Source organism: Perissodus microlepis, chromosome 9 (assembly GCF_051167445.1).
Source record: "Perissodus microlepis isolate ML-2025 ecotype Zambia chromosome 9, ASM5116744v1, whole genome shotgun sequence".
NCBI lineage: Eukaryota > Metazoa > Chordata > Actinopteri > Cichliformes > Cichlidae > Perissodus > Perissodus microlepis.
In genome coordinates, this window is record NC_140469.1 from 19081482 (window position 1) to 19338210 (window position 256729).

Below are 256729 nucleotides of genomic sequence, written 5' to 3' on the forward strand. Positions count from 1 at the left end.
CAGAGACCACTATCAAGATAACCACAACAGTAACCATGGCAGTTCTTTTTCTGACTGGAGTCTTGCATCCTTTGTTTATCAAATTCTGCAATTGGCATAATTTTTTGTTTTAAAGCTTTCATTGAGCTTTTGGTCTTGCTGATATTACTTTACTTACTTTACTTACTCTCTTAATATCTGTTAGTCTGACAATATCTGACATATAATGATAGGTAATAATCAAGTTTCTTCTGTAAAATAGGGGGAAGTCATACTTATAACAAGCAAATAATGGCTACTTAAACAAGTCTTTGATGAGCAGATCGAATCAACCCAAGTGTCATCTAAATGCTTCAATAGAAGGGAAACAGTTCGAGGAACTCTGAGCTTTTGTTCTCATTCTTTGTTTGATCATTGGCATAGATACTGTGCAGAATCTTAAATATCCGCTGCCATAAGTTGTTGAGTTTTTTATGTTTTTCAAATAGAATATGACAAATATGAATTCTATTGGCTGAACCATGAAACAATGTAAAGCTGCTTGCCTTTAAGTTTTCCTACATATAGACATAGTTAATTTGATGAAGGTACTTTTGCTACTGACTGTAAAAGGATTTGTTTTAACTCATAAGTAAGTAAAAGTAAGTAAAATGTATATAAATAGCACTTTTCACAGATAGAAATCACAAAGTGTTTTACAATAAAACCAGAAATAAATATAAGACAATAAAATTAAAAATAAAACAACAAATGAATTAAAAGCTTGTCTGTATAGAAATGTCTTCAGCTGCTTTTTAAAAGAATCACTGGAGCCTGTACAGCGTAAAGACCGTGGAAGAGAACCCCACAAACTTCCACAGCTCATATCATGATCTTTTGCTTTGTTCTATTATAAATGTTTCACCAGTATGTTTAAGCCATGGTTCTATCTTGTGAACAGAAGCCTAACTTGATTTATGTAATATACATTTTCCTTATGAATTGAATTTCTGAAAAGTCTTGGTGACAAATATGCTGGGAAATACTTTACTTGTCTTCTTGACCTTGGTGCCCGTGGATGATGTGCACGAACTTGTTGACATCAAGTTTTCTGTAGGCTGTACTATAGAGGACTTTGTCAGCATAGCAGCATTATAAATTATATTTAGCAAGCCAAAGTAAAAATGTGGTGCTCAGAAGAGGAAGGAGAGAAGAGAGCAGGATGATAGACTTTGTATTTGAGCAGTGTTATCAATGTGTTGCTAAGATAAAGTTCTTTTTCTAAATGACTGAAACATTATTACCACCTACATGTGAAAATACATCTAGAAGCTGGTCGACTGGAAATGATTGTTGAATGTGGTTAATGGGCTTCTCTCCTTTGTTCCATGTTTATAGTAATACAGTTGTCTTCATGTCACTTTAACTAGTCAAGTTTATAGCACTAAACGAGCACTAAATGTGTCCATTCTCCGACTTCTGAGTGCAACTTCTGTCCACAGTGCTGTTCAAAAGCTAGAATGATGTTGTTGATAGTATTGATTATTGAGAAATATAGAGAGAATGTGAGATGGTGTTTTTGCTCTGGTGGCAGTAAGGGCCCAAAAAATATCTGCCCCAGGCCCATTACAGAGTTGTTACGCCTGTGTTTAAACTAAAATACAACTGAAAACAAAGCCTAACAAAGGCCAAAGTTGACTCTTGGTTTCACATGGGACACAAACTCCAGGTGTCTCCTAGGAGAAAGTCTTGTGCTCTGCCCATTCATCCACCCTTACCTCCTCCCTATTCCAACACGTTTCACTTTTTATACTAGCTTACCATAGACTTCATAAAGTCTTCTGCCTTGAGGCTTTCTAGCAGACACCCTAAGGGCAAACTTCACCCACTAGCATGAAGCTGACCAATGGAAAGAAGTTTCTCTTTGTTCTCTGTTCTAGTGTTAATGTATTTATGTGGCGCTGAAACATATGGAATCCAATTAACAACCAGAATATTTTGTATTATTCATGAGTTTCAAGTGTTCTAAACCAGTTTGTAATCTCTTCTCTGTATTGAAAAAAAATCTCATGTCAAGACAATAAATACAACCTTTTGAATGCCTGAGGTTGTTTCCTTTCTAAAGATAGCACGTATTTCTTCTGTTCTTCATGATTTTATGTGTGCAAAATAGCATATTCAGCTGAGCAGGGGACTGAATTGGTTTCCTTTTCCAAGTTTCAGACTCCTGGTTTTTGTTGTTACTCATTGTTTTTTCTTAGTGCAGAACCTGTCTACTCTTCCTTTAGGGAGCAAAGTTATCAGAGAGTTGATTGAGACTTGGCAAAAGGAAAAGGAAGTACCTAGCACCATTGTCCCTTTTAGGGAACTGTCTCCACTAAAGCTTTGATATTGTGCAAGAGTACAGGTGTGCTTTTATAGCAAAAAGGACGATAAAAGTTTTGGTTTTAAAATGTATTTTTTGGAATTACAAAAATAAAACTGCAAAACTAGAATTTAAAAAAAGGCTTTATTTATAACAAGATTACCACTGGTGTAAGTGTTATAAAAACCTCATCAGCCTTGCCGAAATAATGCATGACAAAAACCATTATGTTTCTATAACATTATCCTTCCATTAGTGCAAGTAGTTCCCCAACACAGGTGGAAATCCTAATTTTTCATACCTTGGAAAAACATTACAAGGAGAGGTTTGAGGGCAGGATTAATCCAGCTAAAGCATGTTCATTCTTAAATGATTATTAAAAATTGAGTACCATGAATGTTTAAAGCTGTGGGAGAAAGAAGCAGAAAACATTTAAAGAACAGAAAGCGCATAGGAACTTAAAATGTGCATCTCTTTTTCCTCTGTGGATGATGCTTAACTACAAAAAAGAGGATAGATTAAAGGTATTGCAGTGCAATGTACCCTTCATTTTATACTTTTCAGTAAAGTTTTGTATAGTACTGAATGTTGTAAATGAGCTGGTACTTATGTAGTGCAGAACTCTATTTGAGCATTTAAAGTGCTTTCTTACTGCAGTCCTTATTCATCCATTCAAACACACACACACACATACACGTTTTTTTCTATGCCTAATGACTTTTAAGAATTCACACGCTCACACTGCGGGAAACTGCGGGTTCAGTATCCCCAGTAAATCATGCATACTAAAAGTGCTGGGAATCAAACCACCAGCCTGATGGTAGACCCGCTCTACCTCCAGAGCCACAGCTGCCCTAACCTGAAAAAAAGGCTGAAAAGGTCACTTTGAATTTATAGGTAATACACTTACTCACCAATATGCCACATAATATTCAGATTTATTATTGTGTTAATGATGTATGCTTTTTGTAGAACTAATACGAAGTCAACTTCATACCTTATCCAGATGTAAAGTAAATATCCCTCCCTCATCTTGCATGTAGCTTAGTAGTAGAGGGCGAACATATGTCTACTGAGAGAGCTCGATTTCCTGCAGCAAACCGATCCAGGGAGCTGGACTTTCCCCACCCACAATGCATCATCGCTGCAAACCCATCTCTAGCATGCTTGTATCCTGGTCGTGATCTGAAGTCATTCCCGCATAGAAGCTCTTGCCAGTCTCATATTTTAAACCATGAAAATGGTGAAGTACTGAAGATTAAATGCACTCTGCAGTACAGTAATCACACTTTAAGCGGGACGGGCCTTGCATCATGTCATCCAACGACCAGGGTGAGTAATATCAGTTGATTTTGTCGATAGTGCTAAGTTAGCCTCAGAGCTAAGTCAAGCTAACTTAGCTCGTTCGTACTGTCAACAGACGGCTTCAATGAGAGAAGGCCGCACGCTAGCCATTAGCTAAACCAGCTTTGTAAAACGAAAACGAATATAAGCAGACGAAAATACCGGACACAACGTTAACTCAACAAGTTTAAATTTGTAAGACGCTCCAGCTGTGCATAATTCCTAAAGCTACTGTTAATACATTGAGGACAAAGTTAAGCGCCGATTAGCGTTGAATTTCTTTTTTGGCCTGTTTGCTAACATTATTAGCAAATACGCTCGCTGCTAGTCTGGTATCTGGTGGGATTGAAAAAACCACTTGCTTCCTGAATAGCTAAGCATAATATAAAATAAGCCATGGGTCCTATTTGCTTTCTCTTGAATTTTAAAGCAGATATAATAGTTCTCTAATCAGGTATTTTCCCCTTTTTGATCGCAGTAGCGCTTTTATCGATAGCTAATTTTGATAGCTCAAGGTAGTCGCCACATCCCCCCACAACAAACTCTTTTATGGATGATTAACACTGATTATGCACCTAACTACCTGCAGTGCAGGCTGTTATTCTATGGCTTTTTCGCCAGTATCGTAGCTATACTCACAACCACATATGTCTATAAGGGCACTATGACGCAGTTAACGCGGTCCGTATATCCCCACAGTGATTCCTACATTGTGTTTGGATAGCATTGCTTTGTAGAGGCCATCTTACGATCACAATTACAGTAAGAGTTAATACATTTGATTACAAGCGGTAAAATACAGGCACCAGACTCTAAACACTTGAACAAAATTGAAATCATTTGGATGTTGGAATTGGTTGGGACCCCAAGGCCGGACTGACCAATGGCTTTTACCTCAAATAAAACCTATACAGAGATTGCATCTCTAAGAGATTGCTGGAGGTGGCAGTTAAAAATGTCACTTTATTCAGTATAAATAAGAGGACGATAATGCATCAAACAGCTGCAATCCTATTTTCTACACACCAGTTCTGTTACTACATTGGCAGACTACATTTAGGAGGCCATACTGACTTGGATGAAGGACCAAACACTGGATGACTGAATTGCGACTTGGTGGCAGCCTAAAATAAAAAAATATTGCAACCAGTTGCAACAGATGGCTTCCCCTTCCTGAGCCTACTTGTGCAGAGGTTTCTTCCTGCTTTCTTTTTCCCCACTGTTGCCAAGTGCTTGCTTAAAGGGTGGTTGTTTGTTTGTTGGGGTTTCTCTCTGTTATTGTAGGGCCTTTACCATACAATATAACTTGCTTTGATTTGACTGTTGTTGTCACTTGGCCCTGTATAAATACAATTTAAATGAAATATTATAGCGTTTAAATAAGACCACATCTTGCCAGCTGTCTGATATGCACCACTGAACAAGTCATGATGAAATACACTGTATTGGGACTTTGTTAAACAGCAGTAAAGAGCCACTACAGGCATTAGACATGAGATTTCTTACCAAAAACAGATTTTATGTTTTGTTTTGTTTTTTACTTGTTTGTTTGTTTTTTTCCATCTACTTCTTCTTATGGGTTATTTTATTTGTCTTTATGGGCCAGCTCTGGCTGTATTTTTGCCTGTACGTAATTTAGCAAGTAATCACACTTAGATATTTTATTTTGATTACCGTTTCTGACAGCATGAGCATACTGGAATGCTATGGCCTTTCTTTTTGTCAAGTTCATATGATAAATTAACCAGTTATTCTCCTGCACTGCATGAATGCAGAAACTTTTTTAGCCTAACTTCAATGCCAAATGTAAGAGTTTGTGATTCGTGCCTTTAGCAGTCCATTAAACAACTGACTCATACATAATTATTGTTGACACTGATGGCGGTCAACTGTACAACAGTTTTTCTGTTGAAATCCCATGCTCAGTGCATGGCTGCTTTTCTAGGATATTATTTAAAAATGGCAGCTTTATCAGGCTCTACTGTCAGAGTAGATTTTCGAGCTGAAAGCACAGATACAGAATAATTAGATGAGCAGAGACTGAATTATTAGGCAAACCAGATTCAAGAGCCCACTTTAAAGCTGCTAATTTGCCCTTTGAGTAGAATAACTTTTGCCAGAACAGAAAATGTGCAAATGTAAAAATTAAAATTGATAATAGGTTAATTAAATTTTGCTACATTATTTTCAGGGTCTTGAATATAGTTCATGTTGCATCACTGACACACAGTTATTAACCTCTGAGCACAGTGCCGGTGGAAACCTGCATGTCATGCCTTGTGTGTGTTTATGTGTGACACATGCTTCCTGCAACAGTTGTTAGGTACTTAATAGCACAAGTGGCTCTCTCGTTGACGTTGCCATAGACTGTAGACAAGGTAGTAGGCTCTGTGAATGATGAAAATGTCTACCAGTGGGAGTTCATTGTTAAACTTGTTTTTAATGGTTGGCTGTGCTGCTGTTGGCCAACATGCTTCCATTCACTTTATCTTTATTAATTATTGGAATTATTTTTGGAGGGAAAGACGTGATGTGTTGCTTCATTCTGTTTGAATACTCTGAAGGTGCAAAGCGTTCTCACTACAGATACACCCGACTTCCCGCCGTCAGCAGTGACTCCCGCCATGCTGTGTAGCTTTTAACACTTTACTGATAAAACAGAAAATTATTCTGAATTACATCGTGTAATTTACCAGATAAAAGTTTCATGCTCGACTGTCTGTCAGGGAGCACCAGCCTTAGTTTTGGGGAGGGTCATGAAGGATGGTCTGCTCGAGATGGGTAGAGGCGAGAAAGGTTCGTGGATGTAGAAGGACGCCCATGAGCTAAACTTGATATTTAAATCACAATTAAATTACCTGAGCCTCTTCCAGTTTTGTCGAAGTCAGCAGAGCAGAGCACATTGTTATATCCACCCGTCTTAGAATCAAAGTAGAGATCCCAATTTTCTTGGTTGAGTCTGATTTTTATTTATTTATTTTGTGTGACCTTTCATTATCAGCTTTTGCCAATCCTGATTTTCTTTCTAAGGGGTATAATTGATAGCGTGCACAAAGAAAAATCAACTTTTGCTAACAGGACACTGAGATTTTTCTCTTTTTAAACCTTCATTTTTCTTTGTTCATACCAAGGCTTCTGCTTTGTGACTGGCTCTGATGTCTTTAGATTGATGGATAGCCGGTTGGATTTGGATAGCTTTAGCTTTAGTTGCCTTTTGTAGCTTCTTTAAAATGTTTATGTGAGGGTGTTTTAAGTGTCTTATTAAGATTGTTGTTACAAATGTTTTCATGCTAGATTTGTGCCTTACTTTGAACTTTTTGTTTTCACTCACACTGAAGCACTTGCATGTTCATAGGAATTTTAGTATGTGGCCTGTATGAAACACACTGGCTGGTAATTGGACATAGAGGGCTTACAATGCTGAAAATGCACTGATTCCAATCCCTGGCTGATCAGTCAGTGCATCCCTAATTTAAACAATTTCAATTTGTCAGTATTTTGAGCATCCGTCCCTTTTTTGCTCATATGATGTCTGGCTTTCAGAGAATCAGAGGTTGCATTTTGCCTCATTTGCTGTGTTCTAAGTGTAGGGATGCTATCTTGAATAGAATGAGCCTGACAGATTCTATTCAAGGCTGTTTGGAAAACCTGCTAAAATTGAGTTCTTCAGATTTAGGTGAGCCCACATAATTTAATCTGTGTTCTTTTATCTCTCTGATTTAATTCTGAAAGTTCTGATCAGAGTGGTTAATATCTCAGCTGCTTTGACATTCATTGCTCATGTTGCTGCAGTGAGTTTTACCCCAGTTGCATCAAGGTCTATAACGTTTGAACGGAACTTTTATTGATTTAATGGAGGCCAAATCTGCTTCAGTGCTAGCCATTTTCAAACAAAACCTAAAATGGGGTTATTGATCACTGCCTTTAAACTTATCAGATAACTGTGCCTTTTTATCGACACATGAGGCCCATCGCTTATTGAGTACACATCATTGTACACTGCACTCCTTTGTATTATGTGTATTTTTTAACCTATTCCTATATAAATAAAGTTGGTTTGCCTGAATTGGCTACTGTGACAAATTAAGATCGCCCATGATAGACGATCTGTGTTCTTTCTCTGAAAGGTTTCAAAGAGTTTGATCAGTTTGCGTAATAGGCTCTTGATACACATGTCATTGCAACAATGACGGCAGTTTGTTGGGGTAAGGAGCATGTGCAGCAGGGTGTTTGCAGTTTAGGGGCATTTCAGATTGTGAAAAGCAGATGGTCTGTTGCAGGGCTGCACAATTATGGCCAAAATAATAAAAAATAAAAATAATAAAAATATGGACAATCATTTGATTATTGATTGCTTTTATTGAGGAAAAATACACTGTGCTACATTTCAGGTAACTAAAGAAGCTTTTCAGACAAGGTGTTTATTCACTTGACTCAAGTGCATCTCCTAGAAGGAAAATATAAAGTCTTTCATTCCATTAATCAAACCTGGGCGATGGATATGACTAAAACTTGTAGCAAAGTACTTGAAAAGAGATTCCTCTTTATTTACCCTTTGATTGTTTGCATATAGCGCAGGTTTTGCTACTTTGGAAAAATGATTGCGCTGAGGGGTAGCCCATCTTTAGTCCAGTAAATGTATCATTTTTCTGAAGCTTTCATTATGCAAAGTGTTTATTGGGTGCTTATTTTGGCTAAATGTGATTGCATTGGTTTTTCAGTGTATTTTTGTGAGCTGGATGGAAACTGATGCCCTGCACAGGCTCACTTTCATGGATGTCTGAGTTAACGTTGAACGAGTCACGGTAGCACCCATTGCTTTTTCCCTCAGCCTTTATTGCAGAGCAGTTTGTGGTGTGTTTTCAGGGAGTTGAATAAGTTCATTGTGTTGCTGGTTGGTTGACAAAATTTGCCTTAAATACAAAGTATTTCCAAAGAACAAATGATGTTCTCTTCACCACCTGCTGTATTAGACATTTGAAGTTTGTTGTATTTCTGTCTTTTAACATTATGTTACTTGTCCAGACTAGTCCAGGAAAATTGAAGCTTTGTTGCACAGGGAACAGCTGTGATTGGCACATGCAGGCACGTGGTCAGGTGCTGATTTAGGAAGCACTTGATTTGCCTCTGCTTTGTGTTCCATTGGGGAAGCACGCGTTTTCAGTGTCGCTTGATCAATTTCAATTAATTGTGGGAAGCCAAAATGGTGATTGAGATTAAAATTCAATTAATTGTGCAGCCCGATTCCATAATGTTAGTCTAATGCTTTACATATTAAAGGAATTTCTTAGCTTTAAGATACATAAAATATATATTCGTAAAAGTGCTAGTTTCCAACCCAAAATTTAAATATTTTAATATATTTTGATTTACTACAACTCAGCTTTAACATGATGGTGGAGAAACATGCCCATCTGCGTTAGTCCTGCCAAGACATAAATTCATGTGTGGCTTGACATTCAGCTCAAGTGTTGCATCATGGCCGGTAGAAAAGAGACACTAGTCTTCAGTGTTTTTGACCAACATTTGCAAAGTAAACGTAAAAGTTTAATTGTACAGGCAAGGAGCCTCCTCCATTTTTAATGGATACACGGTCCCACTAAAACAAGCATCATAGTGAGAATAATAGGCCTATGGCATATGAAGAAATTGTGGGCTATGTCTCACCTTAAAACTAATTTTTATATATTTTGTAGTTATTTTAAGCCGTTGCCAGATTTCCCAAATCATGTTGAAAATGCAGACATATTTATTTTTGGGGTTATCTTTTCATGGAGTGATTTTTATCCTGCTTTATGTGTAACGAAGTGATTGTTCATTGTTAAATCTTACTGACGCCGCATGTGATTTGGTCTTAACAGATCTGCACAAATGATAGAAAAGTGGCTCGAGCCACTATTCTGCTTGCCGCCTACCACCCACCTCTAAATCCATGTGGGAGCCTTCTGTTAGTATTTTACATTGCTCTTGTTAGAGCTAATTTTTAAGCACAACTGTCCTTTTTGCAGATTTTGACTTTGATGAATATGACAAACCCGGTGCTGAGCGGTCACGCAGAAGGAGAGGTGAAGATCATGATCTTGAGAGGTAAACTATTGCATCCATCTCTTTATTATATTAAATGGCACAACCTGCTGTTATCATTGAAATGTGTGTAATGGATTTTGGCCTGTGTTTTAGAACTTTTACATCCCTTGTATTGGTCAAGATGCTACTGAAATTACTTATCTTTTATTGCAATAATATTGTTATTGTTAAAAGTTGAGAATTCTATATATATATATATCTTTTAAGAAGAGTTTACCTAAACAGGTTTAACTTGCTAGTTGAATAGAGAGTTGACAGTATTATATAAGGCAGTATTAAGTAGAGATGGACCGATCCGATATTATGTATCGGTATCGGTCCGATACTGACGTAAATTACTGGATCGGATATCGGAGAAAAATAAAAAAAAAATGTAATCCGATCCATTAAATATCAAAAAAGCACCTCACAAAACTTGCGACATGGCGTAACTCGGCTCATAACCGTAGCACATCGCAGGAGTACGGGTCACGTGATAGAGTGGCTGTGTGTATTTGTAGCCTCGCTAGCAATCCGGCATTTCATCTTCGAGGAAGTTTTTTCCCAGAGAGAAGTAAAGCAAGTGTGTAAGTTCATCTCTGAATGTTTGTAAAGCATTCCTGCGTTAAGCTTAACAACCGATATATGGAGTGACTGCCTCTCTCTCTCTCTCTCTCTCTCCTGCTGCTACTTCAATGTGAAACTGATCAATGATCAGCTGATCGGCTTTTCTGTCGCAAGTCCGTCTCTCTTCTTTGTTTTTGGCCCACTTCGTGCCAGAAAGAGGAAACCAGCGGCTGAATAACAGCAGCACGTTTAAGCTTGATAAGCTGTTGTTAGAATTTATTTAATATTACTTTCTACACCAGGATCCTTTTCTACCAGCTGACGGCTGGTAACCGTGCAGGGGCGGATCTAGCAAAGTTTAGCCAGGGGGGCCGATAGGGCATGAACAGGGAAAAGGGGGCACAAAGACATACTTTTCTTTCTTATTCTCAATTAAAATGTCGAGCTTTTCATAAATAATTATCTGAATCTTACACCCAAAGTTTTAATCTGATGTAAAATGTATAGAAGTCCATTACTGTATATAGTAACTGTTAAGTCTAATATACCCTAGTAAGCTATAGTACTTTTTCCTTTGGGAAGGTACCATCTGTGCAGTCTGCAATTTTGTTGAAGAAAGATGTTGAATCTATTTAATTATTCTTGAAAAATAACTGATTTCTGTGTATTTTTTTTCACACTGCATCAAATTATAGTTGATTACGTCGATTAAGCATCATGAGGTGGAGGGTGGTTCCCTATTTTTATTTATTTATTTATTTTTTTGCTGGGAGTTTTAGAACCCTATTAGTTAGGTTGCTTAATATTTCTGCTAAGTACTCTTTAAAATACCAGAATAGGGAGGATGGAGCAGGTTTAAGTTTATTAGATTGATCAGTTTTGCTGAACTATGAAATATTTTGGGTGTATTTTTTGCATACAGGTATAACAGAATAGCTTTAGTGTTTTTTTTTTTTTTTTAAACTTGAGTATGAACTTATACAAAAAGCAGCAAGATATTAAAAAAACAGTTTTATTGATTAAAAAACACTATATCGGATTCATATCGGTATCGGCAGATATCCAAATTTATGATATCGGTATCGGACATAAAAAAGTGGTATCGTGCCATCTCTAGTATTAAGTAACATGCTGATGTCTAACTCTACTCACCTGTCATTGTTTGTCTTTTTGCTACAAAAGTGATTTGGAAGAGGATTTGTTGGAAGAGGACTGGCTGTCAGGTAAAAAGGTAAGAATAAGCTAAAAGCTTTTAAAAGTCACATTTTTTTGCTGTGTGTGCTTTGTGCCAAGCTGTTGGTATGGTTTCTCTGCTTAAAAACCGGAAAATAACATCCTAAACATTAGTTGATGGTGTTTGTGGAACATTTAGAAAGTGATGCGATCAGTGGATTTGTAGCAGGTGGCTCCTCCACAGGGGGAATTGTTGATGTGAACCAGGAGGAAGTACAGTGGACAAAAAAGCACTCTGTTGACCTGTCCAGATTGCCTTCACCACATGGGAATAGAGCATCCTTTGGGGTTGGAGGTGGTCCCCTGCCCCCACACCTTAAACAGACACACCAACACACGCACACATCTAAAGAACAGTATGTTTAACACCATAATGGCCCTGTTTGTTTGTTTGTTTGTTTGTTTCAGAATCCATCAGAAATGTCAGATGAAGAGCTGAATGATGATCTTCTCAGAAGTGATGATGAAGACGTAGATCAAAGGTAATCCACTTATATCTGTGTCCTCATCTTTGCTTAGACTTCCATCATCCCTCATTTCTGTTTTATGGGATGTTAAAAATGTTTTCACTTCCTCTCAGTGGTCAGGATATCAGCCTCAATGCCACATATACCCTGGGCACATCCTATGACCAGCAGGACAACTCACAGGAAGCAGACTATACCGATGACGTTGTGAACCTCGGTGCAGAGGGCTGCGAAGAAGGGGATGTGGAGGAGGCGGAAGAGTACCAGCAAGAGGATGAGGCATATACAGAGGAATATGGCCAAGAAGATGGCGCAGAGATTTCCGAAGACCAAATGGGTTACGCCGGAGAGCCAGCAGAGGCTGACGACGACTATCAGGATGGTGTGCTAAACATCCAAATCAATGAGCCTATTGATGGTGAATTTCAAGTGAGTTCTCACATTTCCTCAGTTGTTCAAATCTATGCCTAAAAACACACACACACACACACACACACACACACACACACACACACACACACACACACACACACACACACACACACATTTCTCTCCCCCTTTTCTGCCCAGCTCTATTGTGTCCAAGAGATAATGTCAATTTTCTTGTCTCAGTACAGGGTCAGTCAGGATTGAAAATCTATTCAGGAGAAGGAGATGTTGGTCGGTGTTTTTTGGCAGGGGAGGATTAGATTCATTATCACTTCCTGCCAGTTAATTTCTCCATCTTGCTGACAAAGTTTTGTTGACAGCTTGTTTGGCGTGAGGTAATGCTCTGCTGTCGCCTCCAAATCCCTGTGCCATTGTGACCTTGGGCCTTGTATCTTTGGGGGAGTAAGAAGCTGCTTTGTGTCAGGGAGATGTGCTGCCAATCGGCAGAGGTTAATGTGGGGGGCTTTTATCTCTGCCTTTAGACTGGATCTGATAAAGTCTCATGCAGGTGAAAAGATTATTGACCTTCCCGAGGACACTCCATACAGTTTTCTAATGATTGATGTGAGTTTCCCTTTTATTCGTTTTCCTTTCCTCTTAGCCTGGGCTAAGAGGATCAAAGATAAGACCAGATCCATGTGCAAATGTCTGTTATGCTCCATTTACCATGGTGTGATTGTGTTTGTCACCTGACAGAGATATATTAGCCTACCGTCTTTCTCCAAACAACGATAAGATGTTGACCTTCTTAGCACAAGTGGCTGCCTATTTTGGATTGGATATTTTGGAGATGTCTGCAGGTGTGGAGGTGTATTTCAGCTATCTGCAATGCCTGTTTACAAGGTCACTAGACTGCATGGCCTTGACATTTTGCTCACTGTGGTATTCATTGAGCATTTTGTGGAACAGTTTAAAGGATTAAGCTGTTCTAGTGCCTCCCTTGGGGCTTACTGTCCATCCGCCTGGTTTGGTTGGAATATCCCCCCCCCTTTTTCTGCCTTTTTACGTGGCACTGCTGCTGGCAGGTTAATGGAGCACAACACCTAACATCACCTAACATCACTGCAAGACATACAATCTGACCTTATTCAGCAATTGGTATTTGTTAGAGGGTATTGTGCAGTTCGGATGCTGGAATCGCTGGCAGCTCATATTCTAGCTATATGGCACCTTTTGTGTGTTGATTTTTTTTTTGACTGAGTTGTGTATTTGGATCACAGCTCAGTGTTTGCATCATGGGTTGAAGTGAAATCAGCGTGGACAGTAACGGAGTGATTTGTGAGGAGTCAGTCAATGATATTTTCACCATCATTGAAGCGGGGAGGAGTGTTTTTATCTGCGCCTGCATTTCTGTATATCATGTCAAACATTTACATCTCATTGAATTTCAAATGCTGTCAGGAATAGTAATGAAGCCTTGCTCCTACTGTTATGATAATTTGGGTTTGGAAGGGGTGGGGTTGTCTGGTGCCTCCCCAAAAACCTCACCATAGCATTTTATTGTGCTTGCTCTGTATGATTTTTATTTTATTTATTTTTTTGTCCTTTTTTAATGAGAAAAGTTGAAATTTTATCAATCTGCACTGCAAAGTATGTCATCATGTCACCTCTTGCGTTCATTTCAGCTCTTAGTGATGGGAAAAAAGATAATCTATAACAGCATTTTTATTAAACAGAATGTTTTTTATTTTCAACAGAAACAGGAAAAATAAAAAATTATTTGCTCATTGCCTAATCAGAAATCTGTTGTCAATTTATTGATGCATATTAACCGTTTCATCTTTAAAGGATGAAGAATACGAAACCCCCTATGGTGATGAGCCTCTTGATGAAGATGGAGCCCAGCAGGAGGAGGGTGCAGGGGAGGACACAGAGGTGGTGGAGGGAAATCAGCAGAATGAAGACACTGCTGAAGGGACTCGAGTCTATGACATGGAGGAGGTATTCTGAAGCCAGCTTCTTTAGATTCATTGTTTTTATTTCAGTGTTGAAACAGGATGAAAAAGTGGTGCAACAACTTCACATGGTACAATCAAGCTCGAGGGCTGGCTTTGTTAGCTAGGAATGCATAGAGCTTGATTGGTAGCAATGGGAGTATATGCTTTAACCTTCTGGCTACTGGCCCCCAACTGTTGGTGTATATTCAATAAACACCAGCATGAATTTTAGGATGTCCTTTCATGCAATAAAGCCAATGATGAAATTAAACACAGCAAGCCACAGAGTAAAAATGGTGAAGCAAATGTTAGGATAGGAGACGTCTTCTGCTTCTAACATCGGAGCATGTCCTTCAGGGTGAAAATGAGGCTGTGCGAGAAGAAGAAGAAGAAACAAAGGAGGAATCGGATGAAGAAGACGAGGAAGATGAAGAGTCTGGCCGCATAAGGTTCAAATCTGAAAGAAAGGAGGGCGTTGTTGTGCGCCTGGCAGATGCAGGCTCCAAAAGGCGGAACATCCCTGAAACACTAGGTACAAATTATTCCTACTGGGAATAATTTATTCTGTATCCACTGACAGCCTGAATGCTTAAAGATGCTGAAACATTGAATCTCTCTAAACTCTTATAGGCTTCATTTACATTACTTAAACGTCCACTGATTTAAGTTTAATGTGTGAGTGCCTCCTTTTCCTGTTCCACGTATAAACAGAACTGTCAGAGAAGGCCAAGCGAGATTTGATGGAATTCGAGGAGCAAGAACGGCAGAAGAAACAAAATCGTCACGGAGGCAGAGGCCGAGGTGGGGGACGAGGAGGCAGAGGAAGAGGAGGCTTCCCAGGGTTTGAAATGGGAGACTATAGAGGAGGAAACCGAGGAAGAATGAACGACCAGAGATTCCCCCCGATGGGAAACATGGGCATGCAGGTAAAGCACTGTCAAGTCATCCACCTGAATGTTTTTAAAGCGTTCTCCTATTTGGCTGCACAGAGTATTGCATCACTCAGTACTGTGTCACTTCACTGTAAGGGAGCATGAGGGCTTCACTGAATAAGATGATTTGAAATGGCTCAACTTTTTACCTCCTTGTATTCGTCACAGTTACAAGGCAGCGTGTCTAAGTACTTGACATGTATTTATTTTGCTGCTGCTCTCCTTCCTATCTAAAAGCACCACAGCAATGGTTGATTACACATGGAAAGAAAGTCAAAGCACTCTCTGCTCTCCTGTAGTCAGTGATATATGGATTATAGAAAATGATTTAGCAGTTGTTCATTTAGACAGCATTATAAAAAATTGTTTGCTCTTTACACAGGACTGAGCTCCAACCATTTAATCTTTTGATATACATTTATTATTGGTGAAAAAGTCACATTGAGCATGTACCATAATGTGCATGTGTATGTGCAAGTAACTAATACTTTTCACATCCTGGGCCTTTTTATACACTGGTATATGATATAAATAGTTACAATGTAAATTAATTTTATCAAATAAAAATGTTATTCTTTTTTTTTTTTAAAAATAAAACAAACTGTGTAGGTGTGTTGGGTTTCTTTACGTTTTTAGATCAAGGCTTCAGGTAACAAATAAAAGTATGAGTTTGGTGTTTCCCCCGTTGTTCACAGCTTGAGACTGTGATTAAAGTGATTCTTTTTCAAGGCTAGATGAAATACAACTCCAGCACTGCATTATTTTAGGTTGTATTAATTAGTGTTAATAGGCTTTAAAATTCAAAACCAAACGTAAACACTGGAAAGGAAAATTTAATGGCACAGGGATGACATGCCAACACCACAAACATCCTGCTGGCTGTCGTTAACGAGTGTGCGCTTTTTACAAGGCACTCTAGTTGTCAGGCTTAACTATTTGACTAATTTGGTCACTGGCATGTTTGTTTGTTTGCTCGGTAAACATATTGACCAATTATCAAGGACCCATTTGAAACGTCACATAACTATATAATTATTTTTTTGATGCATCGATGGCAGGGATATTCCAGTGGTAGCAGGTGGCATGACTTTTAAATGTTGGCTTTGTTTGTTTTTCTTAATTTTTGTAGCATATTTCAAAGATTTTATATTTTTATTGAATGAAGGTTGATGAAATCTAACGCTGGGTTCACAGTGCAAAAATTGTCCACCTGTAATGATGGTCACTGTGGCAGAGTTAGCGATCATAGTCATTAAAAACCTGCCTTTTTGTAACTGAGAGACATGACGGAGTACTTGCTGTTTCTCCTTTATTAATCATGATTGCACATGATATCTATTGAGCTACACTGGCAGCATCATTCCTGTTTTACTTTGCTCATAATGGTCAACCTCACAAAATATTCTGACATAGCAGATTGTCAGGACAGTTGCTCCAGTTTCCATCCATTGTTATCGTTTTCGATTAACAGTGAAGCCTACATCATCTGTATGAGGCCACAATCAGGCTCTTATCACAGAGTCTGGACCCAGCATAAAGAAAACAGACGTACATCGTATTTCTACCATACCGTCTTTGTTCTTGCTGTTGAATTGACTTGTTGGTGTGTCCTCGCATCATAACAGAATCCAAAAGAACGGAAGGTGTTTTGACAGGTTGTTTTGGTTTTCCCTCCTCTCTGCTTTCCTTTCTCTTTCCAATTAACAGCAGTCCTCGCGAATGCTTCCTCCTCATCAGTCTCATCAGCAGCAGCTGCATTCCCCGCAGCACCACCCCTCACGTCCAAGCGGACCGCCTCACTTCCAAGATCACGGGCGTCCGCTTCCTCAGCAGCCCCTTCAGCCCCTCATCCCTCCGCACATGTCTCATCGCTCCCCGCCGCTGCGACCTCAGATGGAGCCGCCACCACGACTGATGAATTCCCCGCCACCCAACTTCCCTCCACATCACCAGCAACAGGCTCCACAACCTAAGAACATCCACATTAACCCCCACTTCAGAGGGCCTGCAACGTCACCCGTTCAAGGTACCTTTCTCCAGCGTCAACCCAGTGCTTTCTGGGTGACTTTTGTTATTTAACCTAATATATCCCTCTTATTCAGTTTTTCTTTGGATAAGTGTTAAAACTAAAATTGCTGGAGAACTTATATATTCAACAGTTCTGTCCATTAACAAGGGGATCAAGCCAATCTCTCATAATTATATACACATTTACAAGTTTTAATGCATAAGAAACCACATTGCTTTAGAGAGTCTTATTTGTTGTGTGGAACTTTTTGGAGTCAAAGACATAACACACAAAAAATCGAGAAATTGACAGGAAACTGAGAATCCCACCTGCGTACAAAGTCAGTCAAACGGTGACTTCATTAGCATTTCCAGTGTTTGTTATTGTAGCTTCAGTGTCTGCAAATAATCTGTAAGTGGAAAAAATTAGTTTATTGAACAGTTTTCGATGCATAAACTTCAAGTAAGCAACACAGTGTTTTGCCCCGGGTCCTTGTCCGGCAAACCTCTCGGCTGTGAGGTGGGGAGGGAACCCCCACTCACTGTAGCCACACACACCTGAGGCTGCGACCTAGCCAGTCTGCCATCCCATTAGTGATGATGGTCAGTTCTTCATCTTTGGGCCGTGGTAGTAATTGTAACTGATGGTTTCTTATAAACTCAGTGAAGTTACAAGAGGCTGTTTATCTATTTGCCTGTTTATTAAACCACAGTAACTGGCAATGGATACTGTTAGACATCTTTAATTTAAAAACAAAACAAAAAACAGGAAATGAACACAGATTAAGGACAAAGATAAAAGTTAATCTAGAAGTTGAAAATCTGGGCTTTGGCCTGGCTTTCATATGCTGCGAAAACCAAGCTAAAACCCAAATTAAGCCATGTTTCTTTATGGTGGCTGGAAATGTATTTAAACACTTTTTAGAGTAGATTCACAAAATTATGCCATATATGACCCGATGAGATGTCTTGTCAGATTTTCTGACTTAAATTTGTTAGTATGGGCAGTGAAGATGAACAGTGTTACAATAACTCAAGTATGCATTCATTCACTGAGATGGGTTATCTGGCCTGTCTGTCCAGGCCGAGATTGAAATTGTGTTAGGAAAGCGTGTGCAGTGTGGGCTGTGCTCCCAAGAGAAAGGCATTTGCTGGAAGATCTGGGGGTGCCTGAGGTTAGGATTGTGTGTGCTTATGTGTGCAAGTGCATTTTATTTATTTATTTTTGTACATCTGTGTTGTGTAGTTTATATGTTCCACTTTAATTTTCTTTACCAGTGCTGGATGTTGGCATATGGTTTCACCAATGCTTATTAAGAAAATCCCATTAAAAAAAAACCATTTCAAACAATAAGAAATTTCTTCTTTTATATTTGTTGATTCAAGCAAGTATTTACTATTTCCTTGAGCTCCCTGGTCTGTACCTAACTGTGGAGGGGGCAGATTTGTGCAGCAACACTGAGCTAAAATTTAACATGTACCCCTGACTAAGAGCCTTTAGCATGGATATTTCTAATGGTCTCCTTCCTTTCTACAATCACCACCCTCTCTCTCTCTGCCTACTGCCTCTCATTTTCATTTTCTCCCCCTCCCCCTCCTGCTCTCTTTCTACCTCTCATTGCAGTGCCCTTGATGCCTCCTGCTCAGAGCCAGCCCAGACCTGCTGTGGGTCCTCAGAGGTTCCCTGTGAGTAGCAGCTGCTCCTCTACCTCTCTTTCGCCTCACTTTCTCTCCTCCTTCACACGGTTAGCGTCCCTTTTAGTGAGGGCAATATCATTACTTCAATTAGACTGTCTGCCCAGGCCAAATACTGTTAAAGCAAATCTGTAAACACTGATAGGAGCCTGGCTGCACAACTGGAAATGCGTGATAGGGGCTTTAGGCGGTCGACTTTTAGAGGTTGGGGCTGCAGTGGCGGGACTTACTTAGTAGCTCTTTATGGATGGGCTGGGGCTCAGACTAGCCAGCTTGGCATATAATGGAATTGTGAAACCAGGATATACTGCCAGTTAAAATTCACTTTCCACAAGTTTATATCCCAAAGGCACAGAGACCTTTTTCGAACAGTATCTAAATTAGTGAAACGGGGTGGTGGTTTGATGGGGCTCGGGTGTACCACATATTGCAAAGGCAGAATTTCACGTCAGACGGGCTGATCTTAAGTCAGTGATTTCCTGAAAGAAAAGGTCCTTTATTTCACTCACAAAGAGCCCATCCAAGACATGACAGAAATGCCTTTAAAGTAATTACTGTATTGAAGGAAATGACTCGCTAGAAAGTCACCCAGGGTGCCTTAAGTTACTCCATCCTTCTACTTAATGATGCTCAGGCATCAGGTGGTGCTAGTACTGACTGACATCTTTCTGGAGAGCGCCTTTTATATGGATTTATGCAAATGAGTCATTGGAAATGGCTGCATCCAATTGCGCTCATGTGAATTTACAACCCTGCTGCCAGATGCCAGACCTCTGCACAGTAGTCGGTCTTTGTCAAAAATGTATTTTTATTTACACACATTTCTGGCCTTTAGTGTCAGTATCACAGCATTCCTGTTTCTTGAGGTCTGTGATTGTGCTGGTTATTGATGGCACCGTAGCAAAGAGCTATTTTGGCAGTACAAGGGTGGGTTGGAAAGGTATCCAGACAACTGGACTGATGAACAGCATAGTGTTGGATTCCCCAGCTGTCAATTGCATTTAGGCTGGTGTTGCCAAGGACACAATTTGAAATGCAGGTGACATACCAGCCGGCAACATCCCATTTATCGGCGGGCACCTGATTACTCATGATTATCATACATTATCATCCCATCAAATTTAATTGTTAATAGGCCAGGCGAATTGGGGGTCATAGCCTCTAGTATTACTGCATTAAATTTTTGCTGGTGGAGACAGGTTTTGAAATATTAATCTCAACACCAATTAAAGTCATTATTATGAATATTTTTACTCTTCACACATTTAGTTTCACCACAAAAGAGCTGCAACTAAGGATTATTTTGACAATTATTTTGATTTGGTGCCCGTTCTCAGTCAAATATTGATTAATGTTAATGGAAAAACCAGGAAATAGCCAAGCATGCGCTTTCTATCTGCTCAAAGCTAACTGTTAAAGTCAGAAAGCTTGTGTTGTCTTAAACCTAAACAACAAATGCGTTTTAAAAAATTATCCGATGATGAGTCGTGTCTGAGAAAGAGACGCCTGCTCTGCAGACACTTTGTAGGAATCTTTTCTCCTTAGCTATTATTAATTTACAGCAGTGTTCACTACTTTGAAAATAGCACAAGTAGTAAATGATATCAGTCTTATGTTAAACCCAGAAACAAAAACTCAAGTTTCCATTCTTTGTTATATAGTTTGACATTTGGCCCATCTCTGTTATATTTGTCACGGTTATCCCATCACAACTAAGCACTGTCCTTGCATCAGTTACATACCGAGTCGACTGTTTATCAAGGATTAGACGTGAGAGGATGAGCCGTGTTATTCGAGAGGTATTATATGGACACTGGAGTCCTCATTGTGCAAACCTGCCTGCCTGACCTTTCAGAATGGCATGATTGTGCCCCCATTGTGATCCTCAGTCTTTGTAAGCCTCTTTGATTAACTTTATGTTAAGCAAGTTTTTGGGACTCTGGCCTTCTAGCTTTCTAGCACCTCTTCTCTCTAAATACCTCCACACAGCAGTGGAATAAAGATGGATTAAGCCTTGATAGCATCTTAAGTAATTTACAATAGGCTTGGAGGAGGCAAGCAGCCCATTTGTGGAAGTGGCACGTGTTGAATAGCAGGTTAATTTTTCAACAGAGATGGATGTTTAAAAGAATAAAGGAGACAGTTATGAGGGGGATTCGAATTCCAAGGAGGGATTAAATGGTTATCTAGTTTTCCTTGGAAGATAGATTGGGAGTGGTGTGCATGCGATGAGTGGAAAGCTGTCTAACATACAAAGTGGTTGAAACAAAGATGAGGGCACTTATCCCCTCCTGAAATACCCTTTCCTTGTTAGAAAAAAAGCCTTTTAGAAGCCCCGAGTAGCATTAATGCAGGTTTGCTCACAAATTCATGCTGAAGGGTTTCTTTAATATTGGCATGCATATTGATGTTTACAACTCAAGATTCTGCATCTTTTTAATGACCCTAGCACCTCAATTACAAGCGCTTTCTGCCCAATGCAATACCTCACAAATTCCCATTTTTCATTAGTTTAATTTGTTTGTGATTATTGAGTTCCCAGAATGGCCTATAATTCATGAGTTTTGTGTTTTCCCAGGGACCGGGAGACTTTCAGCAGCACATGGCTGGTAATTTCGGTCAGCCCCAGCGGCCCCCTCATCACATGGAGCCTTTTAGGAACCAGCCACCTCAAGGCCCCCAGGACAGAGAACCCCTCTTTATGGGAGGTGAGTCTCACATCCAGCCTTGATGAGGATAACAAAGCTCTCTTAGCATATTTAACCCTGTTCATCATCACCTCTGGCGCTATACCTACAGGGTATGCTGCTAGCTTTCTGGTTAGCAGAACTCATGTAGAATTCATGTGTGTATATATTTATATACGTCAGAATGAAACCTGGAAATGGCATTATACATGTTTCATTTGCAGAGTTAATAACCAACATGTTTGTTTTTCCGTTCACCTTGAGAGAGCTGGCTGTATCCGTTTTTCATGCTATAACAGTATACATCCGGAGTCTTAGTTACCGGTGTAGTCTCAAGGAAAGAAAGCTGACATCTCCCTTATGTTGTTGTTATTCCTCATGTGGAAACAGAGCGCACAGATTCAACACGGTTTCCAGGGCAGCACATGTTTGATCACCAGGGCCCCGGCCCTCTGATGAACAGCAGCAACAACCTCCACCAGCAGCAGCTGCCCAGCCAGGGCCACATGGGCTTCGGCCCACCAGGACCAGCCTTCAACCACCCGGGCCAGGGCCCGCTTGGACTGTTTGGGAGAGAACCCCCAAGACACAACATCCCTCCCCACCAAAATCACCCGGGAATGGTGAACTTAAATCAACAAGGTGGACCCCCCAACCAGCCCAGGCCTTTCATGGGCCCTCGTCAAGCTTTTGGCCAACAGGGGAACCTTTTCCCTCCTACACAAGTTCCGTTTGGGATGCAGGTACGACTAAGAGTAAGTGATTTCTATAACCACTAGATGTCTGTGTGTATTTGTGTCTGTTTGTTTAGTGAATGTTTGTTTATTTAACCCTTTTTCTCCTCTTCTACCACAGTTAGACGTGCTTTCTAAATTCAATAATTTGGTATTAATCATATTCATTGCTGCTAAAGTGTTGAGGCTCTTGTGTTTGGCACTGCTGCATTTTGACTGGAGACATAGACAAGAGCGCCCTCTAGTGATTAAAGCATTATTTTAGTACTATTTAGTTGGATGCATGAGGACACAAGTTAGAGCTCAATTATGTAGAAATTGCTCGTTCCAATGTTGAGAACAACTTTCAGAAAAACTAGTGCTGTTTCTGTTGTTTCAGAAAAAGATGTGTTCATTGAGCTTTTCTTCCTTTCCTCCTGATTTTTCAGGGCTTAATGCACGGCCCTCCTGTTTCCCAGCTTCCACATCATGATCCGCTGTCACCCCATCAGCCCATGCACCAGCAGCAGCAACACCATAGGCAGGACTTACCCCACCATCAGCAGCCGCAGCTAAATCTCGGTGAGCCTCGCCCTATGATGCACCATGGCCAGAATCCTTTCCATCAACAGCAGGGGCATGGCAGCCCAAGGCAGATGAATCCCCGCCCTCTGAACCCCCAACAGCGCCACATGTCTAACAGGCAGAGAATGGTGAGTGATTAACATATTATCTCATTTATTTTATTCTTAAACTGGTCTTAAAATGCTGCCATCGTTGTTATATGTATCGCATCTATTTTTAATCAGTAAATAAAAACTGAGCTAAATGGTTTGAAAACACAAAATTTGGCCTTTTCTTCAGAACACACCTGTCTCCAAGCAAATGCAGCAGCGCAACAGCAACCTACGTGAGCTCCCTGTAGCACCTGGCAACACAAACACGAACAGCGCCCGCCCTGCCACCACCCCCACCTCCCCCGCTGCCAACATCAAGCCTGTTGCCAGGACAACACAGGGGATGCGTCCTGGGCAGAACACTCAGCCGATGCCTGACGGTGGCAAAGGAAGAGGCCAAGCTGTTGCGAAGACTGAATCACAGCCTGAGGGAGCAGGCAGGACAGTTGTTCGCAAGGAAATTCCACGCATGCCGTCCGGCGTGACACCACAGGTCAGGACTAAGATCACATTTTTGTTGTTTTTTTGTCAGAGACAAGGACAAAAAAAAGTAAATTTTAAAAAAACGAGCATGTTTGGATAATACATAATGTGTTTATAGTAATGTGATGATTTTTTTTTCCAAATACACTTTTTTATAAAACCTCTGGTGTACAACACAGTGTCAAAAATGTTATTTACAGCATTGTTTTTCCTGCATCATGAAATTCAAACCATCTTAAGCTCCTGTCCCAAAAGTAAAAGAAGGAAATCAGTGTTAGAGATGAACATTTCAAGCTAAAATACTCTAAAGTAGTCATAGGAAGCTATTTGACTATTCAAAGATTACCCCTCGGCACCCACTCTCATATGACTGTGGATATATATGCTCTATATACCTGGAAAACTATGGAGTGGGTGTTGTTGTCATTCCTTCTTTAGAACTTTTTAATGGCCATAGATGTTTTTTTTTCTTTTTTTGTTTGTATCAGAGCATCTAATGTGTGTCTAGTAATTGTTAGTGAAGGCAGAATTCTTCTGTTTTAGTTAGAATTTATAATAGGCTTGGAGGAGACTGGCAGACAACTTATAATTTCATTGCTGCCACCTTCTGGTAGTACTATTGCATTACACGCTACTAGATGCCAGTAAAAACAGGGGAATATTAATATATAATAATAATACTATACATTATTTTTTAAAGTAATGTAATCTAAAAACATCAATGTGTGTAATAATTACTTGCCGTATACTAAAGTCTTTGGATTTTTACTTGCTAAAAATTCACCAAAAACCAAATCATATATTTGCTGATGACATTTTCACATGCTTTAGACTAAATGCCCAACCCAAGCACTAATGATTAAAATAAGACACAGTGCTACATCCAGGAAGTGAAGTGTGGCAGGCGTATTTCCAGCTTGTGTTTTGTGCTACAGGATCCTGATGAGGATGAGGAGACACGGCAGTATCGTCTGAAGATTGAGGAGCAGAAGCGTCTGAGAGAGGAGATTCTAAAGAGGAAGGAGATGCGACGGCAGATGCAGGCTGGTGTCAGGAAGAAGGAGCTGCTTGAAAGACTTAATGCCCAGGCACCAAGCCAAGGCACCACTACTACACAAGCTCAGCCCGAGCAACCAAATAAGCAAATACCACACCCTGTACCTCCAGCACAACAACAGCAGCAGCAGCAGCAGCAACAGCCGCAGCAGCAACCACCACCAGAACACAAACCACAACAGCAACTGCAACCACAACCACAACAGCAAAGACAGTTTCCTCAGAGAACACAACAATCAGTAAATCCCACATTAAAGACTGGCAATATAGGTAACACCATCCCTCCCAGCAGTGCTGCTCAAACCCCCGGGCCCCGTCCCAATGTCAAGACACGGCTGCAGATGGTAAAAGGCAGCATTGAGCAGCAACAGCCTGCCCGGCCTGTTAAGCAACCCCAACAAAATCAGCTGCAGCCAGTGCAGCAGCGAAGGAACAGCGCTTTGCAGAACGTAAACCGATCTGGTGCTCCGATCCAAACCGTTCAAGTTCCTCAAAGGAACGTACCTGATACTCCTTCAGCGAGTCCAGCCCTGGCTCAGGCTCAAGGACCTAAACTTGGCGCTAAAAGAACTGTGATGCAGCGGGCAAGGAGTACTAGCTTCGAGCGCCAGCAGGTGCCGCAAAAAGTCAGAGTCGTCAAACTTTCAGGAGCGGTGAGCATATGATTTCATTTTTATCCTACACCTCTTTGCCTGTTTTGGTTTGACATTTATTTGATCCTCTTCAGCAGATTTTACCCACATGGGAAACTACACAGTTTTGAAAGGAAATGCCACTGATTGCCCTCACTGTCTGTGTTGCAGTCCAGATGATATCTAACCTATGGGAATGACATAGTGATGTCTGTGTCATTTTGGAAAAATTGATCTGTTAAGAGTTTCCTCTCTTAAGCTTTGGGATCTGGTATTTAAGCCACAGTGCCTTTACATACATTTTACCTAGAGAACACAGAAAGGCTGGAGGCATTAAAAGAGAGCAATATGACATTTATCTGTAGAGTTGGGGACACCTCATCACTGCTCCTAAAGGTTGATATCCTCTTTTCAGGACAGAAGAGTATTCTTTTAATGATAAAGGCCTCGGAGGGGGTAAAATAAGAATGACGGTAAAGGCGGTAAAGTCCAGAATTACCACTGCTGTCTGTTTTTGTACTTGCTTGATAAGTTACTGCTGTGGCCTTAATTGCACATTAATCTTTATTGAAAAACCACAAAAGCGTGCATGTTAAACATTCATACTTGTCACTGATGAGATGTGTTGGTGGGATATGATAGTATTTGAAATAAGCTGCTTTTCGACTTCATCCCAGAGGATCAAGCCGCCGAGCCAAAATCGCAGGCTGGCTGCAGATGAAGATAACTGGGTGTCAGCGCGTTAATGGAAACCTGCGCAGAGCTATCTGATGTAGCGCATCTTGGAGAAAAAAAGAGGAGTGGGATGTGAAGTGGGGAGAGAGAGAGATGGAAAGGGAAAGAAACGGCTAGGGCCCTATAGCAGCAGTGAAAAGAACATTCTCCAGGTGCTCTCTCTTCCACATTGTTCCGCTGTCATCAACGGGAGCTTGACAATGTTATCTCCTTTCCTTATTTTTCCTCACACTCTCTCTCTCCCTTTCTTGTCATCCCTCAGTTGCTTTTTTCCCTCAGCCCATCTCTCAGGTGCGAAGCAACAAAAGATGCCAATCCAAGACTCTTGTAATTAATCTTTTTTGGTTGAAGGTGGTGGCGGTGGGGGGAGAAACATAATACCTGTGTAAGAAAGTTGCCACTTTTGAGGATTTGGATTTGTATGGCTTAGGCACACAGATAAGAGGCAAATTATATTTTCATCAGGGATAATACAAAGCAGTGCAAAACACAAAAGCTGGGGAGGAGGGGAGCGCGCAAGGGAGATGGGGTACACATCGAGCTGCTGTCGTTTCAGTGTAATGCAGCTTAGCATTTGATGGGCGCAATCAGGAGCTGTGATTTCTATAGGAGGATTAATCCATTTATTCTCAGCTGGGGACAGGTCAGAGATATCGCCTCTTTTCTTCCCTCGTATTGATCTGTCACATCTTTCTGCAGACTCGGGGAGGAGACGACCTTCAATTCCTCCCTGCATGTCAACACAGTTGAGCTGTGACTTTATTTGATAATGAGACCATCACCTTGTTGAGCTGATCTTTATTCTCCACAGCCTGGCGGATACGAATCCAGCGTCCAGTCCTGACAGATTTTAACGTTGTAGATATGTCCTTGCATTTCTCCCAGTTGCCCATAAACCACTTTCCCTAAATGCTTAATGTGCATAAGGTGATTTTAAAAAGTGGGAAGTTTATAATTGATTCTTTTTTTTTGAGATGCTAAATTAGTTTTGCCCTCCATCATTCCCATCCAGAGTGGAAAGGGGCCTGAGGCCACAAGCAGCCCAGTACAGGAACAAGGCGCCTGGCCAGCAGCTACGCTCAACCAGGGCATCCAAAGGAAAGTTACCATGACAGGACAACAGCAACAGGGACCAGGTGGACCGTCACAGGCTAGCCGCGGGGGCATGGGCAACCCACAACAAAACAGGGTATGCTCAAAATGAGCTCTGTTTCTTTTGTGGTGTAGACACTAGAGAGAATTTCGCCTGAAATGTGATTATTAATGGAGGTCACTACACATGCGATGGCAGTTCTGCTATAAAAGAAGCTGAAATGACTCCTGTAAAGTTGTCCTGTGCCAGTGGCACTCCTGTGGCATTCAGTAGACGTACCAATCGAGGAGTTGTAATAAGACAGGACAGTATGCCAGGTGCGGGAGTATTGACAGGCTGAAAATGGTGTAACACAGGGGGACTACACAAGGTCCCCTGGCCTCTCTGCACGCCTGTCACCGCCAGGCTCCTGTCACTGTTACCGTACTCACTGGCGCTGACAGGGTAAGGCAGCCACCATAACGCTTGCATGGCTCCTCTCCCTTTATGCTCCCCCGCCCCCCAACACATACAGACATATTCCCACTAGCTCCTCTCCTCTCTTCCTCCTCCCCTCCTCCTCTTCTTCCTCCCCCTCTGCTGCTGAAGCAACATATCTCTCACTCACAAGCTCATATGAAGATATGCCACGCCGCTTGCATCGTGTTCTGATGTTGATGTTCAATGCAGAAATATGACGAGTCAATCATGTGAAAGCGTGACAAGGCTGAGAGGTGTGAGAGGGAAACGTGTAGAATTTTAAAAATTTGCCTTTGTGCTCAGAAAACTCTCCACACGGCTGAATGCACCTGCCTGCCCGTTTTTAGGAGGGGAAGGTTCACTCTGTACATCTGTGGTCTCTCTCCCTGTTTTTAAAATGACTCTTTCCATCGATTTTAGGTTGTTGTGTCAGGCCGGGGCCGAGGTAGAGGGGGTAGCCAGATGGGTCGAGGTCGTCCGATGCCCACCAGACAGAGCCAAAAGACTGCTGAGAGTGAGCGCTGCACTGTGTCCATTGAAGGCCTCTCCTCATCTACAACCGATTTGCAGCTTAAGAACCTTCTGAGGTCCATCGGCCCAATAAAGGTGGGTACCAAATACATCACCCTGGAGAATATGGTGTATTTATATTGTGTTTTCATACCTCGTTGACATGGCTTGGCTAAAGCTGAATTTATGCATTGTTTTTACATTAAAGCCTCATACCTCACACTATTAGGTGATCTGCTTTAATGGTCATTTTGTCCTGTTGTAACCCTTTAGGGATTGCCAGTCACTGATAGCATTGCTACTAGGGTAGGTTGGCAGAGAAGGTTAAAGTGGACCCTTTTAGAGTATACATGTGTATAGATAAACTAAGTTATTAATCTCGGGGGTCTTCACTTTTTTCCCCCAAGATTAATAAAAGAAATGAGCTCAATGAGTATCTCTGCACGTTTAGTCAGATTATTCTCCAAATTGAAAAATCCCCCCTCGTATGACGATGCTGCATACACACATTAATTTTAAAGTGTGCAGAAGTCTGAGCGTGTGTTTGCGTGCACATCTCCGTGCACACCCAGACACATCTGCGTTTGCAAGTGTTGCTTATATGTGATGTGACATGAAACTGTAGCGAGGTAGATTCAGTTTTGAATAATCTATGTTATGTTATTTATTTAAAAGATTAAATTAGGAAATTAGGTAAGAATTGGCGAGATATTGCCGATCACTTTGGTCATCTTGACGCCCTACTTCACACTGAAAACTTAGAAACCACATATTTAGTGGCACCCACCAGTGACAGCAATGGCGTTTTTTATCTGCAATCCCACAGCGCCCTCTGTTGTAGTGATTCAGTAGGTTAGCTTTGAAGATCCAATTGATTATTCTCTTTCTTGTTACCACCCCCGCTCCCCCTTGCGGAGGAAAGGAGTATGCACTTCTATTTAGTTGGGCCTTTTTCCCCCATTTTTATCCACTTGCAGACTTTCAAAATGATGCCCCAACAGAGGAAAGCATTTGCTACATTTTCCAGTCCCCAACATGCAGCAAGTTTCCAAATGAGCTTCCACAGGTACTGAACACACCTCCTTCCTTTTATCTTTGTAAACATGTCAGACATACTCCAGTAAACCTTTTATATTTTCCAGTTTAGCTGCTGTACAGTGTCATAGGTATCTCCATCCACAGTGGCTCAAACATTGTTATCACAATTACCACACAGGCACATGATTGATTTGTCCCACATTGATGTGTCGCTGATTGACGGATGAGGAGCGTTATAAAGCCAGCGGGTCCTTTTGCAAGAAGTCGCTCTCTCCCAACGCCGGAGGGTCTCCTGCACAGCTCCAACCTGGTCTACAGATACTTCTCCATTTCTTTTGGGGGTCACTAACATTCAACGCCTCTGCACATCATTCATCAAGTCGTCTCCCATTGAGCTGGGACAGTGAACACAAAGACATTTAGCTGAGAGCATGCCTGTGTTTGACTTTTTCTACCAAGTGTCTGCAGTTGTGAAAATGGCACTGGAGAGATACTGGATACCTTCTGCTATTTCAATGTAGTTTGTGATTAATGTTTATTTTGCATCTGACATGGACACTATAAGTAGAGCTCATCATGGGATAATGGTTGCTCCCCTCTTTAGTGAAATCCTTCGTGACAAATGACACTTGAACGCTGTGATTCTAACGTGACCACTTAATAGAATTTTTTATGTTATTATTGGTGTGGTGCTCATGCAGGGGGACTGGTTGTGGTGGGATGCGGTCAGCCTGTTCATGCAGTGGGTCTCCCCTGTCTGTAGATGGCAGTATTTTATCACTATTGGTGTTTCAGTCTTTCTCTCGTAGCCCTGCATTCGGGTAGCTGTGAAGTCTGTTTTTTGGTCTATGGCACTACCTAGTGGGGTTCCTGCATATAGGCAGAGAGGTGTCCTGGTTGTGATGATTCAAGATGTCATAGCAGTGACCAAAACCCAGCTGGAATAGGCTGTGATTAATTTTTTGCTAAATTCCCTGTGGTTTAAAGAATTGTAAATGTGGGCACGGTTGAGTTGATTTCTCCTGTTTTTCAGTTTTATTGTTGCTTACTAAGTCCTTTCTATATCTCTCTCTCCCACTGTCTCTCTCTCGTTTAAGTTAGTTGGTTATTACTCAGCTTTTAACTGTTAACTAGAAAACATTGTGGATGAACCTTTCATGCCTTGTTTGACCTGCATTTTAGTTGGATGTCTGATTATGAAGTAGTTAGATTTAGGTTGTGCCGAGTGTGCATTGTGGCCGTGAGTATGTAGACATGTTTTTTGAGTTTTCTTTCTTTCTTTTTAATGAGCTTGGCAGGGTATTTGACATTGTTGGTAGATGGAAAATAACTGTTTCCAGTTCTCTGCAGGATAAACAGACATTTCTGTGAAGTTCCTCGAGGATACATTCCTTACTCTCCTCTGGAATTGGAATAAGTTTGGAAATATTTACCCAAATTTGAGTGACTATCAGCTTGGTGCCTTATTGATCAGTAAGCTGCACAGCAGACTGTTTTTCCTTCACGCAGAGCGGTCAGATTGGATAAAAGAGGAGGAAATATAAACAAAATTCACCTTAATACTTTGCCCTGGAGACTGTAGAGAGATACATTTTCTAAATACACTAATTTCTCTTTTGTCAGTTTTACACATTTTTTCCAAGGCATCACTTACTAGCTCGTCACATTTTAAATTTTTTTGTTATTCAGATTTTTTTCTCCTCATCACAAAACTGTTTGTGTATTGTAGTTGTAAAAATGTGTTAAAAGTTTAAATGCAGACGTTTTTTCACATCGAAGACTGAAATTGTTTTATATACATTATTCAAAGGGACGAGACAGAACAACGAGAGGGGGCAACCATTACCCGCGTAGTGATCATGTGCATAAGTCAGGCTTTCACTCGATATTTAACTCGTTAAATTTTTTTGAGTTCACTCACGTTGTATCAGGAAAAACAACTTTTATATGTAAAGGATATGCTGAAGTGTCCAGATATAAGTCATTTTTACAAGTATTTTGTTTGTATTTTCAAACGAGGAATGACTGGACCACATTTGTGTTAAACAATACATTTGACAAAAAGTTTAAGGTAAAAAGAAAAAACGAACAAATAACCAAAAACAAAAGTGTAAATAAAAATATGGCCAATATACCGTGAACATGCAGGTATGTGAAGCCACTTGAACTTTAGCCCAAAGACGTGTGGTTGTGTGTGATGTCCATGTGTTATGTGCCTTTATGATAACGTAGTTTTCATCTTCTGTGCCACACTTTCTACTCTTTTGTACTTTTTAACGTATTCTGTAAGTTTGGGGGTTTTAACTATGCAACATATGACGTAAATGCGTTTGGAAACTTACGTATTTTCTTGGGATGAACCACTTTTTTAAAGTAATTTTTGATTTTGTAGGTTTATAGACGCAAAAAACAAAACAAAACAAAAAATGAGCAGTATTATGGCAAGAGATACTACCTCAAAGTTGAAGGGGAATATCACTGAATTTATTTCCTTAAATGAGAAATTTTGGCCTGAAAATTTAGCATTGATGTCATCTGAATGTGCAGCTCCATAAAATGAGAAGCATTGCTACTCGGCTGGTAGGGAAAAAGTACGAGTTTTATGCCAAAAAAAAGGTCACCACTTTTATTTTATTCTTTTAATCTGTCTGGAAGTCTGTTCCCAGCTGTGCCTCTAGGTGGCGCTACAGATTAACCTCCCTGATTTTGTGGTTTGAGAAATGTGTACTAATTGGCTTCTCTGTCCTGTCTGTATGTGTTGAATCACATCACAAATTTAGTGGTATTTCCCTTATGTTACTTGAAGTTACTAATAATCCATAAAGGTTTAAAATAAGCCACCAGTACATTCTCAGCAAGTACCCAAAGTATTCGATCCCCCAAATTTCCTCTTCTTCATATAAACAGTGAAGTTGTGCCGTTTTTTAAAATTATTTATTGTTTTATTTATTTTTTTGTATGTTGCAGAAATCTGGTTTATTTATGTTTTATTCTTTTTTTGTTTGACATTTTTGAGCTTTTTCTGTGTATTGACGGTTATGTATTTATTGTCTTTCATGTTGTGGGTTACTCGCTCGAGTTTTAGTGCTACGCTAAATCCTGTGGATTTGAAAGAGTAACGGCAATGCCAGGTCGTAGTGATATTGTTATAAGACGTCAGGTCTTTTAATGCCAGAACAGATTCATATTGAATCTTATCTGTACTTTAATGTGAAGAATTTCATACAGACGTGTACTGTGAATTTTTAAAAGTGATTAATTTTAATTGGGGGGAAAAAGGCTTATTTAAGTTACAGCATGTTTTTCCAAACATGCCACCTCATATGGTTGTAGTAGGTATTTAACATAGAAGGGCTTGCCTGTCAGATGTGAATGCAGCTTTCTTATGCTTGCATAAGAAACCTCCATAAAGGCTGCTGATGATTATAGTGAGAATATTTAGCATATTTGGGTCAAAGGTTGAGTTTTGCACAGCACTAACTTGTAACTTTTTTTAACAGGTACATTTAAGGTGCAGAGTCGCTGAATTAATCACTGAATTCTGTCTTTTTCTTCAGATCAAATCCTCTACCGTGGAGCAGAGTGACAAATGCATTTTTTAAAAGCAAATTTAAGAGGCCATACCAAAGGTTTAACATGTTTTACTCAATCAACAAAGTGCATTTGCGAGTGACCTGAAATTAAGCAGGCTGTTTATATTAATCTGCTAAAAGTATCCCCTGTTTATATTGCTAATGTAATCATCTGAGGCCTTTTCCCAGAAACCTATCAGGTCATTTAACATCATATAACCTCACCCAGTTTCTCAAAGCCTTTGTTGTTCTGCTAGAAAAATAATCAACCTGTTTTCTGAGCAGGGAATTCTTCAAGGATCTTTTTTATTTTTTACAGTTAATTTCAGTTCAGTTTTATTTGTAGACTTCCAATTCACAACAACAGTTTGCTTAAGGCGCTTTAGATTCTAAGGTAAAGACCCTACAGCGATGCAGAGAAAAGCCCAACAATCAGACGACCCCCTATGAGCGAGCACTTGGTGACAGTGGAGGGGAAAAACTGCCTTTTAACAGGAAAACTAAAAAAAAGTGTTAAATGACCTGTGACTGATTCAGTCATTAACTAAGAGGTTGAGTAAAAGCATGAAACACCTCTGGTGTGGTCCCACACTTGCTCTCGTGGTGCTCTTTGTTTGATCACACTTGGTGGCACGATGGTGCAGTTGAGATTTGATTCACCTGATGTGACCGCCAGCCATCTCAGGTGCGAGTACAACAGAGAAACATCTGTAACTAACGCATACTTTTACTTTATTTTAACAGCGTGCCAGTAAGAGGAGCCATTGACCAGCTTAAACCATGATACTGCCTTAACTCATTCGCTTAACACTTCACGTTCTTTCACAGCCTCGCCATCTCCGGCCCCGAGATGAAGATTTCATTTCCCTCACTCGACAGTTGTTGGTGCGTTCAGGTTATCGGGCCTGTCGCCTTTTTCCTAACCGCTTTTCCTGCTGTCACTGTTCTTTCAACTTGACCATATCTTGTCTTTTCCTTCCCGCTGCTGTTCTTCAATGAACTTAAAACTTCTGTATCAAGCAGGGTGGCCTGCCCGGATTACCATTGTTTGTTAGCCCAGTGGATGGAGGTTTCCATCTGTGTGACGACAGCCGGGTTCACTGAGCAGACACATAAACCTCTAAAGCAAGCTGCTTCATGGCTTTCACTGCACCAAAGGTCATTCCAGCTTCTTGACACTCACTGTTTGGTTGGAGTTTTAACACAAAGACACTGCACTGGTTTCGTCATCTCGAACTGTATGGTGCACCAAATGACTGTAAACCCAGCCCGTTGGGTTCTGACCAAAACAAAAAGCAAACTTTGAAGACATCTCTGTGTTTTTCACACTCGTGTCATAAGAAGGAATCATGTTGTGTTTGAATTATTCTGAAATGATTGTGCAATTTGTTCTGATGCTGTAAAAATGGGATTTTTCTACTATGACATGAAGACTTTTAAAGATACTTCATTTTTTAAGTACATTTAAGTTTTTATTCTTTATACCTCAAACTCATGAAAAATAAAAGTTTTTGATGCACTTTAATATTTCTGTGTTTTTATTGTTTTTGGCTTTTTTGCTCAAAACTTCAATCAAAATGAATAAAAGTTTCTGTAGCTAGAAGTGAATCGAAGCTAATCAAGACAAATAAATACTTAGACAAATAAATTTGAAGATTGGTGATCCATTCATCTTCATAATAAATGTTATTTATAGGCACCATTGTTTTTGTTTTTTTTAATTATTACATTATTTTTATTAATTTGACTCTCATTGTTCGTCATATGTCAAACAAATGCAAGTTGGGAAGTTTATGTTCTAAAAGTAGTTGATGTAATCATCTGAAGCTTTCCTCAACCTTACCTGGTGACGTAAAACATTGAAATGTTTGCTGCAAAAAGTTTCTATATAAGCAATTACATGTTTTATTTCCAGTTTAGCTTTTTTTGTAATTTTTACTTTAACAGAACAAATTTTCTTAATTAGAGCTAAAATACAAAGATACTTAAAAAGCTTTTTTCCTTAGTTCATTTGTGTTTCACAGCATAGAATTGCATCTTTGACCTTTCTGGACATCTTTTTTCTTGTCCAGTGCCTAACATTTCATCTTTGTTCCTAACCTCCACCCAGTTCAGTTCTGAGCTTTTTGCCACTGCAGGACTTCCCCTGGCCTAAGGTTGAAGTCCTGTATCTCAAATTTAGTAACCAGTGTCACGAGCTAGTGTAATCCTTGTCCTAGATAAATGGGACCGTTGAGTTAGGACGGGCATATTTTAGCCTTCAGGGAGAAAAAAATGAAGCAACAAAAATCACTGTAGTTATTTCTACAGACTTTTTCTCTCATGGGTTTATACTTTAATTGGGAATTCTCAACTGTACGCTGCCTTTTGCCTTACGACAGCTGACCGACCCCGAAGTGGAAAAGTGGATGAAGATGAATTTAACAAATTTGGAACAAATTGGAAATTTGTTGGCCTCAGATTTTTGCCTGGTTAAAAACAGGGCAACACTCGTGAAATATGGAAGGCTCTCATTTTAAAAAGCATTTAGAAACAATTTATTTCATTTGATAATTTAAATATCAAAGATGTTTTAATGCAGATCAACTGGAAAACCATCTGGTCCCGCCCTTTGACTCGAGATTTCCTCTTCCCTCGTCGGACATGCAGTTAACCTATCTAACAGTCCGTGCAGCATTTGTGAGTCTGCTTTGACCTCTGGATTGTTCCGGTTTGTTTCAAAGATTTCTAACCTCACTCTTGTCTGACAACTTGACTGATTTTCTTTTCAGTTATAGTCTTAAGACAGTTCCAGTCACTCTGAGAGCCACTAACTTGTAATACTTTGACTTTACAACCACAAGCTTAAACATGTAGAAATCAGGGGTGTCAAACATAAGGCCCAGTGTCCAAAATCAGCCAGGACGACCACTCCAATCCGGCCCACCGGATGGCTTTTAGAAAAGGTGAAGTAGGGAGTAGAGTTTGGACTTTTAACTTTATTTTAACTGAATTTTTTGATCATGTAGAAAAACTTGGACATACTACACTTCTTTAAAATATATATAAATAATATATATATTAAGCTATCTCTGCATTTTGAGATGTGTAGAAAAACTTTACACTGACAAAAAGGGGGTTTCACCTGTCCGGCCCACTTAAGATCAAAGTGGGTTTCACGTGGCCCACAACGTAAAATGAGGTTGATAATCTTGGTTTAAATGCTTCTCACGTCATGCATGTGATGTCTGTGTTTTATTACATTTGAAGAAGTCACAGAGCTATTTATGCTTTAAGAGCCATCAAGGGGACAGAGTGCAGACTGAAGTAGCAGAGGAATCTATTAGCCGACCTTTTGATTGGTGGACGACCTGCTCTACCTCCTGAGCCACAGCCTTCTCTTCCAGAGAATATTCTGCTTTTCCAGTCATTGCTGTTGTTCCAACTTGCTGTACGTGCATTCGAACATATCTCATCTGTTCTCTGAACTTAAGACTTCTGTACCAAGCAGGAGCAGGGGGGCCTGCCTGGATTACCACTGTTTGCTAGCCCAGTGGATGGAGGTTTCCATCTGACGACAGCCGGGTTCACTGAGGAGACACATAACTCTAAAGCAAGTTGCTTCACGGGTTTCACTTCACCAGAAGCTCCTTCCAGCTTCATCGTTGTTATATATTTTATTTATTTATTTATTTAACCTGGTGTCATCATCTCGGATGGTTTGACGCTACAAATAATGATTGAAATTCTGACCGAAACTTTTAACTTGTGGTGTGTTTTCATCCCGATCACACGAGTCAGAAGAAGGGATCGTGTTGTCTGCTGGATTATTAAAAAAAAACAAAAAAAAAACTACTGCATTTGGTCTGTTTTTTATGTCTTATATTTTGAAAATGATTCAAGATATTCAGTATTTTATGTAAATTGAAATTGTCACATTTGATACCAGAAACAGGTCTGAAATAAACTTCTTGGTGACCTTTCTGTCATTTAGCCTTGTGTAACTTTGAGTAGAAATAGATGAAGCAGAATGAGTCCCAGCTAAAGAACTATTTTGTACTCTTACTTGCCTTAAAGTTAAGTAGTGCTCATTTGTAAACCCTTGTTACTGGTAGGGTATGCTTTCTATAAGTCAGAAGTATGAGGGACGAATGCTTAGCACTGTTACCTTGCAGCAAAGTTCAGGGTTTTAATACAGGCAGCATCACTCTGGGTGGAATTTGTGTTCCTCGAACAATCAGAAACTTAATGCTGCTCAGCTCGGCCAAATATCAGAGTACAGAGTGTAGAAAAGGGGCCAAAAGGTGTAACTATGTAGCTGTGATTCTGAAGTGGAAAACTTGTTGCAGTGTGTTCACTTTAAACCATAAACCAGTATCAGTTTATTCAAATTAAATAGTTTAGTTGGAAAACCACAATTGCCATTTTTAACCAAAGTGATGGGTGCATACTCTCCCATCTCTGCAGGCCTGTATCCATCCATCTATCCATGCTGGCCTGTCACAAAAAGTTCTGCTTTCTTCTTTGCTCTATTAATACTACATTAGTAGGAATAAAGGGACATCTCTCAATTAAGGCCTTGTGGATTTCTGCTTCCCTCTAACTTGCCACTTCCACGTTGAGCACTCTGCTGGCTGCTGCCGCGAAGGAGCAAAAGCTGCCTGCAGAGAGGACAAGCTCTGCCGTTTGCAGAACTCTCTTAGAAACGGGGGAGTTTTGTTTTTGCAGAATGCCAGACTGTTCATGTTTGCAAATGTCAACATTTGTAAAAGCCGTCGTTGAGCTCCAGCAGACTGAGGGCCCCCAGAGGGATTAGAGGAGGCTCTGTTTACCTGCTCTGAGGAATGCTGCCCTGCACCAACGCTTTTGTATCTGACAGGCACCCAAGGTCACAGTGCCGGGAGAGATGGGCCGCTTTGTCCCTCCCTGAAGTTTCCACCTCACAATATCAACAGCACAACACAATGCGAGAGACGAAAATGGAATTCCTGCTCATGTTGCAACAGTGTTCAGAAACCCAGGTTCAGAGGCCCCTTTTACCTTTGATGGGTCTGAGTGATTCACCAGCATTTATCTTTTTTTATGTGCGTGGGCTTTTCTTTCTTTCTTTTTTTTAATTTGAATTTATAGTCTCACATTTTCAGAACTGCTTTTGTTCTTCTGCTTGACTGTATGATTTTGCTCCCAGCTTTACAAACACTTTGACTAGAGTTGGTTATATAAAAATCCTTTTTCCAGAACTTAATTCAGGTTTTACGTTAAGTATTTACACCCAGCTGCAGAATATCACTTCCAATTGTCTAATTTAACCACAAGGTGTCGCCCTATCACTGAAGATGATATCTCCAAAAAAGCTAATGCAGTAATCGATTTGAGAAGATGTGCAGCCCGATGCCAAAGCGCTCCACTAGAGGACAAAAACGCATCTCTGAGAGCTCACTATTAAGTGCTGCATGCGCACTATAAGTCTATGAAAATACTACAGGATTATAGTGATTTGTTAAGACTAACAAAGCTGTAATGTGGACTAGTGGGACTGCAGCGTTTCTTTATAATGAGCCCCGACTGTCAGTTACTGTCGGATGGAGCGATCTGACCTGAACCAGCAGACGCCGAGAGGCAGACCTGTGGCCAACAAAGACGCTTGTGTTTAATTTGTCTGCGCGTTGGAAGTTATTTGCGGAGGGCAGACCTCGTTAAATTTGACATAGGCTTTCAACATTTCGCAAGCATGCAAAAGGTAGATCAAAGCGCAATATTCTCCCAGTTTTTTGTGCGTAAGCCATCAAATAGGCTGTGGGGATTTTTTTTGGCGGGGGGCGGGCGTGAACCAAGCCAATTGATATATCTCTTGACGGAGTCCAGATTATAATTTGGTTGTAAATGTCCAAATAATATGGCCAAAAAGCCCCCGTTCTTCCCACTACTGTGTGGTTCCTCTGGCACTGTTTTTTGAAAAAGACATATAACAACTCCAAGTTTGAAAATGTTCTTTATCTCATTTTATAATAAACATATAAATAATAAATTCTAGACATTTTTTGACACATCGCCCTGTTATGAAAGTTAACTGGTAGGTCTGCCTATATATAGTCTATTCAAACTGTGCATCAGCCTGCAGTTCATTTCTATAAAACTATTTCCCTATTACAAAATATGAAAAGAAAAATAAGATTTTAGTACATTTACAGGAGTTACTTATTAATTTATTTAACGAAACGGTTTCAGTACTACTTTAACTGTTACTGAATTGTCAGAATCTGCATTTGATATTATTTTTTCTCAAAAGAAAACAGAAAAGAAACACATACACATAAAAAAGCAGAGAATGCAGACATGGGGCAGAATATCTGTCCCTCTCCAACAACTGAAACGAACAGTTTACAAAATAATAAAATTCTTAATAAACCAAGCAGTACAAGATTTTCCAACACTTTCCCAGCTACTGTATTTAAATTAAAATATATTTTCATATCTTACACTATTTCAAATAACGAAATGTGATTCGGTAGCGATCTGTCAAAATCTAATTTACAATTCTGTGTATAAAAATATAATTTATGGAACCCCGCGAGGGTACTTTTTTCCTCTCTCCCCAAAATATAACAGTCAGCTGAGATATATATATATATATATATATATATATATATATATATATATATATATATATATATATATATATATATATACATGAAACTTACAGCCTGTCAAAGTCAGTTCCGTTTTACATGATCTTCTTTCTGTTTCCGATTTTTTTTTCCCATTTTTCAATTTTTTTCTTCATTTTTCCTTTCTTTTTTTTTTGCATTTGATATTTACAAAAATAGATTATGCACAATTTGCTGCTCACACAGTTTCAGAATCCATTTATGTGACAGCAGCAGAGTTCACATGAGAATAAATTATTCAAAGAGAAACTTTTTAAGGCTCCATTCATTCTTTGAAAGGGGGACACATCATGGAAAAGTCACTGAAATAAATATCCCAACTCCGCTGGGGCCCTTGTCATGTCACGTCTGTCTGTCAGTTCGCTTTTTTTCTTTCTCTCTTTCTCTTTTTAATTATTATTATTATTATTATTATTATTATTTGTAATCTACTGTATAGTTCGTGTGTCCTACATTTAAAGTCTCGTTCTGCTCCTGTCGCAGCTGTTTCAACTTGGGTATACCGACATTCCAAGTGGATGCATCGAGTGGCTGTCCAAGAGCCATGTCCCTAATTGATAAAGGATTTTGGAGTACCAGTGCACTCCTTCGTTTTGTACACTGCTTGGGGGCTGGGAGCTAAATAGGAACGAGGACACCCAGTGGGCGAGCCTGACGGGTGCCAGGGCCCAGTGTGCCAAGTCGTGGTCTTCGATCACTGCGTAACAGGACGCAAGGATCTGGTCCACCACGATGGTCCCCTGTGCAGTCACGGGCGCAAAGGAACCCTCGTGACTTTGCGTGTAAATCCGTTTGATGGTCACAGGCTCGAGTCGACTTCGCTCTGCGTCAAAGACGAACACTTTCTGTCCAGGCTGGACTTGACTGGCGAAAATCGCAGACATCCGCTTCTCCGCCTCGCTGGAGCTGTTGCGGCTGACGAAGAGGAGGTGCGCGGCGGTGAGGGTTATTTTCTGGCCCGAGTCGGTTTCGATCACATAGAAGATCCTCCTTAGCATCGAATCTCGGTCTATAAACATGATGAAGTCGGTGTAAATTACATTTCCGTCGTCATCTGCTGTCATGACCCTGTCGCCGCTTTTGAGATCTTTGACTGCTTTCTTGGTGCCATCCTGAAGGGTGACCGTGGAGGATCCGGGGAAGCAGCCGCCTGACTTTGCTGCCACTGAATTTTCTGTTAGAAGAAACAAGAAAAACATTAAGTCGTTTTTCTCACTGCGAGATTTTTATTAATAATTTTTAACGCGTGCAAACAAACATCACATGCGCTTTGAACATTTCCAGCCCAGAACTCATTCAAAGGCCCATTCATAATAATTTAAATTGATTGAAAAATCCACCTTTATCTGTATTTTTTCTGCCTCTACACAACACGATGGGCCATATGCATTTTGCATAATGATGTCGGCTCCTTGATGCCAGATGCGTATTAGCTTAGCCCACGTTGTCTGAGACGGGAAAACTGAAAGCCCTGGCTCATCTATTCTTAATTAAAAACCCCAATGAAGAGCAGGCATTGTTATTCTAAATCAACTTGTGGATCGAGCTACTCTCCGTAAAGAACACTTACGCCTTTCCCAGCTACTCTTCCCATATTTACTCAGGTGCAGAAACCTCTATGTGACAATTCACACAAATAGGCGACTCACAACTACTATTTACCCAGTGGAGCCACTTTTCCAAGCCTCTCGAGTTGTAGATTTGAATTTAAATGAGGGCCCGGACTCTTAAATGCTTTCTGTTGTGCAACATCAATGTCCCCCCTCTCCCTGTCTACCACCTCTCCCTGCTTTGTTGTCAATCTTGATGACAATAATTTTGGCCTTGGTGGAACTCTTCACATACCAGTCTCTAGGATCACACTGTCCTGCACAGAGGGAGAAAAAAAGGGTTTCCTACTCAGAATTTGGGGCTTTTAATCTTCTTTTAAGATTCCCGAGCATGAAATAAGGTGACAACTGAAAACCAGATTTACCCCAAACCAATTCAACATTGTTCAGCCAAATCCTTTTGGTAAAGTCGCATGACCTCCAATGACACGTCGGCCTAGCTCATACTGTGATCTCAAAACGTGTGTGCTGAATGATAAGTAAGGGATTTATCAATTTAAAAAAAAGAAAGAAGGAAAAAGCACCATGGTTCATCAGTCAAAGTGGAGAAATATTTTCTGGGCGTCATAGGTGTCCAGTAGTGACGGCCTATGTAGAATATGAGCCTCGATAAACCCCCAAAAAACAAACAAACAAACGGAAATGAACGCCTCGAAGAGAAAATTCTTATGATTTTCTCACATATAATTAAAAACGATTACCAAATTCACCTTGCAGCACTTATTTTTATCAGGGAGCGAGAAAAATGTGCTATTTCTAGGTCACGCCGAGCAGCTTCGTTAGACTATGGTAGCGGTTCCCACCAGGAGACAGTGTGGGGCGGTGTAAGATCAAGAAATAAGCTGCAACGAGAAACGCTTATAACGCCTTTAACCGGGAAATGCCTATACATCACTCAGAGAAATGACTACTTACAGTTTCATAAAAACTATCCAGTTAAAACAAATGGAAAGATCTGAAACATCTGACCTCTGCACTTAAATGACCCCTCAAACACTAGGATTCTGTGATTAATCACTGAAATCATTGAATTGATCAGTGGTCACACTTGTCCACAATAACCATCAGATCAGTAAGCCCATGATAAGTATTATTGCGACTCTATTTTACTTTCCCATCACAATCAGCTGATACAATCTAGTCTTGGGGGAAACTTTTCCAGAAGATAAAACAGGACTGCTGCTTCCCTGAGCTGCACCTGTTGTTACAAACGATTGCAATCACGCCTGATGGGAAATGCGCGCCGTTGTCCTACAGCCAGTGGTGCGCATGGCAGATTATCAGCGCAATTCTGTTTTTCTTTTTACTTTGGAGCCATACCTGCTTTCACGGAGCAGTGGATGTGGGCCTTGGATTCATAGTAGACCCAGTCAAATCCAGCTTCCACCGCCAGCCTGGACAGAGTGCCGTATTTGCTCTTGTCTCTGTCTGAAGTGGTGATGTCCACGGCTCTGCCCTCATAGTGAAGAGAGTCTTCTAAATGGTGTCCGTCCTCGTCCCAGCCCTCGGTGACCCGCAGCTTCACTCCGGGCCACTGGTTCATCACGGAGATGGCTAGCGAGTTCAGTTTGTCTTTACATCTCTGTGGGAACAAGAAATGAATCCATGCATCATCGGAACTGCCAGAAACAGCACCACAGTGCGCAAATATCAGCTTTTATGAAGTGAAAATCACTCAAATCACGCGTTGCACTGACACAGCTTAGCTGACGAGAGAAATAGGGGCTGATAAGCGGTCAGAGAAATAAAATATTAGATCACCTAATCAGCCTTCCGACAGATTTATTACATTTCAGCAATTACCCTTTGTGCCAGAAGAACTGTGTGCTTTATCATCATTTCCACCACAGATTCCGGTTCATTTTCTGCGAAGAACATATAAAGCATCACACTGTAGCCCCCACACTCATGTAGTCATAGAAGTGTGGTCGTGCTGGTGTCCCTTCACTCTCTCCTCCTCGTCCTGCATGACTTGCTGTTGCTGTGCGCGCTTGTTTTTTTCTTTCTGTCTGTCTGTCTGCTCCGCACAAAGTTCCAACTTTGTTAAACCTGCACCTGTCTGCTCCCTCATCCCCGCACATTATACCCCTTGTCCCAACTACAAATCGAGGAGGAGCACAACTAATAAACAGCTTTGCTAGGGAGGCTCCTTATCGATCAATATCTATGATTTTAGACGAGAAAGAGAGGATTTGGAACACGATGAGATTTTAGTACATGAGGACTTTTGCCTTTATTGGGAGGACAGTACAGACAGGAGGGTGAAGAGAAGCTCATCAGCAGACAGCAAGGTGGAGAAAAAGTGAAACTAAATGGCCTCGTCCAAGGAATGAAGCATCCCACGTGGCAACGTGGCAACGTGGTCCAGCCAGGACCAACACACTTGGCCCTGGCTGGACCAGGAGACATTCCCCGATCTATTCTAGATCCAGTAGCAACAAAAAGAAGAGGTGAAATGTTTGTGGGCGAGAAACACATGTGCACACACAGCAAAAGTGCCCCCCATGTGTTGTGTAGAAGCTGATGCAAACAGGCTATTTGTTTAACGAGGTTGAGTTACATAGGCTCATATGATTCACAACTTTTTTATATTTAGATATTTATTATATTTTCTCACAAAAACGAGCAGCGCTTTAGTTCATAAATACGCTCTGACGGAGGTAAATTCCACATATTGACCATATGTGTGGATTTTATTGCTTAGAACGGAGAAAAGTAAACATCTGTTAAACCAGATCCGCCAATGTTGCCCGAGTAACAAAAGCATGAACACCACACAAGGGTTAATATCAATTAAAGATTAAAACTGGACCAACTGAGGCCTCTCGCACAACTCCATCCCCCCACCCACCTGACTCCCCTGTTTCCTCTCAGCTGAGGTGAAACACTGGAGCTGAACTGCGTCTCTGATCCTGAGCTTGCATTTCTCAGTGTTAGCAGCAGCGTCAGAGGGCACATCTCGGGTAAGAAAGCTGCTGATGAAATATTGATAAGGCACTGCATTCGCTTCACTGGCCTATAACATATGGGTCTTTGGTCTTGGAGAGGTGCGAGCAGTGACCCTTTTCTATCCAGAAGTGTTGCATTAAAAACAACATTAATACAGTATGAATTCACGAGTCTGCATTAGGCGATGAATGAGGGAGTCTTTTGTCAGTTGCTTGTTTTCTTTAAATTAATAATTGATGTCCAGATGATATGAAGATGATCTTCAAGAGCAGCTGCCGCCTTAAAATATCTGGAGTTGGTTGAACCCTAAGCTCTCCGCGCTCTAAATGAAGATGCTTGGCCTTCTCCAAGACAACTATTCTGGACGCCGAACCAATATGTCAAATAAAACATCACAAAGAGTCTTTTCAGTCCAGCGGCGGAGGGAAACTTTCATTACTCTTCTCCTGCAAAGTCTTGGAAACGTGACATGCCTTCTTAAGTCGAGGTGTTTTGGCTGCTGACTAACAGACTTGTGAAATATCCCAGGATTGCACTGGGGGCAAAGAAGAGCCCACTGCCCTCCCACCCCCACGCCACGGTTGGGACAGTCTGAGGTCTTCAATCGGGGGTTGTTCACACAAATCTACCCGCTCGCATAACAGACAACAAAGTCATATATATCAGTCGCTGTTTTATGAGGATATCACACTTGTAGAATGTGTTGAATTAAAAAAAAAAAATAAAAAACTCTCCTTAAAAAACCCCTTCTGCATACTGAGAGAGACTGTCGGAGTCAAGAGCCGTAAAGCTTAACCTATTTATTAATTCATTAGGTCGTGTGCCGCAAATCAAGCCAAATTCTGCTCAACCACCATGAAGCCCAGCAGGGCGCCTTGGACCGGCGCTTTGTGCTCGGGGTAAAGTTGTTCAACAGCCTGCCTCTTAATCTTTTCACAAATGATTTGGTTAGAGGAAACACTTATCAGCTACCTGTCAGTGCAAACAAGCCGCCAGCTCATCTCGTTTCCAACTCGTTTGCACTGCAGGCTCTTAACACTGTTACGCTTGGAGGGGGAGAAAATAGATGAAAACGCCGTTTAGTCTGGCACTGGGTCTAATGTAAAAAAGTAACCCCTGACATTGTGGCTTACAGTTTCACTTGTTTAAAGAGGGCAAATCAAAGTTGTTGTTGTTTAATTTTAAGTCATTTTATTGCCTTAAAAATCCCCTTGGAGTCTTATTTTGTCCCACTTTTCTGCGTAGAATGTCACTTAACACAAGTTGAATTCACGAGGGTCAGCGACAGGTGAGCATAAGTCTAAAAGCGGGCGAAAGTGATGGTCCTAATGAAGTCAGGACCCGTCACTTCGTGTATCTATTCGTAAATGTCTCTAAAGCGTATTTGTTGGCAGCTCTCTGGGAGTGCGCTGTGTCAAACTAGTTAGGAGTGCTTGTTCAAGCGCTTCTTCGAGTATATAATCTTGGCAAGACCTCACTAAACTGATTGACTGATTAATTCATTTATTGCACATATCTAACGGGGCTACTCTAGACACGTGTCTTGTTTCATTTATAAATACAACACCTATTTTCTAAACCGCGAGATAACGAAAGAAGTTCAAGGCATTCATGCGTAAAACTCCGTGCGTAAAAACCCTCTGGATTCATGCATAAAGCCTTGGCACGGCGTAAATCCCCATGTGATAATGCTTATGTTGCTTGCAGCTACACTTACTCTCCTTTGGGTGCACATGCTTCAATCTGGTGGCTTTACAGTGTCATATATAAAAAGGATAATCACACCTGTTTTAACTTACTGTGGCCTCCCGCTGACCAAAGGTTCTAAGTTCAAACTGTGTTTCAAGCCCCGGCGAGGGGCGCCTAAAAGTTCTTTCGTGTACATTTTCACACTTAGAGTCGGTCGCCGTGTTTTCTGTAAACAGTCAAGTGGGAAATGGATCACGAACAAACCCAAATAAATCCGACAAACAAAAAGAAACCCCCAACAGGCCACGCTGCACAAGCGTATGGTGCCACATGTAATCACAATTTATCAGCTCTTCCACCTCCCACCGTTGTTCGTTTTGATGCTGACCTGCAAAAGCAAATCCTTATAGGCATGCGGGTCTTTTTACTCAGAGTAAAAGCTTGGATTAAGACAGGTGCTTCTTTAGTTCAAAGATTCTCGAAATAATGGTTAAATTAAACTATGTTCCTGCTAGAGACCTGGAAACCCCCACGGAGAATCCGTTTAGGTCTCTAACCCCTCGCCTTGGTAATCACATCCTCACACTACTGTAATTTCACGATCCCTGCGTATGAGAACCTATAGGTGTATCGCAGAGGAGATGTGGGGAGGGCTGAGCGACGCACGCACTGTGAATATTTTATTGGAGCTCGCCCTCATGCGTGGTGCTAGGCACGGGTTCAGGGACACCGGCGCGCGCCTGGCTTCATCACCACCAGCAGCACCACCATCACCACCTTCATTTTATTATTACTGAGCCAATATCACCCAAGAGCTTTTTAATAATTCACCAGCATCTAAGTGCTAAAAGTCATGCTGAAGAGACGCGACATCCTGCAGCCTGGAGAGAAATCAAGGCATGTCTCCGATGTATGTGAGCCTCTTCTTAGCTGCACTGAACCGGGTATAAGGTTTTAAACTGACTGGCTGCAAGAGGATGAGATATTTAAAACAGACGCCATCCTTCGTGCAGGTGTATTGTAAAACACACCAGCACTCCTGTGCGCCTTGCTCGTGTAATTGGCCGAGTCCCACCCATTTACCAAGGCCTGGACACTCTCAAAGAAATGTCAGTTTTCATGCACAGATGCACGCCACGCGAAAGGCTAAATTACAGAAGGCTGTGCAAGGAAACGTCTGAATGAGCTACGCCATGCCTCAGTAAGCCCGGCTGTTAAAGCGATGCGCATCCCCAGGGCTGGGGTAAAGAAAAGGCGCTTAAACAAGCTGCAACGTAAAGCCGAAATAGGCAGCAAACACAGAAAGTCTGCATGAAATCTAACATGGACGTGCCCCTGTAAGGCAACAAAACGAGCCTCCCATAGATACAAATATAGATATGAGGCGAGGGGCACATTAATATTTTAAATACACTGTCACAATCATGAAAGCCGAGTGTCCTGACTGTCCGCCTGCACATCACTTATCCAGCTGGATTTCTATATTCGCTTCAAGCCTGCAGCCTTTGGAAACTCCCATGCTGGTGTATAAAGCGCATCTGCCTTTGCAGTGAAGTTAAAAGGCTCAGTGTGAAGAGTTCAGCAGCGGGTAAAACAGACTTCACTTAAGGTGCGCAATCAGTCTGACAAGGGGGTTGTTGCAGTACGCAGTGATGGTGCGTTAGGAAATGGACAGTGGGGGCAAAAAAATAAAAATCACAATAAAATTAAAATAAAAGGTTATTCCGTCTCCTTACCTGAGTCATTAGCCTGTCAGCACCGGTGTTCTCCTCATCCTTGAATATGATGTCTGTGTTATAATTGGGAGTCAGTTCTTTAAATCGCTCGGAGTTTCTTGTGATCTTGCCTTCGTATTTACCGCTTGCCCCGAGGGTCTTCTCCGCGACGTTGGGGATGAACTGCTTGTACGCAAGAGGTGTCAGCTTCTTCGGATGTCTTCTCCTGCCGTAGCCCCTGCCCGGTCCGCATCCCATCCCAGAGGATACCAAGGACAAGCAGATGAGACCGACCAACGCGATTTTGGTCCAGAGCAGCATTTTTTTTTTTTTTTTTTTTTTGTCCTTTAAGATCTCAAACGGGTCACCGCTGCTATCTCTACAGTCTGCCTCTCCCGGCTCTCGCAGTGTCCTTGTCTCCTCTTCTACTTCGCCTTAGCTTGGTCTCTGTGTGGCAGGTGCGGAAATGAACGCCTCGGATAAATGGTAATAACGGGGCAAATCGAAGGAGGGTTTAAAAAAAAGTAGTGAGGGAATTAAAAGCCACGGGATCTCTAGTCGAGCTGCTGCCGCTTGTGTGTGTGCCTACCGCTTTTACTGCTTTGTATTATAGCACCGATCTATAGGGGAGGGACTTCATTGGCGTCGACTACCCCTCCTGATGTTATCCCACAAAAATCTTAAAAGATTTCTTCCACCTGAGGGTTAGCCTCTGTTTCGAGGAGGAGGGGCTGCTCCATGGGAAAACATCAATTATAAACTGTCTTTTTTTCCCACCCTCCCGTTTTCCAGTGTTTCACAGTAAGTGAAGCACAGACAGGGGAACTTGAACAGTGGTTCTCAAATCTGAAGCAGTGTAGTTTGGTGAATTGATTTGTGTGGGACAACTTTGAGCGCAGAATGCGTTTCCCAGGAGAATAAAACTGCTCATGGACGTGCAGTGCGCAAAGGCTGCATGAGTTGGCTGTGACACCCCATATCCGCCAGAATAAACGCACGAATAGTATGGAATAGTTTGCTTACAGTGCAGTGAGATATGAGATTTCATTAGATTAGATTAGATTGAAATTTGCCTCTAACTTCGCGTCCCTTTCAACAACAACAGCGTGCCAACGTGAATATACGCACGAAATTTGCTTTAAGGTCACTTATTAACTTATTGATGGTTCAAAGGCACAATAAATCTGACAAAACATGGTACTGTAATGTACTTTTTGGACTAATATTATGGAGCTTTCATCAGATCTAAAAAGCAAAAGTTGGAGTAACATCAGTGCCCTCTGCGCGCTCTTGTTTTCTACTTTAGTTTATGCGTAAAAATGCATTTTATTCTCCAAAATATCATTCCATGTGACTATTTTTCAACACATTCATCTTATTTTCACGCAGGTTTCTCAGGAACTCAGATTCAGAAAATGAAGCAGAGTCCTTAAAAATGAAGGTGGGAACGGGACAGACTTACAGCACAATAGTAGACGAGGCTTTAGAAAGCGTTAAAAAAAAGTAACCAAAAGCCACTGTTTATGGGGAAGAACCTATTTAGTGCGTAAAATATACTGATAGTGGGTAGCAACAATATTCTCTCCTACACAGTCAAAACCTACTTTACTCACAGATTCATGGTTTTGAAAAACTAACTTTCCGAAAGGAAAGAAATTATGACTTTTCTCGAGTATTAAAATAGATTTTATTTCAATCACCAACTCAACATTCTCATGGTCTCATTCCTATAATTAAAGGCCAATGAAGAAATATTTTACTGTTGTTGATTAAGGCTGTATGGTACCATGAGACACCACTGTATTCAAATTCAAGGTCCAGACAAAACAGACATCTAAAATAATTCAGGAAGGAAAATTATTTGTGTGATAACAACGAGTAATTAGAGGAAGACGGGCTGTTCTGAGGCAACTTTGGCTCTCATCACACAGACACTGTGGCACAGGTGCTCTGAAGTGAGGACAGATATGCCAGTCTTTGGTGTGGCTTCTCTCTCATTAGACCTCGCTCTGGCTGACCTCCAGTCTGGTGTTGTTTAGTCAGTGCCAGGCTTGTGGCAAAGCAGCTTGGGCAGGTGAGACCAACTGCTGCTCACTGAGACCACGATCATCAGCTCTTAGCCAAAAGATGGTTGGCACGCTGCTGTATAACCCAGAGTAAGAGACTCCACTACCAGCTTTCAGTCTGCAAATCACTACCATCACTCAGTTTTTGCTGCATATGATTGAGATTCTTAAGATGTCTTCCTTAGTCACATTTCAGCGCCGACGTCTGCAGATGTATTCAAACACAAAGCTGACAGCATTTGTGGTGCCCTGAGGGACACCAGAGGCACTGTTTAGCCCCAGGTCAGGTGTCACAGCTCTGGGATAAAATCTGGCATGCCACACAAATGCCTCAAACCCACAGGGAGGTGAAGCAGAGGTAGAAAGAGTCCTCAGAGGTCTCAGTCCTCCTGAAAAAGAGTAATAATACTTATATTAATGCTCACACTAACACAATTATTAAAGCAACAACCTATAAACTAACAAAAGAAAAAAAAGATGTTGAATGAAAATGAATTGTGCTTTCTAAAAACCAAGGTTTGCTGCTGGGATTGAACTTGAGTTTCTACCGCAGAGGAAACCAAGCATCTCTCAGTCAGACCTGGGGCAAATAGTATTTGCAAACATTACACTTCATTGTTTGGTTTTGGCCTAATTCGGTGCCAGATGGGTGGAGTTTGCAACTAAAGGCAAAGTAAATCATTGCACACAGTTTAGACAATTAAAGTATCTGCATCTATTTGGCGTGTGAACTTTTATTTGAGCATTTGCCTTGATCAGACGTCTTAAAACAAACACCTTCTAAGATCCCAGATTTGTGCCATTATGTCACATTATGTTACTCTTTTATTTACAGTGGATTTGCATATGAGGGTGATGCAGAAAAGCAAAGGCCAGCTCTCTGAAATAATTCTGGAGGGATTGAGGGAATTACACAATTATTAAGAAGCCTGTTGCATGTGATGGCTAATCCAGTATGAGGCGTGAAAAACGGCCGATGAGTCATCGGTTCGTTGTGTGTCCCATCTAACACTTTACCGTCCAAAATGTGCAAACGCACTTATGGAACCCTCTACCTGATCCATCGCATTGTCCTCATCTGCTGCGTTGCGCTGCCTTTCTTTAGAAGGCTCCCTCTTGTGTCTGACATTCAAAGGAATCAAAAAGATGTGCTTAGAATCAGACTAAATCCACACCCACATTTGATTTCATCTGCCACCGTCTCGATCAAGCACAAGCGAGATGCAACTAGAAGTGGTTGAGTGGAGTTTAACCAGTGTAAGTCCCCCCAATTACTGCTTTAAAGCCTCCTCCTGTCTGAATGTTTTGTAACATTGTTAGACGGATTAGGACTAGAGAATAATCACGCACAAACATATAAGCAGTGTCAGGCTTTCTGTGTTGTTTTCCGTTGCTGCAAATAGGGTTTCCTTTCTCCCAGGCCAACAGAAAGACAGCCCCACCGCAACTCTTTGTGGTTTCTCCTCGCAGGTGGAGTCCGCATTCAACCCTTTATCCTGTTTTGAACTTTTGGCAAACAGTTTATAGCACGGACACGTTGCCATCTATCCTATGAGCATGTGTACTCTTTTGTTAGAGCCACAAAGTTTGAATAATCTTCCTCTAAATGGTTTATCTAAGCCGCACGCATCAAGCATTAAGCAGAGGTAAAGAGTCAGAATTCAGCTGAACAGAATCAGGTGACCTGGAGCTAATCTGTCAAGTACAATGGAAATTTCACAATACAGTATCTAGAATCACAACCCTCAGCATGCCCCGGAGTCTGTAAAGGCATTTTATTTGCACTCTCCTGCCGCTCCCAATACTTAAACATTAAACGCCAAGGCTAGACAGGCAGAACCTCTTTGAACTGCAGGGCAGGGTGAACTCAGTGGGAGGGGAAGGAGTTGAGTGAGTGGAGAACGGGGGGCTGGTGTTTGTGTGTTATTCCACCAGGTGAGTCAGCGCTGGCCACCTTGCGCTGCAACACCATCTCGGTCTTAAGCAACGGTGATAACAGAGGGAACGGCTCAGAGGGACTGACATGTGTCTGTTTACTTTAATGCATAACCGTACTGAGAGTTTCTGATGAGGCGTTGTAAAGAATTTACATTGAAACATCGAAGCTGCTTTGTTTGTGGAAGCTTAACCATGTCTTTAACGTCATAAAGAAAAGTGATACACGGCTGATATTACTTCACTTCTTCTCCAAACAGGTTTCAATGTCATGACGGCACAGGCGGCCGATTTCTTCCATTCGACAGAAAATATCTGAGTTTACACTTTAAGGGGTACAAATGTTATAAAAAGAATAAAAGAGGGGAAACCAAGCAGACTCATGGAAAGCTAGTTTCAGCTGCAGCAACCTCCGAAGGAGATTTGTGTCTCCGATTGGAATCAAACCGGCTAATGCAAATGTGCTAACCACTGCAGTTTATTTTCTTCACCTCTGAATATATTTACTAAAATATAATGACGACATTCATCTCTAGACTAATGCAAATGTTTTTTGTGTGATAAAACATCTAAACAGCTAATACATGAACAAAAGCCTCACAATGTTTACAATCTGAACATCTCTATTTTCCTGAAATCAGTTCTTCCTCACGTAAATGAGTTCATGTACAAACATTCAAGTGGCTCAGTGTGTTTCCAGAAACTGACCTGCGTTCACTTCACCAGTGAGTCCAATGAACCTGTGTCCTACATTAATATTGTAAGGTTGCTACCTCTTATATAAAGTGCCTCGAGACAAAGGTTATTGACCAATAACTGGGGCTATATAAATAAAATTCAATAGATCTAAAGAAAAATATTTGCTTTCAAAGAGTACTTATGTGTCTGTGTTACATCTGTATTATGTCCAGTTTCACTCAGGCTGTATGCCAACGCACTGACACCAAAGGACACCTTGTGCACAACTGAGACACCAGCAGCATTTAATGGGATGTGGCAAACGCATATATGAAAGAGCATCTACTTGCTTTTCAAAAGACGACGAGGAGCAAACAATGTGCAAAGCTCCAGTTTTGTTCTGAAGAAGACTTTTAAAATTTCAAACATTATCTAAGTGAATAAGAGTCTGTGGGGTTTTTGTATCTATTTTCCATAAAAAAAAACCTCAGCGAAGCTCAGGGATGACAGCGTTTCTCCTCAGGGGAGAAAGGTTTGGGCTATTTTGTGACAAATAGATGTGAGGCTGGTCACTTCCTGTGCAAAAACCTCTGCCTGCGGACACAGACCCTAAATCACAGCAAATTAGACAATAAAAAGACGAGAATACTGCATGATACAAGAAGTTGGATGAAGTGAGAGGCTGTATGCGCCTGTGTGTTCTTGATACCTCTCTCTATGTACCAGTGTGAGAAAATCCTGACTGCAGCCTCCAGTCTGCATGTTCAGTCAGATTATATTTGGGCTTTTGTGAAAATAAGCCAAACCTTTTTCCCTGGAATTTCAGAGTTGATCACCTCATACAGGAACTTCGGCAGTCTGGATGAATGTGTCACTGCTTTGTTCCTCCATCTCAGCCTCTGAGTCTGCTTAGTATTGATTCAGAGGAAAACTCTCAGCTGCAGAAGAAATGACATGAATAGAACTGCAAAGTTAAATATATTTTATTTATTTGTCATTGACAAAGCGGTTCCAGTTAGGCTCAGCTAAGCTAACCACCCCAGACTCTGGGTTCATATTCTGAGACACAAATTCCCCTTTGGTACTGCATCATTAAGGACATCCGCTGTAAAACTTTACCAAATTAATCATGTGGTGATTCCTTGTGACATGGGAGCAGCCAAACCTTTGTGTACCACCTACAGATTGAGAGATGCAGAATTTCTGAGAATGCTGGATTTGTTGTTATTATAGAGAAATTTAGATATAGAAAATACACAATAAAGATTTATCTTCTTCAGAGTGAATAGTTGATTTAACTTCGTTTTAATAAATGTTTCAATACAAATGAGCAGAAATAAAAGGTACACATCAACAAGCTGAGCCTGAAAACACTGGTTTCTGCACATTAAGTTGGAACTGGCAACCTTTTTGCTGCAGAAGTTGAAATATTGCGATCTTTCTTAGCATGAGTCACACTCCAAAAACACACTGCATGCAGACCTTCCCATACTGCAACTCTATAGCATCTTGTGTTCTCACCGCTTGCCTGTCTGCCTGCTTTTTAGTCAGTGTTTAGGCTCAAAGTTTAAAAAACAAACAAACCCTAAACCAAGTGATAACTCTGATGGCCTTTCTTCTTTTACTGTAGAAAGTCAAAAACGTTACTGTTGTCATAGATTAGGAAGCAGTTTGATGACAAGTGAACTGAAATTTATAGGTGCCTTTTTAAAAGAAGCTGGAAAAAATGATGCCAGTAGGGTCATTTTTTATCGTATCTTTTTCAGTTTTAAGACGGTAAAAAGAAAAGAAAATTAATTACATTCTGCAAAACCTGTGAAAGCAACTAAATTATAACGCAAATCTGGAAGAATCAGCGGCAACATGTGAGTTCATACACGGCGTTAATATTTTACATCAGTCACAATATGTTAATCCACAAGACTGCAGGAAACGACTTCAATCGAAACAAACTCAATGACTCAGGGGACATAAAGTTGTGAAACTGCGTGTAACCATCTGAAACACCAGAGTTAATCACACTGATGTGAGAGCATCAGCGGTACAGATATACTTCTTAGAGATGAGCAATCTGCTTCAACACGAACGCTTCAGGATTTGCTTTCATTAAAGAGAGGACACTGATTTTATCTCTCTAATGAGTCCTAAACGCTTCAAGTGTGTGCCATCACACCTCGGGCTAATAAACCCCCCCAGAAAGAAGTGTTAATAACTCTCCACTGCCTAAAATAAAGAATAAGAGCACAACAAACAGCAGCAAAGCTTCGGTCACGCCCAGTTAGCAGGCTACTACACTACCCATGCCAACCACATTAACCACCTGCGTCTGATAGTTGCTTATGCAAATATGCTGCTCCTCAATCAGCTCTTTCTCATTTGCCTTGATGATATCTGCAAAACAATGTGTCATCGCGCTCATGCCCCGATGTTTATTTGTTCTGTTGCCTGGTTAAATATGTAATCCGTATTTATTTTTTTCAACTCTAAACATCACTTCCTGCATTCTTGCAATTTTAGTTTTACCTTTAAATCATTTAAAAGTTCATTTGCTGCAAATATATGTAGCTTTGTTAAAATAGAAATGGTGCTGGCCCGCACACAGTTTGCGTTCCAGTTTGATTTCTCAAAATCCGTCCTAAAGCAGCCCATATCCTTCCTGCTTTGTGTGTTCATTCAGACTTTACTAATCCAGGAAATTGCTGCCACTCATCAAAGTTATTGCCTGGAAGGAACAAGGAAGCTGAACTTAAGTGACATTGCCTCATATCTTATTATGGATTGTGTCTTTGGATGGATGCAGATCTCTGTCAGGTGGATATCTGATGGGAATTCAAAGTGAAAAGGGCAATAAATTCTGAGTCAGTTACAGCAGTTCCTGTAATGATCAATGCTTTTTGTGGGTGACAGAAGTGATGCAATGAAAACCCTCTTTTTTTCTGTGGCATACATATTGTGTCTATTGATTTACCGCTCAAATATGGTTGATTTGGCTAATTAATATCAAATACAAAAGCAATTTATACTTAAGAAGTGTTCTGCCACTTAAGTGCTTTGCTCCTAGAAACCTGACGGACTCTGAAAGTGGATGCAGGCGACTACTTTTACAAAGGCCTGATCACTTTCCATTTTAAAACAACTGTTTACTGTGGACAGTGCTTGTCCACGGTTCGTTCTCATTTTGCTTTTGCTTTTGTACTTTCCCCCATTTTTTCTTGTTGTCTTCTTGTCTGTGCCAGTTTGGGTGTCTGAAATTCTTATTTTGTATTTGTAAGCTAACTTAACAATCTCAGTCTGCGAATGGACCCTGCTAATTTAGCACTCCTCTCATCTCAATATGGTCACTTCTGGGTCCACAAAACCAAGAAGGCAATGGCCTAAATTCTACAATCCCACGGCCGATGTCACCGTGGGTATTTTTGATTTGCCGTATACAATTTATGCTAACAATTTTGGTTAAGCTAGTATTAGCTAAACTAACCTCAAGGGTTGGTAGGCGTAGCTGTAGCTAAGTGGCATGGTACTCACTGTTAAGATTGTGATCAATATTTAAATATTATTTTTTATCAAACCAAAATATTTCAGTACCTGAAGTCATGTGAAGGACTAAGTATTTATAAGACTCTGTGCAGCACTGTGAAAAACCTAGTATACTATTACTGCTTTCATGGGAATTAAGAGGATTAGTAGCAGCCAGATAATCAAACGTAAGTGCTTAACTGATCATCAGCAACTGTGAACAACTCTATAAAAGCAGAAGTTTGGGGCATTTTGTTGGTCTGGCGCATTCAGGTGTGTGTTAACATTGTGTGCAACAGTCTTCCCTGGAGTGGAGGTCCCAGGAAATTCACCCCAAGCTTCAACCCCCTGTGCAACCCTCAAAGAAAGTGCAAAAGAGCCTACATGTCAGACTGTATAGGCCCCAGTTAGCATGTTAAAGCTCATGAACGTATGATTAGAAAAAAAGAAATAAACAAGTATGGCTTGTTTGGAAGGGTTGCCGGGACAAACAGCACGAACACCTCATAACAGATATTAAGCACAGTGACGTAGAGGTTATGATTGGGCTTGTTTTGCAGCCACAGGACCTCATGTGCATACCAAAGTAATCTAGAGTCAAATCTGAGGCCATGTGGCCAACAGCTAATGCTTGGCCAATACTGTGTCATTCACGTGGACAGTCATCTCAAGCACAACAGCTAATCTACACCAGAATGGCTGAAAATAAGTAAATGAATAAATATAGGTGTTGCAATGGTCCAGCCAAAGACCAGACCTTAAACTGACTGAAATGCTGTGGCAAGTCCGTAGTCCTGAGTGACTAATGAAGTCATAGTGAAAACAGGTATTTGGTGGTTCTATAAGCTATTGAGTCATGGAGTGGACTGATTCACACGACTGCACAGAATACTGCTTTTGTTTTGTTTTTTTAAATAATCTGATGTTTCTATCAAGCTCTAATACAAACAGTCAATGATGAATGTACGCACCTATCCTGTCACCACACTCCAGAATCAATAGATCTGATCAGAGGGTAACGGTAACTCCTGCAGCTGTTGTAATTTAGACAAGCAGCAAAATACCAAAACATGTCAAAATGTGCACACCGGCAAACAGTCGACTGCCTCCAAATGGGCTCGTTTGCCTCAGTGAATGTATGCAAGAGTGCATATGGGCACGTGCATGCACGGCTGTAGCAGCGGGAATAACATCCCTGCAGGAGTTAATGAGGCGAGTGAGTGACGGAGCAGCCCGCCTGTGTCAACGCAGTATGGAAGAGAGGCAGGTTGGGAGTTTAAGGTCTAAGGGAGCTCAGGTGAGTAGAGAGAGCAAGCAGGGCATCAGCGTTGATGGGAAAATGACAAACACTGCGGAGTCTGATTAGCATACAGACTGCGCTGCGCCGCTTGCTTACACCTTGGCGATGACCGCTGCCACTCACGTTTTCACCCCTTGAATAACAAATTCCACCTTCAGACATATTCACTGGTTTTTTTTTTTTTTACAAGCAGAAAATCTACAAGAAACATACAATAAATGAAGGAAAGACCAAATCCCTTTATGGCTCGTTCATAAAATGCTGCCAAACAATCAGTCACTGAGCTCTCATACCTATGTTTATGATTTGTTTAGCCGGTGTGTTTGTCTGAGCTCTGGGTTAATTGTCTTTGAAGGCAGAAGCTTCTGTTTGTGCCCTCCGAGGGAAAATGTGGGGCATGCCCTGCATTAAATCTCCTTTGATGTCTGATCAGTAACAGACAGATTTAACTGACTGACAATAAAATAAAACACATAAATCACAGATGAATAGGCTCCAAAGTGATATTCCCCTTTTTAGTAAGAGGCGACCTCTGGGGCTGTAAAATCAAGCCAAAAAATGAAGTGCAGTTCCTAGAATGGCCACTTGGGGCAAGGTCCAAAAGTGTGTAAACTTGTACACGCTAATTAGAAATCAAAGCATATAGTTAGGGGTGAATCAGGTGACCCTGAACCCTTAGTTATGTTGAGATAGGTCTAGGCTGCTGCCAGCGTCCCATGATGCATTGCTTCTTCTTCAGTCACCTTTTTCACTCACTATGTGTTTATAAACAACGTTTCTAGTGTGTCTTTGTCCTGTCTTCTTCCCCTCACCCCACATTTCTTAACCTCTTTCTGCCAGAGGTTTTTTCCTGTCAAAAGGGAGTTTTTCCTTCCCTCTGTCGCCAAAGTGCTTGTTCATAGGGGGTGATATGATTCTTGGGGGTGTCCTTGTTTTCTCTGTATTATTGTAGGTTCTTTACCCTTCAGTACAATTCCTTACTTTTTGCGCTAAGCTTAGTATAAAGGCTTGGCCTAATAATGTCCTCCCAAAACAAATAAAACTCTAAGGACTAATCATATTTCAAAAGTACAAATGACAAACTAAAACATTACTTCAGGTGGCTTATATGCAGAAGAAGGGGCTGCATGGGCATGTCTGAACAAGACTCAAACACCATATTTCTTTGTGCTATCACATGGGGTCAGATCATGTTTGTAGGCCAGGAGTTGCCCTGGATGTTGGTTTATACTCCAAACTGGGAGAAACAAGGTGCGAGAAATATTTATATTTGGCAGTTCGGCTGTAAGCGAAGCTGTCCCCACTTCCTGTCTGCAGGTGGGAAACTCCTCATCCTTTATCTTTATTGCCTCAGAGAACGGTTGCCCCGTCAGGAGCAGAGGGAGGAGTTTACTGGTTGATGGTTCTTTCAGCTTCTGCAGGGTGGAGAGGTTTATAAAAGGCTTAGATCACAGGTGAGAGGATCACAGAGCAGACAGCGCAGGTGTTTGAGGGGTGTACTGAAGGCTGCTGTAGTGCCGTGTACATATGAACATAATATCACATGGTACGCCGTCTTTCAGCTTTGTGAAGACGTGTTCTCCCTGCAGATCAAAAGAACAGGAAACGGACTTGCTCGCACTGGAGGTGACGGCTGCACTATGCAGTACAGCCAATCTCACAGAGATTATCTTGCTCAAGGCTCTTATTAGTTAATAGTAGCACAAATTGATTATTGTTTAGCGCTGCTGAAATGAATGTTTATGCTTTGTTCTTGCAGGAAAGGTGTTTTCCCACCTTTTGCTACTCAAATAACCTCAGCTCACACCATTTCTTATAAGTAAATTCCACATTACTACAATATTACAGGATTTTTGTGTGTCTCAGTAGCTACATGGATTCATTGCTGTTATGTCACTTTCCAAATGTTTCTGTTAAGGCTAGACCCTCTTCTGTTCCACTATAATCTCACCAAACTATCAGAGGCCGGATTCCACCGCTGGAGTTTTCGGGAAGGTTGGGGACAGTGTGAGACTTCACCACTTCCCCTGCTTGCGTAGTTCCCTGAAAACTGACAGGACACTGTGCAAAAACTCACCCACTTGCTACATTGTCAAGTAAGTTGCCAACCAGACTGGGCTCAGCACTCAAAAATGTGTTGAATTCACAGCCTAAATGCTTTTTCTTTAAATACAGAAAGACGGAGAGGAACGCTTTAGTCCAAACGGGCCGGCAGTAGGCGCTCAGAGCGACGTTAAAGCAATTTTTTAGGTCACAATCTATATTTGATTCTGCAGAGGGTCGAGAATATCCAGAAACCTCAAGAAAAGCAGATCTGTATCAGGCGTGTCCACGGATCCCTGTCACTCTGTTTGTCTGGCTCCGTGTCTGCGTCAGGCTTGAAACAATGTTTAGTGTGACGCACGGCAGGCAGGCTGCAGATAGGCAGAGCAGAGGTGTCTTGAAGTTATTCGGCCCCACAACACTGACAGCGACCTCGAGTATATGTCAGCTCACGTGAAACAAGATGCACCAGATCGTCCTCCACCTTAATCAAAAATAGCATCTTATTGCATCAATGTATATAATCACAGTCACGTGGAGTCCAAGAATTTAGTGTTAAGGACTGGATGATTGGGAGCGATTTTATTTTTTCGAAAGTTTAAAATTCATTTGACTTGAGTAACGAAAGTCAAAAAATGACTAAATTAAACTACAAATGGACAAAAAAGTGTAGTCCAAAGACTTTCGCTGCTGTGAATAATAATAATGTCAAGATCAGCTCTGTTCTGATCCCTAAGCTGTGTTAAGAGCCTTATTTTGCATTGAAAAGACACTTAAGGTGCTAATATAACAGTAGCAAGTGAATAAAAGTGGAGGTAATGGAGGTGGATCGATCTCTGGAGAAGTTTGCATAAAATCATCTTCTGATAGTCCTGCCATTATTGAAAAGGTGGTAGTTAACAGACTTTTACTGAGGCGACAGCCGCAGCGTTCAAAGCACTTAAAGAGCAGTGAGTGCATCAAAGAAAAAATAAAAGAGTGAAAAAGGAGAAAGTGAACAACTTTAATGAGGGTATGATCAGTGTGCAGCCGCTGCTCTTGTATTGAGAGCAAGGAAGGTAGCTGGCAGGGCTAGAATATAGACTTCTCCCCTGCTGCTCGCCATAATTTCCTCCCATCAGAGCACCTTACTTCACTTCTGTTCCTATAAATCACCACGTCAGAAAAAAAGGACAAAGAAGAGGAAGCAAGCAAAAGAGACACTAAAGGAGGGAAAGAAACTAAGAATACACTTCATAAATTGTTTCATTTTGCCATACATCTATCTCTATACATATCTATATAGATAGATTGATACATATATGTGTAAGTATGTGTGTATTTTAGGGGTTTTTTTGCATTTAATTCAGGTTTTTTCAGAATAAAGTCTTTTGGAGGATCAGTGCGGGAGAGGATCAACAGATGATTTGGGGGCCAATAGGGGGCACTGGGGGCCTAATCCACAACTTTGGGAGTAAGGATATGCCTTTCATTTTGCTTTCCCCACTGTCACGCTGCAGTGACTTTAAACTGGTAAAGCAAGAAAAGAATAAAACTTAATGTGCGTTATCTCATTTTCAGACATTAATGTGGGTTAAGGCGGCCTCGTGCAATCAATCTTTCGTGCTCGGTGAGACCACGGACACGGCTGCTGCCGTCTGAACTGTCATCAACGAGTCACTGATGTCTAATCAGGGCTTGATTGGCACCCTGGGTAGAGACGGCCTGTAAATCAATCAGCTGTGAAGTGCTGCTTCAAGGGCTCAGTCAGCTCTCTGCAAGTATACAAGCTTCTGTTGTGCTCCTATCAGGAATCGCATGCGTTTAATGCTGCTCATCTCCCCCCATATGCAGTTGTAGCATTTTTTTTTCTTAAAGAAGATGATCAGGCTGTATTCAGAATCTTTGAAAAGCACCTTCGCTAATTACAACTCTTTCCAACTCTTTCCACCTCAGTGATTTATTTGCTGTAGCGAATTATGATAAAGCACATTGTTTTCGGCAATTACCTTGGATAGAGAGACTGACCTGCTCTCCCTTTCTACCTCCTGAGCCGTGGTTACCAATGGAAACAGTACAAGGCTAACATTTACCCTCACTCTTTTGTGTGATGTATTGCAGTAAAAAAGAGAGAGAGAGAGAGAGAAAAGGTGCAGGAGAATACTGCGTGCAAGAGAGAGAGGGAGACGAGGCTCTGCAGAGACTGAACTTCCCCAACTAATGTACCTTGCTAGTCTGGTGGTGACAAAGATAAATTAGCTAAAGAAAGAGCAGGGGACGCTTCAACAGCAACCGACCCTCCGACACCAATTAGCAGATTGATTATGCGCCTGAGAGAAGCGGACGCTTGTCAATCAGCGCCACACAAGGGGAGCGACAGGAAGGAGCTGGTGTGGATGTACCTGGAATGTTAAAGGAACAAGAGGCTGCTCCAGGGGATCCATACAGAGGCACTGATCCATATGACTGTGTAACGCTCAACACTAACACACTGAAACAGCAGAGGTGCAAATACCACTATGCCACACAGAATACCTTCACAGGGTGCAAACTCAAATACCTGTATGACTGGAGGCACAGAGGCCCGTTGTGATGGCTGATCATGCGCCCAGCTTCCTGTACCCTGAGATCTGAGTGGATTACAGTCTGTAGGTTTTTGTTTTTGGTCCGCGTGCAAGCGTGTCTACATGCATACACGTGTATTCTTGTTTGTATTCACGCACACCGTGTTATCCATCAACTCCCAAGGGGCTGGGCATTGGTGTCCTCTGCACGGTGACAGTCCCGTTCGCCTTCATTTAGCAAGGACACACCAGCAAGGACATAAGGTAAATAAACACCAGCCACTAAATTTAGTGCCACCTGATAGATGCACAGGCCCAAAACAAGAAGAGAGTTCATCTCTTTTTACTCAGATACAAGAAAACCCCAACTGTTCTTTTTTTTGGTGTGATGAGGTTAAAACCAGGTTACCGGCACGCCGTCGGTGTAAGAAACGGCAAGATTTGCTGCAGCTCAGTTTGAAATATCACCTCACATATGCAAAAACACACACGGGCAAGTCAACAGTTAAAAGACCACACAGCTCAATGGGGCAGTTAAACATGGAGAAGATAAGGGCACAATTAGATTTGGCTGGAGGAGGAGAGACCATTAGGTCCTGATTCTCTGTCTCCCCCACAGAATATATGGTCCACAGTCACTCTTAAGAGGATGAGACGATGACATCACCCTCATATTCAGAATACCTACTGCATGAAAGAATGAAAAAAAAGAGAGAGGAAACAGAAACCAATTTGTTAGATTAAATATTTCCCATGCAGCCAAATGATTTAGAAGGTCTGCTGACCGCAGTCACTCAAGGTTTTACCTCCCCTAAGACACAGCATTCTGTCAATCCGGCCCAGCCAGAATTTCTAATTATAGGCTGCAGACGCAAGAAGGTCAAAAGCTTATTAAAAGTCAAGATTAAAATTCCCAATGCATATTATAAGCCACCTCCTCCCCTGACTAGCAATTATTTGCTAACTCATGCCAGTACAGTGAGCAATATTCCTCAGGAGGAGCATGTTACGTGTGAGGTGAATATGTGTTTCTGTGGAGGGTGTAGGGGGGGATAATAGCGTTATAAATGATGTGCAGTTAGTTATTTGACTCTGCTGACATCTGCTTGCTGCTGTCTACTTCCTGGTCATAAATAATAATTGAGATTACTTTAAAACCTCAAATTACAGTATTGGATAAAATCCATCTTTGCTGTCTTGTTTTTTCAGTATGTTTTGGTAGTTTGTCTCCATTTGGCTGTAAATTGTAAATCAATCGCTCAGATCTTTACGTGACTTTTTAATGCGTTCGCGCTGGACAGCTGTGTACAGATGTGCGCCCGTGTAAATGTGCAGGTCATGAGTTTAAGAAGAATGGAAAGCAAACATTTAACCATGAAGCCGTGGTTATTAGAGTAATAATTTTAAAGCACATTTGTAGGCCATTTATACTCTTATTTTTAGTAATGCCATGTTCAACTCATTTAAAAGTGCCTTTGGATGTTTATCACACTAATTAGTGTGAATACTATAGAACACATGAAAACTGTGATGTAACCCACTGGTTTATGACCTCTAGTTTTTACTGACTGTTATGATATCTGGACATTTTCTACTTAAAGGGGAAAGGGGAGACAATATAGAGCCAATACTCAAATAAGACTAAACAGTACCCATCTTAATTATATTAAATATATATTTTGTTTTCTAGCCTTATTCAGTAGGACAGTGTGCAGAAGACAGAAAAGCTTGGAGGAAGACCAGGGTAAATGGCCTGTGGACTGATTTGTACCCAGACCTCTGTATTAGCCTTATGGCTAATGAGCAGAAACTCTCATCATGTGTAATTTTTAAGTGCTAATACAATTTAAACAAAAGAATTATATAAAATTGTGCCGTTTTCATAAAACTCTGCTAGGTGGTTGAAACATTTGCAATAAAACCTTTCTTTAAAGTCAGTGTAAAGCAGAAACCCTGCTGAGCAACATATTATTAACACTCTACCAAATAGGGTGAATTATTTTTTTTTCTTTTAAACCAACTTGAGATGAACATAATTAGATATTACAAGAGAAACTAAAAAAATTTTTAAGACTTTGCATGTGATTCTTTAAAAGATTTTTTAAAAAACTACCCGAAATAGTGGCTGTAAGGTTTACTAATTATAATGTTACACACCAAAACACACACAAAAAAGGTGGGTACTAATTTTAACTTAAAATCACAGTTTACATATAATAATCGCTTGCCAAAGCTAAACTGATGCACACAACAAAGAGCTGCTGTAGACTTAGCTACCAATGATACATGCTATTAGCAGACAACAGTGGGTTGTCCTAGCTTACTCCAAGTCCTTATGAGACTTCCTGGTGCTGCACAGATGGTCAGTATGGCTCTTCTTGTATATTCAGCTCTTCAAAGAAGACAAGATGTATTTGCATGATGAAGACAGAGCAAACTTGTGACTGTAACATCAGTAAGTGTAGCGAGAGGAAAACCACTGATGCTAACCTGTTCTGGTGTTTAGGCAACTGAGTACTCACTCTAACTTTATTTTTCAAACATGCATATGTTAAAAAATGATCTGATCTCTAAAACAAAATCTAATGTTTTAAATCTTACATTTATGTTGCATGTTTGTTTGCTGAAACTAGCATGTTTCTTTTATATAACCACAACTGCGCTTTTAGCCAAGAAATCTATAAATGTCGTCTCTGTCCATTTGCATTATAAAAACAAGATTTTTTTTTTTAAACTGTTAAAGAAATTCCAACATACTGTAGTTTATTTTGATGAGTCAAACTCATCATTCAAATACAAACAAAAAGGTTAGCTGAAACCTTAAAAAGCACCTTATTGATTTTGATTAATTTGTAATTGAATCAGAATCATATGAGAAGGCGTTTTAAATTTTTTTTTCTTTGAGTGGAAATGGAAGGAAGAAGCTGCCTGGAAAACCTAAAGTGAACCCTTTTTTCTGTTTGAGTCGGCTCCGTGCTTTAAAGATCTTTGCTTGCAGACCGCCTGAAAGCCTAGCCCTGGAGTAGCATGTTTTTTGTGCCATGGAAGCAGCCTCGCAGTGTCAAGGTGGGTCATCACAATAAACATCTTTTCTCCTTTTTTCTCAGAGAGACTTCTTTACTCACCCTCTTTAAAGAAGCTTCCAAAAGATGTGCAGACAGACACTTCAGTGGACCAGCTAAGCTGTTGCTAGCAGACACGGTCTGTTATGAACCAAGACCATTTCAGTCAACAGGATCGATCTAACTCAGGAAAAAAAAAAATGGGAAAAAAACCCATCGCCCTGTTTTTTTCTCTTTTTTCTCTCTTCTTCTTCTTCTCTGGATTGCTTCCAGCAGAGTCTAATCACCTCGCTGCTCTGGTATAGATCCGAGTTCACCTTCCATTACAGCGTTATAGGGCCTGAATCGTAATTGAAAAATTGATTACAGAATAATCACATGACACTTGTTTAATCAGCTCACTCTGAGCCAAGCAAATAAACTTGAACGCACATGCACACACTTTCTGGTGTGTGGGTAATGAAAGCTGCAAGGTGAAAAGGCACTTTATCAAATGAATGGCTGAAACAGTGCCGACCATAGTTATTATCAGTCCAGGCTGGAGGCTGAGACTCCTGTGAAGACAGGGATGCAGCAGAGCGTAATCTCTAACTGGATTTAATTGCTAGGTACAGAATGGCTATAGGGAGGGTGGGGGGATTGGGGGGGGGGGGGGGGGGGGTTGCCATATTTATGAAAGTAAACACGATACCTGGCTTCCATGCTGCCTCCTCACATGTGGTTTCCCAATCTCAGGTCATCTTCCCTGCATCTGCACCTCATGAAGGCAACTGCTGGGAATAAAGTATTAATTATGGCTGTGTGGTTGAGTGGTGTCTGGGGGTACCACATTTTAAGTTTTGCCCTTCATAGTTCGTCTGTGTTTGAGCTCAGATGCGGGACTGGGCATGCTTACGGTCTGCACTGATGTATTCAGGGTCTAAAGTGAATCCTGAAGAAAGCCATACATTTGCATTCATGTATTCAAAATAAAACAATGACCCTCTCTGTGGCTCCAAAAAGGGGATAACACAAGCTATTTGACATCCACACTGTGATCAATTTACTCCACCACACAAACATGTTTATTGCTGACCGCCCCGCCTCTTTCTCTCTGATCTTTTTTGGTTTGGGTGACTTGCACTGCACTGCAGACACGCCATCGCTGAATCCTATATTAGCGGTGTTATCTACATTGTGATAATACGGTCACTCGATATTTTGTGGTTGTCCACATTGCATCAGTCATGGCAGCTGCAGAACTCTGGGAAAAACCATTATGCAGTATGGTTTCATACATTTCCATTACAGTAATTTTCAGGTCTCACTTTTGTTTCAAATTTCCGGCTAGAGCTTTATCATCTGCAGAGCTAACTGTGCATTGGATCACCTTGTTTTTAGTTTAAATTCTCATTTGCTTTTGATGTTTTCTTCCATGAAGGTGAGGCAGGTTAATGCACAGGTATCAGTAAGAATTACAGACAGGTACCTACAAACTGTCAGCCACACTTTCTTGTGGCCTACTAAGTAGAGCTGGCTGTTGTCGAAGATGAAGGGCTACTGTGAAGTTTTACATAAATAATTATGTATGATTTCTTTTCTTTTTTTAAAATGTTCTCTGCTTCTACCTTTGAACACAGGATGTGTTTCCAATGCAAGTAATTAAATCAGGGCACGGCCATTTTCATCCGCAGTCTGTCAAATGACTCAATAGAAACCTACCGACCCGCAAAAATGAAAAATCAATACAATGTAATATTATACTCCTGGCTGCACTATTGTAAATTACTTAAATTGTGTAATGAGGTAATCAAAGCAAACTTAATCCGAGCCAACTTCTAAAACAGTTTCTGCTCATCTGGTAATTTAGAAGTGCCTTGGTTGAACCCATTGCTCTGCATTTCCAAAGTGGATAGCATACTGAAGATTATAAACTGCAGAAGGAAGAAATGACAAAGCAGTTTTTGCAGGATACTGAGCCTCTCAGTGAGACTGGGCATTTGTTCTTTTTTTAAAAAAAATACAGTTTTTGTCTGACATATAGACATATTTCTTGCCTGCTGCTTTTTTCATTTCATGCTAGATGACTAACAGAAGAGTGGAGTTATGTTATTGTCCGTAGGACGTTTCTGTCTGGTTGCATTTGATGTCTTTCACGGCAAACACTAGAAGCACTTTATGAATACAGTCCACATGCATCTCTTCCTACAAACCCCTAATGGGCAAGTTGTTTCGATAGTTTCAATTCAGAGTTAAATGAGAAAACTAAACTGTGGCATCCAAACTGTTTTTTTTTTTCTTCTTTTACGAGTTATACGGTGTGGTGGTTTGCATCACCGCCTCTCAGCAGGCAGGTTCCTGGGTTTGAATCCACTGTGTGGAGTTTGCATGTTCTGCCAATGTCTGTGTGGATTCTCTCTGAGTACTCAAACTTCCTCTCACGGTCCAAGTATATTCGATTACGTGGTGATTCTAGACTAGGTGTGAATGTGAGTGCAAATGGTTGTCTGTCTCTGTGAGTTAGCCCTGCGATAGACTGGTTTACTTTCCAGGGTGTACCCTGCCTCTAACCGCTGGGATAGTCTTCAGCCCAACTGTGAGCCTGAACTGGGTAAGCATGGATGAATACTGTTGTAGTCGCATTGTATATAAGTATATCCTTTATGTGTTAAATCCTAGCATTTACTAATATAGTTGGACAAGATCACAACAATCAAAATCAATTATTCAGTCAAAACAACCACCGTGTATACGCCAAAAAAATTACAACAGTCATAAAAAGCATTAGAAAAAATAGCGAGCAGAGTTTTAAGATCTCTCAGTGGAATAAATAATATTTCCCACAGCTCGGTGCCTCCACAGAAGAGGGAAAACATATAAAATCAATATACAAAGCAAACATCGCAGGTAAAAAAAGAACACTTTTACATGTTAGAGGTGATGAATATTATCAAGATCAAAATCAAGTTAAACTTAAATAAATATGAGCACGACACTCTGCTACACAAGAAGTTGAATATTTACATTTAAGTGACATAAGACATTAAGCAAATGATTTTTGGCCCTCTAAAACCATCTGTAGGGCCACTGAAGGATCCTGAACCTCATGTTGGCATCCGCTGCTCTCTGTGCAAGCAGCAGACTGGCTGACTCAGTGGCTGCCCTCACTGTTTCATCTACAGTGATGCCTCCAGAGCCAGTGCAGCCTGAGCACCTCTCTATTTCTGCCAGCCAGCAGCATCAGTGATGTAATGCTCATCCAGAGACACAGATATGTGATATTACATCATCGGTACTAAACCTGGGTAGAGAGTACACACACACACACACACACGTGTATGCTGTATGCAACTGCACACCCACACACACATTTAGGATAATTAAGCTTTTGCTGCTCAGCCTCCATTGTTGACATTCAGCAGCCTTTCAGAAGTTTTGAATGTGGTGCTAATTTGGCAATGACGGTGCCTTTTATCATTTAGCAGATGCTTTTCAATCATGTGTAATGCTGTGAGGGAAAATGAGTGTCTCAGGATAGTCTAGAGGAGTTCGGTAAGTTGGTGGATTTTGGGGGGAAATGAGGAAGCTTTCAATGTGTCTACACTCAGGGCGGGAATGACAAGACCAGGGTGCAGGAAGAAGCAATTACATCCCCTGAAGAGTTGTTTGACAGTTTTATAGTGCAACATCTATTTTCTCTATCCTCCATATCGACATCTGTCTGAGAAATAGAGTGCTATTAGTTTCTCGAAAACACATCTCAATAATTAATGTTATGCTTCAGAAAATCACTGAATAAGCTGGATGGAGATGTTGGGCCATTGTTTTCACACTGGTCTAAAGAATGTATCAACCTCAAGGATCATTAAAGGCCAAAACATATTAAATGTTCTTAACGTGAGCTCGGAGAATTACTTATGGGATTGTTGCAAAGCAAAAGCACCACTGTATAGCGAACATGCAAACTCCACGCAGATGGTGGAGTCGAACTTAGGACCTCTTTGCTGTGAGGCAACAGTGCTAACCGCCAAAGCTGACAGACTTGCACTTATTGATCTGTGGGCATCTGAGTGCCATTTAACAGCCTCACAGGGATCAGCTGCACTTTGATCAAGGATTTCTGGAGAATCATAAAAGCTACCTTTCTCCTCCTCCTTTAACCACATTTTTAAAACTAGAAACAAACACAAATAACGACTGCAGCTCTGGAGAGCGCCCTGTTAGGGCACTCAAGGTTTTTAAACCAGGTGGATATGAGTTATGGTTTGGATTTTATAAACCAATGTCTACGAGTCATTTTGCTAGTTGGTAAATTGCTGCCACATCACAGGTGAAAGCAACTGACAATCTGACTGGCTGATTTGAGTGGTTCGCTCTCTGTCAGGAGATATTTGATGCTATAGCTAAACTTTTTAGCAGCAGGCTGCAGACCAAGAAATAACAACAATCCCACCACAATTGCCCCAGAAACTGCATAGTTTAGTTTTAAATTATTTTACAATTATTTTAGTTGTCAGTTATCATTTTAATAATTTAATAATAAGAATAATAATTTAATTAAAATCTTGATATCTGGGTGATGAAGGATCTGAATGGCTGGCTAAGCTCTTTTATATGGAGTAAACGCAGACCAAGGCACTTACTGTTCTTTAAGAACTTTAAAGATATTAGATTGAGCTGTGATAATCCAGTCACACTTAATACACTTGAGGCCTGGCGGTCAGTATGTCGAATTGAGGGAAGGTTGAAGTTAACATCTGTGTTTACCCCTGTTGTGAATAATCTTGACTTTCAACCGGGGATGTTCGATATAGGTTTTAAGGAATGGAAGAACAAAGGAGTTCACAGACTGAGGGACTTATTCTCCGACAATGTAGTTATGCCGTTTGACCAAATGGTTGAGAAATATTCTCTCCCCAAACATGACTTTTTTCCGTTACTTACAGATAAGGCATTATATCTTGCATAGTACTAACTTTAGTGAGAGTCATGAAGTTTCTCCTGTTGAAAAATTATTATTTCTAACAGATAAAGAGGTACCTGTGAAGATATTTTATAAGGCTTTATATTCTGTACCTTCAGTGATGTCACAGAGGCTTAAAGGCACATGGGAAAAGGAGTTAGGTATAGCAATTGATGATGAAGACTGGAAAGATGTCTGGAGTTATGCCAAATCAATCTCAGTTTGTAATCTTACCAAAGCAATACAGTTAAAAATCATGCACAGAATGCATATATCCATATTTCGCAGACATCAGTATAATCCTACCCTTTCACCCATGTGCCTCAAATGCAAGACAGAAATTGGTACCCTAACTCAGAGCTTCTGGTCATGTTTGAAATTGCAAGAATATTGGTCCAATGTGTTATCTGAAAAGGAGAAGATTTTCGGTTGTGAATTGGCGATGGACCCTCTGTCTCTCATACTGGGCCTCCCCAGCCGGCGGTTAATATCCAAGAATAATAGGAGACTGTGTTCTCACCTATGCGGCGAGGAAGAATATACTACTCCAATGGATTAATGAAAAAGCACCAGCTATTAAAGGTTGGCAAAGAGTAGTGTTGGATCTAGTGCCACTGGAATATCTTACATGTGTACTGCACTCAAAAACAGACCAATTCTTTAAGGTGTGAGAACCGTACTTGAATTATGTGGAACCTGACGTCTCTAATATTATGTTACAAGGATTCTCTTGAGTGTTCAAACTGCAACGTACTACTGGGACCACAGGTATTGTACTGTATTGTATTCTCTCATTATTTATTAATTTTTTTTCGATGGACCTGAGCTGGTGTTTTGTGCTTAGTTATCAGTCTGTTTGTTTGTTTGTTTTTGTTTTGTTTATTTGTTTTTTGTTTGTTTTTATTTTTATTTATTTATTTATTTTTGGTTCTGAATTGTACACTTTATTATGTTATGTAATTATGTAGTATTTGTGAAAACAGAAAAACTAATAAAAAAAACATTTAAAAAAAATCTTGATATCTAAGGAAAACAAAGGAAAACGATGAAGTTGGTGGTATTTGTCAGAGTGCTGCAAAAAAAGAACCAACAGCCTTGTTTATTATTTTTATTTCACATTTTATCTTCATCTTGTTTCAAATATGACAAATAAAGTTGAGCATGTTTTCTCCTTACACGCAGCTCTAAGTTACCTTTGTGCTTATCTTTACTTTTCCAGGGCTGAAGAAGGAAATGAGGCACCTCAGCCTGGCCATATGTAGTTTAGTTACACAGGTGATAAGGATGAATTTCCAGATATTGCAGTCTAGGACAGCAAATATTTACTTGTCCCTGCTAACCTGCTTTACTTCTCCCTGCTAACCTGCTTGCCAAAGTGCAATTACTCCCCATAACATGCTCCTAACACCATCTAATGACGCTCCCAAGAAGATGAGATTGAAATCAAAACCAAATTCCTCAGTTCATATGCAAACAAACCATAATATTTTCTTTTGCTTAGAGTTATTAATAGGTTAATATTTTCTTATCAGGCTGTTATATATTTATTTAGAACTGCTAATATTTTTGCATTTAAAAGGAAAATTGAAAAAACTCCAACATGACATCACAGGGTAAATTGTCCTCATAGAAATAGGGGCTGAAATCTTTTTCAGCTGAACAATAAAGTCATTTTAACTGTGCACAGTAAGGTGTAGTATCATCCGTCCCTTTAGTGAGTGAGCAGACTTAGAAATGCCTCAGGTCGCACTCTCTGGGCCAAGTTGTTTCCTCTCCACTTAACTGTTAAAACAGAGTAGGCCTACATAAATACACAACATATTACATAAAGTGTCTTCATTGTAGGCTGAGATGTTTTTAATTAGCACATCAGGATTCACGATCAGTGAAGCATTCCTGTCAGATTTGTTAGGGCCTGCAACATTTAGAGTTTTTATCCCAGCTCATTGAACCTGTAAGACAGAATATGCCCATCAGGGCCTCCAAACACACCACAGACTGTGTATGTTTTTATAAAGAGACGGTATGAAAAACCTGCTACTATTCAGTCTAAAAAATTAGGATACTTGTCTTGAATTTTTATTATAAAGTAAATAAATAATCAGACATCACAAATTTGTCATAACTGCTTTCATAGCACCTGTATTATCTCCAAAAGGGAGATACTTTTGGTTAGTACAAACAAAGAAAAACATGCATTTTTTTCCCTTTAGGTCTTGGAAAGTAAAGAAAAGTGTGTAATTTATTTGCTGCAAATTCAAAATATCCTGTTGGATTAATTGTGGGGCCTGGTAGTGTTATGATCAGCCCTCAGATATTTGCTTCTCTGATAAAAAGACAGTACTGCTCATATCAGTTTGTGAATGTTACTTTAGACCAGTCAGTGCAGGTGAGGTCAGTGTTATGTTTTAGTTGACACCTGTCCACTTGTTTTCACAGAAGTGGAAAGTGACTTAATTGGAAAAATAAAAGCTCCCTATTTAGCATGTGACTACAACAAAATCTAACCCTAACCATGCAGATGTTAAGAGGTTAAAGTTTCTGGATAACATCATTTTTAATACACCATATCAACTTTAGCCATTTCATCATGCCTCTTAGAAGTTGCTTCTATTGCCTGTGCTTAACCAGCTCCTCAGCATCTTATTCCACATAATCTTTTGAGGTGTGGGTACAGCGAAGGGCTGCAGAATAAAAGCAAAGTCGCTCGAGAAAGGCTTCATTGTGTTGAAGTATGAGAACAGTGTAACCTGTGCGGCACGTCTGCAACTCCTAAGTGTGTCCAGACATAGCCTTCTGCACATCACCGTTCCCCTAAGCTGCTATTGTCTTCAGACTCATCATCAGTGAGTGTAATCCAGGGATGTGCCACTAACTGGATGTTTATTGAGCCAAAATTGGCCAAGTGGAATCTCTGTACTTAAAAATCTTACAGCTGCTGAAGCTGACGCATCTCATATCAGCAATCATATCATGTTCAAAGTTGCCTAAATCACATGTTTTGCCCATTCTAACATTTAGTAGAAAAGAAACTAAATGCTGACTCACTGTCTGCAGGATCAAGCTGTGTGTGCAAACAGGAAGATGTCCCCAATGAAGTGTCCACAATGTATATAGACAGGGAGTATCTTTCATCCACCCAGTATTTTCCCATGGAGCAAATTTCATAACTGTATTGCTGTGACGCATATACTTCCTTATATAACATAGGCGTAAATGTATTACAGCTTTTGTAAGCAGTGAGAGTCCTTGTTGTCTCTCACAATTACGTGTGAGTGTCATCACTACTTAGCTGAATACCCTGTAATACTATTTCTTCTCACTGTGAATTAGGGACTACGAAAATTACAGGCTGGAGGGCTGCCTCACAGTTTTATGAACTTTAAGTGCTGATATTGATGGAAGGGTAATGGTAGTCCTCGGCCCTGAGTGTAAATAGTATCTAAGGTGATTACTCTTTTATCACGTGTGGAAAAAAAAAGGTGGAGGGGGAAAGATGTGAGACATGGCACATAACAGAGAAAAGCCACAGTCTGAGAAACTGAGCACTGGTGTAGTTACATTGTAATGTTTACATGTTTTAGTTGACGGAGATGGTCTACAATTGAAAATCACTGCTTTAATACTGACAATAGTTAATATTGCTCATTTCTTTAGAAAAATTAGGTAAAATAAAAATCATTATTATTGTAAGGATGCTTACCATACCTACCATTAAGCATAAATACACCTAATCAAGGTAGACTAGAGCCTAAGTTGGGAAAATATATCCCTGTGTAAGTACGCCTAAGTATAAATTCAGTTGTAAAAGTTGGGATGCTGTCTAAAATGTAAGTGCATCATTGAACATATTTATTTAAAATAGCACAAAGACAAAAAAGAAGAAAACAGGAAAAGTTCTGTGATGTTTCAATAAAAACTAGTCACATGTTAATTAGTAACACGACTAGTTTAAAAAAAAGGCACCTGTGAAAAACCTCGTGAGCAAACAGCTCAAAATGTCGATTAACCAAATAACTAAGAATTTAAGGATTTCTTCATCTATGGTGCGTGATGTCATTAAAAGAGTAACAGACTCTGGATAAATCACAGTACACAAGGGAGACACTAAGCTTTTGTTTAAATTAAAATGTTGTCTGTGATCTTCGGGCCATCAGCACTGCATTAAAGTTCAAACTCACTGGGGTTAGGAACATGTCTTCAAAGCCCTGTCTATGAAAACAACTGTAAACTATTATGCAAAAAAGAAAATGTACACTGTGGATAAAATTACTAGGCCACATTAGTTGTTTGGCCATGGAGAGCCATGCAGCGAAGCTCCCGGTGCACAGTTTTTGTGCAGATGTTAATGCCAGAGGAGATGTAGAACTCCATAGTTACTCAGTCAGCAGACTGTGGGCAAATTTTGTACTATGTGCAGCGTTCTACAACCCTGTAATGCTAGCAGTACAATCATGGAATATAAAGGAGAGACAAAATTATGGAGACTTGATGCATTATATTCACTGAGCTCCTTAGATCAACCCATTCTTTCACAATACATACACCTGATGACCCTGAAAACTCAGAGATTCAGATGTGTGGCCCAATAGTTTTGTTAATATACTGTATACAAACAACATCCAGAGACGCAGTTACCTTCTCTTGATCTTTGCTCATTTAACATGGACAGAAGCAAACTGCAAATCCAGGAAGGTTAGGAAGCTGGACGATGTACTGTAAATGCAGGTTTTGGAGCAACATATGCTGCCACGCAGATGTCAAAGCACATTCTCAGTGCATTACAACGAAGTGGGCTGCCTGCAATCCAGACCTTACACATATTAATAAATGATGTTAAAAGAAGAGCTAATGCAACACAGTGGGAAACATGACCTGGTGACCAGATTTTATGATACTTGCAAATTCCCCCGTGTGTTTGCTTTGTTGTTAGGTAAGTAAACAATTACTGTTGAGAAAATCATAATCTACATAGCAATATAGCAATATATATATAGCAAATTTAATACTCAGTGGATTGCTTCACAATGCAATATAGTACACATGTGACGTGACACACAACACAACACATGGCACAGTCCAAAAGAACTTCATCTGCATCCGGCAACAATATCAATATAACTCATTGGAATTCTCTTTATGATAATCTGGAACTGAGAACATTTCGATACACAGACCATAATGTTCTAGACTTAGAAAAGGATATAGACCCGGAAAATAATTTCTTCTACAACATTAGCAGTAACTGCTGCTACTTCACTGATGAACAGTTTAAGCACACCATCAACACGGAAAATAAATTATCAATAATCCATTTTAATAGCAGAAGTCTGTATGCCAACTTCAACAATATAAAGGAATATCTAAATGAGTTGACAAATCCATTTGGAATTATTGCCATTTCTGAAACATGGATCAATGCGGAGAAAGGAATGGACTTTGGACTGGAGGGATATGAAGTGAATTTTGTAAATAGAAGGAACAAGAGTGGAGGGGGAGTAGCTGTGTATGTGGATAAAAACCTAAACTACAAGGTGGTAGAAAGTATGACAACTGTAATTGATAATTTACTAGAATGTATAACAATTGAAATTTATAAGGAAAAAGAGAAAAATGTAATAATCAGCTGTATATATAGAACACCTGGCTCTAGTATTCAAGTATTTAATGACTTCATAGAGGAAATATTCTCTAAAACAAATCAAAAAGCTATGTTTATCTGTGGTGATTTTAATATTGACCTGTTGAATCCGAAAAAGCATAAAATGACCGACAAATTCCTAAACACTATGTACAGTTTGAGTTTACATCCTAAAATAACCAGGCCTAGCAGAATTACACCACATTGTGCCACCTTACCTGACAATATTTTCACTAACAATATGGAAAACAACATTGTGAGCGGAATATTAATTAATGACATCAGTGATCACCTACCAGTTTTTGCAGTTTATGACACTAATTATAAGAAAAATCAGCATGAAGAACAACTGAGATACAGACGTGTAAGGACAGAAGAAACTATGAATGCACTTAAGAACGATCTATTAAATCAGGACTGGGACAATGTGTACAAAGAAACTGATATTGATATTGCATATGGCAAATTTTTAAGAATATTCATGGAGTTGTACGATAAAAACTGTCCAACAATAAAATACAACAGAAAGCACAAATATTCAGATAGACCATGGATCACTAAGGGTTTACAAAATGCATGTAAAAAGAAAAATACACTCTATAGGGAATTCCTAAAACAAAGAACAAAAGATGCTGAAAATAAATATAAAAAATACAAAAATAAGTTGACCAATATTATACGTGTATGTAGAAAGGAGTATTATAGTAAAATATTGAACAACAATAAACATAATATGAAGGGAGTATGGGATGTTTTAAACGGTATCATTAAAAATAATTCTGGACAACAAAGTTATCCTCAATACTTTATCGACAATGGCAATATTATGGAAAACACTGCTGATAAGGTCAACAGCTTTAATCATTATTTTGTAAATATTGGACCAAAACTGGCAGAACAAATTCCTGAGTCACTGCCATCAGTAGACTGTAGTGAAAACCTGATTGATAGGAACCCTAACTCAATGTTCCTCACATCAGTAGAGGAAAAAGAAATAATTGACATTGTACACATGTGTAAATATAAAACATCTACTGATTGTAATGATATTGACATGAAAATCGTCAAGAAGGTCATTGAAGGAATTGTAGGACCTCTAACATATATTTGCAACTTATCATTTCAGACGGGAAAAGTGCCAAACAAAATGAAAATAGCTAAAGTTGTGCCGCTGTATAAAACCGGGGATAGACACCACTTCACAAATTACAGGCCTGTTTCTTTACTACCACAATTCTCCAAAATCCTAGAAAACCTGTTTAATAAACGATTAGACAAATTCTTAGATAAATATAAATTACTCTCTGACAGTCAATATGGATTCAGATCAAAAAGATCAACATCTCTGGCATTAATCGAATCAATTGAGGAGATTACAAATGCTATAGATCAGAAACAGTATGCAGCTGGAGTATTTCTGGATCTCAAGAAAGCATTCGACACAATCAATCATGACATATTAATTAATAAACTGGAACGGTACGGGATCAGGGGGGTTGTACTGCAATGGGTGAAAAATTATTTAAGTGACAGGAAACAATTTGTGAAGCTGGGTGTCCATTCCTCATCATGCTTGGACATTGCTTGTGGTGTTCCACAAGGCTATGTACTGGGTCCAAAATTATTTATTATTTATATAAATGATATTTGTAAGGCATCTGATATATTAAAATTAGTATTATTTGCAGATGACACAAATATTTTTTGTTCTGGGGGGAATCTAAAGGAGCTGCTGGATACAATTACTTCAGAAATGTGCAAAATTAAAAAATGGTTTAACAGGAACAAACTATCGCTAAATCTAAGTAAAACTAAAATTATCTTATTTGGGAATTCCCTTAGAAATGCACAAGTGCAGATTCATTTAGATGGTGTGGAAATTGAAAGAGTACTTGAACATAAGTTTCTTGGTGTGATTATAGATGATAAATTAAACTGGAAGTCTCATATAAATCATATACATAACAAAATTTCAAGAAGTGTCTCAATCTTGAGTAAAGAAAAACACATTCTGGACCACAAATCACTCCACATTCTCTATTGTTCCCTGATTGCACCGTATTTGAATTACTGTGCAGAGGTTTGGGGCAATACTTACAAATGTTCGCTATCATCAATCTTTATATTACAAAAAAGGGCCATAAGGATAATCCATAAAACTGGTTACAGAGATCATACAAATCCACTATTCTTAAAATCAAAAATTCTAAAATTCACAGATCTGGTTCATTTTCTCACTGCACAAATTATATATAAAGCAATAAATAACCTGCTTCCTGACAATATTCTAAAAATGTTTTCTAAAAGGGAACGGGGATACAATTTGAGGGGGGAATTAAATTTAAAACATCCTCGTATCCGTACAACATTAAAAAGTTTTTGCATCTCTGTGTGTGGAGTGAAGCTGTGGAACAGACTAAGTAAAGATATGAAGCAATGTCCAAGCATGGCGCAGTTTAAAAAGCGGTTTAAGGATATGGTTTTTACAGGGTACAGGGAAAAGGTAGAGATTTGATAGGGTGTTCTTGTCTAATATTTTCATGTGTGTGCGGGTGCACGGGTATGTTGGTATGGGTATATATATATATTTGTAGGTTGTGTATCCTTGAGGTGTTAATGGGGTTATTGAAAATGTGTATATGTGCGTATGTGTATATACGTATGTATGGATAGATAGAAACATATATGTATATATATAAAAAAAATAAATAAAAAAATAATTACACATAACATATAATGTAATTGCAAGGAGGTATTTCTGTAGTCTATTGATACTAGATAGTGGAAAAGGGGTGGGATTAAATAAGCTTATGCTTCTTCCTGCTCCTTTTTGAACATGAACGTTATTTGGAGTTGTGGTTGCTCGTTTTCCTTTTGTTTTGCTTTGTTCATTTGTCTCTTTTAATTCTATTTTGTTGTACTTTTTCAACATGTTCAAAATAAAGATTCAATCAATCAATCAATATCATGATGATGCGCACCAAAACTTCATCATTTGTCACCATTTTGCTCTGTTGCTCTGTTTTCTAAAATTTAAGCATTTTTATGGAGATTTATATCGATAACTTGATCAATAATCTTCACACCTGCACCGGAAAGATTAAAAAATTTGTGCTAACCGTTAAAATACGTGTTGTGACAAACGTAAAAAAAACAAACACTAAATGTCAACAACTGTGCGTACGTAAATGCTGTCACAGTTTGGTGCTCAACTGAACTATCAAATTTAAAATATTTCTGATTATTAAATTCATATTGCACCAACTCATATAGCACCAAATCACAACAGCAGTTGCCTCAAATTATTTTGTACTGTGAGGTAATGATCTTACAATAATAGAGAGAAAGCCCCAACAACCAAACAACACCCTGTGGAAGCACCTAGTGACAGTGGGAAGGAAAAACTCCATTTTAACAGGAAGAAACCTCAGGCTCAGGAAAGGGCAGCTGTTTGGGGGTATATTGTGGGATTTATATAAATATTTCTATAAACCATGTAGATGCTGACACTCACAGTATGTAAAGGTCAAGATTGGTTGACTTGTGTATAAGGAAATAAAGAACATAAGTACCATAACAACAGCAATGGCTGCAGTGACTCACAGATGCTCGCCAAAGTATGGGAAATGTGACTATGGTATGACTGTAAGCTTCCAGAGAACATTGTAAGTTTTATATGTAAAACTTTATATTTAGCGATGTATTTTAAAACTTATATGGCAATTACTTAAAAAAAATAGCCTTGTCAAATCGGCAGATTTTTAAAAATAATTCCTGTAGTATGATGAGTTTACGTTTAATCCAAAATAAGCTTAGATTATTTTTAGGTGCTTCACTTGTATTGTGTATTGTATTTACACCACATGTCTCCACAGGCTATATGTCAGGCCATGTAAAGCAACTGAATTTTTGTCAGTATTTGTATTGTTGAAATTGACATATTAGTTGTGTGTCTTATATATAATGTTTTTGTTAAATGTTTTTTGATTGTTTCCATTATTATTATACATGCAGTTTAAGGTTTAATACCTTGGAAAACACTATAAATGTAGACCAAAGTGCTTTACATGCACAAAAGACACATATTACGTTGATTCATATGAATTCCACAGATACACCTAGTACTGAGAGAGCCAAGTCCAGGTCTGAAGAAGTCTGTGATAACTAAAAACATTCAAATATATAACATTTATAAAGAATAATATACACACAAAATACAACATGTAGTTTCTAAGACTCCAGGGAAACTAAATCATTACAAATCAAGTGTGCAGCATTTCTGCTGAATACGCTTCAGCTGATCTAAAGATCTGGCAGTGGTCCACAATCTGTTCAGCATCGCTCCACAGCTGAGGACTTACCGTTACAGAAAAGCAAAAGGCATTCTGAAAGATGCTCTCCTTTGCTACATTTCCAATCAATCTGCCTGGCAGCTCCTCTGTTCACAGTTAAGCAGCTGTTAAATTGTTTTGGTTAATTTATATCTGAAGGCTCTCGTTACGCAGCTCTCCCTAAAAAGCTCTCTTGACACCCATGTCGAAGGGTTAAGATTTTTGATTTTCATCAGCCAGTCGTGTTCCCTCCGTCCTGCCCCTCCACCCAGCTATTGCATTTGGCCCCCTTCTCTCTGCTGAACCTATAGCTGATATCTTTCAATCAAGCGCTCTCCTGTCTTTGCAATCACAGTGTCATTGTTCATGTCATGTTGTGGAAAGCTCTTTTGACAGAGCGCCGTGATGAATCACCTGGCTAAGGCTTTTGGAAAAGAGGCCTTCAGATCCCATCGCCCTCCTTTTTCATAGGAAAAAAAACATTCAATTCATTTCTCCTGCTCTTTCATGTCTCCTGCTGCTTTTTTCGTTTCGTACACAGTGTTTTAAAAGTTATTCACTGCAAACCCTCCTCTTTTCTTCTCACCGGGCTTCGCAAAGCAAATATCTGGCAGGTTTAGTTCATAAAAGAAGCGCTTTTACTTGCTTAAGGTGCTGACGGCAAGGCACACTCTGTTATGTTGAAGGCTTAAAAAAACAAAACTTTGCAGGGTAAGTCTCAGCCGCCAAATTAAGTGGAAGAGGCTTCTAATTCTTCTCTGCTCACCCCGCGGAAAAATGAATCCCCTTGCTCTTTTGTCCAGTAAGCCGTAGCAATGTAGAGGAACTCGTGCTCTTTTTTTTTAAAGTTTGTCATGAAATTCTTGCTGGGTTTTTTTCCTCTTATATCAACTGCTAAAAGTGAAAAGAGGGACAAATATAAACTTGCAGGAGGAGCGTGTGAGCACACGATCACGTCCAGGGTGAGTGTTTTCAAAAGGTTGAACACATCACACAAGAAACCTGACTGCAGGAAAAGTGCAAATGACACTCCCTCCAAACGGGCAAAAAAAGTGAGCACGCTGTGCTTCGAAAGCCTGTAACAGGTTGAAAATGAAAACAGCTACACATGTGCAACATATATCAGTATTTTAATGGTGTCAAGCAGCGGATTAGCAAAAGGCATTTTCCTGTGATTACAAAATATGTATTTAGGATTGTTACCTGTTGAAGATCTAACAGGATGGGGTTGGGTAAAGGTGAGGGATGTCATGCATGGCTGCCAAGGAAAATTTATAGATCCAGACACTGTACCTCCCAGCTGTGCAGTGCTTACTCCGCCCAGCCCACTAAATCCAGACATCTCTGAATGACAGGAGGCAAAGTTTGAACTGGCATCCAAAACTTTACCCTTAACCAAACACTTCAAACTCCATTGACACAGAGATCAAATCTTATTAATACTTGCCTATATATTTATATACACACACATATATATATATATGTATGTATTTATACATCAAGCAATTCGTGCATTTGGTGATCTGCCAAATGCTTCCGGGCATGACTATTTATACACAGCTGAGCAATTAAAACATATTATTGCAGTATTATACAATGCACAGTAATTATAATACAGTCTTGATTAATGTTGTTTGGAAAGAGTGTAAGTACAGTTCTTAAAAGCACTGCATACACAACACAAAGCTGGATATTAAACAAATGTTAGTTCGTGAGACTTTAAAGGTTGGAAGTTTTTGTGTAAACACTTTTTAAAACACTACTTTGAAAAGTGTTTTGAAAAAGTCTTTTCCTGTTTTTTCGCAGCCTGAAACGTCTTGAATGCAGGGCATGTTTCAACCTTTCAACGAGTCACACTGGTATTTTGTCACAATTATTTTAGGAGTTTCTTTCATGACTATGCTGAATGAGGCGATTTGTACAATTAAGGCACAGAAGCTTCAGCAATGTGAAGTTCGGAGACCTGGACAAACCCTCTGCTGTCTGCAGCGGGAGGCCTGACACCTGGGCAAACACTGCAGCCCAGTGATCTGTCATCAGCTATGGAAACCAGCACCAACTTGGTCGCTTTTGTCAGTGCACAAAAGAAAATGCCTCAAATTAATTTAGCACTCTGCATTCATCTTCTGTTGAGGCTTAAGACCTCAGTTAAGCTTGCGAAACAGCGAGGAGCTCATGGGGCTTCATGTAAGAATTTTGGCTCATAGGTGAAGCCAAACGCTGTTAAGACGTGACATGTTGACTGTCTAGTGAAGTATGTGTATCCTGTTAATTCAGACAGTTGGTAATACCTGGGATCTACAAAGCCCTCAGATGTACTTCTGTGTGTACTTCTCTGATCTCTTTTACTCAGCCTTTCTCTACAATACCAGACCTCTTGAGGACATACAAGATAATTGTCCTTCTCCCACAGACAACCTCAAATAAACCGCTGCCAATTCCAGCCTGTCTTGAGCACAGCAGTTATGACTTCTCAGAAGATTGGCGAGGCTTTGCTGAGTCCTGATGATGCACTGAAATAAATATTCACATGGTCTGGAATGCAAATATTCAATGATGCCGTAACCTTAACTCGTCATTTGACAGATTGAAGTCAATAAGTTATTAAAGTTGGTTCCCTCTGGATAAAAAGTCAAGCAAATGATTATACTCATGCCTTAAATGTGCCGTAACAAGGTGAGTATGCATGCTCAGTGTTTTTCTTTGAGCTGGGACACCAAAGCAAATACATAAAAAATTCTACATACTCCAATATGTCGGTGGCTTATTAGGGAATTGTGTTTTAGGCTGTCCAAACAATAAGATTAAATGGGATGTAGAACAAGATTTTTGAACATGTATAAAATGAACCAGGCTCTCATCAGGGAACACCCATTTTAATAACATCATAAGGTAATATTTTAAAAGCACATCTGCTAAATATGATAAAATAATCCAGAATGTGTCTGCAGAGCATTCGTCTTTAAAGTGCATCTCATTTGTATTCCACGCAATATCTGCACATAACATATCATAGCATCATAGTGTAGTATATCAGAGGGACAGCGCAGGTTCAGCAGTTTGAAGTTAGAGAGGCTTGCTGAGAGGTTGAGGTGATTTGCAATGTGCAGAGGATGTATTGGACAAAGGATGTTGAAGAAGAGAGCTGCCAGAGGACACTTGCAGAGGGTTGGTGTGACAGAGGAGGATGCAAGGGATAGGGTGAGATGGAGGAAGATGATCTGCTGTGGCGACCCCTAAAGGGAAAATCTGCACAGTTACACTCATTTTAGTTCATTGGCCTCATACAGCGCAGTATGATTGCAACTGGTTCAGACTAACAAAATGCTGCATATGAACCTACTGAAAAACACCTTCTTTTTTCTTTTTCTTTCTTTTTTTTTTTTTTTACCTGGCTTTCATTGCAAAGAAGTACAATCTGTAGAGGTTCCTGTCCTTTTAGAAAACAGATGACGAATAGCCTGAGATGTCCTCTTGGATCTGCATGATGTCACTGAGTATGGAGATTAATAGGTCATGTTAGGCATACAGCCCACAGTAACAACTGTAGCAGTAGTTTGTTACAGATAGTGGATGAACCAAGGGACTACACCAGGCCCACTTTAAGATAAATAAAGACCATTTTGGAACTGAATCAGCTGGATATTGGAAAGTAAAGGAAAAGGTCTCCTTAAAAACATGTATTGGAGTTTTTTCAGCCAACCTCACCGCATCCCTGGACTGGATAAACAAAAGAAAATGGATGAATAGATGGATGTTTTTAAACTGTGAAAAAGAACTAGTTGCCACCTGAAGAAGGTGTATTTTGTGGTTTAACCCAGACAACATGGCTACAAGATAGAAGAAAAATGTTAATTTTAACACTTTAACTGTAATAATCACAGTATCACCACTGCTTTTCTCAAATCCTGAATAAATTAAGCCCAAACCGTCCACATCATTAGAACTAGCTAAGAGTAAGTGAGAAAATATGCCTTTTTGGAATCTGAGTGCACTGGCCTTTTCCTTTGAATAGCATGGCCATTTTCTATTAAACCTGCAGCTATGAATGCATGCATTTATTGCAGGTATAAGTGTAGCACAAATGGTGTAACCTGATTGCCATTTCCATGGTAACATCATGTGACTTGGCTGCAATCAGCGCTGCGTAGCTGTCACACAAAGCCATTTAGACAGCCAATTGAGGAGAGGCCTTAAGAGTAAGACGGCCGGAGAGCCAGTGCAACAGGACCTTTTTTTTGTCTCGGTGGAGCATTATAGGGCACACTGCTCAGACGTGATCACACACCAGAGGAACTCATCTTAAGCTCTTTAAACTAGCCAGTAATCCGCCAATATGTGCAATGTGACATGAATCTTTTGGCTGGAAAGGAGGGCATGCTACTGCATCACATTCAGGTCACCTAATTCCTTGTCAGTGTTATCCATCCCACATCCATGTTATTATTCTTAACAATACTTGCCTTCAGATCAAGCACTTAAAAGGGCATTAGTGTATCATCTGGATTTACTTGAATGGCAGGAGAATTTGGCAAACGCGCCAGATACAACTGAAGAAATCATTTTATCTTAAAGTCTTTCTCTTAATTTTGGCGTCCGTTAGATCATATATGCTCCGATAAAAAGCAAGTTGATCCATAATCACTTCGGCTGTGTGTGACTCACTTATACCTAAATGCACTTATGCAGGGAACAGACTTTATCCACAGCTAAGCATGGCATCTTAGAGGATTGTGAACAGGAAATATGCGGATACTATATAACCAAGTCCTTGGTGACAAAAAGACTTATGCAAGAACAGCACCTCTTTATGACTATTTATTCTATCAAGGTGAAGTCCACCTTAGGATGAACTTTATAGTGGCGTTGAGGGATCAAATGGACTGAAACTTAAAAAGAAAAACATGAACAAACAGAAAAATGCCACAAAATTAGACAAAACACAACAGAAATAGAAAAAAAATGCCACAAAAAGTTGTTTGTTTGTCTTTTTTAGCTTTTACAGCATTTTTCTATTTGTTGGTGTCCTCTTAAGTTGCAGACCATTTCACCTTTCAGGGCCACCATAGACTTTCACCCAAGAGACTGGAGTTTAAATCCCACATATTACCATAGTTTAGATCCCCCCCCCCCCATAAAACAAAAAAGAAAAGAAAATTTGGGGCTTAAAAATTAATGCAGTGCAGGATTGAAAATATCTGCAGTTTCTTGTGAGGTCACTTGAGGTGATGCCCAAACACGAGCCAATCCCGACTCACGTGGACATGGGATGATTTTTTTTTTAACACACCCTTTTAGGGCTTAAAGTGAAGGGTGTGTACACTTTGACCAACAGCTACATGCCAACACGAGCAGCTTCGAGTCGTCAAACTGGATTTCTTGACCTTGGAGGGTTTTCTTTTGTTTTCTTTTGTTGAAAGAAGTCATTTGACAAGAATTTTGTCTCACTGTGCAGTTACCTGTAAGAACAGACCAAGAAGAATGGGCTTTGTTTTCAGTTTTTTTTTTTTGTTGTTGTTGTTGTTTTGGGGGGTTTTTTTTACACAAAAACTGATAATGTTGAAGCACCATACAAACCAGTGAATGCCATCACAATGGCTGTGTCCATCTTTTATATAGTTTGTGATCCATGTAAATGAACAACCAGAAGAATGTAGACAAAGCCTTGAAAGAAAAGTGGGTTGTTGGTGATTCAACACCCAACTTTTAAAGTAATTTGAATAATGCAATCAATGTTAACTTCAGCCCCTATGTTTATCATTTATAACTAATATATGAATATTTAATGATGAATATTTACTGTAATCTAATTTTACATTTTTTAAAATAGTGACATTTTCAAAAGTTGTCTTTGGACAACAAGGTCCTATCTGGAATGATCCAACAGTATGCAAGATTATGTATCTGTCAGGTATCCAAAATGTTTACGGAGAGAACACAGGAAGATCTGATCGGTCACCAATACTTATATGAATATTATCCAGATATCCATTCTCTTCCACTTATCCTTGTCAGGGATGTAGGGGGGCTGGAGGCTATCCCAGCTGTCTTAAGGCAAGAGGCAGGGTACACCCTGGTCCCTGACAGGTTGCCAGTCTGCCACAGGGCTAACACATAGAGACAGACAACTGAGACTGACTGAGAACCTTCACAGACAGAGACAGACAACCATTCACACTCACATTCACACCTATGGGCAATTTAGAGTTACCAGTTAATCTATCCCCACTAACTGCATGTCTTCGGCAGGTGGGAGGAAGACAAGCAAGATATGAATATGAATATATTGTAGAATTCAAGAGACGTGTATCACAAAGATTGAAGATGTGGCAAAATGTCATCAAAGACCTTTCGGGAAACTGAGTATATCGTTAAAGGTATTGTGATTACATTATTTTTACTTATATTCTTTCTTTGGTTGCAAACTACTGGTTGCTATCCTACTGCCACATAAGCATGAAATTGCTTTATTTGGAAAGTTAAGGAAAACTGTGTATTGTCACAGGTGATTCGGCTAATTTTACATTAATATAGTTATTACATTTTTCAATACTTCTTACATGCTAGAGAAGGTTAAAATAATGTATTATGTAATGCTAATAGCTTTAAGTAACATGTGAGAAAAGATCTGCTAAAGCATGCAGTGTTTGCCCAAGACAAATAAATACAGTCATACTGGCTGTGTCCTTTAGCATGTAAAATGAAAAGAATGCAAAGTATGTTAATTGTTTACTGGGATTTAAAGCTGGGAATCACCATGACTGCCTTCTTGCAGGTGCATCATTTTTTTGTGAGAAGCTTAACATATGAATAAAAACATTTCAAAAGCAATTGGGGTGATTGATAAGATATCAACTTTAACATCTCTATCCTTCAGTCCCCGGCTTACAAATCCTTCCTAGATTTCCTTCAATTCAGCAAGAAGATGAACAATATTCTTTGTCTGCAAATCCAGTCTCATGGCTGCCTTCCCCGCAGGTTTCTTTTCAGCAACAGGTTAGCCACAAGGGCAGATTAAGCCTTTTCCCCTCCCCAACCATCCAGTAACGCCAGCAGGCTGTATAGAGCCCATGTTGGGTTTTGCCTGTTGAATAGTGGCTTATGGCAGCTAAAGACCTCTAGAGGGGGAATCCTGAGGGGATTACTCTCACGTCCTCCATGAAGTGGGAAATCAAAACACGTCTTGAGCGTCTGGGGGTGATCTAAAGCATTCAGCATTCCCCCGCATGCACGCACACACACACAAACGCAAGCGAACACGTCTACGCTCATTTGTCAACATGCACAGTTGCTCAGCCTCACAGACACATGCATACACAAGTAAACTTTGGGGATATTGGATGCTCCTGTCCCTTTTACCCATTGACACCCAGAGTTTTTTTGATACCCACGTATAGACATCTAACAGGGGCCAACTCCACTCTGAGAGGATTAGTGTAAGTCGGACTGATAATGAAATCATGGACTGAGTAGCTCTTGGGAGGATTTTATACAAAAGAGACCTGAATTACTTTGTCTTTTCTTTTTTCACGTCCTTTATTTTCTATGGTGAGAACATTAAGAACAGTATGAATTCTGCAGCACATGTCATCCTGTGACCCCTCCCCATCCCTCCAAGCAGGGAACCCCAACATTTCCACCATCCATACAGAAACTGCTTAGCCTTCTCTCATCAGCAGCGGAACACATCATCATGGCATTAAGCTGCTGTAAGGCCCGCATCTTCTTTCACCGCAAGAGTTCAGCTGGGATTACACAGACTATCAGCATTCTCCTGCATAAATAGATTAAAAACTAGGCTGTGCCATGGTGAATTGTCAAGCGTCATCATGAATTTCTAAATTATCGTAGAAATGCAGCGAGTTATGTCTTCATTTTCTCCTCCATTCGTCTAGTGGCTCTGCGAGCGGTGCAAGGTTATATGTAAATTTGCATACATAAACTGTACGTGGAGAAACTGCAAAATCATTTCTTAGACAAGAAGAAATATTATTACTATATAAACAATATAATTACCTTGTTGGAATATACAAAATCTGAAAGGTAGATGTGATTTATGAGCGTTGTTTTAGTAAATATTATGTAATTTAAATTGAATTAACTTGATATATTATTAGTTTTCCTGAATTCCTGCTCTATTTCAAAACTTTACTACAGTTTTCCTGATCTGGCGGCGCCTCCTACATCAAAGTTAATTATAATAATATCATTTGTTTGTTTAAATGAATGAAACCCATCAGTGAACTAAGTAGAACAACACATATTGTTAAAGCTGAGCCCCTGATGAGTTTTCAATACAGGCGAGTAAAAAAAGAAGATACGCCCTTTTACACTTTTAAGGTTCACATATCAGGATATAATAAAAATCACATTATCCTTATCAGGACTTAAAGTTAGGTAAATACAACCTCAGATAAACCTCAGCACATGATTTATTATATCATGCCCTCATTTATTTAACAGAAATTTACCCAAAATGCAGAAGAATTTTCCATTGGCATTAAAAGTAGCCAGGTGCTGCTAATCAAATGCACCTGATTAATTAATTGATCGTCACAAAGTGTGAGCACCTGTATGAAAGCAGATGGTTTGTCAGTTTGCTGTTCTGAGGTGTGTGTTAACACAATGCCAAGAAGGAAAGGCATACGCAAAGATCTTAGAGAAGCAACTGTTGCTGCTCTGAGATCTGGAAAAATGTTACGACACCATTTTTGATTGCAAAATTACATGTGAAAAAAGTTGAGATGTTCGGCCATGAAACAGCAAGCACGGTGGTGGAGGGGTGATGATTTATGCTTGTTTTGCAGCCACACATGGACACCTTGCAGTCACTGATCAATCATAAACTTCTCTGTATACTAAAGTATTCTAGAGTTAAATATGAGGCTGTCTGTCTGACAGATAAAGCTTGGCCCAAACTGGGTTAACAGCAAATCTACAACAGAGTTGCCTGAAAAGAGAAGAATCGAGGAGTTAGGGTTATGGTGCAGTCACGGTCCAGACCTCAACCTGATTGAAATGTTGTGGTGGGGCTCTGCATAAAGAAATGCCTGCAACCTCAATAAACTGAAGCAACGCCATAAAGAAGAGTGGGCCAGAATTCCTCCACAATGAAGTGAGAGACTGATAAAGCTACACAAAAAACGATCACTTCAAGTTGTTGCTAATAAAAGTGGTTCGACAAGCTACTAAATGATTGGATGCGCTTAGTTTTTCTTTTAGTGCTTCTGCTTCTTCGACTCAATGTCACCACGATGTATTATGCCATGTGTTGTTCATTTAAGGTTGTATTCACCTAATTCTAAGACCTAATAATGATGACATCATTTCTCATTGTAAAACCTTAGAACTGACAGAGGGTGTTCTTTCTTCTTCCATGGCTGCACATACTGTTTTGAGGCTCCAGTATTTATGTGATTTCTGTCACGTAATTACGCCATTAAATGTCATTTTACATTATGCCATGCCATGTCACATTAGACGGTTTTATGTTACCGCTATGCCTTGTCTGTGTTTTGCACAGCATCAGAAGGAACATATTAATGCAGACACTTTATTAGAAACTACATACAGTAGAACGCCATTCAAGGACCTGTCCACCCACATCATCACATCATCAAAAGGAGGATTTTCAATCTTAGGAACTTATCTTTTAGCATTTACAATTGCAGTGACTCATGCAAAAACGCCCTTTTAACTTGCTGTGAGGGAACACGAGCTTAAACAGCTGTTACTTGTGAAAAGAAGGCTACATTTCTGTTTGGCAAACATTTAGAAATAGCTTGCCCTCCATTCAAGTTGGTCAGACTCGAACGATTTGCTTGAAGTGTCGAGTCACAGCTCCAGTGAAACTGACCTGTAGCTTATGCACAAAGAGCTTGGGGAGAAATGTAGGTCAAAAGCTAATTATGTGGTCTGGCAAGTGGGGCTTATATCAAGAAATTTCTCAAGGGCTACAACAGATCTGCCTGCACATGCTTGCTCAAGACACGTACCATGTGATCCATTAGGCTATTATTTGTTTAGGTACAAGACACAGTCACACCTTCACCTCACGAACTTAATGGTCTTCGAGAGCCAAAGTCCAAATGTCAGTGGCGGCTGTCACCATGCATTGTTGACTTAAATTAAAGGTAGAATTCAGCGAGTGCAATCATATTTGTCAAAACCATCCCTCGTGGAGGGTCTCACGTTAGAGCAGTAATTTAGGGATCAGGAAGGGAAAGCCACCTGTTGAGAGACAGAGGGTAAAAAGAATCCGCAGGCCTTCCCAGAATACCTGCGCTCGCAGCCAGGAAGTACAGTTTCGGGGCTTAATGTTGCATTCCACACGTTGCCTCTCGCAAGAATGCTGCTTCCAAAGTGTGTGAGATTAATATTTAACACAACATTGGCTGGAAATGCTGCTGCTGCTCAGAGTCTGTGGTTTACCTGGCTGTGTTTTCCTAAGAGCTCTGCTGCCTCCGTTATCAAGCTTTCTTCATAACAAAGTCTCAAGTGACTGATGCACTGGTAACTGTATAGTCTTGCTCTACAGGATTTTTAAGGGACAGACAATATTTTCCACTGGACATCATAAAGTATGATAAATATTATTTAAATTAGTAGATTACCAACTTAAAATGGATATATGCATTCACAAATATCAATGCTGTTCATGTCTAAATATATAATTTTTTTTCACATTTTCAGATACCTCACCAAAGAAAGAAATACACATTTCTGTATTAGTCAATGCCATGTAATTTGTCCCCCCTTGTCTTCCTATTATAACACATTGCTAAGACTGTTTAAAACATCTACTATAAGGTGCCATATACTTGAATTAGGAGCAACCTGGGCCCTTTGACAGATCCACATATTGCTATAGCAACAACAGCCTAGCCATTGAGATATGAACAATGTGGTGGGGCAAATAGAGCAGGCTGAGATTGGAAACACAGGAGAGATTGGAAACTTCAGCTATAATGATGATGTATTGGATGCCGCCTCCGTTTCAGCTGCAGATCATTCAAACTGGCATTCCTCTGGCCTTGTCAACGTGGTATGTTCCTCAAATTTAGAAGGAACTGAATAAATTTGTGATCATTACCAATAAAACGATAAATGATAATTGTCGTAGAGCTTTAGTTATAGGAATTTAGATGCAAATGATAAAAATGGAGCAACACAATAAGGCTTCTGATCCATTATTTTTATGTATCACAATGACGCTGTCACTACAAAATCAACTGCGTGCATAAAAAGGCTCCGGCAGACTCTTATTTTTATTTTCGTGCAATTCTGAATCTGTATTTTGATGCGTTCATTGTCGGCGTTACATACTCTGCTTGATTGCTCCTCAATATTTATGAGTTACAAAGCACATCAAGCGGTGCAGGAGGCAGTTCTAGCTGCACAATGAAAAACATCCTCCTGTTATTAGTTTGATTCATTACTGTATCATTTTAGTTCTACGTTCAAAGGGGACCGCTCACCTGCAAATCAAATATCCCTGTTTTTCATCAGGTCTGCTGTACTGTTTATCCAGCTAGATTGTTTTACTGTGAGCTGCCCGGTTTTGGAGATACTGGGATGTTCCCTTTGTGGATTTGATAGAGTAACCAGGGCCTGATTTCTCAAAGGATAACTCTTTGGATTTTCCTTTTTAGCTATTATTTTGTTGCATTACATACAAGTGAGGGCAGACATCAACCAAAATGACCAACTCACACCGAATCAGTCTTTTAATCTGAACTGTCTCTGTAAGCGACATAAAACTATAATCAAAAAGAGCTCAAATATTACCTTTCAATGGGGAAATAGTTTGTAGGTAAAGAATGTGAAGAGTGTTAAGGGGGGAAAAAACGTGCTGGTCAAACATAACTCCCTTGGAGCGATCATTGCACTGATTGGGTGACAAAGATGAAAAAGGCCTTTCAATATCTCAGACTAATGTTGTGCCTTTGCTCAGACCGGCTGTTGCCCTGGGTGCGTGTGAAATGCTTGGCGTGGACAAAGTAAACCATGGCCGGTGCCCATGCTCCATTGTCCTCAAAGCCTCCTAAAGAGGTCTCTTCACAGGTCCAGCAAACACACTCTCCAGACTCTTGGCATATCTCTGAAGATCCTCCTTTTGTGTGAGGAAACACATTACTCTCTCAAGGAGAGTAACAGGGGAAACAAGGCAGCACTAGTGAAAAGGCTTAAGTATGTCACCCCCCACCCCTGTCAGACTGCCTCTCTTCCTTGCCAGATGATAATTGGGACTGAAACACTTTTTTGGTCGAAGCCTAATTCAGTGAGTAAATTGCAACATGGGAAAAACATGAATGGGGCCCAAGCTGTGTGGTGACTCAGCCACAGAGACGCTAGAGTCGCTCTTTGTGGCGGTCTACAAAAGGGAAATGTTCTGTTAATCAGCATTGTTATATAAGTAAGTGTGCTTTCCTTTAAAACTTTGAGTGAATGCTCATGCCAGACGAAAAATATCGATACCGAAGGACACTGAGTTTGAGCACCGCGCACAATCTGTGAACATCTTTGCAACGTGTTTCTACCTGCTTCATCTGTTTGCTTCTCAGCAGAAGCCTTTCTGGTTTTAGCCCTTTGTTTTCTGTTTTAACAAGTACAACTGGATCACTTCTCATTCATTTCTCACAGCGGTTTAAGTCCTGGAAGTGGGCATGGAAAACAAACCACAATGCTGACCTGACCAGCTTATACTGATTTGTTTCCCTGTGCTTGTATGAAAGAAGAAGAAAAAAACGCAAAGCAGATTAAAATTTAACAAGGAATGCCAAAAATTCCTCTCTGCACAGATCAGTAAAGGTTTAAACTATGCTACACAAAGACACTATGTTTCTCCATAACAGCAAAAATGAAGGTGTATTAACGAACTAATGCACCTTAGAATAAGGGACTGTTACTTTACAAAGCAGCTACATGCTGTAGTTAGGGTGGATGCCAAGCAGCAGTTTCAGCAGTAGAGATCATTTTAGCAGCGCTTTGCAACTTCATATGTGTGTTTTCATATCAGGAAAAAGGTAACATGGGATTTCCAAAGAAGCCATGTTGCAGTTCTATAAGTCACAGAAAAAAAACACCAAAATTTGTCTCCATTACAGTACTGTCGTCATAGAGACAGCACACGCAGCAGAGTAGCATCACCGCTAAGTAGACGATAGTTTCATGGTAGCTTGATAACTACTCTGTAAAAAAAGGTCCTTCAAAGTTAAGAAAATTACTTAATCATTTTCTCCTTTCAATTTTATTAAAATATACATATTTCTATATTATATAAAAACAAAACATAAACTGTTTTCATCACCAACTCCCAAAACACGCAGTGTGGCTTTGGATTGTATCTAAAGCCATAAAACAAAAGATCATATTTGTATATATCCACCGAGTATTTTCAGTTATTGTCCTAAAATGTTGTGAGAAAAAATTATCATCACTAATATATGTGAAGATATGATTTTGTCATAAAATTATGAACATCAGCGAACCTTTAGGGAAGGTTTACTGTATCTACTCGTCCCCCTTCCATCAGATCAGGGAAAGAACTGAAGATTTTCCTCTTTGACAAATAAAATTCATCATTAACCTCAGCTCAAGGGGTAGAAAACATAAAAAGAAAAGAAATTTAAACTTTAGTTAAGATCAGAAAAATACTACTAAGCTAAAAGCAATATGTAGTATGGGCTATGCAGCCAACAGGACTGCATAGCAGATGCTGTGCACAACTACAAACAGCAGCTCTGCAAAAGTAGAATCATCTGCTAACACAAACACTAAGAAAGACAGAAAGACAGTAAGTGAAAAATATAGTGTGCATGTGTGTGTGTTTGTGCACACAGGGTGCCACTTTAAAATAAAGCCCAAATAATACTATGCAGAGGAAATTATGAATGAAACTGCCTCTTTACATCCTGCAGCAGCTACTAACTCCTTAAACCCTGGGCAGGCTCTGCTTATACCAGGAAATAGGTTGAAAATAAGAACAAGAATATACAAAAGTATAGCTTCAGGCAATCTGAAGTGATAATTTTCCAAATTGCTAGTCTCTTCTTTCTTGTGTCTCACCGTGCAAGTTCAAATCCTTCACTCAGACAGACGACTCTCTCATTATCTCTCTCTATAGATATGATGCGAACAGGTAAACAGTAGCTGAACTTGCACCCAAAATAAGTTTTACTATATAAGGAAAGCACGGTATTTGTTTAAACTATAAAGCCTCATTTTAAATTAGCAGCTCAGCAAACCCCCACTTGCCATGTCTCACCTTAGAGTCATACCTATAGCTCATAAGAACACATTAGATATTATACATTATTTCCTCTTTATGTTTGTCGCTTTCACGAGTTTTAGCAGGATGTAGCCTTATCGCTACTCCAGGATCCTGGGAATGTGCTTTCCTTGTGTATTCTGTATACGCACCACCCGCAATCGGCAGCAAACCCGAGGACATAAAGGATGATAATCTCCTTGGAATTCCTCTGCGTTTTCTTGTAGAGATGAGGGGAGTGCTGGACAGTGGGGTTAAAGGGTCAACGGGACCAGTTTGCTGAGGCCCATCTGTCGGCCCCTGCTCTGTTTACGCACCATCTCAGGAGTGAAAGGCAAGCGTCTCGAGAGCTATCCTGTTCTCATAACATCTCAGCGGTTCATATCTGTGGAGGAGACTCAGAGGGGAGCTCGTGGTGGTCCGCGCCCAGTGACCAATGTTCTCCCTCCTATTCATCATCTGCTCGTCCGATGAGACCTGCAGACAAAACTTAATAAGCAGCAGAAAAGGGTTTGACTCAAGAGGGCTTTCAGCTTTCAGCTTTGAAGCTTAAAATTTTAAGGCTTTTTTTTAAGCAAATGAAGGCTTGAAATACATGAAAGCATGAAAGCTTCTCTTTATAAAAGGTTATTTTGAGAAACTTCCTGTCAAAACATTCACATTTATAGACTTTAAGAAACACACCGGGCTAGAAACACAACAGAGAGTTAAAAAAAAAAAATGATGATGATAAAACAACTGACACCGACTGTATAGAACAAATTACAGGAAATTGGGTTGTCCTCATCTGCATTAGTTTTTAATTTAAATTTAATTTCTCCAGAAAAGGAGTTTTCATCATCTTCTTGTTTATCAGTGTGTTTCTGTTTTCTTATAAAACTACACTTGTGTTCGTGTTCAACCTTCCTTCTACAATGACACATTTCAATTTGGGGGCTTGCCAAGTATGAAATTAAAAAAAAGACTCTAACAACTCTAAGTAAATGTTCCATACCTGCTATTTTGAGCCGTTTCATTCACAAAATCTATGATTATACATTTTAATAACACCAGAGATAAGAGAAAGCGTGGCTGACTGAATATCAAATGGTGATATATATACAAAATGAGATGGTTATCCCAACCATTTGAAACTATGATACTGTATTTAGAGTGCATTTTGCCTTAACTTGTAAAAATTACAGCCCTGGCTATGTATTTAAGAAGAGCTGACTACAGTCGGAAGGCAAAATGTGAAGCGTATGACCACATTAAAAAGCACTTTAATATCTGACTTCAAAGTGGCAAAGTAAGAGCACCAGGAGAAAGCACTAAAAACAAAAACAATAATTTCACAGGTCATTATAAATATTAGTTAAAATTAAAATCTGCTTTTGGGTGGATTTTTTTTTTTTTCATGTTTACTTCACCTATATAAGATTGCTGGATGATGAATGAATGAGGTAAGGATGACATGATCAATTAAAATAGTAGAAAAAAAGGTTTCTTGTTGGCTTAAACACAGTAAAAAATAATTAAAAACATCCCCTTACCATTGTTACTAAAGACCACTGTCAGAGGTCTTTAGTTAAAATGTGTTTAAATATGTTAAATTTGTAATTTTTTTTAACGTTCGTCATGTGGTCCTGTAGAAGCCTGCTGGCAATAAATGAATAAATGGCCTTATTTTTGTTTTAAGAACAGGTTTAAAGAAACCACATACAGCATGTTAAGCCATCCATCCATCCATTCGCTTCCGCTTATCCTTTTCAGGGTCGCGGGGGGCGCTGGAGCCTATCCCAGCTGTCATATGGGCGAGAGGCGAGGTACATCCTGGACAGGTCGCCAGTCTGTCGCAGGGCTAAAACACGTGTCAGACAACCATTTGCACTCACATTCACTCCCGCATTCACACCCATGGGCAACTTAGATTAATCAATTAACCTATACCCACTAACTGGAGAGAGAGAGCCCACGCAAACACTGGGAGAACATGCAAACTCCACACAGAAAGATCCCGGCCTGATGGTGGAATTGAACTCAGGACCTTCTTGCTGTGCGGCAACAGTGCACAAACATGTTAGGCGTTGATTATATTCTGCGTGTTGACACAGCTTGAAACACCATGGCTAAATAGCCATTGTAGTTATATTTCTTGTAAGTGTGCTTAGCCCACCACCGGAGGTGCACTTCCACACGTGCATGCAATCACAAAAAAAAGTGGTCAGACATTACAATGGGTGGACATAGCTACACTGGCGTCATCCATTGGTTGGGTCCCGTATTGAAACCTCCAGATAAGTGTTTCCGATGCTGCTGTTGATTAAAAAAAACTGGAAAGGATGGTCTCATTGGCTAGGGACTTGTGATTGACTGGTCCTTAGCCAATGAGGAGACCCTAGATAACCCTCATTTTTGAAATGTATGACCGAGATTTGCTAAAAAGACTTAATTTATTATGTGACTGAGCTCCAACACTCAGTGTTAAAGTATTTACAGACAAAAAGTCAGAAGTCTGTTATTTTATGCAGTTGGATTTGATTGGAAGTCTTTTTGCAACCACAGCTGTCGCCCTCTGGTGGCATTCAGATAGAATGCAGGTTTAAGGTATGTCTGCGTTAGCTTAGTTTTTCCAGCCCGTAAGCTAGGTCTATGGTTTTTTTTTTTGTCTCTGTGATCCACATGTACTCTTAAGCTTACTGTCTGGTATTTTTTAATAATTTACATCTCTGTAACTCAAGCAGATAATCAAGGCTTTAGCAGGCACATTTGGTTGCATTTGGGCACATTTTCTGCCTTTATGCTAAGCTAACCTACTCTAATGCTAGGTGCAACCTCTATTGTTTAATTGAATGCCATATTTCTCACAAAGAGTCATGAATTTGAAAATTTATGAACTTGTGTGTTTGTGAGGTAGAAAGCATGACTCTGGAACTTGATGATCTTCTCTTCCAATATTATATAGATTTATTTTCAGTTTATCACTAAATTTTACTATTCTGCCTCTTGACTCTAACTCTGTGTGTGAGGCATGTTGAACAAATCAAAGTGCCTTGCTTTGTTTGCAATAACTGCATTGAAAGAGGTGATTTTTTTTCCTAGGAAAACTGCAATGTTCACAAACTCCAGCATTTTCAAAGGCTTATATCAGCCATACCACCAGGTTACAGTAATATATTTTAACGGGAAAAAGGGATGCAATTATAAAACAGCTCTGTGAGCAATGCTCCTTACAATAATTGCATTAAGATTAAGTCGGCTCAGTTAAAAGATGCTGAGGTAACAACCCTCGAAATCTTTACTGGCAGGAATCCTCAAAAAAGGAAACAATGAGGCTAAATCTTTACAGATAACTGAGTTGGAGTTGTGTAAACTGGGGAAATCCCTATTGTTGGTAGATGTACCAACAGGTCTTGAAAGTCCTAAAGGCATCTACAGTGCAAGTCTTGGCTTTATGAGCAACAGCCTGAGGAGCTCAGACGAAATATTCAAACTCCAGGCAAAAGAAAAATCACACAGGTGAGAAAAGAAACAAATTATGTCATTATGTCCACATGTGGAAAATAAGCCTAATTATGTCACCTTAATTTTAAACCATTCAGTAAGTAGCTTGTATGAAATAATAATGGAGATCGTGACAAATAGGAACATCAAAGTACTTGTGAAACATTTAGACTTGCTTTGTGTAGCCAGACTATGAGCATGCCTGAACACGCCTGCATGAACTTTTAATAAATCTTACATTGCAGGAGGAAAACCCTTAACAGATTGATTAACTGCTGACAGCTTTATGACAAAATTACTATTGTTGCACTCGGAGCACTCATCATTAGTTAAATCAATGGTAAGACATCACCATTTATACTATTCCACACTTTATAGCGTCTCTGTCAGCCCTCTCATTTGGTCCAAGTCTATCACCAGTCCACAGCAATACAACACACCAGCTCTCCTAATAGACAGTAGTTATGACAGTAGCTGTCATGTGACACCAAATAGCATTTGATATGCACATTATATCTCAGAACGATTTAAGCTAAGCTTGTATAGAGCTTACACGTGTATTTTTTAAACAGGAATAGTTTACTTTAGACAGTTAAACTGGCATTAGCCAAACCGAAAAGGCAACCCTTGTAGCAACTGAATCAATTTACCAAAGAGTACTTTTTGCAGAATCGTGTTCTGTCTCACTAGCAGTATTAATGCAATTGGCAATTAATCTGCAACACAAAGTACAGTATTTTCCATAATTTGCACATGTAGATGTCATATTGGTACAGGAGCACAGGTATTTTGTTGTTTGGTGGTGGATGTGTAGTGTACACGGGTTTATCTGGTTTTTTGTATTTTTAAAATAAATAAAGCTGCCTACTGTGGCTAAACAATGGGTCATTGGGAGCTTTGATACTAATCCAAGACATAATTATGCCAACTATAAACTCAAAATAATGAGCTGAAAGATGATTAAATACTTTGCAGTGTTTTAGGGACCTGCAGAGTGTGGTAATACTTCATATTTCTCAAGCCTTGCTCTTCAAATCATTTCATCCATTGTTTATACAAAACAAAAAGGTTACTGTAGCTTTAAAATGTTGCTTTTAAGTGAAGTCAGGACATTGTAGGATTCTTCATGGGTGCAGTTATTTATTTTTTTTCTTTAAACTCGAAACTTAAAAACAAGTCGGCCTTAAGAAGGTGAATATCAACAGTCTTTGAGGCAGATAAAACAAAATGGTCAGTGGAAAAACCCGCCGAACAATCCCGACTTGTCTGAGTGAAATGATTAGGCTAAATCACATTTGTTTGGCTAAAGCAGCTTAAAAGACGCATGCACCGCCAAGAGTGTAATAACACAGTGACTGGAGGGGGGCTTTAGAAATACCAGAAGTCTGACAACATAACAAACAGTTGGGTCCAATGTCCTCATTCAGTCTGTGTTCATGGTTACTGTTCATTCATATCAATTTAAAGTTTACATTAAAAAGTTAAACCGAAACCATCGCGTTCTGTCGGTGTTGCCACTGTTATTGTAATCTGCACTTGTTGTTTCTAGATCACACCTGTACAGATGTGATCAGAGGAGATCTTAGAAATATCACAAACCGTGATTTATGTTGTTCTATATTGAAAAGAAGCTGCGTGACTCAAGATAAATGAGCTTGATAAATATTTTGCACACGTCTTATTGTCTCATTGGTGGTGTTTTCTGATTTTTGGCTGTGCACTCACTGCGCTCACAGCGACTTTGGATCCCAGTGGATGGGTATCCCTTTCCTTTCAAAACGGTGCAATCTAATATGCCCTCAGCCCCTTCCTTCAGCAGCAGCCGCAGAGTTCCAGCAGTTAGTAACTTCATCTCATTCACATCATCTTCCACAAAAGGTGTGTCTGTTTACAAAACCCCAGCAAATGTGACACTTACAATGTCGGCAGGTACAAAGCCTCCGGCCGAGTGATCTGGGACTAGCAATGAAAGATGAAAGCGTGGACTGACACCGCTGCTGGGAGCGCGTGTCTGGATGATGCTCTCGTCAGCCGTCAGACAGACAGGTGAACTGGGAAAGATGACCAGGAGAGCAGAACAGGGAGTATCAGGGTTGATTCTTGGCCAAGGCTGGGCTAACCGTTTGATATACTTTGATATGTGCACTCCACCTGAGCCCAGACTGTGAGTGCGAGGGGTGATAAGCAGGGACTTGTCAGGCACTTTATGGGATGCGGCGTTTGTTTATTAATCACTAGGTTCTGTGATGTGTCTCTCATCACCCCAACAGGTATAATTAAGCTTTAAAGGGCATGGGAGGCTTGATGTGTCTGCAATTCATTTTGTTTTATCTCCACGTTCCTTTTGAAGTCACTGCTGCACGAATAAGATGTGAGTGTACAGTGGAGGGTGTGTGCACGGAGGTGAGTAAATCTCTGCATGGTCACACAGGTTCTTGATAAAGATGTAGTCTGTGGTTCCCATGTTGCATGACCTGAACTGTCTGCTTACACGCCAGCTTGTTTAGCCTGACACGTCTTGTTTAGCCTCAGCGGATTCAGTCATTTCAAGGCTGACAGTTCAAAGGTTGTCAGTCTGTGATGGCCAGGTATTGCGGCGCTTGTATGACATCTTGGGTTCCCAGCGGGGCAGCTGCGGCGGCCTGTTTTTCAGCACAAGTATGTGACAAATGTTGAGGGGAAAATAAACAAAAAGCCATCTAGCTGTGAGCGACGTAGCCCTATTGACCGTATCAAAAGGTTAAGCAAATTGCAATATACATCAGAGGAATGTTTGAATTTCACGGGCCCTTCTCCACTTCATCTCTCCTAAAATTGATTTGTGGTGTCAAATGAGATACTTGGAGTGGGACATCATACAGGAATGTAAACACGTTCGCACTACGCCTTTCTAGCCTTAATCTTCTGGCACTTCTAAAGCATTTTGAAATCTAGCCGTTCTTTTATTCCATACAAAAATGGCTTATTTTAAATAGCCAGCTTGAGTCAGGGGAGTCTATCAAAACACCTTTGCTACTTGTAAGTAGGCCAAAGCATCGTCCGTATTGTCTGGTGTGCTTCTTCTTGATTCTCTTCCATGTGATTCCCTGTCAGGAGCAGGCAGAGGTGCGAAAAGATGAGAAGCTCACCTGTTTACTTTGGCAGTGAAGACCGAGCAGGCAAACAGCCAGTAGCTTGTCACTCTTCCCACTGGATCCTCCCGTTCTGTCCCCACGCATGTGAGTGAATCGATGCAAGCCATGCAGAAACGTTACCTGGCGTCGCACTTAACATGACGAGCATGGGTCAGGGGAACATTTCAGTACGAGCCCCTCCTGCAGGAGCTTATGTAAATTAACAGCAGTATATAAATTACATTCCAGCGGAATAAATGTGGCACTGAGAGAATGCATATCTTGGTAGATAGAGTAGATGAATATCGCTGTATTTTGTTTTCCTTTCTATATCACTTGGATCCTTAACTTTACTCAAGTTCTAACTTTCTGATCACGCAACAGTTTACAAGGTGTCTATCAAAGGCTCCTGTGCACACAGTGTGCAATGGGAAATGGATTTAAGTGGTGACAATCAAAGATTTACAAGTTACTAATTCATTGTGCGCTGCAGGCAAAAAACAAAAAAGACACACTCATTGTAACTTCTCATTAGTGGAAGGAAATCATGATTATAAATGTGCAGACTATTTATTATTTTAGGAATCGGGTTTATGTTGTAACCAGCGGCTTACTTTCAAATAGTAACCATCAAAGCTGAGGCTCACTTCATGAGACAGTTAATGGAAAGGAAAAACACCTGTGGCTGCACCTACCTTTGCCACACTAGATGCAAATAAGTTTTGCTACTTTACTTTCATCCCACATGAAAATTACAACAAGAAACCAAGAGATGATGCATGTTTGGCAGTCTTTCTACATGCTTTGAAGTACATGAGTTATGGTAAGTGAGTTGCTTTCAGGAGATGTTATTTTCAGTAACTGAAATCAAATTGTTTGGTGTTGTTTGACTGGAGCTAATCACTGAACATTGTTGTGGAAAGGCAGTGTGATCTTTGTCACGTGTGACCTGTTTTGGGGTTGCTTTTTTTTATATGAGTGTATGTGTGGAGAGTAGAGGGTTAACATTTAATAAAGGGACAGAAAGATGGGGAATTACGTTAGACAAAGGTACATAGGTATACATAGTTGATGTGATGTCATGTGAACAGCCTAATCCTCTAACCCAACAGGACACTTATGTAACCATTAATTTTCTGTCAGTAACACAACGCTAAGGCAAACATGCTCTGTAATGTTTATATTTAGCAGTTTCTGTGATTTCCTGGCTTTGGTTTTGAACATTCATGCAGGTGAGGATTTTTTTTTTACTTTATTGCCAGACCAGTGCACGTCCCATTACGCTACTTTAGAAGTAGGTGAAGTTGTGCCTAACACATATAATCTGCTTTTTGGGGGTTTGATCAGCTCACATCTGTAATCAGCACCCATCCATATACCTGCTTTGCATTGTTGATCTCTGTATGACTGATATGTGTATAAGTGTATTTATTTGTATGGAAATGCAATAAAATAAATATATATGGCTGTCATTGTGATAGCATTACGTCTCGTGCCAATTAATGCCTCTTTTGTTTGCTACTAGAGGTGTTTCCATACAATTTAAGTGTGCTAACTCATTATTTGCAAATCTATAAATCAATCAAAGCCACACTGCTTTGTGTGAAAAATTTTATATGGTTTGTGTCAATGTAATGTTGGATCCCAGGTACCTGGTCCAAAGTCCGAATCCCAGACAAGCCCCCAAATTGTTAGACTCATCAAAAGGTCCTAGGGGATGGGGAGTAACAATTTAAAAAGTGTCTACAAATAAAACTGTATTTTTTTTTAAAGGTTTCAATTAAAGAGATAAGTAGACTGATGTGTTCATCAAAAACCTAAAACAAAAAGTTTGCAACAAATCCTCAAAGCTGAAAAAAGTCAAATGGTTAAAAAAGAAAAGACTGTTAGTTATTAAGTAAGTAATAAATAAAATGTATTCATGTAGTGCTTTTTAAGATGAGAGCCAGTCACATAGTGCTTTACAGAGGTAATACCCTTTCTACTACAATTCTTGTTCACCCAGCGCTTTTATGTAGCATTGTCACTGCACTGGGGCAATTCAGAGCACAGTTGCCCCAGTGCCCAAGTGGCAACTATTTCCTGCAAAAGGATGCTTTGACACATGGACTAGAGGAGCTATGATTATGGCAAATAACCCACTGTTTCTCCTGAGCTATAGTCACCCTCAAATAAGGAAGCATTTATAACAGTGCCAGAGCTGGCCGGTGGGGCTGGCCAGCTAGTCTTCAAAGCTTTTATACTCCAATGTTGATTGCTGAGTGGAGCCTTCTGTGCACTGTCGCGGCAGGAAGGTGCATACACAGCACTACTGCATGTACCAGAGCCAGACATCTTCTTTCTCATAAAAAAATAAATAAAAATTGCCTTTGTGACTATAATACACACGGCTAGACCACGTAATCTATGTTATAGCTTGTTTATTGACACAAGAGCTGTGCAGATATTTAAAAACAACCAAATCAACGTGTCTGCTACTTAAAAAAATGTTGCCACTGTCTACAGACTATATTTCCCTATCTTATATCACATGTATGCTATATTCTTTTCGTGGTGTGGCTATATTCAATTGTCCTTTTATTATATCAATATAAATGCAATAAAGATAGTCCTCTCTTTGTAGCTTACAAGAAAAAATAAATACCATAAAACTTTGCAGGCCTATGTGACCTTATAAAGTTGGAAGCATCACAAAAGACAACTTTATAACCACAAACTTTAGCAATAAACTGCTCTAAATCCCTACTATATGCCTTCTGTAAAGTCGGGGAAATGAGAAGAATTAAAAAAGATGTGAAAAAGATTAATCCACTTTATAACTTGGCCCACAGCTTGAAACGTTCAGCATACTTCTGTTGTAAGATGGGGAAAAATTAATTGTTTTTCAACAAAATTACGACGATATTACAGACTACTTAAAATTATTGTACACTGTACTGAATTTGAATTTACTTATAGTGTAATTTCATTACATTTTTACAAAAAATGTACAAATCTGACAATAAGCAAGCACTTGGTGACAGCGGGAAGAAAGAACTCCCTTTTAACTCACAATGAGACGTCCAGCAGAACTAAGTGAGGGAAGCATAGAAAAACAAGGGCAAGGGCAAAATGTAATGCACATTTAACATATATGGCCAATCTAGAATCACATGCAAGGACATGCATGTGATTCTAGATTGGATACCCAGAGAAAACCCACAAAGGCACAGGAGAAGGCCTCCAGCAAGAGCTCTACTTCACCACCACATTTTCTACTGCATACTGATGTCTTTCAACTTTCAATTGTGACTGCAGCGTCTAATTGTACTAAAATACAAACTCTAGTTTGGGATGCAAGAGGATTCCTGAAATATTACATTCATCATGCATCTTGATCAATAGTTTATTTTACTTGTTATTGTCAATATTTTAAAGGAGTTTTTAATGATATACATTGGCAGGTTTTATATGTGGCTCGTCCTCTTATGTTTCTACACCTCATCACCTTAAAGATGGATTCATTTGTAGTGGTACATGCAAGGTGGGAGGAGGATACAACGAGATCTTGTGCAGATGGGGAAAGTCCCCAATTATGTGGTAAATTTAGAGAGTGGTTGCGATATTTATTCTTATTGCCCAAAGAACTTGGCATTTATGAGACTTGCCGCAAATGCATTCCCCGGAGCACAGGCAAACTTCAGGCTCATTGCAGCAGCTCAATCAGATGAAATAGCTGCTGCTGCTGATTTATGGTGGAGTTTGGAAGAAAGTCTCCAGTAGCTCGGCTTGTTTAATGCAGGTGCCCTTTCAAAAAATGAAACAAGTTAATTAGGTTTACAGTAGCTCCTCTTTTAGAAGGTCGATGAATATGTTTTAAAATTTCCAGAGCCGTGAAAAAAATACTAGAAGTTCTAAGAGTCCAAGCAGTGTATAGTTTATGTAAAATTGATGTATCTGCTACAGATGGATAGGGATTATATCAGGAACCATTGTATGTCATGCTTTCAATCAATAATGCTTTTCTTAGCAGAAATCCTGGATTACATTGTGCCACTAAAACTCTGCAAAGGTCATATGAGTGTGCTCTGTGCTTAAAAGGTATGATTTGACGCCACTGGATGTTCATTGTATGTAATCAGCATGGAGTCAAAATGTAAGGACTAAAGGGAATGTACAGAAGTTGCAATGCCTCTCTCACACAGCAGGGGTGACGGGATTTTTAAGTGCCTTTGCAGGGAACAATTTATGGCCATTACGGTGGACTATTTCTAGCCATAGAGATGGATTAGGGTCAATTATTGTCCATTATTGAGAAAGATGGCCGCACAATTCTACGAGAAATTACTGGTTCTGGCTGCAGTACATTACAGAGAAATTATCTCTTGGGCCTAAACTAAAATCTGTTGTTTTGTGATTGATTCCTTTAGTTTTGCCTGATGTTTTTTTCCTCATAATGTTCTCATACTTGTGGCCTATTAAATAATATTACATATTGTGGGGATGCGTGCACTTTAAATTAAATGTTGCCTTTTTTTTTCCTTTTTCCTTTTCTCTTTATTTATTTATTTAATTTTTGCAGGTCAAAGGAGGTGTTTTGTTACCAACATTTTTGTCGGAATTTTTATGACTGCTTTGTTAGACACACCTTGTTAGTACTGGATTGGAGTCCCTTTTGATTTTACTCCATATTGACACGATAGGATCACACAGATGCTGCAGATTTGTTGGCTGCACATCCAAGACCTTCCGTTCCACCACATCCATTTGAGTACACTGAACTCGTTGTCGTGTTCAAAGAACCAGTTTGAGATGATTTAAGCTTTGAGATATGATGCTTTATCCTGTTAAAGCATCCATCAGAAGATGGGTACACCGTGGTTATAAAGGGATGGACATGGTCAGCAACAATACTCAGGTAGGCTATGATGATTATAAGATTATTTGATATAAGATTATATGACATAAGATGCTCAGTTGGTACTAAGGGCCCCAAAGTGTGCCAAAAAATATCCCCCACTGTTACACCACCAGCAACAGCCTGAACTGTGGATACAAGGCAGGATGGATTGATGAATTTGGACTCTACCAAAGCTGAAATCAAATCAAACCAGGCAACATGTTTCCTATCTTCTGTTGTCCAATTTTGGAGAGTGAATTGTTGCCTCAGTTTCCTGTTCTTAGTTGAACAGAGGGCTGTCAGATATGGTCTTCAGCTGCTTTAGCCCATCTGCTTCAAGGTTTGACCTGTCGTTTAATCAGAGATGCTCGTCTGATCACCTGTAACTGAGTGTATGCAACACAAAAACACTTTCATTTTACCTTTTGTTGGATTAAATTGTAAAAAAAAAAAAATCAGCTTTCAATTTAGCTCTGAGTCCATAAAATCAGAGGTTGCTATCTAAATATAATGTTTTTATTGGTCTCTCGCTGTCTGTTTGGTTGTTTTTTAAGAGGGTATTTTTAAATATAACGCTTCCAGTATTATTATTGCAGTTATCTAATGCTTTTCCCATACTCTGTGGTCCTGACCCATACAGTAAACTTTTTCCAATAAGCAAACCCTTTACAGCCACTCCCCCTGCTTTCAATATGTTTATGTCTAAATAATGGAGAAGAATCAGGAAATAGAGGGTGAGCTCCTATTATTCCTGGCATTAGAGCTCTGCAGTGGCTGTCGTCTTGCCAGAGCTCAGGCTGGCAGTCAGCACAAACTGGAGGTAACTGAGAGAAGTCCCTGCCAGCTGCCAGGGTTGGGGGTGGGGGGGTGGGGGGGTGGGGGGGGGGTTGAATGCCACCATACCCTCCAGCAAATATTAATCAAAATCCCCGATCAATAACTTCTCAAGTGCTAATAAGCACTGGCAAGTTTCATGATATGTGAGCCCCTTCATCATTTCAACTACCGGGAGATTTATTGGAAATCCATTGTTAGGTCCAAAGTATGAGGTAATGTAGCACTTAGTAAATGAAGTAAAACCCAAAGCCCGGGGTGATTTGTATTTCATTTACAAAGAACATGTCTAATCATTAGTAGCTCCATCTCTCTGAAAAGCAACCAAACTGCCGTAATGATGGCTGTGTTCTTTTATGGCTTACTTACTCAGCAATGTCGCAGGAGATAACAGCAACCGGTAAAGCCTCGCTGTCCTCCACTCCAGGCTGGTTCACTCCAAAAGAGCCATGGGGGACTCCTACGCACCATGGAGTGATTAAAGTCATGTTAGGGAAGCATTATGGGTCAAGTCATAAAGTAATTTGATTTCTGTCCCCCTACACTGTCTCCTATCAAAGTGATTGGTCTCCTGGTCATCTCACTGGCTGACATAATTGTTAATTAACCATTATGGGCTGCCCTCTCTCATCTATATCTCACAGCAATTACTCATTTGACAACAATGCAGTATATCACAGTGCATGATGTTTGGACGCAGACCAGTTTTATGAGTACGAATCAACCTGATATTTTGAAAATGCTGTGCATTTACTCACACGTATGGATTCTTATTTACCCAAATATTAATTAGCATCAAGCACACGATTGTCTTGCTGCCTCACTTAGCGCCAAGACATATGCACAAGCACTGCAGAGCTGACAGATTTAGTAGTCTTTTCAACCAGCTATTGGTGTAAATTTGCAAACTAGTCCTTCACACTGGTTTTCCCTTTTTTCAAACTAACCCCTGAAGTCATCAGCTCACTGCACGTCAAGGCGAGCTGTCTATTTAAAAATACCACAGCTCAGGTAAAGAGGTCTAGGGGGAAGAAAGTTAAATAAAAAGCTCTTTAAAATGGTATTCATAGAGAAAAAGACAAACAATGCCGCGTTGAAAATAAAAGCATGCTCTAAAGTCCATTCTGATGACAGTTGGAAGAATGCAGGCTTTATGGGGGACTCGAGCCCCATCTATGCTGTATCTTTTAAGCGTGATTATTTACTTAAAACAACAAACCAAATCTCCAAGTCTGGCACTGTGGACGATGGCCCTTTGATTGAGCTCTGAGCTTGAATTCTTAACTAATAAATTGTTCCGTGCCTTTGTCTGGGGCATTAGCAGCAGTAGTCTACGTTTTTCTTGTCCTAATCTCAAGAATGTGGCAGCCTCTTGAGAAGCTCAGGGGTTTCCTCCTCTCCCAGAGCCAGTGTCTTCACTTTGTTTTCTTAGAGGACTCCCTGGATTGACAGGCCTCACCGTTAGCCCTCTCCTCGGCCATCTGTTTTCAACGATTCTGACTGAGCACATCAAAGTCAATCAGTGCTGCAAAGCATTTTAAAAGTCGTACCCCCTCCCCCTTGTATGTGAGAAATAAAGCAAACTTTTCATCAGGCTCACAAAAAGACAGACAGTTTGTACTGTGCGTGTTTGTGTGTATGGTTTCAGTGTAAGGGTAACCTGGGAGGGATCCCTGAGCTCACAGGACAGGTATGAGCAGCTTAGCTTTGTTCAGTGCCTACTCTGACGACAGCTCGGTGAGTCACCTAGACACACTCAGCTAGGCTAACCTCCTTTGGTCAGGTTCCAACTAATGACAACTCTCTGACAATAAAATAATCATTAGTGAGACTGAGATGCACAGTCTTCAAAGAGAGAGACTTGTCTTTGTGTGGTGATGGAAGGACAATGACTTAGAAGACTTTGTGAGCAGTGGTGGAGGAAGTATCAAAACCTTTTGTTTTGATTAAAAAATATCCAGCATAAAATCTTGAAAAATTGTGCTCATCCTAAACATACAGACACCTTCACATGTGCGCTAAGGCCACAATAATACAGGTTTTCCTCATTAAAAGTAATTCTTACACTTTGTTTGCACATGCTATTGCAGTGTTGTTGAAATGTCACTATTGTATGTAATCTATCATAGTTTGTGTCTTGCCCTGTTTATGGTCTTTCTATGCTTTTTTTTTTTTTTTTTTTTGCTAGACCCCCAAGCAGTCACAGCTGATGGCTACCCCTCCATAGAGGTCTCTTCCTTTTAAAAGGAAGTTTTTCCTCCCCACTCTCGCTAGGTGGTTCTTTTGCCTATTGCTGTGAATTGGTTGTATATAAATAAAATATATATAATAATACAAATAATAAATGATATAAATATATATATATATATTTTAATCAATCTATATTTGTTTTCTGATAATGGCAATAAAAATGTTCAAAAGACACCAACATCACAATCACAGATGAGAAGTCAGTAATAACTGATATACATATAGTACATGATATACACTGCAATATAAAAAAAAAATTACCCATTTACAGTTGTTGTTGCGCAGTTTTTGTACTTGGATGTAAATGTGTTCATTTCACTAGGCGGTGGGGGATTATGAGGATTGGTTTTAGAGCCAGCTGTATTTGAATCTGCAGTTTCCAGCACTTCCACAGCCCCAGAGGGACTTGAGAAGATATCAACTAAAAACCAAAAGGGTAAAAATGATCACTTACTATAGCTGTCGTACTTTATTCTTTAAGGAAATAAGGTAGGAAGGTTAAAGCGAAGGTGGAGTGAATTGTTGGATTCGATTCTGGTTTCTGGTTGCTCAGTAGATTATATAACTTGCTCATTAGTTTTCTCAGTGGCTCAAGTGAGAACATGTAAATTCAATAAGCTTAGATTAAATCACAGGAGGAAAAAGAACCACAGAAGTCTGGACTGCAAATAATACAATACTTACAGTAATACCGTAAATGTAAGCTGCTCAGATTACACTGCTATTTATGTGATAAAATATTCATCACAAATCCTAAAACACGAATAGCGTTAGAGGTACTTGCGATATTGAACATATTCCTGTATTGTGCAGTTATTAATTAACGACACAAAGTTGAATCCGTGCCGTTTTAGTTTAGAAACTATCGACAGCCAATCAGAGGCACTGATGGGGCTGAGTCTTTGGTTGCTCTGGCGATGCGGAGGGCGGGGACTGGTAACCCGGTAACCACCGAAACACTCCTGATAGGATGGCATTGCGGAAGGTTTGGGTTTTAATTTCAGCTCCTTTTCACCCAGATTTGTGATATTATTTAAACAAAACATTGTAGTTTGCTAATCTGAAAATGTAGTTTTCTTCTACTTCTTTGGTCCTTAGACTTTGACAGACTACATTAGCTGAAGACTTGAAACTGGGCACAGTGGTTCACAAAATTTCTCCTTTCTGTGGCTTTCTGTAGCTCCATACGGTATATATATATATATATATATATATATATATATATATATATATATATATATATATAATGTCTATGTAATTTCTGGATTACCTAATAATCATTTCCTCCTGCATTTTGCTGTTATGGTAGACAGTATAGCTCACAGTGTATTAATTTTTGTTTATAGCTTTGTGCTCATCCTCACTGAGATAAATAATTCTGCATTCGCTGCTTTTGCCCAGCTATGCATTTACTGAATGTAACTGCAGCAGTTCACATATTTTACAGAACTTAAAATCCAATGCAAGCAGCGAATTGGTAATCACCTCAGCTGCTTTCCAAGACCACATAATGCAAAGCCTGCTGCATCCAGATTTCTCACTTTCTGACCCTTTGCGGAGACACAGTAGAGGCAAACATCCCCAGGTGAGAGAAGGAGTGGAAGAAAGGGATCTGCAAAGGCGACATGAGCAAGAAGAGAGAGAATACGTGCTTGACCCTGCTCCACCGCCGTTAACTTTAGGTAGAACAAACAGTTGGGGATTTTAGGAAGACTAGGATATGAATTATAACTATTACTTCAAGTAATTTTTATTTAATTTTTTTTATAGCTCAAAAGTTAGGTTTGGTGGCCTCCCCTAGAGAGAGACTGACAGAGGATGAGTGGACCCGGGTCAAAGAAAGGTCCGTTCAGCAGGAGGAATCAGCTCAGCCCTGTGCAATATGCAGGGAGGAGTTTCAACTCCAGCCTCAGGTACTCCCCAACACAGTGGCTCCTCTTAATTCCCTGTGTGGGAGCTCTTTTTTCCCCCTTTTCTTCTTACTTTTTTTTTTTTTACTGTATTCTGTGTCTGGCCTCAGGGAAGCCTGTGTTTCCCTACACACACACACACAAACACACACATACACACACACACATGGAAACACAAAGCATCCCCCTCGCCCCCTCCTTCTCCCCTGCAGTTCCTGTATGTTCTAATCTGTGTAGACAACTGTACAAATTTACCCATACTGCCTTGGAACTCAACTGTGACGTGATGATGTAGCAATCAGTGTGTTACTGTGAGGGTCATTCGGTCTTTTACACCTTTCCGATCCCCTTTTAAGATGCCAATCTCCTCAAGAATGCGGGACCAGAATAGACGGCTTCACAAAGAACAGTTGCCATAGATGCGCGTGTAAATATTAGTTTGACTCAGGGGGAGGAAAAAAAAAAAGTTAATTAGAGCCTGCTAACAAGGGAAAGTGACAAAAGGGAATCTTTGTTGATCTGGCATTTTCTTGAAAGCCTTCATATTGTAACGATTGCAATTGTGCTGCAAATCTTATGTTGCATTCCAGCGTTAATGTGACACTTGAAAATGCTTACGACAGCAGTTGTTGTGAATCGTTCGTGTGGATTGAAGCATTTGCTCCTCTCTGCAGCTGATAATGTTTTGATACTTACCGTGAATTGTTTGCAACACTGCAGGAATAAAATAGCAAGAGCTCTTCTGCTTCCCAAATGTTTTATTTCACTTCTATATTGTGTGTCTGATGGCAAAGTGCAGCCTGAAGCTTTAGAGCGTAGAGAGAGAGAGAGATGTGAAATCTCTCTCTCTTTGGTCTAATGGCTTGTCGAGCTCCTGGAAATTGTACACTGCAGGGGGCCCTTTCACTGGTGATGGAGTGTGTTGGTCAGGCCAAAAACAATGGGAAATCAATACGCCTCCCCCCTTGCCCTCTAGAGACCTGTGTAAACTGGTTTGTGTGCCCAGCCCCATAGCTTCAGTGCTCTACTTTCAGGCAATAAAGGAGTCCCTCTTACAGGTAGAAGAAGGCTATAGTCCAGGTCCCAGTTGGCCCACTGGGGGTCATGCTGACTCCTTCTATCCTCTTGGTAAATAACAGTGAAAGGCAGATACAGGTGATCACATATGTGCTTGAATACACACAGATTTAGCATGGCTTAAACCTCACAGCCACACACTGTATGTGTTCATAATGCAATCAAGCTTTCCTTAAAACCAATGTGCATTCAGCATCCTTCAGGCTGGAGACAAGTTAGCACCATATATTCAGTCCATTTTAGGTCAAGATTTTTGATCTTTTTTTTTTTTTTGCATGTTTTCCTTACTGTTCTTTTCAGGTTTTGCTATCCTGCTCTCACGTTTACCACCGAGCGTGTCTGCAGGCCTTTGAGAGGTTTTCTGGGCGGAAGCGCTGCCCGCTGTGCAGAAGGGAGCCATATGAAACACGTGTCATCAACGATGCAGCTCGCCTTTTCCGACATCGGTGTGCCACCAGGTAGGGGCGATAAGCTAGTAATATATATATATATATATCTTTAGAGAAATATATAGCAACACTCGCTGGAATTTGGATGTGTTGTTACATGGGTGTCTTGTCATGTGATGTATGTGTGCAGGATACAAGCGTACTGGCGAGGTTACATGGCTCGTAAATGGTACAGAACTATCAAGAAAACCATCTGCCCAAAAGACAAAAGGCTGAGACGTCAGTTTTTCGAATCAAGGGTGAGATAAACACGGCAGGGATGACATCACAATGATCACAGCAAACGAACATAAGATCACATCGCAGGGCGTCAAGCCTCCATTTTTTATTTCTTTCTTTCCACATTTAACTCGGACATTCTTTGACTGTGTAGCTGGTCAAATAACGGCCGCGATGACTATCAGGTCTTGAGGGTTCAGACGTGGGTTTCAGGGACTCGCTGACCCCAGTGCTAGCACACACACACGCACACATCTTCACCTGCTCTCACCCTCTTGAGCTCCTTTGATCTTTTGTGAATCATACACTGTTTGTCCACGAATGTGGAGAGAGTTTTGTGTTTTAGTCAAACAGTCTGGACATTCCTGGGTCAACACAACTGCACCAGGTCTCGTGTGTATGCTTGGGTTGCTTTTTCTTTATGTCTGGTGTGTGTATGTGTGAGTTCAGTCCTGTCACTGGGTAATATGGAAGAAGGGGAAGAGGAGAGGGAGGTGAACATGTCTTTGGATGCTTGATGCAGTTTGTGATATGTTGAAAGCTAAGGCAAACTCGATAAGAGGTCATTTTTACAAACCCCTGACCACTGATCTCGTAATCTGTCAGGGAATGGGGTCGTTTGACTCTGAAGCTGTGTCGCTTTCATGACGGCTCTCAGGAAAAGGGAACATTGCCACCTAGTGAACCTCCCCCAGCTAAGGCCTTGAATGACCAAAGGCTAAACGGGTCACCATTTTTCTTTACCAAACATCTGTTTGCAGAGTAACCCCTCGTGAAAATTCATCCAGCGGCCATTGTTTGTAATAGATAAAGCTCCAACGCACGTATGTTTTTATGTCTCTATGGAGTGTTGCAATCATGCAAAGTGCTCCTTTCCTTCCAAGAGGCTGATTAAGCGCAAGTGACAAATGCGTGAGGGCCACACTTACAATGTGTCGTAAGGGTCACAGTGTCCCACCCATCCCCCTGTCCGTCTCCATCTTCTCGCCTATAAAGCGTCCCTACAGCTGTCACATAAACAAAGACACAGCCTTTACTGAGCCAATTAACTCTGTTCTAACACATTAGACCACGTCCATGTGCACATTCTCAGGATGGAGTCAGCTGTATCAGCTACTCTACATTCAAGTTGTGTGATTCAGTGGTTGTGGGTGGTCATGAGATTGTCTCATATCTTTTGTCACACCGAGGATGATCTTCAAGAGCCGCGCACCGCAGCGCTGACAGGTCTGATTGACTTGATTTTCAAGAGGGAGACTTATTTGCTTAGCTGACTGTAATGCAAACAGGCGTGTTAGCGCTGAGCCGGGACCTGTATGAGTGGGAGAAACCTATTCTTTCGATTTTTCCTTATGATAACACACGGCAATAAAGCATCTTTGTATCATGAAGCTACAGGTGTTCCCGAAGGTGTTCCTCAGAAAAAAACACTGACAACAACAGGCCAGTTTCAGAACTCTTATCAGCTTATCCAGATGTCCAGCTTTCAATTTTCGTCCTGTTTCGGAGGTCCGACCCTGAGTCAACACATTACCTCGAGACAGTTCCGACAACTACGTGGATTGCTGTGAGATAACGTAGCGTGCCCCCCTCCCCACTCTCTTGTCTGCATCGACTGTGGAGCGAGGCAAAGTTCATCAGAGGCTGAGCTGTTTGCATTGACTGTCGAAAAAAAGTCCGCCAGCCACATAAAACCCTCCATCCGAATGCTTAACAGTTGTTTAATTAGTGATAAAAGCCTAGCTGTAAAGCAATTCTGATGTCACTGTGGCAGGCTAAGGGATAAGGTTTGTATTTGTGCACGTATGAAAGCAGGTGCTGGGCCAAACGCTCCTCTGCTTTTAACGCACTTACAAATTATTCTTACTTTTGCGAGGTGCACAGACCAATAGTGTGACTGTCTTATGTGATTAAGTGAATCGCTGGAGGTTTAAGACTATTGATCAAACAAGACGAGATTTTAAACACATCACCCTGAGCTTGAGGAAGGTCTGATAAAAATTTCTGCAGAACATCAAATCGCTTGTAGCCTGCACGAAGACACGATAGTTGTTGAACTAGTTAAAATATTCAAATCAGAAGGCTTTAAATGAATGTACAGCCTCTTCATATTTTCATTCAGTATGTTTTAATTGTTGCCTAGCAACAGCTGCTGTAAATGGGAGAAGACAGATGAATTCTGTGTAGATAGACATCATAATAATAATTTAAAAAAGACTTTAAAATGGTCAATCTGACAATTGAATAGCTGACTAAATGCTTCAGAGAGAGGAGTGAAGACGCTGTATTTAAAGTCCACATCCCCCTTTGGAAAATGTTGCCCACACACCAAATAATATCCAAAATAGAAGAATTTGTGGGGCATGTGGGTAGGCTATGTTTTACTTGGTTTAAATGCTGCTTCTTCACAGTAGTATTCTTGTGAAGTGATACTGAATTTTTAAGTAGTTAAATTTAAAGTAGTTAAATCACACTGGACTCAGTCTGTGTTGTCTATGTATCGAAAAGGAAAGCTCAATTCCACCTGAATAGACAGAAAACCGACCATGACGTGATATATTCCATCTAGCTGAGAAAGATAAAGTCATGCTGGTTAAGCTGATCCAGAAATATGGCTTTGGAACAAATATCAAGAAATCAGAAGTTGCTTTAGAAAAGAGGAGTTCGTATTCAGTCGTTTAGATTGAACAATTACTGTGCAATTGGTTTGACTGAGTGTCTGCCCAGACGGTGTGTAGCAGTTTGCGTGTGCGTCTGGTGTATGAAGCAGAAAAAAGTGTAAGTGATATGTGTGTTTCCATGTTTCCCAGCACCCTCTTCCTTTTTTTTACTGGTTTCCATTAATTCTCCATGCTAGTGGGAGATGTGACTGTATCGATCTGGCTGTTTAACAACTGCACCCTGTCAGCGTGCCTCAGCCATTACAATACACGCACACATACGCACACAAACACAATTAGCCTTCGCCGAAAACACGACTCTATTGTGCGGCTGAATGAAAACGTTCGCATCCTTTGTGCCGCTAAAATGGTTTTTCTAATTAGTTGCAGGAGTTGAATGACAGCTTTGTCCGATACTGTCACACCGACACGGAGGCTTTTCTGAGTGATATCGACCGCTCGCTGTCATCAAGCAGACGAGTGTTCCAGCAGCTGGAGAGAAAGAGCGTCTCCGAACCTCAGGAGAACGACTGGGACCGAATAAAGAGCCAGGTCAGGGGGCGAGATACACTAGAAGCCGCTTGTATCATTAAACAAGGCTCCATAAAAATATCTAATCCGAGTCTGATTCTTCTTCCAGCCTTGCCTTTCCCTTGACAAGTCAATGCTTGCAAGGGGACCACAGCATCACAGCTGCAATACAGAAAGTACATATCTCTCAGAGGTGATCATTCATTTTTACCAAATGAATGTGAGTGAGTAGGCTAATAATCCTCTGTGTTTATCAAAAAACACGAGCAAGTCTGATGATGCACGGCAGGCTTTTCATCACCTGGCCTACTGTGGAGGAACTGAAAAGACATTAAGATTTGCTGTTCCTTAAGGCCCCATTGTTGGCTTTCATTGCAGTCAGTGCCATTTTTCCATAGAGGGAGTGGGGTGTGTGCAAAGAAGATGTCTGTTTTTTTTCTTTATCTGGTGTGAAAAGGTTGAGCACAAGGCAGGAGTGGCTCAGCCTTGACATGAAGCATCAAACGCTGAATGCGCTTTCAACACATGCCTTGCACCTTTTTCACGGGTACAAACTCTATAAACTGGCGTGCAGCTCGTTATGAAACATTAAACAGCGGGCGCATGCTGGCCCTTAAATACAGGAAGCTTGCCTTTGGTTAATCATTGGTGAATCCATGCATGTGATGCTTTGTTTTGTATAAGGATCGCTGATAAACGCGTTATTGCTTTGCGTCCGATCAAACCTGTCAGGTTCTGCCAACAGAACCTCAATGTCCTCTTATTGTGCAGGTACATATTAAGGCAAGTTCAAGAGAATTCATGTGATTTACTTCAAACTCTTACAGGTTATCCAGAGAGGTGTGTGGGACTGCCCCATTTGCCTGACTGCACTGAGCAACCTCAGCCTCCCGACAGTATCGGCGAGATCCAACCATCAACAGCGGAGACCAACCGTGCTCCTGTCCTGTTCCCACCTTTTCCACCAGCTCTGTCTTGAGGCCTTTGAGGCCTTCTCTGCAGATAGTAGACCTTTGTGTCCACTGTGCAGATCTGCGTACCACAAAAAACTTATCTAATAGGGTGGAGAAGGCAATCTGGATGAATCCATGTGGGCCGCTTAATATAAAATCAGAATTAGCTGTATAAAATACTAAAATAAAATAAGCATTTTTGCTGAAGCTGTGCAGAATTATGCTTTCGTACAATGAATATTCTCTGGGTTACAGCCTCTACATAGAGGTGGGTCACAAACTGAATAAAAAAAACATTTTCAGTTTTGTTAGAAACCTCAACCAAATCAGTTTTTCTCTGGGAAACTTCTTGAATTTGTTCCAGTTTTTTTTTTTGCACAACAACTCTCACCAATTTAATGTCTGTGACACAGGGTAGCAGAGTGGTAGCCTGGATGATTTATCTGTTTTCTGATCACTCGGGAAAACTTCAACAGAATGTCAATATCCCTTTCCACCACATCACAAAGCTATTCGATTGAGATCTGGTAACTCTGGAGGACTACAGTGAATTTTTTTATCATGTTCAAGAAACCAGTTTGAGATGTTTTGAGCTTTGTGACATGGTGCGTTATCCTGCTGGAAGCTCCCATCAGTAGATGGCCACACTGTGGTCACAAATGGATGGACATGGTCAGCAACAATACTCAGGTAGGCTGTGGTGTAACAGTCAGTAACAAGGGGCTCAAAGTGTAGCAAGAAAATATCTCCTGAACCACTACACAACTAGCAGCCTGTACTGTTGATGCAAGACAGCAGGGATCCTGACTCTATTATCTCCTGATTACGGCCTAAGTTTGGTGAACCCTTGTGAATTGTAGCCTCAGTTCTTAGCTGACAGGAGTGGCATCCAGTATGGTCTTCTGCTGCTGTAAATATCTGCTTCGAAGTTCAAAATGTTGTGCATACAGAGATGCTCTTCTGCATACCTTATTTGTAATGAGTGCTTATTTCTTATCAGCTCGAAGTAGTCTGGCCATTCTCATCTGACCTCTGACCTCAAAGCATTTTCACCCAAAGACCTGCTGCTTACAGGTTGATTTCTTTTTAAGACGTTTCTCTGTAAACCCTAGAGATGGTTGTATGGGGAAAGTCAAAGCAGATCAGCGTTTTCTAAAATACTCAGGCCAGCCCATTAACAACCAACAACCAGTCAGTCACTTAAATCACCTTCTTTCCACATTCTCATCCTAAGTTTGAACTAAGACCACCTTAACTAAGTCTACAAGCCTTAAAGCAATACATTTCTGCAGTTTGATTGGCTGATATTTGTATTACTAAGCACCTGTACCAAATGAAGTGACCAGCAAGTGTACATATTACACTGACTTTGACTTAAGATTGTGACACTTTGAGTGGGTGTAAAATTGCTTTGGCTGCAGTTTTAACAGAGCATAGACACGATTTTGAGCCCCGGAAATCTCATGAGGTTTTCACCTATAATTAAGATGTTATGAGAGATAAAAAAAAAAAAAAAAAATGACGGAATACATAAGGCAAATTGCAAAGTGTCCATATTAGACCCACCCTATTATAGTATGCAAGAAAAATCTCGCAAAGCTTCATTAAAATGCTACTGTTTATGTACAATAAATAAATAAAACCAGCTGATCCTGAGGGTTTCAGGTTGGGATAACCTAATCATCTATCACAGTTAAACATTAAATATGAAGCTGGAACCGGCAGGCCGTGATCTCGGCATAATCATGCAGGGTGAAGAAGTGAAGCAGACCAAAACGTACATAAAACTCTGCATCGCTCACGTTTACTTTGTGCATTAAAAAGGAAACACGAGAGACGTTATTTACCAAACAGCAGCTAGCCCTTGTGTAGTTGTGCCACCGTGAGAGTTAACAGGCAACCAGCAGCTGTTGTTTGACAAGACATAATTATAGCGCGTAGCTCCCCATTAAACCACAAGCTATCTTTTCATTGCTTATTTATGGATTAAACAAGTGAGATATTATGTTGGTGAGCTTTATAGGTGCCATTTTTCTTTATATCTGAGGACGGAGCTAGGATGGCTTCCCAGTCTTATCCTGAGCAAAGCTAATAACATCCTGCCATCATACCCACAACACAAATATTACAATGGTGTCATTCTTCTGATCCAACACATCCAGATTTTCACCTTTTATTATGGGAAGGAAAGAAACTGATTACTGGACAAGTAATAGGTAAACATTTAAGTCACAATTAGCCAACGACCGCTGATGACCTGATTGCCACAGTGACAAATGAAAATAAGTTGAAGCATTTTCTTTTATTTGCAAACACACAAACATCGAAAAGAACAAAACATTACATTTAGCAAACTGAAGAATTGTTTAAAAAAAAAATACATTCACAAAAAACATGTGCCAAAATTACAAGCAGGGATCGAGTGTCAGATGGAAAGAAATGAAAGCCTGCTCACTGACATTTCAGAGCAACTTTCAAGTTTTTTGACCCACCCCCTAACAAAAACCCCATTAAACAGATGTATTGTAAATGCAGTATGCAGAGTTTGATTGTGATGCTTTATTAGGGGTGTGACACTTTCCTGCAGTGTGTAGCTGAGTGGATGGACGCACGAGTTTAACCTTTTCACCCAGATGAAGAATTATTATTAATTTTAATCTCTAATCCATCAGTGTCACCCTTTATTGACCTACCACATTAATTTGTGCCACAATGGTATTTTTCCACAGTATGCAGACATCAGCGTGCTTTTACTGGAAACAAATAAAATGACAAGAAACATACCAGGACATCTACCTCAAGTTTCTGCCACTACACAACTTGCTCTCTTGATATGGCCTTGATCACAAATCAGACACATGGCTGTACTTTGGATTTGGGATGAAAAGCCGACATAGTCACCATTTACAAAACATTCTCAGGTCTGATTGGAGAAGTTAGTGTCAGTGAGTTTTTTCCTTAATTCCAGTCTTTGTAACAACATCAAATTGCAGTCAGTTTTTGGTGCAAAAAAATTCTCCTTCTCATTTCGATTGCATATACAAATTCAGCTTTTTTTCTCCTTCTTTTCATCACTCTATCACTTAAACAACCATGAAAATACAAAGCACACACACACACACACACACATCATCATCATCATCATGAGATCACTCTAATCTAATCTAGTCTCAATGGAGCTGATGTGACATAAACATTCATGGCAAAAAGAAATGGCTTCAGACTAGAAACTCTGGCATACAGGAGATCACAGTGGAACTGTCTACACGCTCACAATGCCCACGCACACACGCACGTGTGCACAGACAAAAACTCCACAGAACCTTAACATTAAGCCTGCTTTTTCGTATAAGGCATTTAAGGTGGTTCTGGAGACAAAGAACATCACAGTTCAGAAGATTATGCAGCAATACAACAACATGTAAAAGGGGCCTGAGTCACCCAGTCTTTCTCACAGCAACAAAGCTGGATGTTTTCTTACTCATGCATTCTGTGTGAAGACCTACAGATTTGCATTAGATGAAGCTGTTTATAAAAAAAATATATATATAGGTATATGTACAAGAAAATACAGAATGCTTAGTGATTCAGACCCTGGGTGCGAGCCCAATGTTTACATCCAAAAGAGGTATGAAACAATGAAATATGTACATGTGTATACAACATTTACAAAGAAACGTGACCATTTCTGTGCCCTGTATAAAAAAAAGTTTCTTTCCTTCTTTATTTATTTATTTTTGAGGATTTTGGGGTGTGGAATAAGCAATATTGCGGTGACATTTTCCTCTGATGTGCATAAAGGAATACAACCTCGTCCTTACTTTCAAACCTGCTCATTGGAAGTGAAGTGAAATAAAACTCCCACATAGTTTCCCATTTGTGGAGTCGCTCAAGTCAAATCTGGAGCACCCAAAAAAAAGTTCTAATCCTACTTCATACAAACTAATGACATCATCAATAAAGTTAAAGCGCACTTAGAGTAAAGCCAGATAAAATGACTGATGACAGTCCCGAGTGCTAAAAATTTGAGGCCCTTTTATTAAGAATGACAGTGCCTAATTCACAATATGTGAGCCGTATTGATGCTGTGCAGTTTTACATACCAGCCGTGATGAGTGGGAATAAATGACTCGTCCTCACGCTTCACAAAGCTCTTGGTTATTTTTCACATTTTTTGACAAACTGACACCTCATTACGCCTGTATCAGTTAACATTAGGACAACAACAGCAAAAACCCTCTTCGATTAAAGACCCTTAACTGTGAGTGCACCCTGCCTCACTGTCACAGACACACTAACAATAAAAAAAAACAAACAAAACTGTCTAATTGAATTGTGTAGGTGAAATTTATGTTAGTGAACACAGAGGTAAATGTAAGACTCTGGTTGCTTCTGTGTAGTGCGGTGGTGTAACGGTTGTAAGAGAATGGGCAGAGGGAGGGAGAGAATGCCCCTGAAGCAAAAGATGGGTGGTTTGAAGTCACAGTCGTGGTTGAGGTCAACTTCAAGGTCACTGCAGTGATGCCAGTCTATTTCAATCCTCAGTCTCAGCCCTGGCCCTGTCCCAGCTTCCATCCGAGACGCAGAGGATGGAATGTCACGAAGCTAAATTGCTCTCAGCCTCCATTTGCAGCATCCGTCAGACACTGCCTGGGTTTATTAAGTTCCTTCCAATCCTTTTCACCTTTCAGCAGTCAGGCAGTACTGTCGAAATCTCCCTTTGGCTGCATTTACGTGTGTAGGTGTCTGTGCGTGTGTGTGCGCGCATGTGTGTATGTGTGTGTTGATCTATCGTCCCTTTCACAGAGTTTTCTGATGCCCATTGGCCGAGAGCTTCCCAGATTCAGGGTCTGTGGGGCTGTTTGACAGTTGCAATTTATCCAGACCTGGGCAGTGGGAGATAAGGCAGAAAAATCTCATTAAAAAGCCTCAGACTTTCACTTAGACAGAAGTATTGATGTCCTTTTTCCTCCCTCGGTGCTTCTGTCTGGCATTTTCTAGCCCTATCCCACCCTGTGTATCAAACATGCAGGGCCCGTCACCACAAGCCTTGGGGACTAGTCTCATCTTCTGTCACATGTCAGTTCAGCGACACGCTGGACGTGTCGCTCTATCAGAGAGAAATAAAAACCATTTCTCTCCAAAGCTACCAACTAGGTTGGATTTGTCAGCGTCTCAAAATTAGGATTAAATTGAGCAGTCAGATACTATTATCAGACAGACGTAGAACCAACATAGCTGTACTGAGGCACGTGAAAGACTACGCACTGTCCTGTACTATATACTGAAAGCTGCTGGTTAGAAACTTTTAGGATATGTACAGACCCTGTTGATGAATTTACCTAAAGCCTTCAGGAGCTCTTCCCGGACCGCTGAGGTGAATTTCCTCACGAGACAAAGTGTTGTCACAACTGCAAACAGCAGGTTGTACGAAAGGACGATGTAAAAGTTTCCCAGCCAATTAAATCTGCCAAAGTCTCCCAAAAGATCAAACCTGGTGATGCCTGTGAAGGACAGAGACACACACAGACACACACGCACACACACACACACGCGCGCACACACAGACACACACACGGACACACACACAGAATATAACTGGGTTACAAATGAGGTTGACATTCATTCAAAAATGTGCAATTTCTTACTCAGAACCGTGACCTTTAATAACTCTTCACACAAAGCTGTGATAACCAAGAGTCGAAATGTTTTCTCCTCAGCTGAATTCCACAAAATAAACAAAACCCTGAGAAAAATGAAGTTCATCTTTCCAAGGCTCCTTCTGACAAGACAAGTATTGTTCATAAGAATTCTTCCTAACAAAAGCACAAGGCTGCAGCAAACTTATGAGCCTCTTTGAAAATGTCATTCTCCCCAGGCCCATCTTTTTCAAAAAGGAAAAAAAAAAAAAAGAAAATAAAAATCTGAAAAGGGGGCTTATATACAAAAACAATTTAATATGGATTACAGGAATAAATACATTTCTGACTTGTAATAAAAAAAACTACTTGTAATAGCGTTGGTGCACTTTGGGTCCGAGACCAGCCCCCTGTGTTGTAAGGTGGTACAAAAACAACTACTTCAAGAACTCCACAGATTCACACCACTAGTCTTCATGCATGCAATTCTAATTTCTGTTGACAAATCTGCACATTTCCAAGCAGATTTACGCCCAAATCTGAAAAAATAAATAAATAAACAAATCAAACAAAAACTAACCTACATTAGGTATTTCCACCCTCTTCAATAACCTATTGCGAAGACAGAGCGTGCCTACTGAAATCTCAAACACTATGGGCAATTCATATTTGTCCAATCTCCCCTGTAAGGTCAACTCATGAACCTCTAGACCACTTTTAGCACTGCTGCCACACTGCTGTGAATATGTCATCATGACCTTTGTGCATTGTTCGTCTTCAATTTGTCTCTATCGACGGCCACATTAACACGGTTTACGTTAATGAACTGATATTTCAGCTGTGTTTTACCATTTTGCCACACTGACGGGAATCCAGTGTCCAGTGCAGAGGTATAGTGGTCAGATCACGACTTCAGGGAGTGATCTTAAAATTGACCACGCTAAAAGCGATCCGGAGTTACACACGAGACGGCCTTGAAGGGAGGTCATCCAAATGTACAGCGTGTAAGAATTCTAATTTGGTTTGGACCAAAGCAATTTCACTCAGGCTTGGGTAAACATCCACTGACCCACTGCATGGCAGAGTTGCCGCTTATTTTTATCACTTGGCTGCATCTTGGTTAATGTGAGCACAATTCTCTGAGGAACATAAAAGGATGGCGAGCTAATTATAGCAGCAAAGGTGGCTTGCAGGTGGACTTCATCTCTCCTTCAGACAAAGACAAAGGAGCTCCCTCTTAGCTCTACACTGCCAGACCAATTTCAAACCATCTGTCACAGCTGATCACATGCAGCTTGGAAAGCCATCAACACCCTTTTGTTTTCCTGCTTATCCATCCATGCGTTCATGCACTCTAGCTGCGCCATCCCACAGAGTACTGTGGGGAGATAATTAAGCTTTCAATAACCTGTGTGTACAGATCTGTTTAATGTTATTAAATCATCTTCTCCTATGTTAATTTTGCATGCAACATTGATGAAGGAAATTACTGCATCAATATTTAAAGTCCAAGTACCATAACGGTATCCTGTCCTGCTATCTGTAAGCAGAAATCACATTGACATGCATCAGACTGAGGAAGCCCAAGTCCCTGGACATTCAACTTCTCCTGTAACATCTTCACAACCTCTGTCATCAATTAGATTGGGCAATCGATTCAGCGTCTGGAGAGATGTATTTACAGCCGCAGTAAGCGGTTTGGCAAGCATCAAGGACCTTTAACAAAATTGCTTGAGAAAAGATGGGGAGAGCGATGATGGAGACCCCAGTCAATACAGCTAGCCACCGTGGTCAGGCTAAATTCATTTCTAATGCCAAAGGTTTTAAACTTGGGTTAGTAATGTGAGAAAATCTAATTGAGGGTTTCAAAAAAACCCATTTCAGTCTCTGAAATGTCAGTAGGGAGATGGAGACATTATCATGCTGCTGTTCAGAGCCATCAGGACGTTACACTGCGTTTCCATCTTCACTCTGACCCTGCCTCGACTCAGCAGAGACCAACATGTCATGCAGAATTTGTCAAAGTTTCAAATATGAATTGGTGCAAAGTAAAACCCAGCCATAACATCTGGTGATATTACCATTAATCAAGCTGGATTTGATGGTGATGCAGCTTAAAGTGCACAGAGAGAGACATTAAAGTTCACCCAAACATGTGTAACCTGCAGAGGTGGGAGGGGAGGGTGGAGCTGGTTGTGATGTGCATTTGGTGTAACTAAACATTTGTTACTACACTATTAAATATGCTGCGTGCTCTAGCACAATTCCCTTATCTCTTACACAGTGCATATTTACCACCCACCGACATAAAAACGCCTCACGTCAACACACGAAACCCTTTCTTGTCTCTTAACATCTCACTTCGTCACACTCAACTCTTTGCACGTCTTTTTTTATCTTGTGCTGAGCGGCCTTTTCTCTTCAACTCTGTCTCATGCATTTATTCCTTTTCATCCATTCAGTGTCACAAAGCAGAACCTGTTGATATTTTGTAAAGCTCCCAGTGAGTCACTGTATGCTCACTCCATCCTATTTTCCCACTCTGTTGCTCTCACACATACTTGTACACACACGCGCGCACACACACACACAAAAGTAGTGCTATTTAAACAGCTGTGCTCTGCACTCTGCATGTTTATTAGTGCCATTGTGATGGTGCTACTCCTGTCATTTTTATTCTGCCTGCACTCTTTTCTAACATCACCATGAGAGACTGTAGGAGAATTCAACTCCTGTGACCTGGTGTTGGTGGTAACAATGAAAATTGTTGTGGGAGAGGAAGATTTAATCTTTCTTCTTGTTTGTGCCAAGGACACAATGACAGCTCTGATAAGTCTGTAACCTACATTTCAATCATTCAGTCGTAACACAGCAAAAATACCAGCTTCTGTAAAGCTCACTAATGAGCATGCTGTATCTTGTTTCTTTCATTAACAAAGTCTGTTTTTGGTTTTTGGGCAGAAATATTTCTTGTCTGTTCTGCATGTTCAGATTATAAAAGGAGATACAGTATGCTGGTCTCAGCCAGGATAACCCTGAAAGAGAGGTTTTGATCTCTTTCAGGTTTTCCTTGATAAACAAGCAGTTGGAACTTTTGCATCTTTCATTTGGCAGTGAGAGTGGACATGCTTATAACGAGGACAAGCCATAGACCAAAGGTAGTCTGGGAACCCATCAGGTTGCCAATAAGTTTGTTCTTTACACACCGGAAGCACCAACTGGGATAGAGGATAACTGATACCATGACCGAACCCTGTTCTGTCCACCAGAATGGATCTGGATAATTTAAAAAAAAAAAAAAAAAAAAAAAAGCTAACAGAAAACAAACTGATCTGTAAATGATAGCTGTTTATAGAGATTACACCAATGGGCCTTACTGTCGACCGCTTTCTTTTTTAGACCATTATCCTTTCTTTGAATGCAGAGTTTCTTTTTTTCCCCTTCCAATCTGTATTTCTATCAGTGTAGTTCCTGTCCCTGGTGCTACCTTTTCTGCCCTCTTCAAATCTGGAAAACCAATTGCTGCTGGTTGCACATTGCAAAAAGGTTGGCCTGTTCACAATATTTAAAACTCTGGTATAAATCAAGTTGGATTTTCCCAGCCTTGCATGTCCTCCCAAATTCCAGCTTTGAATCACAAAAACTGTAGTGTTGGTTGGTGGATTCTCACTTCTTTCAGACAGAGCAAGGCTAGCTGTTTTGTCCCTTTAACCCTCGATTATACTTTCCACATCCAGGAGTCCGCTTTGGTCCGCTCAGGTCAGAGTGGCAAATTTCATCAGACAGTGAGCACAAGGGTCAATGCAGATATCCATGTGTCACCACAAACATTGGTCAAGGGAGAATTTATATTACAATGCATCAACTACACATGCACCCTAGGTAGTGGACTTCAAGTACAACAGGAAGAACTACCCAGCTGTCAGTGTCCACAATGGACAATAATCAGGGACTTACATTTTCAAGCTATCAAACTAACAAGCTACAGCTTCATATTTAGTGGGTGGACTTGATCACCCACTATCAATGTTTTCATCTAATTCTAAAAAAATGTCCTTTCTTTTTGAAAGTTGTCAAACTGCTGCTATTTAATCATTTAATGTGTCTACAAAAAATTGGCTCTGAATGAAAAAAGAAAAAGCAAGCTGCACTCACTCTCCTTACCGCAGGCAAAAGAAAATACAAAAACAAAACACTCACATGAAAAAGCATACTCACCTAGTGTTCTGGACATCACTGGCAAGGCTGAGCTCAGCACCAGGATGGAGACACAGCAACCAATGATCTGCAAATAAGACCAAATAATCAAACCTCCGATTTTAGAGCTCTCAACAAATTACATGCAATTTATAGCGAGTGTGAAGCAGAAAAAGCACCCATTGCACCAGCAGTTTTAGCCGTGATGTGCCCACACACATACACACCACTTGATGATAAATTGGTTCCACATATTATACAATTAGTACCTCTGAAGATGCTCATTATGAGGTTCCCTCTATTGTCCTTTCAAGTCCTTTCACTGAAGCATCATGCTAGTTAACAAGCCTCACCACTCCCAAACTCATTACCAAGTGAATAGTTGCCACCCAGCCCCCTTCTCCCCCTAAGAAAAAAAAAAAAAAAACTCACTCTCCCTCTGATGTACAAGAAAAGAGCTTGCACTTTGCTGGTGTTTACGCAACTTACAAACAAATATTGAACAGATCAACTAAGGCCATTGAGGGGCCCAGAGGAAAACATTAGTGAGCAGCAGGGACAGAGAAGACAGGAAGGCAAGAGCAATGAAGACAGAAAAAAAAGACAGGGGAAATAGATGAAACACAGGAGGGGGCAAACACATCAGCACCTTAGGAGCAATTTCAGCACCCTTGCCCCCACTTCACCCCACTCCCTGCCTTTCTATCCCATCTTTACCGTTGTCATGGTTGTGTCATCCTTCCTGGGAGTGAGTCCCTCAAAGACACGCAGACTGTAGAAGCCAACGACAGAAGACACCATCAAGTAGCTGTTCAGCAAATCAATCAAGGAGCAAAAACACCTTGCTGCAAGTAGAAAGCAGCTTTTCTTTGAGTCAACTTTTTATGTGTCAAGGCTCAACCTTTTCAGGTATCATAAAGGGTGATGAAACAACGCAACATGTTTTCCGGAAGGTGTTCAGCTCAACTATGTCCTGGGTAAACAAAGCTGCCTTGGCAATGTTGCTCTTGGCCATGGAGCATGTTACTCAGGCCACAGACAAAGGGGAGGTCACTGAAAGGATACAATATGAGGACAATCTCCAGCACTGCCTGAGCCACACCAAATGTGGACAAAGAGGTGTTCCCAATGGCTCGATCCTAGAAGAGAGAGACAAATAGGAAAACAGGGATATTAAACATCCTACACTACCCTTCAGACTAAAACAGATCACAAAAATGACAACACTTGGTGTTGTGTACGACTGCAGACATGAGCAATTACAGAAGACTTGCAAAAGTAAGTACGTGGTGCACGAAGAATTTCCCTACTTGAGAAAGACAGAATCAAATTGGCTAAGTAATGAATGGAACAAGATGAAAGAGGCTCTTCGCAAATCACTGTCGACCATACAATATGTGAACAGGTGTTCAAACAAAAACGGCACATTGCTTACGGTAAGAAGAGCGTACAGGCTGAAAGCATGCCAAAAACATAAAAACAACTAAACAAATCCTTTAGCAAATACACTACGCGAACCCCCTCACCCATCCTCACCCATCCTCACCCCCTCCAACCCCTAAGGCCTTTTGAAAGTGGAGCAGGAAAAAGACATACATCCACATACACAGCACATACCAAGCATCTGAGTTGTCAAATGCCAAATATTTGCTTTTTTCAGACTTGGCACCCAAGACGATCCTCCAGAGGATTTGTACATTGAATGGGGGTATCTACAGTACTTCACACAAAGTTACCTAAAACTCCCCTAAAAGTGTTTGCTGCAAATTCAGATTCTTGTAGTTAATGGCATGCTGATACAATAAACATATCTTAACAGAGCTGTGCAGCACTAATCCAGTCATTTTAATTTTTTTTTTTACTCCAAATCATAGAGTACTGCATGTACAGTTAGAGTACAGAAGTGCAAGGCAAATGTGCTGTTACTCGTCATGCAATATGCACCTACAGCATATTAAACTGCACAGCATATATTTGGTGTGCTGCCGTGGTTTCTGTTTGAGATTTGCATTTGTATTCTTTTTCCCTTTCCCACTTTAAGGGTCTTTATCTTGATTTGTTTTGTAAAACGGGCTGCAGGGGAAAAAAGGAAAGCCTGGCAGGTTGTTTCATGCCTTTTTATGCAACTGTCATCCCTGGGAGCTTACTGCAGAGCCATGGTGCAGTGCCCTCTCTCTCTTACACAGAGAATTAGCAGCATTAGCAGACAGAATCTGATGTCATTTATTAATGGAGGGAGGGCAGGCATGCATTAAGATGGCGTGTGCACTCGCAATAAGCATGCACGTGCGTACACAGGACACCTAGCTTCTGCTGTGCACCTCCTTTCCATTCGTCTTTACATTCCGGTAGCAGAAAGAGTGACGGCTCGTGTGATACTGTATGTGAAAGAGAGGGATAGGGGTCCATAGAGGGAAGGGTCTATGTTCCAGTCAACTCACACTGCACATTAAGACTGCATATTGAGGCTGATGAGGCCGTCAATGCCATACATACATCTATACTTCACATTCTTACTTTGTACTAAGTTTTTTTTTTTAAATTGTATTTAATTTGATTTTATTAACACAGCTACACATGCACCCTATGATTAACATATTTGAAGGCAATCCCGTGAAATATTCTCATATTTTTCATCTTTCGTATAGCCAAAGCCATGTCCTACTCATGTATCCAGCTGCCAACAACCTAATTCCAACCTATAAAAAATCTAAACAAGTGGGAGAACAAACTGTTCAGATCTCTGAAGTTGCTTGTGCCCATGTAACAATCTTGAAACAGCAACTGTGTTTCAAAGTTTACTTTTACAGTCATACTCATTTAATTTTATTTTATTTACATGGTGCCAAATTTAATAACAGTTGCCTTATAGCACTTTAAATTGTAAGGTAAAGACACTACAGTAATTCAAAGAAATCCTGCCTCCACCCACCCACCCCACTAAGTAGGCACTTTGCAAAAGTGGGAAGGAAAATCTCCCTTTTAACAGGAAGAAGCAGGCTCAGGGAGGGGTGACCGTCTGCCGCAACCAGTTGGAGTCTGAGGGGGTTTAAGTGACAGACATTTGTAATCCATACATTTCACCGAACTATGAGAGGCTGCCGTCATTTAATCTTACAGAATTTCTGAAATGTAAATATTAAATATACATATAATAAGCAACAAGCAAAGACTTAATATTCACATACATTTCCAGATTTTTAGATAATCTTAAAGCCAGTTATAAAGTGAAAAGGGTGTCTGGAGATGGGAGGTCAAGTTGTTAAATACATGCAAGGATAAATGCGTTTGTATGTCCTCTCTGTGCCTATGTGGACTCTCTCCAGGTACTCTGGCTTCCTCCCACAGTCCAAACACATGCATGTTGGGCTAACTGATAATTCTAAACTGGCTGCAGGTATTCATGTAAGCGTGAACTGTTGTCTATCTCTACGCAGTCGCACCGCGACAGACTGGTGACTAGTTTTGGGTGTATTCTGCCTTTTGCCCCACAACAGCTGGGACTAGCATGACCCAGATCTGGACAGGCAGAAGATGGGTGGATGGCTGCAAGCCTTTGTGCATTTGGACAAGGGCAACTTTAGTTGGGTGAGAATTACTGTCCAGCCACAGTAATTGCCTGTTTTGCAAAATAGAGTGTCAAGTGCAGTGGCCACCAAAAAGAAGGGCCTGTAGTAACAGTTTTATTGGTGTCTCTAAGTGCTTGTTCATAAAGCTGTAAATCCCTCTGTCCTATGACAGAGGCAGTGCCAACTTCTCATCTATAGCCACCTGCATTTCCTCTCTGCTCGTCATCCTTTTCTTTCCCTACTCCTTGTTATCCTTCTCTATACCCATCCACTGCCCTGTAAAGCTGAGCGGTACACTGCTCAGTATTCTAAAGACTACAGCAGGATGCTTAGCTGGAAGGGAAGACAAACACTGACAGGGCACTTCTATTGTGCTCTACTCCCATAACAATCAGGGCCTCATTTGACTTTCCCACAGTCTGAGTCTCTCTTGCTCTGGCAGTACCTTGTCGAGATGTCAAACCTCTCTCTCCCCTCTTATATCACATTCTCTCTCCCCTGTCGTTATCTTTTTCCAGACAGAGGGCAGAGGGAATTTCTGTGCCAGAGGGGCACAGTCTGAGAGTTAGAGGATAAGGTTAAAGAAGCATGATAGATGATCTCATATCAGTATTGATTGTTTTAGGAAGATGAGATGGCCCCTCCTGCTCGTAGATTTGTGAGATCAGAGGTGTGGCATCCATCCAGCTCAACATAAAGCATAAACCATTTAGTGAGGCCATACTGTCAGGGAGGACAGCTTCAAGCTACATGACAAGTGTAATTTGGGGGATTTTCTGCAATGTGTCATGCCAAAGAAAACATCTCTGCTCAATAAAATAATTGGAATGTCGAGGGCAGCTCTGTCAGATGCCCGCGAGATGCAAAATGAAATGAGGGAGAAATAGGATACATTATGTTGCCCCTTTTCAGACAAGAATGCAACCACAACTGCGCACACATGCAAGCACACACATGCACGCATCTCTGTCACTGCAGATGAGATGAGATACAAGGAGCTTAAAACACATTGCATGTTAGGCAGAGATGAGAATCTCAGAGCCATTCCACACTTGGTGGAATGGCTGTTTCACAGTAAGAGCCCTTCACTTGCCCCCGTCTGCATTTGCACAAGGGAGGAAAAGCAGCTTATTCACCCACTGAGGGCAGGAGACACATAGCAACCTCATTGAATTTGCACACTGCTGTGAAATGACTTTGAATGAGCTTCCAAAACAAAACCAGAGCCACAACGTTGAAGCCTGATTAACATCTGGTCCAGTCTTTTCTTCCAACGTGCACCTGAGCATATCTGGAATTTGATTTATGTCTCCGCCAGGGACAGGGCAGGCCTGATAGGCAAGCCCTACTGCAGTTTACATTCTAGGTGTGTGATGGTGTGAACGCAAAAGCCTAGTTAGACAGAAGGCTTACTGTGGATCCCTTGGGCATGGCAGTCTCATCTACTAGAAGATAAAGGATGTTCAGTGCCACCAGAAGAACAGAGATTGTCTGCAGACATAGAGGAAGACAAAAATTTGTTCACACATGGTATAATTATACAAAGATTGATCAAATCCTCCAAGTATCCGGTATCATGATATAATTGAATGCATAATAACAATCTTGTAACTGTAAACTGTGCCAAAATTGAGCTTCTCAAAACTTAAACAATTTAGGGGTTGTGCGATGCATGTGCCATGCCTTGCACATGGCCTTTCTACCTTATCTAACAGTATCAGACGACATAAACAGTATTCACACACTGTAATTTATTTAAAATCACTGTTGTTGTAGGTTGGTATTCAGCATTGTCTTAAAACATCCATTAAACAAAAGTAGTTTCCCCACCCAGACTCTGTGGGAAAAGATGGATTTTGAGGTACAGTGTTACTCCCAGTGGATACCAGCCAGGCTGTAAACGTCATGAGCAAACAGTGTGGGCCTAATGATAGGTCAATCTTAACACTCACCGTTCCTGTGAGCAGGATCAGCATCACTATGGGATACAACAAGTTCTTCTCCCACCCCGATGCCTTCTTTCTTCTCTCTGCGAGGACATGAAAGTGCAACAAAGAGTGAGTTTATTTATTTTAAGAAATGTATGTACGATGAACTAAACTCCTCCATTACACTTTCCACTACTTGTTAATTAATCAGCTCATCAAAGAACCTACTGCAACCACAAGCCCTCTGGCTTTATTTACAGGGTTTGTACCGCTTTGTTTAGTAAAACATATCGCGAGTGTGTGGGCTGAGCACAATCTCAGCTCTCATCGCAACCACCCCACCTGCAGGTAATATACATTTCATAACCTTCAAAAATTACACTCTTCCTCTGTAATTAGCCACACTCATCATTGCCTTAATTAATGGAAAAAATAATAATAACTCCTGGATGAAAAGAAATGCTCCAAAATTAATTTTATGATTTATATTTAGGAGAAAATACGTATGCATGTGCTGGGCGACTTATGCCTCTCATTCTTCTAAGCCAGATGAAACATTTCAGCTTTATATGTACCTCGTATTTCAACGGCTCATTCATCATGTTTATAGACTTTGCTGACAGCCCATGGACCACAGGCACTATGTCTTACAGACATCAACTGTCCTCTTACAATGTGTATGTGACTGCCCTTTAGTATTTGCTATTTTGACTTCTTTCTCCATTTCCAACCTTGTTACTCCTCCTTATTCTCAAAGTGCATCCACCCAGCCTGCCCAAGAAGTTTGCCAAGTGCACTTTATATGCACCATCCTTCTAAATTAATGACATCACTAAAAGGCTTGGTACAATATAAAGTTTGCATCTTGTCCAATATCCTAAGTGCCTTTGTGCTCTCCTACCCCTCCTACCCTGCTCCCCAAAAGGCTCAGGCTTCATTTATAATATCCTAAAATGGATGGGAAATTATCAGGCAGTTCTGGTCCAAGTCCAAATTAAGAAATTAAGGCAGATGAAGAGAAAGCGGCTGCCTGTCAGCAATATGCAAAAAGCTAAGCTAACGTCTGTGGCATATATTTCCATGGCAATTCAAGGTCTTACGCCAAAATCTATTTGGCAGCTGAACATTATATAATATAACTGTAATACCAATAACAATAATAATGATAATAAACCTAATTTACATAGAACATCGGAAACAAAGCTTAGAAAAAGAAAACTGGACTTTCAACAGAACAGACAGAATTGTGTAAAAGTTAAAGCAACAGAAGGTGCGAGATGCAAAACAGAAAATGAAGAGAAATGATGCATATCATATAAGGAATAAAACCAAGGGAACAGAAAGAATAATAATTTAAAAAACAACTCAAATGAAAGGCAGCGAGAGAGACAGCGAGAGAGTATAAAAACTACCACATACACATACTTACCCAATTTATTCCTCTGATTTCTAATATTGTCCAGTTCTTTGTTGAGCTGGTGAGCAAAGCTCCCTCTGGTATAAGCGTGTGTGGAAGACCCTGTGAAAATAAAAATATTCAAAATCTCTGAAACGTGCTGTATGAGCACATGTTGTGTAGGGATAATATAGAGCTATGTTTCTTCTCTTAAAATTTTTTATTTCACAGAAGACAAAGAAAAAAACGATGCCCCTTTTGAAAGGTTTGGCTTTTTTGCTTTGTTAAAACAACCTAAATGACTATCAACAGCAAAAATAACTCACTGTTTTTGTTGCAGCTATAATGTTGTTTAAACAGACACAAAGCTCCTCTTTTGGACACCATAACTTGAAAAAAAAATAAAAAAATCTTCTCTCTTTTTTTTTTTTTTTTTTTTTAAACTTCCCTCAAATACTTAAATAGACGGAGAGGATGTTAACCTCTCCCTGTATTCATCCTACCTCAGCATATGGTATTTGACTTGTCTTTATTAAGCAATCCCATCAAAACAAGTAATCCTGCACAGAAAATAACAACGTGATCTCAAACAAGTAAAAATAATCTCTTGTGTCAGGAGCTGTCTAGCACATGCCACAACTGGTTGAGTGGGCTGGATAAGACAGCAAGGGATTCTCCAGGAAAACCACAAGGCCAGCTCATTTAAGTCTAATTTATCTATTTTACTCTGTTTTCCTTCCAGCTTGACGCACTATCACAGAGGCCCCTCGAAGCCAAAGTGGAAGAGTATCCATTTGCATCCCCTCGGGTGATTGGCAGATCAAGACCAATTAGTTCAGTGTTACACCGTTACTAACGTGCAGTAAAAATACCATCTTTCATCTTTGTTACAGGAGTGAAGGACCAATCACTTTGATCAGACCTTCTTCTTCCCTCTGTTATTATGTCACGCCCTGTCTGGATGGGTTTAAGTAAGTAAAAGAGGGTGAGATAGACGCAGAGGTGGAGAGTTAGCAGTCTATGCCCGTCTAAGGATCTGAGCAAGGGAAAGTTTGAACCCTCCAAGCAAATACGCTCGGAACACAACAGGAAATGTCATAGATAGTTCATAGATAGTTCATAGATAGTTCTCTTTTTTCCAGAGACAAACTGAACACTTTGCCTTGGGGGAGCCAAATCTGTTCAGCTGCAAGTGAACTTATCCTTTACCTACGTGCACTGCGTATTTGAACAAGGCCTGACGCATCACTGGCACATATAAATCCTTGCTGAAATTTAAAAAAAAAAAAAGTTTGTGTGGGGTTTTTTTTCTTTTTTAAAACCATCCATCCAAAACAATACTTTACACTGAAAACAAAGGACAATAAAATCGATTGTTCAAAGCAGAGAAAGGGAAATGCTTAGATTTTCAACTGCAGTATCTTCAATGACATCACTGCAAACCGAAGTTAAATATATCCTTCTACTCCTTCTGCTGGCAGCGTCAAGTATAAGACTGAGTTACAGCAAGGCAGAGATGCTGAGTGGGGCTTCTGGCAGTCAGGAAGGCCTGGAGTAATTCAACATATCCTCTCCAACCTTCTCCACAGTCAAAAAATTACGTCATTCACAAATATGCTAAACACCATGCTGAGACAACAGAGGCACTGGCAAGGTCATTGTGCCGCATAGCATCTGGACGAGTGCTCTGTTTTCAGCACATCAGGGTGGTGAGAGGGCAGTCTGTACAAGTGTGTGCATCGCTTTGCCTGTATTGCAGTATATTTATGTGTGCCTGGTGCTGTTTTAATATATTCTGTTCTTCACTATGAAACTACTGAAACAGTATATAAACTGGTCCTTGTAAACTTTGACAAGCACAAATACAAGTTTTTTTAGCCTCTCACACATCTACCATGTGTATGGAGACCTGCAACATCTGGCAGTACAAAGGACAGTTTAGGATTATGTAGCAACAGAAGTGAAAGGCTTGTTATGGAACTAAAAACTGAATTCAGTTACTTTCTGTAACTGAGGCAATGCAATCAATAGTGTCAACAGGACGTTTTATATTTACTGTGTCTCTCCGACATCATAAAAAAACCAAAAAAACATTTATTTCTGATACAATGCACCATTATTCTTGAACCTTGGTTCACATTGGCTGCACATAGCAGCCATCACTAGGTGCTCCTTTTGAAGCAATGTTGATGGATCTACAGCTTTGACTTCTATATCTGGAATCTGAGAAAACTATTGTGAAAACACAGTGTACAGGAATTAAGATATAAAGACCACTGTAATTTCTGCTTTAGCACAACAGTAGCAACAGTGATGATAGAGACGAACAAGGACTTTGTTAGGAATTCAACTTTTTGAATGTCAGCTTCTTGAAACCCATCTATTAGTTTTTGGGGCTTTTTTTCTGGTTATAAATGGAATAGTTAAAAAGCCCATCAAAGAAAACACAGATTACTGGTAATCAGACTTTATCATTGGGGTTTGCATACAGAGATAAACGAGTGGAGTAATAAAGTCAGTATCTCTTGCTTTGCTCTGACCTTTTTTTCTTTAAAGTTTGAACATAGAGAAAGTTGAAGAGCAGCAAGAGGAATCGCAGGCTGACTCCATCCTGACTTCTGTGTCACCAGACTACTTGTGCAGTTGGGATAAATTCATCACCCTGTATACATTTAAAAGCAATATAGTAGGGGTGCAACAATGTGTTATTACTTGTAACAATTGCTAAGCACCATCCATCTTTTCTCTGGACATTCTCCTTTTAGGTTCATTACGCTCGTTACAAGAAAAGCAGACACACATTGCTAATGAGCCGGTTTAAACCACAATGTCGTCATCAGCAACACATAAACTACCAACATGTCATTACAAATGGGCAATTTCATGCCACAGGAGGACAACAAAGGACCAGACATGTAAATAAACATGAATGCATCAACTGATTAGGCTCAACAGTCCACATCTACAAACACAAACTTTCTAAGATGATAATTTATTAGAGAGGCCTGATGCAAAGCGGACACCGGTGAAGCAAGAAGACAACATTGCTCGTCTTTGGAGTGTGTCCCGTGAACTGTTCCTGACCTGCTCTCTACTTAATGCCCTGAGCAGATCAAAGGAACCGCGCTTAGACGTTCAGTTTGCACCTAACTATGACCATGAACAATGAGTATTTGCATGTGCACATACTTGCATGCATATTGTATCTGCATAAAAACATTATGTCTGATAAGCAACGCTTTAAGCTTCACTGAACATTCCCCTTGCTTCTCTCTCCAATTCCCACCTCTCTAACAGACAAAAATGAACTGCAGCTTGTCCTTGGTACACATACTGGGATGTTGACCACTGTTTTGTTTTGTTTTTTGCCCCACCGTGACGTGTAAAGATCAAACGGTCCTGGAGATGATAAGGAACAGATTACAATTATTCTATCAGGTAGTTCAAAGCAGGGCACTGAGGAATGAGCCCTAAGAAACTGTACGCATTGGTGGCACTCTATGGAGGTGGCCGGCAAAGCGTTCAAAAACATGTGTTATCTAGGAGTGATCTCGCTTACCTCCCGGGTTTAAAAGGACACTCCTTTCTGTTCATTTACTCACATCTGTACACTTGGTTGCGTGCTTGAGTTAATATTAAAGTAGGTTTTGGAAACTGGCCGAAATACTTCCTGCTTTTTTTAAGATTATTTAACGTCAAACAAGGAATTTGGGAACACAGAGAGCTGGACGTGAAAAGGAAATGCAGGCTAAAAAAATATAACATCTTCAACATTCTTCAACACTTCAAACTTTCCCTAAAAAAAGCAGCACAAGGCTCCCGGTGTCCTCTCAGAAGAGTTATGGCTCTTTAATGTCTACAGCACCAAGCCCTTTCGTGAAAAATTTCATTTCCATCCTATTAAACAGGCTGCCATTCGAGGCCTGACATTAAATGTGGCAATCATGTCACCAATAATGGCAGCGGCAGTGGATTTTCTTAAGTGGATTCTTAAGAAAAACTTCCTAAACAAAATATGGTCCTTGCCATAGTGGCTGCTTTGACCTTAAGCAGAAAGTTATGAGAGTGTGACGGTGTCAGGGAAAAGCCAGTGACAAGTGTGTGTGAATTTTGTGAATGTCTGTGTGTGTCTGTGTGCCTAGCTGAATTTTCAATGCTAATTGATTCCAGCGTGGCCTACTCCATCACACCCAATAGGGCAGTCAACCCCTCCCCTCCCCTATAATGTGCCAACACGTCTCCCACAGACATACCGTTTAATCTCCTCTGAAGGGTTTCCTCCTGCAAATGGATGCAGTAAATCTGCTCATCCAGGTCCTCAAGGATCTAAAGGGGAGAGAGCAGAGTAGGAAGAGATGAAATGGGTTATAATTAGGCCCGAAGTGGGACTGGAGCAGTGGCAGATGGGAAGATGAGTTGGTGATGTATTTGTAGTCCTCTGTTGTGATTTTAAATGGCTAAATGAGACATCTTTCAGACAAGAAGAGCAGACTCGAGTCTGTCTGTAGAGACATTTTTTTTAAAGAAATCTGAACAACAACTGTTTAATAAACTCTTTTCCATTGACTTAACTTTTAGAAATGCAGTAAATACTTCATCCAAGTGATTACTTACTGTCGGCTTCACTAGCAACTGGCCCATGACGGTAAACATCCTGGACAACCCCACAGGAGTGCACACTACACAGGAGACAGGACAATGCGGTCAATTTGTTTAAATATAATAAAGGCATGTTTCCACATATAGGGTCTGGAACTTTTAGTTCAAACTTTTCTGAGGAAGTATAAAAAGTATCTTTTAGACAGTTGATTGTCCACAGTGGACACCAGGCGGCGACTCCTATGGTTACAAAAACACTTTCAGTTGTGCACAAGTGTAAAAGAACAAAGCCCTCAGCTTTCCCTTCAGTAACACTTCACTAATGCTCCTCTCTGAGGAGTTCATGTCAATAGTTTTGGTTCATACTGAGTGAAGCACATTCTAAGTTCTAAATTATCCAGGGTATGCTCAACTTGGCCATCAGAAGAGGGCCACCCCCATGCCCATCACATTCAAAACACCAAGCGGGCGATAGTGAAAATCCTCAACTCGAGGCTTTGAGTTATAAACCTGTGAACCAAGTTAACAGGAGTTTATAAAACCAAGAGGATAATATTAAGGTTTTCTACCTTGGCGTTGTAGCACCTTGGAGACTCAGTGGAATAGAAGTGGAGTGAAGCAATTTGTTGTATAGTCATACCCAAAAATAACATACAACCTGCCTAGCCTATAAGGGTGCTGAAACCATGGTGGAAAGAGAGCTTTGAGGTTTTCTTGTTTGTTCAGAAAAGTTTCAGGTACTTTGAGGGAAAACACTGCTCATAGAGATACATTTTCTATTTGCATCATTTTGTAAAATTATAAATACACTTACTTAGTAAAAGGAGTCCTCCCATCAGAGAAATACAGGAATAGAGGTATGGCAGGTAGAACTCCCAAAGATCTACAAAATATGTATACTTTTAGTAAAAATGAGACTTAGGAACAGCTCAACACTTTGGAAAATGCTCTGTATGGTTCTGATGCTTGAAGGGATTAAACAAGCCAAGATGTGTGTTCATTTGAGTTTTAGAGCTGCTAGAAATCTGATTTCCTTCCTAAACAAACTCTCAGCCTAGATTCATAGTTAATGCACCGTCAGATTGGTAAATCCTAAAACTATTCCTTTATTTAAAAAACCAAAACAATGGGTTTAAAATGACCAATCATGTAGAATATTACAAAAATCATACCATAGAGTGACTCCATACTGGCTGCATCATTATCAATGAGGGCTGATGCCACCCACACAATTCCAAGAATGAGCAATGCCAGGAGAAAGAGCATCACAAAGGTCTCCAAAATGCGTGCCTTAATGCCCTGACAGGAAAAAAGCAGGAATAAGAGAGAAAATTATTTCAATTAAAATAATGCATATAAAATCATAATGATGATACACAAAAGTTATATTATCAACCATGTCAAATTTTTACATTTACATATACTGGCCATTACAAAACAACAACAAAATTCACACAGGACCCAAATTCCCAGAGTTTTAGAAATATTAAATTTAGATTTAGTCAGTCTTTTAACTAAAACATTATTTAGTTTTAGTCATGGTTTAGGCCTCAAAATTCTTATATTTTAGTGAACTAAATATCTTAAGATTATTGTAGACTAAATCTAAAGTATAAAGTTCAAAAGTTTGTTTTATTTTTATTGGTGAGAGTTGCTCTACGTGGTTTACAAAGTGTCTCATTTTCCTCAACATCAAATGTGAAATGTGTCCATATGTCTACTATTCTCTTCCTCCCATGCATGGGACCATGCATGTTGGTGACTGATCAAATTGTGCACATCTAACCTGACTGCACGATTACTTCTGATTACTTCCAAACTCGTCCCGCCTTTCTACACACATTGATTAAATCTGATTGGACCTTGTCTCTCCATTTTCATCTCGTTTTCAATTCGTCGACTAAAGTGTGAATACATTTCATCATAGTTTTTGTCCTAGAGCATTAGTTTTTTTTTTTTTTTTATGTAGTTGTTTTTGTTAAAAGGAAAAAAAAAAAAAAAAGTTGTTGACAGAAACTGCAAAAATTTATAAGTCAACAAAACAAACACTGGTGCTTACAAAATATTTTCTTGGGATGTGTGTTTTTGAGCACACAAAAGGGCACAAACATGTCTCAAAGCTGACAGAGTGCTTCCACTTAGTGAAAAGGTGAAAGACAGAAGATGTGTCAGAAAAACATCAGAAGGTAATTTGCCAGAACGAGTTGGTAAAAAATGTTGGAGAGAGATGACAAATCTGTCAAATATGGTCTTGGTTCCGTTATGGCTATGACTGCTAACTGAACTGGCACGTTGGCATTTGATGACTTTATTCTTCTCGGGAGAAACAGGATTGATGCAGGGGTATGATGAAACCTTCTGTGTGCTCTGATTCAGCCAAAAGCACCAATCAATCAATGGACAACATTTCAATATCAGCAGCATAACACAGCTAAACATGCAACCAAAACATCAGCATGAGCTACACCTGCTGAGGACCACACTAAAACCGGGGAGCTCAGAAAACTACAAGATAATATTCAACATGATGCTTTGTTTGACCTTATATGTACCATGTAGTACTGTCTCCCACATATTTCTATTTTGCTATAACCCACCTCTAAATGAAGCCCTAATATGGTTCTCGTTAATTCAAGCAGAACATCTGTAAAACAAATCTGTATAAGTGTTCAAATACTTTGTATAGTCAGGAATGAACTTTAAAGGAGCTAGAAGTGCTGTTTCCTACATTTCATATTGAAACACTGAACAGGATTACTTTTACAGGAAACCTTGCTTCCACCCCTCCTCCTTCACTTAAACTAAACAGCATCATTTCCATTCACTCCACACAAACATAACATAAACGCTCTCATCCACTCCTCTGTAAAACAGCTCGTTTATATACACATATTGTGGTCTATAAAAATGGGTCCAACCAGGGATGGTGGTAGTAGAGGTAAAAATTAAAAAGAGGAGGGAGGAGGGGAGGGGTTCCTGGGGTGTTGCAAGGAGCATGAAGCCTGGCTGGGTCAGCTACTGTCTGCGATCAAGAGCAGACCTCCCATCTGGGGCCGATTAGGAGCTCCCTTAGCGCCACAGTCATGTCTCAGGCCGTGCAGAAGAGAGGGTTTGGGGTAATTTGGGTTTTCCGGGTCACAAACTGCTGAGTGGTTAATAAAGTCCTCCTGTACCTGTTCACACACAGTTTCCATAACCTCCCACCCCCGCTGGAGAGCTGAACTGTCTAGCACTGTAAGACAGATTGGTACTCTCATACGTCAGCTTAGGCTACCGGGCATGGGATAACAAGGGCTCTCTGCTTTTGAGCATTGTTTAAATTAGGTACATACGAGTAATTTGTTACCAGCTAACATAATGGCTGTGTGGGTGCTGTTCAGTATTTGCCAACAGGTACACTCGCTGTGTGGCTGCTGTTCAGTATTTGTCAACAGCTACATGGAAGTCCATGAATAATAATGAAGCCTATTTAAAGAGTGGAAATGGCTTTAATTCTTGAGATTAATTTTTTATTTTTTTTAATGGGGGGCAGAGTTATTAGTTCCTCACAGTTCCACACACCTGACCTTCAGCATCTGCATTTTAAAGTGGAAACACTTTAACATTCCCTTACTACCCACTCTACAGCTCAATGTGCCATTGTGCAAATATGCATTAGTCAGATAGTCAATATTCGTATTTAATATTTAATAAATGTGATCCCTACACTTTGCTACCAACCTACTCAGTATATATTTACTATAGTAATGTAAGGAAGGAAGTTTCTTTCTAAGATTTCATTAATTTTCTATAGTAAAAATCCCCTGTAGCATCCCTTTGCAATTACTGAGAAATGACTCCCGCTTCTCGCCTTCTCTTGCGGTGTTATTCTGGAAAAGCCTCTGGGGTCAGTGTAGAATTTTCTAGCATGGCAGAGAGTGAAATGGGCAGGGTCTGGAGTGCCTCAGTGTGGCCGAAGTGGACACTGCAGCCACAGGTAACGTTAGAGGGGGTGGGACCTTTAGTCAGCACGAAATAAGTGCTATGGAAAAATACAGAGCCTTAATAGAGACATCATGGTGGTGACATATAAGTGAACTACGCATGCCTTTCTGTTGTGATATTTAGCAATGAATTTATCAGTCAATTGAAATTAATAGGCTACAATTACAGTAACAAGCTGACATAAGCACACATTTTGCTGACCTTCTAATGCTCAGTGTCTGCACGTTAAATCGATGTTGCAATCAAGCACATCACAGATCAGCTCAACTGTGCAGTCGGGAGCACGCTAAACACTGCTGAATAGAAAAGATGGAGGAGATGGAAGAGAGAGAGACTGGTGGAGGAGAGGAGTCAACGTCTGAGCATATCGCGTTCCCTGGAGGTAAGAGAGGTGAGAGAGGAATGCTTTCAGGGACTTCAGCCACGTCCCTCACGTGGTCTCTTAAGGATGCATGAGAACAAGCAGAAACCACAGGCAGGACGTGTGTCCGCTCAAGCGCACCAGTCCACCTTAACAAGATGTCCAGGCCATGCTGAAGGTGTATTCCCTTTAGATATGTCTCTCAATCATTTATAAGACTCAAATCATTACCCATTCAGATCATTTAGGGCAAAGGCAATGCTTGTCACCTCGCTTACTATCACCCCTGGTTCTTGCTTCGCAGGAAGAACGATCCACTGTGTCAAAAACGATTTGGCGGGTCAAGAGAACGGGGGACACTGAAAGTGACTGATTTGAATGGTTTTATTGATCCATTTACATGCATGACATAGCACAGTGAAAGTTCTGCTTATGATCACATATTCTTGCAAGGAAAAATGTAGCCCTTTGCACCTCATCGCAAAATATGTGGTTTAAAAATAGGAAAATCCAAGTCAGTCATCATCAGTGATCAAAGAAAACTGTCAACTGGTGAAGGAAGGGTGGAAAAAAAGAAAAAGACTGCGCCTTGGCATCTAGAGTGCCCGTTGAAAGTTTCTATTCTTGCCTTTCTAAATGTGTAACTACCTCTAAATATAGCAGCTCTGAAATATTCAGCATCCCCCGATCCTCACACTGACATCGAGTGAGGGGCTGCAACTTTGCTTGTACAAGACAAGGGAGATTTTCTAAGAAATGTGCGTAGTGGCCAGAGAGGAAAGTAATCACTTCATATGTGGCAGCAAACAAACATGCATGGATTGATCTACCCACACACACAGAAACACACAATCAGACAAGTTCATCTTTCTCCCAATCCACCCAGTCACACAAAGCTACAGAGGGCTTTGGAAACAGTTCACAAGCTTGTTGCCTGGTGTATTCTGCAGACAAACTAAAGCCAATCTTTCATGACCCGTTTCCACTTCCAAGTAAAATCAAGTTGCAATCAAACACAGGACGAAACTAGGTTGGCACAGGAGTTTCCTAGTCGCTGTGATCACTCCATAACAGGTCAGCAGGTGATGGCAGAGATCATCCAACGGACCATCCTTCTGCTCACTGTCAGGGACGTGTGCAACAAGGGCCAAGAGTGTAATAAGTGAGGAAGGGGGCAGGGTCCTTTGCACTTCCAAGCAAAAAGACCTGCCCTCTTTGCTAAAGACATGCCAGATGCTCAGGGACCTTATTAGCGTATCCTTCAACCAGTCGGTAGCAGCGCAATGACCGTGTCAAAGACAGAAAGCAGAGGAGAGGGACACTGCCCTGTAAAGCTGCGCAATCAACTTCTAAGGACTCCTAAGACTTCTTAATAAACAGGGCAGAAGGGAAATGGCTGGTGTCAAGTCATATCATTCAAACCACAGTGAAGCAGCTTATCTGTTTGAGTACAGATGCTTAAGAAAACAGAATCATTTTAATGAATAACATAGCTTTCAGTTGTTTGTCAAGTCTCCCTCTCCCTTTTGTTTTTTTGTTTTTTTTAATCATCCTATTGTGGCAGCACCTTGTGATTATATAAAGTCCTTATATTAATAAGAATTCAAATAGATGACTGCTTCCTGGGTTTTGTTAAGTGGAAAGTAGGGACCAAGCACACCTAATAACACATAATACTCTACCTAACTTAACCCACAGTGCAAATAAAGCTGTGTAACCAAGTCAACATGAGTTACAGATTACTTTAAAATCTTCAAAAACAGCTACAAAACCAGCAGAGACTCAGTTTTGTTTCAGAACTTTGCATTTAGATTTGAAAAACTGAGTCACGAGAGGAGGGGAAAATCTCGCTTGCTCGTTTTTACAATTCCTAGCTCAAGCTAATATGTCGCCATGGTAACGAACATTGTAACAGGCAGCTTTAGGGAGACATTGTGACCTTAAAGGAAGGTATGTAAACACCACTTTATATTCCCCGGCTGGCCCTACCCAAAAGAAGGCCTGGGAAAAATGTCTGCATGTGCAGGAGATTTGAAATAAATATCCAGGCCCCTATTGTGGAGCTCCAACAAAGACGAGTATCTTAGTAACACCACACGGGTTTACTCGGCGAGACGTTTTCTCTTTCCCCTCCTCCTCCTCCTCCACAATAAACACACTTCTCATCATCGGCGGGTTAGGGCTTAGGATGAGATTGATGAGGAGTTTCTTTAACTACCAGATGAAACCTGTTGGCCCTTTGCTGGGTCAGTCAGGGGGTCAGACTCGTTCCAACTCGTTTGAGGATCAAACACATTTCAATACTGTGGGGAAGACCAAAAGACTATTCCCTGCAAAGCACGAGTTCCTGTACAAATCCTGTTTCACAGACTTTATGCATGCTTTAATAATCATCACTTATTTTGGTTGAAATAGAACAGGAAGTTGTCACCATCAAAACCCTTACCCTTGATTTCACTGTTTTTGAGTAAATATAGCGCTGAGATATCACACTCATCAATTATATCTATTAATGTGATTACATTTCCTTGATATAAATAGAAGACTGACTAAAGGTTTATGTTGATGTCTTCAGTCTTTGTTACAGCATACTGATCATCTCAATAAGGACGACATGTACGGTTCTCATCATTACAATGCCACCTATTGGTGGTGTGGAGACAAGTAACAGAGAGACAATAATGGCAATTTTCTTTTTTTATTTATCTAAATTCCTTTGCTAATGCTGCAAAAAAGAAAAAGTGGACAATATTTGATAAGCACATCACCAACAATGTAGTATCTCAATTTCTAAATATGATCAGAACCTAAAAACAAACTAAACAACAACCTTTACTTGTCTCAGTGATGCAGCTCTTCTGCAAATATTTGAGAACACAGCAGTAAAGCGGTAGACATTTTACAGCAGCAAATAAAGCTAAATCATAACATCTGACATCAAAACCTTAAGTCGCTCTGATTCATCCACAATTTGGACAATTTGTTAAACTATCAATCATTCAGGTGACAGAGCCTCTAAAGAGTTCAACATTAAAAAAACAACAACATTAAAAAAAAACATCTTTAATCTGTTGGTGTCTTTTAGTACATCGTCAAAAGTAAACACAGCCACATGAAAAGGCTGACTTACGACGTTAGAAGTGAAATTCATCATTCACTTCATTTCCGCACTCAAAGGGAACTCGCAGTGCTATAACATTAGCCCAGTGGGTTAAAATGCCACATAAAACCTTATGGCATAGCAGTCTAATGCTGTTATTGGATAAAGGGATAATATCACATTATAAAAACACAGATCTGCTTTTACATTTATCTTGCTGTCGGCTGTATAATTCACTCTGCAGGCAGCTCGGGTTCGGGGGGTTTTTTGTTTTGTTTTTTTGGAGGGCGATTAAATGGAGGAGTGGGTATATCACTTCCACCCTTGCCTTAGCACAGAACCAACAAAATATATACCTGGAAGTGCAGCTCAACACTGAACAGTACTTCCTCTAGGCACATTTATGGAAGCTGTATTGCAAGAAACAGTCTTGCTGAAATGAAAAAGAACAAAAGGGAGAAATGTGAAAGAGGCCCTCATCCTGCTTCCTACACATCAGGGCTTGCCCTCTACTGAAGAAATCCAACCGAAACAAATTAGTGGGCTGAGGAAGAAAAGAACTCGCTATACACTACAGTACAAACTAATTTTTATGTGCTTTTGCCAGGAGGGACATAAACCAGAGAGGTTTCAAACTGTGACACAGGATAGAGGCGTATTAAAAGTAAATCTTTGGCCCTCCATTTTGCAAGGCTCTATTGTGCTGTCATGTTGCTGCGACTTTATGGACGTTTGGAACACGAGCCCCCAGCCCATTTTTTGGGGGGGGTAATCAATTAAACAAGGAAGTTCGCTGAGCCTTACAACTCGATTATTAGCTTGTCCTTTTGAAGTTTTATTTTAGGGGGCTGGGGAGGAGGTGACAAGGAATCAGGCTTTAAATCAGTGGGGCCGATGCAGCAGTGTTGAAGCGTTTGCAGCCTATGGCCTTATTGAAAGGGTTTGTCAGGATGTGGCACTGGGTGAAGACCAGATTCAGACTTTCATGGTTAATGAGCTTTTTGCGGTGGCAGTTACGGTCAGTGGCATGAGTCAGGGAGAGGGCAAGCACTAAGCACCTGCTGCTGCTCTGGTTGCTAAGAGAAAACCTCTTGCATAGGTATTAGAGCATTCAAATACATAACAGCCTAGAGTACAGTACCACACAAAATTTTACTATGAACTTTTTTTAATGACTTACAAGTTTGTTTTTTTAAACCAAAAGAATTGTCCAAATAATTTTTTGTAATGAAATTCTACCTTGTCCATAATTTTTTAAAGGCATCAATAAACATGTATTACAAAAAAAATGATATGCTGCTAACAGAGATTTAGAACAGTTGGATAGGTTGGCAACTTTTTTTTCATTTTTAGATAAAGACCCATAGTTTGTACCTTTTTCGATCCTGCAAATCCCTCAGACTCCAAAAAGAAATAGGCAAATGGCATCAGGACGAAGAGGCAAAGATTGGAGAACAGTGACACCAGGTTCCACAGACCTGCAGTAACCAAACAGACATAAACAGAGACAATATATTATTAAAAAAAATATTTCATTATGAAGGGGACATGTGCCAAAGATTCATTCACAGAGTTTCCTAAATTGCAATTTAAGTTAAGACAGTTTTGTCTGTTGAGTGCCCTCTTGGCAGTTTCTAAGTCATGACTCTACTGCCACCTGGTGGATACTTGAAGATCAAACAGCCTTAACAGAAGCAGGTAATTAGCACTGGCAGTGCAAATAAAAAATTCTCAATCTCAAATGGTTTAAGGAGAAAAACAAACTGGCTTCTTTCATTTGTTAGCACCCCATCTGGTGACACATCTATTCTTTTTTTCTTTGTATAGCAAAGTCATGTTTCAACAAATACAAAGTTTCTCAACAGTCATAGGAAGCAAACTGTGTCAGTGTTTGTACAAAGAGACCACATTTCTTATTATCTAATGCATTATTTGGCTTAATCAAAGCTTTAACTTACTCTACAAAATTCTAGCACATAAGATATTTGTAATAGGTTTCACCTTTTTTCTCCCTTTATAAACATCTAAAAATTCTCAAAGTCAGCATGTTTTCTTTTAGTTTTAGTGCAAACACAATGGAACTGATTCATGTTTAGACTTTGTGCACCAAAGGACACTTAATGTTATCTTTTCTACACAAACATAACCCACATAATTAACATCATTGGTGTTTAAATCTTCATAATAAGATGTGTAAGGTGAGTGAATAACATACACTGTCACGTAGTTACTCTGAGATAAATGAATGTGTCACCATAAACGCGCATTAATATGTCCACAAATTGAAACTAGATACACTGTATGATAGAGGACTTTATAGACTACAGGTGTCAAAACTTACAGCTGTGGATCTTCATACTACACCAAAGTAATTTATCTACTATAGAAAACATTTTATGTGCATTAACAAAAACTTTGTTTATTAATTACTGGGCATTCTTGGCATTCTTTTTTGTGGTATTACACATTTAATCCTACAATTTAAACCCCCAAAGTTGTGCTGACAACTTTGTGATACTGTTTGAACTGCATATTTGTCTCTTATATTAACATATCTCGGAGTATAACTTTAACACTCACAGAAAGGCAAGTTTCACTGATCCAGGTTGACATTCCTTCTATAGACAGATCCTGTTCGGCTGTTATTAATGTTGATGAGTCACAAAATAATTACTTAGTGAGAATTACTATAATTAGTTTTAGGAAACTCTATTGTCTGGATTTATATTAATCTCTACTAGGAACTCCACAAAAACACAATAAGTACACTCTTAGGGCATTTTCACACCTACAGTTCATTTATGTTGGTCCGAATTAGTTGGCGATTCGTAATTTGGTTTCTTTTCAAAAAGAAGAATCCAAGCAAACCAAATTTCATCACTACAAACCATGTGAAAATGTTCAATCTACTTAATGGCCAGATGTGTGTGCAGTGGGAGCAACAAAGACAAATGGAAGATGCTGTGTTCTGGATGACTGGTGAACACAGAGAAATGCTAGCCTGTACAGACCACATCTATAGTACATTGCTGCATCACAGAATTTTTTTTTTTTTTTTTTTTTTTTTTTTTAAACCTCAGACTTGCAATGTACAACTAGTAGCTGATCCAGACTGAGGTTGGATCACATTCACACCACATCTAACCACATCTGTGGTTAGTAGTCCAATGTAATGTACACAGAATGTTAATGAGCACAACTTTTTTATCTAGACAATAATGTGAAAAGCTGAACTGACTGTTATTATGATCAAATACGCTGGAAGACAAATTTTCTTTACAGTGAAGTATTTCTTAAACAAAAAGAGAAAATGAAAACTGGGATAAACTGTGTGAACTACTGACCGTGAATGAGGGAGCCATTGAGCCACTGAATGTAGTAGTTTTGGGGGAAGGAGAGCAGGATCTCATTACTAATGATTGAGAAAGGTAATAGGAAGACGGCACCACCCGACACTGCCAGAGTGAAGGTGCACAAGTACAATCTGTAAATGTAATCAACACACAGACATAGACACACGTACAGACTCATGTTAGGACAATTCCACATAACAACACCAAAAGGAAAAATAGTTTACTTACTTAAAGATTAGATTAGATTATTGTATATTCTAAAAAAAAAAAAAAAAAAAAAAAGGCCACTTGCATCAAGTGGGAGTGTGTCACACGGATAAACATTTACAGCAAGCAACATATTAGCTTATTTAGAATCAGTAGCTACTTAAATAAAACTAAACCTTCACCACCTTTGCCTTAGTCCACGACTAAGCGTCCAGACTCTGCCCAAGGCAGTGACCAGCTGCTCAGTGGGCCCGACACCCGTTTGCTATAACACTAAAAAATAGGGGTGGGGGAAAAAATCGATACTGTGTAGTATCGTGATATTTTGTTTGCTAATAATGTATCGATACAGGGACAGCAGGGACTGGAACATGCTCTGACTTCAGAGCATGTTGATCCTTTTTCTGAGCAAGAATCCTGACATTCCTTCACTGTCCAAATGTGTTTAACTTTTTTTTTTGGCAGCAATAAACATGACAGTTTACTTATTTTAATTTAAGACATGTTTTATTTTAATTAAGTTTAAAACTTTTTTATTTAATGTAAAATTATATTTTGTTTTAATTTACTTTCAAATTCTTCAGTTGCTGAATGGGCTGCATAGTTTTCACAAATTGCATAGTTCAGAATAGCTATAATTGTACCAGATGGTTGCACTCAGTTAAGTTGGACTAGACTGTAATACAAACCGTTCAAGTTTGTCAACAATAAAACTGACTGAAATGAGAGAAAGACTGAGTGTGAGACTTTGATATTAGATAAAATGAATATTGATAAAGTTTACCTTTATGTACAGAATCTGAATATCGCAAAATATTTTTAAAAATTGCAATAATATCGTGCGTTAAGTATTGTGATAATATCGTATCGTGGGATGTATGGTGATTCCCACCTCTACTAAAAAAGCATGTTAATCAGGCATGCTATCTATTGTGTGCGCAGGACCCTAAGGTACCATGTCCTCCAGCTGGAAATAAGCAGGCAGGACGAATGCGATGACAGCAGTCATACAATGAAGGGTGGATGTAAGATCCTAGCTGGAGTGATGTGATACCTTCATCGCTGGTCTAGAAAATGAAACCATTTTTGAAACATACAGATTGTTGGGGAGCAAATTTATGAAAACATTTTTCTGGTTATTAGTAATTAATGATTATTTTGCTTAAGCTCGTCTTCTTCTTACTTTCTACATTAAATGAATTAACTGATTTGGACGCAGTAAATTCTGAATTGCAGAAAATTAATTTAATTTAATTAAGAAAATTAATGGTTACCATCTACAAATAAAAAATAATAATTCATTTTTGTACAAAAAAAAAAAAAAAAATCCCACACTCACGATATTCTGTTGACAACAGCATCTTCATCCTCGTGGTCATCTAAAGAAGGACACAAAAGTTCTTCAGTTTCAAGTAGAAATCCTGAGTCAGCCTATAGACTCTGCAAAGACTACACTGTATATGAAAGTACAGCAGAACATAATCTAACACAGGTCATTTCAGCTTTGTAATACAACAGTTTCCTCAAAGCACTTTACATTATGATGTAAAGACCCCACAATGTCAGGAAATCCCAGCAACCATATAATTCCCTTACAAGTGAGCAATTGGTGACAGTGGGAAAGAAGAACTTCCTTTTAATTTAGATTCAGAGGCAGCTATCTGCCACCCCTGGTTGGGGAATGTGGGGGAAAAGAGAAGAGACAGGAGAGCACAGGAAGACTACGAAAAACAAACAAGACAAAAGACAAACTATGGGCAAACATAGAAGAGAAAAAAAACAGCAACATGGATATAATAACATAATGAACGGTTTCATACAGATAGCTCAAAGTATGTGATATTCTCTACTCACCATACAAAACCAAAATGTATGATTAACTATCAGTACAAATACAGAACAAATTTCAGACAGCTGGAAAAAAAAAAAAAATGGATGTAGCGTCCAGGTCTGAAAACTAAAGCCAACAGCCTTCACTTTTCGCAAAAAACCAAACGTCGGCCAATGAGCTTCCACCTTCAGTCAAACCCATACCTCACTTGGCACATTGAGTGTCAAAACACTAAGAGTCAGCGAAAACATTTCACAAACCAACAAGTAAACAAGAGGCTACATCGATTTTATATACGTCATCAGGGGAAAAACGTCAAACAGCAGGCTAAGAATTAAGACACAGTACCGTTAAATGTATATTTTTTGCAGAAACTGACAGCATTTACACCATCTTGAAAACTACATTAACCATGGCACCTTGGTTTCACTGGGTATTCCTTAAATATCGTTTCTTGGGATTTTTTTTTAAACTTAATATGGGACTTTTTGGCTCCCACCTCCAAAAATGCTTAAACTTGAATCAGCATTGTATTAAAAATATTTTGTACCAGTTTTGTTACCTTGGGATTCATTTCATTGTGGATAGTGGAAATTTTTATGTCACAAATGGTTAAGAGTAACAAGGCAATCCAAAGAAGTCCCACCCAGAACCAGAATAACCCTTGGACCTGTACTAATAATGCTTTTTACAACCATATAAGTGTTGATATTCTCCACTGACAGTAAACAGCTGGATGCACATGGTCACACATCCTGTCTGAGCCTTCTTCCTGTTTTAAAAGAGCTTTTCCTCTACACTGTTGCAAGTGCTTACCTTATCGTGTTAAGTGCCTTGAGAAGACTTGTGCTAATGCTTTGGCACTATTTAAAGAAAATTCAATTGAATCAAATCTCTGATTCTATTATCTAAAGCAAAAAAAAAAAAAAAAAAAACATTTGATGATGGAAGCTAAAATATTCAATATAAAATTAGAAATGTGGTCTAAAAACAGTCCTAATGCCATGTAATCTAATGTAACACAGTAAATTTAGTGAAAATACTCACACATTATTTGCTCTATAACCCAAAACCCAAACCACTGGGTGCAGCCTAGTTTTCTACAGTTTAAATCTCCAGAAGGGATTTCTGATGTGAAGTGGTCTACTTTTAAAATAAGACAAGGTAAGGCTGGGTGACCTGGACAAACTATATTAGTCTTGGGAAAATGGGGAAGAGTTCACATTATCTACATGACTATTTTTGTGCTACATGTTTGTATTTTTCTTTTTTCTTGTTCTTATCTCCTTGTTTGTCACACAGGTTACAATCATTGTTTTAGGTGAGGTGGCTGAAGTTATCAACCTCACAGGACAGGTTATGTCAGTATTAACCTAACAGCTTTTGTGACCAAGTGGATTAATGTGGCCACAGCCCTACCAACACAAAGCAGGCTGTGTTCAGGCGTGGGTGTGACCCAAAGCAAACAACTATAGTTTCCTTGGCTGTAAAAATCATGGGTTCTGAGTGTGAGCAAACACAGCATAAATGACAAAATAAGCAAACTTCTGTGATGCTTGGTGTGAGAATCGTTTCACTGCAGACATAGCGCTGCTTTTTACGTGTTACAGACAGGCGAGAGTTTTAGTCTGAACTCACATTTTGCACAGCACTTACCACTCTTCCTCTTGTATCTGGTTATGATGCAGTAGGACACGATGTAGAGGACGGCAAACAGGAGGAAGCAAATCTGAAACAACATCACAAGAATTTTAATGCAGGATTTATTATGACAAGGGATGAATCAGCACATTGGAGACACCATATGCACCATCCACCCAGCAGATTTTAAACCCCAAAATATCCCACATTAAGACTATGACACACTTACGCATTAAAAGGATTGTCAAAGTATTTCTTAAACCATATGCTGTATATACAATGCTAATACCATTGTGTGCAGCTCAAAATCAGTAATACGTGGTCTTAGGTACAGAGTAGTTATTGTGTTTTTATATGATGAAGTTGAAAGATCAAAACCTTCTTCTCAGAGCTTTACTGCGATACCACTGTTAAATGTACAAGCTGTGCTCCCCCATCTGAGGAACACACTGGGAATTCATTTATATCTAAGGCATTATCAGGCTTGACCATCTCTCCCAATACTGTAAAATAATAGGATCAACAGAAGTAAATACAGGAAGAAATTGATGTGTTCTGAACTAGTAGATAACAAAGGAGACTTCAATCCCAACATTTGTATTTATCTGAATAATATTTTAGGCAAAACTCGACTGTCTATGGTGTCTGTCGCAAAGAATAGCTGGCTATAAGAAGGCATTTAGCTCAAACTTGTAGCCTACACGTCACTCTGGAGTTTCTTTGGAACCGGACTGAGACCACCTCGGGAGACCAGTTGTTTTGGTCCACACCCAAAAGCGATTACCGTGTTCACAAATGAACTGCACCAAAAGGAAAAACAAACCAGAGTCTGATATGAATGGACTAAATGGTGTGGATGTTAAAAGATGCCGTTTAACAGCAATGGCAGATTTCTTACAATGACCAACATATTCTGAGCTCACACAAGGTAACTTTTAGTTGTAATGGAGTAACCTCTAATTATTTGCATAAAAGCAATTTTGCATTTTGCATTAAAGCAAGTCAATAACTTCTCATGCTCTAAAATTGAGCAATTTACTTTTTTTGTGTACCAGTAAATGATTACTGCAACTCAATTGTGCATGTCCCTTATGTCAGTTGCAAAGTTTATGCAGAAACCTTAATTGCAACCACATGATGGCACATTAACAGTGGCAACTAAGATGTTTAATATGACCCATTTATTTAGTAGGAAAGTGAGAATTGCATTGTTGCTCTTATTTGTCTGATGACACTAATTAGGTCGAAGCTACATGCAAAGTGGTCCACAAATTAGATAACCACAGCCTCAAAACAAGCCACAGAAAGATCACTTTCCACATTCCCTTCTTCTCCTGTGACATTGACCAGGACGCAACTAATCTTAGAAGCTCCCACTTCAGCACTTTGCACCTTGTCAACACCACATAGCTCACTGCGGCCGAGCTGGGGTTATGAGAGGATTCAACCAGATGCCAGGCGGACATACACATTACAGACAGGCAAACTGGCATAATAAGAAATGCCAAATGTCATAATGTGACAGCAGCAACAAAAACATTTTTCCTATCATATGCAGTCCCCTATCAAATGAAAGACTGCTCATATGTTTTTAAGCTATAAATTCTGTAGTGATGCTGGTGCAAGCCGAATGATGTCCACAAAGTGGCAAACCCTGAACAAGACATCATCAGGTGCACAGAGCTGATAAAGCAGCACAGACACAAAGACACAGCAGTCTCTGAGGAGATAACAGCAACTTTCAGGCACAGCAGTGAACGCCAACGCTACTACCCTTCTTATCAATCCATTTTCCCTCAAAAAAAATTTAAATTTGCATTCTATGTAAAGGAAAAATCAGCGAGTGTTGACAAGGGGACGTCATTTAACCAGGTTGCAAACCATTTCCAAAAACTTATTTTATACATTCACTCACTGGGGCAAAATCCATAACGTCAATTATTTTTGGCCAATTCAACAGAATTTAGGGGCCATAAAACAAGGGAAAATGCCTTTTCATGTGAGGTGAAAGAAACCTCCCACAGCCTTGCCAGAAGTGAATTTTGACCTTTATGGAGGGCAAAAGTAAAGGAAAAAGATGTGCTGACAGGGCAAAATAAGCTTTTTTGAAAAACAGAATTTGGCACAACAATCGTTTCAGCATTACAATCCTATGTTAACAAATTGGTGGAAATTGGCTTGAGCGAAAGAACAGCAATACCTTTTTCCCCGCTAAAAGGGGCTTAACAGATAAATAATCAACTTGTTTTCATGTACTGTGGCAATAAAACTCATTCAGGAGTAGTTTGATTTCAGAGACAAAAACCTGAAATATCCATCTATTTTGCAGATTAAGTTATTAAAAACAATATTATTAACAGAGGTACATTCTGGGCAGTACTGTATACCATTAGCTTGAGTGTGTTTTTGATGTGTGCATTACCTTAAATAGCGTTATCTTCAGACTTCTCTAACACATTTCCAAACTTTAATTATTGCCAGATTATCAGAAAGATGCTTATTAGACAAGGGAAGGATCTTTCCTAATGCTGTGATGACCACCACAAGGCAAAAACGTTAGCAATAAACCAGAATAAACTGGTGAAATTAATAATTTGTCCCTCCTTTTGGTTAAAGTGTCACTAGTCTGGGTATTTAATAATGGAAGAATATGATTTTGGTTTAGCATCACAGATGAATATACTGAAAAAGACCAGCCTTTTCAGAAACTTAAGTAGTAAAAAGTACTTTCTCATAATGGTAACAATCTCATAAAATTATTATTATTATTATTATTATTATTATTATTATTATTATTATTATTATTATTATAACTACTACTAAACAATGGCTGATTGTGACGTCAATTATAATAAAACTTTTTATTTTGTAAAATACAATGGTTAATAGTCTACAAAAAAATCAAAAAAAGCCTGATAATGACCTACAAGCTTTGTGATGAGATGACAAAGAAATATGATTACTGTCCAAAACATGTGTGAACTGTGGTCAAAATTATTCAACTCTAACCTGATTTTTCTCAGTAACCTAATTTTCTACATTCTTGCTAAACATAGGCACAGAATTTTTGCGTTATTATTTACAAGTGGTTTCATTGTGGAAGAAAAATGATTCCCAGTTAGGGCCTGATGAGAACATGAGGTCCTGTCACTGAGAGATGTTTACTGACTTTAAGCCTAACCTACAGTAACCCCAACTGCAAAACAAGTACACACAATAACTGGAAAATATCAGTTGCCTGGCACCTGTATTAAAAAAAAAAAATCCATCCATAAGCTGACTCACCACAGACATCAAGATGAAATGGTACACTGATGTTAATCCATCACACAGAACGATTTGCAGTTAGAAATGTTGATATAAGATACTGACATCCAGGCGTACAGGCTCAGGACAAAATGTGCAAGCTTAAGCTCAGATGTTGGCCTTGCTTAGTGCTGAGATATCTGATAGTCTCTATATTACACAAGATTCTGACAGGAATAATTAAGGAGACTTACTCTAAACCTCTGAAAACTGAAACCTTTTTTATTCTTTTAGTTTTCCTTTATTTGTTTTTTTCTCCCACCTAGAGCTTCTAGCAAAGCATTTCACAAATAGGTAAGTCTAGAGCCACTGTGCTGGACAAACTTTGTGTTGATACATCTAAATGAAATTAAACAGCTTCTACCGTATGCTGTGTAAAAAAGAACAGGTGACACACTGCTGATAAGATAACTGCCACATGAATAAATTAGGTGGTTGTGTTACTTAGCAATGCTATATTTTTTGTATTGTGAGCTTAAAAGTTACTATGGACAGTCTCTAACACACAGAAAGAGAGACTTAACGAGAGAGATATGACATTCAAGGAAATCCAAATTTGAAATCTATGGAAGAAATCTGCAACAGCAAATACAGTGGTAGAACGCTTATAAAAACCTTATTTTGGATGAAAAGTTAGTAGACAGTCTTGACTGGTAACTATTCAAGCAGCCTTTATGTCCCAGGGACCACTGAACTCTAATTTAATTTAGATGGCTGGTGATTGCATTAGATAGTTTCTTGAAAGACAGAATGTACTGTTGCAGTGGGGAAACATCTCTCCAATAAGAACCTAACATACATGCATATTGCATTGTCACAAATCACCTTTATATTATTTGCCAAATTCAACAGACTGTAACATGTCAACAAAATGGTCTTCTACATAAAATACATAGATATAACTATCAAAACATTAACAATGTTAATTCTACTAAAGCAGGAAGGCTTTAAATGATCATATAATGGGATTTAATCACCCCTAATTACACAGTGAATGACATATGAGACAAACTGGTTACATTTCCAGGGTGTACCCCGCCCCTTGTACTGGATGTGACATTACACCAATATTGACTGATGATAGTTTTTAGAAATACTGGTGGACGCCAGTGCTACCCCTCAGCCTCCTAGTAGATACATGTATGGTGTCAATTAGAAAATCCTACGCCACCTTCTTCTCAAGTTATCGCTTTCACAAGATTTTCAAAAAACAACTTAACCTCTGACCTTGAGGTTGAGGTCACTGACATTCAAACTTGTCTGAGATTTTTATCTACACCTGTAGTATTCATTTCAAACTCCTATGCCGCCTTGAGTTATCGCAGTCACACACTTGCTTGTCAACAACATCTACCCACTCAGGTGATGATAATACCCCATCAGCCTTTTACAGCTGGGAGGTACAAAGGAAATAATGGTACTGTGTTTAAAAATAAAAACATATTAAACAGAGGTTTTATGCTCAAAATGGAGCTTTGACGAGTGACTATGAATGTAATCATGATTAGTCCTCATGCCTCACTTAACAAAAGCAGGTGCATTTTTCCTGTTATTTCTATCTTTTTAAAAAACTACAATAAACCACTGTATAATATAACTTATGTTAATAAACACATCATGAGTGAAGATGGATTTTTCCACAAAGATATCACTGTAATTATCAATATCATCTGGTGAGCAGGATAAACCTGCAGTCAAAATCTGATACGGTTACTCTGTACTAAATTTTAATTTATTTAATTTAAACTAGTTTGTACAGATTACGTTTCATATGGTGGCTTCTGTAACACAAAGATTACCCAACTTTAAAGATAAAGTATAGCTTATCTTTGCAGCCAAACTCTACGATAAAATGTAAAAACCAGCTATTACGACAATATCATGCGATAAAAATCTGATATGGTGACTGCGAAAACGTGTACGATTTTTAAACGGAGCATCAAGCAGCGAGAACATAAACACTTCATCCTGATTCGAAACATATGCGACACACAAAGCTTGAATTAGACAGGACCCTGACATTTTGTCAATGCCACAGTTACAGTCACCTCTACTTAACCGTGGGGATGTTTACATGCCAAATAACATCATATAGTGCGTTAGCCAAGTTCTCCTGTGATTAACTTGGTGGCAGCTAGCGTTAACGGAAGCTCGTGTTAATTAGCGGGTTCACGCGCTTTTTTATATTTAAACCCAACTTGGTGTGTGACATAACCGGGTATCAAATTTCATTGTTTCGTTTTACATTTTTTAAGTGGGTCTTAAAATACAATATCAAGCTTAAACGAATACTGCCGAGTCAAACTGACAGGCAAAGCTAACGCTAGCAACCGTTAGCGAGCTAGGCTCGACTAGCCGCTCCGCTACTTACGATGTACTCCCGAACTTGGCTGTGGAAATTCTGCTCTCTAATAGTCACATCGTCTTCTTCCATTCTTCATATTGCAAGAACAATTAAAGCTACTGAGTCCCTACATTCTCGTCTGTACAATTGACAGCAACCAGGGTAGCAACTCCTCCTGCTTCGTCTTTACTGTTCTGCATAGACTGCTCTGACTGGTTAAAGACAGTTTACATCGGAGCGACGTAAACCACCCCAGAAAAACCGCCCCAAAATAAAATACGTCATCAGCTGCCCTGGAAGGGAAAGGTCACGTGTTTCTGGGTCATCCTCATGGAGGCCCATGTGCATTGTAAGGTATTTATATGATCAGAATAGTTCAGTTTCTTTTATTTTGTGTGCTTGTAGCAGTTTACAGGCTAAGCTATCTCTAAGCTAGCTACCGTTGAATTCGTAGAAATGAAAGGGAACTGGAAGCATAAAGGTAAGACGAAGAATAAGAAGAAAGGCAATGCCGTGTTACAGAAGTACAGGGAGGCAGTGGATGTCTTCCTTAAAAGCAAAGGTGGCTCGGAAGAAGCGGAGAGTGACCAGAGGTTGAGATTTGTGAAAAAGAAGAGCCGAAAGGAACTACGCAAGGAAAAGCGGAAAATGAAAAAAGCCAAAATGAAAAGTCACTACGAGGGCAAAAACACCGTCTCTCTGCCCCCAAGTGATGAAGGAAACCCGAAAATAAGAGCTGACAAGCATCAACAACCACACACGCAGAAAAAGAAAATGGAGAAAACAAAGAAGGAAGGGTCGAAGTCGCATCCAAGCGAGCCTAAAGACAAGTCAGACAAGTCTGAGACACCACCTCCTTCCAAGAAAGGCAAGCGAGTCAATAAGCTTCAGGAAACAAGAAAAATGGCACTTATGGAGGCAAATGAACAAGAGGACAGAGAAATAAAGAAGCTGGAGCGATGTCTTGGATTAAATAAAAGGAAAAACAAAAAAAGTCTCCCTCAGTCTTTTGTGGCTGATGGACTTGATTACATCCTTGGGGTGCTTGACTCTGGATCATCAGCTGTGGGGTTGTATGAAGATGATGATGTTGACATGGAAACAGCCAAAGAGAACTTTAAAAAGCTAGATGACTCTCAGGGGTCAGGCGAGGACCCGGAATCTGAAGGAGAGATGGCGAGTGAAGGCAGCGATGATGACATTGATGATGACGGTGAAGATGAAGATGATGACATGTCTAATGAAGAGGAAGCGGATGAAGATGAGGATGACCAGGAGGGGCTTAATGATAGTGGCGGGCCTGATTCAGAAGATGAAAAAGAAGGGGAAACAGAGGAAGAAACAGACGCTCCCGATACAAAAACAGAGACTGTGAGTGCAGATACATGTAATATCTGATTGTTTCTATCACTTCATTAGATAATCTTGCTTACTGATCTATTAATCTAATAATAAACTAATTCTTACAATGTCAAGGTCACCTCCACAAGTGGCAAGTACGTGCCACCTCATTTGCGTAACATGGGAGATGATAAACGCAAAGCTGAGCTAGAAAAACTGAAGAGGAACGTGAAAGGTCTAATGAACAGGTAACACAATGAAATCAATCCCCCAATGGGAATTTTATTTACATAGCACATTTCATTATATGAATCAATTGATTTTGGGTCTTTTTTTAAATACATGGCTGTAATTGTCTGGTAGAACAGGTCACCTACTAATCAGATGGTTGGTGATTCAATCACTGGCTGCTTCAGTCTGCATTGTTGGGCAAGATGTAAACCTCTAGTTGCTCTCAGATGAATTCATCAGAGGGTCAATGTTAGATAGAAATAATTTAAAGTGGTGAATGAGGCATATATAAAGTGCTCAGGTACAGTAGAAAAGTGCTATATAAGAACCAAATCTATGAAAGCAGGCAGCTTGTTCCAAAGAACAGGACCACAGTACCTATAAGCAGCTTCACCACACCTTCTAACTCTGGGAAGGCTTAAAAGATCTGCAGCTGATGACATGAGAGGTCTGACTGGGTTGCAAACACTGAGCAAATCTGGTGGCCCGAACCTATTGATATGATAAAACTGCAATCACTGTCCAAAATAATGAGACCTAGATCATAAATATGAACGAATTTTCTGTCTCTGACTTCTTAGACCAACAACATATAACAGCTAAAATAGTTAAATAATTGATGTGCGACGTTATAGCTCCACTGGTTGAGCAGGTGACCCGTATATCGAAAGGCTGCAGAGACTTCGTTCAATTTGGACCTGGTCCATTTCCTGAGGGTCATTCCCCCCTGCTCTCCCTACTTTCCTGTGTATTCTTGACAGTTATGTCCAATAAAGGCTGAAAACACCCCTCTCCCTTTTAAAAACAAAATGTAAAACTTGGCTACAGCTAACTGAGAATATTGATAGAAGCCTACAAAGCTCATCTTAGGCATAGGTAGGACAGGTACTCGTATAGCACTAACCCTTTACTACAACCCACGTTCAGTCGTTTACACACATTCATGCAGCACTTTATTTAAGTGTTTTCTAACTATCACCTACAGACTCCAGTGTAGAATATGAGCCATAGGTGGTTTGTCTTAGTTTAGTAATACTTACTCATGGTTTTAAATTTATAAATGGGTAATTTTGATGGATTTTAATCCAGGTTTTATACAGAGACTTTTCTGCAACCAACTATTAGAAGCAAACAAACATTTTATAAAATATTAATTAATCACTTCAGGAATTATTCAGTGGAAGGCTCTTGCTTGTTACCTGGTTAGTTAGATGCAGGTAGTGAAAGAAGTAGGTAGTTTAAATTCCCACACATAGGAAAAAGTTATTTAAATTCTGCACAGTTCATTGTTGTTTTGTCATCCTCAGGTTGAGCGAGCCCAACATGTCATCCATCTGCGGTCAGCTAGAGGAGCTGTATATGAGCTCCAGCAGGAAGGACATGAACGACACCCTGACAGAGTTGCTGCTAGCAGCCTGCGTCACCCCGACCCTGATGCCAGACAGATTACTGATGGAGCACATCCTGCTTGTCAGCATCCTCCATCATGCTGTGGGCTTGGAGGTAAGAGCGCCTCCTTTGAGCCCTCAATTTGAGGTTTATGGTCTGCCAGAAATTTTCAAATAGACACAGAGGTATTTAAAATATGGCTTGTAGGGTGGTTTTACTTCCTGTAAACTTGTGGAGATGCTCAGATCTGGTACATGGATAGAAGCGTTTACACGGTTGCTGGTGTGTGTGAGAAATAAAAACCACTGACCTGATTCACATCAGCTCTTAGATTATTTACAGGAGGCTGTTTTTCTAACTGGCTAGCTTCTTTTGCACATCTCAGTTGAAAAGTAATACCCTTTAAATAAATTGGAAGGGGATCTGTAACACTGATTGTTATCTGTCAGTTTGATTGGTTTACGTCATTCTCTAAATGACATAAAACATAAATATTAAACTCAGGCCTACCAGGCAAATTCAAGGTCTGGCTATTCCAGCATGGCATGATACAAAGACTCTTGTTTATCATCCATAGTGGAGGAATTCAGCGTGGCAATGTGCAGGGTTGTAATGCTCCTTAGACACTCGACTGATAACAAGGTGACTGACACAGGAGTCACTACAATAGCTGGATGCAAATGCAGGCACATCAGTGACACAAGCAGAAAGTATGCTGAAATTGAGAGAAGTTACTGGCAACCCCTGCTTGGGGCATCAGGGATTCGGATCCACTCACTTCCAGTAATGGATAAAATCTGATCAAAGACAGAGGAGAGACATGGTCCAAGCTGAGGTCCGGGAGTTAGAGGAGGACGGTAGAGTGTCCAGGGCAAAAGCACTGGGTTTACAAGGAACCTGGATGAAGTGAGATTACTTGGGCTAAACTTTGGAGACTGGAGCCTTGCTCCGCTCAGTTTATTACGCCCTTCCATCACCAACAAGCTACAGAGGGAACAGAGGGTGGCAGGCCTGGCTATTCCCAGTCCAAGTAGGATGCAGGGGGTTCCCTGCACAGTCTGAGTGGAACACACTCACGGCTTTTGGAATAACAGGAAGAGATAAAAAGGCAGCCATCCATAGGTTAGAGGAGGCCGCCGAGAGAGCTTCTTGTTGGCTCTAGAATAAGAGGGAGGAGGGTAACTGGGGACCAGGAGAAGATGGGCACTGACTGGCCATCACTGCTGATCCAACGACCCGAGGCTGTTGTTTTTCAGGGTCGAAACACCCGATAATAGTTGAACACCACCTGACGACATCTTCTCCTGGTCGAAGTCGCTGTAGCACTATATATAGTTTTATAAACATTAGGCTGATATTTTAAGCCATGTGCTATTGGCTTAAACATTTGGGTTTGTTAATAAACCTTGTCATATATTACATTTTTGGCACTTTTTTATTATTTGGCATATTTTTCCACACTTAAATGTTTCAGATCATCAAACAAATGTTAATATTGAACAAAGATAACCCGAGTAAAATACAAAATGCAGTTTTTAAATGATGATTTTATTTGTTAAGGGAAATAATGCTATCTAAACTAAATGTGGTGAAAAAGTATTTGCAGCCTCTTATTAAATCATTAATCTGCTGAGATTAAACACACTGGCCATAATCAGTTCATGGCTTTATACTCGAGCACACTTGGGTTCTGCAGCAGGACAATAATCCAAAACAGACCAGCAAAACCCTAATGATGGTTTTGGAGTGGCCTAGTCAGAGTCTGGACTTAAATCTGATCGAGATGTTTTGGCACGAGCTTAAACAGGCCTTTCACGCTCGAAAAGCTGTGCCGAAGGGGGCGCAAGCAGTTATTTGGTTTAGGACAGATTCAAGATTTAACAAGGAAGGGGTGATTATTTTTTTCAAATAGGGTCGCGTAGGTTTGGACAAAAAGAATAAATACAAAATAAACTGAAACATCACATGGGTTGTTTCTGTCATATTAAATTTTCTTTCACATGAAAAATGTATGTGTAAAGAAATAAGAATTCAGGAAAGCAGAAAAAAAGCAGATACTTTTTCATAGCGCTGTATATTGCTCTCATGTTGATCACATATCTTATATATCCTCTCCTTTTGCAGGTAGGAGCCCATTTTCTGGAGACAGTTGTGCGAAAGTTTGACGAGCACTACAAGAACCCGAGTGGAGGCAAAGAGTGTGACAACCTGATCGCCATCGTTGCTCACCTGTATAACTTCCAGGTGGTGCATTCCGTCCTCATCTTCGACATCCTAAAACTGCTGGTGGGAACATTTACAGAAAAGGACATCGAGCTGGTCCTGTTTGTGCTGAGGAATGTCGGCTTCGCCCTGAGGAAGGACGATCCTCTAGCTCTGAAGGAGCTCATCTCTGAAGCCCAACGCAAGGCCAGCGATATGGGGTCGAAGTTTCAGGATCAAACCAGGGTAGGGAGATGAGATCAGATTTTGTTTTTTTTAAACCAAGATTACGTTTTATTTCCTAACTGATCACAATGCTGTGTCATGATTTCTCAACCAAGTTTAGAAGCATTTCTGACTTGTGAAAACCCATCCTCAGGTGCGTTTCATGCTGGAAACAATGATGGCATTGAAAAACAATGACATGAGGAAGATCCCTGGCTATGATCCCGAGCCTGTGGAGAGACTGAGGAAGCTGCAGCGGAGTCTGGTGGGTGAAAGCCATATTTTATTTTATTTTATTACCTGCATTATTAAAAATAAGTCTAAGCCTGAACTTAATCCTATTAAACATGATAATCATTCTTTTAGCCTCCACTTGTACCACCAGGTGGCCCCAGAGTACCACTTTTATAGACTTTAATAGTTCACACCTTCAGGAATCCTGTCACAATATTACCAACTAATATAACTGGTGTTAACCAGCTGAGTCTTCTCATGGCTAACACCTTGTGATGCTCAGATCCACAGAAGCGCAGGGGGCAGTGACATGAAGCTGAGGGTCTCTCTTGATAGTCTCCTGGCAGCAGAGCAGGTGGGCCGCTGGTGGATTGTCGGCTCATCGTGGAGCGGCGCTCCCATGATCAGCAAGCAAGAGGACACAACCACAAAACAAAGCCCTGCTCAAGGACAGGTAGAGTACCGGAGCTGCAGAAGACATTAAATTATTATAGCAGAACTCATGTTTAAATTAGGCAGCCTGGAGCACATCTGGATTAGTGTGAGACATCTGCTTCAGATGTGTGTATATCCATGAAAATTCAACGTGGCAGTCTGCTGTGTTCAGAAATGGTAGAAAAACATGTGGGAGGCACGGATTGATTTTCAAAGAATGACTGTTTGTCTTAATGCCTTAGAAGAATTATTGTATTGGTTAGCAAAAACTGATCAATATGAGGGGTGGATATAGATTTTTTTTTTTTTTTTCATGACAAAAAAATGAAAGACAACAAGTTGGACAGAAGCATTATTAAATTAGAAATTAAACGTATTCCTATAAGGATCATCATTTTGAAGCAGACCTGACGTCTAAGAGGGCCGCAGATCCTTTCAAAGGTGACATTTTCCATCTTCCGTGTGTGGCCTTCGCGTGTTCTTCACTGATGAAGCAATGGATCGCTTCACCTAGAGTAAACACACATCCAAGGATATAACCAGTTTTACAGGTAGCTTCACATCCAGTAGTTTGGGTATTATTTGTAAGATCTATACTAATAACTGGGGTGTGCGTTCAGTTAAGACAATGAACAGAATAAGACAATATTTACCTAGAATAATTACTTGGTAACTGTTAATTTTGTCCTTGCAGAAGCAAAGGAGACAGAGTTTATCATGAATTTTAACCGCTCCACCACTTCATTCTGGCTCCTTCGATCATGAGAACAGTTAATAAAGAAGCAATAAAGCCTCCCTGTGCAAACCCAAGGTTTTGCTTGGACACCCCGATGTTCGGAGTGAACGGCCTCCTCATGAGCACAGCTGAGGAGATTCTAGCAATGATGATGCTACCACAATAAACCCTTTAAATTACTCGCTTCCAAGAAGAAAAGTAATAGATTTTTTTTTTTCAGTTCCAACAGTTCCTGGATTTAAAATTTTCCTTCTGCAGCTAATATGTAATGTGTACATTTTGACACTGTAACTCTGACCACCTGATGGTTGCCACCTTATTTTTTTTTTCCATTTTCCTCGCCATGTGCTTAAAAAAACGTTAGTGCACTTCTAGGCACATCAAATTAAGATAACATTTTTTTCCTCCTTTCACTTAAGCATATTTGGACACTGTAAATGTGAATAAGTTGCTAGTACTTAAAAAATAAGTACCCAAACTCGTTGCCTTAGTTGACTTGAGATAGCCAAGTTAGGGGAACTTGTTCTCTGTGATCGCACAGTGCTTAGAATAACTTGATTTTTCTGAGTGAGCAATACTAAATGAATTAGTTCAACTGAGATATATGTCAATATATATCAGTTACAATACTAAATGAATTAGTTCAAGTTACACATATGGCATATGTCAGCTGACATATATGTTAGTTGGCATGTGTCATGTATGTCAGCTGATCTATATTGACATATGTCAGTTGAACTAATTCGTTTAGTATTGCTCACTCAGAAAAATCAAGTTATTCTAAGCACCGTGCACTCAAAATAAGCAAGTTGCACTAAGTTGGCTGGACTTAGTTCTTATTAATGCTTTTCTGCAGCAGTATCTCTGTTGGCCCCAAGGAGGCAGCAAGTTTCTTTCCACTCTGCGTCTATGCTGTTCGTCAACATTCCCATGAGTCCGACATTTAGCCGGTTTATCTTTTTATGGAATATTTTCAGGAACTGTACTATGATCACAGCCCTCCATTTGAATCCTTTTATATATTTTCCGCATTTGCATCAAAGTCTTAACCTGCAGCTATGTTGGGACAATGATTAACAAATAAATAAGGTACGAGGAAAGCATGGCTTCATCAGTAATGGCAGCATTTATCGTTCTATAACTGTTGTCATTGTTTTATTTGTTTTAGTTTAGTGCCAAAGTGTTAGAGCTGGCCAGGAAACAGAGGATGAACACCGATGTCAGAAGGAACATCTTCTGCGTGCTTATGACCAGTGAAGATTACCTGGATGCATTTGAGAAGCTGTTGAGGTTTGTTTCGTCTCACATCACTGTTTCTTTCTTCAGTTTTTGGAGTAGTTTAGCCCATTTGAAAGTTTTATTTATTTTTAATTTGCTATGTTTAAAGGATGGGTCTGAAGGACAAGCAGGAGAGAGAGATTGTTCATGTTCTGATGGACTGCTGTCTCCAAGAGAAAAACTTCAACGCCTTTTACATCATACTGGGAGAGAAATTTTGCTCACATGACCGTCGCTTCCAGGTAGCCTTATTAGCAAAACCATGTAAGACATGTGCTGCTTGTTCAATCAATGGTTATGGTAGATTATACTGTAAATCCTTCTTATAATATTTTAGTTTTAAGGTCTCGTAAGTTTGCATAATCAGTTTAAAAGTTTTCATTATGGGATTTAATTACCTGGCACGTGCATATGACCACCCGGTCTCTCAAACTGTGTGTGATCTGTGTGTGGCCTGCAGTTCACCTCTGCAGTGTGGGAGCCTCTGACACCTCTGGCTTCTGATTTGACTCAAACTGTGATTACAAACAATGGCGTTGAGACCACACTTCCTACTTTGCTGTCATGTAGGCCAGCAGCTCATATCAGAAACTGGTGACCATTGTCCTCATCAAAGAGCTCCAGAACGGAGCTGGTGGGAATGTTTGCTTTTCACATGTAAACTGGGTCTCGATGAGAGGGTTATCTCTTTAGAGGAGTCGGTTATTTAAGGTGCTTAATTTGGTAATCACTGATGACAGTGTTGTTGTGGATATAGTGTTGTGTAAAGTCTTTAGCCATCCCTCATTTCTATCTGTTTTGCATCAATGAGCCAGAATTGTCCTTTATTTTAAAGTGATCTTGAGCAATAGTTCTCCGGGCTTTCTGGGGAATCTTTTGTCATTGGCTGCTTTTTCACCCATTTTCAGTCAAGTCCTTGTAAGTGTTTTTAAGCCACTTAAATTTGCATATGAATCATTTAAGCATAAAAAAAGCAGAAACACATAATTTGTTCTTTGTCATTAGTAGAATTTACAGAAATGCCAAAGGTAACAGTTTGACAGGATTATAATAGTTTTCTTTTCGCACCGATGGGGTGAATCACAAAACGCTATTGGCCGAAAACTTGGCATATTTAGGCATCATGTGCAGCGTGTCCTAAAAATTTAAGTAAACTGGACACGTGAATGACAAAAGAAGAAATGGCATTAAGAAAAAAACTATATACTGCAGATGAACAGTGTCTAAAAGGTGTCTTCTTAAGAAAAAAAATGGTTTGGAGCTGGTTTTCAGCCAGTGGTGTTAGGGGTCATGTTAGATTTTGCTCCACTATACAGTACTATCTGGAAAGCATCTGATTGCCAGCGGCTTCATTTCTCAGCATAAAAATGATCCCAAACACACTGTCAATGCAGAAAACGCATACCTAGATAATGTCCCACTGTGTGTTTTTCTATCGGTCGTAGATTGGCCTCCACAGCAGCAGTGTGGGTTCATCTTGACAGAAAAATAAAATAAAAGCCAGCTAATATCCAAAGAAGGGCTTTGAATGTTCTTCAAGAAGCCTGAAGGACTATTCCTGTTCTTTTACACAATACTATATGATATGTGTGTTTCTGGATTTAATTATTCCTTCAAACCCTCTCTCCTTTCTCATAGATGACTTTCCAGTTCAGCCTCTGGGACAAGTTCAGGGAGCTGCCCAACCTTTCCAGCAGCACCTTTAACAATCTGGTCCAGCTGGTCACCTGCTTCCTTCAGAGGAAATGCCTCTCACTCTCCATTCTCAAAGTAATTAATATTATGTATATATTACATGTATTTAGTTGATTTTACAGATTAAATCTTTAAACCTATTCTTTGCATTAACCTCTGCTGTTTGTGCCTTTAGGTAATAGAGTTTGGGGAACTAGATAAGCCCACAGTGCGCTTCTTGCGTCAGGTGCTGACCAAACTGCTGAAAGAAACTGAGCCCGAGGAGCTGGCCAGCATATTTGGAAGGTGAGCTGCACAACATCAGGAGAGTGATGTCACACATAGCAGGGGATAGTTTAGGTTTTTTTTCCATTTGATTCAGAAAGGTTGTCTCTGTAGAGTGCATGGAACTCTTTCTTCCTGTAAAGTCACCAGAGCTATGGTTTTCACATCGGTGCAGTCGGGCATCACACAGAGTTTGTAGCCAGGAACTGCTGGTGCACCTCTGTCAAGAAAAACAAAATTAAGAACTGCAGCCATGACTAAAGCCCTGTGAGGCTGCACTGGGGCATAGCTGTGTTAGAGCTATACCACATGGCTGTACCATCCACCTTCTATAAACTGCTATTAGCTCACACATAGAAAAGTCAATTGTGACTCTTTTTGTTTCCCTTCTGCCAGGATTTCAGGAATTCCCAAGCTAGGAATGCTGAGGGAGGGCTTGAAGCTTTTCATTGACCACTTCCTCCTGAAGAGCGTCCTGTCCCAGGGAGCACCAGAGAAAGCAGCATTGCTGTCAGAGCGTGCCCAACTCGCCACCAAAGCCATGGAGGCAAAAGAGACAAAGCTAAAACTGTAAAACACAGAAACGCACACAGCAAAAACTCAAAATATGGACTGTGATGAAAAAACAAAACGAACTGGAACAACAGAAGACCTTTTAATACAAAAACACAAACCTACTGTGTTACTTATAAAGGAAATGAAGAAGATGTAGTTAAATCTACCAGTTTGCCTTGGTGTGTCTGTGTACAATAAAGAAAGATTTTTACATTTGAAAGTTATTGATTCCCTCAGGCACACACCAGCGTTTAAAGGGTAATCCACTGTAATAAATAATTACATAATGTTCATGCTCTTGTATATTTGTTATGAAAGAAAATGTCCTGTACCTTCATGTCAAAGAAAACCTCAATAAATTAACTTTCAACTCCTTTATGTGGAAAAAGAACTGTTTTGTGTTGGCGTACGTCTGTCTACATTTTCTTCAGAGACTGCCCTCAGGGAGGCAGTGTGCATCAAGAGTTAATATTGCACAGTTTGGTCACCTGGGTCTATTCTTCTGGGCTTTACTGAGTCTATTTACACCTTCCACATGATAAAGCAACTTTTAATCAGGTCTTTTTCAGCCTTAAACGTGGCTGATTGCTGCATATTTGTGTATGTCTATCCTTTTGTTGATATTTGCTGTAGGAGCAGAGAGAACCGAGAGGTGTTTACACGCCTTAATGAAATGACCTGGAGCCATGAATCTGTCCTATACTGTTCGCTAGCTGACACCAGTGCCTCTCCGCATTGTAAGCATAGCAGCATCAATCTGCTAGATTTGATACTTGCTCCTATTAATTAGCTCCGCTGGTGTGGCCTGAATCAATCCAAGACTTCGGAGCAGTACCCTGAGGTCAGGAATCGGACACTAAGGTCACCCGGGGGAAATGTTGCGAGCTGTCTCAGGTAATTTTAGAGAGCACAATTACTTCATCAATTCAGTCAGTTGAGAATTTTGGTGGAAAAGCTTGAGAATTTGGCTGCTGAGGTGGAGATAATGGGATCAATAGGCTCACTGTGCACTCCATACACTGGCTATTGTCTGCAACCATGAGCCGGAGAGTTTCCTTCAGCCTCACCTGGTGTGTGGGTCTGACCCTCAGCTGAACTTTGATTTAGTCTGCTAAAGCAAACAGCAGAAGATAACTAACAGATCCTTCAGTAATCCCTATACAAATGGCACATAATCAGTGAGACCCTGCTATAGATTAACGCTGATGACTGCGGAGGAAATGATAACGCGTCAAATCACCGCTAGCCCTGGTTTCTGGAAAGAGACCCATGCGTAAAAGCGCGCACACGAGGATTATTAAACTGCCTCAGAGGCCAAGTCGGATTAATTGAGATATACATAATATAATAAAATACGTGGTTCGTCTGAAAGAGGGTCAGGCTGGATATCAACACATTAGCAGTCGGTGAGATTTGAGGATGTCTACTCATTTTCACCAAAAACCAGGCGCTAGATTATTTGGCCTGCACACACACACACACACACACACACACACACATATATATATATATGATCTATGCTTACAATTTATAGCTGTTACCTCATGGTATTTAGATGTTACACGGATTAGAATATATTCTTATTATTAAATTATTATTGCTCAAAATATTTGCACCAATACTGCCCATTTTCCACAAACGCGCATCCTGTGAGGTCAATAGTCAATTATTTATATTTTGTTAAGCTGAGTTTATGAGTTTGAATGATTTCAGTACTGAAAATAGTGCCTGAGCAGCCAAGTTTGTCGCTTAACACGCCTTTAAAACGCTTTATTAATTGGAGCCCATTGCTAGTGTGGTGTGAAATGTTTCCTCCGTCTGACTGCCTCCTTGCTGTTTGCTCACACTGCACGTTTGCACAGATCTGACAGCGCTATTAACAGTAATTCCCATGACCCGACCTGTCAGAGCAAGGAGGAAAACACAAGCCTCTGTCCGGAAACACACTGCGAGCAAAATCATAAATCAGAGGGAGTGCGTTTGCAAGAAAGAAAATAGTTTTATATAGGAAAAAAAACCCAAAACACTTTATTTCACATTGTTTGCGAAGACGCTAAACAATAATTTAGCATGCAGATGTATTATAAGTAAGATGTATTATATGTACGTTTTATAAATACAGATAGAAAAATAAACATAACATTTTTCCAGTGTGATATGGCACCGAGGAAGTAAAACATCACAAAGAACAAAAATAAAAGAGCCACTATTTAGTGTAAGGGATATAGGATAGGATATAATTGAAAATTTATTGCTGATAAACTAACCATCACAGCAGGTGGATATTGCAAAATCCTGAGCCAGTTTACAGCGTTTGCATATAACCATGCAATAGGCTACGTCACAGTTTTACCTATAGCCGGGTGCTGCACGATATAAACCGCAAATCTTCTGCTTTATTGCTTGTTTATGACACGAGGGTCTATTCTTGACCTACATTTTATTATTTTCATAACAAAAACAAAAATCTCCACAATTCCAAGTAGGTGATTAGAGGTTGGATTACATGCATCTAACTGCATTTTACAGCGAAAGCCCCCCCAGAGTCACTAGAAATGGAAAACGCTGCCTTCGCCCTTTTGCTCCAAGCTTCAAGGCTGCGGACTTATGTCACTGTTGTGATTCCTCTCGTCGTCCGAAGAGCAGTCTGACGAGTTGTACAGGAAATTTTCGCCTTCGTCGTCGTCACTGTCCCTGAAATCTCTTATTCTGCCATTTTTTGAGTCCGTCTTGCTGTGATAATCCGACTGTTCGAGTCCGTCTGATTTCTCTTGGCCGCCCTTGGAGCCTTTCTGTTTCTCGGCCTCCTGGGCGGCCTGCTCTTTTGCCTTCTTGCTTCTCTTCCACTTCATGCGTCTGTTCTGGAACCAGATTTTAACCTGGAAAGGGGCAATATAAATGATTGAAACTGGTGTGAAGGAGACGTGGGCAACAAATCGTCAACTTCTCCGTATCCTTTCATTTTCTACCACACCCAAAGTGCAATATTAGCCTATGCATGAACTCATAAAATTCTCCAGTAATACTAAAAATAGCACACGGATGAAGGTGCTATCGGCGCGTAAAAGTCACCCGTGCGCCTGACATTGACCTTTTGGGTATTGCAGTCATCCTTCCGCCTGAAATGTAATGCAGTGTTTCAAAAAATCTGTAGAATATAGTAAAATATATATATATATATATATATATATATATATATATATATATATATATATATATATATATATATACACATACATAGATTTTGTTTTAAGTTAAAAGATTTTTTAAAGCCGAATTTCCATTCTGAGAGTTTAGAAACACGAGTTGAAAAATTAAGTTATCATAACTTAAAGTTATCATTCATATATATGCTAGAAAATATTTTTTCATATCAAATACTAAACACAAACTCTTTCAATCATTCTGCAAAATTCTAGTTCATATATATATATATATATATATATATATATATATATATATATATATATATATATATATATATATATATATATATATATAGATATATATATGTATGTGTGTGTGTGTGTGTGTGTGTGTGCTGTCGTGCAGTCATGTTTTACCTGAGTTTCTGTCAGCATGAGGGAGGTGGCCACTTCAAAGCGCTTTGGTCTTGACAGGTACTTATTCAATTTGAACTGATGCTCCAGTTCCAGCAGCTGCTGACTCGTGAATGCAGTTCTTGGTCTTCGGCACTTTCCAAGTAAGTTGGACTGCGCCTGAGCTGCATGAATGTATATATATATATATATATTTTTTTTTAAAAGAAGTCAGCTTTCACACATTTAGCAATTTCTGTCATGCATTTTATGTAAAGCAAGCCATCATATTCAAATATTCACAATCATCACATTAAAACTGTTTGTGTTGTAGAGGATACTTTGGAGAAAAAAAAGAGGAGTCGGCAGCATAGGCTATTTATTATGCGTCCTTGTTCTCTCAAACAGCAAGCTTGTCTCGCTATCAATACATCCACAGACAAGCTATTTGCCACCCAGTTTTGAGCAAATCTGTTAAAACGAGCAGAAACAAAAAGGCAGTATCTGGTGAGCAAATAGCATGTCGACTGTGGGTTTCACACTCCTCTGCCACTTTCCCACTGTCCATTATCTGTCCATTTTAGTTCCTCTATGAAAAAGCATCAGTGTGTCACGCACAGTTCCCTTCAGACTATAATATCTGATAGAAATTGTGCACCAGAAATTCCCAAATCGAACTTTTTTTCCAAGTTAAATCACAGTTTATGGGCATCTAGGCCAGCATTATTTTTACTCTTCAAGATATTCTGTTAAACAAGACATAAAGCAGACTACACCACAACCAAGGGCTGAATAATATTTTGGGTTTTTACTCAAAGTGAGGGATTTGAAATTGCCAAAATATTGTGTCATGAAACTGCTACTCACAATTAAAGTCAGACATTTTGGGGAGCATCATCCCGGCCGTGGAGACCCGGAGCCAGTGGTCCAGCTGGAAGGTGCTGGCTGTCAGTTTAATGGGATCGCTGGTGTGGTGGTGATGAGATCCGTGTGGATAGGAGTAGGACAGGGCAGGGTGTTGGCCTGTAAGCGCAGCAGCCGAGTAGGTGTACATGGGATGACCGTAGAGAGCCTGTGCTGGAATCCCTGCCGTGCTCTGCGGATGTAATCCAACCATGCTGTGCGGGCTGTTGAGGAAACCCGGTTTGGGAATCAACCCGCAGGTGGGAATCCTCGGCGGAGACGGCGTGTCGGCGCGTAAAGAATCGGCACTGGTGGTCAGCTCCGCGGCTGCCACACTTCCAGACGATGGGATGGAGGAGGAGGAAGACAGGGAAGTGACAAGCGCCAGCGGCGAGGTCTGCGCCTTGGGTGTATCGACTGCTAAAAGCGCGTCAATGCGAAAGTTTTTGGATTTCTCCATCGGTGACCCGGTGCGCGTCCTTCTCGCCTCTGCTGCTCAGACTGAAGGAGAAGCCACAGCCGTTTCCCCACCTCTCAAAAGTTATGATGGGGTCCGGAGTGTGTGAGAGGAACTCCGTGTCACACTTAATTCCTGTCAGAAGGAGGCGATTGGTGCAGCCCTCTGGCAGGGGGCTGTCCGAAGCGTCACTGCGCACCCAACAAAGCCTCCCTGCTGTAAGCACGGCGCTGGCAGAGTTACTGTTTCCATAAAATATTGCCATTACTGGGGGAAAAAACGATGCAGACATTTTGAAATATTTTTCTGTTTTTGGTCAGCTGGATGCTAATTTTGCTTATATGCGCAATTCTTCAGCAGCAGGTTTAGGCTGGCATGTTTCCAGTGTGACTATTTATAAAATACAGGACCTTGTTCGATTAGAAGTGAGCTGGTAGTATTGCTTTAACTTTGAAAGACAGCAAATATAAATATATATATATATATATATATATATATATATATATATATATATATATATATATATATATATATATATATATATATTTAAATATATTATTTCATTAGAAACCACGTATTAAAATCCCTATTTTCTTAGAATTGAGCGAAATACACGCATTACTACTGCAAGAGCAGATAAAAATAGAACAATTCCCTGTTTCCAGAGGTGAGCTCTGTCTTTGGGCCTGCATGCTTCATGGTTCATTTGAGGACGGGACATGGTTTAGCCGAAGCAGAACAAAACAAAACATACTTACGATAGCCGTGATAATAAGGGGGGATATTACGAAGCGCATAGGTCGAGTTGGATTATGACGCCAACTCAATTTTCAGACCTTACACATGAAGTGATTTGTGGCTGTCTTGACAACATGTGACCCATTAAATTCAGAAAAAAAAACTGCATACGCAAAAGTGAGCCACATAGGCCAACAGGGAAATTTAAGTAAAAGCCCTCCTTCTGTCGCTCCAAAACCTGAAGGTGACTGACGCACAGCGACACGTTACAATGGCGCTATGCATCTGAATTAATTAGGTCCATGCGTCTCTGCTTGTAGCGTTTACGTTGTTGATTTTTATAACTTATTATTAATTGTAACCTTAAAAAATAGAATCCCTGAACTGTGACGAATAATACAGATAGTTTGATGTTTTTTTAAAAAATCAACAAGGAGGCATCGACAAATTTTGCATTTGAAAGCCTTAAAATGTGATGAGGAGAGAGATGTAATCGGCCCGTGGCTCCGGGTGACGTGGGTCTAATAAGCCACTTAAAGTTAATGGAAGAGGAGGTCAAAATGAGAATTATTGACACCCCGTTGCCCTTAACTGGTCTACCAATAAAGCTGATTAGTTTTTGTCAATTCATCAGCTAACCGCGCTCCTGGGACGTTTATTTGCTCGGGGGAAATCAACAAGTCACCGGGTAGTTTTCAAGTAAAGGATCGCCATTTAATTGTGGACCTTGATGATCACGAGCAATTACAGAATGATAAGGGGGAGATTGATGTGGGTGTGTGGGACGCGGGCCTGCGTGGAAACGTGGAAGAGAGAGGAGGTATGAGAGAGGGGAGACGATCAAATGCGCTTCGAGCATTTCTGCGAGAAAATGCGCAGATGTTGATGATGTGAAGATGTTGTACTAGAGTCTCGAATGTATTGACTTGTGAATATTTTACCAAAATGTTTCTGAAAACAGCGCATTAAAAAAATCAATCCAAATATCCGGTCCAGATGCCCACAGCAACTCTCGTTCAATCTGAGCAGGCATTAAAGAGGGTGGTTTAAAATTATTATGATATTGCCATGGGTTTAATTAACATCTCCACCTCGGAATATTTAGCAGATGCGAGTTGCCGAAACACAAGTTTTCTTTTGCATATTCCTCAACGATTAAACGCACTTTATCAGCCTTCTGTCTGATTTTTTACAACAGCCGGACTCTTATTCTGCGCCTTGTCCCCCACCACGGGTTTAATTTCATTAAGGAGCCCACATGAATATTTCTATTAAAGCAGCGGTGAAATATGGAGCCATTTAGTATTGGCCTTCGCCGATCACGCAGATTTATAGCTCCTTTTCATCACATCCAGGAGAGAGAAAATTAATAAGGAGCCCAATGGAAACTGACCCTAAAACCCTTTTCTTTCCTGAAAGCTGTTAATTTGCTCCGTAATTACTTTCACAATTAACTAAAATACAAATCAAAGTGACAAATCGAGATAGTTTATATATTAATTACCTTTGGTAAATGTGTTCATTATGAAAAGGCGGTTTAAAGGAACCCGCCCTGTCTCTTTTAACGCAATAAATGCAGAATTCGCTCAAACTGGCAAAACCAGGAATTTTATACTGATTTTATACAATTTCCACGACATTTGTTTTCTATTTAAAGGAAATCTTTGATATCGGTGTCAGATATATCAGTGCAATTACGAGTGAGCGACTTAAAATAACACCAAGGAGTCAACCCCTTTACTAAATTCGATATCGAGGTTTTCGTCTCAGACAAAAGTGTTACACGGTGAGCCTGAAGGTGCAGGCAATTTGTTGACATGTGCCATAAGGGCAGTACTTCTATTATACACTACTTATGCATTAACAGTCATATAGATATATTTTAGTACAATTATATCCATATCCGACAATTATTGTCAGTGTTCACACTCATTATCCAGTCTAATGACGACAGGAAGCTTCTTATGACCTTTAATTCGTGATTGTTATTTTAACACAAACATCATAAATAATAATAAATATTAAAAAATAATAATAACATTCAAATATTCATTATTCGAGCACTTTACACGTTATTTCTTTAACTTAAATCTAATTTATTTAATTTCGGATTTCGGATTTGGCGTCTCCCTGCACAATTTTAATACAACATCATCTTTTTAAGTCAATTCATGCGACCTGTAGTTTGTCTTCAACGGCTCTCATAAATACCTCAATCTCAGACTGCATGTGCACTTTTCAAAACCACCACAAAGCTACTGTGCCGTTTTATGAAATGTTCAGAGTGGGGAGGTTTTTGCTCTTTGTTTATTAAAACAATGATGACATTCAGAGTCTTGCGTGTCCCTTTTACACGTTCTGTTGACTCTGTTAGGGGAATTGAATCATATGGTATTATTATCATTAATAATCATCGACAGTGACCTTTTGTGTATTAAAGTTATCTTTCACCTTCCACACGAAATTTGTCAGTTTCAAAGAAATCAGCTGAATCAAAAAGTTTGTCTAAATATATGAAAGGTCTTCAAAGCAGAATTTCCATTCTAAATGGAAAAATGAGGTTTCACTACAATTTTTAATTTAAATGCTTAAAATATTTTTTTTCCTCATATCAAATGTGCAACACTTGGTTTTTAATATCAAAAAAATGTGTGCATTTCAACAGTTTGACCAAAAAATAAACAAAAAACAAATCTGATCTGTGTGCCATGTTCGCAGAATTTTTTTTATCTGTTGACTCTACTAAAAGAATTTAATCTTATTATTATTATGAATGTTAGGCTGACATTTTCAGTAATGTTAGCCTTTCTGATTATTGAAAGCACTGATATTGGAAAAAACAGGTGTGAGGTCACAGAGGTACAGAGTGTAGAAGAAACACGACCTCTGTACCGCATTCACAAAAATCATGTTTGTGTAAAACTAATTTGAGTATTTTTGAGAACAGAGGGTATTTCTTCAAAAATAAACATAAGATTAAAAAAAGTGCATGCCAAATTACTGGAAATTGTTGTCAACATTGTTATTTAAATGTACTTTTCCTGCAGAAAATCTACTTTTCCGGGAGTTCATTTGAGCTCAGATAAAAATAAGCACAGTACAGTTTCAATGACCAATCATGCAGTAACACTATTACTAGAAAAGCAGCAGGGCTATAGCCTATATATGGACCAAAAATAAAATTCAAAGCAGAACTCTCCTCTGGTTTTAATTTTGCTTTCTCTATAGCAATGGTAAAGGTTACTTAAGGGTAAAAAAATATATATTTATTAACAATGAACTATTAATTTCCTCTTTAATGATAAAATTCCTGAAAAGTCCAGAGAGTTCACAGAAAAACTGAAATGTACGTATCTTTATTTTTATCACATTTTCCATGTGTTTCCAAAAGTCTTTTTTCCCCTCTTCATGTATGTACAAGTCCCGGACAAAAAAACAAAACAAAACAGGATAAAGTCAACAAATGTATAAATATCTAACAAAAAAACAAAAAAACAAACATTTATTTTGGTGTTTCTGAAGCCCATTGAGCCAAACTGGCGATCGACACAGGACCACTCACAGGCAACTAATACAAACAGTCTTTTAATATATGCAGACATCCTGAGGTCTAACAGGAACAAAACACACCTAAACTAAATCAGGGTAACGACGCAAGAGAAGTAAGCTTAAAAATACACAACAGACAAAGAATGACCAAAATAAAACAGGAAATAAACAAATATGAAGACAAATAATTTATAATAAGAAGAAAAGAGGCAGGATAACTGAAATAAAAAAATATAAACAAACTAAAACCATGAAAATCATGCAGAACTATTAAAACAAAAGCTCAAGAATAACACATGGAAAGCAAGTCCACGGCTTTAAAACACTGTGTCAAAGAAATCCATGGACCATGACAGCCTCACTGTTAGTACTGTGTCAGGGTATACCACACCTTTCACCCAGCAACAGCTGGGATAGACTCCAACACCCCTTGAATTAGATAAGTGGATGATGTATGTAGTTCAGAGCAGGTATTACAATATAAACACAACACCTGACGAAATCAGTTGACTTACAGGCATGCAGGCATCCCAGATATAAATAAACATGTGCATCAATGCCTCATCAGGCTGGTTTTGTTAACAGATATGACCAAACTCACAAAGACTAACACTCAGGATATTTCCTCTTTGATCTTTTTGCCCTCAGGGTTCCTCAGGTTTCAGTGACCTGCTTCATGAAGCTTCCACAGTCAGTTAAATCACTCCTTAAATTTTTTTTCTTCACTTTTTAAAATGAACTTTTTTCAGCTATTATTCTATTGCACGGATATCATTTACCATGTAGTTGTCTGCTTTCAGTTGTTTTGGTTGCCATTAGAGGTCACCCCAACATCTCACCCCATCCCTAGTATCTTTCATCACACTGACCCTCTGCATGCCTTCCTCTTTTCCTCCTACCTGGCAACTCAAAATTCAGCATCTTTTATCCAGTATCTCCTGTCCACATATCCCGTCTCTTCTCTGTACATGTCCAAACCATCTTGGCCTCTCCTCTCTTTGTCTCCAAACTGCTCAATCTGAGCTGTCCCTTCGACATATTAATTTCTAATCCTGTCCATCCTTGTCACTCCCAAGGTAAATCTAGTATCTTCAGTTCTAAACAGCTGCAGCTCAGTGTCTTGTGTTTTCATCAGTGCAACCATCTCCAAACATTAAACCCCAGGAGGTCTCATGTTCCCTTTAACTCTTGCTGCTATCATTCTGTCACAAATCACCTCTGGCACTCATCTCCACCTGCCACTCTGCCTTTCACTCTGCCCAATGCTTTAAAAAAATTCAGTGTTGTCCAATCATATTTTTTTTTCTAATAATCTGTATTTGTTTTGGCCCTTACCTTAGTCTAAGTTTTATTGTTTATTTTAATTACCTAAAATGGTTAGCTTTAGTTAACTTTAATAACCTTGGTTCATGTTTCCCTTACTTTACAGGACACTAACCATAATCTAAACATCTATCCCAGATTCATCAGGTTAAAAGTTAATGGTGGTTTTTTTCGTGTTTTTTCCCTAAAAAATACACGAAGGTCCTCGCAAAATGACAAATTCAACCCAAACACACACTCACGCTGTAGCCCGAGAACCTTCTCAATGGCTCTAGTAGAAGGGCGGGTGTTAGGCACGGTATTGACAGACATTCTGACCAATCAGCTGCCTCGCTTTGCAGGAAGCGGATGCAGGCTGCTCTCCGGTGTTGTGTTGATTTCTAGAGAGAGCAGGAAAAGAAGACTTGACGTTTGGAGAAACGTAAACATCCTTCTCAGTGTTGTAGTGTCTGTCTCACTTCTTAGCTCAAAAGTCGAAGGTAAACGATTCATACATTGCTGCTTATTTTTCTCAGATGTGTGTCCTTCAAAAGAACTGATGTCAAAAGGACATGCGGGTAGGGTAGGAAGACACCCCCCGGAAAGTTAGCCTGCCTCAGCGTTTAGCTGCCCTGCTAGTTAGCTGCATTGCTAACGTCAACAAAATCATGCTGCTTGCACATACGTTGTCCTTGCTACGACATGTCATGAATAAATGAGCTTTAATATGGTGTCTCATTGTTGGGGTCGTTTAGAGGAAGCAGGCTTGTTAAAGCCCCTAGCAGCTGCTGAGTCATTAGCTAACCGGCTAAGTTAACCGGTTAGCTAACTATTGTTGCATTCAAACTGAAGGTCTGGCTGAACTTGACCTCCTGTGATGTTGTTCAACTGTTGTCCGCTTTGACTGTTCATAATCGTTTAATTTTGCTACTAAAAATATGGCCTGCAAACGTAGCTTTATAGTGTCGTGGTCGGAGAAACTGTTAGCCGAAGTTAATTGTTTATAAGTTGGCAGTCAAGTCATCACGACTGGTCTGTTTCATTTTCTCTTTCAGAAATTAGAGTAAGCCTTCGAGTCAGTCAGTCCATGGAAAAAATCTAACGATGTTCAGCTTTGAGGGAGATTTCAAGACAAGACCCAAGGTGTCCCTTGGAGGAGCGAGTAAAAAGGTAAGTGGCATCTCAAAACTGGGAATACATCTGCTGCCATTAACAAACCACACATAGCTCTATGCGTAACAGATGGGGTTAAAACGTGTTGTTGTGTTGCATTTTTATAATTGTCTTTGTTGCTTTTCAGGAGGAGAAGGCATCACTGTTGCACCGCACTCAAGAAGAGAGACGGAAAAGAGAAGTAATGTCTCTTCTGAAGTCTTTTGTTTGTGCCTTTTAAAGTTTTGCAGCTCATACTATTTGCAATTTTGAAAAGTCAGTTCTTTCATTGTTTCACCCAGCTTCGTCTTGCAAAGAAACATGAAATATTAATGAAAAAGGAGTATATTTGTTTGCGTTCATAAATATAAACGTCACATTTCTTTGTGACAGTCAGCATGACGTTGAAACTAGTGTAGTGCTGCAAAGCTTTTTTCTCCTTGATTTCTTTTTCTGTATATCACACTTACATGCTTCGGATTAATATTAAGGCCCAAGAAAATACAGAATGCAGTTTTTTAAAGTAGTTATTTCATTTATTAAGCGAAGAAAGTTATCCAAATCCGTCCATATAGTATGTCAAAAAGCAATTGCCCCCTAAACTTAATAACTGGTTGTGCTACCATTGGCAGCAAGTAGCGCAATCAAGCATTTGTAAATTTTGGCACTCTTTTCTTTGCACAATTGCTTTAATTGGAATGTTTTGATTGGCCAGTTTAAGGTCATGCCAAAGCATTTCAATAAGAAGTGTGTTTTCGGTTCTTGGGCACGGATGTAGTCCACAGTCTTCAGCAAATTAGTTTCTAATTTGTGTGTGCTTTAATTTGCTCAGGATGAAAGAAGACGACTGAAGAACGCCATTATCATTCAGTCCTACGTACGCGGCTACCAAGACTTGAAAAAACAGGTATGTCTGCAAGCACATTTCATACATTACATAATTCTAGTGACATTGCATGCGATGACATGTGAAACCCTCTAACTTGCAGCTGGCTAATGAATGACACTGCCTATTTGATGGTGTGGGAAATGGCAAGTTTTTTCGCAACCTTAACTTCGTCCTTGTGATGAGTGTTTTTGGCTTCAAACATCAGAAATAAACATGTGGCTTTAGGCAAAATTGTGAACTTCTGCATCTCAGCAGGAAGTCGGTTGGTCCGCAGACAGTTACAGCAATGATATTGTGTTACCTTACTTAAAAGAAGTTGATGCTGCATCTTGTTGTTTCTGTGAAAATGCAAATGTGGTGATCACATTTTCTTTCTTGTTTTGGGAACTGTATTGATTTGTGGTAGCAGCATTTCTGTTTTTGTACCAAGTCTGCTCAAACAGAGTGTTTACAGTGTGTGACCTGTGACTTTCTTTCTCCAGTATGCCATACAGCGGGCAAAGTTTGACGAGCGTGTCAGCCAGACGCAGTCGGGAGGAGCTCAACACGCCCTGGATGGCGTTGGTCTCTGCCTCTTATCAAGACAATTAATATTTTTCTACAGACAGAGTGTGGATGCCCATAGATTGGTGAGAATACAAAAAAAAAAAAAACAAGCCTTAGGCCCTTTGGTTGTATCAATAGATTTAATAGATGCTAATATATTAAAAAGTTGTGTTTGCCAAAGACCAAAACTGTGTCTACTTGTGTGTTGATAAAGATATGGCTGTGCCAGAACCTGGTGAAGCACAACGGCCAGTTTGTGAAGCTGTTGGTTGGCCCACAGAAGAAGACATGTGTGTTTCAGATCAAGAGGATCTTAGGCTTCTGCTGCAGGTATTGGAAATAAATAATTTTCTTACAGATGCATAAACGCAAAAGCTGATGGGATATCTGTAACAGAAGTTGCCATTATCACTCTTGTCGCTCTCTCCTGTCTTTTAGACTCTTGCAGAGCTGCACGGATGACAGTTTAAATGTTGCAGTTCCCATGCGAATGCTAGAAATCTTTTCTACAGAGAGAACCTATCTTCCCGTTATTCCAGATGCTAATAATGTAGCTTCATTACTCGAGCAGATTTTGCACTACATGGTACAGAAAGGTAAGCTCACTGGCTTAACTTTTATCTCTGTTGTGAGTGTGCGGTCAGGATTTTTTTTCTTCTTTTTATGGAAAGAAAAGAAATGTCAGTGACACACAGATTCCTGCAGCATAGGTGCAAATAAACCTGTTGAGACCAAATTATTAAACAATAAGGGGTGTGCAGAGATCTTGAATGTGTGTCAATATAATTTTGTCAGTGTTTTTTATCAGTGCAGGGCAGTTCATGTTGTGACTGGTACAGGATTACATTCAAGTCAAGTGTATTTCAAGTACTGACGATTTCCCAGAAGCATGAGTCATTTCAAAAGCACGGTTTAAAGTTAGTCATTGTTGTCTGCACGAAACATTTTTTAGCATTACATCTGAAAAACCAATTGAAAAAAATCCTACTTTTTAGCCTGAATGTTAGTCTTAAGGGACTCATTTTTACAACATTTCAGTTACTGCAAACAGGAAGATTTCTTTTTTTAATATGTTTATATTAAATACGTAATTACATTAGTGTTTTCTCAGATAATTATTTTGAGTGTTAATTCTTCTCTCTGTCCTCTCATCAGGATACTACAGGTCGCTGTATATTCTTGTGAATCACAGGCTCCCTTCCAGTCTGGAGTACAGCGACGCTCCCACTATCCCCCTGGCAAGCACACTGTTGGAGCACATCCTCAAACCTCTGCACTTTACCTACTCCTCCTGCACAACAGGCGCAAGGTACAGTGAGCAAAGCAGGATAACACGAACATTTGCACAGGATGCGACAAGAAAGACGCCCCTAAAAGATTACCTGCTAGTATTTGTCGTACAATGATGATTGTCTGAAGGACAGTTTTAGAGAAATTAGTGCATGCATCTCCAAAAAAAAGAAGACAGCGCTGCTATTTTCACTTTTTGGGAAAGTAAGCTAAAACAATAAGCAGTGGCATTCAAAAAACTTAGTTTGCCCTGTATTGTTTAACTATTTACTGAAGGAATTGGCTCAAAAGTTACACAATTCTGCAGAACGCCCGGCACATACAGTAAACAGTGGAGACGATAGCGGCATAATAGCAGGAACAGAAGGTGTTTGTCTCTGTTGAATTCTTTTAAAATCATCCATTAAGCCAATCAGACAAACTACACCAGTTTTTGTCCCTCTTGTCAATAGTGAAGCAGTAATTGCTTCACAGACCAATTTACAACAAGTCATAAAAGTTTCCCAGACTTGCTTGCTCGCTGGAGTGCAGAATACCAGCCTGTTTGCCTCTCGGTTTGAGACATTCTTAATAACAAACGACGAGAGGACTTCTTTTCTTCTTTGAAGAAAAGCAAGACGGGAGTGAGAGGAACTTGTGTACATACTGGCTCTAACAGCTAATTATCTGACTTGGCTCGCCAGATGTGTGTGACCAGGCTACACAAAGCAGCACTGTTTGGAGAGACAATATTGGAGAAGTCACACAGTAGAAAGAGCAGGGAGATGTTAAATCAACCCATACTTTAGTTAATTTATCGATGAGCAAACAGTATTTTGATATTATTTTTATTTTGTTAGGATTTCACACAGTGTACTAATATCTGCTTTGTCTGTCATGTTACAGGCAGTTTGTATTTGCGGCTTTTACCGAGGAGTTCATCTCTGCTCCGTTTACTGAGCAGATCTTTCACTTCTTTATCCCGGCACTATCAGACTTCCGTCACTCATTCCCTTTCGAGGCCTTCCTGAGCTCCCTTCAGGCCACGATCGACTCCTCTTCTGCAGCACAGAGCCAAGCACCATGGCTGTTTTATTTTGTCCTCTCTGCAGGGGAGAACCGCCTAGGTCAGTGGGAGTTTAGGGCTGAACACACAGGCTCATGCTTGTGCTGTACTTGTTTCTCCTGTACATTCCTCTGTGTGGTAATGAGACTGATTTATAGAGTGGGAGATGGGTTAATGTGCGCGGTAATGATGAATGATGCGCGTTGGCAGGCTCACTATCAGAGGAGGGTCTCCTGTTGTACCTCCGGGCCCTGCAGACGCTGCTGCCGCTGCTGCCAGTGACAGAAAGCAGCACCAGGCCAGAAGTGAGCAGCGACTCGGAGGATGACGATAACGCTGGCATCCAGCCGCTACCCATGCAGGTAAATTCCCCGCATATATGTCCAAATATCTCAGAGCACAGCATGCATCGTTGATGTAACGGGCCCATAATTTCATTTAACAATGTATGATGCTGATGGGTGAGGGATGTCAGTGTTGATAAGGCCCCTCTACACATTTCTAGCATTCACACAATTCAGTTAATTTTTACTTTTATTTCTACATTCAAAATATGTGCAAAGCCCCATTTTTTATTTTATTTTTTTTATTTTTTTTTGTCATGAGTTTTGCTTTGTAGATGTGAAACTGTTCCGCAAGACATTTACCTTTACATAGCATAAACAATATGGCTAACTATAACAAAACAAAAGTTTCTTACAGTCAAAGCAGTTTTGATTTAAGCAAAACTTAAATATCTCAAAAAGGTCATTCTCGTGTCTGTTAACAGTTTCCACTAGAAATGTTACTAAGCCTGTTGGCTGATACCAGCACAAGGTTCATGTTGTACTCAGGTAATGTCAACCTGCTCTAATGTAAGCTGTGTGGCAGCGATGGAGAAGCCACATTTTTCATTGTGTGAACAACTGGGAGTTTGTTTCCCAAACTCAGGAATAAAAGGAATTAACAGACTATTCCTTATGTGCTTACAATGCTGAATGAGTTTAAAGTAATAAGTTAACATAAAGGATGACAATCAGCTGAATAACTGAAGGTAAAATGGCATTAAATCACAACATTTGCCAAATTATTTCTTATTAGCTTTGCTATGGTGGTTGTGGTTGGTTTAGTTTGTTTCTGTGTTTTTGTGTTTGAAGCAGGATTACTCATTACTTATCGATGGATTTAGAGTAAATATTTACCACCAGTTGGTGGTTGGCCCACTGTAAACATGATTAACTTACGAAACTGAATAAATGAATATTTGGAAGGATTCTGCACCGCTGTGGCATAAAACATTTTTCCTCAGACCTTCAAAAATGCGTACATTCAGACACCTCGTCTAGCGATAATAAAGCGATAATATACGATACAATATATTTTATTGTCCTAGTCGGGAAATTCGTTGTGCACTCTTGTGTGGTCACAGAAGATGCTTTCACCAAGAGCCAATAAACATTTCTTTAAAAGAGAAGTAAATAAATAACTGTTATCACAAGCACAAACCAGGCAGATTAGTAGCAACAAACACTCCACAATACTCTCATATGACCCCGACAAGTTTAAAAACTGATATTTAAACGCTTGGTTTTATTAACAGTAACATAAAAATTGCAGATTGTATCTAGAAAATAAACTACAAAAAACTAAAATAACATTTTTTTTTTTTTTTTTTTAAATAACACTCATCTCTTTCTTCACTAGGATGACAGCCGGATTTCAGTTCAGCTGATAACAGAAGAGTGTGTCCACAAACTGGACACCAAACACCAGACTAACGCCCTGCTCAACCTGGTGTGGAGGGATTCAGCCAGCGAGGAGGTCTTCACCATGATGGCGTCCATCTGTCACACGCTGATGGTGCAGCATCGTCTCATGGTGCCAAAAGTCAGGTACAAAGACGCACATTTTTGGGGGGGTCTTTCATTCTTCCTGTGTCATGTAACGAAGTTAATGTAAGTAGCCTTACGCCAGGAGGCGTGTCTGAATCAAAAACACAACATAAAAGTAAATGTAAAAGCTTTTCGTTTTTTAAATGGCATATCATAACACTTTGCACATCTCAGCGGGATCAGCCTTGCATCCCAGGAGCCACCTGATTGAGAGGAAAACTGTGTGTTTATGTGTTTCCGCGCTGTAAGCAGTAATGTAAGTAACGATAAACCCAGGCAGGCAGGCAGTTATCAGTGGTCCGCACCCGCTGGCATTTACAACCGGCAGAGGAAGCCGGGATGTCAGGGAGGCTGTCAGTTCTGGATGAGGGCAATTACCCCTTTTCAGGTTGATTGCATTAGGGCCAGGATGTCAGAGGTAGCGTGGGGGTCTAGATGGTGCATTGACTGACAGGAGGTGATCAGGCTGAGCTTCATGTTAATTATTATTGAAGCCAGTTGCTGTCAGTTCATTTATATGTGAGGATGCATTTCGGGATCACATTAGCAGCTCTGCTTTACTAGACAGGTATTTTGCTATTATTTGAATCCATAACATTCCCCAAATCCTTTCAAGTAATTATATAAACTGGGCATGTGCAGCTGGACTCTAGTGGTCAGCTAGTAATTTTGCATTGTTGCTTACAAGCGGTTGACAAGAATGTAGAAGAATTTCAGCCCTTATTTTTTAATTTATTTATTTATTTTTACAGCTTCCTCTTTCTCTCGGCTTTTACCATAAATCCTGTCCTTCCTCTTCCATCATTATTGGATATCTGTACAAAATAATTAGCTCACTGAGAAAGATTAATCACTGCAGGAGTGGATGGGATAGCTTTACAAGAGGCTAAGGGGAGCAAATTGCATTCTGGTCTTGATTTACGAGTCTTAAAGCAAAAAAAAGAAAGGAAAAAAAAAGAGGCCGGCCAGTCGTGCAGCCAGCCCAGCACACTGCCTTTTTAATAAATATGTAAAATGTCTCATTAAACTGCACTCCACACTTTTTTCTATAGGATAACTTTAAAAGCAGGACAATCAACTGGGACCAAAATAGATTTTTGATTGATTTGCTAATTATACTTAGCTCAGGTTTGTTCTGGAGACCATGCAGTAATTCACTTTAACTGTTAGGGTTGGATATTTGGTGTAATTTCACTTTGATTGTTTGGTTTCTTCCAGTGTAGCACTCTGCTGCTAACAGGGTCACTCTGATTAAGTGATCTCCATTTACTTTTGAACCGTTACCGCGATCTTTGTGGTGGTGTGATAAAAAAAGAAAATGCTGTTGGTTCATGCGGACACAGAAGCCAGCAAAACAAATTTGTCTGTAGGCTGAGGCGCGTTCAAGGCTCACGGTATCAGATCTGACCTGAGCACGGCTGATGTTTTGGGGGTTTTGTTGTTTGTTTGTTTTTTCTGCTGAACTGAGATTCTTTCATTAGTGCAAAATGAAATGATCCAGACATTATTCATCAACCTGCTTTTCACACACACACTCACACATATGTACACACAACCCCTTCTGATGTCTTGACTTTGTTTATTAGTGGTTCATTCCATGATTGAAATGGGGGTTTGGGTTCTCTCAGGCTGTAAATCAGCATGTCAGCTGGCATTTAGTGTTTTGTTTCCCATTTCAATCAAACACCCACATCACTTGTTATGGGCCCACAGCACTGCTCCTTGCTTCCCTTGTTGCACTGACAGATGGCCTGTGATCAACACAAACCACTTTTCAAGCCATATTGAGGTTTGTCTGCTCCTAATGTTAATCTCCGTTTTGCCAGATTGGATGGTGGAATGGGAATTTGAACACTGATACTGAGATGAGACTATCTAGCAGACATGGAATTGCCCCTTTCCCACTCAACCAACTTTTATGTTTTTCCTCTGCTGACCTTTATTCCTCTGTGTTACTGTGAACACATGATGCTGCCCTGTTAACGGCAATCATCCTCATACAGTAGGTGTCAGTAGACAGAGGCCTATTATATGCAGGGCTACTTCATGTTGCTTTTCAGCTTACTTACCACATTATTGGCACCTGTTCTTATCCTCCGTGTGAAAAGCCATGCAATTTAGGAGCATACACAAAAAAAACACACACTTGAACAAAGAGCGCCTTCACACCTTGGTGCCACAGCCCGTTGAGTGCAGAGAGACTAAAGCAAAGTATGTGGGCCTTCCTCTGCGTTATCATGTAATTCACTGTGAGTGTGGAAGCATGCCAGTACTGCAGGGTCACAGCGAGGACCAGGCTTCCCCTCCTCCTACGTCCTGCATTGTCTTGTCCCCCCGTCCCCTGGTCATTAAGTTAAATGGGGCTCCAGCAGGAAGCCAGAGGGCTGTTTATGACCCAAGCTGGGCACCCTCGCCACCAACTAGTTTACTAATGGAAGGTGCCTTGCCTAAATAAAGCTTAATGGCTCATTTAATCTCCTTTTGCCCCTCACAAGGTATGAAAGGACAGAAAGAAAAAAATACTAAGAAAATTGTGTGAGGGAAATATTGGTTAACAGTGTCTTTTTCTGGGTGTTCCCTGATTAACGGGACAAAGTTGACAATCTCAGCAGGGTAAACAGGTTGGCCAAGGGTAAATGTATTGTTCTTCACACTGATTGTGCCATTTGATTGAAATATCGCACTCAAGTCTTTTCAGTTCCATTTAATATACTTAAATATTTCTGTTTTATGTGCTTGTCTTTGTTCTCTGCAGACTTCTGTACAGCTTGGCTTTCAATGCACGCTTCCTGAGACATCTCTGGCACCTCATCACCTCCATGACAACCAAGATGATCACTGGGTGAGCTACTCTAACATTGACTATACGATTTTTATCTTTTGAAGCATTGTTATAGATATGCAGTAAATCCAGAAAGTATTCAGTGCTTCATTTGTTGCACAATTTGTCACGTTACAGTTTTACTCCAAGATGGATTCAGATACATTCAGATAGATCTGGAACATTTCTGCAGCATTGAAGGTCCCAATGAGAACAATGGCCTCCATCATCTGTAGATGGAAAAAGTCCACTAGGACTCTCAATAGAGTTGGTAACCCGGCCAATCTGAGAGATTATAGTAGAAGGGATTTAGATAAAGATGTGACCAAGAACTGCGATGGTCACTCCGGCAGAGCATCAGCATTGCTCTTTTGGAAAGAGGAGAATTTCATTGTCCTTCCAGAAGGACAGCCACTTCTCCGGCACTCCACCAATCAGGCCTGTGTGATAGAGTGGCCAAACAGAAACCACTCCTCAATGAAAAGGCAGCTGAAGGAATCTCAGACCATGAAAACTAAATTCTCTGGTCTGATGAAACAAAGATTCATCTTTGATGATGGCCTGCACTAAAGTGCTCTGGATCTCGAACTAGGACAACGACCCTAAGCACACAACCAAGATAACAAATATATGTAAATATTATTATGGGGTATTTTGTGTAGAATTTTGAGGTGAGAAATTAATTTAATCCATTTTTCAGTATGAGTGTAATTTGATAAAGTGTGGAACAAGCGCTGTGAATACTTTCCAGACGCACCACGTTTGTATCGTAGATGGTATAGAAGATGGGCATTTGGATGAAAGGGGGAACACACAAACACCCATACAGTAAGAGATGAAAAAATACCAGAATATCACCCACCAAAACCTCAAAGAAGCAGACTTTTTGGACAGTCTTTACCACACTACAAGCCATAAGATTAGTCAGATATTAAAAATGCTCCAGAACAGGCAAACAGCACACGCACAGTAAAGATGTCCAGTTTAATGACTTGAACTAGTGGATGAGGCCTAGCAGACACCAACCGGCTCCACCTGCCATTCAGTGTGATTCAGTTAACCAGTACCAATCTGTAAATATGCTTTTTAATGCTGTAAAGTTGAGCTTTTAACACGGGACTTTTGCAGTAGGCCTCAGTTGGCCAGTAGACAAACTCCAGGTTTTTAAGCTCCCATTAGCTTGTATCCATGTGCAGTATATTTCTGCCTGTTCACACAACCTTATACTTATTTTTTCAAATGTTTACGTGTCTGTGTCTCCTTTAGGTCTATGGTGCCACTCTTACAGCTGATCTCCCGAGGGTCTCCCATGTCCTTTGAGGACTCCAACCGCATCATTCCTGTCTTCTATCTCTTCAGCTCTCTCTTCAGCCACTCTCTTATCTCCGTGCATGACAGCGAGTTTTTCGGGCATGCAATGGAAGGTAATAGACATAAACATCTGTTTAGTTTGATATAATGGCGTATCTTTGGTTCTCTAAGTGCCCTGTTTTATATCTACGTTACATATTTTATTTGACAAATAAATATTTTGTACAGAGGTCATTGGACAGGCGAATGTACGACAGATTGGGATACATATCCATCCCATATCGCTTATTTCCCGCTTGTAACACAATAGTATATCGCTGTTGTCCTTTGTTTTCAGCAGTCACAGGTGGTGCAGATCGATATCTGTAAATGTATTTTCCCTCTCAACAGGTCAGACGCAGTCCTCCATGATGCCCTTCACGCTGTTAGAGCTTGTGACTTTGTCTCGCTGTCTGAGAGATGCATGTCTGGGTATCATCAAGCTGGCCTACCCTAAGACCAAAGCAGAGCACAGAGAGGAGTACATGGCTGCCTTCCGTAGTGTGGGGGTGAAGACGAACACCGAGGTTCAGCAGCATATCCAGGCCGAACAGAAGCGCTGGGTGCAACTCTTCAAGGTAAGATGTGTAGTCCTATATATGTATTATAGCATTTTTTTTTTTCATTTTTGTTTGTCTGTTTTGTTTTTCTCATTATGTCCAGGTAAAATTATTATCTTCTTCATTTTCAGAGCATAAAAACGTATGACATTGAGGGTTTTGCCAAACACAAAGTGCACATTCAAAAAAAAGCTAAGAGTTAAATTGATGGAAAACAAAAGTGTATCTAAAAAGCAGAACTTTCAAACTTTGCAGTTCCTACAGTTCTCTAAGTGCATCATGGGAAATAAAGTCAGAAACCTGCTTTCTCACTGTGTGGCAAAGCCAGTAATTTGAAAACTGAAGTTTTAAGCAGTAAAATGTCAGAAAAAGCCCCACAGTCTCATTGTTGCGAAAATATTTTCTCTATCTCAGTAGATATACCAGCGAGAGAAATTTAGCTAGTGTTTTAAGATGAAGTCTTTCTTTATATTGAGTAGAAAATTTAAAATTTTGCATAAAATTGGAAATTTTTGAGTGTTTGACACCTAGACCTGACCATAATCTTTTCTGGCCTCAGGTGTGGGCATATTTTCTGTCATCGATAAGAAAAATCCAGAGCAGTCATGCGCAAGTAGGAGTTAAGATCACAAAGCACAATAAGGATTCGTGCAGTATCTCAGTAATTAGCTTTCAGTGCACACATGTATTCAGTGAGCATTACATATTCTTCATGAGTCTTTCCTATGATCATGCTAAATCTGTTTTATTGATGTCTGTTCATCAGCGTGTTAACCGTGAAGCATGGCACATTAGCGTTGGGCCTAATTGTTGTGTAGTCCCTCTGTGCGTTGAGGCAAGAGTGGCCTAATGCTTGTCCATACCAGTGGAAGTTGAGCATGTATGCATGAACAGGCAAAGATGAGACGGAGCACCAGAGAGGTCATACGCTGATTATTTACCCAGAGGAAATGAGGCAGAAAACATCTGCAACTTAATCCTAGTCTCGATTCCACATCTTCCTTCCACTTCTCCTCTTTGCTTTTCACCACGAGAAACTGTGTTTAAGCAACTTTGTTCTTGGCCCTTAGACAAAGGATTTAAAAGTGAACGCTGGTGTTCTCTGAAAGGTGGTGAATACGTGAAGAGCATGTCTGGGATTTTCATAAAAGATCAGCTCAAAGGCCTCTTGTCAGCTAAAACGACCCATTAAAGAAGTGGGGAGCAGGGGAAATGCATTTTCCAAATTGAACGTTGGGATTTACAGTCGGTTTAACGCTGCTGACCCCTAACACGCTAATGTTTGGTTCGTGTCATCAGCTGTCCCTCCCCATCTTTTATCACCTCCATTGTCGAGCTATCTATTTAATTGAAAGAAGTTAATTGAATGAAAATGATCAACTAAGCTTGTATTAATATTGCTAATGGAACTTTCTTCTTGGCTATGTTTGGAGAACGATGTCACGCCGGAGTTTGGGAAAGGCCCATTAAGGTTTGCACTTAACCCGATGGGCTAATTAAGGAATGCTTATTCATTCCCAGAGTCAGGGGGTAGGTCTGCTCCAAACCCATCGTCACGTGCTTCTTACAGCTTTTTGCACTTGCGATTATTGCGGGCTCTGGTTGCCTCCCGGTGATTGGCCAAGATTGATTGTTGCTCTATGTAAATGACATGCTTTAGAAATGAACATGTCGATTGGAATAATCTAGCTGAGGTACTATACGGAAATTGACTGGCTGCGAATGTTACATCTTCATGCAAAGACGTGCATGTGATTGTTCAGTAGGTGTCTACCTCAGACTTGCCATGGCAACAGGGGAGCCTCTTATTAACATTTGAGTCATTAGCAGACTGAAAAAGCTCTAAAGCCTTTCCAGACATGGGATATGTAACATTTTAGGCCTCATTAGTTTGCTAAAGTGAGGGCATGCTGTCATTCAGACATAGGTCACTTTGTATGTTCACAGAGACAGACTCGCAATGGTTTCCAAATGTGCAAAAGACTTGTTGCATAAGTGAAATGTAAAGGCACCATTTAGTGAAGTTATTTCCTACTCTGTCTGCTGCAGCGAGAGATAACGGGCCACGCCCCTCTCGCACTGGCTCAGAGAATCACAAATGATGGCACCAGAATCAAAAGTCTGAATTTATTGCAAATTAGCAACTGAGTAGGGATATGTTATTGCTGTTTAGGTCCAAAGAGGAAAAAATGCTGTTGCAACTTTTACTGAAAGAGGCCCCGTTTCTCATTGAGACATGAAACATTCACATGGCGTCAGAATAGTTCAGTTTAATGATACGAGTCTCAATCCTTTAAAGCATTATGCATTCGGACAAAGGTTCAGTAATATCAGTGTAACCAAATGGAAATATCATTGCAACCCTTCGCCCTTCTGCTACAGCTCTGTGATCCAGTGCTGCTCGGCCTTCTGCTTCCTCTGTCCGATGGCTGATGTCAGCAGACCTCGCCAGTAATTAACAGGGCTGGACGTTGAGGGATGGCGCAGGTCGTTTTTCTTTTATACTCCCCATAAATGGCGCACTAATGGCTAAATTCTCAAATTGCTTTTTCTTTTTCTTCCAAGAGGAGGCACCTCATCCTACTGAACAGCCTATACGTGAAAGAAAAAAACAGCTGCTCTCCTCTGAAAATAGACTTTAGCCGTGGTTTTTAAGAATTCTCGTAGGGATGCTGATGTCAGACTTAAAGATGTTAATGTGGTATGTGTATGGATGTGTGTGTGTCTTTGTGTTTGATTTCCACTTTAGGTCATCACTAACTTGGTGAAGATGGTGAAAGCTCGTGACATCCGCCGACCCTTCTGTCCGGCAGGTCACTGGCTCTCGGAGGAGGTCAACATCCGGGCCGATAAGGTATTTACCTGTCATCACAGCTGTTTGGTTCATTGTTACATGAATGGCTTTTTTCCCTTAAAGTACCGTAAAATTTTCTTCTACCCTCTAAAATGATCATCACAACACATTTTATCCCTCCTAACAAGGTGAAGACATGTTTAGAGCAAGTGAGAGGAGTTTCATAAACTTCAGCTTATTTTCTTTTCTTTTTTTCGTTGCACAGAAGAGCATAATTTCAAGAGGTGGTAACAGAGTAGGCATATTCTACTGTTTGTAGCTAAAAAGTCAATAAAAAGAATTCTAAATTAAAATATAAAAATAGTTATGTGTACACCACTGCTGTAAAAGTAAGAAAAACTTTACAAAGACTTCTTATTTTAAAGATGTTTTGGGCTTGTAAAGTCACCTGTCACCCTTATTTTGGCCCGAAGGCACAGGCAGGAGCTTCAGGTTCATCATTATCTTCCTCTCTTTTCTCTCCAGGTCACCCAGCTGTACGTCCCATCTGCAAGACACGTGTGGAGAACACGGAGGATGGGCCGCATTGGGCCACTTCAGTCTACACTGGATGGTACTGTAATTTCTGCTGTTGTTAGGTGTTTTTTTCCCCTTATAAAAAGATGGGTGTCAAATTGAGCCCCTTTACCTTTTTCTATGTCATCTAATTGACCTTCATATTTATCCTGCTAGCCAATTGTTTATTTGTCATCAACTGGAATGACTAGACTCTTAAGCCTATTATCATCAGCGCTGTTTAATGTACACCACACAGCTACTCCTTTGGCATTTGGCAAAGTTTAGAAGCACATAATGTTTGTGTCAGCTTGATAAGTAGTCCAAGAAATCACAGTAATTGCTGTCCAAAGTCACCTTCTCTGTGTTTGCTTTTCATATATTAAGGAATTGTGCATTGATAATGTATCTGATAAGAGAAGTTTGAGTGTAAAATCATGTTTGTGTAAAGGAAGTGTTATTGCTGATAGTCAGTAGATTCTTCCTCAATGAGTGAGATAAAGAGATAGAAGTAAATTTCCAGTACCATAATGTTTCATTCACAGGCCTCCCAGGGATGTGAAAAGAAGCTGCAGAAAAGTCATTAACCTTCCCCATTCCTACCAAGATATATTAACCACATTTTCTCTTCATTGACTCAATTAGGCACTCAGGAAAATACACTAACGTCGACACGGGGCTTCATCAGGCTCACTTTGGGTTTCTGTGAAGTACGGTGTGAAAACAAGCTGATAAAAATGTGTGTATGATCTACCCAGTGCCACTCAGAGGCCGTGTGGGATAAATTCAATTAGCGTGAAAGTACCTGATGAAGTCAGCCACATCTGGTCCACGTGTTTGTCTGGCCTTTTCTCATTTCCTTAAATGGACAGCCCCATGGCTGATGAATGAGCAATGTATTGACCACTCAGAGGCCATATTTCTCCTCAAAGATGGAAACCTGATGGGAAAATGCAGATCAGATTGACTAATTGGGCAGAATAATTGAGCTGCAGTGGACACGGAGGAGGGTGAAGAGCGGTTTAGCTATTGTAGCGTTTTTTTTCCTGTGGGCTAAACAGTCTAAATGCCAAGTTTAATACAAAACAAACAGCAGCCTAATGGATAAAGCCCAGCAGGTGGATGGACAGGTCACAGCTGGGTTAATTAAAAGGCTGTAGGGTGGAAAGGTATTTAATGGTTCGCCTGTGGACCGCGTTTTAATCATAATGCTTAACAGTGAGGAGTGATTATGTTAGATGAGTGTTACAGAGTGATGTTGGAGAGTATTCTTCCAGCTCAAAAACCACTTGGCTGTTAAATTACAAATATTGTGTATTAATGAACAATTATATTGCACATACTGAGGGTTAAATTCATCGGCGTAACTTTGTGCTGAACATTGGGGGGGTCAAGATCTGTGTCTAAATAAATAAATAAATCCCCAGATGATTAAACATGCAACTATTTTGCTGGTAATAACTGAAATGAGTAAAGAAAATCAACAGCCTATTTATGCAAGATAATTCATAATTGTATTGGAGGGATTTTATTGGTTGGGTCATAACCCCCCTAACCCCCCTGGAAATTACGCCCCTGGTTAAATCTGAGACTCATGAAGTTATTTTTTTTTTTTAAAAAGCACAAAGTATTTAGATCATGAGGTTTGTTTTTACTGTGATTTGGACAAAAATCACTAAATAACTATTTTGTATAAAAACAAGAAGAAAATGCCTGATTCCCTGCATTAAAGCAATCGCTAAAATATCGAACACTGTGGGGTTTTTTTTTTTTTTTTTTAGTTGGTTTAGAGCCTCCACAGCTGTCTGTGTCCGAGGAAAGACATCTGGCCATCCTCACCGAGCTCCCGTTTGTGGTGCCCTTCGAGGAGCGAGTGAAGGTACTGCACCGCTGCTCCATACTCAGCTGCACCATAAGGCTTTGAGTGTTGTATTATAGTGATTGCCTTTATATAGTATACATATAATGCTATTAAATTTGCTGGTTATTTTGAGAATATTAAAGATTGCCAGTAAGTATTTAACACTGTGGTAACAACTCGAGTGCAGCGCTTTACGTCTTTGTAGCTACATTCATATTTTTTTTTTTGATTTGAGGTAAAAGTAGAGCAAAAAAAAAAGCAAAAATCCATTTGTTTCAGTTATCCAGTTACATATTTGGATTTTACCCATCATTGGTTAGCAGCGCTTTGCTTTTAGGAATTGTTCATGTTTGTATGTTCAAAGTCTAAAGCTCCCAATCGAAATGCAGTCAAAATTATTAGCAGGATTAAACATTTTATAACTCCCAGGATTTGTCACTGACCCTGTCACCGGGTTCATGTCTGTCTTGTAGATCTTCCAGAGGTTAATCTTCGCCGACAAGCGAGATGTGCAGGGGGACGGCCCGTTCCCCGACGGCATCAATGTCACCATCAGGCGCAACTACATATATGAGGACGCCTACGACAAACTCTCTCCAGAAAACGGTACTGCATGCACGTTACAGTTTCAATAAAAGAAAACTGTAATACGTGCATTATTTTGTGGGTAAACAATGTGAAGCGAGTGCATCATAGCACATTACACCATAGAAAACGTGCAGCTACGTCATTCTGAGCACAAGAAATGAGGCGGCATTCTGTAGTAAATGCTGATAATGTTCCCGAAACTCTTGTTATGCTCCATTAAAATCTTAATATCAAGGATCAAGGTTTTGGTTAGCAGCAAAGATGAAGGTTGGCTCTCCTCCTGTGCAGAGTATTGAATTTCAGTAAAGCCGTAATTGTGGTCGCGATTATTATAATGGAGCGCATAAAAGCAGAATCAATTATTTTAAGTCACCTCTTTTGTGTTTGAATTTGAAAGGGTGCTCGAGAGGGAGCAATCTGATTAAAAAGAGTAGTAGGAGACCTGGGCTTAAGACATGATCTATATCATTCATGTGTGTATATACGTTATAGCTGTCTTGATTTATTGCCATACATTAATTATTCTGAAAGATGACCTTTTACAGAATTTGATTATAATATTTTGCAGGTCAAGAAAGTGCTTTAGTGCAAAATATGTTTGTTGGATTAAAACGCACAGCACTTCAGACTTGTGGGAATATATACACCTAATGTCCACTTCATTAGGTACACCTTGCTTGTACTGGGTTGCCTTCAGAAATGCTTTAATTCTTTGCGGCACTGATTCAAAAAGATCCTGGAAACATTCCTCTGAGATTTTGGTCCATGTTGACATGTTTCCATATCACACAGTGGCTGTAGATTTGTCGGCTTCATATCCACGATACTAAACCCATGCAAATTGTAGCCTCAGTTTCTCTTTCTTAGTGGACAGAAAACAGCTGCAGTGGCACCTGGTGTGATCTTCTGCTGCTGGAGCCCACCTACTGCAAATTTCAGTGTGTTGTGTGTTCAGAGATGCTCTTCTTCTACCGTGGCTGTAATGAGTGGTTATTTGTGTCTGCCTGAAGCAGCATGACCATTCTCCTTTGAACTTTGACCTCATCAAGGCATTTTCATGCAGACAATTACTGCTCACTGGATATTGTCTCTTTTTTGGATCATTCTCTTTAAAATCTACAGATGACTGTGTGTGGAAAATCCCAGCAGATCAGCAGTTTTTAAAATACTCAGAAAAGCCCGTCTGGCACCAACCACCATGCTAAAAATTACTTAAATTATCTTTCCTCCTCATTCTGACGATCAGTTTGAACATCAGCTGGTCGTCTCGACCATGCCTATACGCCTAAACGTATTGATTTGCTGCCTTGTGATTGGCTGATTAAATATTTGGATTAATGAGCAGTTTCCCTAACAGTGGGTGGCAAGTGTATACATTAATACTGTTTTTACATTTTCTGATGGGAAAATAAGTTCAACCCTCTAAAGGAACCTTTTAATATTTAATAGATGGAAAATAATAACAAGTCAAAATAATTGCAATTTTATTAATTATTTAAAAAAATAGAACCAGTCAGCTCGATAAAATGTTCAAGTTTTAGTTTTAACATAAAGGTGACATCAAAATGGAACAGGAATATTTCCTGTCAGCTGCACTGAATATGAAATAATTTAGTCACTGTGTAAATGGTTACTCAGAAGGTCACTGAGGGCGAAAGTTAGGAAGAAGGTAGAGGAAGTTATGTAAGTGAATGTTTGCAAACCTCCACTAATGTGATCCTGTGAAAATGGCCTAAAAATCTGGACTTTGATCTTAACTTTTCCAAGTTGTTGGGCCTCTCCGCTCATTTCTTCTCCTTTGCTGTGAGGCATAGATTACTTTGATGTGTTAATCACTGTTTTTTTATATGCATTTAATTGTTTCTATTCACAACAGTTTATATTTTTACTTGCAAAACTGATTTCCTGCTTAGAACAAAATAAAACTACATAAATATAGGCGTATTTAAAACAATGGGGGTCATCCAGCTGATTACCAGGAAGGGCATGTTTGGTAAACAGTCACATTTCATTTGTTAGCTCATAAAAGCACTTAGAAAATAAGTCAGCAAGGTTTGTTTAATCGGGGGGAAAAATCAGACAACAGATGATTTTAAGCTTTAAAAAACATATGAAAGTGTATTTTTTATCATTAGAAATACTGAATGCAGTGTACACGTGATGTAAAAAGCAGCATGTTGTGACTGCTGATCCACAGGGCTGCCAAAGAGTTACAAGAAACTCAGTCTCCTAACTTCCAAGAGTAACCAAGGTCAAACCGAACTTTAAAGTAATGATGCAAGAGTTCAGTTTTGTCCTGAATTATAACAATCTCACACCGCTTATATCACAGGAAATGGTTTGTTTCCTTATATGCCTTTAAGCTAAAACTATTGTTTTAAAGCTAGCAGCTAGCTTTGTTGTGAAAACCTCCATTTATATGTTGTTCTCTCAATTTCATGGTAGGAAATAGGTTTGTGATCATAAAAACTGACAACATGACCATTAACTGTTAGACTGAAGATACTGGCAGTGTGTCTCAATTAATTTCCCTGCTGGAAATTACTATAAAAAGTAATGTGAAGTGAAGAATAAAAAATCTCTGAGATCTTCAGGAGGCTGTTGGTGACATTTATGGAGGGAAAATAAATTCAGTTTACTGTGACCATGAATGTTATCAGAGAGCGTCTTTAATATTTATTCTTGTTGTACCTTGATGAAATCTCCCTGATGTGCCGTGTCTTTTTTCTTTCTTTTTTTTAAGAACCGGACCTAAAGAAGAGGATCAGAGTGCACCTTCTGAACGCTCACGGTCTGGATGAGGCGGGAATCGACGGAGGTGGGATCTTTCGCGAGTTCCTCAATGAGCTCCTCAAATCGGGCTTCAACCCCAACCAGGGCTTCTTCAAGACGACCAACGAGGGCCTGCTGTACCCCAGCCCCGCTGCAGAGATGCTGGTGGGAGACTCGTTCACCAGACACTACTACTTCTTAGGCAGGATCCTCGGAAAGGTGAGCCTCCAAAGTAAAACACTAAGAAATATTAACCTATATAATGGAGGAGTTTGTCAAGAACTTAAATCTGGCACTTGCGCAGCCTTTATTTTCATTAATTAGCAGTTTGCGTAATCTGTTGATAGCATTGTTTTTCTGCCCCTTTCCTTGCCTGATGGCACTATTTATTAGAGCCTAATGTTTCTAAATCATCCTTAATGCATGTGGTGGTGATTGTTTATCAAGATGCCTCCTTCAGGGGTGTGCGTTGTTGGGAGGGGGGGGGGGTATCATCTCAGTCTGGAGAAGAATTACCTCATGACAAGCGGTCGCCTCTCAATTAGATCTTCCATTAGCCGATGATTCCTACCTCTTGTTTGTGTAGTGATCACATTTGGTTGGCACTAAATCAGCAGCTCGTCAGAGACAGGACATAAATAAGCGTTCAAAGCATGTGGTAATAGCATTTTGATCTCTTTTACAGTCAGGAACATCCAGGTCTCTTCTCTCTTGCTTGGCCCTGGATGGTCCAGTCCACTTATCAGAGCTCTGAACCCCCACCCCCCTCTCCTCTCCTCTCCTCTCCTCTCCTCTCCTCCTTCTTCTCTGCATTCTGTGGAAGTGAGACATGATCAATCAGCAGTTACAAGCTCCCCACCCCTACGTCTTGCAACATTGTGCTCCCCAGAGCTAATGGTTCAGGCAATTAGGCGGTGGGAAATTAATTTGAATTTGACTTTCAATTAACCTTACCTTAAGTTCCTCTTTCTCCATAAAAATGGACGTTTGAGTGGCCACTTGAGAGGTGTATTGATATTTGTTTAGTGCCGTTATTGCCTGGATAAAAGGCAACCGTTTATATAGATTGAGATTGCATCACCGCTGCTGCAGTGTGCACAGTGCACGGCGCGGCTCAAAGGACACAGGAGATTAATATTGTTAATTAATGTCCGAGGCGTGCCATTGTTGTGGAGGTGATGTATTACAGGCAGGAGTGGCTTGTCTGGGGGTACTCACTGAAAGTGGATTGAACATCAGAATAGAGGCCGGCCATCATCCTTCTTCCTCACTTGTCCACCCAGCTGACAAGCTGAAAGATTTAAGCCACAAATGGGAAAACATGAAAACAGGTTACTTTGCTGCTGCGGTGGCATCGCTTCAACCTAAAGATTAAAAAGTTGCGTTTAATCTAGATGGGAGCATGCTTTTGTCCAAATATCAAGATTCTCTTCCAGCCTCTTCGGCAGTGGCCTTTTCTCTTTGTGAACTGCTTTGATCCTACCCAAACACCAGCTCTCTGCACAGTCTCCTCTCTGACTGATAGTTCTGCACTGCTGATTGATAGAGATGCGTTTGGAAGGCATTATAATTTTATTGATTTTTAATGTTGTAAATTAAGGAGTTTATTTGGCAGCTAACAGAATGCACCTGCAATGTTGTTGGCATTTATTCCACCTGATGGTGCCGCGATCTGCTTTAATTGCGTTGCCACTGCACTCACTTATATTAAAAGGGCCTGGGCCATAATAATTAATTCTTTCCAGCCCAAGTCATTTTGGCACAATTTCTGGCAATAAACACTCATAAATAAAGTAAATGGCATTGAAAAAAAATAAGGCTACAGGTTTTTTCCATATACTTAATGCTGCCTCTTCCCAGCACAAGTGTTATTGATAGGTTTCAAGGGGCCACGCCGCGCATATGGTCTGAAATGAGTCGCGGCCACGAGAGAAATGCTAAGTGGATTATTTTGCATAAAAAATAGACAATGTTTGGAGTTGCACAATTAACCTGTGTTTAGAAAATAGCCGTGATTTATGCTTGCGTGTGTGTGTGTTTAAGATGCATGCATTATGGAAATCCTCTAGATTTATAATCCATTTAGCTGATGCGGTCAGGGTTTTTAGCGCAATCATTTATAAAGACCTGTATATTTTAATGTCTCCAATGGGCTCTTTTTCGGACTATTCAAGTACATTAGCTTTTCGTTTTATGAGTCACCTGCCCGGCTGTGGTACTTAATGGCATTTAAGGTCAAGGTGAGAATTGGCATTTATAAAGTTTGAGTCCGGTGAAGCAGAAGCGTGTGTGTTTGCGGTAGGTTGTTTTGTGTATTTTCAGATGTGATCAGATTAAGTCTCTATCACTTCGTTCATTGTTAGGAGTTTCAGGCAAATGTGATATTTTGTAATTATTTTTTTTCTTTAATATGTGCTTACTAGCATTTTGGTTGCTGCTGGAAGCAGGCTCTTAGTTATTTAATTGTGGTGTTTGATGCAATGAAACTAAAAAACAAAAAGGCTGAAAAAAGCCAAAAAGAAAAAATGGCCACTTGAGGTTGCCTCTAAAAGTGAGTCTCATGATAAAATGCCCACCTTTATTGTGGATAAGGCCTTATCACATCTGCTTTGGACCTGTCCGCTGCTGAATAATTTAGGAAGCAACGTATTTGGTTGGTTTTCCAAACGGTACAGTGTTCCCGTTCACCTGGACTGTAGTTTGAATATATTTGGCTTCTCTGGTTGGAGAAATACAAACTCTGAGGGAGGGCACGATTGATACAGAGAAATACATTTTAATTGGAATCAAATTTAGAATCAACTCCCTGTATTAAAAGTTGCCTTAATGAGATGTTGCTTACTGCTAAACCTGAATGGATTTGGTGCGGTAAAGGTAGATTTTATGCTGAATGCAGAAAATATTATACAAATCAATTTTGAGTTTTTGTCAGAAGGTTTAAACCCTCAATTAAAAAACCCCAGAACAAAACAGAATTTCGTGGCAAATTATTTCTTGATGCAGGCTTTAAGGGATTACCATCAACATTTTCCCGCAGGCGCTTTATGAAAACATGCTGGTGGAATTGCCCTTTGCGAGTTTCTTCCTGTCCAAGCTTCTTGGAACCAGTGCAGATGTGGACATTCACCACCTGGCCTCCCTGGACCCAGAGATGTATCGCAACCTGCTCTTCCTCAAGAGCTACGAGGGTGACGTGGAAGAGCTGGGCCTTAACTTCACCGTGGTCAACAACGATCTGGGAGAAGCTCAGGTGACCGGGGTTGGGGACAGGGTGGGATTTAGTTGGATAAATGATTCACGTGTACTTTTTTTTTTCCATCTCTTTGTATCCTGGTCATGCTTAGGCGTCTCTCCTTCCTCCTGTTTGGTTTCTCTTTGTGGCGTTAATAATTCATTTCCCTCATAATGTACCACTTTTCAGCTCTTAGAGAGATAAAGCACGTCACCGCTGTCACCCTAAGCCCTGCTGCGGTGCAGCGAACACAGCAGCTCTGTTGACCGTTCCACCTGCCTTTCCCTGAGAAATTACCTCACAACACGCCTGAGAGAAGCAGCTAGCTGCTCTTAAGCACGCCCCCTCCAAAGCTCAAGGCTCCGGAGATGAACAACCGCCATCACTCTGAGTCACCTAAGCCCAGACCTGCACTCTGCACGGAGCTCCTGTTTACTCAGGGCCTTAGCGTGTCTTATTAGCTCTTCTCAAACACCTGAAATGGTTGAGTCACGATACAGCCCTCCTGGTCGCAAACACGACAGGGAAAACAATTTGTGAAAGATTAGGCACACACCCGGGAGCAGTCTGCCCTGCATTTGCCCTCGTGAGATAGCCAAAGCAAGCAAGATAACAATAGTAATTCTCTTACATTAGCACATAATCAGAATCCACTGTGAGTGAGAAAAAGACGGAAAATGATTAACTTTAAGTTAGACCACAAGCAGTGCAAAGGTAGAAGCTGAAAAATAACACAAAAAACCACAAGAAAAACCGCTTACATTATAGTGCGGTCTGCCTGAGTATTGCGGCACTGAACGCCTTTGTGAAGCTTATCGATCAGTTTTTGTTAAGAATGCGTCAGAGGTGCTGATTCATCACCGCTGTAGTTTCAGACAATAGTTTTTATTTCAGTTAAACAAATATCCTGTAAAGTGTTTATCGGTCAGTTTTTGTGACCGTCTGCATACGACCATTGTTAAAAGCGGCGTTCCTGTTTGCCACGTGTTAAAAATAACATCAGCTGAAAAATAACAAACAGAAAGGGAACTGGTTCCAGTATGACAACCTGATCCAACGTGGCAGCTGAAAGTTGTTCACTGCAAAACGATGATGTTGAGCTCATTTTAGTCGAGCTATCTGTGACAGTGATGCTGACAATCAGTGCAAGTTCATATTTTTCTTCATCCGGAAGAGTCTGAGCTGATAACTGGCACTTTAGGTAGAAAGACACAGAAAGGTGGTTATCCATATTTTGGCCAGCTGCAAATAACACACTGACTAAAATTAGGAAAATTAATGCAAACCCAGTCCTGCAGTACCTTGAGATGAGATTTAATCTGCCGTGTGGATCGTCCTGATTAAAACTTTTCACATTGCCACGTGGTGCAGTGTTGCAGTATTTGCAGGAAATGCAGTAGCAACAAAGGCAGTGAGTATTTTTTAAACCCCTGTAATCAATTTATTGGAGTAAAAGAAAGAGGAAATAAAGTTTCTGAAGTCACGTTTATACCGGTGAGTAATTTAATTGTCTAAACACAAGATCTCATATCCCAAGACAGCGTTGGAAAAAGATGAACATTACTTCTTTTTTTTTCTTACTCCTGCCGATGCTATGATGTCATCGCACTGCCAGCTTTATGAACTGAGACGAGCACATCTTATCAAGTGCTAACTGCTCTAAAGCTAATGAAAAGAGAACACTGGGCCAAATTGTATTGGACCAGATGTTCAGTAGTCAGGCTATATTTGGAAACACTGAAGTGCACTTCTCCTCACACTTGCATGGAGAGAGCCTTACCTTTAACAGAGTGCCGCTGAAACTATTTTAATGACCTTTGTGTTATTGAATTAAATCCTGCATGCTGCAAATAAATACTCGAACGGTCACCTCGCAACTGAAGAACTTTAAAGAGAAACTGAAGAACTGTGAAAGAACCGTGTAAATGCCTCGTGTGCCTTCTGATGCAGGTGGTTGAGCTGAAGCCTGGAGGCAAAGATATTCCTGTGACCACGGCAAACCGAATAGCCTACATCCATCTGGTGGCTGACTACAGGCTCAACAAGCAGATCAGGCCTCATTGCCTGGCCTTCAGACAGGGTCTGGCCAATGTGGTCAACCTGGAGTGGCTGCGCATGTTTGACCAGCAGGAGATTCAGGTATTCTACACGTGACATAAATAACTGAACCTGAAGAAACATAAAATGTGTTAAAGAAGCTAAAAATATGCTTTATACATCTTAAAGGTTCTGATATCTGGGGCTCATGTGCCAATTTGTCTCGATGACCTAAAAAACTTTACAAACTACTCAGGTAGGTACAAAGTGCTTTATTTTCTTGTGTATGTTTTTTCTGCAAATTCTCATTTATAGAACTGAGAGATTTCATTCCGTTCTAACTTTACACCCTCATCGTCATCTTCAGGCGGGTATTCAGCCACTCACCCCGTCATCCAGATCTTCTGGGAGGTGGTCGAAGGATTCACAGATGAAGAAAAGCGCAAGTTGCTGAAGTTTGTCACCAGCTGCTCCAGACCACCGCTGCTGGGCTTCAAGGTGATGTGGACTCTCTCTCCCCCCCCCCCCCCCCCCCCTCTTCTCTCTGCACTTGCCTTGTCCACCATTATCCTCTGGTTCTCCATCCTCAACAGAAGGGAGTGTTCCCTCTTTAATGGGCTTGTAATGAAAATGCCCAGACTGATAACAGCTTAGAAAATGATCGTTTTCAAATTAGCTGGCGATAAGACCCGAGTCTTATCACCACGTCCACTGTTGTTTTATAGTTCATGACCTTCCTCTGCAGAAGAAGTCTGTCTGCAGCTTCGCATGCGTGGGCTTGGCTGGAAAAACCTTGGCTGGTCAAATATTGCCGCTCAGAACTTGGTAGCCTCTTGAACTTTTCAACTTTGCGCGACGGGGCAGAAAGCAGCAGTTTTCTGCGAGATTAATATGCAAGGAAACTCCATCCATCTACTTCTGAAGACCGTTTGCTGAATCATTACCGCTAACCTCCTATTTCTGAAATGATTTCCTAATTGGAAGCCGTTTCGCTTTCTCACTGACTTGATTTGTGGGACACTTAAGTAGTTTGAGATAGGAGAAAAAAGGAGAAAGTGTTACTCTGAGCCATTAAACAATTTTTATGTCATACTTTGTCAAACCAGAAGGTGTAATCATGATATGATTGGTTTTAGTACTCCTTGTTATTGTCATCAGTTAAGAAAACTTGATTTTTGCGCTGTGGGCAGCAACGCTCTCCTCCTCTCTGTGTTTGAGAGTTGCCTTCACTCCACCATTGATAAATATGACTGCGCTCCTCCCGCCTCCGCTCGTCTCTGGGCTGCAGAAGGCGGTAATTCGTAGGGAAGCGGCCCCTGACCCGGCCCTCAGCTCAAGCCAGCTAAGCTTTAATTAGCTGTCGTGATTCGGCCCAGGATTCATTAGAGGAGAAATAGCTCTGTCAGGAGAAGCCGTTTAAAAAAGATGATGGAAACTCTCCATTTTTCCCCCCCAAAATGATGCTTGCGGTAATGACACTTTCTCAATAAGCAACGATAGTTTAATACGGTAATTGTCAGAAAAATGGGGTCATTATGGCCAAACCCCTAAAGAGCCATTTAATCGGGCAAGTGTGGCCGCTGAGCCATCTATGCTAACTTTAAAAAGCAGGATGAAATCAGGGCGGAGTAGCTGGTGCGTTGGCCCGGCCAGTGATGGAAACGGTCCGTGTCACCGCCTGCGGATGAGGTGGCCTCATCGGCGAGAGGCTTGATTTTAAAAAATGCCAGCTAGACAGCATGAAATGACCATTCCTCCAGCGTCTCATCCAAGGGTCAAACCGTGGGCTGATTTCCCCACTCGGTACCTTTCAAGCACTAAGATTATTTCCTAAATTTATACTTCCACTGTATTAGCTTAGCACTTAATGTCTCTCTTTTAACATTTATCCCCTTGTGGAAGTTGACAGTTATTGCTTAATCTGAATTGGTTTTGAAATTGGGATCATTACGGACACGTGTTGCTTGCCGCCTCATTTTTTTTTTTCTTTTTAATTTCCATGGTTCTTAAACGCCTCGGGGATGTAGAGATTTCTCTCTATCAGTTTCTAATCGAAGGCCTTCACTCATAAACAGGAGCTTTACCCGGCCTTCTGCATCCACAACGGAGGGACTGACCTGGATCGCCTGCCCACCGCCAGCACCTGCATGAACCTGCTCAAGCTCCCCGAGTTCTGCGACCAGCACCTGATGAGGAACAAGCTGCTGTACGCCATCGAGTCATCCTCCGGGTTCGAGCTGAGCTGAGCTGAGCTGAGCTGTGCCTCCAGACATGGACGCCACAGAAGTAGCTTTGGGGTGAAAGACTGAAAATAGACGAGGGAAAGCAAACCATGCACTGACTGATTTTACTGTTTCTGTGTGTGCGTGCGTGCGTGCCAAGCCGATGGTGAGGAAATGCTCCCCCACAGACTGAAAGAAGGGTGCTTTTAAATCATTTGAAATGTTGAATCCCTTCTTATTCTTCAGACAGATCAGCAGCTTAGTTAAATTTTGCAGAAGGTATTTTGTGCATACATTAAAAACAAAAAAAACAAATGTGTAACTGAATGGAGAAATATTTTCACCAAAGATTAAGCGGCATCATGTTGAAACAAAAAAAGGCAATATAACAACAGACTGGGGGGACAGAGTGGGCAGGACTGTAAAGCCAAGGGCTGCGGAGGCAGGAGGAGCTTTTGTGTACAGCCGTCATGAATTTTCACGTAGCGGTCGGTGAACCTGCAGGTTTTTGTGATTTCTCGAATTGTTATTATTCCTAGTATTAACCGTCGTGTCTGATAACGATACAGTAAGTGTGCACACGCCATCTGAAGAATAGAAATGACTTGTCTTGCTGGATGTTTGGGGAGGGGAGCACTGAAGGGTTTTTTTTTGTGTGAATATGTATATGTTTACAGCTGCTCTTGTATTATTCATCTATTCAGTATTTGTACAGGTTTGTTTTTCCTCTCTCCTTTTCGCGTGACGAGTTTCTGTTTTCACACACGTCTGCTTTAAGGTGAACGACCCCCCCCCCCCTCCTTCCTCCTGCAAGTTTGCTTTTTAGTGGGGGGAAGCAGCAACTGTGTCATGTTTGATGAGGCTTACAGATGATCAGTGTACCAACAGGCTGAAAAAAAATAAGAGTGTATGGAAACAAATAAACCCACTTTTCTTTTTGATTTTTTCCCTCCATATTTTCTTGTTACTTGTAATTTACAGTAATGACCGAGACATAAAACAGTGCTTTGTGGGAAAATCTCCTCTTGAGTTTTATGGCCTCTGACATATAATTAAAGAAACATCCAGTTAAGAAACACTGAGCAGAACTATTCTGGCCTTGAGATGCATTATCGGGCCGAGCACAAATTAAGATTGTGTGCGTTTGTCATAAATCTACCTGGCCTCTAATGCAGTGCAGCCCCTGAGGAAGATATCCATCCCTATTTGGACCGAGTCCATCTCTCCATCCTCGCTTCTCCGCCAAAGCAGCCAACTCGCTGCCCCCCTCTTCGCATACGCCGCACATCCTCTGGGCCAGAGAACTCAAAGTGGTAATTGGGTCTTAAAAACCAGACTTGTCATTGAAATGAGGGATTCATCTCAATTACTATGAGATTTATTTAAGACTATTACCAAGTGATGGATTATAACTGACAAAGTTAATGCAGGATGTTGTGAATCATCTTCACTGCGTAGCATACTTGAGGTTGCTCATAGGATTTTTAAGGGCTAATTGAAGCTTTTAGGCTTGTTTATCTTGCAGCGGAGCGAGGAAGCATCAAAAAAATCACTTGAGGGCGTTTTGAAGGGGGTGGGATTGTAGCCTGCTTTCCAAAAAAAGATACCAAAGCGAGTGTCCCTGCGAAGCTGGCATGAAAACATGGATTTTAGTTAACATGGAAGCAAACCTGAGGTTTAAACTGGCCATTTACTGAGCGCACTGACCAAAAAAACTGGGACATAGCTCCAGGTTGTGCATTAAAAGATCTTAGTTAAGTCTCCGCTAACGTATTTCTTGTAGCAGATTGCCACCTGGTGGTCAACCTTTAGTGCTGCATGGAAACGACTTTGAAAACACCTGAAGACCCTCTGGAAGCCTTTCAAGGTCACGGACCAATAACAGAAATATCAAAGCAATGAATTCATTTGTTTTTATGAATATGGCTCTCCTGGCACTGAAGCCTGTGAAGGAAATGTGGCTTCAGTGGCTTTGGCATAGCAGTACATCAGGACAGGGAGTGCCTGTGCTGCCTTTCTGCCTGTCTAGACATGAAGACTGATCAGCCCAAGCTTATGTGAGTTGTGGTTGAAACCTTCTGGCTGCAGTTTAAATTAAATCTGATCGATTTTTAAGTCGCATTCTTGTTGTCGCCCTACTTTGTTACCACGTCAAATTCAGCCACAGCGATCACAGAAAGGCGAGAAAATAAAGAGTCTTAAGTGAAGACTTTCAAAGTATGGAAAAGCACTGACCTATGCATGATATCTATTTTTGCTGTGATTCCTCCCGCTCAATGGGTCTAATTAAATCCAGACTGCCCTTAATGCCCAGTATAATTAATAGCTATCTGTCATTTTCATTGGGTCTTCCTTTGCTGGCAAGAGCTCCGGCCAGCTTTTACTGCAAAAACGACCTTCATCTTCCATTTAAAATCAATGCAGGCCTGTAATTTCAGCCTCACTTCGGTTTGAAACTGCAATAACCCGCCCTGCTTTATTTGACTTCTTTGGGTTAGGATGAGTTCAGCTCACTGCTTATCAGTTCCTCAGATATGTCTTCTGTGTATATCCTACATTTCTAAAGTGTGACCCAAGGGGAGATCATCTTTTAAAAAAAATATATATATATATTGAAAACCAGTATGCAAATGTGAGAACTTTACCTTCTTATTTCATAGTTGAGATTTAGTGTTAAAAATAAGCTCAAAAATTGAGTCTGAGCCTTTTCTTCTGGTTACATTTGACAGTTTTGATCAAACAGTTTTATAATATCTTATAAATAGTCTTATAATATTGTATAATATAAACTAGGCCCTGGCTCACTAAGCCTTTTTCAGTATGTCAAATTCAGCCCAACTCTTACACCCGTGCAGAGGTGTGATACTGAGAATTATTTACAATTAAAAGTCCTACTATAACAGTGCTAGTGTAGTGGGTATCCTCTTCTCATAGCAGGGAAAACGGGTGAGCTTACATGGAAACCTGTCCCTCTCCTCTCTATGGTTTTGGATCAGGCTTATAATTACAACAGACACAGGTCGTATGTTTCTCGTGCGCACGACAGATGGCGCAAAAAGCCGTTTGTCTGATTCTTTTGCTCCCTGAATGCCTCGTGAAAGCGCTTCTTATGATCCGGCACGTTTCTAGGTTTGTTAGGGGATATGCGAGGCACGTGACAGCCTCGTTTCATCCACTGTGCGCGCGTGAACAGCAAAGACGGGGTCTGGTGTTGGGTGTCATCGCGGATGTGTGAGCAGGTCACCGCAACTACACTGCTGTCCACGCTCAATGACGTGCTGCTTTCAGGTGTCCCTCGGTGAAACGAGTACCATCAAAATTACCATAAAACATGAAATAAAAACAAACGACAGACTTTGCAAATTTCAGCGTTTCAATGATTAAAACATTAATATAAAAACTAAATTGAATAAAAATAAAGTGAGTTTTAATGATAGTTTTAGTTTTTGTCAGATCCCAGATCTAGATCTCCACAACATCCTGTCTTCCTCCCCTCACCCCAACCGCTCGCGGCACATGACGACCCTCCCTGCTGGAGGTTTCTTCCTGTTAAAATATTTTGGAAAATGTTTTCCTTACCACTGTCGCCAAAACGATTGCTCACAGCGGTTATATGATTGTTGGGGTTCTCTCTGTTTTCTTTGTATTAAGGGAACTGTTGTTGTGATTTGGCGGCATATAACTAACATTAAATTGAATTGAACTGAACAGACAGGGGAAGAAAGGTATTCATTTCAACCAAGGTATGCAGAAGAGCATCTTTGAATGCACAACCTGGTACTGTTGATGACCATGTTTATCCCTTCATGACTGCAGTGTACCCATCTTCTTAATGGTTTCCAGCAGAATAACGAACCACGCCACAAAGCTCAAATCATCTCAAACTGGTTTCTTAAAGAAAACAATAAGTTGACTGTGCTCAAATTACCTCCACAGTTTAGATTGCAATCCAGCAGAGCACCTGTGGGACATGGGCTAACGAGAGATTCTCTTGAGGAATGTACAGCGAATAATTCTGCAGCAACTGTCGATGCTATCATGTTGACATGGACCAAAAACTCTGAGGAATGTTTTCAGCACCTTGTTGAATCTGAGGCACAAACAATCATGTGTTGACAGCGAGTCAAGTGCTTGTGTTGTATTATCTCTTCTGAACTTTTTAAATCTCAGTCTGTCAAATATTATCTATATTGCAACTGATCTAAAAGAAAACCAACAGTGACAGTGATGAAAACTACACTGAAATTAAACATTTTAAACAGTAAATGTTAATATTTTATTTTCTGTTCTTTAACATTGTCCTACATTTTATTTATTTATTTATTTATTGTTTACTGCACTAAATCTCATATTAGCCCTGTTAGAGACTGGTGTCCTGGTATAGACTTCAGCCACCCTGTGACTTTGAATTAGATGGGTGCTCAAAAAATGGATATATAGATGTAGTTTTATATGAATTACACAGAGTTTTATATGAGAATGTGCATTTATCTGGGTGGTTAAAATTGGTGGGGAGAAAATGCTTTTTTGTTGTTTGTTTTTTAACACTTTATTTGTAGTTTTCCAATTATCATACAGAACATTCGTATTATTTTACAGATAACCACAAAAACAACAATCCCCACAAATCATAAAGAAAGACAACACCAAGATAAGAAGAAAAAAAAGAAGAAAAAGGTGCACCTCTTATTTGTTTTCACAGGACTGTTCTAGGGCAGACAAAAACATTCACAGTTCCAGACCAGGCTGTTGACGTATGCTATCAGAGGGTCCCATGTTGTGTGGAATTTGCTGATGGATCAGTTGAGAGTACATCTGATTTTTTCCAGCTTGCCATTTTGCATAACATCCCTTATCCAGTGGTGGTGTGATGGAGCAGTAGTAGACTTCCGTTTAAATAAAATCAGGCGTCTTGCTAATAATGACGAAAAGGCAATGAGCCTCTGTAAACGGGGAGGGGGAGCAGCAGTCATTATACCAGAAAAATTGCCACCAAGGGGGAAGGCAAGATGTTATAGGCATAGGCTTTAGAGATGACTTCAAAAAAGGATAACCAGAAGGGAGCAATTGTCGGACAGGACCAGAACATATAAAGGGAAGTAGCGGGAGTCTGTTTACATCTATCACACAATGGGTCTACGTTTGGAAATATTTTTGCTAGTTTAGCTTTTGAGAAATGTAACCTGTGTAACACTTTGAATTGTATTAAGGAATGTCTTGAACATATAGAAGACGAATGGACCCTGTTAAGAGCCATATCCTACTCTTCGTAGAAAATGCTTGTTTTGCAGGAACTGAGCTAACAGGTGGCCGTGACCGATATCAGGCACCAGTTATTGTGTCTACAGCTGCCTCCACACATTCTTTTATACTGATATGTCTGCAGATTTCTAAGTAATTATTCAATTGGTTAAAAAAAACTATAGATTCCGAGAAGCTTCTTCAGTTCTCAACTGAAGAAGCTTCTCGGATGAGAGGTGAAACGTCTTCAAGTAAACTTAAAGAAGTCCAGACGCTTTTCTTTGCAAGCTCCTTTGACTACGATGACCTGGATGACTGAGAACCTTCACAGACATATAGATTCTAGTGATCCCAAATAAAAATCTAACCTAACAAAACCCTTTAGTAAATATCCTCTCACTTGTCAATGGCAGTCATCAAGGGCAGTTTCGACTGATTACCCTCATTCAGCAGGTGAAATGGCTACAACAATGCAGAATGTTTTTTCCCCCTACTCATTTATAAATAGTTCAGGTTATCCCGTTGATAATAATAATATTTGTCACTGAGAAACAAAGTAAGTGTAAACTGAAGGTCACTTTTACCCCTCTATGTGGACCTGTGATTGTCTACCCTATTTGAGCACTCAAATTGCCGTCTTACTAAAAACCTCATTCACACATTTGTTCAAGCACCTTTTGCCCTATAATTCACACACTTACAAGGGAGTCTTGCTCAATGATACTTCGACATGCAGACAAGGATTGAAATACCAATCAGTAATTAACATTGGTAATAGCTGTAATTAAAATAGTTTATGACATTGACTGTTCTTCCTCTCTTTAAGACAATTTGGTGCTTTACTTTGTGCTTATGAAATTTATGAAAATAAAATACAGAAAACTGTTCTTTTTAAAAAAAAAACCAAAACAAACAAACAACAACCCCAAAAAACAACAACAATAAAGTGCAAAACAGAGAAGTTATAATGCTATGAAGGCCACTTTGAAACCTGCCTGTTTGTGGAAATGAGACAAATAAAAATCAGCCTATTTCAGCTTTTAGGTTTCAAAGTTTTAGTTTAATTTTGACAAAGGGCTGGGAGGAAGAAAACAGATGTATCCATGCACTGTTACATTTGCTATTTTCATCCACAGGTTTTTTTTTGTTTTGTTTTTTTAAATCAGCAAAACTAATACCATAAGGTACAGATGATAGATTTCACATTTTTGGTAATGAAATATTTAAACATTATTTGTTTATTGTTTTAAATTCACAATCTGGAAGCTTATTTCTGCCAGTGGAAAAAAACCCTGAATTAAACAAAACAAACAACTACTTTTTTGCCATATATAATTTAGAATTTGGGTTATTATCTCAAACTTTTTAAGCATCTAGTTAAGCATCTCAAAATTCTGACTTACTAAATCAAAGTTTTTGGAGAAAATAACTAAAAATTGAGAAAATAACTAAAATTATTCAATCAAAATTTTAATTTAGTTCTTTCTGTCAGTCAGGAAATATTTTTTTCAGTGGAGGAAACATAACACATTACACAGCTTTACAATAACTGATAAAGAAAATTTAAAATGCAAGTAACAAATGTTCATTTCCATTTAACACTGATCTAGTTTTCTGTCAGCAAGACTCAATGTAGATTAAAAATCCACATATCGCTCTGGAGTCTGAAGTCATAGGTTAGAGAACTTTTCCTCACACAGACAGTTTGTGAAAAGCTACACTGTACAACAACCTGAAAATGTTTTACTTTGACTTAAACTATCAAGACTTAGAAACAGGCCAGCAAAAGTAGAAATGTTATACCAGCAAATGTAATTAATTCCCTAAAACAAAAGGGGTGGGGGCATATTGCAACCTGGGCTGGGGCCACCCCATGACACCCATCTGGACACGCCCCTGCACGGCCTTGATGCTATAGGGTAACTGGGGCGCTCTCCACTTTTTCAAGGTTTTTTCACGTTAAGCTCTTATAAGGGAGGGTAAAAACAGGCTGTCAGCATTTGTCTTGTCTGTAAATATAATATATTGCACATTTATTAACTTTAAACTCACCTTTATCCGCAGTAAAACATGTGAGTTTTTTCCGACGGTCCTTAAAAGCAGCATTGTGGGCTAGGCCATATCAGCGGCCACTCAACCAGCTACCAAGAAAGCCACTACCAGCTGCTGCTGCAGTTACAGTTTCCGTACTCAGGCAAGGAAAACAGGAGGAACAGCTACAATCAGGTGGCTATTGTGGCGGATATTTCCTTCTTTCAGGTAGGCTCGAGATGAACTAGGTGAGAGGGCCGCTTGGCTTCAGTTTGCTGAAAGAAAGAACGGCGAAAAGCGTTTGTCGTGTGTTGCCGCATCGAGTACATCTAGTACATGTGGGGATGCTGTGGTGGAGTCACCCAGTATGTCCCCTGCTAATGTTGGAATCATTTAGGATATATTAAGATTATTTTTTATACAGAAATGTAGTTTTCGTTTGTGTCCGAGAGGCTGTTTTCCAGGATACTACCTCATAGTTAAGCTAGCGTGTGAGAATAACGAGTGGATCTCTTGCCTTTTTGCCTGCTCGCTGCCGTAAATTTTGAGTTAGCTCAGGCTAAAATAAAAAACAAAACAAAGAAACCACAGTCCGTCTATACAAACTATTTAGTAAATTCAGGGGTGTATGACAGCATGATAAACTTGTATTTGGTACCAGTGATGCTATGAATACCAGTCTAACGCTAACGTTAGCCAGCATAGTCTACAGTGGATATTAAAGTTAAGACTACCATAGAGAGATTTCTGCTTTTGTGTAATATCACTGCTGTCTTGTTTTTTTTAAAAAAAAAATATATACATATATTTATATTAGTGGATTTGTTTTGGAAATTTAGACGGCTAAAACTATTCCCATTCCGCTTTAAGACTTTTCTAGAAGTTTCTGTTAAACCGATGCGGAGGGAGAGGTTCACAAGTTAGGGCTCCAGCTGGGATATCTCAGATTGGTCTGTTGACATTAGTTAGCTTCCAGAAAGTGTTCTGGAGAGAAAATAAACACGTTTTCAGTGTGTGTGTGTGTGTGTGTGGGGGGGGGGATGACTATAGTTTGTTTAGCACGTTTTTGGTTACTATTGGTTACAGAACAGGGGGGGGGGGGGGACAGGAAGTGGCCACTGACTAAGTTCGGAATCAGCTGCGGCAGTAAAGTTTTAATGTCGTTGGGTGGCCTGTTTTTCCATTCTTGAAAGAACACCAGGCCAACATCTTTTATTCAAATAAAACGGGTTTTATTTTTATCCCCCCCCCGCCAAGTTTATGAAGAGTTATAAACTGATATTTGGATTGTCAGCACAGTACATCTGAAAACAAGTTCTTATTAAGCAGTTACTAAAATAACCACTAACTGCTGCCATATGAGGGTCTTTCAAAGCCAGGTTTTGTCTTATTTTAGTAAGGGCCTAATATTAAATAATTAATTATTTTAAAAGGAGCCATGTGACTTAAAGACAGAGGAGTCAGTCCTCCCCAAAGGGTCTAGTTTGGCCCACTGGATGGTTTTGTGTGGAAGATAGATAGTTTTCCCATTTAAATGCTGTGTTATTTCAGTATTTTGAAAAAGCTGTTAGTTACTGGTCCAGTCCATTTCCTATAACTCTGGACTGCATGTGGACCCATAAACTGAAATTGATGCTCCTGCTTAAGAAGGTACATAACAATATAACCAGTGATACACTTATTGTGAAATTTGGCTGGTGCGGATTGATTTTTATTTTATTTCTTGGTGGTTCCAAAGTTATTCAGATCCACCTAACAAGGGAAGTTCTCTTTTTTGATCTCAGGAGGAGACACAAATACCTGGTGTTTTTAAAAAAACAAAACAAAAATTATTGAAAACCCCCAACACGTTACAGAAAAACGGATCAAATGAAATCAAATGCCAATACTCAGTCTGGTTTAAATGCCAGGGTATAAAAATGAGTTTTTAGATGGGTTTTGAAGATGTCGAGTGTTGGAAAACTCCTAATTTGAAGGTGTCTGTACCTGACTTTAGGGGAACCTACAGGAAAGGCCTGATCTCCTCTATAAGGGGGGATCAGGCCAGGGATCAGTCATTAAGATGTTTTACAGGAATTCAAAGTTTCATTTCCAGTCATCTTTAACCTCCTAGGACCTGGTGTCCACATATGTGGACATCACATTTTGGGTTATTTAGACCAAAATACTCGATTTTGCTCTACAAGGGCCTGATATCCACTTACAAGGACATTATACTGCTACTGTTCTATCAAAATTGTAAATGAATATCCTCATATGTGGCTCTTATTTTTCTTAAAAACAAAAATAAGGTAAAAAAAAAATCTGGTAATTCTTTGTTTTTACATTCATCGGGCCCCAATATGCCCAAATATCAAAGAGAAATTAAAAATGCATGCCGTGGAACAGTTCGGGTCTTAGGAGGTTAAGTGAGGATCAGCTTCCTCCTTTGGTTAACTAGTAGACCGAGTTAGTACAATAAGTCCAGTTCAAACAGGTGGCGGCTTCATTTTTGTTGCGGTATTGCCACATCAGGGCGTATTACCCATTGACGGTCTTCTGATGAACCAAGCCTCTTATGAGGTTTTCGTTGAGTGACTCACTGTTGGTTTGTCGTTCTGTATTGTTCTGAGTTTGACAATTTGATGGCTTGCAGTTTCGGTTTGAAGTCCCTCATGTTATCTTATCAAAGCAAACATTCTCATTGCTTTGTGTTTTATTTGCTAACATACAGTAAGTCTCTATACCACTCCTTTCAGTATGCTTTACAGCATGTAGCTCGCCACCTTTGACTTTGATTTTTGTTGCTGACTGATTCCAGCAAATTGAATGTCTGAGTAACTATAGAACCATTACAACGACATCAAGCTGTCAAGCTATGTTAAACAACACTATTGAGCCTTTGTTATATATGAAATGAACATTGGTCGTATCCTCCTAAAGCAGAATTCCTGTTGCTGTGTTTGTTTTAGGTTGCATAGGTGAAGAGACATGCAGTTCTTTGAAATGCTTGGCAGTCCACAAGTAGAGTGCTGATTACTGGAAAAGGTTGCTTGAATAGCAAAGAGCATGAGCGATGGTCATTGTGATGAGGAGATGGGATGAAAAGAATGTTTAAGCAGCAAACAAAGGCTATAGGTGGACAATTGTCATTGTCTTTGACACCTGGTTTCACTTTACTTCACTTCAAAGACGTCTTGTGTGTGTTATGACTTCTGTGGAAGAGGAAAAGCTAAATACCAACAATAGCATAAACCCAGCAGTGGGAGTAGCCAGCACTACCGGTTGTTCCACATTTATTTCTTTTTTTGCCACTGCCCTCTGATCAAGATCATGCAGCTGTAATATATAGAAAATGGTCTGCAAAGTGCCACATAGGACCAAGAGGTACAGCAGATTTTGAGGTGTTTGGTCTTTTTTTATTTTAAATGAGCTGATGGGTTTATTTAAAAAAAAAAAAAAAAAAAAGAAAAAAAAAAAGGCTGGATCAGCAAAATTATCCCATTTGCTGAAATTTGGGTTTCTCTGTCCAGCAAGACGACACTCACTGTTTACTGTAAATGAGGTCTTCTGTAAACATGTTTCCACTGATAGTAAGTGAGGAGAAAAACGCTCCTGTACTGCTTAAAAACAAATGCTTTTGTCATTGCCATGAATAGTTTCAGGTAAGACACAGGCTAGCTGTTGTGTTGTGTTTAGCTGTCATCTGATTCTCTGTTCTGTCAGATGTAATTTGTGTTATGTCCTGGACTCAGCTGCCTAGAGCCTGTTTTATCCAGTGCTCTTGTCTTGTTAATATCACATTTTTAGTGGTGTTTGAGTGCTCTTGGACGCTGACAGAAATACTTCAGATGCCTTTTTCTGATTACATAGTTGCCCTAAAAACACAACAGATTTTATAACCCGACTTCCACAGACGCAAACCATAACGCTGAAGTCTAATTTGAGATTTCGATCAGCAGATAAACCCTTGGGCTGGTCTGTGGTGAAATAACTTGGGGGGGTTTTTGTGGAAACAGAAGTCGTTAAAACATTTACGAGACTTCTGTCTGTACCCTCAGCAGCTGCTGATACTAGACTGAAGCGTATAATAAATATGCTGTTTCTTCAACACTGATCGTATGTGATGGTCATCATTTTTGATGGTTTGTTTGGTCTTAAACTGGGTTTTCTCGTTCTAATGAAAGGGATTCTGATCATACATGCTTTTTAAAAAGGATATTTGTACATTTTATCCCAAATTATTCAGTCAGAGTGGACATCTAACCTTCAGTAGGCTAAATAGAACTAAATTGAACAGTTCATATATGCCTGATGACTACTGAGCATCTCCATCTCCACAGGCTTCAATACAAACCTCAGTAACAGCTAGTCTTATTCACCCAATATTTACTTATAAATATATAAATATCTGTAAATGACTATGACAAAAACAAAATAAAACAGTAAGTCATAACATGTACACCTTGAGTGCTCTTAACGTACTGCATATAAAGTGTTTTCACGTTACGTTTAACTCTTCAGTCTAATGTGTTTGAATGTGAGTGAAAACTTGTAGAAACATGCTCTTGAAACTTGGACTCAGGCAATGATTTATGCTGTGTAATGGAATTTACCTGATTATAGCTCAGTCATACACTACAACCAAGAATAGACCATTCAATAAATGATAATGTCTCAAATGGCACAAAAAATCTGACAGTCCAAATAAAATAGCATTGCTTGTTTTACTCCTGCTACTTTGTAATCACTGCTTTGGAGGACCACTCCAGTGTTCGAATAGGGGGGGAAAAAAAAAGTTTCTCCTTACATATAAGTCGGATCACAGTTCCACCAAATTCAACAAAAAAAATCTGCAATGTCCATCTTTGTTGAATTTTTCCCTGTTTGTCATCCACTCTTCTTTTAGGTTTGGAAAGCAACTTCTTCTGCTGATACTACTTTTTTTTTCTTCTTCTCCTGCTGCTTCTTCACATTATCTACCTTAATCTCATCAAACCTGCACTTACTTTGCAATGAGAAATTGTAAATTATGAAAGAATATGTCATCTTACTATATATATTTTTTCTTCCTGATCTACTGACTTTCTCACAGTTGATAAGGACCTCTAACAAGTTGTAATGTCATTGTTCCCACAACCCAGTAACTCTATGAACAAACAGGGGTTTCCTTCCTTTTAAGGATTTTATTTTCCTGGGGAAAGGACTGCATGCAGAGTACTGACACACAGAATAAGCTGAGGATTTCTAACACTTGTGTAGCTGTATAATGTACCACAAAGTCCCACAGCATACCTGGACATGTCTCAAAGCACACCATTTAAAGAACCAGAAAGTGGACTGTTGTGCAAATATAATAATACACTGAGGATTACAGGGATGCAGAGTACAGCAACTGTAGTTGGTCCACTTATAAATTTAGATTAAGATACTTAATTTGTCATTTTATAAAGACACAATGAAATTTAATTTGTTTACTTTGTTTCAACCACTGGTAAGGGGTAAAAGCAGCTTTTAAAAGAGACACAAAAAATAATGTGTCAGACTGTGTTTACATTACATAAGGATAATGTCTCTGTGAAATAAAGCAGAATTGGCTAATGTGTTATCTATGATTCTGCCAATGCGAAGCTCTGATGCTCCTTTTATAGGCTCAAGTATTTCTTAACCAGCTCAGTTTTGCTCGTACTGGTAGTATCGTAAAATATAAATGCAAACAACAATGAATACTCTGCGGCTCTTCAGTAAAGAGTCTCGTTCATCGACAGTTACATAATATTGCTCCTTCAAGGGCGATCTCAGTTGGCACACCAGTATGGCACAGCTGAGAAAACTTAAACCGATGTTGTTGTAATCTCTTGCTTCTCAGCTTGCCTGCATGTGTTTCCTCCAAAGTGTTGTGTTGATTCCTGTTGGGTTGATCTTACATAAGAGAGGTGCACCGAGAGGTCAGGTCATTATTGATTGCTTAGTTTTGTCACCCTTTGTCCAAAAATTAGACTCCTGACCCTCATCAGTACACGTGTCACAGGGTAGGTGGTGGGTTTGAGAGCCTTGCCTTGTGGATTTGATAAGAAATGAAAATGGAAAATTTGCCAGTGCCGTGACTCATTTAAAGTCATGGGAGCTGCCAAGCTGTCAGCAACCTGGTGTACACCCCAAATAGTGTTAACTTTGTTGGACCAGTGGTCAAATTCCAAAGACATTCACTCTGCTGTAGGGATTTTTACCAGTTGAATGAACTAATTATTATGCCTTGTCTATGATTTCAACACTAGTTAGTTGTAATTCATATTTTAAGGCTTTTAAAACGATTAGGTTTGATTTTTGAATGGTGCAGGAACCAAATTACTGCAGTGTATGGCTATTGTGGAGAAGGTTAGCTTCTTGTATATGCCATGGGATTCATCAGTTGTGAGATTGTGTCCATTAGGGGTGCAACGATACACAAAATTCACGGTTCGGTTCGATACTTTGGTGTCACGGTTCGATATTTTTTTCGATACAAAAAAATGTTCATGCCTTTTTTAATTTGTCATTTATTAAAATTATAAATATATATTTAACTCAAAAGTAGTTTTTAAATTTAATGTTGCTGAAACAACAAAATAATTTTAAAAAATCTATCTGATCGAGAAATCACTCATCTTTGGAAAAGAGAGTTTATTACAGAGAAACGTCTCTTTCCAAAATAAAAGCTACTATACGCTTCTTCTGGGGTATACTCTCAGCAGCATATTAAACATATCAGGTCCCCATAAGGAGAATCATGTGCTTACGGCTGTCTAAATGACTCGGGTAAAGTTTGTAGCATGCGTGCTTGTTGTTTTTGTCTGCTTCCACTTGTCTTTGCACTAGGATGATGTCGGCGTAAATATGCAGTCATATTCATTGTGTTCCCACTAGTGCTGTCAGCGTTAATCTGAAATGACGTTAACGCCACAACACGGCAAATCTCCATTAATGAGCTACCGCGGATCGCCCCGTGCGTGGGGCTGGACGGTGTCAACAAGCTAACTGCGCTAACGCACTAGTTCCCACCAGTTGAGCATTGCGTGGCGCATCGGACATACTGTTTTACTTTGGTCCATGACGCGCTTACCATCAGGGTCATGCTTCACATGAAAACCAAGATAGTTCCCAACGCCAGATCTGAATGAGGGTGGGGGAGGTTCAATTTGCCATGTTGCAACGAGCTTAGCTTCTGTCTTGCTAGCTTGCGCTGCGCTCAGTGGATCTGCACTCGACAGTGCAGCCTAGGCGGGCGGAGTAGTCGAACGCAGATCCACTGAGCGCTCAACACAGACAGCATCGTTAGAAGGAAAGTTGATAAAATAAATCAAAAATTTTGTATTGTTCGATACATATGCGTACCGAACCGAAAGCACCGTATCGAACGGTTCAATATCGATACGAGTATCGTTGCACCCCTAGTGTCCATTATATTTAATTACATTGCACAGCATGTCTCTTTGTTTGTTTGTTTAATACTCAGTTTTAACAAAAAGATAAAAACTGCAGAAATCTTTGTTTTTCAGAAAAAGTTGCTTTGTAGTACACTTTTACAATAGCTTATTTTAGGAAAATAGAAAAAAAAACAAACCCTGGTGGTCTGTTGTTTGTCTGCATTTACAGCCATCACCTTTGCTTAATTGATGCATTATGGGATTGACTGGACTCACATGTGCTTACTCTGAGGCATAACAGGAATCAAGTTCATTTACATTAGCTGTGTAATGCAAGAAAAGGGCACATGCAAGCATGAATGCACTTTTAATGCTCTGCGCAGTACTGCAAAGCGCATCTCTAGAAGTCGCTTGTGTCCACTAAATCCCAACTGCCGCGGGGGCGCTGGTGATGGGTGAGCAGGTCAGTTATGGCTCAAGTGAGGGAGATAAAAGTAGATATGAGTCAGGACACTGGTTTGTTTTTTTTACAAAACTCAGAAGGTCATCCTTTTTTATATTTAGATTGCGGGCTAAATTAGTGTCAAGTTAGATGGAGGTTGTATGATAAAGTATCAGAGGGAGATTTGGAATTGCTGCCTTACTTGGATATATGAAGGAGAGTTTAGTGCCTGTGCCCATGTCCCCACCAGGAGACACTCGTTGGCACTACTTTGTGCCAAACACCCCCAACCCCCCACATAACAGACACAAACACAATCTATCTGCAAAGGCCACAGGTTATAAATAGCTAACAAATAGAACACAGTGGACTCCAGTAGTCCCCACTGGTTTGTTTGTATATCTTTCAGTACAACAACGAATGCATCCCTCAATGAAAAGTAGGATTTTAGCCCGTTTTCCTTACCAACACATTAAGGATAAATATGTGGTAGTAGTAGTGCAACAGCCTTTTTGTCCTATAAAATAAAGACCTGAATGCAACCATACAGGAGGAGCTGAAATGTTTCTCACCTTTAAGTAAAATAAGAGTTTCAGAGGGAAATTTGGTGATTTCATCACCCTGGATCCAAAATAAGGACCTGTTCTCACTGTTAGCTTATATTTATAGATCTAGTTTGAACATCAGTACTGAGTTTATAGCTTCTTTTTAAAGTCAGTTTTTTTTCACACGTTTCTGAAAAATGAGTATCGGGGTGTAGTGGAAGAGGCGGGCTTTATAATATAGTATTCATTTGAAACCGCTCTTGCATATATGCATCTTAAAAAGTAACTTTTGTTTGGTCATAGGTTTCCAAAATATGACGCATGGCTTGAAATCAAGTGGTTATATTTATGTCTAGGCATTAATGAAGACACTGAAGTTAATCTAAAGAAATTAACTAAAGGCTACAGCTGTTTGTTCACAACTTGACTAGCACGTGTAAAGAACAGGCTTCTAGTAGAGACCATGTATGCATATGATATCAAAGAGCTGCTGTGAATCAAAGAGCTGGAGTCCATTGGTAATAGTTCCCTGCTGTTGTCATGCATTGAGGAAGTGCTACACAGTGAATGTAGAAGTTAGTTTGATGTATTTCTTAGCCTTGGAAAAGGTATTCGATTACTTCAGATAATAGTTCATTTAACCATAGATGCCTGTTTCATCTTGTTTTAGGGGGTAGGGTTTACAGTGCATTCATAAACACACCCACAAGTAACTCAATGAAAAGGATGTATTTATTTTTTGCTAATAAGTTTTAGGTTGTAGCTGAAACTAGGGGTAGGTGATATATCGAATATACTCGATGTATCGCAAGTTTTCCCACGTACGACAGTATAAATTGCCATGGCAATGTTAAGCTGTCTGCATGTAATTCAGGTTTTTTTTGTTTTGTTTGTTTTTTGTTTTCCCCTCCCACACGATGCAAATGCATCATTAATCTCCCCGTCCCAACGTTCGGATTTCACAAGGAGGATGTTTAGCAAAAATGCAGTAATTTGCATAACATGCAGTAAAACTATTGCCGCAAAAGGTAGCAGTACCACAAATTTATTCCACCAGCTGTAAAGTTATCTACTGAAAAATTAAGAATGTTTTAAACACATGGCAGCATTTCAGCACACACCAAAGAAAACGTTAAATAAACCAGCTCTGATACCTGTGACTGTTCTTGGTCAGACTTTTTTATAGTCACTGTCTAGACTTTTGATTTGTAATTTGAGTTCATCACATTTTTTTATTTTACAGTTTTTATATGTTATATGCTGTAAACACAAAAGAGCATCTTTTTAATTTCATTTGTTTTATTTTGTCTAGTGAATTATTACTTGTCGCTATGATCTTTCGTTTGTTTAAGGTTTAGTGTTGACCACAGAAAGAGACTTACTGTCTCTGTGCAACTGATGGTTAAAAAATGGTTAAAATAAAACTTCATTCATTCAGATTTTTTGTATTCAAAGTAGAAAATTTGGAAGGAGTATACCAGTGCAATTTTTCAACATATCATGATATATATTGTGTATCACGATATAGCTATAAAATATCATGATATGAGATTTTGCTTGTATCACCCAGCTCTAGCTGAAGTGACCTAGCTAAACTTGAAAAGTTATTTATTAGCTGTAAGAGTGGTAAGCCAGGTTACGCAATATTTGTTTATTGTGTATTGGAAATGGCAATAAACAAGTTCTCAAGCAATAAAATGCAGCGCTTTACCTTTGTAGCTTTCAGTTTGAAGCACGTCAGTGAACAATTGTTGAACTCTTAATTGGAGGATGGATGACCACTTTATTAGTCCTTTTCTTTTATCCTTTATTATTTCTCCCCGTTGACTTATTTTTAATTCTGCAGACTTATTTCATATCCACACAGTCTACGGTCTACTGCTTTTTATGGTGAATATTTCACTAAGATCAAGGTCACAGATGTTTTATATCTCTCTGCTTGATGCAGGTTTGTAAAGCTACAAAAAAAAATTGTAAATGTGGTGCTAAACTTGGAGGACTTGAATGTCTTCTGATACTTTTAACCCGACCAGTTGTGTCTTGTTTTTCATAACTCTAACCTTAGATCATGATTTAAAAAGGAAAAAAAAAAGTGATTCATGGTCTTTATAGCTGGCTCCAAAATTCAAAAGAAAAACATGTTTCATACTTTCTTTCTTTTAGCTTCAGGGTGAAGGATGATCCCCCAGTTATTATGCAATTTTGCTTGGCTTGGATTAGCTTAACTTCTCTGTCCCCGGTATTGCTATTTCAGTGCAGTGCAATATTGTTGGGTATTTCCACCCTTTTTAATGCCAGCAGCCCCCTCCCTCCCCTTTACAAGCATACCCCTCTGGACTGGAAGGGCTGTATCTTACTCGTCACACATGGCTGTTGCAGAATCTTGGGCTTTATCTTGTAACATGTCTTAACAGAACATTACTGTTTCCACAGAGGCCACTCGCACAAGACCCTCAAGTAAAACAGCACCCACAGACAGACAGAGCCATGGTGGACTACTACCAGATACTAGGAGTCCAGAAAAATGCGACGCAAGAGGACATCAAGAAAGCGTAAGTCCCCCTCGAGTGTTTTGTGGTCCGTTTTCTGCCAGTGTTGACGTTAAATGTCGGCCACTTGTAGGGCGTAATAGGTTAATTATATCCCTCTGTCGCTGTATAAACTGACACAGGGAGAGGGAGAAATAAGAGAGTGCACTGCAGAAATGTTCCACTCTTCTTCCTGTAACCTTGCTCTTGTCAAATACCTTCCACCTTCAATCACCCACCACTGCTCACCCACTGATCAGGCTCGTTCCAGTTAATTATACTTCCTCGGTGGTTTTTCAATAACAGCAGTTTGTTTGGACATGTGAAGAGGAGAGGCAATGCTAATGCTGAGGACAGAAATAAGCCTGCTTCAAATCAGGCATGTGTTCCAGGAGCTCCATTAAGTTATTTTGGGTAATGCGGTGAAAACAAGTCAGAGAGGAGGAAACTATTGAGCAGTATGGATCATCCTAGCCAAGAATAGCCATTTGCCAAAAATATGTTACAGAAAGATGATGTATCATGTTTTTTAACTCTAGATTCAGTCTGTACAAACTAGATGAGCCAAGCTCTTTTTGTGGGTAAACCCAGGCGAAACTGCAGTTATATATCGTGATGATAGATATACGTCTTTTTTAAAGTTTATTACTAATTAGAAATTATTGGCACACTAACTTTACTAAACCTAAACACTATCTGTTTAAGGTAATGGTTATTAGCATGTCTGCATTTGGCCTAAAATACAACCTCACAAAGCTGCTGTGATGCTTGGAGACTCGTTTATCGTGTCTGTTTATTAAATTTAGTGGGTATTAAATTATAGTCAGAAGCTCTTATGTTAATACAAACCTCAGTGTTTTGTAATAAGATAAAGTTCACTTTATTCAGCCCAAAAGTTGGGAAATGACTGTGTCACAGCAGCAAAACATTAATGCAACTTGTAGCAAAATGGCTTTTAATAAAATAAAATCACTCGATAAAATATGACAAAACACATCTAAGCGAGGTTAAAGAAGTGCAAAAGAAGCATAACTAAATAAGAACTTACTGGATAAAAGTCAAAGTATAATACAATATGAAGGTTAGTAAGAAAATTTCTGCTGTGGATTTTTCCCGTGAACTTCTGGCTACAAAGATGTCAAAGATGTAGAGGTATGTTACACAATTACCAACAGTGCTGCATGCATCGCGTCCAACTGAACTGTGACCAGGCTTTAGTCAGCAAGATAATGTCACAGATTACAACAAAGACTGCTGGCTATAGGTCTGTAATGGATTGAATCCCTGGATTGTGTAAAGCCTTGCTGACTTTCAGTCCCTTGTCTTGTTCGAACATCTTTGTGTGTGTGTGCTGCTGCTGCTGAGCTTAAAAACAAACAGCTGATGCAGCATAAGCCGCTGTGCGAGGCCCGCGCTGATTGTCAATGCAGTGTCAGGCTGTCTTTGTTATTTCTGCTTGGGTGGCGAGAAGGACACGCAGCGTGTCTGCTGTAGTCATGTGAATATGTGTTTCTGATTGGGGGAGGGGGGCATGTTATCTCTGTCATACATACGTAAATGATTTCCACCCCTATATCAAGACATGACGACTCGTTCTTGACTCTGTGTGTGTTTTGACTTTATGGTGTTTGTATTTCAGTTACAGAAAATTGGCACTGAAATGGCATCCAGACAAGAACCCTGACAACAAGGATGAGGCAGAGAAAAGATTCAAAGAGCTGTCAGAGGCGTATGAAGTTCTCTCAGACGGTGAGACTTCGGAACAAGAAGCTGGTGTATCTCAAGTGCACTGTTTGAAATGAGCTGTATTGAAGCCATTACTGTCTCAGATGTGAAGCTTGTGCTATTAAGAAACAGTGACATTTTGCTCCTGTTGTATAAATACGAGGGTAGAGACATGTTCAAAAAGTGTTGTTGCCATCAACGTGACACATTTTTGGAAACCAATACTAAAAAAACACAATTATTCTGTGCCTCACATTGGGAGCTATAACAGCTGTAAGTTATTTACATTATTTTTGGTTATAATTGATCGAAATTTTTTTAAAATCTTTTGGTAAAACTGACAGAAAACAGTGATGTGCTTTAGCGTTTCCAGATGTGAAGTTAGATTGTTTTTGTTGTTTTTTTCAGCCATTGATCTAGAGCCCAGAAATCTGACATTTTAAGACATAGGAAAGTAGTGAGTTGCCCCTCTAATTTAAATGTAAGCATCATTTTTCAGTTTCATAGCAGACACTGGATCAAAAGATGCAGGGGTAGCTGGGATTTTTAAGAAGTTATAGCACCACTATCAGGATGGGATAACTGGAATGTAAACTGGATGGTGGGTTTAGTTTTTACTATCTTTCTTACTTGAGATTAGGCAACTATCAATTTACTCTATAGTAGAGATGGCACGATAACACTTTTTTAATGTCCGATACCGATATCATAAATTTAGATATCTGACGATACTGATATGATTCCAATATAGTCTATTTTATAATCAATAAAACTGTTTTTAATGTCTTGCTGAATTTTGTTCATACTCAAGTTTTAAAAAACAAAACACTAAAGCTATTCTATTATACCTGTGTGAATAAAAAAATAAATAAATAAAAAATACACTGCACCCAAAATATTTTGCAGTTCAGCAATACTAATCTTTTTATTTCAACTTTTAGCATAACTTTAAACTTAAGTACTTAAAGTTATATTTAAAAAGTAATTCAAAATGCAATTTTATGCAGATTTTGAAAACTCTTTGATTCTGAAAAAAAGAAGTGCAAGATGAACACAAAATAATGTTTATATTCAACAACTTTTAAAAAAGCAGCTTGTAGAATGTAAAACTTAACATATGTTAGACATCCAGAATGGAAAGCAATGCAAATAAATACAAACACGGCATCATGACGCTCATCTTTCATCAAGATGGATATCAGTGTAAGCTGTTTCTGTCACATTTAATCTGAGACTGAATTTTGTGAAATTTCTATACAAAACTTAACCATTTAAAGCCTGAATCAGGAAATACTTGCCAGAAAATTCAGATTTTTTGAAAATGGTGTTTATTTAAATTTAATTTGTTTAATTTTTTGTAATTGTTTAAAAAATAAATCGTGTTTAAATTTCCATATATGACATTTAATTTGTATCATATTTGCTTGTTTGTTTTTTTTGGGGTTTTTTTTATTGCTTAAATTATGCAATTTATTTAGGTTTGTCAGGGGGAGAAATTCACACTGATGATGCTGAAGTCCCAAAAACTGGCAAAAAAAACCCCTATGTATCAAATATGATACACTAGGCAATAAGGGGTTAACACAAGTATGGGGGAGGTTTTTTTTTTCATTCTCCAAAAACCATGAAACTGTTTAGTCAGCACCACTGCGTTTTGCAAAGTAAAACTTGAGTCTATCCATTGTACGGTCCGACCGATACTGTATATCGGATCGGTCCATCCCTAGTCTATAGTATGTATTAACACTGAATATTTTTTTTTTTTTTTTTTTTTTTTTTTTTTTTTTTTTTATGACTTCACAAAGCAAGACTTGTCCAAATCCCCTTTACTGATTAAATTAGTTGGAACAAGTCTTTGAATTATTAATAAATTAATAAAAGCTTGGTGTGAAACAGAGCCACTCAATTAGTTATTGTGGTCAGTATTAAGATCATAAATGCTTTTGACTGAATTTTCTTTAACGCTGTTTAGTTTATCTGGTTTAATTATAATTAAAAAATGTCTGCTGAATTCAATTTACTGCATACTGCTGGTAGTGAATCTGGACTTTTACGGAGGGTCAAACGTGAGAGTATTATTTAGTATTATTCATCTCGTTTAACTTGCTTTAATAATTGGAAGCTAAAATTGTAATTTAAAATAAAAATTCAGTGGACAGCTGTAGTCTGAAATAGCACACTACTGTCTCTAGTCATTTTCTTGGAATTACTTGGTAGTCTTATTCAGTGAAAATTAAAAGAGGCTGTTAGCTTGAGGCCATCATGTGTTAAGTCTGGAGTCTTTCACGATCCTAACAGAGGTTTATAATGCAGGGAGGAGGGCGCTTCACCTTCAGTTGCTCCTTGTTGTTTCTCATCTCATGTAAAGTCCTTCTTTCTATTGCAGAAAGCAAGAGGAATGTTTATGACCGATATGGCAAAGAAGGCCTCTCAGGTGGTGGAGGAGGAGGTAAGGAGATATCCGTTAAGGTTTCCATATTCATAAGTTTATCAGTTACTTTAAGCATGAAATGCCGACATGCATCAGGTGGAAACAGCTGGACATTTGGTATTTGCATTGGTGCTTTGACAGCTTGTAATGATAGCTGTGTTTGCAGTGTTATCTTTGTTGAAGTGTGGTGCCATTTATAAGCCTTGTTTCTTTTCAATGTTTAATAGGAGGCCATTATGACCACTTCGGCAGCAGCTTCACATTCCGCAACCCCGATGACGTTTTCAGGGAATTCTTCGGCGGCAGAGATCCATTTACAGATTTATTCGGTAAGCCATTTCTGTGCGTGCACTTCAGAGGCACTGATGGGATGTTGTTTTCAGAACTGAAAGAGGGACTGAGGGGATGTGCTTTGGCTATTATTAAACTCATATTTTTATCTAGTCCAGAATATTCACGGATGACCTAAAAATGCTCAGAGACACAGAGCATCCACCAGGCCCCAGTTATCTGTATATTAAACATAGTTTTTTCTATTTCCTAATTAGTTTGCCTATTAGCACACCGCTCCTGCTGTGTAGATTGAGCGTTAGACCCAGGAAGCCTTCAGGAAAGCCTGTTGCTAATCCCCCACAGGACTGTAATGTGCATTTCCAATGCACTAAGCACTCTTCACTTCACCTCACTAAATGTCGCATGAAACAAAAACGCTGAGTATCCCCGCTGGATGTTGGCTTCAACCTCATTACATTTCCTCGGTTAGTTAATTAATTAGGATTTGGATCTTTCATTTTGTGAGCCTTTGTTCACATAATCTTTATGATAAATTCAAACAAATATACACCCACACTTATAGACAGGATTGTTCCACTCTTCATTTTCCTTTGCACAAGTTTAGATGAGTTATATGAGAGACAAAACTATAATAAGCCTTGTAACAAAGAGTAAGGAGCGAAGAGCTAGTTGATCTTAACTGATTAAAGTCACCGTGTCTTGAGGTGCCATCCAGTTCATCCTTTGAGGATGCCAATATTTGCGTTCAGTGTGATCTAGTAAAACACGTTTAGTTGCTCTACCAGGTTGTCTGCGATTGGAAGGCATGTGTAGTTCACCCTGTGTGCCTCTAAATATGGAGTTCAGACGCAGGCAGACGATGGATTTGAGAGTCTGCATCACTCAACTGGAATGCTTTCAAAAATAGCTTCCGTATTAAAACAAAAGCAGATGTAATAACGGTAAGTGTGTGTCTGTGTGTGCGCTGTGTGTCAGAGCGCATGTAAAACACGATATAATTCGAACACTCGAGCACGGCTGTGCATTTTGGACTTGACAGGCAAAATTTAAATATTAAAAATCATTAAATATGACGCTTAAATAAGAACCACAGAACTGGAGCTAGAAGGGAGTCGTCATGTTTCATTATGTAAACTTGTGTCCTTCTGAACACGGGTAAGCACAGCTGTTGCTGTTTTTGCTCTTCGGTAAACAGTGAGAGCAAAAATGGCAAACCATGGAGTCTGCACGCAGAAGAGTGAAGTTTATCTGCAGTTAAACTACAGTTTAAACCTTATTTTGCTTGATTGGTATGCACCTGGAGAAGGTTTTAAAGTCATCTGTCTTAAGTTTATTTAATCTCCGTGTTGGTGTGTTTCTTGGTTTCTATTAACATGGCAAATCAGAGGAAGATTGACATATGTTTTAAAAGCCCATCAAGCCTGGAGTCCTGACTGTCCAGCAGCTGGTCCGGTGGATCTGTCACTCGGCTACCTCAGAGCGTCCAGCAGACTGTGGGCGGGGTGTGTTTGGAGACAAAAACAGAATCGCACAGTGCTGAGGGCCGAGCTGCCTGCCAAGAACAGCACACTCTTATTCTCAGATGAAAATGTGAGGACGTGGACGAGGAGCAGATGACTGTTTTATACTTCGGGACAGCTGCTTTTAAAACACAGCTTATATAATTCAGTTTTCTAAACTGTTTTCATATATTCAGACTGCCTTGTTAAATCCCCCCCTGCTTTTGTACACTGTGATACTGCCCTTTCACTTTCTTCATGCTCTGTGAGGTGTTACACAGGCGTGGCACATTCTTGGCTGTTTAATCTCCAGTCTGTGCTTGACATCTCTTTTTTAAGTTCTGCCAGAGTACATGAGCACGAGAGCGTGTTCCTTCTACTTAAGAATGACTCAGCTTTTCTTCCAGCTATCTGTATGTGCACCACTGTAACAATAATTAAATCATAGACCGAGTGTTTAAACGGCCTTCCTCAGCACTCCCGTTCCTCACTTTCTCCCAGCGAAGCCTGCTGTCATTCTGACCTCTTTGCAGGAGCTCAGCTGTCTCCTCTAAGGTCTTTAAGGTAAATGGACAGTAATGTGGTTGCAATAGCAGTCAGCAGATACTCTTATTTTAGGCTTTCAGTCAGAGGGAGCAAGCAAAGCTTTCTTGCCACTGCCTCAGTACATTCAAGGTTGAAGGAGGAGTCTTCTTTCAGCAAATGGTGCCAGTGATCCAGCCTTATCCTGCTGGGCTGACCCAGATTGGCAGAGCACAATTAGTAGGGCGTCCACAGGGCTTTAGGAGGAGAATTAGTGGTTGGCACTTTTACAGTTTAGGGATAAGATTGTTCCAGAAATTGCAAACGGATGCTCTGATATTCACCACAGCCTTAATTTGTTTTAAAAATTTGTATCAGGTACTTAAATATTTTAGGAGCTGGCAACTGGCTGGCTGTACTCGAGGGAAAAAAAATGTCCAGCTCCAAAGAACCACACATAGTTTGAGATTGCTGGAAGGAAAGCAAAGCTAAAGATATTCCTGACTTTATCCTCTTGTGAGCAAGTGCCTCTCACCTGACCTCCTCAGAATAAGATGATATTTTTTGCATAATGGTACTCAAAAAACAAACAAACCAAAAACCAACAAATTAAAGGAACACCTAGAAAATGCATCAGATCTCAGTTGGGAATAAAAACATGCTGAATGTCTAAAATTATCAGCCTACAGAGGACTGAATTTAAAAAAAAAAAAAAAAAAAAAAAGTGTGTGAAAGAGTGAAAGAAATGATGCTGCAGGCTAGTCTGTTTAGCTAAAATTTCATTGCAGCAACTGAGAAATGGTCATTTATATAGCCTCCATGTGTCTGCCCTGGGGTTTCTCCTCCCAGACCTGGACCAGGTAATCACTGAACCCTTGGGCGGTTTGAGATGAACCCTGGTAGCATCAGATGGACTGAAACATGATGTCTCAGAGATGTTATCTTGGATTTAGGTCAGGCCAGCATGGGGGGCATTCAGTACTGTTGATTCCTTCATCCTCCTGGAACAGCCTGAATATATTCTACCTACATGAAGCCGGGCATTGTGTACCACGAGGAACCCAGGACCCACTGTACTAACACTGGGTCCAAAATTCTCCCAATACCTGATGGCAGTCAGGGTACCGTCCACCATGGATATGCCTCCCCACATTATCACTGACCTACCATCAAACCGGTCATGCTGAATGATGATGATGCGGTCATCATAACATTGTCCACGTCATCTTCAGACCCTTGCACATCTGTCACATGTGCTCAGGGTAACTTGCTCTCATCTGTGAAAAGCAGAGGGCATAAGGGCATCTCTCTTCAAAGTCTCTGTTATCTCACCCCAACCGGTCACAGCAGATGGCCCCGCCCCTCCCTGAGCCTGGTTCTGCTGGAGGTGTCTTCCTGTTAAAAGGGAGTTTTTCCTTCCCATTGTCGCCAAAGTGCTTGCTCAAAGGGGGTCATATGATTGTTGGGTTTTTCTCTGTATCTGTTAAGTGCCTTGAGGCAACTTTTGTTGTGATTTGGCGCTATATAAATAAAATTGGATTGGATTGAATTGAAGTAAACTTAATGGGATAAATTAGGAATTATGTTGTGTTTCTTACAAAACACAAAAAGGGGGAGAACTGTCATGAATAAGTCAGAATAGAGGAACTGAATAGAAGGAGTTTCGCTTGTAATGAAACTGTGTGTGACGTCTGAAGTACAGAAATAACACCATATAAGACACATGTTGAGCTAAAAATGTTAGAGCTCTTGCAACTGGTGTTTGAGCTGTGCAGGGGTCTCTCTCTTCCGGAAGATGATTGAATAAAAAGAAATAAAAATGTTTTAACACACTATGAGTCGGTTTTCTCTGTTCTATCACGGGGACAAAAGAATCGGGGTTAATATGGTGTAGCTGCCAATTCTGGTATTTTGTGGTACATGCCAGTCTGGCTCCACTGTGGGGGAAGTGAGCACAGGCCCTGCTAGAAAATGTTGGCCCTTGAGGCCGGCCCCATGAAGTCTGTTTCTGTTTGGTCTGAGACATTCACGCTGGTGGCCTGCTGGAGGTCATTTTGTAGCTCTGGCCGTGCTTATCCTGCCCCTCCTTTCACAAAGGAGCAGTAATAGTCCTGCTGAAAGGTTAAGGACCTTCTACGGACCCGTCCAGCTCTCCTAGAGTAAAGTCTCCTGCTCGTGATACTGGTGACTGGGTGACGGCAGACCGTTTGGCAGTGATGTGTCCATTTAAGCGAGCATGTATACCATAACAAGGTGAAAGTGATAACATGTCAGATTAAACGTGGAGTTTTGTCCCTGCTCCTGAAAGATGTTCTGTGTTACTCACAAATTACTCTGATTTCATTCACAGCTGATGATCCCTTTAATGATTTCTTTGGAGGCAGTCGCAGTCACCAGAGGGGGCCAAGGATGGGTGGATCGCTCTTTGGTTTTGGGGGCTTTCCAGCATTTGGAGGTAGCTTTGGTGGATTTGATTCAGGTGAGTACATAGAGAGGATTATTGAACAAAAGAGGAAAAATTTCCCTATTTTAGTTCTCTTCTCTAATGTTTGTCTTCTGTTAGGTTTTAGCTCATTTGGAGACATGGGTGGGGGAGGATTCACCTCCTTCTCTTCATCATCATTTGGCGGCGGCGGCGGGGGAGGAGGAGGAATGGGTAACTTTAAATCTGTATCAACCTCCACCAAATTCGTCAACGGCAGAAGGATTACCACAAAACGGTACCCAAATGTTCAACTCTGCAATCTTTATAAGACTTCTGACATTATCCCGTCTTCTTGATTTCCAAAGTGTATTTTGTCTTTTTATTTATGGATTTATTTTATTTTATTTTTACGTTTGACAGGATCGTTGAGAACGGCCAGGAGCGGGTTGAAGTGGTAGAGGATGGTCAGTTAAAATCTCTAACTGTTAATGGTAAGGAGCAGCTCCTAAGACTGGATAACAAGTAATTATCTCGCCTCAACATAGAGTTTTGTCACCTGGAAATCTCCAGCAGTCGGTCTCTCCTCTCTGTGTCCTCCTGCATCTCATTTCCCAAAGAACAATTTTCTCATTTTAGTTTAGCTGTGAGGGGAGGCAAGAGACGTTTCCACAGTATTTGTATATTTGTATTTATTCCATTATTTTTGCGGGACCAGCTTGCTGGGAATTATGTTTTTGTTTTCTACAGTAAATTGAATTGTACTTTAACTTCTGCGACAGAGCTGGATACGTACTATACATATATATAAATATAAATAGCTTTTTTCCTTTCGGGGTGTATATTGTCTTTGTTGTTGGAGGGGGGAAAAAGGTAACACAAGATGCTGTACATTTGACTTATGCATGTCATTTTTGCTCTTTACATTTGACCAGTTTAACAAGTGAATGAGGAAAGCTTAACCACCTCACCCTAATGTCTTTAACTTGGACTTCACCTTGCTAACCTGTTTGCTATTACCATGTTCACGCGTGTGTAATAATATGAACAGATCATTAATAAATTAATTGTAACAATGTGCATTTTTCTCACTTTTGCATTTTTGTTTGTGTATTTTGGGGGGGAAAGGACACACAGTGTGTTTTTGGTTTGTTTGTGCATGATCACCGATTCCCAGCACTGTTACCAGACGCACAGGGTCTTTGTACAAAGAACAGCAAAATAAAAAGTTCCGATTTAGATAATAAACTTCGTGCAACGTGAAGGGAAGTGCTGCTGCAGTCACCCTGGTGTCTGTGTGATGCTTTTTCTTTGCTTGAGTGACTTTCTTTATTGCCTCACTCTTCCTGGATGTGTGAGTCTTCTGCTTGCGCCCGTTCACTGTTTAAAAGCTGCTTCACGCAACTGCAATAAAGGAAACCGCAGCGGCTGCTTCTTTCGCACACTCACTCTCAGTCAGAGCTCACCTTGTGCTTCATTTTGTAACCCACTAATGCCTCAGTTTCAGTGCAGGTCACTACACAGTGCACTGTTTGCTTTTCACTAAAATAACGCTCCTAATCATTTTACCAAGAGATCATGAGGAAAACAGCAAAGATAACACACCCTGATTTTTTTTTTTTTTTTTTTTTTTTTTTCCCCCCCCTCTCATAGGTATGCTTTACCTTTAGGTGAAATTGAAGCAACACCTCCCTTCTATTTCATTTCTACCTCTGCCTCACCCTTTATAGCAGTTTAATGCGCTATTGTAAAAGTGTTGATGGTGGCCCTGATCTGATCCAAGGTAGAAGTAACTGGGCTGATCAGTTTGGTAAAAGCTGTGTCAGATAATAGCAGAGAAAGTCCTTGATTACAAGCACACAAACATGTTGTGTTCGGAGGCATTAAAGGTAGGTGTGTGTGTGTGTGTGCGCGCGCGTGCGTGTGCGCGCGCTTGCACAAACATTTGACATGATAGACTCAGTTAAACTGGGTTATGTGTATGACTGCAGTTTGTTTTGAGGTCACTGTGCACAGAGTATGTGTGTGTGTTAAGGAATGTGCTCGGGGCTAGTTTATTTACACAAGCCCCGCTGCATATTTTTGCAAAAGAGCAATCAGGAGTGGGAAAGCAAAGAAGAAGCAAAGGGCAGGGTGAGGCTTTAAAACTGAAATGTTGATGCAGAAACACACAATTTGGTGCCTGCGTTTCTGTTTCAGTGCTGTGAAGACCACCTATCATCCTATTTGACTCTTTCACCCCCCCCTCCGCAAACCGCTGATTTCAGATGCGCGTGCGCAGTCCTGTTGCTAGGTGACATTGCAGCCCTGTATGCTCTCTTTCTCTTGTTTTCCCACTCATATCTCTGTATGTGTAAATGTGCTGCATACATTAGGGATTGTTGTTGCTAATGTAAATGAGGATTATTAAGCTGCACCAAGAAGCAACGAAAATTTGGACACCACATTTGATCACATTGATGTGATCTCGATGTCCTGTGGTGGTCTAATATAAAAATATATATATTTATTTATTTATTTATTTATTTATTTAAGCGATTAAGCCTTTTAAAAGAAGAGCGGAAGCGACTAAAAAAGGTGTTACCTGAGCAGGGATTTTATCTGTGGTACTATAGCTCCCTCTCCTGGACACTCAGGTTGTGTAATTTATTAGATTAACTACAGTTCCCAGAACACCGGCGCTCTAAACAGGAAGTGTAATTTTGCCGCTGCTTTAGTGACTTTTTCTTTTTATATTGGCACTATTTAAAGTAATAAAGTATGCCGAATGATCTATCAGCCATCTGTATTGATTGTATATCAATACATGCACAGACGGTTATCAGAGGATTATTGTGATAGCGTGAAAAGCTAAAAATGAGGTAAATCTTAATCGGGTTCCGCTATAAAAAGCCTCTTTTTGTTTGTTGGATTTTTTTTTTTTTTTCATCTAATTTATTCTTGTTTATTAGCAAAAAGTTTACCTGGTGCAAGTCTAAAATGTGTTCATCTATAATATATGCTTGGATCAAACATATTTTGACGCCTTGAATGATTAAAAAAAAAACATTTGAAAAATTAATTATCTACTGGGTCTCAATGTGTAGAATTTGGTGAAAATGCCGCATTAAATAAAGAATATAAATTAAATTAGCGTCATGATGTTTCCTATTAAAGAAGATTAATTGTTGCTTTTTTTAAACCTCACGTTTCAATGTGAAGGTGGCCACTAGGTGACGCTGTTTGTGAGCAATAGACAGCAGGACGTCATGATTTCTCTGAGAGCAAAAGCTCACAACATCTGGAGCCTTATTGAAATAAATGGAGCAACAAGTGACATATGTGTCTTTTAAATTAAATTCAAATAAAACACAGAAGAAGCCCATCGGTGTTCATAATTTGAATATCAAAACATTTTTGCAGTAAAAATAAAGGCCCTTTATTTCTGTAACAGGCCATTGTAGTGATTAAGGTGTGAAGACCAAGGTCCTGCAGCTCTCTTTCTCTCCATCCATCTATTCCAATATGACACGTTACTGTGATTTCCTGTCCCATGTCATGAGAGATGGCTTCCTGTTGGCTGAAAGCAGCATCCTGTTTTAATCCCACCCTCTCCCCGCCTCGCCCGCTTGACAGCTTAGCATGAAACCTGAAGCCATTGGTCACTTTATGAACGATGGCAAAGATAAGCTGCCAGTTTCCCTTTGGCTGTGTCTCTACAAGACTGTATCTCCCTGTGCTCTGCAGCAGAGTCGCATCAGCACGCCACCAGATGTCTTGAACCTGGGGAAGGTGGACTGTTGAAAATAATCTGGTCTGTGGTTGTAGTTGTCATGTAGGGTTAACGTCCTTCTGAACAGTGATTTATTTTAAGCTTCCACAGTTGACAACTAAAGCTCCAGCCTGCTGCAAGTAAGGCTGCCTTTGTCAGTCACACATGGATTTTGTGTCTGTGTGCGTTTGCGTGTTAACCTGGGCGTTTACGCCTGTGCTCCTGCATTTCAGTCTAGACGGTGTGCTTCAAGCAGGCTTTACACACACACACACACACACACACACACACACACACACACACACACACACACACACACACACAGCATTGTTCAGCCTGCAGACAAATGACAGGCACTCTCAAGACAATAGCTGCAAATGAAAGCATCCAGGAACTCAACTGTGTTCACTCAAATGAAGTCCTTGATCCAGAAAATAAAAGGCTGCCTTTATGAACACACACACAAAAAAAATCTCATTATCATCACTGCTTTTTGATATTGTTGTTGTTGAAATTAATTAACTGCTGATGGATTATGGAACTTGATAGCAGAAGGAATCTTATCACTGGACCTCTAACGGATGCAAATATTGATCCCCAGGAGTAAAGGAGGCTGGGACGAAGCACGCAACCTTGAAGTCGCATGCATTTTAGTTTAATCCAGCCGTCTAACCTCACCTGATAGGATCGTGAGACAAATGCAGGTTGGGATTAGTCCCCCCTCCGCCCGCACACCCCCTCCCTTCGAACTGCAGCCTTGAGAATAAAGCCACCAATTGTCCTGTTGTCTGGTGGTCTGCTGGGAGCAGGTGCCTCCATGTGGGGGTCAGCTCGTTTACATCTTTTTGTGTGTGTGTGTGTGTTCAGTTTTTAAAATAAAGCTGATTTGTAAACTCTAGAGTGAAGAAATTCAAGTCTGGGGTTAAAACAGATGCCTAAAGTTAAGAGAAAATAACTACATTCAGCCAGTTTTAACCTTAAAGCATTTGTGACAAAAAAGAAATTGGGCTTGGGTCAGAATGGATGACCCGCAGTAATAAGGTCCCTATTCAGAGGGAATAGAAATCCAGCAAAGGTTTTTTGTCTCTGTTAAGGCCTGAGCTCAAGCAGTCGTGTTTGATTACCTCAAAACCCCCTTGAGCACCACCTGAAAGCATCTAAAGATCTCCTTCTAAAAATCCCATCGACCTAAAGCGAAGAGAAAACATGGAGGACACCTTTAGAAGGATTATGTTTATGCTCGCGCAGGTACAGTAGATGGTGGCTCAAACGAAGCTGATGGGCCTCTGATGACTTCTGATGAGTTTAATGCTGGACTGTTACACGCTGTGCAGGGGATTTTCTATTTTTATTTTGTATTTTTTGGGGGGTGGGGTGCTGCTGCAGACCCTCCTCTAAATGGGACCGGGTTCAGCACGGCGAGCATCTGGCCTCCTTTCTTCTCCCTTCCACTGCCTTAATTACACAACACAATAGCGATGAGATCTGCCTGTAATCTCCCAGCATAATAAGTCCCCCCCTTCCAACCCACCCACCCGCCCTTCTCCTATACCCTGCCTGCCACTAATTCAATATAAATGTAAATTACCTAGAGAAAAGAATAACCAAATCTCATTTTATTTACATGACTAATCACAATAAAGTCGGGCAGATGAAATATGAATGAAATATATGGTTGGGGTGTGAAAGAAAAAGGGGTCCGTGTAGCCTTGGGGACTCTTTGAACCCCTCGTTTTATCTCATCTTTCTTGTTTCTTGTTGGTTACATCAATATACCTTTTGGACTGAACTTGGTGTAATAGATGTGTGTATCTATTTTTTTTTTTCACCCCTCTCTCTCGCTGCCTGATTGTATTCACACTGCCAAGAGCATGAGAAGGTAATATGTTTTCCTTTCAGCTCACTTCACATCTCATGTCAGAAGGCTGGAATTCTCAGAGGCTACGTGGGGGGTGGGGTTGGGTGGGTGGGGGGGGGGGGGGGGGGTGGGGGGGGTTTAATGTTGATTTAAACACCTCGGGCAAACCATCCAGACAGCGAGGAGCTTAGGTGTGATTCATTGCCATTCTGCTCTGCTCACACCCACAGACGTCTCAGCTGAGGACCCCATGGAGGACTTTCGCCGCCGCAGACAGAACACGCTTCCTGGCCTGGGCCTGCACCAGCGTCACCTGAGGAACTCTGCCCAGAACCCACCAGAGGAAGAGGGGGAGAGCCCGGGACAAACGAGAGGTCCGCCCACCCGCCCGTGTAGGGCTGATTAATTACCAGCACACATAGGCCCACCCCCTTTAAAGAGCAGAGTCTTAATAAGCGCAGCTAATTGTCTGCTTTTGTGTTTGATGGCAACACAAAGGAGGATGACGAAGAGTGGCGTGTTTGATTGGCAGATGTAAACAGAGAGGACAGAGATGTTCATTAGGCAGCTCTGTTCTAGCTCGCAGTAACGACCAGGGGTCAGAGTCCACCCTCTGTTTTCCTTCATGGGGTCAGGAAGTCATGCACAAAAGCTGAGCAATTATCTGCAACACGCAGCCGCTGAATGCTTTATAATAGCGGCTTTGTTAGTTAAGGAGGGGACTTTTAATTTCACTGTACATAGTTCCTGCTGCGACACAAACAAAGGCCTTAATTCTCTCCCTGAGATAATGACACAAACTACTTAAATATGGGTCCTCAGAGAGAGGAGTGGTTTTAAGTGCTGCTGCAAACTAAAGCTCAGAGTTTTAACTGCGAGTAGGAACCCTTCATATTGCTACAGGCAGCCTCTGATATATTTACTGATAGGTGATCAATTCTTTACAAAGACAGCTTTTAGTTGCCAAGTCATTAACAGCTTTAATTTGAACAAAAACCAGGAGAAAAATGCTGATAGGTCCATCCAAGATTTCTCTTAATTTCCACTTATGCATTATGCATTACACCTAGAGGAGCTACTCGCTCATGAAGCTCCCTGCACACCGTTTTTGTGCTGATGTTAAAGATTCCACAGAGCATTGCTGACTTTTACACACCATCCTCCTCAGGACTCAGAGACCCCACTCTGTAACTTTATGTGATCTGCTGCTTTGTGGGTGTGGTTCCTAAATGCTTCCACTTTGCAATATTGCCACGTGATTATCGAATATCTAGGTGGGAAGAGATTTAACAAACTGACTTGTTGCAGAAATGGCATCCGATCACAGTATTATGCTTGAATTTAACAAGCTCATTACAACAACCCATTCTTTCACAATTGTTTGTTAAGGCACGTTGTGTCAGGTTTCTTTAGCTTTTATTTTTTACACTTGTGGCAGTGGGACTGAAAATACCTGAATTCAAAGAGTAAGAAGTGTGACATGATACTGTTGTCCAAGGATACAAGGGAGACAAAAACTTTAATCTACTTTCACCGGGAAACTTTATTAGCTAAACCTTTTCAAGCCAATGACGTAGCAGTAGCTCACTGCATTTATGTAAACAGTCAAATGCTGATAAAGTTCAAACTGAGCATTAAAATGGGGAAGAAAGGTGATTTAAGTAACTTTGAACGTGGCATGGTTGTTGAGTCCAGACAGGCTGGTTTGAGTATTTCAGTAACAGCTTATATACTGAGATTTTCCCACACAACCACCTCTGCCTAGTGAGCAGTATTTAGTTAGCTGAGAATGGCCAGACTGCTTCAAGCAGTAAGGAAAGTACCTTAATACCTTAGTTGTCTGCAGAGAAGCATCTCTGAACGTACAGTGTGTTATAAGCAGATGGGCTACAGCAGCAGAAGACCACACTTGGTGCCACGTGACCAACATGGAAACACTGATTTATCCTAACCTTGTTTTGAAAGTTCAGGCTGGAGGCGTTGGTATAATGCTTTATGGGATATATTTTTTTTAGCAATTAATTTAAATCCACAGCCTATCTTAGTGTTGTTGCAGACCATGTCCATCCCTTTATGACCACACATCATTAAACACATCATTAAAATGAGTTCATTGTACTCAAATGGCCTCCACAGTCACCAGATCTGAATCCAATGAAGCATCTTTGTGATACTATTGTGTCGATATGACCCAAAATCTCAGAGGACTGTTTGACTCTATGCAGTTAATGCAATTAAGGCAATTCAGAAGTAAGACAACAAACCTGTATAAGCAAGCTGTAACGCTTCATGTCCAGTGATTGTGATTCAGATTATGAATGTGTTGCTTAGTGTATTTCTCCACAGTAATTGCACTACTCATTTTCTAAGAGTACTGAAGCTATGAGCTCAAAAAAGCCTCATAACTCATGAAGGACACAGGCACACACTGATCATGATCGAAAACTAAGTCCAGCCATCTCACTAACCTGGCTGTCTTAGAAAATCCTCAGTATCTCTACTGCTTCTATCCAATAAAGACACATTCATTTAAAATTCTTATAAAAGCATCGTCAACAATCAGCAGGAGGGGTGTAGTGTAGTGTAGTGACGTGAACTCTTTACAGTCTCTTCCCAAATCTGATGCAGTTGAAGTTTTTCTGCACATTTTGCTTGAATCACCACAAGAACGGTGGCTCACTGTGCTCCCGAGCTGTTATGTCTCGGGAAATTTATATGACGGGCACACTGTGACCAAGCTAATCCACTTTTAAGAGTCCTGCAAGTGATTTATTCACATTAATAAAACTATTATTTACAACTCATACAGTTTAAATAAGCTAAAACGTGAAAGTGAGAATAAATATGATGATTCTAATGATTTTTTTCCCTTTTTCTTTTAATTTGAAGGACACACAGACAACAAGAGGAAGAAACTGTGGCTAAAGGAGGCAGAATCCAAAAAGAAAAGAGCTCCTCGACACTTCCCGTGGTTCAGTGGATTTGGTGCCTTCTTTTAAACGCTTACACACACACACACACATAGCGGTCGGCAGAAGTGCCATCCATCAATCACATGTGGCATTAGTTCATCCTCGCTTTGTATCAGGGGCCCAGCAGCCCCACCGTTGCACCACATCTCTCTCTGTTTATCAGCTGCAGACCTCACTTCAACGTTTTGTCCTCTTCTGTTCGAGATACATTTTAGTAGCTGTTGCTGTATTTATCGCGTGGATGTACAGAGAACTTAAATTACTCTCTTGAACTTTTCCACTGTTTGCAGCGTGTTTTTTGGGGGAGTGATTTTGTGTTTGAAAGGGTTCAAGTGGAAGTAGAATTACAGTATCGAGCCTTGTTTATAAGAAGCATGAAAATTACTGGGCTAATACTGTGCAGCGTGTGAGAATAAGCGAAGGTCAAAACTATTCAGCCAATCCTTCGTTCAGCAGAGACAAGGCGAGAGAGTAAAATGAGAATGAAAGAGAAGAGTGAGCTTTATTACTGAGGGACTGACGTTTCTTGCTCACTCCCACATGAAAACTCAATAACTCCATCCACTCTTTACCTCTGCTTCCACGTCAAAGCCAAAAGTCCTTATTAACCCCTCTCAAAGTGTTGTGGTTTTTTGTAGGACTCTTTGTATTTAGTGGATTCAACAACATGTGGGTGTTTTTGTAAAAGATGCGTCCTTGACAGGTTGTTCTCATGATGACTGTGAGTGGAAAACGTCTGAGAAATGTTCATTTTTTATGGACTCTTAAAATTAAATGCTTAAAGCAAAACACGTCCTTGAAGATTGTCAGTGTTTATCCTTCTCTATCACTATTATCGCAGGAAGATCTTCGCTAATTGCCAGTACTGATCTGATCAGTTAATTAAGAAAAGGCTTACATGTTGTAGACACACAACTTTCAGCTCTGTGAGGTGTAGTATTATAATCAGAAATATTGGGAACGGTACGGCTAAGATGGCGAGTTAGATTTGCTTTTTTATTTTAGGTCTGCAAAACAGCTAACATACACTCAGCCGGTGTAGTCCAAGTGCCCGTCTCAATCTTGGATAAATGAGGAGGACTGCCCAATGAAGGGAATTTGGCAGAAAATCTGTGCCAAATCAAACATTTGGCTCATCAATAAGATTTTCATATGAATTCTATTGAGGCCAACAATAACAAGCACCAGTGGAAGAAGACAACTATATGCAGATGGTTGGTGTGACAGAAGAGAACACAAGGGTTTGGGTGAGATGGAGGCAGATGAGCCACTGAGAAGAAGAGTGTGGAGTTTCCCTCGCGTCCACGTGAGCTCTCTGTGGCTACTTCCCACCAGAGACGTACACGAGACGTACTCTGGTTAATTGGTGACTCTAAATTGGCTCTAGGTGTGATACTGAGCGTCAACGGTTGTCTGTCTCTCTGTGTTAGCCCTGTGACAGATTGGTGACCTGTCCAGGGTGTACCCTGCCTTTCACCCTATGACAGCTGATAGGCTCCAGCCCACCCATGACACTAAACTGGATAAGTGGAAGAAGACGGATGGATATTTCCTATAAGAAAAGGCCCCCGTACTGCACAACTACAACAGGACTGCTTTGAAAGGGAACCGTATGCTCCATACTTTTATTCTTAGACTCTATTAAAGTAGTTTGTGTTCAGCTTCAGGCAGTCCATCAGTTCATCCACTGCCTGAAACAAGTCATTTTAGCTCCCTTCATGTCTCTTTACAGCTACTGAGGTGAAACCTGTTTAATATAAGCCACTGTATTTGTATATAACAGAAAACAAGAAATAAAAATCCACTTTAACATTTGAACAGTTCTGAACGATGGTCAGAAGCTGCTAGCCAAAGCTCAGACATTCATGACAATTAAAGTGTGAACAACTCGCTGTAAGTGGAATAAAAAGCGCAGCTACTTTTTCCCACAGCAGTCTTGTTGATATAACGCAGGTGAGCGCAGGTGTCACTAATTATCTTAATTAAAGCCCTGCACCTAAATAAAGCAGAAGCTATGGTGCTGTCATTAGCAGCAGCTGTGTTTACCTGCCATTTAATGTCAAAATGTCTGCTGCGAAAAAGGTCTATTAATGATCCAAACAGTCCCATGAGTCTTTGTGGTCATCAGTGCAGAACTGATCCTTACTCAGAAAATCAAGCACACATTAAATAAGACAAGTAGGTGGGAAAAAAGTACAAATAACACCCACAAGCAAGTAAACTGAAAATACCAATACACACGAAAGCTCTAATTTAAGCAGGTGCATTGTTTGCACTAAATGTGTGGGAATGACTCCGAACACCCACAGCAGTCAATATGTACACAGACGTTTTAGATGATGAAAAAAGAGAAACCAGTTTCTATTTATTTGATTCTTTAATGAATGACTTTTAATCGTGGTTTGTCACTCACAGTCTTCTTAGCATAAAACAATACTGACTACAAAAGAGTGAAAGAAAACATCTGAAAGCTTTCCACTGGAAGTATTTTTTAAAAACCCATGTAGGCTAAATCTATGACATATTACCGCCTATAATGAGCCGGGGTAAGTTGAGCTCGTGTGTCTCGGGCTACTTGGCAAATTTAAGTAAGATATTCACTCTCCTTCTAGCTCTACCCTGTCCACAAACCCCTCGGGGGAATGTTTGGCTGTTTAGCAGGTAATTGCTCCACAGTGCCTGCCACCTAATTGTTGTCTGGTGCTGGTCCGGTAGCTTTCAGTGGGTTTGTGACAGTAAGACTAACCCAAAACCCAAACTGTGATTTGAAACACACTAAAAATCTCGGCTGACCTGAGTGCAAATGCAGCGCCGAATGATAATTTTGTAAAGTTTTGTCGCTATGATTGACCATTACACATTGCATGTATTCATTTTATCTTTATATGTACCGTCAGCATATATTGCGAGTTTTTCTCTATTACAATTCCAAGACATCTAAGCTGCAGTGTTTCTTTCCTATGCTATGAGCAGAGACAAAACACCCTGGATTTTCCTGTCCTGTGAGCAGAGCCCTGAAAAGAGCAGCACTCTCAGATTATTTTGAATGAGCCTGCAGTGCTTTGTATTATTCATGTGGCAGAACGCATGCACATGACCCAGCAACTCATTTGGCCCTTGTTCCCATGCAGCCAGCAGTCTCCAAGGGTTTAATTAAAGCAGTGGCCCATCTCCCTCCATTGCCTTAAATTTCACAGCTCTCCTCCTCTCCTCCTAAAGTCATCACAAAAAAAAACCTGTGAAATCCTCCTATCGACTTCCACTCTGAGGACAGCTACCTCCCGAGGAGCGACGGTAGCGTGACAGCTCACTGTCAAGCTTCCTGTCAGTCACTCCTTTTAAAGGAAAAAGCACCCGTACCAAGCGGAGCACCTATCGACACCCATCTTCAGCAGACAAACGATGTTCAAATGTAAGTATCAACACTCAATAGAGTAGACTGAGGGAGTCTGACTGTGAAACAAGTAGAAAGATAGCTACACAGACGCTATGAATAACATATAAAACAAAACTGTAGCATGACAGGATGAAAGCAATCAAAGTTATAGACTGTATAGCAATCAATACGGTTGAGAAAGGCTCAGAAAAGAGGAAGGCTCCGTATTTGTTTCTTTTTTCTGCTGAAAGGGTAGTCCAAATTTTGAGGGAGAGAGAGGGGGAAAGTTTGATGCCATTTGCCTTTAATACTAACAGAACTGTAAAAAATAAGGAAAAATGTAAAGAGCAGTGAGATCTCTTGGTTTAAAACACAAATATATGGATTTAGTCACTTATTGGTCTGCTATGCTCACAGTAAATCTCGCAGTGTGAGTTTTAAGTTCTTACATTAAAGGAAAAGTCATTTTGCTTTGGTGTCCCCTAAATAACAAGATGTTGGAGAGCAGTTTAAAAAACAGAAAACATAGTTAGGGTCATAACTGATGATGACTTAGTCCTCACAGGCTTATCTGGTTTATGTAGTTTCTGTAAATATATATGTATCAATCTGAGTTTTAGAAGAAAATAAACCCTATTTCAGGTCAGACTGAGACCATTTTTAAGCTGTTTCTAGTCATTTTTGACTGGTGATTCTGTACATTTAGTTTATGTGTATACTCACTTGTCCTCAGGTTGGTAGTACTGGGTTGGATGCCTCTTTTGCCTTCAGAACTGCCTTAATTTTTTGTGGCACAGATTCAACAAGGTGCTTGGAGACAATCCTCAGAGGTTCATCAGCTGCACATGATGCGAATCTCCAGTTACACCACATCCCAAAGGTACTCTGTTGGATTGAGATCTTGTGACTGTGGAGGCCGTTTGAGTACAGCGAACTCACTGTTCAACACTGCAGTCTGTGATTATTTGAGCTTTGTGGCATTTTGTGTTATTCGGCTGGAAACAGCCATCAGAAGATAGTTACACTGTAATCATAAAGGCATGAACGCGGTCAGAAAGAATACTCAGGTAGGCTGTGGCGTTTAAACGATGTTCAGCTGTTGTTCAGGGTCCTAAAGTGTGCCAGGAGAATATGCCCCACACAACTGTACCTCCACAGGCAGCCTGAACCATTAATACAAAGCAGGATGGATCCATGCTTTCATGCTGTTTACATCAGAGTCTTAACCTGTGTCGCAGCAGAAATCAAGACTCATCAGACCAGGCAACATTTTTCCAATCTTTAGTTGTACACTTTTAGTAAGCCTGTGCAAACTGTCGCCTTAGTTTCAACATTGGAAACCGATATGGTGTTCTGCTGTAGCCCATTGGCTTCGAGGTTGGACATGGAGATGCTCTTCTGCATATCTTTGTTGTAATAGTGCTTATTTGAGTTACTGTTGTCGCCTTCCTATCAGCTCGAAGCATTCAGACCGCTGTCATCAACAAGGCATTTTCACGGAATAGTTCCTCTTTTTCTCTGTAAACCCTAGAGACAGATGTGTGGGGAGATCCAGTAGATCATCAGTTCTTTAAATATTCAGACTAGCCTCTCTGTCACAGACTCGGTTGCATCCATGTGACTGGCGAGCAGTTGAGCAGGTGCAGCTAACAAAGTTGCCTATGAGTGTAACTGTCCAAATAACTGCCTGAACACAATATTTCACGATGGGCTTTGAGCAGAAGTTAAGTTTACTTAAGTGTAATTTTAAACAATTCATTTTAAATTAGGCCACATTTTGCTGTCTCTTGTGCATCAGGTTACTGGTTGCTTGATGGATTCAAAGCAGCCTGTTATAAATTCATCAGAATGTAAGCCTCACCATTAGAACACATGCCTGTATCAAAGTAAGAAGAGGATAATAATATTGACTGATAATGATTATGAACAAATACATGCTGATATTTCCAATCCAGATTCATTAACATAATGCAACCTTTAACTGATTTATTGAAGATTGTTTTCTTTTCCTTTTAGGACGGTAAGGTCTTGATTGAGGTGGTGTTGCAGGCCTGCTGCAGCTCTCACGTTGTATTTCGTCGATGCGTTTTGCAGAAGAACTTTCATGGAGGTGGGTGCTACGTGTCAAAGTTACATCCGCAAGAATGCCAGGGTCCAAGGTTTCAAAGCAGAACATTGCTTTTCATTTCAAATGGCAGAACAAAATATGTAGCCAATAAAGACAGCGGGGTATGTAGAGCAAACTTTTTGATTAAAACTCAGACTTTGTCATCTATGTTGTCAAAGCCTGCATCTTCCATATTAAAAAACCCCAAACAAACAAGAAAACAAAGCAGAGAAGTGTAATGTTCAGCCACTTAGCGTTGATGGCTCTTTATTGTTTTTATAGACTAATAAAAAAATGCTGCAGTCATTCAAACAGGAGGTCATATCTGCAGCAAATGCACAGCGTGGTTAAAATTAATAAATGCAATTCGGTTTATAACGGCTCTTGATTGGATTAAATCAGCATGAAACTGAATTAACCCTGAAACACAGATGTTTTTTAAATTTTATTTGATTTTTTATACCACCGGCGCCTAATTGGTTTGGTGCAGAAATTGCTAATAAATCCTTGTGCATCAAACAAGCTTTGAACAGTCGTCACCGCAGAGAATTTGTTGCTCATCTGCTCGTCAGAGGGCTTTTGTCGCCCCTCAAGGACTCAAGACTTTTAGTGAATAATGACAAAAGAAGCAGGACGCAGGAAGATTTTTTAAAAACAATTTTCAAAATCTTGCCTAATGGCGCCGGAAGGAGGAAAAAAAACATACAAAAGTGAAACAAACAAAAAAACACCCCACCTGAGTGCAGCTGTCAGACAGGGATTTAGGTGGAGTTTTTTTAGGGGCGTATTCAGCAGCTTATAACGAGCATCCATTTAGTAAAGTGGCAAAGAGAGCAGATTCACACCTCCACCCACGATAATGGCTTTGCACACAATTTGTATAGCATGATACATTTTTTTCTAAATGTCAAATGAATAACTGTGTCACACAATTTAACTTAAATCTGTAGAAATTTGGCAAGCAGCTTGTTTTCTGAGACTCAGCCAACTGCAGCATAATACATCTCTAAATTCTTCATTGATTGATTCTTTGTGTCTTGTTTGTGTACGTTTGCTTGTGCTGATGATTATTGCATTAGTGGTCTTAATACTGTTTGTCTTGGGAATGGAGAAGGGATTTATGTGAGTCCAAACAAAAGCCTCAAGGTTTTGTGTTTGTGTACTACTTGGACCGTAATCACCGCAAATCCAGCACGGGTAAGGCAATTTTTATGACTGCAGTGCAGCAAACGACAGCCTGCAAGAACTCTGACTGTGGCAGAGTACAGTTGTCATCTGACTCGGGTGGCATCTTTGTCGACAGCGACAGAAATCTCTCTGGACATTCTTAGTGTCACTTTATCCCAGGATAATGGAGCTCAGTGTGGAACAGGAGGTACAGTATGTACTGTTGGAGGGTCAGATCTTGGAAGAGATTCAGAAAAAGGAGTTTAGATTTCCTTGAGCTACAATATCAGTTTAAACGAAGAATGAAAGTGTCACCAAAGTACAAGAATTCCTGTTTCCCCTCCCCTCTCCTCTAAACAGTTACGGCAGATGGCTGCTCCTCCCTAACTCTGCTTCTGCTGGAGCTTTCTTCCTGTTAAAAGGGAGTTTTTCCTTCCCACTGTCGCCAAGTGCTTCCTCATAGGAGGTTATGTAATTCCAATACAAGTTTGGCATCTACGGTCCCCGTCACTTTCTGCAAATTGGGGAGTGATAGGTAATTATCCCCCTGGTGCTTAGGGGTGGATTGTGGGGTGCCTGAGGTGTTGAAACAGCAGGCAGCGATGCATCACAGCAGCAGCACTGATGTGTTAGAGGGAAAAACTCTGCAACCACGAGACTGAAAGGGTGTATTTGGTATGTGACCGGATGAGGATAAAGCATGACAGGATATTCATATAGACCTAAAGGGGTTAAACTCAGGGCGCTGAACTGGTATGATAGTGAATTGGTGTTCATTGCATTGCTAATTTTGGACCTAACCACATGTCTCACATGTAATCCATTGTACATAAACCCCTAAGAGTTCCTTTGTAATGCTAGCCTTGCTCTATAAATCTGTACAGCAGTGAATGCTAATATCAGTGTGCAAGCATGCTCATTGTGACAATAGAATAAGATATGGAAGCAAAACCAATCATTTTAAGCTAATAATAATGTGATAGATTGGTAACCTGTCCAGGATCTTGCCCTTGGACTTTGGGATGGGATCAAGCCTCCCCGTGACTCCAAATTAGATAAGTGCTTAAGAAGATGGATTGATTTTGACCTAATGTTGGTACTAAGTTACCACTTTCATTAGAACGGCTGCTTTATAGACCTTAAATATCTTTAGAAAATCTGAAAGCAATTGTTTTTAATAATTAGTAAGATATTTAACTTCAAGTTTATGGTGGGCATAGATGCAAAGTAAGGATTACCAGTGTTACTGGCATACAAAAATGTTGATACAGAATTTCATGGCAAACTGCCTGAAACTTCAGTAAGAATGTAATAAATGCAGATTAGAAAACAAAACTTTCATACATTCAATAGTTGCATAGAAAATTAACGCCCACCTCACAGCATTTCCTTCATTTCTTCAGTTTTTAAAAAATATTTCCTGAATACTTTCTTTGGTTAGTCTTGGATCTATCTTCTTTTCCATCCCCCCAGGGACTGCATGATATCACCTGTTTGTTGATGACATCAATCATCCCATCCTGTGTTGGCTCCAACACACCCGCCCCCACTTCAAACCATCTTTAACTCCTTGTCTTCTTCACCGTTATCATCTATCATTTCTTATTTGATGGATTTCCAGAAATGTATCACTCAATGTCATCACAAGGAAAGAAGTGCAGCTTGAAACGAAATCCTACAGCTGACGCTATGAGAAAAGGTAGTGGAAGTGCAGTCAAAATCCTTCCTGAAATGCAGCCGGTGTTGCTTTTACCTTCACGCCAGCGAAGAGGAGAGGTCTCTCGTCTCAAATGTTAGATTCTGTTTGAGACAGAGTAAAACAACAGCATGCTGATTGGATCCAGAAAAAGTATAGGTTCAGGCTGTGAGACAAAAATAGGGATGAATACTGTAAAGGCTACTTTAATGACAAAAAACAGTCCCTTCCTGCTGTGCGCAATCAGCACACGCTTGTAAGTAAGTAAACACACACGCGGTGAGATGATGAAATGAGAAAGGATGTGTAAGTTGCTTTTAGTTACGTCTGAAATAAGGCGGAAATTTACACATTGTATGCAGAGGCTGTTGTTAGAGCTATTGTGTTTAAACTTTCAAAAAAAAGGAATTATTTATGGCTTTTGGATCCTATAGTTGGAGAATGTACTGAACATCACACAGAATAGACACAGACAGGCTTTTATCTGCAGTTTGTACCTCAAAGGAGTGCTCAGTCTGACAGGCAAAAAATAGCTGTGATGGAGGATTTTGGTTCATAAACCACTATCTCACGAGAGTAAAATCCAATATTTTACTCTATAAAAGAAAATAAAAATTGTTCAAGTATTGAACTTATTGTTCAGTTATATTTATCTCTTCTAGTAAAAAGCAGCCCTTTTATTCAGTGATTCCCAAAGTGTAACTAAGCTACAGGGACTACTTACACATCAGTCAGGATGTATTTGACTGCTGTGTTAAAAAAAAGAAAGAAAACTAAGTGCACATAAGTATGTTTACATCGTAAGCAATGGCTAAGAAGTATAAATACAAACGACAATAAATAAGTACTGTTAAAACAGTAGATAAAAATGGTTCAAAGGGCTTGCTAAAAGCATGGTTAACAGATGCAGAAGCTGCTAATTTTAGTGGGTCGCCAACAGCATGGATAAACGAAAATCAAAAGCTAGCTAAAGTTAGGATTGAAAAGTCAGAATTTATTAGCAAATAGTATGGCTAGCAGCTAAATCTGTTAGCTAAAATTATTGACAAAAGACTGGAATAGATAAAGAAAATATGTTCAGGCAAGCCTCGAGATCGACTGCTGACCCCCTGGTATCCTTGGGAAAGATGTGCATTCACTAGCTAGCTGGTGAGTGGTTCCTGGAAGTTGCTAGCTGTTGCAGGGTAAAAATATTCACTAATTACCTCGGGGAGGTAGCAAAAGTTGAAAAAGTACAACAGAAACAATAAATAGAAACTCATTGACTTCAAGGCAAAAGTTGTGCCTTCCCAGATAGCACAGCAATGTATTTCAGACCAACATGCTCTGTGTAGGTAGTGGTAGGTGCTATGTAGCGCAGATGTGTGTTTGCTCATTGGGGAGAATACAATCTATCTCTCTTTGCACCATCCACACGGAGAGGGTTTCAGTGGTGTTAATGTAGCTTTCTCACTGTCAAGATATCAGGGCACCGTTTCTAACTTCTGCTTCAATGTTTTTTCACTGTCTGCAGATCCATCGAGGAATAGCAATAGGTAGTGCAGATGTTTTCCCGCCGAAAGATATAGCATTGATGTAGCTTACTGCAAATATAATACCTGAATATTTCTATAGTTATATGCTAAATTCAGCATACAACAAACATCTGCACCATATACAACTTTCCAGTGGGGTCACTGACTGCTTTCCAGGCCTGCGCTGGGCTTTAGCGACTTATTTCACAAATAATTGCAAGCAACTACTCATCAATCAGTTGGGGGATACATTTGTCCCATCATGACTGGTGCTTGTTAGATAGTATCCAACCGGAGGGCGTTGAGCAAAAATAATGGATAAAATGTGGTTAATAAATATAATGAGCAGCTGTTAAATTAAGACAGTATAAAAGACATAGATGTAAATTCAGCTGCCTGGGTTGGGACACCTGTCAATCGTTTTGGCCATACTCCTAACTCCAGTATTCAGGTTGATCAGTTCTAGGATGACATGTATTTTAAAATGAATTCAAACACTTTAAACATATGTTAAATCCATCTGACAGTACTTTTGTGATATGCCAGATTAAAAACTTTTGGGATCACTCCATTAGTAATCTGCCAGAACAGAGAACATGTAAAATGGTTTCCTTTATGGATGTTTTAAACATTTTGTGTGTACCTTTCTTCATTTTCTAAAGGAAATGGGATCCCAGCCTTTAGAAAAATAGTGAGATTACTCAAAAGTGGAGAGGAAGACATCAGCTTGATGTATTATCACACTGAATATTATCAGAGCATTTGGACCTGCTTAGAGTCCCTTTGAAGTGAAGATCAGGCCTATCTGACATCAGATGATGGTGGAAGCGCTCTTTGAAAAATGATGCCTGATTACAGTGAAGCAGGTGAACAAACATCCCACACTTTTGGATCATTTACATGTGAGAGGAGTCTGTTGTAAATCAACACCATCATCATTATGTTGCATGTGGGCAGCCTAAGAGACATTTGTAACAAAGTAGAAAAGACACAAAGACCTTTTTTAAAAAAATGTGCGTGCACTAAATGAAAATAAGAGAGGTCTTTTTCAGCTAATCAAATAAGATCACCTTTTCCTCAGAGACTAACTATATAATCACCACAAAATGTCTGTGGAACAAAGACAATTGTGTGTTTATATGATTACATCGGGCAATTAGCCTACAGCCAGTGCATGCACGTTCACATAAGGTTTGCGAACATGGGAGAGACTTGAACTCCTCCACTTGGGGCAGCAACTTGGGCTTGGAGGTGCGATGAGACTGGAAATGAAGGACCAGTGTGAGGAGACTATTTCTCAGTGAAGCCAACAGAATCACATCATCTGCAAAAAGTGAAGACTTGACCCTGAGGCCACTAAACCAGACACCCTCCTCCCTTGGCTACTATAAATTTTGTCAATAAATGTTATTAACAGAACTGGTGTTAGAATCCAATGATAACTGGGAATATGTCTGAATTACTGATGGTGTTGCAGACCGTCACCAAGCAAGAAATATATTATTCTCTGTCAAGATGAAACCGCACTGATTCAGTCTAAGCTCCAGGCTCTGGGGAGGCCAATCCATGACTGATAGTTTTCCATTGTGTGCTTTTCTATCCAGGTATGCGTTTACTGTATTGGTGGTGTGTTTGGAATCCCCGTCGTTCTGAAAAATTAAACCGTTGCCGATCAGATGCTTTACAAAGATCAAAATTAGTGCGGCAAATCTCCGTTAGCGAGTTAACGTGGATCGCCGGCACGGCGCTAACACGTTAGTGAACTAACCGTGCTAATGCGTTGACGCCGTACAGCCCTCGCAACTCGCTAACAGAGATTTGCCGCGTTAATGCGGTTATAGTGTTAATGTCATTTTAGCGAGATTAAGGCTGACAGCACTAATCAAAATATGACTGTGCTTTTCTGTGTTCACAATTCCATTAACTTTGATCCCCAACGCCACTGACTAAAATGGAGACCCAAAGCATCACAGAGACTCCACCGTGTTTTAAAGACGCATGTAGAGACTCCGTGTTGTACATTTATCCTGACCATATATATCAACAATTATTTGAACCAGAAATGTCAAATCTGGATTTATCATACCATAAGACATGTTGCCACTGATTTTCAGCCTTTTCGCTCTCTTTCCCTTTCCCTTCCCTAAGAATGGTTTCATGACAGCCCCCCTTGTTGCTATTACAAAAATACAATTTTATGACCATCAAATTGTGTTATCTTTGCCAGTGTTCATAGATTGAACTAAAGAAATGGTAACAAACTGTGTTTTTGTGACAGGCTGCTACTATTGCTCAAGTTTGGGTCCTTGGAAGCAAAAAAAAGAAAAAAGAAACATGAGGTGGCTCAAGAGATTTTGCACAGTACTGTGCTGTAACTGCTACGACTACTGCACAGAAAAATGCTTCTAAAACACCATCACGTAATACTTCACTTTATCAGAAGGATAAAGTGAGGATTTTAGTATTACTTTTTCACACATATACGTTTTACAAACACACCCCAGTCTCACCAGCTGCACGAGGAAATGCATCATCATGCTTTCCCAGTGCCCTCCCCTTTTCATTGGCTAAATTTTGATCAGGCATCAAAGTTCCTGATTGGCTGCTGCGGTGGTGGAGAGTTGTTGCTGTTGCTAGGATCCTGTTGCTAGGACAGTTGCCATCGCAGAGGCTCAGCAGGAAACATGTAATGAATCATGGATGGTTGATTTTTCTCTAAGCGCCCTAATTTGTGATGCAGATGAGCCCAAAGCTTGCCTCCCCCGACTCCACCTCTCAAATGCGTACCCACCCACCCTCGCTCCCCCACCTCTGGTTGGGGTCATAAAAAAAAAAGAAGTTTGGGTTTCAAGAGCTGACATTTGAGGTTGCCATAGTGGGGTTGTGGAATACTGATGTCAATTCTCATGCAAAAACGAAAGGTCAAAGGTCATTACCAGTTTATTTGTTGAAGGAAAGCCAGAAGGGAGACCACTGACGACCCTGCCTGACCCCGGAGATTATTCTCCAAGCTGTGACTTGCTGTGAAGTTTGGACAGGCTCCTGAAAAGGGGGCAGACAGGTGCAAACAGCTGACGTGTTAACTACAACACACAGAGTGCAACTTGGCCGCTGTTTCGATGCATCACATCGTTTTAATTGCAGTCAGAAAGATAAGAGAAACGCAGCTAAAGTGTGCAGCCAAAGACTCCACAGAAAACTGTGATTTACTTTTCTGCTGCTCACATTTTCACGCGGCTGGTATTATTCTACACTCCACCGTATGTTTTGCTTTTGAAACTCGTGAAAAAGCCTCGTTAAGATTTACCAAAAGGTCATCCATCGTGGTGCAAATGCGCAGCTGTGACTTAACAATCGCTGTGGGCATTTTTAATATCATGCTATTAGACTGTGCAGACGGTATACAGGCCTGTGTTTAGCAGAGAACGCAGGGAGGACATTTCAACCCCCAACTGAACCATAGCTTGCTTGACTTATTTATTCCTGTCCTGTAAAAAGAGTGCAGCTGTTTCATATAAAGTGGCAAACAGTTAAACTATTCACACGAAACACTTCTCGTATAGACGATGAACATTATCCACAGAGGGTAAGACAGTGTAAAAAGTGGTAATTACCGACAACAGATGACAGACAATATGGGCCTGTTGCTTTAATGGTACACAGCAGAAATGCTGCAATGAGCAGCTACAGTGACTCTGCTGTATGTAAACATCTTGTGTTGTTCACCACTGTGGATTTTCCTTCTACTGGAGCAATATTTTCTTTGATGTAATTATATGTTATATTTCAGGCTCCGCTCCTCATCCTGCATCCTGCTGCTCCGCCACTAAACTTAAGTCCTTCGGGTACTCTCTTCACATCTGACTGCTATTTGTTTTTTGCTTTCTTCCCTTTTTATATTCTTTCTGACAACACTTTTAGCCTCTATGCAGCCTCCTTGTCAAACAACACTTTAAAATACAAAACAACATCACTACCTCTATATTTTCCATTTTCGGCCTTTTAATTAACCCCTTCCCTTTATGCAAAAGTGTCTCCCTTGACAGTCTTGTTCCCAAGACTCCGTTTTCCTACCCTCTGCCCTCATCTTTCCTCACGTCATGTCACTGAAGGGATCCTTTAGAATCTAGTTGTATACTCGATGCTAATACCTTCTGACACATTTGTTCGCCGTCTCTTTATCATTAATAATTATGCAAAGGAGATGCGTCCTCAGTCGAGCAAAAGAAAGCAATCTTAGTATGCAAATGGTTAAGGTCCCTGCGGAGTGTGGCGATTAGATGTGTGTTGATAAACTCACTTATGATGAGTGACAGTGAGCAGGATTGAAGTCGTGCTGGTCATCACCGCCGCAGACACTGATAAAAAAAATTAAAAATAAAGCACTGCAGCCAAATGCCAGGGTATCCCCAGATGCATGATGGGACAGGGATTAAACTTTGTAAAATGTCATTGTGGCTGCTGTACATTCATTAATAGCCACAGAGAAGGAAGCAATGAGCGCAATAAAAGGAGATTTGCTTCTTGATTGTCTTTGCATTTTCTACTCGGGCAGACGTTGACTGTGACTGCTCACCTTCATCTCAGAACCTTTCCCAAAATCTCTTTAAATGTCACGACTGGACCATGAATCCTTTAAAGCACCCATCTGCCCCTGCTACACCTGGACTGGGTTGCACAAGCAATTTGTGAATCTTTCATTTAACACATTTGATTTTGGTAACAAATGAAGCCAAACGTGCAAAAGTGCAGAAAACTGTGACCACTTAAAGCTGACGCCAAAAGTGAATCAATCCCTATAGACCCCCATCTTGAAAAGTCTAGATTTACAGTGGAGATAAACATGTTTACAGCCCACCCCCGTCTGCCCATAACAACTATGCAGGGTTGATTTCTTTTTATAACTTACTAGTTCAAGTTTTATTGAGGCCTAAGGATGACTTTAGTGTTTATAGAGACTAGTGTCTATGTAGGTTCCCAGTCATCCAGGTCATGGTAGTCATAGTTGCTTGAATTGATGGTAACTGGACTTTTTAACTGGAAATTTTGGGAGAATTTCTGGAGAAACCAGGGACAAGGCTGAAAATCTATATTGGCTGATGATCTCTTGACCCTCATGTGGCACTGCACTAAAAACAGGCAGATTTCTGTCATGTAAATC

The 256729-nt window shown here is 40.1% G+C and overlaps 8 protein-coding genes across 12 annotated transcripts; 5 read left to right on the forward strand and 3 right to left on the reverse strand.

Annotated features, from left to right (window-relative positions):
* The first annotated feature begins 3426 nt into the window (after window positions 1-3426).
* On the forward strand, window positions 3427-34180 carry rbm33a (RNA binding motif protein 33a). Of its 3 annotated transcripts, none has more exons than XM_084939465.1 (19): window positions 3428-3655; window positions 9676-9754; window positions 11483-11531; window positions 11942-12015; window positions 12114-12429; window positions 14218-14370; window positions 14724-14898; window positions 15078-15292; window positions 17006-17324; window positions 18930-18991; window positions 21579-21708; window positions 22078-22442; window positions 22850-23113; window positions 23265-23570; window positions 24496-25269; window positions 26996-27172; window positions 27956-28141; window positions 29023-29111; window positions 29262-34180. In XM_084939465.1, the coding sequence occupies exons 1-19, from the start codon at window positions 3637-3639 to the stop codon at window positions 29308-29310; spliced, it is 3801 nt and encodes a 1266-aa protein (XP_084795591.1). In that variant the 5' UTR covers window positions 3428-3636; the 3' UTR covers window positions 29311-34180. The 3 variants fall into 3 exon arrangements, with proteins under 3 accessions (XP_084795593.1, XP_084795591.1, XP_084795592.1); XM_084939466.1 differs by having other exon boundaries at window positions 22078-22430; XM_084939467.1 differs by lacking the exon at window positions 26996-27172 and having other exon boundaries at window positions 3427-3655.
* Window positions 34181-38609: 4429 nt separating this feature from the next.
* Window positions 38610-47933, reverse strand: shha (sonic hedgehog signaling molecule a). The gene is made up of 3 exons (XM_084939468.1): window positions 47287-47933; window positions 42233-42494; window positions 38610-40476 (listed from the first exon to the last, which is right to left on the reverse strand). The coding sequence occupies exons 1-3, from the start codon at window positions 47584-47586 to the stop codon at window positions 39791-39793; spliced, it is 1248 nt and encodes a 415-aa protein (XP_084795594.1). The 5' UTR covers window positions 47587-47933; the 3' UTR covers window positions 38610-39790.
* Window positions 47934-109460: 61527 nt separating this feature from the next.
* rnf32 (ring finger protein 32) lies at window positions 109461-116260 on the forward strand. Its single transcript, XM_084939473.1, has 6 exons — window positions 109461-109832; window positions 109921-110063; window positions 111438-111595; window positions 111717-111825; window positions 114850-115017; window positions 115824-116260. Exons 1-6 carry the CDS (start codon window positions 109661-109663, stop codon window positions 116052-116054), a joined length of 981 nt encoding a protein of 326 aa, XP_084795599.1. The 5' UTR covers window positions 109461-109660; the 3' UTR covers window positions 116055-116260.
* Window positions 116261-118232: 1972 nt separating this feature from the next.
* Window positions 118233-157617, reverse strand: lmbr1 (limb development membrane protein 1). Of its 2 annotated transcripts, XM_084939471.1 has the most exons (17): window positions 157432-157616; window positions 151770-151842; window positions 149622-149661; window positions 148067-148206; window positions 146097-146200; window positions 138450-138576; window positions 138092-138160; window positions 137293-137357; window positions 136932-137004; window positions 132712-132801; window positions 131307-131383; window positions 130768-130845; window positions 126851-126924; window positions 126503-126593; window positions 125807-125873; window positions 121292-121453; window positions 118233-120835 (listed from the first exon to the last, which is right to left on the reverse strand). In XM_084939471.1, the coding sequence occupies exons 1-17, from the start codon at window positions 157492-157494 to the stop codon at window positions 120750-120752; spliced, it is 1479 nt and encodes a 492-aa protein (XP_084795597.1). In that variant the 5' UTR covers window positions 157495-157616; the 3' UTR covers window positions 118233-120749. The 2 variants fall into 2 exon arrangements, with proteins under 2 accessions (XP_084795597.1, XP_084795598.1); XM_084939472.1 differs by lacking the exons at window positions 148067-148206; window positions 149622-149661 and having other exon boundaries at window positions 157432-157617.
* Window positions 157618-157715: 98 nt separating this feature from the next.
* nom1 (nucleolar protein with MIF4G domain 1) lies at window positions 157716-168362 on the forward strand. The gene is made up of 11 exons (XM_084939469.1): window positions 157716-158775; window positions 158881-158993; window positions 160284-160479; window positions 162490-162813; window positions 162947-163057; window positions 163310-163480; window positions 165366-165487; window positions 165585-165717; window positions 167114-167245; window positions 167346-167455; window positions 167831-168362. The coding sequence occupies exons 1-11, from the start codon at window positions 157861-157863 to the stop codon at window positions 168006-168008; spliced, it is 2505 nt and encodes an 834-aa protein (XP_084795595.1). The 5' UTR covers window positions 157716-157860; the 3' UTR covers window positions 168009-168362.
* A 1704-nt stretch (window positions 168363-170066) lies between these two features.
* mnx1 (motor neuron and pancreas homeobox 1) lies at window positions 170067-172951 on the reverse strand. The gene is made up of 3 exons (XM_084939474.1): window positions 172396-172951; window positions 171553-171713; window positions 170067-170868 (listed from the first exon to the last, which is right to left on the reverse strand). Exons 1-3 carry the CDS (start codon window positions 172889-172891, stop codon window positions 170581-170583), a joined length of 945 nt encoding a protein of 314 aa, XP_084795600.1. The 5' UTR covers window positions 172892-172951; the 3' UTR covers window positions 170067-170580.
* Window positions 172952-178839: 5888 nt separating this feature from the next.
* Window positions 178840-207003, forward strand: ube3c (ubiquitin protein ligase E3C). The gene is made up of 24 exons (XM_084939475.1): window positions 178840-178977; window positions 179533-179647; window positions 179778-179831; window positions 180462-180536; window positions 181001-181147; window positions 181279-181394; window positions 181503-181660; window positions 182220-182373; window positions 183240-183460; window positions 183610-183761; window positions 185083-185270; window positions 188026-188112; window positions 189358-189515; window positions 189793-190019; window positions 192751-192855; window positions 193321-193408; window positions 195132-195229; window positions 195685-195817; window positions 198543-198790; window positions 201609-201821; window positions 203754-203942; window positions 204030-204096; window positions 204208-204338; window positions 205916-207003. Exons 2-24 carry the CDS (start codon window positions 179582-179584, stop codon window positions 206084-206086), a joined length of 3246 nt encoding a protein of 1081 aa, XP_084795601.1. The 5' UTR covers window positions 178840-178977; window positions 179533-179581; the 3' UTR covers window positions 206087-207003.
* Window positions 207004-213385: 6382 nt separating this feature from the next.
* Window positions 213386-242500, forward strand: dnajb6b (DnaJ heat shock protein family (Hsp40) member B6b). 2 transcript variants are annotated; one of them, XM_084939477.1, is made up of 10 exons: window positions 213391-213562; window positions 224140-224258; window positions 225874-225983; window positions 228346-228408; window positions 228618-228719; window positions 233056-233184; window positions 233269-233425; window positions 233551-233621; window positions 238967-239110; window positions 241626-242500. In XM_084939477.1, the coding sequence occupies exons 2-10, from the start codon at window positions 224194-224196 to the stop codon at window positions 241733-241735; spliced, it is 951 nt and encodes a 316-aa protein (XP_084795603.1). In that variant the 5' UTR covers window positions 213391-213562; window positions 224140-224193; the 3' UTR covers window positions 241736-242500. The 2 variants fall into 2 exon arrangements, with proteins under 2 accessions (XP_084795602.1, XP_084795603.1); XM_084939476.1 differs by having other exon boundaries at window positions 213386-213562; window positions 233056-233425.
* The last annotated feature ends 14229 nt before the right edge of the window (window positions 242501-256729 follow it).

Excerpts from the sequence above, each read along its gene's own strand:
- rbm33a (XM_084939465.1), top strand. Across the intron at positions 9,755-11,482 it reads GAAGATCATGATCTTGAGAG|TGATTTGGAAGAGGATTTGT; the intron begins GTAAACTATTGC and ends TTGCTACAAAAG. Across the intron at positions 23,571-24,495 it reads CGTCCGGCGTGACACCACAG|GATCCTGATGAGGATGAGGA; the intron begins GTCAGGACTAAG and ends TTTGTGCTACAG.
- shha (XM_084939468.1), bottom strand. The coding sequence starts at position 47,586 with ATGCTGCTCTGGACCAAAATCGCGTTGGTCGGTCTCATCTGCTTGTCC. Across the intron at positions 42,495-47,286 it reads CTGACAGGCTAATGACTCAG|AGATGTAAAGACAAACTGAA; the intron begins GTAAGGAGACGG and ends TTGTTCCCACAG. Across the intron at positions 40,477-42,232 it reads CCACTGCTCCGTGAAAGCAG|AAAATTCAGTGGCAGCAAAG; the intron begins GTATGGCTCCAA and ends TTCTTCTAACAG.
- rnf32 (XM_084939473.1), top strand. The coding sequence starts at position 109,661 with ATGCAAAGCCTGCTGCATCCAGATTTCTCACTTTCTGACCCTTTGCGG. Across the intron at positions 109,833-109,920 it reads TCCACCGCCGTTAACTTTAG|CTCAAAAGTTAGGTTTGGTG; the intron begins GTAGAACAAACA and ends TTTTTTTTATAG. Across the intron at positions 110,064-111,437 it reads AGTTTCAACTCCAGCCTCAG|GTTTTGCTATCCTGCTCTCA; the intron begins GTACTCCCCAAC and ends TGTTCTTTTCAG.
- lmbr1 (XM_084939471.1), bottom strand. The coding sequence starts at position 157,494 with ATGGAAGAAGACGATGTGACTATTAGAGAGCAGAATTTCCACAGCCAA. Across the intron at positions 138,161-138,449 it reads CAGTATGGAGTCACTCTATG|ATCTTTGGGAGTTCTACCTG; the intron begins GTATGATTTTTG and ends CATATTTTGTAG. Across the intron at positions 137,358-138,091 it reads GGGAGGACTCCTTTTACTAA|TGTGCACTCCTGTGGGGTTG; the intron begins GTAAGTGTATTT and ends TCTCCTGTGTAG.
- nom1 (XM_084939469.1), top strand. The coding sequence starts at position 157,861 with ATGAAAGGGAACTGGAAGCATAAAGGTAAGACGAAGAATAAGAAGAAA. Across the intron at positions 160,480-162,489 it reads ATCATGCTGTGGGCTTGGAG|GTAGGAGCCCATTTTCTGGA; the intron begins GTAAGAGCGCCT and ends CTCCTTTTGCAG. Across the intron at positions 167,456-167,830 it reads CTGGCCAGCATATTTGGAAG|GATTTCAGGAATTCCCAAGC; the intron begins GTGAGCTGCACA and ends CCCTTCTGCCAG.
- mnx1 (XM_084939474.1), bottom strand. The coding sequence starts at position 172,891 with ATGGAGAAATCCAAAAACTTTCGCATTGACGCGCTTTTAGCAGTCGAT. Across the intron at positions 171,714-172,395 it reads CAAAATGTCTGACTTTAATT|CTCAGGCGCAGTCCAACTTA; the intron begins GTGAGTAGCAGT and ends ACATTCATGCAG. Across the intron at positions 170,869-171,552 it reads TCATGCTGACAGAAACTCAG|GTTAAAATCTGGTTCCAGAA; the intron begins GTAAAACATGAC and ends GCCCCTTTCCAG.
- ube3c (XM_084939475.1), top strand. The coding sequence starts at position 179,582 with ATGTTCAGCTTTGAGGGAGATTTCAAGACAAGACCCAAGGTGTCCCTT. Across the intron at positions 182,374-183,239 it reads TCCTGCACAACAGGCGCAAG|GCAGTTTGTATTTGCGGCTT; the intron begins GTACAGTGAGCA and ends GTCATGTTACAG. Across the intron at positions 195,230-195,684 it reads CCTTCGAGGAGCGAGTGAAG|ATCTTCCAGAGGTTAATCTT; the intron begins GTACTGCACCGC and ends TCTGTCTTGTAG.
- dnajb6b (XM_084939476.1), top strand. The coding sequence starts at position 224,194 with ATGGTGGACTACTACCAGATACTAGGAGTCCAGAAAAATGCGACGCAA. Across the intron at positions 225,984-228,345 it reads GTATGAAGTTCTCTCAGACG|AAAGCAAGAGGAATGTTTAT; the intron begins GTGAGACTTCGG and ends TTTCTATTGCAG. Across the intron at positions 228,720-233,055 it reads TCCATTTACAGATTTATTCG|CTGATGATCCCTTTAATGAT; the intron begins GTAAGCCATTTC and ends TTTCATTCACAG.